We start from the raw sequence: 288,358 nt of genomic DNA, 5'->3' as shown, positions 1-288,358 counted from the left end.
TTATTTGAAACTAAAGCGCCTCTTGTAGATTCATGCCACGAGTCATTTTATCATACAAAGATCATTACGTTGTGCTCGGACCACCGACTCCAAAATTGACATTTTTACCGTTAAAAATAAAAATGTTTTTACAAGCTTTTGAGCTGTTGTTTGTGCTGTTTTTTTTAATAATAACAATAACAGTAGACAGAAAGAAACATAGAGTCTGTCTAAACAAAATTAATTGCAGCCGTTTGCAAAATGTCCTCTTGCGCCACCTGGCAGTCATTTCACAAATTACCTAGAATTGCGACTGCTTTATTTTGGCTGTTGCAGTTTGGCCGCGACAGACTGTGCGGCAATCATAGACATTCCGCGTGAGTAACCACTGTAGCATTCAAGGATGTTAAACATTGCTTCACCATTGCTCCCATCCTCATCTTTCCTGAAACCTCCCTCCAGTTTGTCGTGGAAGTAGACGCATCCGAAACTGGAGTAGGGGCCATCCTGTCTCAGAGGTCTACAGAAGACAACAAACTTCAACCATGCTCCTTCTCCCGCAGACTTACACCCCCTGAACGCAACTACAACATTGGGGAACCGTGAACTATTGGCGGTCAAATTGGCCCTTGAAGAATGGAGGCACTGGCTGGAAGGGGCCAACCACCCCTTCCTTGTGTGGACTGACCATAAGAATCTGGAATATCTAGGAACGGCAAAAAGACTTAACTCACGCCAGGCACGGTGGTCGTTATTCTTCTCTCGTTTTCGGTTCATGCTGTTGTATAGCCCTGGTTCCAAGAACGCTAAACCTGACGCCCACTCTCGGCAATTCTACACCTCTCAGGATGCATCCACGACGGAGACTATCCTTCCTCCCCAATGTCTTGTGGCAATAACCCGGCTTACTGTGAAGCAGCTTGTCCAGCAGACCCTTGAACAGGAACCAGGCCCAAGCATCGTCCCACCCAACAAGCTCTTTGTCCCTGTCTCTGTGCGACCACAGGTGTTAGACTGGGCTCACAGTTCCAGACTGGCATGCCACCCTGGGGCAGCACGCACTCTCTTCCTTCTTCAACAGCGCTTCTGGTGGTCCACGATGAAAGAGGATGTCAAGAACTTTGTGACAACCTGTGACACCTGTGACAGGAACAAGGTTACCAACTGCCCTCCTGACGGTTTCCTTAGACCGCTTCCTATTTCCCACTGCCCTTGGTCCCACATCTCCATCGACTTCGTCACTGGCCTACCACCATTCTAAAACAATACCTGCATCCTAACCATTGTAGATCGCTTTTCCAAGTCTGCACATTTCATACCACTACCAAAACTCCCGTCTGTGAAGGAAACAGCCGAACTACTAATCAACCACGTCTTCCGACTTCACGGACTCCCAGGTCGAAATCGTCTCGGACAGAGGCCCCCAGTTTTCTGCCCAGTTCTGGAAAGCCGTTTGCAACCTAGTCGGTGCTAACCCCAGTCCTTCATTTTCAAGAAAATTTCACCAAGATTCATCGGACTTTTCAACATCACCCGGATCATAAATCCATGCTCCGTCCAACTAGCTCTACCACTCTCCATGCGCAGAATCAGTCCCACATTTGACGTCTCCCAGATCTGTCGACTGGTCCCCTGCCCACTATCTCCACCCATCCAATCCCGCCCCCACTCGACTCATAGACGGAGGCGAAGCCTTCACAGTCCGTAGACTCCTTGGGTCTCGCCGCCAGGGTTGTGGTCTCCAGTACCTGGTGGACTGGCAGGGCTATGGCCCTGAGGAGCGGAGTTGGGTACCAGCCAGGTTCATCCTGGACCGCTCCCTAATCGCTGACTTTCATAGACTCCACCCTGAGGCGCCTACTAGAACGCCAGGTGGCGTTCTTAGGGTGGGGGGTGCTGTCACAACCCCTCAAGCTACAGCTCTGCCATGATCATATAAGCGCTCCTGTTCCGCGTTCCCAACCACCCCTTGCATCTCGCCACCTCACCTTCTGCTCTCAACACACCTGTGCGTTATCACCAATCATCCTCCTTACCTATTTAAACCAGGCTCTGCCACCGTCACATTGCCAGATTATTGTGTACCTTTTAATAGCCCAATTCTCCAGCGTTAGTTCCATGTCTTAACTACCTGTTATCAACCACGCTTCATCTTTTTCTCAACCTCGTCCTTGTCTTACATTTGGATTCCACACTCACAGAATTTTGTTATTGACCTTTGGATTTTCCACAACGACTACGAATTCGGATCACAGACTTTCTCTCGTCTTTGTCACTCGGAATCACCGGCCTAATTCGGCACTTGGATCCATCACGCCCTCTAGCGCCCCTTGACAGAATGAGTTTGGTGTGGAAAAACTTGAATGCTTGCACATGCTTGAGTCGTGACCTCAATCCAATAGAACGCAAAGATTAATTAGAGTGGAGACTGTGAGCCAGGCCTTCTCATCCAATTAATGTCTGACCTCACAAATGCGCTTCTGAAAGAATCAACAAAAATTTCCATAAATACATTGCATCATATCACAAAACACAAAACATCATATCAAACCCTATGAATTAAGAATTGGATGTTACTGAAGTTCATATGCACATGAAAGCAGGTTAATCACCTGCTTTCATGTGCATATGAACTTCAGTAACATCCAATTCTTAATTCATGAAATAAAAATAAAATAAAATGAAATGAAATAAAATACTTTTATTTCTTTCATTTCTTATTTTACTTTGTTCAGCATATTTTACTAGTTAATTTTATTTTTTAAAGTATTTCTTTCATTCCTATTATTTCTTATGTATAAGCTTTTACTATTCTTTTCCTTTAAGGTCACTAGCAGTTGTATAAGCATTTCACTGCATATCGTACTGTGTATGACTGTGTATGTGACAAATAAAATTTGAATTTGAATTTTAGCAATATAGTGTATCTGTAATTTCTGTGGCAGTTAAAAACATGGGCAATACTAAGTACACCCTTACTGCTTCTAAAGGATTTCAGAAATTAAGTTGCAGTAGGTGTTGCAAATCATCAGGCCTTGCTTAATCATCAGCAGGTGTGCAGACCACTGTACTGTAAAAGCAGACATTTTGGCAGTTTGCTGGTCAGGAGCATTTAGGTGTGTGTTAACACAATGGCAAGAGGGGGAAAGACATAAGGAAAGGTCTTACAGAAGCAATTGTTGCTGCACCTCAGTTCAACATTCTATAGTAAGAAGGATTTTTTCACAAGTGGAAAAAATTCAGTACAGCTGCCAATTCCTCTCATGTTATGCTTAAATTGCAACGGAGGCCGTTGTTGCAGGACAGATACGAAAGAACAGTCCCAACACTTCTCAAAAATAAACAAATAAAAAAATTCTCAAAGATAAACAGTATATGTGTGCATGGATATTGACTATACGGGTTATGCATGCGCACTAAGACCAAGCATTGGGAGTTGATTACACACAATGCTGCTCATGATTCAAGACCTTGCTCGTTAAAATGTATTTTAAATTTTTGCTCGTCTTGCCAAGCACCCGCAGATCAAAGTACTCGCAATCCAAGGTTTGACTGATTGACTGATTGGTCTGGATTTTCTCCTTTTTTTAAAACATCTATTTCTTCATGGCATGTTTCCATTCTCATCCACTATTTGTTCTATCTCTCCCGCCATGCATGACTATTGCATATTACATAATGTCACATGTTTTTCTTTTAATTCTTACCTAATATAGTTTATTAGCCTTTAAATGTTTTATAGTGATGCATTGTTTTCTGTATGATTAGAATCAATGAAAATATGAAAGATTTCTCTGTCCTGTGTGTATATAATTTAACTGCCCTCATGGGCATCATAGTGGATCAGATAAAGATATGGTTAAAAGAAAGAAACGGGGCCTAAAAATACAATAAAACTGCTTATGTATAGGGCTCAGAGTTCTGTACCCCTATTGCCCAACATGTAGCTGTTGGCAATAGAGTTTTGCTCTATTTAATTTTTTTATTTGGGTTGAATATTTCAAATAAAAATGCCAGTTTTACTTACAGGAATAAATACAGTCAAATGCAGATGTTGTTTTACTTTACCAGTGCAAAACTAACATAACCAAAAAGAATGTTGTACATGTTGAAACAAACAGCAGCTGGGCTCTCATGTACAGTGAGGACAGTGAGTTCTTCTGCCTTTAGCAAAGAACACATTACAGTATACCTGAACAGAGCACACACCACCATAGCTTCATCTGGCACACACACAAGTAAAACAACTTCAAGTGTTGCAATATGCTACTTTCATTTTCACACATCTTATCATGTTTAATGTCAACAAGTGACAGAGTTTAAGCACAGGCCACAAGGTGCCAGTAATCTAACGGCTAACAAGCATGCATGTTCTGTCTTGAGAACAGCGAGACCTCGAGGTCTTGTCTTCAAGGACTTGTGTCGTGATCCTGTCTATTCTAATGACCACACATTTTTGTACCCAGGTTAAGACTCTCACTAGGCTGCTATATATTTTGACTGCCTTAGGGATTAATTACATGTCAATTTTTCTGTGCCCTCAATTTTGTTATTTTAAATGGAGACGTGCAAAAACTGCACTCAATAGAGAACTCATGCACTGCAACACACCAATTTTTTCTATTTGCTTCTATGTCGCAGTGAGATGAGCAGCTCATGGTTGCTTTCCCGAGTGCTTCGATTGGTGTTTTTCACATGTTTTTAGATGTACCATGTGAATGGCCCCTTTATTTAATTGTTTAATTGGTTAATTCAGGCATCAAAACAATTACACTTCTCTTATTGTAAAATGTCAGCAAAGCAGGAGTGCACAGCAGGCCCAACGTTCTCAAAGGCAGCTGGTAAATCAGGCAGTTCTCAGCACCAGCAAGTGAAGCTATGTTTGACTGGTACAATGCAGGGCATGCCTTAGATGGTGCAGAGCATGGATGCAACAAAGTATGGCATGACTAAACACCAATAGCATGGCATGACTATTCACCAATAGCATGGCATGACTCATGCATAGCAATGCATAAGCATGGCATAAAAAGCAGAACATGCATATTACAGGTATGCCTGCTTTAATCAAAAGGTGCAGGCTATTTGTTGGTGCCTTATATAATGAAAAACAACAGCAGGGGCAAAATCTTTTCTTATAAATTCCAAAGTTCTTCCAAAGTTATGAAAGAGCCTTCCAATTAATGTTACGGTATATGACTGTGGGCTTCTTTTTCTTTGAAGTGGCTTAAAAATATTACATAATGCGGGTCACGTTTTTTGGGGGGCTTGAAAGTATGGTTGCTTGACAGAAAAATCTGTAATTCTTTACATTATGGTCTTCTTACCTAAATTCATTGCATAGAAATTCCAACACACACACACACAGGAGAGAAATCAAGAATGGAAAAAATATACTTATATTAGCTTAAATTGTTCTCCTACCAGTGACCTTCTATCTCACATTCTGCTCATTTGTGACAGAAGAGTGTGCCTGCTCTTCCACAAAAAAATTATTATTGTCATAGAAAAAAAATACATTTAAAATAATAAATTAATAAATAATAGTACCTGGCAAAAGTTTGTACACAACTTCTAATTCAATGTTTTTTCTTTAGTGATTTATTTTCTACATAATGCATCTATATTCATACTGCAGATTTTAAAACTATGAATTAACACATATTATTAATTGTAGGAATTTAAGCATTAGATTAATATTGAGAAATAAGTATTAAGTAACAACAACAAAAACAACAATCATCTATTATATATTATTATTATATACTATAATAATATTGGGGTTATTTTGGGCTTTTATGAAGCTGTCATTGCTTGTTTGTCTGCTTACATCAACTACTGATCTGGATTTGAAATATCAAATTTAAAATGTTGATCAACTGAGCATAAGTGCTGATTTGTATTCATATCTCAGTAAATAATAACCGTATCACTGAGGTATTTTACATTAGAAATTTGAGGGAGTCAAAAAAATAAATAAATAGTAGATTTACAGTGTAGTGGGAGCAAATGTGCCCATGGCCATGTTTTTCACAGGTCAGGTAGGAGGACCTGATTTTGCTTAGGGCCCCAGAGCACTTTGCTGTCAGTTTTATAGCATATAAAAAACAGACAGAAACAGTAAACAGTAAACAGACAGAAATGGTAAAACAGAAATTATATACTGTATGTGCAGAAATCATAGCTTTGTACACTTAGGACACATCCTGCTACTCCTATCAGCAGTCATGTAATCAGTAATCACCAGTGACTCAGATCTATTCGGACCTACCGATGATGCCTCCAAAGTGTTCCTGGTTTGAAGATGTTTTTTTTATTTTTATTTTTTTACTGATTTTGGATTATTGACTTCAGTTGCTGTCTGTGGAATTTCAGGGCTTTTGGTTTTGCGGAGCTCATTAAGTGCATTTCTTTTTTTTAAGAATGTGCCACATTGTGGATTTGGGCACTCCTATGGTAAATTGTCTATAGTCTATTGCTTCGGTAGGTCTGTTTTATTGTAGGCTAATCATGGCCTCCATTTCTTTAATCGAAGGCACAGGTACTTCTGTAGTTGAGGGCATTGGACTACTGATTGGAAGGTACCAGGTTTAAAACCCAAGCACCACCACTGGCACCAAACCCTCAACTGTTAGTTGCTCTGGATAAGGTCAAATGCCAGTGTTTACTTGCATTGGTGCATCACTACTAATAATAGTTAAAAGTAAAGAAAGTGAAAGTATTTTGCAAGATGGTTTGAAGGTATGCTGGAAGGCAGAAAACATGCCACATTGCCTTGACATGTTAAGGAGGACAAGCTTAATCATGTTAAATGACATACCATGCTAACAGATCCTTTTCTATTCCCATACCTCCATATCAGATATGTCAACTGTTTACTGAAAATGAGGGAGTACAAGTTCTAACAATCCCCTTACAGTAAATACACTAACCTTAAGACAGTTCATGGCAACTGTCCATTGTCACTCCTCAAACTTTATGCTACAGTTGCCCTCTTAAATTCCTCTATAAAAACAGAACACAGACCATTCGGGAGATGGAGACAACATCATAACCTGGATTAACAAGATTACATTTTCAAGATTTTTACATTTTTAAGACTTTATCAGATGGAATCTGTAAGCAGCATGAAGTTGGGAATTGTGATAATTTTAATCCAGGTAATTCTTTTATCATCTATGTTAGTTATATAGCACTTTTGTCACTATATGGTCAACTAATTTATTTAATATTTAATGTAATTGAGTTACAGTCTGCAACTTCAGGAATTGCCACTTTTTTTCCCCTTGCCCAGGTTATGTGGTGTGGAATTGGTGGGTCTCTGCCATGTTCCACTGGATTTGGTTCTGATCTTTTCCTATTCAGAGTTCCCAGAGAACACCTCCAGATGGACACAGTAATCGGCTCAAGTAGGAGAACAGTATCACAACATTAAACAGTATCACAGTTTTACAACTCAAATATCAGTGTAAAGCTAAAAAAAAAAAAAGGGATGACTTTGTGAACTTTTGTTTAACTGATCAATAGGCTTACTGGGTTTTGCAGTAAGATCCAGAGAAACCAAAATACCAGTATATAAAAAGCATTCTGTCACTTAATATAATCAACACATTTTATTATTAACGTATACACTTTACTGTTAAAAAAAAAACTCTATATACTTTTTCTTCAACGACAGTGAAGAAGATAAGTGTAAAATATGATTTCTTTGCGGTCCTTCAAGAAAATCAATTAGTTATGTTCTGCCTCTTGTTTTTCTTTCCATATGCCCATTTACAACCCGTTCACCAGTAGCATTTATTGCCATTTCTTCAGTAACTGCATTCTCTATCTAAATTTCAATACATCCTGTTGAATTTTGGGTGTTGTTTATTTTTCCTATCTTGCTTTCAGTTGTTTTCAATGACTGCAGTGGAAGAACACATACTGACTTCATGTCTACTGATACACGGTATCATGTGGAGTCAGATGGGACAGTAAAGCTGAACACACAGGTCACTCTTCATAATGGCTATAATATGTTCTCTGTCCATGCTTGGGACTCTATGGGAAAGAAACACACTGCATCGGTGAGAGTGGAACATCAGGGCAGAGCCAGCCACCAGAACAATCAGCAGGAAGATGTTGATAAGATCAAGTCTGATCAGGTACCTCTCTTAACTGTACCCTGACCTCTGTTGGACAAGCTGTAGGATTTTCTGTTGGCTTGAAAATTAATAGTTCCTACCTGTATTTGGGGTCTTGACATTTAAGATCACTGTGTGCGGCAAGTTTTATTTACAGCACACTATCATACCTCAGCTTATTTAGATTTGAAACAATGAAGTTTCCTCACTCTTTCTTTTTTTTATTTTTTTATTCTTACTTGTTTACCTGTTTAAACAGATATGCATTGGACAGAACATTGGAGAAAGAGCCAAAACAGAGTAACTCTACTGATGTCCTGTTTTTACTTGCTTTTTATACACTGTATTATCCTCAGTTTTGCCACTTCTTGAGTTTTCAAAATCTTCAAAATGATTTCTTTATTTTAGCAAAGGGTTCAGCAGATGGATGCAGTAGATGGTATTTAATATAATAACAGGCAAACTTTCTTGTTGGGGAGGGATGGGTTTACATATTAGTCTCTCACATGATTGATGGCAGTGCTATAACTAAAGTTAAGGGAGAAAATAAAAAAATCCAAAGAAAAGAAAGAATGGAGGGAAGGAGGAAGAAAGGAAGGAAGAATGAAAGAAAGAACACTGATTTAAATGATTATGAACTTGGCATGGTTGTTGGTGCCAGACTGGCTATCCAAAACAAAACAAAAAACCTTGTCTTCTCCAGCAACGCTGATGATAATCATTTCTGTGCAAGGTGATGCAAGCACTGCTGCATTGTCCAGGTCACATGGTCTTGTGCCCACTACAAACATCCACGGCGGTGGCCAGACGTTACCTGCAACGGTCATCTGGCATTCAAGCCAAAGCTGTGGAGTCGGTAGCGAATGGTTTGTCTGAAAACACTAGTACACCTCGCATCTCGTAAACGGGCCTGCAGCTGTGTGGCAGTTGCATAACGATGTCTGAGTGTACAGGTCTGTTGCGGTTTGTCACTCGTGGGGCTCTACTCCACTATATATAGAGAGAGGCAGGGAAGAATGCTACTTTAAAATGTAATTATTTAACATAATAATTATTTATTTAAATCATGAAATTAAGTAATTTTAGTCACAAAATTACGCTGTTTTTTTTTTTTTTTTTTTTTTTTGAACATTTGTGTTTATGTCTGCAGGGAGCCGGACAAACGAGTGTCTATGTAGGCACATATATTTTTTATATTTTATTATTTTTATATACTTATTTTTTTTAAGTATGTGACTTGAGGCTGAGCTCTATTTGGAATTTTTCAAATCATGCTTGGGGCGGAGCACTGTGCGCCCTGAACCCTCCCACTTTTGTTCTTAGCGAATTAATATTGTTTTAAAATATTTGGGCTCATGTGATTGGACCATTCTTAATGAGTCTTATTACCGATCAGCAGATTGTTAGTTAATGTATTAACTAAGTGGAATAGTGATTGATGTAGAAGCCACCTAAATATGAGAGAAAATTCTGTAATTTCTTTGCTAAAATACCCCTTCACAAGGAAAGTGAAGAAATAAAGAAAGAGTATTTATGAAGTCTAACCCTTTCATAAAAAATATGGGTGTTTGGTGCAACTAAAAATAATGCTTTTTTGATTGCATTATAGATTAAAACCCACTCAGTTCTCTTGGCTTCGGAGTTTCCAAAATCAGGTGGGTTGCAAAGGAGAAAAAGAGAGTGGGTGATTCCTCCGATCTATTTGATGGAAAATAACCCTAAAGGCCCTTATCCCAAACAGATTGTCCAGGTATGTAGAGCTGATCTAAAATGAAGTTAATATAAATTAATATTCCCTCTTAATCTTTTATGTCAAGTTGTCACATTTTCTGCACAGATTAAGTCTAATTATGCCAAAGAAACAACAATGGTGTACAGCATCAGTGGTGAAGGAGCAGACCTGCCCCCAGCAGGAACTTTCACAATAGCAAGAAGCACTGGCTGGCTCATGGTATCAAGGCCTCTAGACAGAGAAGCAAAGGATAAATATGTGGTAAAAATATTTTTTTCAGTTTTGCTTCATTTTTCATCAGGTCATGGCAAGTGTTCTAAAAGTTCTACGGCAGCAGAAAAGATGCTCCTGTATAAGAATATTTGTTTGGGTTATAATACATTTACATTTACATTTAGGCATTTGGCAGATGCTCTTATCCAGAGCGACTTACAAAAAGTGCTTTAATGTTTACATCATTGGATGAATACTAACACTTAATAAGTTACCATGTTTTTTTTTTTGTTTTTTTTTTTCATTTTAACTTTAGCTGGTTGCCCATGCTTATTCACCTACTGATCCCAGCGTTAAAGAAGATCCCATGGAGGTTATAGTCCAAGTGCTGGACCAGAACGATAACAGTCCTGTGTTTACCCAAAATGCATTCCATGGCAGTGTACGAGAAGCTGCAAAAATAGGTAGCAATATCAGTAATGTTACACAGCAAAGAAATGTATTCTCTATCACACTCTACATGCAATCACAAGGGTTCACACTCTTTATGACCCTCTCACCAAAGGAGTTGAGTTCATGACCATCACAGCCACTGATGCAGACGATCCAGACACTGACAATGCTGATGTCAGGTACTCCATCATCAGTCAGACTCCACCAGAGCCAAAACCAAACATGTTTGCCATCAACCCTGTCAGTGGAGCAATTCGAGTGAATGCTGATGGACTGGACAGAGCGGTGGGTGTACAAAACAGGTTCCAATCGATTACTTGAGTTGATGTAGAATGTATAATGGAAATATGATTGTTGCTTTTAGAAATATCCTGAATACAATCTGGAGATTCAAGCAGCAGATCAAAAAGGAGAAGGTCGTGCAGCCAAAGGAAAAGCTATCATCACTGTAACAGACAACAATGACGAGTCCTCGGTAAGACAGTTAAGAGTTGTTGTGGTCTGTAGATTTTTTAAAAACTGCATGTAAAACTACTAATTATTAATTCATTATATTTGTTTCTCAAATAACACATACAGTGCATGGCAGTGAATATTTTTACATTTACATGCTTGTGACTTTGTCTCTGTTAGATAGTGTCTACATCAGATATGACATTACTGTATCACTAATTTAAGCAACTCGGAATTAACAAAAGGTCTTGTTGATGCTGCCAGTGTCAATGAAGGAAACCCAAATGAATTTACTTTAACTACAGAAACTCAACTGTCTTAAAAAGCCTGAAATTATTCTCTATTGATGAATATAATTCATACTGATTTGTTTGATGAAACAGTTTGTGGAGAAATAATTAACAGGTAGCTAGTTATAAATTATACTGTTGTAAAATGTCTATATTCTCCTATGTTTCATAAACTGTGAGACACAGCATTGTTACAACAGAAGACAGATTTCAGTGCATTTGATCACATGTTGATGTCTCTTAAGACTTTTAATTGTAAATGATGAAATATAAACGGATAAATATGAAATGAGACATATCTTAGAACCTTTCCTGAATAATTATTATTTGTTTAGACAAAGGTGAATTGGGTGATTCCACCAATCTCATTGATGGAAAATGACGCTAAAGGTCCGTTTCCCAAGCAGGTTGTCCAGGTATGTAGAGTTGATCTATAATTAAGTTAATATGACCTAAATTTTATTTTTATTTCGAGTTGTCACATCTTGTGCCCAGATTAAGTCCATTCAAGCCAAAGAAACACCAATGGTGTACAGCATCACCGGTGAAGGAGCAGACCTGCCTCCAGTGGGACTTTTCACAATAGCAAGAAACACTGGATGGCTCTCTGTGTCAAGGCCTCTAGACAGAGAAGTAAAGGCTAAATATGTGGTAAGAATTTTTTTTTATATAGTTTTGCTTCATCTTTTATGAGATTATGGCAAATATTTTAATAGACTGAGGTATATGCCAACAGAAAAGATTGTGCTACAGTATATCAGAATATTGGTTTGTTTGTTTTATTAATTTGCCAAATTTTTATTTTTCGTTTTAACTTCAGGTGGTTGTCCGTGCTCATTCACCTACTGATCCCAGCGTTAAAGAAGATCCCATAGAGGTTATAGTCCAAGTGCTGGACCAGAATGATAACAGTCCTGTATTCACCCAAAATCCATTCCTTGGCAGTGTACCAGAGACTGCAAAAATAGGTAGCAATATCAGTAATGTTACACAGCAAAGAAATGTATTCTCTATCACATTCTACATGCAATCACAAGGGTTCACACTCTTTATGACCCTCTCACTAAAGGAGTTGAGTTCATGACCATCACAGCCACTGATGCAGACGATCCAGACACTGACAATGCTGATGTCAGGTACTCCATCATCAGTCAGACTCCACCAGAGCCAAAACCAAACATGTTTGCCATCAACCCTGTCAGTGGAGCAATTCGAGTGAATGCTGATGGACTGGACAGAGCGGTGGGTGTACAAAACAGGTTCCAATCGATTACTTGAGTTGATGTAGAATGTACAGTATAATGAAAATATGATTGTTGCTTTTAGAAATATCCTGAATACAATCTGGAGATTCAAGCAGCAGATCAAAAAGGAGAAGGTCGTGCAGCCAAAGGAAAAGCTATCATCACTGTAACAGACAACAACGACAAGTCCTCGGTAAAACAGTTAAGAGTTGTTGTGGTTTGCAGATTTTTAAAAAAAATCTAAAGTCTTCATGTAAAACTACTAATTATTAATTCATTATATTTGTTTCTCAAATAACACATACAGTGCATGGCAGTGAATATTTTTACATTTACATGCTTGTGACTTTTTCTCTGTTAGATAGTGTCTACATCAGATATGACATTACTGTATCACTAATTTAAGCAACTCGGAATTAACAAAAGGTCTTGTTGATGCTGCCAGTGTCAATGAAGGAAACCCAAATGAATTTACTTTAACTACAGAAACTCAACTGTCTTAAAAAGCCTGAAATTATTCTCTATTGATGAATATAATTCATACTGATTTGTTTGATGAAACAGTTTGTGGAGAAATAATTAACAGATAGCTAGTTATAAATTATACTGTTGTGAAATGTCTATATTCTCCTATGTTTCATAAACTGTGAGACACAGCATTGTTACAACAGAAGACAGATTTCAGTGCATTTGATCACATGTTGATGTCTCTTAAGACTTTTAATTGTGAATGATGAAATATAAACGGATTAATATGAAATGAGACATATCTTAGAACCTTTCCTGAATAATAATTATTTGTTTTCATTACATCTAAGGTGAATTGGGTGATTCCACCAATCTCATTGATGGAAAATGACGCTAAAGGTCCGTTTCCTAAGCAGGTTGTCCAGGTATGTAGAGTTGATCTATAGTTAAGTTAATATGACTTAAAAATAAAAATTATGTCAAGTTGTCACATCTTGTGCCCAGATTAAGTCCATTCAAGCCAAAGAAACACCAATGGTGTACAGCATCACCGGTGAAGGAGCAGACCTGCCTCCAGTGGGACTTTTCACAATAGCAAGAAACACTGGATGGCTCTCTGTGTCAAGGCCTCTAGACAGAGAAGTAAAGGCTAAATATGTGGTAAGAATGTTTTTTCAGTTTGCTTTATCTTTTATCAGGTCAGGGCAAATATTCCAATAGACTGAGGTATATGCCAACAGAAAAGATGGTCCTATATCAGAATATTTGTTTGGGTTTTATTAACTTGGCATATTTTTATTTTTCATTTTAACTTTAGCTGGTTGCCCATGCTTATTCACCTACTGATCCCAGCATTAAAGAAGATCCCATAGAAGTAATAGTCCAAGTGCTGGATCAGAATGATAACAGTCCTGTCTTCACCCAAAATCCATTCCTTGGAAGGGTATCAAAAACTGAAAAAATAGGTAGCTATAGCAATACCATTACACAGCAAAGAAATGTATTCTCTATCACATTCTACATGCAATCACAAGGGTTCACACTCTTTATGACCCTCTCACTAAAGGAGTTGAGTTCATGACCATCACAGCCACTGATGCAGACGATCCAGACACTGACAATGCTGCTGTCAGCTACTCCATCATCAGTCAGACTCCACCAGAGCCAAAACCAAACATGTTTGCCATCAACCCTGTCAGTGGAGCAATTCGAGTGAATGCTGATGGACTGGACAGAGCGGTGGGTGTACAAAACAGGTTCCAATCGATTACTTGAGTTGATGTAGAATGTATAATGGAAATATGATCGTTGCTTTTAGAAATATCCTGAATACAATCTGGAGATTCAAGCAGCAGATCAAAAAGGAGAAGGTCGTGCAGCCAAAGGAAAAGCTATCATCACTGTAACAGACAACAATGACGAGTCCTCGGTAAGACAGTTAAGAGTTGTTGTGGTTTGCAGATTTTCCAAAAAAATCAAAAGTCTTCATGTAAAACTACTAATTATTAATTCATTATATTTGTTTCCTAAATAACACATACAGTGCATGGCAGTGAATATTTTTACGTTTACATGCTTGTGACTTTTTCTCTGTTAGATAGTGTCTACATCAGATATGACATTACTGTATCACTAATTTAAGCAACTCGGAATTAACAAAAGGTCTTGTTGATGCTGCCAGTGTCAATGAAGGAAACCCAAATGAATTTACTTTAACTACAGAAACTCAACTGTCTTAAAAAGCCTGAAATTATTCTCTATTGATGAATATAATTCATACTGATTTGTTTGATGAAACAGTTTGTGGAGAAATAATTAACAGGTAGCTAGTTATAAATTATACTGTTGTGAAATGTCTATATTCTCCTATGTTTCATAAACTGTGAGACACAGCATTGTTACAACAGAAGACAGATTTCAGTGCATTTGATCACATGTTGATGTCTCTTAAGACTTTTAATTGTGAATGATGAAATACAAACGGATAAATATGAAATGAGACATATCTTAGAACCTTTCCTGAATAATTATTATTTGTTTAGACAAAGGTGAATTGGGTGATTCCACCAATCTCATTGATGGAAAATGACGCTAAAGGTCCGTTTCCCAAGCAGGTTGTCCAGGTATGTGGAGTTGATCTATAATTAAGTTAATATGACCTAAATTTTATTTTTATTTCGAGTTGTCACATCTTGTGCCCAGATTAAGTCCATTCAAGCCAAAGAAACACCAATGGTGTACAGCATCACCGGTGAAGGAGCAGACCTGCCTCCAGTGGGACTTTTCACAATAGCAAGAAACACTGGATGGCTCTCTGTGTCAAGGCCTCTAGACAGAGAAGTAAAGGCTAAATATGCGGTAAGAATTTGTCTTTCCAATTTTGCTTTATCTTTTATTAGGTCATGGCAAATGTTCTAATAGACTGAGGTATATGCCAACAGAAAATATGCTCCTGTATAAGAATATTTTTTTTGGTTTTATTAATTTACCTTATTTTTATTTTTCATCTTAACTTCAGCTGCTAGTCCATGCTTATTCACCTACTGATCCCAGCATTAAAGAAGATCCCATAGAAGTAATAGTCCAAGTGCTGGATCAGAATGATAACAGTCCTGTCTTCACCCAAAATCCATTCCTTGGAAGGGTATCAAAAACTGAAAAAATAGGTAGCTATAGCAATACCATTACACAGCAAAGAAATGTATTCTCTATCACATTCTACATGCAATCACAAGGGTTCACACTCTTTATGACCCTCTCACTAAAGGAGTTGAGTTCATGACCATCACAGCCACTGATGCAGACGATCCAGACACTGACAATGCTGATGTCAGCTACTCCATCATCAGTCAGACTCCACCAGAGCCAAAACCAAACATGTTTGCCATCAACCCTGTCAGTGGAGCAATTCGAGTGAATGCTGATGGACTGGACAGAGCGGTGGGTGTACAAAACAGGTTCCAATCGATTACTTGAGTTGATGTAGAATGTATAATGGAAATATGATTGTTGCTTTTAGAAATATCCTGAATACAATCTGGAGATTCAAGCAGCAGATCAAGCAGGAGAAGGTCGTGCAGCCAAAGGAAAAGCTATCATCACTGTAACAGACAACAATGACAACTGACTCGGTAATAGTTATTGTGGTTTCCAGATTTTTCAAACAAATCAAAAGTCTTTATATAACTTTATATAAAATACTGATTATTAGTTCATTATATTTGTAATTTATATGACACACGCACAGTAAATATTTTTACATTAAGGAACTAGGAGCTTATAAAAGGCCCTGTTGTTGCTGCCAGTGTCAATGAAGGAGACACATAAATCAATCTACAGTATATACAGGACAGCTTTTTTTTTAAATCCTGAAAATATCCTCTTTTGATAAATATAATTCATATAAACTCGTTTGATAAAAATACTTAACAGGTAAAAATCTCACGTTATTTCTGTAAGAAGAGAGGACTGTTGACTCCAGTGCATATGATTAGTTTTAATGAGTTATTAACAAAACAATAAGTGGAGGAATATAAGATGAGGAATGAATATAATGTGATTATGTGTTTTCTACGTAATTAATAATGTTATGAAATTTAGACAAAGATTGATACGGTGATTCCTCCAATCCAAGTCCCTAAAAAATGCAATACTTTGCAATGTTCTTAGGCACATAAAGAAATTAAATGCGTCAGTAGTCTCGGGTATGCATCATTTAGTTTTTATAAAATTATTATTTGGTAAATTGGGCTAAGCACCTTTTGATAATCTTGTTGCAAGCAACGATGAGCGGGCTTAAGCACCCTGTGCCATTGCCACCCGAGTGCACCAGAAAGACAGTGGGCACATGGATTTAAATGGACATATTGTACTAATACCATTATGACAATTTTAGAAAAGATTGAATTTTATTTTTAGACTCCTAAAAAGCCCCAGATGCTGGAAAAAAAGCATCACACTATGATTTCACTTAATATGATGTCACTTATTGTAATGTCACTTAATGTGATGTCACTCCATATAACGTCTGGCAGAAAGGTATTAACCAATTTCAGCAAGGTTAAGGCATCATCACGGCTACTCGTATGAGATATAAAAAAATCCCTCCACAATTCTGCATCCTCAATCACATAGGCCTGGTTTGGTGGCGATTGTACAAATCCTCTAGGAGGAGTGCATCAAAATCCATTGGGTGTGTTTGGCAAATCACCCAAAATCACTGAGTTCCTGTTGAGTAGAGCCCATGACATGTAGCGCAAAGGTTTTTCAGCTCAATAAGCTCTAAATGTGTTCTGGGTTTCGTGTGCATACGTGCAAGTTAGTCAGAGCAATGCCGCAAAAATCTCATGTAAGTGTGATGGGCCACACAAAGGTATCCTAATGGCTTCAGATTCCAACCTGTCTGACGATTGTCATGACTTTTTGAGCATGTTATGACCCCCAGAAATTCAAAAATGCTGGAAAAAAAATCCTTAGGAGAACAAGAGGGTCCTCATACTCCATGATAACATAAGGGGGATGTTGGAGTGCTTTGGCCCTAATAATAAATGCTAATAAATATCTGGTGATAAATAAATATCTTCTAAAAATCATTGAAGATTTTTCAAATCTTACCTTTGGTCCATCAAGGCTTTGGTCAATCCATATTTTCCTTGTTCTAGTCATCCCTTCTACAACACTCAGACTTAGGGATGGTTGGGGATGTGAAATTTCCAATCACTACTTAAAAATGCAGTAAACTTTGTAAAAGTCATAAGCAACCTGCCAGATACTGTGTAAGAACATTAAGACATATGAGAGATAGTCCAGGCATTGTTGGGTATAATTTTGTTGTTCTAACTAGATTCAAGCCCATTCAACTCTTGGTGGTAGAAATGCACTCAATCACATGAGTACATTTCATTGGAGGTCCCACTATAATTTAAACACCTCTTGTATTTACCAGCATGACTTATCCATATTTTCAAAAAATATATTGCGAAGTAAGTTCTATTTGTAATATTTCTTTTTTTTTTTTTCAGAAGAAAAGCATTCTTGAAGAGAAGTTTTCAGATATCAACAACTCGTTTCAATGATCTGTAAGACAACAAGGTGCAAACAACAAAGACCTTTTTGTTTATTTTTACATAAATAGTATGCAGCATGTTAGTGTATTGCTATAGTATATTTCGCTCATAACCAAACAAATGTAAAAATATTTCCCATAGTGTGATGACAGAACTACAAGTCTCTCATTTTGTCATAAATTTCTTTTAAGAGATGGTACATGAATAAGTCAGTGTGAACCAACTCCCAAAGGGTGTAAATATAATAAAAAAATTTGTTATACCATACCAATTAATTGCGCTTCATTATACTACTTGTAGCAGAAATAAAGAGCATTGCATGAAACAAAACAGACCAATGTCATCGTTTCTCATGTCTGTACAAATATGCTTTAATATAATAGCTATTATGTGTGTACATCTGTGGTTTCAAGTAAAAGAAAATGTGGTTGAAAGTCTGCTGGCACTACAGACTAACACCATCCTTGTTAACAAACTGGATTTAGCTTATATGTATGTACAGTTATTTCCTTAAATTTTGGAACAAAGATAATGTTTTTTGCCATTTGGCCTCCGTACACCACCTCTGTACACAACGCTCAAGACTTTCTGCCTTAATTTAATTGGTTCGATAAAGGTGTGGCATTAACCATTTAGGAGTTATATCCATTTACCTACACACACGCACTATTAATGAAAGTCTATTAGTTAAACAATTTTCAAGACAGTTAAAATCATGCATATGAAGTGTCACAAAAGAACCATTAAGGCAGCCAAAAATGCAAGAGCCAGAAAAGATAATTAAGAAGACAGAAAGAACAAAAATAATAACAGTATGAAAGACCCCAATTTGTATCGCCATATTCATAACTGGTTAGTACAGGGGTCGGCAACCTTAAACACACAAAGAGCCATTTGGACACGGAAAAGAAAACACCAGGAGCCACAAAACCCTTTTGCCATCTAAAATGAATACAACTCTGCATATATTGTTTCTACCTTAATGCTATGTATAAAAAAAAACATAGTGTGTTTCAGGTATGAAATCAATGAACTGCTACAGAGAAAACTAAATCTTATTTCCGCATTAATAAAATGCAGTAAAAATAAAAGCATTGAAATAAAAACATTTTGAACTCCTTTTGAATGACATTTTGAATGTCCATTTGTCCTACTTGTATTTATGAAATGAAAAGACGAACTTAAATTAGCCACCTGGAGCAAACTAAAAATGCCGTCTGCTTTTTGTGTGCTGTCATCCTTTTATTGCATGTACTGGAGCATGCAGTCAGCTATCAAACTGAACAAAACTGGAGGTCCGATCCGTCAGAAGTACATTTACTGAAGTATACTTCACAGGGTGTTCCGCCACAGTAAGTGTCATTCCAAAAGTGCTCATTGCGGTGGTGCTAGAGATGCAGTTCCCGATCCACACTGACTGAGGTCTTCCAGTCAGAAAGTCCAGGAGCCAGTTACAAAAGGGAAATGTTCAGGCCCAACAGGTTTAGCTTTCCAATCAGGTTTTGGGGTGTTGTCTGTTGAACAGACGCAAATTGGGTCCAGTGAGGGGGGGCGGCAGGGTCTTGATGTGTCTCACACTCGCTCAATGCATTTCATGATGATGGTTGAGAGTGCAACAGGACATGAGTCATTAAGAAGAAGACTTCTTTGTTTTCCCCATATACCACCCGTGGTGAGACAGCACCTGGTATTTGGAAGGAGGGGTGGTCTTCCTTGCCATCACATTGTTCTGCGCGCCAAACCGAGCATAGAAACTATTTAGTGCAGTTGGAAGGGAGCCGTCACTGTAACTACACCTGCCTGTTACAGTGATGGCCTGGGACAGTTTGGCCCTTGCTATTCTTAGGACCATCTTGTCCCCCTCTCTAAAGGAGTCTCTGGTCTTTAGAAGTGCATGCACCTCCACAATAATTCATGATTTCTGTTTGGGGCGTGAGATGATGCTCTTGGAGACAGTAATGTCATCATTGCACTTGTTGACTGCAAACTAACTCCCCTGTGTTTTATAGCGCATTAATGGAGACAGATTACCAGCCATGCCTATTCCCGCTGCCCCTTCCCTTTGCACACCTGCAAAAGGAGAGGCCGCCTACCTAGTGAGCGAGGAGTGAGCGAGGAGCGATATTAAATCTGGATGCATGCCCATCACAGACGCACTTTGTGACATTCATATAAAATAATCGTGGCTCGTAAGTAAGATGAGACAGAGGAGAGGAGGGGAGCTACTGTGTAGGACATCTTTCACACACACACATATACTGTACACACACACACACAAACACACACACACACACAAATAAAATAATTGCACTACGGGCAAACTTCTTTATCAAGTATCCTCTCTCATGACACTTGCTTATGCCTCCTTTTGAGGATTTTGCAGAAAGATGATGTTGCATTGTTGTCAAATAGATTGATCTCCCTCACTTCTACATCTTTTTTAACCTTTTTCTTTATGACGACCGTTGTTGCAGTTACTAAAGATCAGTCACTACACTTAATAATAAAATGCTTTACGCGCACACACACAAGTGGTCACAATGTTATAGTAAACAGTAAGCATGCACATGTATGTTGACTACTGTATACGAGTGACGAGCACGCACTGAGACTGAGCATGGTAGATGATAACAATCCCGCAGCACGCGCAAGAGAAGAACCATTGGCTCAGTTGAGATCACGTGACACTTGGCAGACAAGTATCTGTACTACTTGTATGTCAAGACCTTGCTCGTTTATCAAGTTAAAATTAATTACAAAATTTGCTCATTATGCAAAACGCTTGCAGTCCAAGTTACTTGCAATCCATGATTCCACTGTATAGTGTATATTGTGTTTACTGTTAACATAACAAATAATACAATTATTACAATACAATGTGTAGCACAGAGCAAAATACTGTAAGCCCTTTATTTATGTAACAGGCTTGAAGTTTTTCCGAGTAAAATGTATTCTAAATAGATTTGGAAATAAATACAAATAGATTTATATAAACTGTACACATGGCCCCTGGATCAATCACTAATTACTAATAATAGTTAATAAACAACCAGCAGACTTCTAATGTATTATTATTAATAAAATATTAAAAGGTTTAAAGGAATGCTGAAAGGTTTAAAGTACATGGCATATTGTTTGACATGGTACAGAGGAGTTTAATCATGTTGAATGGCATATCCATACTAGCAGCTTCCCAGACCTGCTTATCGAAAATGTCAGAACTGTTTACTAAAAATGAGGGAGTACAAGTTTTAACAACCTCCTCACAATAAACCGCAGGACAGTGACCTTAGGACAGTTCATGGCAAATGTCCATTGTCTTCTAAATTTATGCTTTAGCAAACATCTTCAATTCCTCTTTGAAAAAAGAACATAGACCATTTGTGAGGTGGAGTCTGTAACCAGATGCAGTCTGTAAGCAGCATGAATTTGGGAATTGTGATTATTTTAATCCAGGTAATACTTTTCTCCTGTATGTTAGCTATATAACACTTTTGTCAGATGTGCTATATTGTAACTAATATATTTAATATCTAATGTAATTGAGTAGTAGTCTGCAACTTTAGGAATTTAGGACAAAAGTTTTTCTTTTCCTTGTCCAGGTTCTATGGTGTGGAATTGGTGAGGCTCAGCCATGTTCCACTGGATTTGGTTCTGATTTATTCCTATTTAAAGTTCCTGGTGAACACCTGCAGACGGGCACAGTGATTGGCTCAAGTAGGAGAACAGTATCACAACAAACATATCTCAGTATAGAGCTAGGAAAAATGCATGACTTTGCCTTTTTGTCACAGATAAATATCATTACTGAAATTACAGAAATATAGAAATACTATAATACCAGCATAACCAAAGCATTTTGTCACGTAATATGATCAATAAAATGTTATTGTTAATGTCAACTTTATACTTTGCTGTTAGAGTAAAAGCTCTATATATTTTCCTCACTGACAGTGAATAAGATGTTGTTTATGATTGCTTTTATTGCCATTTCTTCAGTCATTGCATTGGCTATCTTGTTTTAATAAGATTATGGTAAATTTTGAGTATTGTTTATGTTTTCAGTCGTTTTTAATGTCTGCAGTGGAAGAACACATACTGACTTCATGTCTACTGATACACGGTATCATGTGGAGTCAGATGGGACAGTAAAGCTAAACACACAGGTCACTCTTCATAATGGCTATAATATGTTCTCTGTCCATGCTTGGGACTCTATGGGAAAGAAACACACTGCATCGGTGAGAGTGGAACATCAGGACAGAGCCAGCCACCAGTACAATCAGCAGGAAGATGTCGATAAGATCAAGTCTGATCAGGTACCTCTCTTAACTGTACCCTGACCTCTGTTGTATAGTTCCTTCCTGTATTTGGGGTCTTGACAGTAGAAGACACTGTGTCCAGCAAGTTTTATTATAATATCTACACTATCATACATCAGCTGATTTAGATGTGAAAAAATGTAGTTTATTCCCTCTTGTTTCAGCTTTTTACTTGTTTACCTGTTGAAACTAATACACATTGGACAGATCATTGTAGACAGAGCCAAATCAGAGAAACTCTTAATGTCCTGTTTTTTACTTGCTTTTTATACACTGTATTATCCTCAGTTTTGCCACTTATTGAGTTTTCAGAATCTTCAAAGTGATTTCTTTATTTCAGCAAAGGGTTCAGCAGATGGATGCAGTTGTACTGTAGATGGTATTTAATATAATAACGTGTAAACTTTCATGTTGGGGAGGGATGGGTGACATATTAGTCTCTCACATGATTGATGGCAGTGCTAGCCAATCATAGACGTCTACGAGCTCACACAAGCGGAAAGAGTGGATAGCGTTGTCCTCTGTATGAGCAAGCAGTTCAAAACGACGCAGTTTGTCGTGTACCCATGATAGCCTTTACCCTCCCTGGATGGGAGAATGGCGAGCCTGGTTTAACTTGATAGAAAGGCACTCAAATAACATCTCATTATACCCTACAGGTAGGTATGCCGAAGAGCATCTCTGAATGCACAATATGTTTAACCTTGAAGCAAAAAAGCTACAGCAGCAGAAGACCACATCGTGTGTCACCCCTGTCAATTAAGAACAGGAAACTGATGCTACAATTCAAATGGACTTCCTGATGGTTTCCCTAAAGAGTCTGATTTCTCAAAGTTTCTTCCTATTGCCATCTCAGGAAGTTTTTCCTTGCCACTGACTTGCTCATCAGGGACAATCTGATTATTTTGAGATACTATAAATATATACAGTGGTGTGAAAAACTATTTGCCCCTTCCTGATTTCTTATTCTTTTGCATGTTTGTCACACTTAAATGTTTCTGCTCATCAAAAACCGTTAACTATTAGTCAAAGATAACATAATTGAACACAAAATGCAGTTTTTAAATGAAGGTTTACGTTATTAAGGGAGAAAAAAAACTCCAAATCTACATGGCCCTGTGTGAAAAAGTGATTGCCCCCCTTCTTAAAAAATAACTTAACTGTGGATTATCACACCTGAGTTCAATTTCTGTAGTCACCCCCAGGCCTGATTACTGCCACACCTGTTTCAGTCAAGAAATCACTTAAATAGGAGCTACCTGACACAGAGAAGTAAACCAAAAGCACCTCAAAAGCTAGACATCATGCCAAGATCCAAAGAAATTCAGGAACAAATAAGAACAAAAGTAATTAAGATCTATCAGTCTGGTACAGGTTATAAAGCCATTTCTAAAGCTTTGGGACTCCAGCGAACCACAGTGAGAGCCATTATCCACAAATGGCAAAAACATGGTACAGTGGTGAACCTTCCCAGGAGTGGCCGGCCGACCAAAATTACCCCAAGAGCGCAGAGACAACTCATCCGAGAGGCCACAAAAGACCCCAGGACAACATCCTAAGAACTGCAGGCCTCACTTGCCTCAATTAAGGTCAGTGTTCACGACTTCACCGTAAGAAAGAGACTGGGCAAAAACGGCCTGCATGGCAGATTTCCAAGGCGCAAACCACTTTTAAGCAAAAAGAACGTTAATGCTCGTCTCAATTTTGCTAAAAAAACATCTCAATGATTTCCAAGACTTTTGGGAAAATACCTTGTGGACCGACGAGACAAAAGTTGAACTTTTTGGAAGGTGCGTGTCCCGTTACATCTGGCGTAAAAGTAACACAGCATTTCAGAAAAAGAACATCATACCAACAGTAAAATATGGTGGTGGTAGTGTGATGGTCTGGGGTTGTTTTGCTGCTTCAGGACCTGGAAGGCTTGCTGTGATAGATGGAACCATGAATTCTACTGTCTACCAAAAAATCCTGAAGGAGAATGTCCGGCCATCTGTTCGTCAACTCAAGCTGAAGCGATCTTGGGTGGTGCAGCAGGACAATGACCCAAAACACACCAGCAAATCCACCTCTGAATGGCTGAAGAAAAACAAAATGACGACTTTGGAGTGGCCCAGTCAAAGTCCTGACCTGAATCCTATTGAGATGTTGTGGCATGACCTTAAAAAGGCGGTTCATGCTAGAAAACCCTCAAATAAAGCTGAATTACAACAATTCTGCAAAGATGAGTGGGCCAAAATTCCTCCAGAGCTCTGTAAAAGACTCGTTGCAAGTTATCGCAAACGCTTGATTGCAGTTATTGCTGCTAAGGGTGGCCCAACCAGTTATTAGGTTCAGGGGGCAATTACTTTTTCACACAGGGCCATGTAGGTTTGGATTTTTTTCTCCCTAAATAATAAAAACCATCATTTAAAAACTGCATTTTGTGTTTACTTGTGTTATCTTTGACTAATAGTTAAATGTGTTTGATGATCAGAAACATTTAAGTGTGACAAACATGCAAAAGAAAAAAAAATCATGAAGGGGGCAAATAGTTTTTCACACCACTGTATATATATATATATATATATATATATATATATATATATATATCACAATAAGTTAGTGATATTGTGAGAGACTTAGTGGATGTCATACATACGGTGTTCATTGTATTCAGGGGTGCCTTATATCTCAATCTCAAAAGACAACCTTTTTAATTTCAACATTCTGTGGGTTTAAAAAGCTGGTATTGTCAGTAAGTCATTCCAAGTTCATCATTCAAACAGCCATGAACACACAACGTCACTTAACGAACGAGCAGCGCCACCTGGCTGCTCCATTTACGAGATGCAAGGGGTACTAGGGTTTCCAGACAAACCATTCGCAACCGACTCCACCGCTTTGGCTTGAATGCCAGACGATCGTTGCAGGTGACTCTGCTGACACCAAGACACCGCTGTGAACAGTTGCAGTGGGCACAAGACGATGTAACCTGGACAATGCAGCAGTGGTCTACTGTCCTGTTCACTGAGTGTCGTCAGCAGTGCTGGAGAAGGTGAGGTGAGCGATACGCTGAGGTCAACATGGTCCCCAGGGTTTGCTTTGGTGGAGGAGGTGCAACAGTCTGGGCAGGCATCACCATTTAGCGCAAAATAGATTGGGTTATTTTACATGGCTCAGTCACTGCACGTTCTTACCTCGGAGACATAGAACCCATCATCATCTGCCAGCACACCCCCAACTTTTTGTTCATGGATGATATTGCTTCACTACATCGTGGCAGAATTGTCACAGCTCGACTTCAGGAAGTTGATATGCCTCATATGGTATGGCCATCAATGTCCCCTGACCTGAACCCCATAGAGCACGTCTGGGACCAGTTGAAGCAGAGACTGGATGATCGTACCCCACCCCCCACGTGACCTGGCAGAACTGTGTGTAGCACTTGTGGAAGAGGAACGCATTGCCTCAGAACAACATCGTGAGGCTAGTGAAGATCATGAGACTTTGCTGTGAAGCTGTCATTGCGGCAAATGGTGGAAACACCCGCTACTGACATTGTCATTTTTTGTTATTAGAGACTATCCCGCTATCCCTGTTATTGTCTAAATTTTTGGGGTAATAATAAACTTATGAAAATGGTGTTTCTTCTCATACATTATAAGTAATATAAAACAGAACTTTTACTTATTTCATTCAAATTTAGAGCAAATAGGAATAGCACTCATGTAAATAACAATATGCCTAACCTATTGTGAGTAGGGTGTAAACAGTATGTGTATATATACAGTATGTAGCGGAATTCACTCAGCACCACAAATAAACTACCGACACCAGGCTCTTTCGGAGATGAGTCTGCAGTTTATTGACAGAGGCCATACAATTAATACACACGCCTTCAGATTTGATGTGATTCATCTGACTTTCTCCAGTCACAGGCTGTTCTGAGAGAACAGGTGCGACCGGATTAACAAAAAAAAACAATGAAAAATAAAAGTACCTATTTTTTTCCTGTTCCATAAGGTAAACAAATTAAGTTCATACACTTAAAATAAAATAATATGAACATATGTTAGCCTATTGAAATAAATATTTTAAAAACTATTTCAATCATTAAACAAAAGAAATAAAAAAAAAAGTTTGCTGGAACAGTTACAAAAAAAACTTACAACACTACATATATACAGTTGCAAAAAAATAGTATGTGAACCCTTTGGGATTATGTGGAGTTTTGCATGAATTGGTCATAAAAAGTGCTCTGATCTTCATCTAAGTCACAACAATAGAAAAACAAACACAGTCTGCTTAAAATAATACGATACAAACATTACGTTTTTATTAAATGTAACATGTAAACATTCACAGTGCAGGGTGGGAAAAGTATGTGAACCTTTGGACTTAATAACTGGTTGACCCTCCTTTGGTAGCCCTAATTTCACTGTTTCAGTGTAGCAATATTCTTGGGATGTCTGGTGTGAATCGCTCTATTAAGGTCATCCCAGAGCATTTCAATGGGGTTGAGGTCAGGACTCTGACTGGCCCATCCAGAAGGCGTATTTTGTTCTGTTGAAGCCATTCTTTATATATATATATTATTTTTAAACCCTGGTAATGCACTTAAAATAAGCTAATTGTAATGCTATGTAGTATTTATGAAGTCTAACCCTTCTAAAGGCAATATGGGCCTTTGTTGCAACTACAAATTGGTGTTAAGGATTAATGCTTTTTAAATTGCATTATAGAATGAATCCCATTCAGAGTTTCCAAAATCAGGTGGGTTGCAGAGGAGAAAAAGAGACTGGGTGATTCCTCCAATCTCCTTGATGGAGAATGACCATAAAGGCCCTTATCCCAAACAGATTGAGCGGGTATGTAAAGTTGACTTAAAATTAAGTTAATATAAATTAATATCCCTTCTTAATCTTTTATGTCAAGTTGTCACATCTTTTGCACAGATTAGGTCCAATTATGACAAAGAAATACTAATGCTGTACAACATAACTGGTGAAGGAGCAGACCAGCCTCCAGTGGGACTTTTCACAATAGCAAGAAGAAATGGATGGCTCTCTGTGTCAGGGCCTGTAGACAGAGAAGCAAAAGCAAGATATGTGGTATGAATTTTTTTTTCAGTTTTGCTTCATTTTTTTATCAGGTCATTGAAAATGTTCTAATAGACTGAGGTTCTACGGCAGCAGGAAAGACGCTCCTGTCTAAGAATATTTGTTTAGGTTATAATAACTTACCATGTTTTTATTTTTCATTTTAAATTCAGCTGCTAGCCTATGCTGATTCACCTATGAATCCCACCGTTAGAGAAGATCCCATTGAGGTTATAGTCCAAGTGCTGGACCAGAATGATAACAGTCCTGTGTTTACCCAAAATCCATTCTTTGGCAGTGTACGAGAAGCTGCAAAAATAGGTAGCAATATCAGTAACGTTACACAGCAAAGAAATGTATTCTCTATCACACTTGACATGCAATCACAAGGGTTCACACTCTTTATGACCCTCTCACTAAAGGAGTTGAGTTCATGACCATCACAGCCACTGATGCAGACGATCCAGACACTGACAATGCTGCTGTCAGGTACTCCATCATCAGTCAGACTCCACCAGAGCCAAAACCAAACATGTTTGCCATCAACCCTGTCAGTGGAGCAATTCGAGTGAATGCTGATGGACTGGACAGAGCGGTGGGTGTACAAAACAGGTTCCGAACGATTACTTGAGTTGATGTAAAATGTATAATGGAAATATTGTCATTACTTTTAGAAATATCCTGAATACAATCTGGAGGTACAAGCAGCAGATGGCCTGGGAGAAGGTCGTGCTACCAAAGGAAAAGCTATCATTACTGTAACAGACAACAATGACAAGTCCTCGGTAAGACAGTTAGGAGTTGTGGCTGGAAAGATTTTTTTCAAATAACACGTGCATAGCACTGAATATTTTTACTTTTATATATTTGTGACTTTATCTCTGATACGTAGTAACAAGTCCAGACATGACATTACTGTATCACTAATTTAAGCAATTAGAAGTTATTAAAATGTCTTGTTGATGCTACCAGTGTCAATGAAGGAAATCCAAATCAATCCACTTTAACTTTCTTTAAAAAAAAAAAGCATAAAAATATTCTTTATTAATTAATATAAATCATATTAACTTATTTAATGAAACACTTTGTAGAGACAATGATGAACAGCTAGCTGATTAAATAATTCTACTGTAAAATGTCTGTAATTTCTAACAACACAGTTTTTTTTATAAATATAAATTGTGGGACACAGCATTCTAACAGTTGTGTAAGAACACAAGACAGATTCCAGGGCATTTTATCAGTTGTTGTCTTAGAAATTTTATTTGTGAGTGATGAAACATACCTTACCATACCTTGTTATTTGACTTGATTAAATCTAGGCAAAAGTGACTTGGGTGATTCCTCCAATCCGAGTTCCTGAAAATGCACTAGGACAATACCCTATAAAAATAGTACAGGTATGTTTTCTTAATTAATTTTTTGTTATCCAAACAAAATTAATATCAAACGCAAATTGAGAGGTAATTTCAATTTAATTCAATTCAATTTTATTTGTATAGCACTTTTAACAAATGTCATTGTCGCAAAAGCAGCTTTACACAATCAAAAGAATGATTTAAGTTTGTATGGAATGTGAATGTGTACGAATCAAAATGATAAAATAGTCCCTGTTAAGCAAGCCGAGGGCGACAGTGACAAGAAAAAACTCCCCATCTGGAAGTTGATACTGACTGACCTTTGTGGTTTACATTTTTAAGCAGCATAATATAAGACTTTTATCTTACATTGTCAGAACATGTAAATATCTACAAAAAAAAATATTTGTGTCATGTAAATCAATTGAATATTTATAACAATAAACAAGGGGTATAATGAAATTTATACAAATATTATATTGTATAGCACTTCAATATCACTACCCTGAGTTCATGTTACACACTCTGGGTAAAAGGAACTTATACTGTATGATTAAATATTTCAGAAGTCTTTGGTAACCCCTTTTACAATAATGCCACTCTATGAGCGTTTATTGCCTGTGCTGTTTATATTTGCTACAACACCATTAAACAAACACATATTGTAAATTGTGACAGGTGGGATTAAATTGGATTATCTTTTTTGTACAATTATGCTCTACAGGATAATTTTATATATATCGATGTTCATGAAAATAACACCTTATGCCTGTAACTAGCACGGGTGTGTTTGTTTTAATAGCTTAATAAGCAATAAACTGCATAAAGTAAACTTATGAATCATTAAATTAATTAAATGTGGTTTGGGATGATTTGAAGTGGAAAGTAAGAGAAAAACATCTGGAAACCTCTTGAAAACAGCTGGGAGAAGATGCCAAAGACAAATGATGGTTTTAGGAAAAACTCACGGAATGCAGAGGGGGCTATATCAATAACAATGGATGGCTATGTTGAATATCCTAAAACATAGGATATTTTTCTATTTCATGTTTTGCTATATATACATATACAAGCATATAGCAAAATAAAAAAGTGGATTTTCTCTAATATACCTGTACTTTGTACTATATATCTACACTATCTTAGGTTATTTTATCTCATGTCTAGATCAAGTCCAGTCATGCCAAAGTAACTCGAGTGAAGTACGTCATCAGTGGTGGTGGGGCAGAGCTGCCTCCAGTGGGACTTTTTATTATGGAAAAAAATACCGGGGAGCTCTTTGCAGCAAGGCCTTTAGACAGAGAGACAAGGGATAAGTATGTGGTAAGACAATCATAAATAATGACATTTGTTTTGATGTGCTATGTTTAGCAGTATGTAAGCATACTGTATATTAAATAAAATAAGATTTCATTATGGTCAATCCCTCCATGTCAAATCTCAGAATCCCTTGCTCTTAAAAAGAGCGTGTTGGTCAATGCCTTAAACTTTAAAAATTTTTACAGCTTCAAGCCCATATCATTGGTGACAATATGCATGGTGTAACTGTGGATTTCACCATCCATGTAGTAGACCAAAATGACAATACACCTGTCTTCACCCAATCTCCATTTATTGGCAGTGTATCAGATGCATCTAAAATAGGTAGTAGATCAAGACCAGAGTTTTAAGTTAATATTTTTTATTTCATTCCAGTTTTTGCAAGGTTTTACAATCTTTATCTTCTTCCCAATAGGAGTTGAGTTCATGACCATCAGTGCCACTGATGCAGATGATCCTAACACTGACAATGCTGATATCAGGTATTCCATCATCAGTCAATCTCCACCAGAGCCGAGTCCAAACATGTTTGCAGTCAACCCAGTCACCGGTGCGGTTCGGGTGAATGCTGAAGGACTGGACTCTATAGTAAGTGCATAAATTAGACTTATTAGTACTTGAAGCTGATATGTATGTCAATTTATTAGTGCACCATTTGAATATCATCTTTCCAGAAATATTCCAAATACGTCTTAAAGATTCAAGCAACAGATATGCAGGGTAATGGCTTTTCAACCCTCAAGCCGTTATTCTTGTACATGACATCGAGGAGGAAACTATGGTAAGGCTGTTATATAATCCTTATAGAAATGTGACATGAAGATTTAAACATGCCATATGCATGGTGTTTATTTGGTAGCTATAGAATTTATTTATGTGTTAGCCAAATTGGCTTTGTAGGTTACATTTAAAAATAAATAAGCAAACTTCAGAAATCAAATGTATTTGATGATGTACAGTACTTCTAGCATGGACGGTATACCCAAACGCGGAAGGAGCGTGAATCGGTTGGATAACCACGTGTATTATTCTTAGAACTCTCGGAGCGAGAGCAAGAGTTTACACAAATAAACCTGCGTTCTAAACACACACTTGTCAGGAAGACAGACCCAAAATAGGTGAGTACTCACGAATATGATGCGGAGCTTCGGAATCAGCATGGGCTACTCAATGACTGAGCGATGTGATGCGCCATTTTGTCTCCTTTTATGCTTCCTGAATCACGACCGTACTACTTCCAGGGCCTAGTGCTTGTCGCAGAGCGAGTGCGCATGACAGTGCGCTGGAGCTGAGGGGGGGTGGGGTGGGGTTTGGCTGGGGGCGTGGTGGAACCATTGGAGAGGTAGTGAATGGTTTAAGTTGGAGGTGTGGAATACCGTGTGGATTCGGAGCACCGCAGGCACTGGAGCCGGTAGGGTTTATCCGGAGGGTAATGCAATAAGGGCCGATGAGTATGGAGGTGGAGGTTTCTGGTGGAAAGCCATACCTTATCACATACATTGTACAATTGTCGGTGGGTGTTGACAGCGATGCTGGATGGTGTAGTGGACGTTAGCTTGCTGGATATCTCGATTTGCTTGAGTCCACAGCCGCCGACACCTGCGGACCAGCTGACGGTACATCAATCTCCGGTTCTTGGTGATCGAACATCGAAGGTTACATTTACATTTAGGCATTTGGCAGACGCTCTTATCCAGAGCGACTTACAAAAAGTGCTTTAAAGTTTACATCATTGAATACATACTTACACTGGGTTAAGTAGGCTAATAACTAAGTGCCATTAGTCAAACACAACTAGAAAGAGGGTTTTTTTGGGGGGGTAGTCCAAGTACTGCAGAAACAGATACGTCTTGAGTCGTCGTTTAAAGGTAGTCAGGTAGTGAGGTGGTGTGGGAAAACTTGGAAAGGTTAAAAACGAGGCGTGCTGCTGCATTCTGGATCAGTTGCAGAGGACGAATCGTGAACAGAGGCAGACCTGCCAGGAGTAAGTTGCAGTAGTCCAGTCTTGAAATAACAAGGGACTGAACAAGCACCTGAGTAGCCTGTAAAGAAAGAAATGGGTGGGTTCTTCTGATATTGTAAAGAACAAATCTACAAGAGCGAGTAAGGTAAGCGATGTGTGAGGAAAATGACAGATGATTGTTCACGGTTACCCCAAGATAGCGGGCGGTGGCTGAAAGAGTGATTTGGTTGTTGTCCAGGGATATAACAAGGTCTTGACCTGGGGATGAGTCACAAGGGATGAACAACAGTTCGGTTATACTCAGATTGAGCTTCAGCTGATGAGCTGCCATCCAGGATGAGATGTCTGCCAGACATGTTGAGATCCGGGTGGAAACCTAAGTGTCAGAGGGAGGAAAGGAGAAAGTAAGTTGGGTGTCATTTGCCTAACAATGGTATGAAAATCCATGTGACGATATGACCTTACCAAGAGACCGGGTATAGAGGGAGAACAGAAGAGAATCAAGTACTGAGCCCTGCGGGACACCAGTATAGAGTCTACGTGTGGCAGATGTAGATCCCCTTCATGTTACCTCATATGACCTATCTTACAGGTAAGAAGCAAACCATTGCCACGCTGCTCCACAAATTCCAAGGCTTGTAAGAATAGATAATAAAATCATGTGGTTCACCGTGTCAAATGCAGCTGACAGGTCCAGGAGGATGAAGACAGATGACAGTTTAGCTGATCTAGCAGCATGGAGCTTCTCAGTGACTGACAGAAGGGCTAGCATGTTGTTTATGAATTGTTGGAATGCGGCGAGGGCATTGCAAAGTCCAAATGGGATGACGAGACTCTTGTGGTGTCCTGTAGGTGTGATGAAGGCGACTTCCACTCATCGCCATCTCTGATGCGCACCAAGTTGTAGGCTCCCCAGAGGTCCAACTTTGTGAAAATAGTGGCACCAGAGAGAGCGTCCAGGGCTGAGTTGGTAAGAGGCAGTGGATGTCAGTTTTTGATGGTGATGTTATTGAGCCCTCGATAGTCGACAAATGGGTGAAGTTCACCGCCTTGCTTTTTCACGAAAAAGAACCCCCGTGGCGGCAGGTGAGGACGAGGGCCTGTTGGGGCCTTGGCGGAGAGCGTTGGATACGTACTCCTCCATAGCCTGCGTCTCCGTTAATGACAGTGAGTAGTGATAGCCACAGGGCGGGACCATGCCCAGCTGAAGGTCTATCACCAGATCGTAAGAGCGGTGAGGAGGAAGATGTGTGGCGTGTTGTTTGCAAAAGACCTCAGCCAGCTCTCGATAGGCGGCGGGAATAGCGTTGGTGTCGACATTGGGGGCCTTGGACTCCCTAGAGTACTTCCCAGCCGAAGCCCGCAGGCAGAGTTCATTGCAGGTCAGGCCCCTCTACAGAATCTGAGGAAGTCATGTTGGATCAGTCAGGGATGTCCAAGGGTGATGTGTGACGATAAGATGGTGGTGAGATGGAATCGGATCTGTTCTTGATGTTGGTTGATAAAGAGGGTGATGGGTTGGGTCTGAGCGGTGATGGGGCTGGATGAAAGGGGCTGACCATCAAAGGATGTGATCCGAATGGGCTGGGATAACGCCTTGATTTTTATCCCCAATGTTTTGGCATGAGAAGAATCAATGAAGTTACCTGCAGCACCTGAGTCGATGAACGCAGTACTTCTGACCCGTTTGTGGCCAAATTGGAGATGCACTTGTACCATGAGACGGGAGATATTGGTCGTGGTGGCGGAGAGTATTTGAAGACCCGGTGAGCTTTTCTCGTTTCTCACCAGAGAGGGCAGATGGCTCGGTGGGGTGCCGCAGACTCACAGTAGGCACAGAACCTCTCTCAGAACCGTCGTTCCCGTTCAGCAGCGGTCAAGAAGGCGCATCCTAATTGCATGGGTTCCCCGGCTCCCGTGTCAACCACGGCGGGAGGTGGAGATCCGACAGATCCGGTGACTGTGGGGGTGAAGGTCGGTCTGTATGTATGTCTGATGTAATGTCTGGCTTCAGGAACTGGGGTGTGGGAAAAGAAAGTGGAGGAGCAGGGAGTGGTGTCAGATAGTGATGGTAAAGCGGGCAGACGACCCTCCCTGCCACAGATGATAGAGCTTGGTGTCAGTCTCCACCACACCGGCAGGATGTTTAAAAGTGAGCTTCAGCTGGCGGGTGAATTCATTGTAGGAATGCACGGTGTCAGAATCTGAGCGCAGAACCGCCGTGGCCCACTCACCTGCCTGCCCGGATAGCAACGAGACGAGAAAGCCGATACGCAACTGGTCCGTTAAGTATCTGGTGTAATTGAACTCAAATACAATATCCAGTGCGGTTAGAAAGCACTACGCAGTAGTGCTAGGTAAACATCAGGAGGTGATGAGGGTTGCAGTGCAGCAGCCGCTACGATGGGCGGCAGGCTAGCCGGAAGAGGGGCAGCCTCGTGGAGAGCCGCGTTCTTCCGTCGCAGCTCCGCCACCTCCGAAGAGCCGTAATGTCACCGTTCAGCTGCTCGGTCAACTCAGCATGCCTGTTTAACACATCACAGAGGTAAGCATAATCCGCTGGGTTCACTGCAGATGATGGCTCAGTCATTCTGTCACGAACTAACCGTCGTGAAACAGGAGACTTAGCAGTTAGCCCGTGTAGCGTGGACGGTGAACCCAAACGCAGAAGTAGCACGAATTGTTAGTTCTAAGAATAATACATGTGGTTATCCTCTTTCGGAGCGAGAGCAAGAGTTTACTCAAACAAACCCACGTTCTAAACACACACTCGTCAGGAAGATAGACCCAAAATAGGTGAGTACTCACAAATATGATGTGGAGCATCAGAACCAGCATGGGCAACTCAATGACAGCGATGTGATGCACTATTTTGTCTCCTTTTATGCTTCCTGAATTGCGACTGTACTACTTCTGGGTCCTAGTCCCAGTCACGGTGCAAGTGCACATGACAGTACTTTATACTCTGCATTTGAATTCCTGTTAAATAAGTAATGTTGTGGACAGGGAGCATGTGTCTGATTTCTATGAGAAAAAATACTTTTTTAGCATGTTAGTTCTGAAGATTTATTTGATACTTCAGAAAAATGCTAATTAAAACAAGCATTTTTTATTGATTTATACATAAGGTTATATAATTTTTTGGTCCTACAGACTGAATCGCCTGGGATATGGGAAATTTCTCCAATCTGCATCCCAGAGAACTCCAGAGGGCCTTTCCCTGAACAATTAGCACAGGTGTGTTGTTCAACTTAGACTAAAGTTAATAATCTCTATTTTTCGTATATTTCAGCATATTTTAAGTCAAATTGTTCCCCTCTGTTTTCAGATTAAATCCAGACATGCTAAACAAAGTAAGGTTGTGTACAGTATCACTGGTGAAGGAGCAGATCAGGGACTTTTCACTGTGGATAAAGACAGTGGGATGCTATCTGTAACAAAGCCTTTGGACAGAGAGACAAAACATGAGTATGTGGTAAGAGGAAGTACTCAAATGTATCTTTCTTTGTCTGTACAGTGGTACCCGCCACAGGATTTAAATCCTTTCCTGATGCAAAAATACATATAAAACTCGCTTGGCCTGGCTTTCCAGTGATGCAAACAAAGAACAGTACGCGTTACCGGAAGTAGGCTTGATCGTCTCAGTTGCTTGTATGCTGAGACAAATTTAGTTTAAAATTTTGGTTCTAAAGGCGAAAATTCACATGTCCGTATGCCAATGTACCACTGTATCAGTATTTAGATATATACTGTGCAATGCTCTTAGGCACATAAACGTGCTGTAAAGCAAAAACAATTCATCATAATGAAATGCATTTTCAATGCTAAGGAAAACCTACAGCACTAAAGTCAACCTTTAATGTGACAAACCATGCCCTTAAATGCATCAGTATTCTTATGTACACTTTATTCCATTTTTTAACAGAATAATCTGGTAAATTGTGCCAAGCATCCTAGACAATCTGGTTGCATAATAAAAATACTGTAAATATTTAAGCTATTTGCATTTAAAAAATAGTGCCTAAGACTTTTGCACTGTAAATTGTTTTTTTAAATTGTTTTAACTGTTAACTTTTACAAAAGTCACTAGCAAATTTCCAGATACTGTCTAAAAAATGTAAACATATGAGACATTGTTTACATATATTTTTTTAATTTTGTTCTAACTAGCTTCAAGCCCATGGAACTGTTAATGGTAGAAACGAGCATCTTAATGAAATCACTATTCGTGTGATTGACCAGAATGATAATAAGCCTGTCTTCACCCAAACTCAATTTAGAGGAAGTGTACCAAAAACATCAAAAATAGGTAACTAGATCCACCCTGTGTAAAAAGCTTTGATATATCTAATATCTTTATTATTTATTTGAGTCTGTGAAGACATTTACATTTTCATTACTATCTTGCTAAAGGATTTGAGTTCATGACCATCTCAGCGAGTGATGCAGATGATCCTAAGACTGAAAACGGAAATATCAGATACTCCATTATCAGTCAGGATCCTCCACTGCCTCAACCAAATATGTTTGAAATTAACTCCTTCACTGGAGAGATTCAAGTGAATGACGAAGGCTTTGACATAGAGGTGAGAGCAGAAACAAGGTTTCCCATGCACTCTATGGAGAAGAGATTTCATTTGTGAAAACTATTTATTTCAGAAATATCCTGAATACACCTTGGAGATTCAGGCAAGAGATATGCAGGGCAATGGCTTTCAAATCAGAGAAAAGGCTGTTATTACTGTAACAGCTTAAGGAAATCATGGGGTAAGACAGATTTCTTTTTATGACAAATGTGAATTTATTAGTATTTATACAGTCATGCAATAATTTGGGCCCTGAACCCTGGGAATGTAGGACTGAAATAAAATGATAATTAGAATGCGCATAATATATATGTTGGTTTAGTGAGTGAGTGGCTCATATCAATACATATGCAATATAACTACTTATTCATAAATAAAAAATATTTAGACAAAGTTATACCATGCCAATTTATGGCCTAATGACTGAAAAAAATTAAGACATGGTGTTTGTACTTTGGGAAGATAAAAGTCTTGGAATGCATATAGAGTTATTTGTTTAGGCAATAAAAAAACATAGGAGTTCTCTTCTCACCCCATTGTTCATACATTATCAAGGCCTTTCCTAAGACTGCCAAATTTCTTTTCACAAAAAAACATTTTTATCTCATTACACATCTGAGCAGTTGAGGGTCAAGGGCCTTGCTCAATGGCCCAACAGTGGCAACTTGGTGGTTGTGGGGTTTGAACCTGGGATCTTCCGACCTGTAGTCCAATGCCTTAACCACTGAGCTACCCCTAGCCCTAGCTAGCTAGCTAGCAAGGAAAGCCTTTTCAGTGGGCTCTAAGCCACCTTAGCTGGGATAGTCATTCACTGGCATACAGCCTTCTTTAAATGTTTGTACCATTCAAATGTTTTACTGCAGCTAAGTCTCATCCGCATACTTCAATTGAAGTCTTATGTCAATGTCAGTCAGTTTTATGCCTTCACTCACAAAAATGTTTATTATAGATCTGATTGGATTACACTTGTATCATAAGCATTTGAATTAACCGATGGGAAGGCTGAGGGGGTTATGTTACATGTTATACATCATATGGCCAAAGGTTTGTGGACATCTAAGCATTATGTACTTTATAAACATCCAATTCCACAGATGCTGCTGTAATAGCTTCTATTCTTTTCGCAAGGATTTCCACTAGTTTGTGGCACATGACTTTTAAAATTTAAAGAGTCCACAGATGGCACGCAGTCGTCGTTCCAGTTCCTTCTAAAGATGTTTAGTGGGGTTGAGTTCAGGGTTTTGTGCAGGGGACTTGAGTTTTTTCACTCTAGCCTGAACACACCATGTTATCATGGAGGTCGCTTTGTGCCCAGGGACACTGTCATGCTAGAACATACTTGGGCCTCTTAGTTTCGGTGAGAGTAAATCTTAAAGCCACAGTATACAAAGACCATCTAAGCAATTGTGTGCTTTCAACTTTGTGGCAACAGCTTAGGGAAAACCCACATATGGGTGGTCAGGACTCACCATATGTTTGGCCATTTAAATCTTAAAAAACATGTAATCACTGACCAAATGTAGCTACTGGTGCTTCAGCATATAGCAGATCATTGAGGCAAGACGCATTGCTCAAGGAGAGGTGAAGCGTTGCTGGGGAAACAAAGGAATGAGTTACCTATGTATGCATCAAATGAAACATATATAAAACAATGTTACATTAAAACACTAAATCCCAGTGTTTCAATAGTGCTTGAATACCACCTAAATAGAATGTTTTTTTAGTATGCCGAAGCCATGATTGGACTGCTTCACGTCTGACCAACACTGGCCTCCCAGGAACATATGGGCAATAACTCCCAGCCAAGTTCCTGTAATGTGCAAGTGGTGATGCATTTTTTTATCTGTTGAATTATCTGTTGATTTTCAAGAATCAGGCATTCCACTTCCAAATGTTCACAGGAACAACCATAGCCGCCTCAGCCGGGATGGTCATTTATGGCGTTATGGCCTCCTTTAAACCATTTGCACAATTTAAATGTTTAAGTGCAGCTAAAAGTCTTAATACTGTTCTGTGTTGAAGTATTCTATAAACAACACCTAGCATGAGTTATCCATATTTTCTAGATATAATGATAGTTCATTTCTATTTGTAATATTTATTTTTCAGAGAAAGAAGCATTCTTGAGGAGAAGATAAGATTTCAAAGTTACTGCTAATCTCTGCTGATATCAACATAAATTGAAAATTTCAACATACATCAAAATGATATCCTCCACATAAATTGCATGTTAGACTATTGCTTTATTATATTTTGTTCATAACCAAACAAATATCTGGATATAGTATACCACATTCACACAGGGTTATAGAGTTGCACAGTGTATCTATTGTGTGCTGAAAGAATTTCAAGATAAAAGATCAGTTTGTATCCGCTCCCAAATGTTGGTATTTTGTGTGAACCGCATGACACCTAATGTTACACAATACCAATAAATTTTGCTTCCTTATGCTCATTATAGCATAAATAAAGGACATTGAATTAATTAAAACTGCCCAGTTTCATCCTTTTTCTTTGATATTAAATATCTCTTTTGTGTGTTGCTTTAAAAATATTTAGCAATGAGAAATGCCTGTGAAGCAGAACATATCTGAATGATTTTGCTGTATTTAAAGCATGAAACTCATGAATTAATCATGATTTATCACCATTTTAAAATACACAAATTTACTTATATTATAAATGTGCAATATTAATGGAATAAAGAGATGCATGACAAACTGTTTAAAGCAAACAGATTATGCAGTTTTATAATATCTCAAACGTTAAACCCTTTAAACTCAAGCGGCACAGATATGTTCTAGCAACGCAGCATAGGTCAATTTCTGATTAAGAAAATATGTGCTTATATGGAAATCTTGCTGGTGTGTTAATAGGGATGCTTTAGGCTTCAAATTGTACACTAGGTTATGGTTATCTTCTGAGGTCCAATGGTCTCGAGTAGTTTCTGCCAACTCCCTCACTTTCACAGCCTTTTTCAATGTCTTTTAATGTGTTCTTGCAAAAATAGTTCTCTTTGAAGGTAGCTCAAGCACACAACCACCATCTAGGAGCTTTTTATAATGAAACTTGGAGTTTAGCACACCTAGTGATGTTTCCTCAGTTATCTTATTGTCTGCGTTAAACAAGCCATTGGGACGTTCATAAACGATTTGTTCCTTTTGACCGAGTCTTTAACGTGACTCAGAAGAATGAGTAGTCTCGATCAGTGATTCGTTCATTTTCTACCGGGCGCACATGTGCAAAGCATCACAAAAACTCTGCAGGTTATTAAATACTTTAGGTTTCTTGTCAAGTTTCTTACTGTATGTAAAGATAATTTCACTAGTTTTAAGAAATTTTATATTTCTATACCAGGGTAGTTCTTCAGTATGTCTCCTAAAACACAGGGCAGAATGCTTTGAAAAGCGGAAAATTCCATGGCCTAGTCACAATCCAGAACAAAACCCTTGTGAATGCTGGGGCTCGACCTTGAGTGGGTTGATCATGCAAGAAATTCAACCAATATTAATAATACAATATAAAGCAGATGATTTTAATGACCGAATCTATTCCCTTCCTGAACAGCTTTGTGGAGAGAAAAGGTCTACAGTTCCTCCAATCAGCCTTTTAAAAAAACATCTGATGGAGGTTATACCAATCATTAAATACAATGTTACAAAGTCAACTCATTAATTATAAGTTGCAAAATTTCAGGTAATTCCAGGTTTAGAACAATTTTAGTCATCACTCGCATCCTAAGCAGACCATCTAAGCACATCATTTTCTGCAGCTGCCAGAGGACTCCCTCATGAACACAAATCAGTTCTTATCGCAGCTTTTTTGCTATTTTCTTAACTGTTACTGTTTTGAATTCAGGATTATACTATAGGTATACAAATATTACTTAGTTGAGTCAATTGAGTAAAAACATAACCACAAGATGGCAGCAATTTCCTTTCTCTTAAAATTCTTACTCACTCTATTAATTATATAAATAATATATCTAATTAAATATTAGCGCAATGCTAAAACTGGCAGCACGTGGTGTAGTGGTTAGCCCTGGTGCCCTGCAACTCCAGGGTCTGGGTTCGATTCCCGTTCAGGCTGAGTTCCAGACTGTGTGTGCATGGAGTTTTGCGTGTTCTCCCTGTGCTTGGTGGGTTTCCCCTGGGTACTCCGGGTTTCTCCCACAGTCCAAAGACGTGTAGGTTAGGCTGATTGGCCTTCCCAAATTGCCTGTAGTGTGTATGTGTGTATGTGTGTGTGCCCTGTGATAGATTGGCACCCTGTCCAGGTTGTACCCCGCCTCCTGGAATAGGCTCCAGGTCCCCGCAACCCTGAATACAGGATAAAGCGATATAGTAGATGAGTGAGTGAGTCTTACTTTGGCTAATTGTGTAATAATCTTCAAAAAAAAATCTGTATCAGGCTGCAAAGTGCCTACAAATATTATTTAGAAATAGGTTGTCTATGTAAGAACATCATTTCCCTTCTTGTCTGTTCCAACCACTCAGCGTTCAGCATCAAGAGAATATTGTAATCACAGATCTGATCATCAGCTCGACCTGTTTATGCCTTAGAAGCTTTTTTATACTTGAATGATTCATAGGTCATGAGGAAGCCTGAAGAGCTTTTCCTCAAGAATACACTTAAAGAACGTCTGGCTCTTTGGAAGCTAAATATGAAAAAATTTGTGGTGTGGCTCAAGACTTTGCACAGTAAAGTACTGTACATTAAAAGAACTTGATATTATGGGATGTTTAAGATTCACATACTATAGCATTTCTGACAAAAATATTAGTAAGAATATATCTTCTTTAACTTTACATTCTTTTTTAAGGCTCATTCTTTTTCAATTGGTTACATTTTAATTTTCAAGTACATTTTTTTAACTCTTCAGTGTTGCTTTTTTGCAAATATTCTTTTTTAATTATTTTGGAAAAATCCGCATTAAACCTGGGAATTTCTCAGTTTCATGTTTTCTTTGTCATTATTATGGAAATACCGAATTTCAGCAACAACACTATTTTCACTATTTTTTGTCTATCATTATCTTTAAACTAAAATTCTAAAATTCAAAGAGACAGCTGCTTATTCACACAGATGAAAATATACATCTTTTATGCTGACATTAACAACATGCTTGTTTTACATCTGTCCACAAGATGGAAGCATTTATTTATTTTGAATTACAAGACAGGAATCACTATCCAAGAATTACATAAATAGGTGGCATCTTAGAGTGCAAAAAAACAATCTAAAGCGTTGTTGGTTAGGGGTTAGGCCATCCGAATGCACTTAAACATATTTATTGCACCTTGACACAGATTCCACAGTCTCTAGAACTGTACTGGAGGAATGAAAATTATTTCTTCGAAATATATTCCCTTACTTGGTGTTTTGATGGTGGTGGTATAAATTGCTTTCTTACACTTTAAAATCTAACCATGGATGTTTAACATGGTGTAAATTTGGGCAGTGTAAAGTCCATAGCATAGAATTTACTTTATGTTTTTTCTCATCAAACCCTTCTATAATCCTTGTGCACTGGGAATGGGAGCAGATTCATCCTGGGATATTATCAGGACAGAATTGTTTAATGATAGGATGAAGATAATAATTACATAAACTTTTCTCTAAATTGATATGTGGACACACATCATGCCTGCAAAATGCTTCTTCAACATAACAGAGTTACCGTTGGTCTTTAATCTGTCACCTTGGCGTTTGTTGTAAAGTAAAATGTATAGTCTTAATCTTTAATAATTCAATGTACAGTAGGCAAAACTAGAGGCTAGAAATGTACTGGCTGCCCTTAAAGGTTGAACATGATTTTAACAAAGTATATTACTGCTTGGGGAGGGAAAAAACTAGAAAATATTTAGTCTTAACTGAAAATTCAAAAGAATTAACTTGATACAAATTAAGCGACTTTCCCAAAACTTCCTGTAATAGAAAATTTATTTGAAAAGCTGGAAAGTCCCTTGATAATTTACACCAAAGTGATTCATGCTCTCGCTCTTTCTCTCTCTCTCTCTCTCTCTCTCTCTCATACACACACAGTCATTGGTGTAAACAGATAGCTCATTAACTATTCACAATGCCTTACTGTTTTATACAGCAAAGCATAGCCAATCATTTTCATATAAATATGTAGATGAAAAAAAAATTTTCTATATTTGGAGGGATAAACTTTTTTATGTTACAAGATAACCACTGTTGTTGACTTGTTGACTTGATCTGTCATGTGAGCATAAAAAAAGGTTAATGTGACTATGTTAAAATAGATTTAAACCAGACTTTAAGGACTTGAGGGATGATAGATAAAACTTTTTTCACTGACTGGTTAAATGATTTCAGTGTTAGTGATGTACACAAAGATAGAAAAATCCCCATTAAAATTACCTCTAAACCCTAGATCAAATATTTTATCTTTCTATCTGTACACACTTGCTCGGTAAGTTGGCTTTCGGTTCAGTGAGTTGGCTTCGCTTTGCTCTACACTCATGTTTCAGCTTGTGTGTTTTCCTTTTCGTCATTGTTTCTTATCCATGTTTTAACACGCTAAGAACAGGTTTTGTGACTCTCCAGTGGCGTCATTGCTTTCACATTTACTGTATGCTTTAGTTTCTTTTCTTAAAGATTAATGATTTCATGTAAAGAAGACAGGAAGTCGGACACTGCATGACAAAGCTTTGTTCAACTGTGAACAGCAGACTGTATACATGGGGAGTCATACATTCATAGATGTGATTTCATTGGAATCTGTAACACGTCAAAACAACAATGTTGTTTATTAAATAAAGTGCCAGGGGATATTTTGCACAATTGCTGGAATGTACAAAAATTGTAATAAACCATAATAATTAATAGATGTCTCATAGTTGCTTCTTATTTAGAAAATAAGAATATTTATCATTTAAATAAAATGCAGTCTCATTGCTTTTTTTTTTTTTATGTCGGTGAAAAGATGTTTTCACTCAGCTACTGCCGTGCATGTGACACCCTATTGTGCCTTTAAGTCTGCCTCAGCCTGAAATACCTGCTTATACAAAGCGTGATAACACACCTTGAACGTGTAATTTGCATTCACATTGTTTATAAGATCACAACCAATCCACAGTCTTTGCTGAATGGTTGTGCTTGCCATTTAGCTTTTATGATCGAAAGTTTTAAATAATTATATATATATATAAATACAAAATATGGACTTTTAGAAAAGTTACATATTCAAAGTGCATAAAAATCAGCCAATCTAATTGTAGTCCATTGTAGGTGTAAGCCCTAGGAATGCAGCTCACAAGCACACTTAGTATGTTGACAATAGCTATTAAGGTAAGTGTCTGGCTGGCCTGGTAGGAGATGTTTTTGGGTGTGGTGGGTTTGTTCAGGGCGAAACACAGGCCACATTACCCTGAGGCTGCCATTATCAGCAACAGCCCCCGCTCCATGAAAACACAATTTAAGGAAACACAATTCCAACAGAGACCGCCTTGTCCTAATGAACACAGACAATGTCATAAAAGAATATTTAGTGTCAACAAAGCTTGAACTGAGGGAAAACCTTCCAGTGAGACAGCAAAGAATGTGACGACGTGCAACACAGGGTGAACTTCTGTTCAAATACTTCACCAAAGACACACAGGAAGAGCCTTCCTATGAAGCAAGATTGATGTGACTAAGTGGTTTTTTTTCTCACATCCCAAAAAATATGGTATGGCTTAACTTACAATCCACAGGTATGACCGTTTACTAAACTATCGATGCTCATTTCTGTAGTTTCTATCTGATATGTAATACCAACTGTGGTATCATTAAGAGGAAAAAAACAAAGTCAGCACTGAAACTGATCTTTATTAAACCATAAGACTGAATCAAGTTGGCATGCAGTACTGAATGGAAAGAGGAACCGTTTCATCTACATGGTCACAGACCAGCACAGCCCTCCAGCCATGGAGCCATACACTAGTATCAGCAGGAGCCGGGAGGTTTCACACATTCCATGCAACAAAAGCATCAAGAAATTAAGCGAAACAAGACAGGACACGTCTTCTGGCTATGAAACCCATCTTGTGTGAGTTGCTCTGAGAACATGGTTTAAGTTGCATCTTCCTGATGACACTGTTCGGGAACTCGACACCGCAAGCTAATATGATTTTTAAAGTTGCGTAAGCATAAACATTTCATGGAATCTAAAAGCAGCTTTTGTCTGTGATGGGCTTTTAAAGGCTGCGGGTCAATCATTGGAAGGAGGAGACGGATATTGGCTGATGGTTGCATTTTAGCTGCTAGAAGGGGAGGGATATTGGCTGAGGGCAGCATTTTAGTCCTTATCATCAGTGTTCATTAGAGCCCAGACCTATTACTGAGCATACACCATGCATCACATTATGCTTGGTAAAAGCCCATGTAAAAGCCAGCATTTGCCCTTGTGACTGTTCACTGCAGTCTTGATCTGAGTGGGACAGTTTCGTCAAATGCACATTGTGTAACTTTGATGTGGATAAGTAGGAAGCTTTGATGGCGCAATACAAAACCGGTTTGTCCATGAAGAGATAAGCTCCCTTCCCCCATATACCGTCAGCTACGGAGCCTCACCCAGTTCATAGCACTCTCTCAACACTTACACAGAAATTTCCCATGGCTTATTCTCCCGCTACAATACAGCCCACATACATCATTCATGGTCAACATATGTCCTTTTCCCTTTAGCCTGTCTGTTGGTAAAAGCACTTCAGTGGAAGTTTAGAGTAAATGCATTGAGTAAAATTAGGGGACTCATTAAAATGCTCTAAGGGACAGCTTTAACTGATATTGGGCAATACCTGTTATTTTAATGTCCTATATTTTAATTGAATCTCAACTACTATGTGTTATTAACTGTTTAACCTGGCTCCATACGGGCCTGAACGTTTACTTTCGAAAAAAGCAATCACTCTGGTTAATCATTATAAGACCACACTAAAGGCAGTGGCTGAGAGCAAGGTCCTTCACCAAAGCCTGTTGCTGTTGCTTTTTCTAACCAACATGTCTTTCACCACATAATCAACTCCTCTTTCTCAGCTCTTGTATACAAAACAGGTACCTTGTTTTAAGCCTAAAAACAAAGGCCACTGTTGGATGGTGTAGTCACTTCAAAAGCTCTGCTTTACATTTAGAACTCACAGGGACCCTAAATGCAAGAGTATATTTATTTCACAATGAATGTCTAATAGATTTGTTTATTTGGCTCATTTCTAGGTCTATTATTTGAGCATATATTACCAATTTACCCCATCCCACAATTTACATATAAAATGTGGCTATGCCATTTAAAAACATTACAGCTTTTAATGCATTATGGAACACACTTTAATGTAGTCTGATCACTAGAGTATTCTACTGAAGTTAAACTGTGTGTGTGAGAAAAACTGTGTCACCCTGTAGATCTTATATCCCTTTCAAAAAATGGCGTTTAAAACAGGAAATCAACAATCTAAACGCATACCCAATTGTTAGAATGTTCTCTTTCTACAATAATACATTGTATATTTATTCATCCATCAACAGAAAATGCCCTATCCTGATCATAGTTGAGATCCAGAACCTGTACTGGGAAAACAAACAATTAACAGACATTTAATCTTTTAGTTTTCCTAATGTTAATAGGTGGTGGGATGAATCTGTAAAACCGGATAAACAAGCAGGCCAGGAGGAAGAAACTGTGACAGTAACCCGAGCTCAGGTTAAAATCAGGAAAGCTGGATTTGTTACAATAATCTTTAAAAATACACAATGTAAAAAACATCTGTATAGGATTCAAAGTAATATTTACAAAATGAATAATGATATTTTACATTTTTTTAGTTTTTTTACATATGATCTCGGTTAAACAGTTAGTGGAAATGATCATATCAGATTAACGGTTAAAATGGAAGCATTATTTGATGCATTGCTGTATGTATGTTTTGTTTATACTTTTTATTAGAGTTCATAGTTATTATTAACCTTTATTAACCATTATTAACTATTACAGTCCTAGATCTGCAACATAAAGTGATAAATTAAAAAGTTTTAAAATTCAGGTAGGTGGCTTGGTGGCTTAGTGGTTAGCATTGTTGCTGTGTACCTCCAGGGTCTGGGTTCGATTCCCGTCTCGGGTCTGTGTGCATGGAGTTTGCATGTTCCTCCCATGTTTGGTGGGTTTCTGCCGGGTGCTCCGGTTTCTTCCCACAGTCCAAAGACATTTAGTCCAAATTTCCTCTGTGTGTGCCCTGTGTTGGCACCCTGTCCAGTGTGTACCCTGCCTTGTGCCCAAAGTATCCTGGGATTGACATCCGCGACCCTGTACACAGGATAAAAGTGTACAGACAGTAAGTGAGTAAAAAGTTGGTAGTATAAGGGAAAGAACATTCTCTTCTTTAGTGTAGCTGCTAAACCAGGACTCCCTGGCACACAAATTATGTTTACACATCTTAAGCTGATAAAGTGGCACCAAAACAATCCAGCCAAGGTTTTCTTCATAAGAAAATCCAAGTGAAATATTTTAGACATGGCCAAGATATTAAAAACAGGCATGACGTCAATGCTGAAGTGAAGAGATCACCCCCAGTGTGTAGTCACTGACCTTGTGGTTCAGTCTGGGAAAGCTGTGCAGATGCAGTTCACAATCCCTCCTCATGGTCACATGTTAGCATAAACTTTACTGTTCAACCCTGCCGGGGTATTTGTCCGCTGGGGCTAATCTACAACCAGAGATACACAGGATCCAAACAAATGATTAACACAATCCTCTCTCTTCTCTCCCTGCTGGTCAGAGGAATTTGAAACTGGTAATTAGCAACGCCAAGTACACTGTGGCTCCTAGTATTCAAACCATCATTACAAGGAAGTATGAGAAGCACACTATGTTCACAGAATAGAGAATTCTAGGAAACTATTAAGTTACTACAGTGTCTACACAAGAGGCATTTTTTATGTATAGGTTTAATCCTACATACACTATAACACTTTTTATTAGCTGTTAAACACCCATTTAAAATGGGACAAAATACATAGCTATCTTGTATCGTCACAGTGAAACTGTGCTGGATGGGCAATGATATCTTGATGCTTACATGAAAGGTATTTTAAAGTAGCACTCTGAAACATCAGATTTTCTACAAAAACAGATTTCCTACTGTCACACAATACAGAGTTTTTAAGGAGTGGCATAAGAAGAATACAATACATTGCACAGCTACTGGATGGATTTTCTTAAATTTTCCACCATGCCTAATCTAAAAGACAATAGCAGGCTGTGTTAATTGTTATCATACTGGCAATATGCATTGTCCACCTGTATTATCCACCTGTAGACATGTTTTAAAGATACTTTTGTACTCTGGGAAAGGTTTATTAAAGAGTGGTCCATAAGTCCATAAGTGTATTTGGCAGTTATTAGATGAAATAAGGTAATGGCATAAAATATATTTTACAATGGAGGGGCTCCACAGTGACTTAGTGGTTAGCTCTGTCACCTTGCACCTCCAGGGTCTGGGTTCGATTCCTGCCTTGGGTCTGTTTGCATGGAGTTTTCACATTCTCCCCAAGCTTGGTGGGTTTCATCGGGGTACTCTGGTTTCCTCCCACACTGCAAAGACCTACAGATTAGGCTAACTGGCATTCCCAGATTGCCTGTAGTATGTGAATGAGCATGTGGCTCTGTGTATGTTTGTGCCCTGCGATGGATTGGCACCCCATCCAGGGTGTATTGCGCCTCGTGCTATACTGTAAGTCTTCTGGGATAGGCTCCAGGCCCCCATGACGGTACAGAAGGTAAGTGATCTTGTGTGTATTGAGCCCAGATGTCATGGGGACAACCCTGAATGGGACAAATTTTCCACAGGGCACAATGCACGCACTTAAACACTGAGGGGCAATTTGATAAGGTTTTGAGTGGAAATCAGAGTACCCAAATGGAACCTCAGACTAAGACATTATAAAACCCTGTGAAACTTAACAACTATACCTGTGGTAAGCCTTGGAGCTGTGACGTAGTAATGCTAACTGCTTCACCACTGTACTTCACCTATTTTTGAATTCTGAAAACAAATGACTTATTTTGCTCTAAATGTTTGGATTAGGTTAGATTAGTTATTTCTTGAAAGGGGGAAGGGGGGTGACTCTGCATTAGCACTGTTACCTTACACCTCTAGGGATGGGGGTTCAAATCTTTTATCTAGTCTGAGTGTGTGCATAGTGTTTGTATGTTCTCCCTGTGCTTGGTCGGTTTCCTCCGGGTGCTTGTTTTTCCCCCGCAGTTTAAATACCTGTGTTGGCTAACTGTTGTTTCCAAATTGTTATTAACCTAGTTAACCCAGTGTAAGTATGTATCCAATTATGTAAACATTAAAGCACTTTTTGTAAGTTGCTCTGGATAAGAGCGTCTGCCAAATGCCTAAATGTAAATGTAAATGTAAATTGCTCGAAATGTTGAAAGGGTGTTTGAGTATATGTCCTGCAATGGGTTTCCTCCCTCAGCTTTGTGTCCCAAGCTACCCTACACAGAATAACTGGTATAGAATATGAATAAATAAAGTGAATATGTTTCAACAAAAAAATCCAGTCATATTTTTGTAATAAAAAATCTACAAATTGTGATTATAGGATTATTGATATAACTAATATAACACTATACAAGGACAGTTTTATAGTTTAAATTTGAATAGAAGCTGGAAATAGAATAGAATAGAATAGAATAGAATAGAATAGAATAGAATAGAATAAGCTGTGTGGCCATGTCCACTTTTATTGTGTGGATGCTTCCTCGATTATTCCTACTATACTGTTTGGTTTTTGGTGATTTTATTAATTTATTCATTTTTGCTTGTGCTTAAGTATAAATTTTTCACTTAAACGAGACCCTCTCCTTTTCAATGCATGTATTGGACCTATTCTCAACATTAGCTTTGTACATTCCTCCCTAAACGTAAATGTCAGTGAATTTCCTTATTGTGTTTGTAGGTTTATTTATTAATTGTATATAACATGTCTATACCTATTTATTTCACTGAATTATTATTTTGTGTGTGTGTGTGTGTGTGTGTGTGTGTGTGTGTGTGTGTGTGTGTGTGTGTGTGTGTGTGTGTGAGTGTATGTGTGTGTATGAGAGAGAGAGAGAGAGAGAGAGAGAGAGAGAGAGAGAGAGAGAGAAAGAGAGTTGTGATGGGATAAATGTGTGTGTGATCACATTGAAAACTCATGATCATGCTGGAGGAAAAACAGCAGTGTGTTTCAGTTCCTCTCACATGGCCAGGAGATCAAATTTTGATCTTACCACATTTTCTGTTGGACTGTATTTATAAACATTTCCATATCAATTATATTTTATAACTGCAGCTCCGGTTACTGTACATTTGTTAACATTTGCAAGATTCCTATTAATGTCATCACTGTTACAAAGAAAGACAAAACATTAATGTTATTTTTCATTTACTAATTAACTAAAATAATTTTTTAAAAAGGTTAAATATGTGTAGAACATATATATTTTTTTATTATTTTATACAATTACAATATATTTTATTCTTAACTGTTTAGTTGCACTGTAAGGACTGTTTAATTAAAATACAAAGCCTGCTATTAGATATTTTTCCCTACTGGTGGTGTAAAGAAGTGATGGCAGTCTATAAACCCCACTGCATTATTAATGCATGTCTAACCAGTCTGTGTTGCAGAGGATGAGTAAGAAAAGAAATCATGAGTAAGCTGCGAGTGAAGATTATGATAATGTTTGCTCGGAAATCATCTCTTTCTCATTTGTTTTACACTTCTGTTTTAAACTAAATGTTAGCATTTTACTAAAACATAAAAAAATATTTTTATCTTTTTTATCTTTTGTCAGTTATAATACTGAGACGTATTTAATAAAGAGCTCAAATGAAGATTTTTTTATAGATCTGAAATAACAAATAATCATAATTACGACAAGCAAGAAGTACATATGGTGGAAGGGTGGCTTGGTGGTTTGTACTGTCATGTCGCACCTCCAGGTCGTGGGTTTGATTCCCACCTCAGGTTTGTGTGCATGGAGTTTGCATGTCTTCCCCATGCATGGTGGGTTTCCTCCAGGTACTTTGGTTTCCTCTCACTGTCCCATAGTCCAAATACATGCAGATTAAGCTGATTGGCATTTCCAAATTTCCTGTAGTGAATGAGTGTGTGCCCTGCAATAGATTGGCACCCCGTCCAGGGTGTACCCTGCCTCGTGTTCTATGTCTCCTGGGATAAAAGACCCCCACAACCTTAGTATTATAACCTTAGTATTATAACTATACCCTGCCTTGTGTTCTCTGTCTCCTGGGATAAGAGAACCCCACAATCCTCTTTCAAGATAAAGCTGTATAGACAATAGGTGAGTAGGCAGTCAGGCCAAAATGGTATTGATGCTGATTTTTTTTATTATACTTTTATTATACATATAAAAGAGAAAATGTGTCTGCCAGAGAAGCTACTTCTGAAGTTTATGCAACACGGAACTGACCAAAATTTCTTTTTACTAACTTTAACCATTTTGGAGAGATGATTTTATATGTGACCAAAAAATTGAATTTTTCAGCATGATTTACATTTAGGCATTTGGCAGATGCTTTTTTTTTATCTCATTACACATCTGAGCAGTAAGTTTTTGCTTAAATTGGTTAAAAAGCAGAAAAACTCTAAACAAGGAACAAGGCCACAAAGAACAAGGCCCTTAACCCACAACTGCTCCGATGTATAAAAAGATCAAATTTAAGCTCTGGATAAGGGTGTCTGACAAATTTTGTAAATGGTAATGTAAAAATTTTGAATTCAAAATAGTTATGGACACTACATAAAAGGGCATGAAATTGTATTTAGCTAATGCGTTTCTTTTTATCTGATATAAATATAAATGTTTATGCAGATTTACAAAAAAATTGATAGTGAGATCAGAAGCATTAAGTATGGGTGGAAATAGTGTTATATGATCCTTTTTCACCTAGGTGAGACACTTTTTAGCACCAATAACAATAATGTTTTGGCCGAGGACAGACGGACCAAGAGCACTTGCTGATGTTTGTAAAGATGTTTTATTTTGGATTATTAAGTGTCAACGCCTCTTTCAGCTCCATTCTCTCTCTCTCTCTCTCTCTCTTTGAACCCTATAAGCTGCAGCTCTTTCTCATGAGAACACTGGAGTATCACAAGAGCCTACAGATCAGCAAAATGAAGTGTAAATCCACTGCTGCAGCTTATTCAGACATGCATTAAAACCAGGACACATGGGCTACATGAATGTTTGTGCACACAGTCTGGAAGCTTTTATAAACAGGTCGATGGGATTAGGCTACATCACTTCCTTATTGCTTGTGATTCCAGTAAGGTGAGCGTTTAAGAACGTAAAGACCTGTTTGTAAATGAAACAGATTATCCTCTTTTTTCATTAATTAGATTTTTATTGGTAGGAGTAGTCGATGTATTCTTGTTAATCGTTTTGTTTTCATCGCCGTTCATTTGCAGTACCTGATATAGTTTTTTTTTTCTCTCTCTTTCTTCTCCATTTCTCGGATGTGCTGTGAGAGTTTACCTGGCTGGTGGGCGGAGCTACACGGCAGAAGTGTCCATATTTGGAGCGTGCGCGCGCAAGCGGATGGGCGAGGTCACCTGGTTGCGGCTGCGTCAGAGCCGAAACTACCTGCTGAAGCTCATTTCCTCAAATCGCCTCAGACAAGTTTAAAAATCTTCACGCAGCAGCAGCGCACTTTGGTTTCCCACACAACAAGGATTATATTATTTGCTTTATTTTTTTTATTTTCCCTCCTTCAGTGCCTAATGGAGCTTAAATGGGGCACGCGTTTGGGAGTGCTGTTTGTTTTACTGCAGGTAGATTTTTTTTCTTCTCCTCTGTGTTTTTCTACTGGCGCCGTGCCATGTGTGATCTTGTTTGAATTTAAATTTTAGAACGCCTTTCAAGAGGTTCGGGAGCGCGAGCGAAACTTTTTCATGTTTTGTTCGATCTCTTTTAACGTAATAAAATACCAAACTCAAAACGAGTCAAATCCACTTTCTCCCTTCCTTCCTAAGGTCGTGTGGAGTGCGGAGTCGACGCCATGTTCTCCTGGCTTTGCTTCTGATCTTTTCTTCTTCAGAGTTCACAGACAACACCTGCACAGGGGCACGAGAATCGGCACAGGTAAGGGGACATAACCACGCGCTCACATTTCTAACAAGAAAAATGGAAAGGGTAAAAAAAAAAAAAAAAAAAAAAAAGCTATTTATTGCCTAATTTTATGTTTTTATAATTGCCTTCTAACCTATTTTTTGCTTTGATAACTAGTAAACTTTTGTGATTTTATTAATTTTTTCCTTTTCCCCTTTATGTTTAACTTCTTGTTCCTCTGTTTCTAATTATAGCCAATACACTCTGGCTAATCACTTTTAATTGTAAAGTAATTGTCAAGGTAAAGTTTGGTAAACTTAAGCATTTTATTGTGTGCGCCTAATTTCCTTTTACTGAAGGCCACACAGATTTAGATAATGTTTTTTTTTTTTATATAGTGACTGTTACCTTGAGTTCCTAAATCTGTTTTGTTTGATAAGTAAGGCTTTTAGTCACTTGCTAAACAGCAACTGCCAGTCAGTGCATTCTGTTTTTTTTTTTGTTGTTGTTGTTGTTTTCTTTATTTATATATTTGGCGGGTGCTTTTAACCATTTTTTAACACCAGTGGCTTGTTACTAGTGTTGAATAATTTTTTTTTTTTGTGATTATTTGAAAATGTCATGCTTCTTCCACCTTCTTCGATGTGCTATTTTAATTAACGCAGCTCATGTTTTTCTGCAGTGTTCTACACCATTGCGCTGTTTGTGGGTGTTAATGTGTGTTTAGCTGATTCAGAGAGCTGAGCTCATGTGCTTTCACTACCTTTGGGTTTCTGTGGGTGTGGAAATACAAGCTTGAACAGGACCAGGTGCACACATTTTTACTTCCGCAATGCTTGTATGGTGGCCGTGGTTTCCTGTGTAAAATTATCTGATCTGTTAATGCATCAGCATGTTTTTAATCTGACTCTATGCGCTTGGTCTTGTAGTTTATTAAGCTTTTTTCACGCTGTTAAATTAACAGCATTCATTAATAAATGGTCACAAATGTGCTCGGAATGTGTAGAACACTGGTGTACTGTAGTAACTGGATGGTTGTTGACAGTTGTGGGATTCTAGTGTTTTCTGTTTCAATAAATGAAAGATTTTAGTAAGTTGGAATTTAAAATAATTTGTTCAACTATTGCAGTTGAACAGAAAAAAATGATCATGAGAGCAGTCAGGTAGAAGGTTTACTCGGGTTAATAGTAAAAACTTGATGGTTTGTGACTTCCACAGTAACTAAAATAAAAATTTACTCTGCCTCCCTGGGAGAGTAATGTATTTTTGCTTTGCCATAGAGTTAGCTTGCCACATCCTCATTACAGGCCTTTCTAAATGCTATTAACACTTATAGTGGAGTCATCTGATTTTAGCCCTGTGGATTCATCATCAAATCCTTTCAAATAGTATCTGGTGACTGTTTTACTGGAATCAAGCCAAAGTGCATGCTCATGTTCTGCAGGCTGTTCTATACAATTAGTTTGTGTGTGAATTCAGTTTTTATTTATGCTGCTTTTTTAATGTACAAATTGAAGAATGTATCTGTAGTCTCCAAATATCACTGCAATTTGTACAATTTATTGTAGACAAGATGAGTATCCAAAGATTTTGGATTTTTCTTGATGCAATGATAACTTTTATCATTCTTATTTCTTGTTCAGTTGTTTTCAGCGACTGCAGTGAAAGGACAAGGACTATCTTCGACTCCGATGATAATCGGTTTCATATAGCTACTGATGGCACGGTGAAGCTGAAGAGATCAGTCACTCTTCATAATGGCCATAAGATGTTCTCTGTCCATGCCTGGGACTCCAATGGAAAGAAACACACTGCATTTGTGAAAGTGGAACATCAGGGTCGAGTCAACCACCAACACCACCAGCATGAAGATGCTGTGGCAATTGAGGTACCCCTCTTAACTAGACTGACCTCTGCTGGACAAACTGCAGAACTTTTATTTTCTGTGGTGGAAGTGAATTGGTCAATTGTTTGTACACATTTTTCTGGTAAAAAAAAAAAGTCTCAAACATAACAGTATTTGGTTTTGCTAACAAATTGGGAGGGGAAGCACAATGTAAAGAGCGGAAGTTTGTTTCTGGCAACTAATAGTAAGCAAGAAAGTTTTGCATGTCTAATATTTAAGCAGTATTCTGATATAAATTTGATTGCTAGTTCAAAATGAACTTTTTTTCACTACAAAAATAAGTGATCATGCCGTTATTTATTAAATTCGCCCTAGTCATTGTCATGAATAAATTTGGGGCCAATCAGAAGCCTGCATGATGGATAAGTATGTGCTTGTATTTCTCAGCAGTGTTAAGTACACCATTAAACCTGACTAAATATCCAGCTCTGTTTGCTGAAATATGAGCTAAACTCGCAAGGAACCAGTATGCTTCATTGTTACCTGCGGACACTCGTTATTGTATCGCTCTCCAGGCCATCAGCCAACAACCAACCTCCTGCTACAAATTGGTGTCAACAAATAATGCCCTTTTTAATTTATTTACATTGTATTTTATAGAATGAATCCCCCTTGACTTTGGAGTTTCCTAAACCAGGTGGGTTGCGAAGGAGAAAAAGAGACTGGGTGATTCCTCCAATCTCCTTGAGTGAGAATGACTCTAAAGGCCCTTATCCCAAACAGGTTGTCCAGGTATGTAGAGCTGATCTAAAATTAAGTTAATATAAACTAGTATTCCCTATTGATCTTTTGTCAAGTTGTCACATCTTTTGCACAGATTAAGTCCAGTTATGCCAAAGAAACAACAATGGCGTACAGCATCAGTGGTGAAGGAGCAGACCTGCCTCCAGCAGGAATTTTCACAGTAGCAAAAAACACTGGATGGCTTATGGTGTCAAGGCCTCTAGACAGGGAAGCAAAAGCAAGATATGTGGTAAGAATTTATTTATTTTTTCCATTTTTGCTTTCTTTTGTCAGGCCATGACCTGTGTTTCAGTATGCTGAGGCATATACTAACAGAATTTTTTAGGTTTTATTAATTTGCCATGTTTTTATTTTTTATCGCGACTCCAGCTGCTAGTCCATGCTTATTCACCTACTGATCCCAACATTAAAGAAGATCCCATGGAGGTTATAGTCCAAGTGCTGGATCAGAACGATAACAGTCCTATCTTCACCCAAAATCCATTCCTTGGCAGTGTACCGGAGGCTTCACTAATGGGTATTTTGGTTAAATGACCGTCTCTATCTATCCATAGAAATTCTGTGCATTTGCAACAATCAAGCTTTTATAGGCGTCATGATCAATTGTTTAGATTCTTTTTATCATGTAGTTTATTGACACTCAATCATATGTTGCTTTTGTTTTGTGTTTCTCTTATTACAGGATTTGAGTTCATGACTGTCAATGCCACTGACAAAGATGATCCAGACACTGACAATGCTGATGTCGCATACTCAATCATCAGTCAGACTCCACCAGAGCCAAAACCAAACATGTTTGCCATCAACCCTGTCAGTGGAGCAATTCGAGTGAATGCTGATGGACTGGACAGGGAGGTGAGTGTTCTGGACATGTTGACAAGTGTTTTTTTATTTTTTATTTTTTTATTATTTTATTATTATTATTATTATTATTATTATTAAACATTTAAAAAGGTTTTATGCTATTAAGTTTGGTGGTTAAATGCAGTATGTATGCAAAAATTCAGGAACAACCTGCACAGGAACAGATTTATTTATAAAGCTTTAAGATTAAACCTTACACAAGCGGAACCTGCTGGATGTAGTAAAGCAGCTTATGACTCTGGATAATGTGCCTTTTCCCCCCAAAATCATGTGTAGCTGGATAACTACAAATTAAATAAAATACAGTTCATATTGCCTAGGTTGTGTTGGGTTGAAAAAAGGATTCGTCTTGCTTTATTGCACAGTCCTGATCCCTATGTAATTGAAACATAATAATCCAAAAATGCCAGATACTGCCTACACATTAGATGGATGGTTTTATTGTTATGCCAGATTAGTGTATGTATATTGTACGAAAGACCATTCACCTGTACAATGCATGTATCTGGTATATGCACATGATTGTTTCTGAAACTTTTGTAAATCAGGTAAAATATTTTCTACCCTTAGTAAAAAGTTGCTAAATGAGTCTCATTAAAAGTGTTTTTCTCAATTGTTTGATGTATCACCACAAGTTAATTGATATTGTATATGGTGGTTTTTTACAGATTGATTTAAATCAGACCCCTAACCCCTAGTTTTTAGCTCTAGCTACTTTAAAATTAGGATGTGGTGCTTTCTGACTCCAAATGTTGTTCGCCATATAAAAAAAAAAAATTGGTTTAAGGTATAAATTTCAGGTAAAGTGTTTTTGTACTGTTGGAGTGTAAACTTAAAGTATGTATGTGTATATGCATGTGTATGTAATTATTTTTAAATTAATGATTGATATGGGTTTAGAATTATAACTTTTTTAATTTATTCCCCCCTCCTCCAGACCTGGCCTGAATACACCTTGGAAATTCAAGCGGGAGATCAGAAGGGAGAAGGTCGAATAACTAAAGGAAAAGCAATTATTACTGTAACTGATAGCAATGACAGCCCTCCTAAATTTGTGCAATCCTCGGTAAGGCTATTAATGATGGTGCTTTTTAGTTTAAATTCATCTAGAGTTTGCAATAAATTAATGCTTTAAAATGCAAACTTGCTCCAAATCTTTATAAACTGTATAGCCTCAATTTTGAGGTTTAAGACCAAAATTATCATTAAGCAATTACCAGGTAAAAAATTACCAGGTGTATATAATTTTTAAATTTTTTTTGGTTACTTTTCACTTAATGCAAAAGTGTGTCTTCTCTAGTATACTGTGAGTGTCCCAGAGAATAAAGTGGACTATACAGTGGTGAAGATGTCAGTGACTGATGATGATGAACCACAGTCTCCTGCCTGGGCAGCAAAATTCAAGATTGTTAGTGGTAACACTGGTGGGGTTTTCAGTGTTAGCACAGGACCAAACAAACAGGAGGGCATCATTACTACTGTCAAGGTACTTTACAAAACATATTGAAGTGTCAGTCAGGTGATGCCTAATAATTTTAAAGGCTAATTTTAATTTACTCATTTTTCAGCCATTGGACTATGAAACCAACAGGAAATACACATTGCTGGTAGCTGTGGAAAATGAGGTTCCGTTTGCTAAACCTTTGCCTACCTCCACTGCCACTGTCATTGTAAATGTTGACGATGTGAATGAGGCTCCAGTATTCAATCCACCAGAGAAGTCCATTTCTGTATCTGAAGATGCAGCAGTTGGTAATGACCTGACGACCTACACAGCCACTGATCCAGACACTGCGAGGTCCCAGAAACTGACGTAAGAGCAGTGCATACCTCAATGTTAGATGTTTGGGTTTCTCTCAGGCACAGGTGTATTAACGTTATGCTGTATTTCAGGTATCGTGTAGGTAGTGATCCTGCCGGCTGGCTAAATATTGACAAAGACACTGGACTTATCAAAGTCAGAAGTCCACTGGACCGAGAATCTCCTTTTGTGAAAAATCACAAATACACATCCCTAATTCTAGCTGTGGACGATGGTAAATACTCCCTGGCCCTACACACGTCCACTTGTTTAACTCTCTTTCTAATAAGTCAATTTACATGTTCTTGTATACATTTGCAGATGCTTTGCCAGCAACTGGTACTGGTACCCTATTAATTGAGTTAACGGACGTAAATGATAACGCCCCAACAATTGAAGAAAGGGAAATCGCAGTATGTAATAAGGAGTCAACTCCAGTGACCCTGTCTGTGACCGATAAGGACGGGCCTGGTTTTGGTGCTCCGTTTAGTGTGGTGCTGCAAGGAGATAGCAAGAACAACTGGACTGCCAAGATGAACGATTCAAGTAAGCATTTAGTCTTCTGTTAAGCTTTTTCTTCTGATACAGTGCTAATGAGTAACATTTTAATAAATTTACTTGACAGTAAAAATATATATATATATTCTCTTGCTATTGATGTCAAGTACTGCATGGAAAATGTATGCTTTTTTTTTTGTTGTTGGTGTGGGCTGAATTTTGGAAATCTAAGGTGTAGCCAATTGTTTAGTTCCTGTAATTTAAAGAAACCATAACTTCAACTAAAAGTTGATGACGGAAAGAAAAATTTAAGACGAATGTACAAAAAAGTTTGGGGTCACTTGCAAGTTTCTTTGTTTTTGTTTAGTGATTTATTTTCTACATTCTACAACAATACTGGCTATTTCAAAACTATAAAATAACACGCATGGAATTGGGTATTTACGTAACAACAATAAAAAAACAAGTTAGTTGTTTTAAGGCACAGAGGTCAGCCTTCTTGTAATAGTTCTTGCAAGAACAGTATTGTCAAGTGCATTTGCAAAATCCGTCAAGCACCATAATGAAACTGGCTCTCATGAAGACCATCCCAGGAGGGTGAGACCAAAACCTACCTCTGCTGCAGATGAGATCATAGAGTTATCAGCCTGAAAAATGACCAATTAACAGCACCTCATATTAGAGGCGTTATAAAGTCTTTACAGAGCATAAGTAGCAGACACATCTTACCATTAACTGTTTAATGGAGATTAATGCATTTTTGAACGCCTTTAGTGTTCCTTTACAATGTAGAAAGAAATAAAAATCAGGAACCATTATGGAGTTAGAAAGTGACCCCAAACTTTTAAACGGTAGTGTGTGTAAAATGTTCTCCTTTGTAAGCCATTTCACATTACTATACACCATGGATTCTTTTTATAGTAGTGAAACAATATTGAGCTACACACCCACTTGCTATTTCAGCATGTGCCAGTGTGGGGTTGTTGCAAAGTTTATTTAGCGTGTATGGAGGACTGTGTGAAGCTGTGTAATGCTTCAGTACATGTACTACTGCTAATAAGCTAGTGTTTAGATCTTGAGTTTTAGAACAGCAACAGAGTTGAGCATTTATTACAAATGCTGACTATATTGCAAAGAATAATCAGTAAAGGACCTATTAAATTCGGACTTCTCAGAAAATGAGTAGAATCATTAAACGTGGTTTGAACGTCTGTTAAGTTTGTGCACTTAAATGTATTTTCCTCTTCTGCTGTTAATACAGAAACGGGGATTGTACTTTCACTTAAGACCCCACTTGAGCCAGGAAGTTACAGCGTTATTATGAGGGTATTTGACACTGGTGACCAATCACAAGACAATATTCTCAGGGCCACTGTATGCGACTGCACAGGAGATGACGTTAAATGCTCGGAAAGGGCAGTCGCAGGATTCGGTCTCCCCGCAGTGCTCGGAATTTTGGGGGCTATTTTGGCCCTGTTGTGTAAGATGTTCCTTTTTTTTTTTTTAACCTATTCATTTATACATGCAACGATTTAAATTATCTAAGTGGATTAATTGTATGATCTCCTCTCCTCTCTATGCAGTGCTGGTCCTGCTCCTGCTTCTGTTCCTTAGAAGAAAAGGCTCAAAGAAGGAGCAGCCCCTGATCAATGATGATGATATCCGTGACAATGTTTACTATTATGATGAGGAGGGTGGTGGAGAGGATGATCAGGTTGGCCAGGTTTTTTTTAAAGAAACATTCAATATAAATTTAACCCCCCAAGTGGTCTTATCTTTATTTTGCCAATAACACTTTTCAACAGGACTATGACCTGAGCGTTCTACACAGGGGCCTTGACAACCGTCCTGACGTTTTCCGTAATGATGTGGCTCCCACCTTTATGCCTGCTCCACAATATCGGCCACGGCCTGCGAACCCAGATGAGATTGGCAACTTCATTGATGATGTGAGATGTACACTTTTTGTCCTTTTGTAATTAAAATGGTACCTTTTTTTCATATTTAATTCATGCAGTTTAACAGAAAAATTTTGACCATTTCTAGAAATTACAGCCATTATTGAAAAACGAGGTTCCTTTCTCAGTAACGAGAGAATTAATGTAATGTAATAATGTAAACAAAAGGCTTATGACCCAAACCACACCACATTGTTAGGCATGGTGAAAGCAATGTTGAGGCATGGGTGTGTTTGGCTGAGAATTGTAAATGTTCACTGGTGTTTAGTCATGTGACCTGCTGATGGGATATAGCAGGATAAATTCTGAAGTGTATAGAGCCATACTTTCTGTTCAGGTTGTCAAATGCTGCAAAACTGATGGGAGGGACTGTTAAAGTATTGGTAACCGCTAGATGGTTAATGGGTTTTTCAGCTCTAAATCTTAAGGGTAAAAATAATAATGATTAAAAAAAAAAGTTTTTTTTCTTTCTTTAATACAACTTGGTTGCTTCGCAAATCTGTTATGTAGTCTGTTGTAGTATGTATGTATTTCTAACTTTTGAGTTACATTATAGTGAAATTGTAGTGGTTTTATTTATTTTTAAAAAGCAGGTCTATACTGTATATTGCCTACTGGGCAAGATTGGTGGGGAATTTTACACAATTCAGATAATGGTGTTAATTTATTATTCCACATTCCAGGATTAAAAGTAGATTTTACATCGCGTCTGTACACTTGGCCACATGACTTACATCTTTTGTTTTGTGCTGTAGAACCTGAAGGCTGCTGATAATGACCCCACAGCTCCCCCCTACGACTCTCTGCTGGTGTTTGATTATGAGGGTGGTGGATCAGAGGCAGGCTCTCTCAGCTCCCTGAACTCCTGCAGCTCTGGAGATCAGGACTACGACTGTCTCGGTGAATGGGGTCCGCGCTTTAAGAAACTAGCTGACATGTACGGAGGCGGAGAGGACTAAGAACTGAGAGAGACAAGATTTTTCAGAAACTCCTGGTCAGGCATGAAGCACAAGGACTGATGGATTGATGTAAATATGGGACAGTTTTAGTTTCCATGTTGGCTTATAGTTGATATCGAAAGAGCTTTTCGCGAAATATGCCAAAGGACCTCGCTAAAAGAATAGCTTTTTTTTTTTTGTGAATCAGTTGTCAATGGATGGCCTTTACTGCATGGTTTTCAAAGCACTGAGGTTCAATGTTTAACCATCAATAAAAAGTTTTATAAAGTGTTTGTATGCTCTTTTCTGTTTATAATTTTACTTTTGCTATTTTCTATAATTCAACTTTTCTGTATTGCCATTTTTAAGTTGTATGACTTTACTTTTTTATATATATTAAATTTTAAAACCCATTTTGCTTTTTTTTTTTTTTTTTTTTTTTTTAATCTATATAGCTGTTAAATATTGACATTAAATGTTCTTTTGGAGCCAGCCATCTATAAAGTTTCATTTGAATGTTTGAATTTGAATATTTGACAAGTTTGACTAATGTCTATTTTTAAAATGTTTCATAAAATCTTAAGCACAATTTAATAAATGGATTGCTTAAACTTCAGGCTTAGTCATATTGAGAAACTTAAAAAAATGTATTATAAAATTCAAATGCTGCTTGTTGAAGGCAAAGGTATGTATGTCATAGTACAATGCAGGGTGTCCGGCCCAAGCTTGACTAAAACAGTGTGTTTAATACGTGTATACACGTAAGTGTATACGTATGCAGCGAAATGCTCCAGCCGCACATGTTCCCAGTGGTGAAAAGGATGTGGTGTGTAGTTGTTGAGGGAACCTCTCGAAGGAGAAAATATTCGGAAGTGGTTGTGAATGAGTTAAAAAAAACAGTGGTATAACCATTTCAAGAGATTTAATAGGATGGCAACAAGTAATGTTTATGCTGTCTATTAAGATTTCACTGTTCTGGTAGTGTATCGTCAACATTACACTAAACAAATCATCTCCTTGTTCAGGAGTCTGCAGCAATCTTTGTTCCAGGATATACAGTATTTGAGACTCTGTGTGAACGATATGAACACGGTCTACAGCGTGGTAGCGCAATTCGAACACTTGCGTTAGTGTGATAATTGCTTACATCACTGCATGCAAAGCTAAGTAATTTATTAAATCCCTTTGGAGTCTGCAGGTGTTTTAAGGCCCTGAAGAAGTTCTGACATGCCCTGACATTTGTGTATTTTTTTATTTATTATTTTTTTATTAGCTAAAGTCTAATTATGCTGTATTCAGCACAAACTGGGCTACACTAATATGTGAGCGGCATGTGCAGTACTGTATGTAAAAGTTTGTATTTTGGACAAAAATGACAGTTGTACATGGTTACTGAAAAGAACAAAAAGAAAGTCACCAAAATAAAGCCACAAACATAACATTTGTGAACAAGACATTCGTGGCTTTAAAATGATTGAACAATTATCCTGCTCACTTATTTACATAATATACTAATTTACATTTTCTTAGATGAAGGCACATTTATGGCATTATGGCCATACAAAAACACAAATTCAGGGTACAACAGTGCATGATGAAAAAAGGATGTTAAGTTGGTAAAAGCCCAGTCTTACACCCTATACACAGTCATACATCTTTGTGCCACTCTCAAAAAGCAGATCCTGTTCAACTGACAACATAAGTAAACAGGGTGGTGTTTTTTTTTTGCTGCTTACCATACACTGCTTACAATGCATACAAACCCTGTGACCAGCAGTGGCAACACTCAGGTTATCCGAGGTCCGTCCTTGTGCTGGTTGTATGCAGTCATAGGTGCAGACAGATACTTACTGTGTCCATTCACTTTAAAAATACAAGCGATCCATTCCAAAACTGAGTGAAATACATCAGAACTTTTACACCACAGCTGATATTGACGAACATCTGTAAGGAATCCTACATAAGGAATTAGCTTAGCCACCGGGAGCTAACGTTTGTGTTAAGCTACATGAGGCAGTATGTTAGCACGATTAGCGGTGTTATCCACATGCTACACTAAACTATGTAAGTGACATTGCAAGACAATGGTACATAAGCTAGCCAAAATAAGTAAAAAATAAAATATCAGTTTTATATTATTAGAATAAGGATTATATAATATTTAATAACCTACTCATGGTAACAGCTTGTTGGATTCTCTTACTCTGTTCGCTGTTGGATTTTCAGTGTTGTTCTGAGGTAAAGCTAAACTCCTCCCACTGTCCAGAACATTCTGTAACCTTCATGTCAACAATTATGTACCTTCAATTCAGTTGTACCTTAAACAGTAAAAAAAAATGAATCATCAGGGGAATTTTTAACATTTATTGAAAATGTACAAAACTGTTCTTTGTATCACTCACAACAATAGGCAGTCTGTTACTTTTATACTGCACTGCATAAGGTGTATTACTACATGCAAGCACTCCCCTCACTGATATTTTCGGTGTACAGGCGTTTCATCTTTAAACAGTCATCTTGGGCTAAATTCCTGTAATGCACAGCTTCCCAGCCCTGTTCCTGGAATACACCCTGTTTAATCGCACACTCTTAATCTCAGGAAAAGATGGTAATTAGTTGCTGATTTATTTAATTCTGCATAAAAAACACTAAAGTGCTGTATTGTGTGACATTGTTTGGCACTTGCTTTCCTCATTGCTCAGCCCTTATGCCTGCTAAACTATTATCTATGGGTGATGTCTTGAAAGTAGATTTGTAGGCTCTAGTTTATGCTGTGTCAGTAATTGCTTTATTGTGGACACGAGGGTATTAGTCAGATATGTAGCTTTCAGGGCAAAGAACATTTATTAACATCAATGTATGCTGATGCATGCTGCATTTACATTTAACATTGCATAAGGGACAAATAACCCAACTGCATTTACATTTAAGCATTTGGCAGACGCTCTTATCCAGAGCGACTTAAAAAATTGCTTTATCTCATTACACATCTGAGCGTTAAGGGCCTTGCTCAAGGGCCCAACAGTGGCAACTTGGTTGTTGTGGGATTTGAACCTGGGATCTTTCAAACCGTAGTCCAATGCCTTAACCACTGAGCTACCCCTGGCCCTACAATTGAGACAGTGTGAAAATTGGGAATAAAAACAAAAAGGAGTTATTTGTAAAGGTTCTTCACCTTGTACTTTAATGTATTTCTTTGTAGAAAAAATTGACTTATTTTATATCTGGTGGCTGCAACATAATCCAAAAAAGTTGGGACAGTTTACCAATGTGTAAACACCATTCCTGTTAATAACACCTTTTAAGCTTTTAAAGTTAGCTAATTGGAGTTTTCCCTATTCTTCCATTATGCAGTTCTTCAGCTGTGTACTTGTACAGGGTCTTTTCATTGCCATATTTTGCACTTCATAATGCACCACACATTCTCAATTGAAGCATGCAAGCCAGTCCAACAACTGTACTCTGTGTTTTGCAGCCATGCATGTGTAATCTGAGTAGAATATGGTTTGCTGTTGTCCTGCTGAAAAATACAAGGATGTCCCTGAAATAGATGCTGTTTGGATGGCAGTGCGTGTTACTACAAGAACAACATATTTTCCTGCATTAATGGTCTCCTCACAGACATTCAGTTTATCCATGCCACGACCACTGACACACCTCTACACCATGACTGATGCATGTTTTTGGTCCTGATGCTGATAACAGCTTGGAAGGTCCTTTTCCTATTTGACCTATAGCCAGAAAACATGCTGGCTGTTGTCTAGCAAAATTACTTGAATTATTGACTTGTTGTACCACAGAACTCATTTTCAGTGTACCACTGTCCATCTCGGATGAGACAGAGCCCAAGGATGTTTTTGTTCTCTGAACAGTATTGATGTACGGCTTTCTTAAGAAGCCATAGGTTGCATTTGTAAATGCAGTGACAAATGGTGTTAATGGACAAATGTTTACAAGCCCAAGTCATTATATTCACTAAAGATGCATAATGGTTTTCAAGACAGTGATGTCCGAGGGCTTGGAGATCATGTGTATTCGGAAGTGGGTTTTGGTGCTGCTATTGAGATTTGACAAGTTTCCTTGAATTTCTTAATGGTTACCCTAAAAAAAAATTATAATTTGCTGGTGCATCTGACAAATTGACAAATTAGTTAGCCTCGCCTCATCCTTAGCCTCAGCTTTATAAGGACTAGGCCTTTCTTTTAAACCCCTTGTATACTTTAACATAATTGGTTCACCTGTTTAACTGCACTTGTTTCTCATCAACTTCTACTGACCCTGTTTTTTTATGAAGGACGATGCATCCACTAGATTTTAGTGCATAGTTTTAACCATGTGGAAGGCTTGGGTTTGATTTCCACCCAATTCCCAAACCCCAGCCATTGCTTGCAGTCATGGTGCCTAGCACGGATAAAATAGGATGGTTGTATCAGAATGGTTATCCTGCATAAAACTTTGCCAAGTTGTTGTGCGGATCAGTTCCACTCCTCGATGGCTAACAAATAAATTCACATGGTAATTCATTAAATAATTGTTGTTTTAGTGTTTTCAATATAGTACTACGTACAACTAAGTACAGTGAGGTCAATAAGTATTTGATCACCCTGTGATTTTGCAACTTCTCTTACTTATAAATCATGAAGGGGTCTACAATTTTTCAGCATAGGTGCATTTCCACTGTGAAAGACAGAATCCAAAAAGAAAAATCCGGAAATCACATTGTATGATTTTTTTAACAATTTATTTGTGAATTACTGTGTCAAATAAGTATTTGATCACGTGCTTATCAGCCTAACATGCTAACTTCACACAAAGATTGGAATTAAACCCGGACCCTGGAGGTGCGGAGTGACAGTGCTAACCACTATACCACCATGCCGCCAACAGGAAATCTACAACCTACAATTAAGACAGTGTGAAAATTGGCAATAAAAACAAAAAAGAGTTATTTCTAAAGGCTCTTCACCTTGTACTATACTGTAAACTCTATAACAACTCATTATTTGATGATTTACGATGTAAATTTAATGTTTTAATGTATTTGTTTGTAGAAAATATGGACTCATTTTAAATCTGGTGGCTGCAACATACAGCCAGATTTCTGACCCTCAAAGGCCAGTTATTTTGCTTTTAAATAGTCAATATGCTTCTTATGGAGCCACACCTTGGTTTTCCTGGCTGTGTGCTTTGGGTCATTGTCATGTTGGAAGATCTCCCATCTTTAACGGTCTGGGAATATAATATATTAAGTATAATTATCTGTATAGAATGTTAATTTAAAAAAAGAACAGAAGTAAAGATAGGTAAAGATACAAAAAGTATAAAAAATAAACTTGTATCGATTATACGAAAACAAAAAAAGGATTATTATACTAAATTGATAGATAAAAGTAAAGGCAGTATCAAAAACACATGGGGTGTAATAAATACAGTCTTACATAAAGGCAAGGCCAAAAATACTACTCCTGATTATATAACTAAGACCAACTCAGATATATGGGTCATTCTAGTATTGCGGGTACATTTCAAATAGAAAAAGAAGACAAAAAATAGTATTTACTTTTTATGTTAAACTTTTTTATTTTCATAGAACACACTTCAAATTTAATATTTTCAATATTTGCTGATCTTAAACTTGTAAGATTTTTAGAAATTATTCTGAAAATCAAAGTACGAACAGAAAAATCTGTCAACCACTAACAGAGTTGACATTTTCCACCATTTTGTGCTTTAGCTCAAGATGATAACCTCAAACCAGATACCACATGGCATGTATAAAACAGAAATTTATGTATTTTCATCATATTATTGTTTTTAAAAAAGTGAATGAGAGATTCACTGAAATATCACAATAACAGATTTGACAAATAATTAATCTACTATTGGTGTATCCTACACATTTTGTACAAATTAATGAGAGAGGAATAATGACCCGCAATGACAAAATGTACCCGCAATTCTAGAATGACCCATATATGCGACAGAAGAAATTGCTAATTAATTCAATAATTATTTCGCAAACATTGGAATAAATTTAGTACAACATATCCCAGATGAAAACATTGATTGTTGTATTATTCCACATAGTGTTGACAGCATTTTCCTTGAGAGCGTACAAGTGAGTAAAATTTTGAAAATTGTGCATGAATTTGCAAATAAAAAGTCAAATGATTATACAGAGATGAACATGTCTTTGATAAAGCAAATTATAGACCTCATTGTTGAACCTCTAACATACATTTGTAATTTGTCATGCACTTTAGGGATATTTCCAGAACGTATGAAAATAGCCAAAGTGGTTCCACTTTTCAAAAAAGGAAATAAAAATGATGTTTTGAATTATAGACCCATATCCCTGCTACCACAGTTATCTAAAATTTTAGAAAAATTATTTGTGTTAAGATTTAAAAAAAAACTTGTATAAGAATAAAATGTTAAAAAATAATCAACATGGATTTCGTTCAAATCATTCAACAGCAACAGCATTTTTGGATCTGGTAGAAGAAATAACCAATGCTATGGATAAGAAACATGTTACTGTAAGTGTTTTCGTTGATTTGCAAAAAGTGTTTGACACCTTAGATCATGAAATATTATTGCGGAATTATATAATTTCATATATATATTATATAAAATTATATAAATATGGTATATATATATATATATATATATATATATATATATATATATATATATATATATTATATATGTATATAATTCTCTCCATCTTTTCTGTATTTTTCTACCCATCCCGAGGCATCTGGAGATTGTGCCAGCTTTAGTAGACAAAGGCCAACCCTGCGAGGTTTCTAAGGCATCTTGAGAAGGACCTGCTCCAGCTAGATTCTGCTTTCTGATGGCTGGAGCTACCATCCTGCTCCTGTGCTTCCAGTGATCCAGACCCCATCTGCCCTCTGCACCTACTGCTGAACTGAATCTACACAACTTCTGTTATATTGAACTTTCACCTGCACAACACACATGATGTTATTTCTATCTGTTATCACCCAGATGAGGATGGGTTCCCTGTTGAGTCTGGTTCCTCTCAAGGTTTCTTCCTATTGCCATCTCAGGGAGTTTTTCCTTGCCACTGTCGCCGTCACCCTTGGCTTGCTCATCAGAGACATTTCATTCATTTTCATTCATCATTCATTCATCATTCATTTCATTATTATTCATTCATTCATCATTCATTTCATTATTATCTTTTTTTTTTTTTTTGTGAAGCTGCTTTGAGACAATGACCATTGTTAAAAGCGCTATATAAATAAAATTGAATTGAATTGAATTGAATATAAGAGGCATAGCATATCAGTGGGTCAAAAGCTATTTAAAAGAAAGAGAGCAGTTTGTTGAAATTAATAACATAAAATCAAAAACATGTAAAATAAATTGTGGTGTACCCCATGGATCGGTACTAGGTTCAGTACTTTTTCTTCTTTATATGAATGATATTGCAAATGTTTCTAATTAACTTAAATGTATTTTGTTTGCGGATGATACTACTTTATTTTATGCAGGTAAAACTATAAATGATGTATTACAGGTTGTAGAGTATGAGTTTGGGATAATCATGAGATGGTTTAATGCAAATAGATTATCTTTAAATATTAGTAAAACAAAGTTTATGATTTTTAGTTGTACAAAAAAAGGATTTTGATGCAGTATTGTCAGTACAAGGAGTACAAATCGAAAAGACCCATGAATATAAATTTTTTAATGTTTTGATTGATGAACAATTAACATGGAAATTCCATATTGATTATGTTAAATCTAAGGTATCCCAAAGTATAGCTGCGCTGCATAAGGTAAAATAAATTGTTAATAAAAGTGCCTTGGTTTTGTTATATAATTCATTGTTTGTTCCACATCAAACCTATTGCATTAAAGCGTGGGGAAGTGCTAACAAGATTTATACTGAACCAGTTTTTAAACTAGTTCAGTGTTGTAAATGGAAGTGGATATAAGGCCCACACAAATCCAATATTTGCACAATTAAAAAACATTAAAATTTAATGATTTATTAAAATATAGCCTTTTAAAAATAATGTATAAAGCACACCAGAAAGTATTACCTGATAAATTGCAAAACAGATTCATTAAGAGTCAGTAGTTACAATTTAAAAGGAACCTAGGGTTAGGTAAGTCTTCCAGAAACCCGAGTTTAGAACAAAAGTAAAGGAAAGATGTGTCTCAATGCAAGGTGTTAGTCTGTGGAACAATTTAAATACTAAAATTAAAACTGCAACATCGTTTTTTGTTTTTAAGAAGTGTGTAAAAGCATTACTAATAGAGAAATATTATGATGCTAATTAGCAGGAAAATTTAATATTTTATTTATGACATTGAATATGTGTTGCATATATTTGATTTATGACATTGTATTGTGGCGTGGGCGGGGTTTCGACTGGCAACCGTCATGCTTTGCGTGAGGGGTTACTATGTGTTTTATTGCTGAGGCTAACTTAAATGTGGTTCTTCCGTGAAGTTGCTGTTCAGGCTATACAGTGCTGTGCTTAAATAAAGTACTTCCAGCCATTTGCATTGGGCAGCAAGGAAGCTCACTCATCTCTCCAAGTTCCTTCTTAGCAGTTAAAAACGCTACGTTGGTGTCAGAAGTGGGATGGAGAGTAACGGGTTGGAGCGCACCCCGGAGGACATCCGAAGAATCCAAACAGGCCACCGAGTAGCAAAACGGTTGAGGAGGAAGAAAACCCTCCCTGACGTGGCCAGCGCGAGCAAAGAGCGGCGACCGGAGCGGAGCAGCAAGTGGAAGATCCCGGAACTGGACCTTGAGGGGGGATCCTTACGGTGACGCAGCGCAGGCGCCGGAGCAAGCTCAGCCGGCGAGGCGACCTGCAGCTGCGCCTGCCTTCCTACAACAGTACGAACCCCACGCGTTCCTCGCCCAAGTGGAGCTAGCCGCCGACTTCGCGGGCTGGTCCCCGGCGGAAGCAGCCGTCCAGGTGGCACTCTCGTTCGAAGGCGACGCGCTCAGGGCACTGGAAGACCTACGGGCTGATGAGCGGAAGGACTGGGCGAAGCTGCGGGAGTCGCTTCACTTCCGGTTCCGGTGATCCGCGAAATTCGAGCACGGCAAGCAGGAAGAGCTAGTTTCTTCTGGGACTCTGGCCGCCGCGACTTTGCGAGCACATCCGGTTAGCGGCACCAACTTCCCTGTCTGAGGCGCTGCGCTAGGCCGAGCACGCTGAGCCCATAATGGCAGAACACAGGGCTACCCGTCGCGGCTAGGCATCGAACAAGCCTCCGAGATTTCGCGACAACGCCGAGGCCAGGGACCGCCGCCCTACTGCTGCAACATTTTCAGGCCTGAGGATAACGTACCCCAGCAGCCGTTAAACTAGCTCCGGGGGGCGCCAAGGGGAAGCCACCTCCCACAGCCGTCTTTGTTTTCCCAACTGCTGGATTTAACTTCCGGTCAGGACGTGTAGGAAATCGCACGGGGGTCTACGTGAACTGTGGCCTGGACAACGTTTCACTACAGGCGCTCGTAGACACCGGCTCTACAGTTTCGCTGTTGCGCTGGGGATTATTGGAACAAGGCAAGCACAGTTGTACACTGCCGGACCCAGCCTTAAACATTTGCACCGTGTCGGGGAGCTATCTGGAGATATGGGTCTGTCGCACAGTGCGAATACAAGTAGGTGCAATCATTCTTTCTCATCCATTCTTTGTGGCAGACATTGAGGATGATTGAATCTCGCTGACGGAACTCAGCGTGGTAACTTCGGGTTAGCCAGGTTGCTAGTGCCCAAAGCGCAGCCGTACGTGTTAGTAGCATGCACCAGGGGGGCGGAACTTCCGGTGGTCGCGCCATGTAAACATCCGGTAGCAGACCGAGTAAGAATAATGGCGGAGCTTATAATGGCAGAAGCTGCGTGAGATGGCCGACTCGGGCGTCATAGAGCCAGCGTCACTGGTCTTCACTGCTAGCGGTCGTCCCGGCTCTTAAACATTTTAGGCCGTATTTATACAGGCAATCCTTCTTGCTGCGGACCGATCACACTTCGCTGGTGTGGCTGCTTAGTTTTAAAGAGCCAGAGGGGCAGTTAGCGCGCTGGCTCGAGCGGTTGCAGAACTACGATTTCACCGTTTAGCACCGAGCGGGAAAATTGCATGCTAACACCGATGCTTTATCCCTCCGGCCGTGCAGCCGAGTTACTGCGTCGTCTAAACCACCGCCTGTAGTCATCCCGCCTGTGCCACAGCTGGACTGTGATCAGCTAATTGCCGAGCAGGAGAAGGATCCGGCGCTGCAGCAAGTACTAGGTTGGGTTAAGGCGGGCCTGAGACCGGAGTATACCGCGGTCGCTCATCTGGGACTAGAGGTAAAAGCTCTCCAGTCGCAGTTTAACCGACTGGCGTTGCGGGAAGGTTTACTCTACCGCCACTGGGAACATCCGTGCGGCGCTGGCGAATATTTTTAGCTGCTGGTGCCGCAGACTCTGCGGGCACGTGTGCTAGGGATGGTTCATGGGCATGCAGGTGCGGGAAACTTCGGAGTAAAAAAAAATGACGCCAGCTGCGTTAATGTTTGGCCGCGAGTTGCGCACTCCTGTGGACCTTGTGTTCGGACCACCTCCACAATTGGATTTACCCACGAAGCCTGGGTTGGATTATTTTTGTTCTTTAAAAGACAAATTGTTCCGTGTTCACGAGTTGGCGCGTTAACACTTGGCGGACGCCGGTGTTAAGCAGCGCCGCGTGTATGGCACTCACAGCCAGGGGCGAGACTTTGCTACTGGGGAGCAGGTTTGGGTGTATTCCCCCGGAAGAAAAAGGCGGCTCTCGCCTAAGCTGATGTCTCACTGGGTGGGCCCCTGCACGGTAATGGCCCAGCTCTCCGACGTAGTCTACCGGGTGCGGTTGGCGGGGAGGTCACTCGCTCCCTATCAGCCCCACGAAACATCAGGCTCTGTGGAGGCCAATCCGCCGCAGGGAGAGGGTTGCGCCCCTCCTTCCTCCGAAAAAAGACTCAGGCGTTCCCAACGCCAGCGCCGACCACCATCACGCCTCCAAGACTGAGTCCGTCATGGTGACCGGGGACGGTCACAGCTCGGGTGGGGGCAGTGTGGCGTGGGCGGGGTTTCGACTGGCAACCATCATGCTTTGCGGGAGGGGTTGCTGTGTGTTCACCCTGTTGGAGAAAGGTGTTTGGGTTAGTGGCTTCGGCCATGTTGTGTGTTAGGTGTGTGTGTTCTATTGAATGGTTTGTTTTATTGCTAAGGTTAAGTTAAATGTGGTTCTTCTGTGCCTAAAGTTGCTGTTTAGGCTATACAGTGCTGTGCCTAAATAGAGTACTCCCAGCCATTTGCATTGGGCAGCAAGGAAGCTCACTTGTCTCTCCAAGTTCCTTTTTAGTGGTTAAAAAGGCTACAGTATATATGTTGCAAAGTTATATGTGTTTAAGCGCAATTCATTGGAATTGTAATTTGTTTTATGTTGATAAGAGGCAGATATTATAAGTTTCTCTTATTTCTGCTCCCTTTCATTTCTTTTCAAAAGAAAATGAAATAAATAAATGAATAAATAACTAAATGAAGGTATTGTCACGGCATGGCCCCTTTCTTCCTCTCCTTAATACAGTGCAGTCGTCCTGTCCCCTGTGCAGAAAAACACCTCCAGAGCATGATACTTCCAGCCCCATGCTTCACTGTAGGTATGGTATTATTGGGATGATACTCATCATTCTTCTTCCTCCAAACACCGCGAATGGAGTTAAGACCAAAAAGTTCTACTTTGGTCTCATCTGACCACAGGACTTTCTCCCATGACTCCTCTGGATCATCCAGATGGTCCCTGGCAAACTTCAGACGGGCCTGGACATGGGCTGACTTAAGCAGGGGAACCTTCTGTGCGATGCAAGATTTTAAACCATGACGTCTTAGCGTAATACTAATAGTAGCCTTGGAAACGATGGTCCCAGCTCTCTTCACGGCATTGACCAGCTCCTCCTGTGTAGTTCTGGGCTGATTCTTCACCATTCTTAGCATCATTGATAACCCATGTATCTACTAGACTTTGGCTGATTGTGGGGTGCACAGGTGTCTTTATGACAGCTAACGACCCCAAACAGGTGCTACTAATTTAGAATCATGAGCAGAGTGTAGCTGGACTATTTAAAAGCAAAATAACTGGTCTTTTAGGGTCAGAAATCTGGCTGATAAGCAAGTGATCAAATACTTATTTGACACAGTAATTTACAAATAAATTGTTTAAAAATCACTGTGTCTCTCACCGTGGAAATGCACCTATGCTGAAAATTGTAGACCCCTCCATGATTTCTAAGTAAGAGAAGTTGCAAAATCACAAGGTCATCAAATATTTATTGACCTCACTGTATATTCATTTAAGTACTATGTACTAAATCACCTTGCAAATTACTCCCTTTTGTTTTGTTTTCGTTTTAAATTGGGAATTTTTTTTTTTTTAAATAATCTGTATAATGCTGGTAAGCAACACAACACGTAAAATCTTAAAGCAGATGGGTTACAATAGTAGATGATGACCAGTTCCACTTTTGTCAACTGAACAGGGACCTGAAGCTGTAGTTACTGTAGCACAGATCGCACAAACCTGACAGCTGACGACTTGATAAATGCAACCTTGGCTAATGAATTGCAGTTTCTGTTGTGGCACACAGGGGTCAGAATTTGGCAATGTTTATCCATGGAAGCACCCTGTCTTGTGTAAACAAGACTGGTGGAGGTGGTGTAATGTTGTAAAGAAAGTTTTCCTGGCACATATTGAACCAGTTCATACCAATCAATCGTCACTAAAGGGTTTCGGTCTTCTAGTAGCTAATTCCAGCATGGAAATGCCAGCATGTCAGACATACAAAAGTTATCTCAAACCAAAAATAAAGCTATGGGTTTTAAACAACTTGATATTCTTTATTTATTTTTTCATCTTGTGTGTGTGAGTTGTGATTACAGGTTCGGGTGGGTCTCAGGAATAATCACATTTAAATTTGGGCGTCAGCCTTATTAAGTTTGGGAATGGCTGTTGTAAAATATTAATTACAGTTTTAGGTTAGATTATATGAACAGTTTTGCTTGGTTCTTCTTGGTTTTTTTTTTTTAGGTCAGTATATAAAATATTACATTCTGTAAATATTAAATGAAGAATTTATATCTGTCCTGTATGGCACATGACGAGTAATAAAGATTTAATGCATTTAATATTTCTAAATGTAACTGATGAATCAAGAAGCACAAAAATTGAATACAAATGTATTTCATTCTCATTGAGTTTTAGTGTATTGAGTTTTTAACAATAGACTTCATTTAAATGTGTGTGGGATGGTTTTAACCCAATGGGGAATGTCTTATTTAGTGTAAGATTTAAAAAATAACTCACTAGATGGAGCCATTGAGTTTTAGTTGGCCCTCTTGGCACACAGTATGCAGATGTACAGAAAGTGACTCATTGTTTTTTAATGTTGGTGGAGAGCACTTTGTAACTATGAAGACATATTTTTGTTTTTATCCTTCTTTTGCCTGTGTATGAGGATGTAATCATTGAAGTATTCAGTATAAGTATAAGCTATCACTTTATTTGCACCACTGAAGTTTCAAGTACAAAGGTGTCTTCAGCAGTAAGACAATTTAAACTGTTTTCCCTGATGTCTTTCCTTAGAACATCAGATGTCACTTTAGTTATTGTTTCTACTGAAATGACAGCTGAGGAATCTCGTGCATTTCTTTTTCAAAGTAACAGATATTTATTTTAGACTCGATCCAAAATGAAATGCGACCATTTGTAATTTTATTCGTATTTATCTATTTTAAGTACAGTATATTTAATTCAGGTAGCATGGTGGCTAAGTGGTTAGCACTGTCGCCTTACACCTTCAGGGTCGGGCTCGATTCCTGCCACGGGTCTGTGTGCATGGAGTTTGCACCTTCTGTCCATGCTTCCTGGGTTTCCTCCGGGTACTCCGGTTTCCTCCCACAGATATGCAGATTAGGTTAGTTGGCATTCCCAAATTTCCTGTAGTGTGTGAATAAATGTATACAGGATAGGCAGTATAAAAGATTAAATAATTATTTTTTATTTGTTTATTAATTTATTTAATTCGCCAGTTTAAAGTTTAAAGGATTTTAATTGTTTATTTTCTGGTATCCAATATGAGGTTAGAATAATATGAGGTTTTCATTTATGATTTTTTTCTTTTTATCTAATTGCACAAAACAGGACATAATGAAATAATATTTTAAAGGGAATTTTTTTTGCAGGATTTATACACTGATTGTCAAAAAATTTAAAGACACTTTTAAAACTGTTTTTAAAACTGCTTTTTAGAAACTAGATGAATGAACAAGAAGCGGGTTTATATTTTAGGCAGATAATATCTCATGCATACATTTGTGACATTATGACCTATATTAAAACACTTTGCATAAACACCGTCATACTGCTGCACACACTTTCATAACCTGATTAGTTTGTCAGCATGTCCATAAGTTCATCAGAGACTCTCACATGTCTGTCTCATGCAAAGATAAGCGTAAAGTTTGTGGAACTGGATGGATAGTTCTTGAGATCTTAAGCTCCTTGTGGGAATGCTGGTGGTGATGTGGGAATACACTCTGAAACAGATGCAAGATCCCGGAGGAAACCCAGAAGGACTTGTTAAGAAAATATGCACAGAAAACCGAAGCAAAGGATCAAAGACGGGACGCTGGGGCTGGGAGGCATAATAATAATTTACATGTAATTTTCCAAAGTAAAGGAAAAAAATACATGAGCTGTATCCACAACTTTATTGTGACACATTACATAATCAAAAACAAATAATATAACTAAAGTTTTCATGCAAAAAATTGTCCATTTACCAAATAAACACATTTTAATTTTAATAATCATTTGATCCGTGTCCCTCATTTGGGGGGGATGGTTGTGTTATGGAAAAACTATCAGTTATGGCTTTGTCTAGTAACCTAACTGATCTTTAATATAGTTATTCTGGAGTTTAAATAATACTATGATGTTTTTGAAACTAGTTCATCTATTCAGATGCAAATGCTTCGAGATTCAGTTCATGTTTTGTTAATGCAGTTCCTCAGCACCAAAGGTGCCCTTTTCACACACATACATCTCAACAGCTCCTTCTAACAATAAGATCTGCTTTCTATGAAGCCAATGAGGTGCATGTGGTGAGAAAATAAAGAGAGTAAGAAGAGTGTGTGTGCATGTGACATCAGTGAGACAGAGACAGACGGACAGACAGACAGACAGACAGACAGAGAGAGAAAGAAAAGAGAGAGAGAGAGAGAGAGAGAGAGAGAGAGAGAGAAATGAAATGGTACAAACATAAGTGGTGAAGTGCTGGAGGTTTAAAATAATAAAATAAAATCTAAAAGTTGATTATTTGTACAAGTTGATGCAAATCATTTCTACAAGTGTCCCAACATTTGCTAGTTACTCTGGTGTTCGAACAGACAGTATTAATCTATTAACCTATAAACCTCTTGGACAATTTTTCACTGTAGGATATCGTATATTGCTCTGTATAATGAAGGCTATAAAAACATAACCATGAAAGAAATAAGAACAATAAAAACACTGTAGTGCTTAACTGTGTAGGTTTTCCTTTCGAGGAATTGCAAAGAAATCCAGAGTGTCAGTGAGTTCAGTTTCCATGAGCAGTACCTGAGAGTCAACAGTATGATAGGCGGCTCACAGGACAATATCTTTAAGCACGGCTTAACACTGGTTAAAGTAAGCAGGTCTCAGTTTCAATCATGAAGAGAAGATGTTGAGCTGCAGATTTGCCAGGTCGAGTGTCAGTAATAAAATAAATGAATAAATTTTTAAAAAGAGGCTACCATGGAGAAGACTGCAGTGCCCGTGGACTACTGAAGACTGGAAGAAGGTCTAATGGACCAATGAATCAAATCTCACTCACTCATCACTGAAGGATCTCAGGAGACTTGGGGGACTAGAAAAGGTATATACTCTATACAGGGTTCCACTCAATCACAGACCCACACACGCTACGGGGAACTTGGAAATGCCAGTAAGCATAATCTGCAGTCTAAGGACTGTGGGAGGAAATCAAACTACCCAGAGAACATGCAAAGACCGAGAGTGTGAATCAAACCTTGGAGCCTGGAGGTCCGAGGTCACAGTGTTAACCACTATGCCACCATGCTGAATTGAACCATACTTGGTCAATCACAAGGGGGTTTTGAACATTACTGAGGAGATAAAAATTTCCTTCTGGGGGACTTTTTGCTAAATCCAGTGCAACACTTTGTACACAACAGTTTGTGTAATGGGTGGCACAGGAAGCCGATTAAAAATAAACAATGACTATTTCTATTGTAGAAAGCATGATTTGGATAAATTAAATTGTTATATCTAAAAAGAAAAAAAGAGATTCAATTTGGTTGGACAAATAAATTCAATGTTATTTTTTTTCCTCCAAGATATTATTTGTTCTTTGCATTAATTTCAGCGAAACTGCATAAATATAAATAAGAACAGGATTGCAGAGTTTTGAAATGTATTATTATTATTATTATTATTATTATTATCATTATTATTAACAATAAAATGTATGATTCAATAAATCTGTCTATTCAGATTTTCTAAATAATTTCAGCAAGCTCAACATGTTTTTCAAAGTAAATCCTCAAAAACTTCAATAGTCTCCGTCTAAACCATCGTATTATGGCACCCCATGTGGCTCTGTTGGGCTATTTTGATCCCACAGGCCCACATGCACCTGTTTTGTTGGGGTATGCGGCTCGAAATTTGACTCCTCCCCTCTTTCACTTGTTCTTTTATTCTTATTGGCTCTCTGTGATGTTTATGCTAATTAGCAGCTTGCCCCTTGCACCTGACTCCCTATGAGACAGCCCTCAAGCATCAGCTAGACTTATTTAAACCTGCCATCTCTGTTTCTGGGCATTAACGGTGATTACCATGCTGGCATGCTGAGACAGGAGTCATATCTGCTTAAAAAAGTTTTAAGAAGCTTATTATATAGGATAAGATAAAATGCCACGATCCTTCTTGGTGAAGAAACACCTGAGTCACAAGAAGCCCAACTATGGCATGCTGGATTCACAGAGTGGTGGTGAGTTATTATTAACATTCCAGTCGTAGATTTCTACTGGACCATGCAGGGTTAAACGTTTTTAGTTCATGGATTGTAAAGCAAAAGGGACAGATTCCAGACCGAGACCAGTGGAGTCCAGCATTTTGGTTAAATTCCCTGGAACGAGAGGTGAAGTCAGGGATTTTTGAAAAAAAACACTTCTAAATTATGGCTAAAGGATTTGGCACCATGTCTAACTTTTTCTTTCTTAAAGACAATGCAAGGGAAATGCATTTTTACTTTGGTAAAGCACTTTAAAAGTCTGACATAGTGATGCTTCATTTCATTCACACTGTTTTGTCTATAAGAACCGGCTATAAGATTGATGAGCTGCTAGTTTGGTGATGCTCTGCATCAGTGAAAACTCCGAATTGAAGCAAATCTTTGCAAGAGATCCAACAAGCCCAGTTAAAGTTTAGCAGGTGCAGGATCATTCCTAAAAAGAAGAGCTTTTATTGTCAGCCCTTGTTTTGGAGATCTGAAGAGTCCCATTAAACATGGTGAAGGGGGCTTGCCAGAGCATGATTCGCCTGAAACTTCTGGGTTTTGTTCACAGGCTTTCTCTTAAGCAAACAAGCCCCTTAACCTCCTCTGAGAAAAGGACATGCTTTACTATTCAGCAATGACCTTATCTGCAATTAAGCAGCTGGGGAAGAAATAAAAAGAAAGAAAACGGTCGGAAAGTTTTATTAGATTGTATCCCTAACACCGATTCAGTGAAAACACTTATTGAAAAAAAAGATTCAAAATAATTGGTGAACAGTATATCAACTTATTGCACAGGTTTTAGAAATAAATTTAGAGCAAGGATTCGAAGGATATGCATTCTGGTGGCAAATAACTCACTCGTCAAGTGAATGTTTAAGCCAAAAACAAGAAAAACACACTAAATTACACTACCCTAAGAATATAAAACATGTGTCTAACATTTTTAATTTAGCTTTAATTAATTAATCATTAATATTTGTCACAGCCGAAATCTGATCAAGAATTATTTGCATTAATCCAGAGGAAACGTTTATGCTCCAACTTGCTCTTCTATAACTCGAGAGACAAAACTGTTACTCACATTTCAGCCTCAATTTTTGTTTTGATTTATCTGCTAAAATTTACTAGGACAAATTAGCAACAGGAGTCATCCCTGAGACTTAGAATATAGTATATAAAATATAGATATTATAGAGAGATATGCATTGTTTCAGTGGCAGTTTCTTAAAGGGGAAGGTTACAAACTTAACCTCAAGGGCCCAACAGTGGCAGCGCGGCGGTGCTCGGGCTTGAACAGGGGCCTCCTGATCAGCAGTCCGGCACCTTATTCACCAGGCTACCCCTGTCTTGCTCATTTTTATATACTCTCTAGTGCCTCCTATAGCTGGTCAGGGCCATATATTTTTTTTATTACCCATAATGCTTAGAAAAAAGTAGGTTCTTAAAATATGATTTAAAAAATGAAAAGATCTAAATGTTGATATGATTGCATAAAAGATCTATCTTGTATAAAGGTTCAAGATGGCTGGAGAGAAGACATTTTCCTATAGAAAACAATTTTTTAATGAAAGCTAGTCTGCATTGTAATAAATAATATATAAGAATAAAAAAAAGAATATATATATATTTATTTATTTATGAGAAACTTATAAAAATAAAACTGAGATAGTGCATAATAAATAGTAACATTATTGCACTACAGTAACCAATAAATCCCTTTTGTTTTTAATTTCCAATGTAGAATACATACATCAATCATACATTTACAGTCATACAGTTTTATTAAGTGGTACATGATATAGAAATATAATCTGGTTAATACCAGCAAGGGTGCATCTTACAATTGATTATTGTTTATTTTTCAAATATAAATATAATTAAATGAATCATTAAAAATAATTGTGCAGATAATAATTAAAAAGAAAAGAAAAAAACAGTTAGGTCTTGACGTGAATTCAATGAGCGTTTGTAGAAAGCTCTTTATTTGCTCTTTCTGAACTCAGCATGAGATGCATGAATGAGGGTGGGATGAGAATAGATTGAGTCCATAGAGAGAGCTAAAGAGGTGCAAAAGCCAATAATTATTTTAGAGCTTGAAGAGAATTCATTTGAAGCCTACAATGAGGCTCGTTTTGGTTTCACACAGATCCCATAGTTGTCCAGGAGACATAAATGAGACATTCTTGTGAGCTCTTTTCTAATGTGAAACTACATCTAGCTCTTCAGGAAAGCTCTATAACATTCCATTATAGTTTAGGATACAGTGTGATTAGTCAATAAGAATGAGCAAAACGCCAAAATACAGTTGAGCACTTTGATAGAAAAAACTCTAAACAATATGCAAGCATTAATATAATACACAATTTTACAAAAATGTATACAATTATTTGTAAGATTACAATGTATTTTGCAGATGTATTAATGAAAAAGATGCAAAAATAAATAAACATACATACATAAACTTCAGGTTCCAGGTTAAAAGCAACTTCAAATTTAATTCAATTCAGTTGAATGCTTGTTTTTAATGTATACACAGTATATATGTATATATATGTATATATAAAAACCCAGACTTGTTTTTAGACGTTTCACATTCTATTTCAGACATTTTCACATTTAGAAGTATTACATTGCACACTTGTTCTTGCTTTTTTGTTTTTTTGTTTATGTGATTAATTCCATTGATTCATTTTGGTTTCACATGATTGCTTATACATGATCTGTTTCTTTCATTTTTGCTTCATTTTTGATCACATAATTATTCACATGTCCTTAAGCTCACATTTGCATAACACATACTGTACATAATGGCTGAATCACAAAAAGTGAATCATGATTTCTCCATTGAAGGTCTTCTATGAGTTAATATATCCGTGTATCTGATTCAATAAGAGATATATACTAAATACTTTTTTATAAAATATATTTACAACCTGAGATCTCATTGATCACCGAGTCCTTGTTGATGATTTTACAGATCCTCACCCACAAGTCATCTCCAAGCTCACCTCTTCTCATCCTGATGAAACTTTACTCCCTGGGTCTTGCCTATTAAACCCAGCCATCAGGGCAGTGTCACAGATGAGCTCCATTTGTGCCGTGATTGAACCGCAGCCTTCACTAGACTCCAGACCGCCTTCAGAAGGCCACACTTACACCCTACCCGTGAGTCCGACCCCCCTGCAAGCCTCTGAGCATGCGGCACCTCGGCGTCTTCATAACGACAGAGCGTTGCAGGACAGCGTGGTGTCCGACGTTACCGTTTCCCTGTTGGGACTTGCTTCAAAGAACAACATCCAGGAGCACTTTGAGTGTTTTGACTGCCATAAAACCTATTTCACCTTCTCCGGCCTGGCCAAACACAGACAGCTGCAGTGCGAGTGGCCGTGTCAGAAATACTTCAGCTGCAAGTACTGCGACAAGGAGTATGTGAGTCTCGGCGCTCTGAAGATGCATATCCGCACACACACGCTACCTTGTGTGTGTAAGCTGTGTGGGAAAGCCTTCTCCAGGCCCTGGCTGCTTCAGGGACACATACGGACACACACAGGTAGAAGCAACAGCCACAGAATGAGTCACTGTAACAGACGATATGTCTAACTGACTGTCTCTCTTTGAAGCTGACATTAATGTACTCTTGTTTTAGGTGAGAAGCCGTTCTCGTGTCCTCACTGCAGCCGGGCATTTGCCGATCGCTCCAACTTACGCGCTCATCTGCAGACGCACTCAGACGTCAAGAAGTATCAGTGCAGGAGCTGCTCAAAGACTTTCTCCAGAATCTCACTTCTGTCTAAACACGAAGAGGCTGGTTGTTCCCCAACATCCTGATGGTCAAGCGTTACCGTTCTAGCACCAGACTATGACACTTGAGGCCCTGGTTTCTCTCAGGTCCCCTTCACTACACTGATATTTATGTACGAAGGGGAAATCGACTCTGCACTGTACTAACTCATTTTTGAGATGTAAGATTTTATATTTTTTCGGGACTGAATCAGAGTTTGTGACTTGCATGCATTGCATGGTCTACTTAAAGTAAGGTTTGCAACTGCATGACAAGTCAATGGCACTTGTACTGGATCTCCATTTAAGATTTTGTATAAGGAACATTTTTTGAATAAAAGTATTTTCTTCATTTGGCTGATGCTTTATACCTCAATAAAATCCAAATGACACTGATACACTTTTTCTACATGAGCTCGTATATCCATCCCCATCCATCCCAACCTTTGTAGTCCAACTCAAGACCGTGGAAGCCAATGGTGATAATTGTATTCACGTCACCATTACGTCCTTCATTGTATTTACGTCCTCCGATCAACATTCACACACAATTTGGAAACTGCAATAAGTCTAATCTTTATGTCTTTGGACTGTGGGAGGAAAACCAGAGTACCTGAAGGAAACTCACCAACCCACCCACAGGGAGAACTTGCAAACTCCATGCGGGAATTGAATGTGGAGCAACAGTCCTAACCACTAAGACACCGTGCCACCATTAGCTCTCATGACCCAACAAAATTACCCTCCTTTATAATCTAAACACCAAGTTTTACTTAAATTACAAGGAAATACAAAAAGAGAAGTTTAATCAGTTTTATAGATCATTGGCTGTTAAGGACAGCTCAGGTAAAGTAGTTCAAATCCTCATATAAAAAACAACTCAAATATGAATGAAGATAAGATTTCACACCCAAGTAAAAAAAAAAAAAAAACCTTACATGATCTTGGTTAGGGCTCCTTTTTCCTACCTCAGGATGATTCTCCCACTAAAGCTTCATAAATACCTCATTTTATGCTAGGAGACACAGCGGTCTCAGTCCTCCCAAGCTGAGGGTTCAATTCCCACCTCAGGTCTGCATGCATGGAGTTTGCATGTTGTCCCTTTCCATGGTGCCCATGGGCGTTAATACTGAGTTGCTCTTTCTGTGCCGTTATACTGTAACTGCCGCCCCTGTTCTAGGAAGAATTTCACCAACATTTTTGAAAGGTGATGAAAGGAGCTCATTCAACAACGAGACTACAAGTGGTTGTGCACTGATGTTGATGAGGACTGGTGCATAACCAGCATTCCAGAGATGTTCAGTGAGGTTGAGATCAAGGGTCTGTGCAGGACACTCAAGTTTGTCCACTCCAACGGTAAAACCTCATGTCTTCATGGAGCTTGCTTTGTGCACACGGGCATTGTCATGCTGGGCCTCTTAGCTTTATTCTTTCTCTCTAACTCATCATCCATACCGCATTATCCTGTATACAGGGTGGTGGGGAGCCTATCCCAAGAGATTTGGGGGATGAGGCGGGGTACACCGTGGACGGGGTGCATCACGGATCCATCAATCCATCAAGGAGCACACAGACTCATTCACGGGCAATTTGGGACACCATTTAGCCTAATCTGCATGTCTTTGGACTGTGAGAGGAAACCAGAGTACCTGGAGGAAACCCACTAAACACAGGGAGAACATGCAAACTCCATGCACACAGACCCCCAGGCGGAAATCGAACCCGGACTTTGAAGAGGGAAGCCAACAGTAACCATGCTGCCCTATAACTTCAGTAAAGGGAAATGGTAATGCTATGGCAAACAATGACATTTCAGTTAATTGGGTGCATCAAACATCATTTGTGATGATGACCACAAACTTGTCAAATGATACTGAAATGTACAATATTTTTCTTGTTTTTATGTTTTAATTCACCAGATTTCACACAAAACTTTGTCATTCAGAAATTTTATAGCTTCTTTTTAACTTTTTTTTGCAAAACAAGACAACTTATCAATCTTCAGTCCATATACTATAACTCTAACAAATAATGTTTAAACCATTACGGGAGTTGTGAGATTCTGTTTGATTGGTTGTCATACAGTGAATTTTCCAGCCATTGTTTCAGCTCTAATTAAGAAACTGCTTGTTTAGGCACTGATCACATCATTCCTTCATTTAGACAGCAGCACACAATAGACAGAAGAGCCACGTCCATGTGACCCCACTTGCCATTAACAAGGATTGCACTTCACAGCTCTCCTTTTTCTTTAGCTAATTAATATGTCTATTTGAGGGACAGCTGTGCACAAGGAGAATTTTACAAGTCTAAATAAAACCCCACAATGCTTCCCGTTAGTAATGGGGCATGGAAAATTCCTCATATATATGTGTGTTTATTGGCAGGTGGATGTGGGCCAGCTGCATGCCGAGGTGGCATCATGCCAGGGCCGAGGGGGTTTGAGGGTCACAGAGAGAGAGAGAGAGAGAGAGAGAGAGAGAGAGAGAGTTAAAGGAGAAGACAAAGGGAAAAGAAAGAGAGAGAGAGAGAGGTGATAATGGTGAAAATAGTGAAGGTTCTCAAAAAGAGAGAAGGGTTGTGAAAAATAAAAGTAGATGAATAAAGAAGAACGAGAAATTGCAAAATGAAAGTTATAGAAAAAAAGAAGGAAAGAAAGAAAGGAAGGAAGGAAGGAAGGAAGGAAGGAAGGAAGATCAAGACAGAAAGAGAAAAATGAAAAATAAATTAAAAACAAAAGATTTAAGGAGAGAAAAGAGAAAAAGATGAGAAGTATGAAAAAGACAAGGACAAGAAAAAGGAAGAAAATAGTATCAAGAAGAATGAGAGAAGAAAGAATGCAAAATGAAAAGAGATGCAGAAAGAGAGAGAGAGAGAGAGAGAGAGAGAGAGAAAGAGATGGATGTGTCAATCACTCCTAACAGAAATGCCCTTTTCTCCTACAGAATGTCTGTCATGGCTGAAATGCAGGTTGGAGCCACTGAGCCGCCTGATTTAGTTCACACAGACAGAGCAGCGGAGCCACAGAGTGTTAAACACACACAAATGTACAGAAGTCTCTCTCTCCCGTGCACACGCACGCACACACGCACACACACACACACACACACACTGCTAGACCAAGTGAGCCACCTGTCACAGCAAGCACACTTGTCCTACAGTTTTAAGCTGATGTGTTCAATAGTGTGTGTGTGTGTGTGTGTGTGTGTGTGTGTGTGTGTGTGTGTGTGTGTATAGGTGATTCTTTTTCCTTTCATAGTTTAAAACTATGAAATGATGTATTGCCAGTTACTACATTCTATTTCTATTAAAATAAACAAAATGATTGCAGAAATGTCATCTTACACCCATTCATATGTGAAACAGTTTTACAATTCTCCAACTGTCTCTAATATGTCTCCAACTGTTCAGACTCAGTGCTGTTAATCTCTTCTAGAATAATGATTAATTAATTATTCAATAATTAGGGGGTGCCAATAAAAATGCAGAATAATAAAATGAAACCACATTTCATCCTGATGTTTTAACTCAAAAGAATCACAAATTAAAATATATTTATATTAATATTAATTACATATATTAAATACTTAATTACTCTCTGATTGTCTATACAGCTTTTTTTATAGGGTCACGGGGGCCTGGAGCCTATCCCAGGAGACCAGGAGAGGGCAGGAGGCAGGGTACACCCTGGACAGGGTCCCAATCTATCATAGGGCACACACACATACTGTACACACACTCACACATTCATTCACACAATATGGACAATTTTGGAACGCCAATTAGCCTAATCTACATGTCTTTGAACAGTGGGATGAAAACCGGAGCACCTGAAGGAAACACATTAATCATGGGGAGAACATGCAAACTCCAAGCACACAGACTTAAGGTGGGAATCGAACCCAGAACCTGGAGGGGCAACAGCGCTAATCACTAAGCCACCATGCCGCCATATATTAAATACATTAAAATTTATATTTAATTCATCCTTCATCACTTTAAAGTAGACTCACTGTAGTTCTGTTTATGTGTATTTTAAATTTAGATTGTTTTCTCATGTCGTGCTGTTCAATCGGAAGCAGAAAATACTGGATGACTGAATATTACCTCCTGAACTTAAAAAAATAGAAAGAAAGAAAAAAAGAATTTTTAGGATGCCAGTCATTTGGGTGCCAACAATTCTGGAGTAATTAGTTTTTTTGGAGCTAAGTGTATACAACTATGTTTATTCTAATTCAGAAATTAAAACAATGGATGGGATCCAGGCTTATAATCTAAAGTTGTATAATGAAAAAACCTGTGTTTGATTTTTAAATTGTTTAGTCTTTTCTTAGACAAAAAAGGGGAACTCTAAAACCTTTATATGTTTTTTAGCGGTCCCTCTGAGATTTCTGTGTAGAACCCCACAACAGAATATTAAATACAGTTTATTCAGTTCTGATTATTTAATAGAAAATAATTAGAGAGCATAGCGACAGTCATAATAAGTCCATATGTCTGAGCAGTTCACACTGTCTAAAGGGATAGCATTATATGCAAAAGGACAAGTCTGGGGGTCAGAAATCAGGGGTCGGGTCAAGGGTCAGGCTCCGTCTGCGAGGCTCCCTGCAATTTTACTAGAGCCATGACACGGCAGGCACCAGCCAGACAGATTCCTTGGCAGATCCCGTCCAAAGCATCCTTCACCTTTGAAACTCTGGACTTAAATTCTTCTTCAGAACTCAGTGAGACACCATCACCTGTGATCCGGTGGCCAGACGGGATCTGCCAAAGGAATGGCACCTGCAGTGTCACGTTTACACACCGCCCATTTTGGCAATATGGTTATATATGATTTTCAAGTAAGGTTTGTACCATCAGGTCACTGATAATCGTTCGAGGCTTAAAACAAATATAAAAGGTAAACATGGTTAGTGCTGGAAATTCTCATGATTCCCCATTTCTAAACGACAAAACCTTTGCATCAGCTGATCAGCCCAGGTTCCTATCTATAGCCATTGTGACTCCACAAAAGAGAGAAACGAGCCTAAAAATACACTATAAGCCAGCCTGAGATCGGCATGAGCCCACTCCCCAAACTCCGAGTCAAAAATAGAGTCAGGAAGGCTATTTCTGACCAAAAGCAATGCAGAAGCAGCAATCAGGGCTTCCATCTCTCACTTGCTCCTGGCACAGAGGAGTGGAACTCAGTTTCCACTGAGGCCAGTGAGTTAGCAGCCCCTGATTCCACAGTGGACACCTGTGCTTTTTCTTCTTTAAGGAACAATCCTCATCGCTGCCTTTTTTTTCATCCTCAATGCTACAGGGCCCAAAAACATCTCTAAGAATAACTCATATTATATTATAATATAATATTAGTCAGTTACAGTTTGTCCTGGAGGTCACGGAGTTCACCGAGTGAAAAGGTTTGGTTTGGTTGTCATGGCGGTATAATCTCTGGCAGGGAAGTTCAGTGACTCAATGTAGGTTTATACAAAGTCTCCCAAATGAAATTAAAGTCTATCAAAATCAATACAAAATGCTGCGATCAAAATAACACACTCATTGTCTATACCCCTTTATTCTGTATACAGGGTTGCGAGGGGCCTGGAGCCTATCCCAGGAGTTTTAGGCTATGGGGCGGGAGTACACCCTGGAGTGATTGGGGTGCCAATCCATCGCAAGGCACACATACACGTGCTCATTTACACACTACATAGCAATTTGGGAACACAAGATTCAATATTCAAAGAACTTTATTAATCCCAGAGGGAAATTGCTTATAATTGGTTACAGTTGCTTACAGTGATTTACAGGAGGAAAGGAAAAGAGTAATAAATAAATACTTTTTTTTGTTTAAATTGCACAATACACATAATTATATATACAGATATTGCACATGTGAGGGTAAAAAAGGAAAGATAGTGCACCAGTTATATGTGCAGTTATATGGGTAATACAGGGTTTGCTATGGTAATTGCAGAGTGGGTTGCCCAAGAGAATTGCTAAGTAAAAATTGCACTGGTAAATCATATGTGTAAATAAATTATAATACCGAATAGTGGGTGGGAAGGATTGTTCATGATGAATCGTGTTTTGGACAGAATCCTCCTTTCACGCTACTACCTCAACAGTGTCGCGCTCTACTCCTAGCACAACAACTAGAGAGTCGTCAGAAAACTTTTGCAGACGACAGACTCTGAGTTATACCTTAAGTCAGATGTATAGAGGGTGAAAAGAAAAGGAGATAGTACAGTCCCCTGAGGAGCTCCAGTGCAGATTACAGCCTCGGACACACAGTTCTGTAGTTAAACATACCGAGGACGGCAGGTCAGATAGTCCATGATCCAGGAAACCAAGGACGTGTCTGTGTGCATATTCCTTAGGTTCTCCCCCAGTACCCCAGTTGGTTGAATAGTGTTGAAGGCACTTGAGAAGTCAAAGAACATCATCCTTACACAGGTCCCAGGTTTGTCGATCGGGAGTAGGTTTGATGGAGCAGGTGTATTATGGCATCCTCTACTCCCAGGAAAGGCTGGTAGGCAAACTGAGGAGGGTCCAGAGAGGACTTCACCAGGGGACAAAGTGTATTCAGAATCAGTCTCTCGAACACCTACATGATATGCGATGTCAGTGCGACAGGCCTGTAGTCATTCTGGGCACAGGGATGAGGTATTTAAGTGACTGGTACAATGCATGATGTTTTCCACAATGCAGTGAATTTCTGTAGAGACAGACTTAGGCTAAACAGGTACTGGAGGACACCACAGAGTTGGGGAGAATATGATTTCAGGACTCTCGGGTTGATTTGGACCTGTAGCTTTTGTGGAACTGAGCTTGCTCAGGAGTAGTGCTGCCGCACTGTATTATACAGCAGGTCTAGTGTCCTATCCTCCCTGGTGTGACAAGAGGGAAGAGTCTTGGTCAGCGATAGGTGGTTGAAATCTCTGGAGATCAGGAGTTAGGTATCGGGGTGTCGAGTCTGGAGTTTGGTGATTACCGAGTGAATGATGTCTGAACTAATCTGCATGCCCTTGGACTGTGAGAGGAAACCAGAGTTTCATGCAACATGCAAACTCCATGCACGCAGATCTCGAGGCGGAAATCGCCCCCTTAACCCTCGAGGTGCAAGGCGACAATGCTTACCTATAACAAATTATATTATATAATTACTAAATTGTTCAACAATATATGATCCCGATATGCAGTGTTTCTTCAAAGATTTAATCCGCCCACCACTGCCACCTCTGGCTTGCTCACTGGTGATCAAAGTCTCTTTGAGTGTCTACTTTACGGCAATATAAATTGTTTAAAGTGCTTTACTAATAAAATCCAGTTGACAGTGTTATTATTAGTGCATAAGCAGAAGTGCCAAAACTAAATATAAATAAGCCTGTCGTTAAGATATTGTGACACTGCCACAATAATTATTAAAAAAGCAGTTTAACTGAGATTATTAAATAAAGCATTTTGCATGTTTAAGTCAGTTGTCATAACAGCATGTGATTTTTTTTTATGCTAAAAAATGTCATTGGAATTTTGAAACATGGCAAACTCCCAACACAAATTTACAAATAAAGGACAGCGCAAGTGTAAAAACTTGCAAAAAGTTCTTAAAATTAGCCTCGTATTCTAATTAGCTTGTAGGTCAAAGGTGATTTTTTTTTTCCCTCCACCAGTGCACTTATCATAATTGGCCTCAAACACCTTCCACAGCGCAAAGTTACAGTCGCATGTGACGAGACATGAAATGTCCAAAAATAATCAATGGGCTTCATAAGATATCCAATGGCACCATATCTGGGATATTAATATAGTCTTGTATGTCTATAAATACAGTGCAATTTGTTTATAATAGGCGAACTATTGCATCTCCATTGCGTAGGGGCAAACTATTCCGATCCAGTTGCCGCTTTTAGCTCAGCGAAGACAAAGTTGGTCTATATTTAGGCCGCCCAGCGGATGCTATCCGACCTAAGGGGGATATTTCGATGGGCGACCTTGGAGATGGTGGAATATTTTCCATAGTGAGTGTTAGCTGCGTATAAATATCGAGCTCCAGCAGCTTTGCTGACACACACCTCATGAACGCAATGCATTGCACTTGTTACCCAAACCGTGCCACCAGGGGCGAGGAGGGGTCTGCTGCTTATATCTGTGTCCACTTGTTGTGGAAAAAAGCCTCTGAACAGGTGCAGCGCGCTAACATTTCGAGGCCTGTTCCAGTTCACCCACCCTGTTTTTCCACCCCGCTGTGTGAAGTCTGTTTTCCGTAGCTGGATGGCGGCAGCCTGCTCCATGCTCTTTGCTTTCCATGCTGTGGCCTTTAACCCCAGAGGTCAAGTAGCGGCACCGCGCTGGAGTAGGAGCCTGTAATGTTGACCCAACTCATCAAACACACAGTTCACTTTTCCTAGGTGCGTAAATCTCTGTTGCTATTACTCAGCACTGAGCGCTATGTCATTGTTACAGGAACAAAAATAGAAATAAAGAGTTATGCATCACTCTACATGTTTGAGTCTCAGAGAGAAAAATGAATCGTCTATCCCCAAAATATTGTGCTACCAACATTTCATATCAATACTTTGTACAGTGCATTTACATTCAGGGAGTCATGGGAGGTGCTGAGGATGTTGCACCACCCTCTAGTGGGACATGGCTTATAGAATATGAAACTTTTTTTTAATAACATTTACAACTTAATCAAATATTTATCGAGGAATAGTAGAAATAGCACAATATGAAATAAGCACAGTTAATACGTGCTTTTAGTTCATTCAAAATCAATCGGGGGTGGGGATGTGCATTTTATATATCTACAATAAAATAAGTAAAAAAAAAAACTATTTTATATAACAACATGTTTAGAAATGCATTATATTGTTAGCCATTAAATATAAACTATAAAATTTATTGTGAAAGCATTTTAGTGGTGCAAACGTTTGGAAGAAGGCCATAAATAACCATTCTGGCTGAGGTGGCTTTGAACCCACTGCATTCTTTTTCTTCTTCTTCTTTTTCTTCTTATTATTATTATTTAGGGGTATAATATCAAGTTTATCATTATTATTGCAGTTGACAGTTATACTCTTTATTTGTAAAGAAAGTGCTATATGGATAAAGTAAAAAAAAAAAAAAAAGTCCATTCCTTGCCTGTGTCCTTTTCTTTCTTGTGTGTGTGTGTGTGTGTGTGTGTGTGTGTGTGTGTGGAGGATTCATCATTTAAAGAAGTTCTTCCACCTGTTCTTTTCAGTACAGTGTAACACACTTTACACTGAGTGCCTATAGTGTGTGTATGAATACACACCCAGAGCACCAGCACAATTTAACCATCCGCCCGGAGGTCAGTGTGAAGAAGAAGAGGCGATGGCATTCGCTGCACTAATTAAACCAAACCAGCGGCTGATTAGCACTCGGTCAGGTGCTTGTCTCTGGAGAGCTTCACACAAGGGACCTGAGAATAGAACACAACTTTGGAAAAGGTGGCACATTGTTGAAGTTTATTCACATTTGACTAAGCAAAGCACTATAATACCCTGCACAGGGTAATGCTAGATCTGTAGGGTAGCCTAAAAACACACTGAGTAAGAAGCTGGAACACAGCTCATCACAGGGCAGCGGCATTGCGTCATTCAGTGTCGAGACTGGATTTAATATTCATTACTATACTCGCTTTAGTGGATAAACAGCACATTTATAGTAAAGAAAAAATATATATAAATAATAATAAAAAAATATATCACTTATACTTATAATGTAAGTATATTAACTCTGATTTGGTAATAAATAAATAAATACATAAATAAGTAAAAATGTATAAAAAAAATTTTTTTTTACATACATTGTTACAAAATGTTAATACACTATATAGCCAAACATACTGTATGTGGAAATCTGACCATCACCTCCGTATGTTAACCATACCATTCCATTCTATATCCATGGTGTCCAAGTTCAGTGTGCTAAAATTTACTTATACCACAGCAATGTTATGTCAGTGGTGAAAATATTAATTAATCCCAGTAAAAATATTCAGTTTAGCTTTTCCAATAGACAGTTTTGCATGATGCAGTGTTAAAAAAAAAATCACACATACACACACACACACACACACACACACACACACATATACACACACATCAAAAAATCAAATCAAAAAAATCAATTTTGAGCTTTAACGGCAAAGGCTGTAAATACTTATGTACTGTACATGTGCTAATGTAATAAATTAGCAAAAATCTCAAGTAAACTTTTTTCATTTTATCATTATGGGGTGTTGTGTGTAGAATTCTGAGGAAAAAAAATGAATTCATTCATCCATTTTAGAATAAGGCTGTGACATAACAAAAAGTGGAAAAAGTAATGCGCTGTCAATAATTTCCGGATATACTGCATATATACACATACACATATATACATATAGCTACATATACATATACACACACATACAGTGGTGTAAAAAACTATTTGCCCCCTTCCTGATTTCTTATTCTTTTGCATGTTTGTCACACTTAAATGTTTCCGCTCATCAAAAACCGTTAACTATTAGTCAAAGATAACATAATTGAACACAAAATGCAGTTTTTAAATGAAGGTTTACGTTATTTAGGGAGAAAATAAACTCCAAATCTACATGGCCCTGTGTGAAAAGGTGATTGCCCCCCCCCTTGTTAAAAAATAACTTAACTGTGGTTTATCACACCTGAGTTCAATTTCTGTAGTCACCCCCAGGCCTGATTACTGCCACACCTGTTTCAATCAAGAAATCACTTAAATAGGAGCTACCTGACACAGAGAAGTAGACCAAAAGCACCTCAAAAGCTAGACATCATGCCAAGATCCAAAGAAATTCAGGAACAAATGAGAACAAAAGTAATTGAGATCTATCAGTCTGGTAAAGGTTATAAAGCCATTTCTAAAGCTTTGGGACTCCAGCGAACCACAGTGAGAGCCATTATCCACAAATGGCAAAAACATGGAACAGTGGTGAACCTTCCCAGGAGTGGCCAGCCAACCAAAATTACCCCAAGAGCGCAGAGACAACTCATCCGAGAGGCCACAAAAGACCCCAGGACAACATCTAAAGAACTGCAGGCCTCACTTGCCTCAATTAAGGTCAGTGTTCACGACTCCACCATAAGAAAGAGACTGGGCAAAAATGGCCTGCATGGCAGATTTCCAAGGCGCAAACCACTTTTAAGCAAAAAGAACGTTAATGCTCGTCTCAATTTTGCTAAAAAACATTTCAATGATTGCCAAGACTTTTGGGAAAATATCTTGTGAACCGACGAGACAAAAGTTGAACTTTTTGGAAGGTGCGTGTCCCGTTACATCTGGCGTAAAAAGTAACACAGCATTTCAGAAAAAGAACATCATACCAACAGTAAAATATGGTGGTGGTAGTGTGATGGTCTGGGGTTGTTTTGCTGCTTCACGACCTGGAAGGCTTGCTGTGATAGATGGAACCATGAATTCTACTGTCTACCAAAAAATCCTGAAGGAGAATGTCCGGCCATCTGTTCGTCAACTCAAGCTGAAGCGATCTTGGGTGCTCCAGCAGGACAATGACCCAAAACACACAAACAAATGCACCTCTGAATGGCTGAAGAAAAACAAAATGAAGACTTTGGAGTGGCTTAGTCAAAGTCCTGACCTGAATCCTATTGAGATGTTGTGGCATGACCTTAAAAAGGCGGTTCATGCTAGAAAACCCTCAAATAAAGCTGAATTACAACAATTTTGCAAAGATGAGTGGGCCAAAATTCCTCCAGAGCGCTGTAAAAGACTCGTTGCAAGTTATCGCAAACGCTTGATTGCAGTTATTGCTGCTAAGGGTGGCCCAACCAGTTATTAGGTTCAGGGGGCAATTACTTTTTCACACAGGGCCATGTAGGTTTTTTTTTTTTTTCCCCTAAATTATAAAAACCATCATTTAAAAACTGCATTTTGTGTTTACTTGTGTTATCTTTGACTAATAGTTAAATGTGTTTGATGATCAGAAACATTTTGTGTGACAAACATGCAAAAGAATAAGAAATCAGGAAGGGGGCAAATAGTTTTTCACACCACTGTATACTCAGCAAAAAAAAAAAACGTCCTCTGACTTTCAACTGTTTTTACTTTCAGTAAACTTAATGTGTAAATATTTGTATGAACACTAAAAGAGTCAACACCATAAGACATAAACTAAAAATGTTTCACAATGTGTCCCTGAATGAAGGGAGGCTCAAAATCAAAAGTACCAGTCAGTATCTGGTGTGGCCACCAGCTGCTTGAAGTACTGCAGTGCATCTCCTCCTCATGGACTGCCTATTGCGGACAGTCCGAGCACTGATGGAGGGATTGTGTGTTCCTGGTGTGACTCGAGCAGTTGTTGTGGCCATCCTGTATATGTCACGCAGGTGTGATATTCGGATGTACCGTTCCTGTGCAGGTGTTGTTACACATGGTCTTCCACTGTGAGGATGATCAGCTGTCCTTCCTGTCTCCCTGTAGCGCCGTCTTAGGCGTCTCACAGTGCGGACATGGCAATTTATCGCCCTAGCCACATCAGCAGTCCTCATGCGTCCCTGCAGCATGCCTAATGCACGTTCACGCAGATGAGCAGGAACCCAGGGCATCTTTCTTTGGCTGTTTTCCACAGTCGGTAGACAAGTCTTTTTAGTGTCCTGCGTTTTTAGAACTGTGACCTTAAATGCCTACTTTCTGTAAGCTGTTAAGGTCTTAACGACCATTCCACAGGTGCATGTTAGTTAATTGATTATGGTTAATTGAACATGCATGGAAAACATTGTTTAAACCCTTTACAATGAAGATCTGTAAAGTTATTTGGATTTTTACAACATTATTGTTGAAATACACAGTCCTAAAAAAGGGACGTTTCTTTTTTTTTTGCTGAGTATATATACAGTGGAACCTCGGATTACAAGCGTATTTCAAAACACTCGTAAATCAAAACATTTTCCCATAAGAAATAATGGAAATTAAAATTATTCGTTTCACAGCCCAAAAAAAAAGAAATACATAAAATAATAAAAGACACAATAAAAAAACACAAAATATAAAGTAAAAATAAAACTAATTAACCTGCATGTTACCTTAAAAAAAGTAAAAATAAATCCCGACCAATAAGTTTTTCTATTTATGCGCACAAGCGCTGTGTGTGTTTTTCTCTCTCCTGCGCTGCTGAGTGTGTGTTATGTGTGTACGCAAGCGTAATTTGACATCGTGCCGGTTGTGTGTGAGTGAAGCACCCCCTCTCTGTTTCACACACACACAAACACATTAAAGGCGAGAGAGAGAGAGAGAGAGAGAGTGAAACGGCACAGTGTCAAATTACGCGCGCGCACACACACACACATAACAAACACACTGCAGCGCACGAGAAAGAAAAACACACACACTCAAACACTGACACACAGTAAAGGCGAGAGAGAAAGAGAGCGTGTGTGTTTGTGTTTGAACAGGCGCGGTGTCAAATTATGCGCACACACAACACACATACTCTGCAGCCCTTTCTCCCAAGAGAAAGAAAAAAACACACACACACACACACACACACAGACTGATTATATCAGTAAGAGACGAGCACTAAGACCCAGCAGGGGAGATAAATACCTGCAGCGCAAGAGAGAAAAACTGTTGGCTCAGTTGTGATGACGAGACGCTCGGTGTCAAAACAAGAAGCGCATGCGTTATACGTGATACGTGATATATATATACATACACACACACACATACACATATACACACATATACACAAAGGGGTTGGACAATGAAACTAAAATGCATGGTTTTAGACCACAATAATTTATTAGTATGGTGTAGGGCCTCCTGTTTGCCAATACAGCATTAATTCGTCTTGGGAATGACAGATACAAGTCCTGCACAGTGGCCAGAGGGCTTTTAAATCATTCTTTTTGCAGAATAGTTGCCAGGTCACTACGTGATGCTGGTGGAGGAAAACGTTTCCTGACTTGCTCCTCCAAAAAAGTGGCTCAATAATATTTAGATCTGGTCATGAGAGATGTTCAACTTCACTTTCATGTTCATCAAACCACTCTGTCACCAGTCCTGCTGTGTGTATTGGTGCATTATCTTCCTTATACATGGCACGGCCTTCAGGATACAATGTTTAAACCATTGGGTGCACATGGTCCTCCAGAATGGTTCGTTAGTCCTTGGCAGTGATGCGCTTATTAAGCAAAAGTATTGGGCCAAGGGATAACCATGCTATTGCAGCCCAAACCATCACTGATTCACCCACATGCTTCACTCTGGGCATGATCACCCCTGTATATATCTCACACGTGCGCGTACATCTCAATAAATTTGAATAACATCAAAAAGTTGATTTCAGTAATTCAATTCAAAAAGTAAAACTCTCATACACATTCATTACACACAGATTGATATATTTTAAGTGTTTACTTCTTTTCATTTTAATGATTATGGCTTACAGCTAATGAAAACCCAAAATTCAGTATCTCAGAAAATATGAATATTGTGAAAAAGTTCAATATTGTAGACTCATGGTGTTAGAGACAGACAGTCTCCAATCAGCTAATTTAACTCAAAATACCGGCAAAGGTTTCCTGAGCTTTTAAATGGTCTCTCAGTCTGGTTCAGTAGGCCGGCTGTTCACAGAATACTGTATCCAAGCACATTAGTGAAGGGTTGAATGGAAGGGAAAAATGTGGTAGAAAGAGGTGCACAATCAACAGGGACAACTGCAGCCTGAGAGGATTGTAAAACGAAGCCAATTCAAGAATTTGGGGGAGATCCATCAGGAGTGGACAGCAGCTGGAGTCAGTGCCTTAAGAGCCACCACACACAGACGTATCCAGGACAGGGACTACAACTGTCGCATGCCTTGTGTCAAGCCACTCTTAAACCAGAGAGGTCAAATTGCTTGAAGTCCAGTTTAAAGTTTGCAGTCAGTGGTCATGGTTTGGCGAGCCATGTCATCTGCTGGTGTTGGTCCGCTGTGTTTTATCAGGTCCAAGGTAAAGTGCAGCCGTCTACCAGAAAGTTTTAGAGCACTTTATGCTTTTTCTGCTGGCCTGCTTTATGAAGATGCTGATTTCATTTTCCAGCCGGACTTACCACTGCCAAAAGTACTAATACCTGGTTTAAGTGTCCCTGTGCTTGATTTGGACAGGGACAGACCCAACAATGCAGAAGAGCTGAAGGCTGATATCCATACAGTAGCACCTCAGTACCACGGCGCATTGCTGCAGTAATTTATGCAAAGTAAGCCCCGACCAAGTACTGAGTGCTGTACATGGGTGCGTGTGTGTATATATATATATATACAGCTTTATATTTTAAAGCTGAAGTACAACAAAAGAAGTAAACTATGCCACAGGCAATAAATTTCTACAGACCTGTCTAATGGAAATAAACGCTAAAGTCTTTTAGAACTTGTATGCTTTCTTGCAGGGTACTACACACACACACAGTTTATTTCCAACACAAAGCCACTGCTTGACAAAGTACGGCATCCCAGCCTTTACCATATGCAAGTTAATGTATGCTTCATGGTTCTCACTTACGGCTTTTTATTAGCTGCACTGCCCTATGTGTCACGGTGCAGTAACTCAGCCCCTCTGCCATCTGCGGACTTGCTGGAGGGCACGGTCGGACCTGATGTTGCCTGCATGCAGGTGCGGGACGTCTGCATGTTTCTGTGCAGGCTGGAATCTCCCAGGAAGCTGTGTGTTTTCTCAGACACCCTCGTCAGCTTCCAGATTAAGCCAGTTATTGCCCGGGCAACCGGCAATTGTGTCCAGGCTCTCCTGGCCCCCCAGCAGTGCCGCTGCGGCCCCCATTCTCCTCAGCAAAAGAGTCTCCCCACTTTAAGAGATTGTCAGGAGTGTATTCAGTGGCAGTAATTAAGCGGTACTAAAGAAAGTGCACCCCAAAACCGTGCACTTTATCCCTTGTTCTCTACACATGCACAGGACCAGAAGCAGTAACACCACACCATTATCACTAACGTGTGGACATGATTTTTTTTTTAATCAAGCAACCGCACCAATGACCATCAAAAAAAAAAAAAAAACTAAAAAAAAAAACATTGCTTTAAATGGTTATCCACTTTTTGCTTTATCCACTGGATTTTTTAAAGAAATTTTTGTAGGAGTGGTTAAAAAAAAGCTACTAGCACTGCAGCTACAGCTCATACAGAGCTCGGTTTTCTATACAAATTGCATATCAGGGATATGGTTCATGTTTTGAAGAAGTGACATTAACTTATTATAAGAGGTGTTTAAATCAAACTGGGACAGTTCTGAGATTCCAAAACACTGGCCTTCCAGGAATTTCTTATAATGAACCCCAACATGAGACAAATTATCATCAATTTTCAAGTCATTGTGCTTGTTGAACGTTCAAAAGAGACACCTCGGCCAGAATCATCATTCACGGACATAAGGCCTTCTTTAAAACTGTGGCTAAGTCTCATCACCTTACCATGCTTGAAAGTCTTCTGTAAACGTCATTCATTTTTACACCATGATTAAAAAAAAAGTAATTTCATCAAGTCCCGGTTTGACTTGAACTCCACTCGTAGCTTGTAGACTGAGAGAGATTCAGCTTTAGCAAGATTAGAACGGTTACGGTCTCTAACGTATTAACAAACAGAGTTTAATTAAAGCAACAGATGAAAGCAGGATGGGTCAGTGGTTTTATTGGGGTGGGGGGGTGGGGGGACTGCTACAAATACATCATCATATAAGGAACCTACTGAACCTCAAACGGCGTTACAGCTTCAAAACTCCACGTTGGTGTTAGCATCATATCAGTCATTGTTATTACTGTGATATCATCATTATTACATCATGAATACATATTTCCATTGAGATAGATCTCGTGCACAGACGCATGCACGCGCCCACACACACACAAGCCTCGCAGTCATTGGATCAGTGATGGAGCCGCCATGTCGTGAGGTGTCCTGTCCTTTATCTCCGTAAGCAAGCTCCTACTAAGAGCTACAGGAAAATGAAGAGTCTCTCCTGAGCATGAAGCTATGTGTCCTGATATATTCACCAACATCGACACCGTCCTTGTTCATTAATTCATTCATGTGAAGCCTTGAAGGAGATATCGAGCGATTCATTTCTCAAGATTATCCTTTAGCCTGCATGGACTTCCAGGCCCACAGTGCAGGTGACATACACGTATGGAAACGATCCGCTTTGTATTGTTCTCAAAGGGAGCCAGGGAAAAAAAACTAAAGAAAAAGCAAAGTGGTGTATATAAAAAAGTTTAAAAACCTACTTATTATGCTACAGCAGTGAACATGATTAATTATTTGCACATGTATATTACAAACACTTAGAAAAGAGCGTGGATAGTAAACAAGTAAAAAAGTTTGGGGAAATGGATCACGCAGTCGCAGGTCATTGTGGAGTTTGAATAGCGAAAGGAAAATGTCCAAATACTCCAAATACTCTCTTCCTTCTGTGTTTAATTATGAGAACATGATTCTCAAACTAAAGTCACATCATTTGCAGCTTGAAAAATCCTTAAATTGCTCACCAGCATCCTTATAAAGCCAAATAAACACATTCCTGTACACAAACACACCAAACACTGTTGCTGCTGTCATTATTATTATTAATATTATTGTGTTCAAAAACGCAATCTTTAGTGCCTGTTACAAAGCCCACTCGACGGTAGGCATGTGCCGATACCATGCGCCATTTTTATTCCTGAAACTTCTTAACCTTTTACCATAATCTTTTACGATATTACAGTAATATTTAAAAACATGACTAGATTTTCACTTTACCCGTTATCATCATCACTGGTGATGCCACAATCGTGTTGCTGCAATCCTTAAAATAAGGCTCAAGTCTGACAGGTACAAAAAAGTCTACGCACCCTTTCTGTTTTTTTACTTCGGATTTTTCTGATGTAAAAAAGTGAAATCAATAAACATCTCGTCATGTTTTAAAGTATTGGGGAAGAAATGGAAAAACAATAACCTGGTCATATCTATGCATAAGCCTTTAATAAAACTGAGGGGATTTCCTGTGCACAGCCATCTTCTAATCATTCCACAGATTTAGGATGAGATTTTTTTTTTTAACTCAGTTGGATTTTGTGCTTTAAGTCATCGTCATACTAAAAGCTGAACATTTATCATCAACATCATCATCATCTGATTTGCAGTGGTCTGCAGGTTTTGTGCCAAAATCGATTCAAATTCGAAGCTTTTATATAAGTCCACAAAATGATGCTGCCACCACCATGTTTCACTGTGGGAATAGCATTCTATGGTTTAGATGTTATCTTGTTTTTTGTGATAAAGATATCCCTTAAAAAAAATATGCTTCCAAAACTGTACCTTAGTCTCATTAGACCAATCCAATTTTCCAGACAAGCTTGGATGTTTGACACTTTTTTTGCCAGATATTTCTCTAGCTCCTTTAATTTAGCTTTTTGTCCTATCCTGGGGTTATTCATTAAGTGAAAAATAAGCAATTTTTTACTTGCTTATTCCATAGTTATTAGGTAATAACATTCCACAATGAGAGACTGTACATGTTTTTCAATGTTATTTGTGATTCATATTAGAGGAAACTAAGATGATGTCAGAAAAATGTATACTGATTGTTCAACGGGGTTAATCAGAATCACTATATTAATAAGAGACTGCATGATATTTAACTTTAAATATCAGTTTAACGAATGTGGTTAATTAATCCTGAGAACAGTACCGATTTTACCGATTTTTAATGTACACATTTTAAAAGGATGCGCATAGTTGCAAGCTGGTTGATATATTAAAGTATTATACTATTATAGTTTTATAATATTATAGTACCTATTATAGTAAAAAAAACTGCAATTATACCAGAGGGGTGTAGATATTTTATATTTATTGTTTAATATTCCTATACAACTTTTTGCAGACTTAATCAGATTTATTTATTGCAGCATTGTAAATATTTTGACTACTGTAGTTTCTTTAATATTTCAAACTTTGGAAGCTTGTACGGTATTCTACAGAAATAAGATACTCTGCAGATGCAACACATGGTGTCACTGCTATTTCTTACTTTGTTTTAAACCCTTTTACTGTTACTCTGTCTAAACACTTTAGCATCTTAACCACTAAAAAAAACGTCATCTCAAGATTGCAAATACTCCTTAAAAAGGCTTCCTACTTCAGGACCTTCCTTTTTATATAAAACTACATGAGCAGTGACAATATCTTATATTCATTTAAAGTGTCCTCGCCCCGATATTAATCGGCACATGCCTACTTTACAGGACGTAGTCAAAGTGAAACACTAGGACAGAATCCCTACTGATTAGAACCAAAGTGCAACTTTTAAACCTGCCCATCCTGTAACAATGATCTCACCTTCATCAGGGTTTAAACCTGGCAACAATAAGGAGTTACAATAACTCAGCCTTACTATTCATTATGTACAACTTTCATTAAACCACCTTTAATAAAACATTTACGCTTTAAACCAAGACTCCAGGACACACAGACAAAGGCTTTATTCCTTCGCTGTGTTTGTTGCACAACTTCATATTGCACACATTGTTAGGAGTTATGGACACACGAGATGGAGAACGAGGAGACATGACAAGAAACAATCTAATCAAGCGCTTTAAAGAGTCCACTTTAAAGAAAATAACGTGACGATAACGCACTCAATGATTGGAAACTATTCACAAGAAATCACATAGGAAACTGATTATCGTTATCCACCTGATCACTGCCATCGTTTTGGGTCCAAATTCCTCAGTCATCTCTCTCTGCATGCAGCCGGGCTGCCAGAATGTTCAGGATGAACTGATTTACGTAACTCCATCGATAGAAAACACAATAGAAACAATATAAAATGATTGTGATAAACGCTCAGGATAAAATATTTGAATAATCAAAAACTTAATTAAATATATGACAAATACAAGACAAACGGAGTTGATGAAAAACAGCGACAGCCAGGGACGGACGATTTCTAATCGTCTTTCAGTGCCCTTGTTAGTTTTACAACCTGCTGTCAATCAAGGAAAAAATGCCCATGTCCCATTTCAGTTCAACTGTTTTTTACAATTTCACCACAAACCTAATACGAGACAGTGGTCTTATCTGAATTTTTTTCTTTTTCAGATTAGGTCCTCAACCATACACCACCGAATTCCACATAATATTCATCATTATAAGAGTTATATAGACAGCTATACATTTAAACCGTCTCCAATAATGACTCTCTCCTTATAACTAACACTGGGCATGAAATCTACTACACACATCATGCAAATACAACATGAACCTGGGCGACTTCTACAGTACATCATGCCAGCCTTCCCACGGAGCGAACACTTAGTGCCACCTAGTGGGAGAGCTTTGCATCTGTAATCCCCTCCGTGGCCTCCTGGTCTACTCTCCACCTTTGATATACCATACATTTATATATATATATATATATATATATATATATATATATATATATGTTTTTTTTAAAAAGGTTCGAACAATTCGTCACGTCTCCCCGCGTTTCACTTTCTCAGTATTAGTGCACCATTTTAAAGGAATCGTTTTTCCAAAAATAGATATTCTTCTAATCTGATGCTTCGTAAAAAATATTATTTTTGCAAGGTAAATCAGTAAAGAGCAGAGTGAAGATAAAAGCGGTACTAGCATCCTGTCGGAGAACTATAAAAGAAGATTAGAACTAGAATTCAGTCATGTAGAAAAAACCGTGAGTGACGAGCTAAACTTTAAAAAAAAAAAAAAGAAAGAAAAGAAAGAAAAAAGGGGGATTGTTAATGATGGCCAAGTCTTGATATTGGATCCTCTTTCTGCTGTTTGAGTATTGCCTAAAGCTGAGTCATTCCCACAAGAAAGGTACTATTATCATTCATCTCAGCTTCCATCTGTTTACAGTGATGTGATGAAGCACTCTCTTTCTAGCTCTCATTCATATTTATCCAACAGGAGACTCTCTTACTGAGGTGTCCATCATTTTACGGTCACCATGGCGATAATGAGTTAGTCGGACTTCTGTGTTGGCCAGGTGATCCCAAACTGGAATCGTGCTCTCATCCAGTCTACTGCGAGACGTGCGACGAGCTTTTCCTACTTACACTGCCATCTGTCCGTGTTTAAACAAGAGAGGAAACAGAACTGAAGGGAAAAATCTGATGGCGTTGGTGAAAAGGTGAGTTGTGGCGAGTGTTCTTCCCCCTTAAACATCAATTGAAGCTTGTACGATCAAAGACATGAGAAACACCATGTAACGCTGATTGCGAAAGTTACGAATGACTGCTTGCTCCGCCTCCATCGGTGAAGAATTCTGGGTAAAAAAAATCGTGGAGGTCATGTGATCAGCATCATGTGACTGTGACGCCAGGTACAGAATCAGTCGTGCAGTGACAGGGTGGAGTGTGTAGTGAGAAAGAAACGAAGGAAAAAAGAGCTACAGGGTAAAAATGTAGCTTGAAGGAGGCAGAGAGACAGCTGATTGGTTAAACAGGTCTGGGTAATTGATGGTGATTGGTTATGTGGTTGGACAGTAGGTGGCGATTGGTGGACTCAGTTCTCAGACAGAGAGAGGGCCAGTGCTGCCTGCAGTGCGGCCTCCTCATCAATGCTGTAGTCCTGCACACACACACACACACACACACACAATTTAAAAAATTAGGACATGCGCAATTCAGTACTAGTATAATTAAAGGCTACATTCAGATTTGCAAGCATGAAATCACTCAATTCAGGATTTTTTTTTCCCCCTTATGTGACATAAATCTGATGTTCTTTAAATCTGATCTGAGTCACTTTACTATGTGGTCCATCTTACATTGTACTGATAAGAGGTCACGTAACTTGAATGAGAACAATCAGAGGGGAATTCATGTAACTTTTTTGCCTCTGTGCATACAGTATGTACAGTAGGGCGCTGACATCATCATTCAGCACCAGCGGTGAATGGATTTCATAGGCGTGCTAGGTGTCTGGCTTTCCTCCTTTATGTAGACCTTAACAAATACAACAAATCTTTGAGAAAATCGCATCTTTTTTTTTTTAACGTGCACATGCACGATGTTCCAGAGGACAGACGTGCTCACATTAGAATCAGATAAAAGTCACTTTTTTTCATTATGAATGTAAACCATCATGACTGGAAATCTGATCTGACCAAAAAAATGGAATTGAGCAACATGGCTTGTAAAGTGAACACGTACAAATCATTCCCGTCAATCAAAAAGATTTGTTTTTTCTATTTATAACTAACTTACTCCTGTAGTGAGTGTGTGTGAGTGTGGGTGTGTGTGTGTGTCTGTTTCAGTGCTCACCACAAATGTGTCGTAGGAAAACTTGTGCCGGTGCAGGAGGTGCTGCAGGAAGTTGGAGCTCTTGTAGCTGGGGTCACCCCAGGGCATGGCTGAACACACGGGACACACCTGGGTACAGCAGCACACAATTAACAAACGCACAAAAACACACACACTTTCAGCCTATTGTTAAATCAAGCCAAATAAGAAAACAAAGGGTGGCTGGATTACATGCTGTGTATCATATGAAACACAGACTCTTTGATTAGGTAACTCGCATGTAATTTGCTTTGGGTAAAAGTGACACATGTACAGATGGTGAAGCAGGCTTGATCAGCTGCCCAGCCGGCATTCTGCAGGGACGTGTTAGCACTCACCACTTTGTTGGGGTCATTGCGGTGGTTTTCCATGCAGTGCTTCACCAGCTCTTGTTGGTCCAGGTTTCGCGCTCCACAATACGGGCACACAAATGTTGATCGGTTTGGAATATTGCTGCAAGCAAGGAAAGAGGAAAAGAAAAAGATGTGTGAGCTTTTAAACAGCTCTCGGCCTTAGAAAACCCCTCTTCCATCTGGCTAGAGAGTGAGAGTACATATCTGTTTATTAGCATGCATCACAGTCTGGTCCTGTACATCACAACAAGCAATGAGAAAGTTTTGGATTATGGACCCATTATGGATCAGTTGTGCAGCTCATCATTGTGACACACTCTTAAAATGACAGTTTGTGTTGGATCTGCAGTAAGCTCGTAATCATGAATAGTAGGAATCAAATATCATTTCTACTGAAAATCACTGTACATTGGCAACTGAAAACACTTTTTTCCCTTTTTTCATCAAAGAAAAAAAAAACAGGTGAGTTTGTCAGGAAGCAATAAAACAGACTCTTTTTTTTGTTCCCACACACACAGTGAGAATGTTAGTGTGGGCTGCACCATTAAAAAAAGATTCAGAATAATACAACTAAAATAAGCAAATACACAGGAAACAGGAAAGGAAGGTAAATTATATTAGGGTGAAAATTTACTGGCACCATGCAGTTCCAAAGGCCAATATAAAACATTTTTATGCAAACATGATCATCATGAACAACTTGTTTAATCAGTTATAAATGCAAATGTGTCTCGAGAATATACCAAACTTTTGCCGTCCTTTAAAAAAGGGAATAATTGTGATTGTGGCGAAGAGTCTGGCCAGGTAAATAAAGCATTAGTCAGAAAAACAACCAAGGAGTTAGGGGTTGTAACACTAAGGAGGAGCCTGGACACTAGGGCTGGGAATCACCGAGAACCAGACGGCACGATATCACAATACCAAGGGGCTGACTCGATTTCTATACTGCAAGTATCATGATTTTATAAACATTCTAGTTCGCTTTTTTTTTTTTTTCAGATTCTGTTACAATTCTAAACAAACTACCAAGCAGGATGATGTGCTGCCTGCCAATGTGTGAATTTTAAAGAGCGCTACCTTTAGGATTATAGAGGAACAGCAGCATTTACCACATCAAATGCAAACCTATATAAATAAAAATATATATATTTCAGAGTCAGTCGGCTGATTGCCATACAATAGAATCATGATATATCACTGAATTAATTGTCCCACAACTCCACTTGACCTCCACAAAGCTGTGCTTTACGGAAGAGAGGAAACACATATGAAAACCTATTCTAAATTGCCAGCAAAGGTGTGAAAAAGATTAGATGTAATATCTGTATACAGTCACCTCTGAAAGTAATGAAATGGCAAGGTGAATTCTTTCTTCTTCTTTTTTTTTGACTAAACACATCTGGCTTTGAGGAGGAAAAATAGATGAAACAACAGATCTCAGCTTCAGCTTGCAGATACAGATAATTATATTTAGATTGTTAAACAACTTGGAATTTTAGTTTGAACCCAATTATTTATCAAGTGGTCAAATATATTGGAACATGTGACTGACTGATGTGTTTCTTGTTGATTAGGTGTGCTGTGCTCTGTTGGATTGAGTAACAGTTAATATTAAATATATCCGCTTAACGAAGCATTTTAAAGCTGGGAAAAGAGGGAAATGCCTCAGAGTCTTTGCACAAGCATTGTGTACAACAATCTGCGATGTAAAAATTGAAAAGACAAATTCAAAAACACAACTGTGCAATACCAACAACCAGACATCAAACAGGTCAGCTAAGGAACATAGCAGCAACCTTCACAGGGCAGGCTGAAGGGATCGCATCTATTGTTCAAAGGCGGCTTTAAGAGCAGATATTTAAAAGACCGAACCCTAAGATCGTACCACTCGTTGCCAGTAAGTGTTAGAAGGCAAGATTGGAATTTACAGAAGTAATAAAAAGACGACCCACAACAGTTTTGGATCCAAGACAAACCTTTATTAAAGTGATGGAAGGTGGTCCTGCCGTAGGCTTGCGTGGCTGCTTTTGGAACAGGCTCACTAATCATTACTGATGGCAGCAGCAAAATGAATTTAGAAGTCTATTTCGTATGCCATTTTGCTGAGAAACACATCCAATCTAATTGAGAGGAACTTGCATGCAGCAAGACGATGACTTAGTGCCAGCACAACAAACGAGCTCATCTAGGGAAAACAGTGGAAAGAATCTGCAGGACAAGTCTGGAAAAGCATCAAAGAAGAAGAATGCAACAGTTATATCAGTGGGTAACTGGCTTGATTGCGTTATAGCAAGAAACGGATCTGCAAACAAATATTAAGTGTCATTTACTGTAATAGTCTCTTTTTAATACTTTTCTCACCTACACATTGAGTGGTTGGCCCCCAAACGTGCCATGTTCTAAGTTTAACTATTCTAAATGTAAAAATATATACAGTGTTATTTTCATCTTTTTGTCTTAAAGCAAAGTTTCTTTAGTGTATGGGTGAAAAAAAAAAAAAGACTTGGCCTAGCTTTTCCAATACTCGCAAAGAGGACTGATTTTACTGTTGGCAAGAAAAGACGAGCTTGTGCTAGTGAGATGAGATTATCCACATTTTAATCAAAGCTGTGCAGGTTTAAGTAGATAGCGCAAGGTCCCGAGTGGTAAAAGGTTAAGGTAAAGATGAACAATTTTAGGGCGGAAAGTGGCTACTCTTCATAATATTCATCTGGCTCAGACACCTGCTGTATGTCAAGGTTTTTTTTATGCTCCGCTTTTTTTGTCAGTCCAGTTTGTTTAAAAGGGCATAACTGGCTAGCTCTACTATTCTATATATGAAAAGCGGCAATTCCTTATGTATTTTTCACAATACAATACATTATTCAGTATACAGTATCCTGAATATATTTAGATCAGAAATCATTTAATATATTGATAGTTAATATATAGAGAAATCGATTTTCTTTGCGTAAGGGTAATAAAACTCCATGTGGAGGGTTTACAGATGTTTACAGAAAAACAAGACATACACTACCAATCAAAAGTTTCAGAACACTTTCTGACTCCATGATCGTTCCTGATTTTTATTTCTTTCTACATTGTAAAGGAACACTAAAGGCGTTCAAAAATGCATTAATCTCCTTTGAACAGTTGATATTGAGATGTTTCTGCTACTTCTGCTCTGTAAAGACTTCATAACGCCTCTAATCTGAGGTGCTGTTAATTAGTAATTTTTCAGGCTGATAACTCTAAATGAACTTTTTGTCTGCAGCAGAGGTAGGTTTTGGTCTCGCCCTCCTGGGATGGTCTTCATGAGAGCCAGTTTCATTATGGTGCTTGACGGATTTTGCAAATGCACTTGACAATACTGTTCTTGCAAGAACTATTACAGAATGGCTGACCTCTGTGTCTTAAAATAACAACTAACTGTCATTTTTGTTGTTGTTACATAATTAATTAATCCCATATGTATTATTTTATAGTTCTGAAATCCCCAGTATTGTTGTAGAATGTAGAAAATAAATCACTAAACAAAAAAAAAGAAATTTGCAAGTGTTCTAAAACTTTTGAACGGTAGTGTAACTTTGCTAAAGAAATGCCAATAGCTGTAGGTTTGTGCCTGCATGTCCATGTGGGGTGAAGTCTATACTTCATTTTTAAGTTTCAAATAAAGTTTCAAAAGGCATACATTCAATGGTAGCATGAGAATAACAACTATCTTGTTTACGATAATATTTGCCTGGTACTGAGAGACATGAGACCTTTTTGTCCAATAAAATGCAACCAATCTTAAAATGTACTTACTGACACATTAATGTCTTAACAGTGACATGATTAAAATAGAGTTTCAGTGGGAAATCACACTTCTAGTTGAAATAAGTTATGTATACAGATATTACATTCATAAAGCTATAATACTTAAGTTCTAATTACTGTACATTGTAAAGATACTGAAATAGACATTGTGGGCTTTTGAGTAGTCTTTTTATAGTCTATAACGACTAACACTATAATAAGTTACATGTGAGGCTCCCTGAGACAGCTTATACTGTGCATGAAGGTATTGTTCATTTATTACACACACTGACTTGGATATTTTGATGATGAAAAAGCAGAACCCAACAGAGACCATATTCATGGATAATAACTTAAAAAAAAAAACTAATTACCCCCTTTGTGTTTCTTTTTCCCCCAATTATCTGATCAAAGGTAACACACAAGGCTTCTGAGGGGCAGCAGAGAAAAGCCCAGTTATCGGGAGATTGCAATTAATTTAAAGTTCGAATCCCAGTGATGTCACAGCTACTTGTGGCCCTCTTCCCAGGTCAGTAGTTTTGGTATGGTGGGGAGAGTTAGCTAGTGAGCACAAAACAAATTGAGGATAAAATACAGGGCTGAAACAGATAAAAGACATACTCTCACATTAACCTGCAACCCAAAGTAGGATTTCTGTTTAGCATCACATATTATATCCTGATTCTAGCCCATAGGTTGTAATATTGTCTTTAATATCTCCTTATTCCTTAACACTGTAAAGTATGTACACAGCTGACTGAATGACCTTCCCTTAGGTACCAATAAAAAATTTTTTGAAATTTATGTAGGCGTACAGTATCTTTGTGGTACTTACTTACATTAGTATCTGTAGCTATCTGCATCATTTCACATTTAAATATTTTATCCTTTTTAGCTGAAATGTTTTTAAGTATAAACACAGGAAATACCTTTGATTCATGTATAGACTGATGTGGGCTTTGGTGCCTTTTAGTTGCAGCAGTTAAGTGTTCCCCTCATGCCTCACTACATTTTGCAGGTATGTAGCAGAATGCGTGTCTCCTACCTGTGGCTTAAGCCAGTCATTACCTACAGTCATTGTTAAAGAAAGTAAAATCTTTGCACTTCTTTTTGACAGCCCTAGTACACCCACTATTTTCCTACTCCGTCTCACCTCCCATTTAAATGTGTTTTTTTTTTTTTTTTTACTGTTAAATATGCATTTATGTACAAAGGACATCCTAGCCAAACTAGAACTTAATGGATTTTTTTTACCCAATTGACATTTCCAGAAGACTTCAAGAACAGTACACTGATGAGAAAGGTGCATTTTGAATGTTGGAAACGTTTTAAAGAAGGCCATAAGTCCATGAATGACAATGCTGGCTGACGTGGCTTGGAGCCCACTGCAGTGACTGCCGTGAACATTTAGCAAGTAGACTTAAAAAAAAAAAAAGGAAAAAAAAAAAAAAAACAAATGGATAACTTGTTGCCAACTTGCAGAAGAGACACATCTGTCTGTGGAAACTCCACACACAAGCATTCACCAACACCACTCGCACATTACATATCGCCCTACCCCCGCCCCCTGCCACACAGTCCTGACCTCGCTTTTCCACATATACGATCATATGTGAAAAAGTTCGATAATGGCTCCGGCGTACAGAGAACACTTCAGTACATTAGTGTAGCAAGGGATTGAATAGAACAATAAAGAGTATTTTAACAATCAAAAAAAATTCCTTGTTCGACATGAACACCCCTCAAGCTGGCATTGTTAGCAACTACCCAAAATGACTAATGACTGAGGATTTTATCAACTAAAAGAGACTGATGATGAATGAACATCACACAGAGCAGTCAGTAACCTGCTAGAACACTGCAGTGGACAATGCTGCGTTTATTGTCATGACGACCAGTGCTTGTATAACAACATGCAATATAGCTGTATATAATATAACTCTATAAAATAATTATATTATTAAAATATTACGTTTTGTGTTTTGGAAAATGCAATGAATTTCCTAAAAAACGACTTTTTGACGACTTTTCAACACACAGCAGTTGCAAGGATCTGATATTTAAGCAATTACGCTGATGAATTGTAACACTGTACAGAGGAAGGAAATGAAGTGTATATCAGATTGCTAATTAGCAGGGTGGAAAGTAACAAGCCACATGTGCTCGTATAACCATATTTGAGTACATGGCTCTGGTTGTATATAATTAAATCATAGGACTTTTAGCTTTGCTACAGTTAATGCAACAAATGATTATTAAGCAGCAATGTCTTACATGGAGGATCCCTGATAAACTGTTGTGTTGAGAGCATGTTAGCGATGCTACAGTCTATAGGAAATGCAAAGTTAGTAAAGCAAATCAGAAAAAAAGGCTAAACTTAAAGATACTACTAGGTGAGCTAATTAATGAATCTATGATAGCTTAGCATGGCACATTTGTTACGCCCTACACTACTTCATGCTTTTGGAAACCCAGAGGAGACGACTGTTACAGCAGGAAGATCTCGTATCACATCAGAGGGGGATGTTTCTTGGAAACTGTGATGAAATCAGCCCATCAGCGCTAGATTTTCCTGACACATCATATTTTCATTAAAAAAGAAGAAAAAAAAGACATAAAACTGTTTTCCTCTTTAACTCAAGTTATACGAACCTGACACACTCTTTACCTGGCTCTGATATTGTGGGAGTGTGAACGCAGACGCAATTGTTTTATAGCTATTTGGTGACTGATCACACACCCTGTGCGTGTTTAGCTAAAGGAAACAGCTGTCTCATTCATCACCTGCACTGGGACTCTGGGGCCAAGCTCCCCCTCCTCTCACTGTAAAGCAGTTTTAGACAGCGCACTCACACCCACGCCCACACACACACACACACACACACACACATACGCGCCGTACTGATCTTACCTGGGAATGGGCTGTGATGTGGGAACCACAGGCATGAACTTTGGGCAGTTGGCCATCTGTTCCTGCACCTTTGTGCAAGAGGTGATGTGTGACCTCATTTTGATCAGCGAGATCTAATGTTTAATAGGGAAAAAAACAAAAAGGTTAAGAGTTAAAATAGTTAGCAGAGGATTTCAGTGGAATAATAATAATAATAATAATAATAATAATAATAATAAAACAGAGTTTTAAGGAAAAGAGGGGTAATTAGGGAAACAAGGGAAAAAAGGGAAATAGTGGTTATCTAGTAGCTGTCTAGGGTCCATAGAGACACAATTACAGTCTTCACAGAATTTAAAAAGGATGTTTTGGGATTGTGTGCATGGAGTTTGCACTGTGGCATTGCCAAAATTGCCCAAAGTGTGCGAGTGTAAGTGTGTGTGCTTAAATGCCATGTGATGGATTGCCACCGTGCCCAAGGGCGTACCCTGGGTCATTCCCTGAGTCCAGTAACGAAAACTAGTGAGACACAAGGTTAAAAAGGGAAGAGATTTGACCCATTGCAGTTCGTCTCTGTTATAAAAAATATATTTAAAAGATAAAATAAAATATTTAAAAGAAAACAAAATGTAACCTTGAAAATGAAAGGTTTAAAAGACTTCAAAAGAGTAAAAATGTTATGAAGCAAATGAGCACATACACAAAAAGGAAAAAAAAGTTTAAAAGGTTTTACAAAGAAAAAAAATCAATTTAAATGGAATAAAAGAAAAAAAATTAAAAGCATATTAAATAGGAAAAATAAGAGAACAGGTAAGTTCACAACGTTGAACAGGACAAAAGCAAAAATGTGTGTGTGTTTTTAAGAGAGACTAACTTTTTTGCTGCACCCTCGGCATGGTGCTTTATAAGAAGAGAGCTGTTTTTCCACACTGGAAGATTTGTCCACTTTCTTGGGGTCGAAAGGCATGCGGCACAGGGGACAGAGAGGAGACGTCACCTGAAGACATGGCTGAAGGCAGTCTCCACAGAACCTAAACACACACACACACACACACACACACATAGTTATAAGTTAGTGGAAAAACAGAACATCACGACTTTGCTCTGTTTCAAGCTAATCAGTTACTTGACTAAGTGATATGACTTGGGACTCAATAATCAGCCAAGCCTAAAGGTGTAGTTAATAGTTAGATAGAATATACTGTACTTGATACAATAAACTCGTACATGATAGCGTTTGCTAAAATTGTTGTGCATCCAGTAAGTACGAGGTTTACAGATTTTACAGATGAAGCGCGCTACAGCTCCTCTGCAGATCCCCCGCAAAACCAAAGTTCCCTGAGCGTATGCAGAAATCAGACAAGATACTTCATGAAGCTGTGACTCTCGGTGGAGTGGGGTAGGAGGGAGAGGAGCGCAGGCTGGGTGCCCTTTCCTGACAGATGAGCCTGGGGTTTATGGGATTGCTAAAGCAGAGATTTATTCCAGGTTTTTCTGCCAGACGGGTGCTGCAGTTTTGCGCGCATGTTCACTCTGGGGCTCGCACTGGGTACAGCTCCCTCAATCACTGTCTTCAAAAATATATGTATACATTTATTATGCAGCTTTCAATAAAAAAAAGACAGAGGGGTGGAACGAAAGAGAGCGAGAGAAAACTGAGACAAGAAGGAAGATAATGTATGAGCAAGATCCTCCCGATTTTCAAGGAAAAATCACTGCTAAGATCTTTTTCTTTTCTGTCAGTGGTCTCATGCATCACAAATATCTCATGCATCTTTCATCCCCTTGAAGTAACCTTAAGCTATAAGAATAAATAATAAAACAAGATACTGATGGAAAAACATACACAACTACAGCCATGCACAATCATAGTGAGACTAATCAGACAAAAAAAAAAAAAAAGACTTCAGCTTTGACAAGGAGTATAAAATTGGACTTTAGATCAATAGAATAAGTTCATGTAGTCTGCTTTCTTTCCTTCTTTCTTTCTTTAACACCATGCCAGCTTCTATGGCTATATTCAGGCGAGAGTCAGTTTTTGTTATTCAATATTAAAACTAGATAAGATGTTTCATGATGAATCTTTTCTAGATTGTAAAAAATTGTGTAGCTTTTAAGTGTCCTATTCTGCTTCTTGTATAAATGACTTGATTCCCATCATAACTAAAAGCAAATAGATGATTTGTTCAAACATCAAGATTTATTTCATGTAGTTTGTTATTTAGACATTGGTCCCATTCTGATTTACAGATTTAAAACCAATTTTAAATTGGTAAAGGTATAGAGCAATTGATAGTTTTTTTTAGACAATGCTTCTTTGGCAGTTTTGTCCTCATGTGGTCTGATGAGTCCAGACTGATCCTATTCCAGAGTGATGGGTGTGTCAGGGTAAGAAGGGAAGCACATGATGCGATGCACCTATCATGCATAATGCCCACTGTACAATCCTCTGGAGGCAGTGTTATGATCTGGGGTAGCTTCAATTGTTCAGGTCTAGACTCAGCAACATTATGTGGCAATAAAATGAAGTCATGCTGACTCCTGCAAAAGGAGACGATTTGCTTGTGTAATATAGACACAGCTCTTGGTGGATCTTCACAGTTGAACATACTCTCCTTAAACATTATCTACAATCGGGGGTAATGGGACGGGTGTTGGACGGAATTACAAACTCGGTCCCCGTTCACGACCACTTCCGTATAAGCAGAAATAATACTCAACCCTGAATCCTTTATCGTCCTTCGAGAAACCCATCTCCAACAACACAATTTTCTGTGAACCTTTTCACTACCGGGAGCATGTGTTGCCTCGATGATCAATGCACATGCACGTCCGAGATGCACGCGTTTCAGTGTATTTCTGTATATTTTGACGCATAGCGTATTTGAAACTTGTGTTAGTGTTAAAAGGTAAGAGATAAGACTATTGTGCACATCAGTGGGACTGCCATATTTACTAAGTACCAGAGGAAAGAATCAAATCTCAACAGGAGCTTTTCTTTTAGCTGCCATAAGCCATTAGCTCTTACTGTGAGTGACTGCTTGATCCAGGAGCAGCGCCATGCATCATGATGCTTAAACTCTGGCATGAAACCCTTTTCATTTCTCAGTTTAATATCTGACTCCAACACTGTCTCACTTCCCTTTGCTTTGTTTATACTCATTCATTTGTTCGTTCTCTCTCCCTCTCTCTGGACTATTTTGCTCCCAAAGTTGGGGCATGATGACATTTGCCAGATGCCTGACCAAGATGCCAGAGATGCCAATTCACAGACACTCAAACACTGTATTATAATCCTACACACTGTAGCTTTAAGACTGAATGTTCACTGATTCCTCATCGGGCTTGTTTACATTTTTTCTTGCATTTCTCTTTATATCCACTGAGACCAGATCTAGGGTCAGACAAGAGTCTGAATGCTTAAGAATAAGATTCATAACAATATACTGTGCACCACATTTCTTTCCATTAGGAAATATGCAGTATCTGGGATGGTATTTTTCTGGCACTCTCACTAGGAGTTTGGCAGAAAGCTCTCTCTCTCTCTCTCTCTCTCTCACTTTCTCTCCATTCTGCCATATCTCATTTCACCTACTCCCTCCTCTGCTTCTTAATTTCATTTTAAATTAATATCTGGTAGTACACGTGGGTAAACAAATTCACTTTATAGATTTGCTTTTGTGTACTGCTGACTTAAGGCCATGTCTGTCAATTTAGCTAATGTTGTTACTCGACTCGTCGATGATAAATACGTTGTTGTAAAAATACTGTTATAAAATCTTCCATAAAATATTGTGATGCTATTACATGGATGGTCCGTCTTTGGCTCTCTAATATAGTTTTAGTATCATGCTGTTATAGTTATTATATAATGTGCCGTTTTAGACTTAAATGCCTGAGTGAGCGGGAAAGCACTTCATTTCTTATTTTGGCTTCCCATCATCTTTCGCCAATTGTTTGTTTAGTCTATGTCAGCCTATGCAGGTCTTTACTGTTTTCCCATATCGATGGCGAGTGTATATAATGCGATCTCTGCAAGCAAGTATATAGACCTCAACAACACCCTTTTTCAATCCAAATCGGGGTTCAATTCAAGACTAACACCACTGACATAAACCATAAATCATTTACATAAAAATTTACTTGAATCTAAATCAACTTCAGTTCAGGAAAAGGTTGAAGTTGAGGTCAACATCCCGAATATCACTGATATACTTAGGAATGACAGAATCATTCGAACCGAACCAAGAATTCAAAGAAACAAGACCAGTCGAAAGTATTGAACATAATGATCCAAACAGTGGGCTCATTACTAGAGGAAATGTCTTCTGTGTGCTAATGAAGCAAGAGCAGTGTGCGAGTTAAATCCTACAATCAATTTCACACTAACGTGGCTTACGAGGCCACAGTGGAGGAATGACTACAGACCAGGAGAGGTAATCATGAAAATGAATAGTAACAGTAATGGAAATTTATAGGCTGGTAGAAAAAAAAAAGATGTCTTGAAGGTTATTTCCATCTCAGTCTCTCACACATCCTTTGAACGGACTCTTCAATCAGAGCCGTCGTCAGTCCTTCGGCACGATCCTTTCTTCATTAAATGCTCTTTAAAGAAGAAAAGATTAGCAACACAATCGAATAGTATTCAGATAAGTGACGCGCTAAATCGTACAGGTCAAAGACGAATGCAGAAAAAATAAACTTCATTTACTGTATGCTTATCGTATCAAAATCCTACAAATAAAGGTAGAATTGTTCACTCAGAAATTTCATTTATTGTATGGACACTGAAAAATGTTTGATGTGCAAATTTGATCCTCTCTCATGCATCTGACTTAAAAGGAATAAAAGAAAAAAAACTTCTCCTAACACGTGTTCAACCTTCCTCCAACACACAGCCATGACGATATATGTTCAGTGAGAATTCACGCTGCATGTTAAGCAGTATGTATAAATATCGTTACCAAACGTTTCCGTTCCATTCAATTTAATTAAAATTTGAAAAAGTTCACTGTACAGCAAGTTTAGTAACTGATATTAAAGGCGTCAGTACAGTCATCTGGATGTAAATTTATATTCCTAATAATAAACTGTATTTGGAAAACTGTAACATTTAGTGCAGTATTAGTTTAAAATGTTGGTCTAGTGTAATCAGTCTGCTACATCCATCTCTAGTAGTAAGCTAGTGAATAACTTTAGCTAACTAAATCGATCAAAACAAAACGGTTGTGTCTGGTCACTAAAACACACAGCAGACGAACTAAATATACATACCGATGTAAGAAAATCTAAAATACAGAGGGATTTTTGATTATGCAGAATAACAACACAGTAATGAGAGTAAAAACTCCCTTTATTTCTCTATATAACCCCCTGCTACACTAATGCACCTGCAGTATTCCAGCGTTTCACTCATGTTTGTATACCATCAAGGTAGAAAGTTTTCTCAGTACGCCAGAGCCATGATTAGACTACCTTCCTCATGTCTAAAATGCTAGCCTCCCAGGAACTCCTTTAATGACCCAAACATGTGGAAATGTTTTGAAGTGATGTCAGGACTGTACAGGAGATGAGGCAATAACTCCCAGTTCCTGGAATTTGCAAGTAAATGTTGGTGAATGATTGAGTGTACAGTTCCCACAGACAGATGCGTCTCTTCTACAAATTGGCGACAAGTTATCCATCCGATTTTCAGGCGTTCAGGTTTCCACAGGAGCAACCACAGCAGGCTTCGAGCCACCTCGGCCGGGATCATCATTCGCAGATGTATGGCCTTCTTTAAAACATTTACGACATTCAAATGTTTTTCCCTCAGCTAAACATTTGAGTCTCACTACTGCGCTTGAAGTCTTCTGTAAATGTTTATTGTTTTTATGCCTTTAATTGCTAGATATTTCATCATAGGTCCTGGTTTGACATGAACGCCCTTCGGACAAAGAAACATTCCAAACACAACTAGTTAGTTAGTCAAGGTTGAAGTTAGTCTTCTCTATAGCTAATACTGCTTCCTAACTGGGTAACCTGGGGGAAAAAAACATGCAAGACAAAAAACAAGCTCAGTTTTAGCTCGGAGTGGGTTTCCTCTTGTATTCCTCAGTCTGTCTCTTTCCTGATTGGTCATCACTGTTTGACTTTCACTGTATAGTCTAATTTTTATGCCTAATGTAGGATGCAATGATGTTTAATACATCAAAGCTGATATAAAAAATATCTAGGCAAGCTGACTGTGAATTACTACTACAGGACTGTCGAGATGAAAAACAGCACATTCTCCATGAGCCTAGTCTGAGCAAAAACATGTAAACTTACATTAAAAATGCAAGATTTTCTATTTGTCCAATATATCGAACAAACCACAATACTTTTGAATTCTCACATCTGATTGATCAGAAGGTATAGACTGATTGTGGAGTTTTGTGGTTATCAGATGAGCCCCTGCCGGTAAACACTAGTGCCTGTGTAGGAACCATTGTAACTTGGGTAGCGTCATCATAATAAAAAAAAAATAATAATAATTTAGGTGTGCAATCTCAAACTTTTTCATGTAGAAAACGTATTAATAATTAAGCTCATTTATAGGTAGATGCTTGGGTTAAATTGTGCTGCAGCTGTCATGTTTTCATTACTGATAATAAGCTTCTCTTGGTATTCAGTAAGCATTAGGTTTACTTTTAATATTTAATAACTGTTTCCTCAAAGCTTAAATTTGGTTATTTTTTCAATCAAGGTTTTTTTTTTACTCGCACCGGCTATGATATATGTGATATGTGTTCCTGCAGTTCCTCTATGATCCTACAGATGGTGTGAACGTTCACTACGTACACATTGGCAGGCAGAACAGCAAATATTTGCTCCAAATTTCCAAACAGGTTTATTTGGAATTGTAATAATATCAGAGAAAAAATATATAAATTCTTAAAATCAAGATACCCGCCTAAAGAAAAAAAACTTAATACAAATCAAATTGGTACATATTGTGATACCTTCAGATTAAGAGATCCCTGGTGATTCCCATCCCTATTATACACACCGGCGTGAAACAGTACAGATAGCAGTGAGACGCAGTGAGACAGGCCTAGGGCAAGTAGAAAAAAAATAGGTCAGGAACTGATGTGTTTAATAACAGAATTTAATCTGTGCTGATGTTTTGTTTAATAATCTGTGCTAATATTCTGTAGTGATTTTACGAAATGTTAGTTTAACATTAAATCTTAAACTGATGAAAGAGCTGTAAGTATCATTATATCGTAAATCTACCGGTACACTATACTTGAATCTGTTATAAAGAACAGCTGGAGTTTGATAAAAATCTGTAATATTTCATGATTGGAATTTCCCAACATACACCGTTATCTGTTCCCTGGTCATGTGTATAGTAAAATCCGTGGGGGTAAATTTAGCCAGAGATTTCTCATTATTTGGCTTGGCAGCATGGTTCTTAGACAAAATGGCAGATTGCAGATGATGTGAAAGCAAGATCTCTATAGCAGCAGCTCTGACAGTAGTGCTGACTGCAGGCGAATTTACAGGCGTACATTTGTGTGTTTTTATTAATATGTTAGGATTTTTTGCTTTTAGCTTTCTGTGTAACATTGAAAACCAAAGTCTGGTAAAAAAACGAATGTTTATTGAATGTCATTGACGATAGAAAATAACCTATGTTTTGAACGTGCCACAAAATAACTATATGGTTGCAAGGTGTGTCGATTTTTATTTATTAAAAATAACTAAATGGCAAATTGCTAGAATGTAAGAAAAATAAAACACTTGTAGGATGTGCTGTACTGTTAGTTCCTGACTTACGCACAACTTCCTTTGCAGGAGGAGGTTCGTAAGTCTGATTTGTTCTTAAGTCCGACAAAGTGAGTCTTATACACCTTCAACACGAATATACAATGTGTAGAATACCAATCTACTTGACTAAATCAGTCCCCTTTCCCCACACTGCCCAAAAACTGTAATCGCATCTAAGGGAATGAATCTCACACGAACGTAACAGTGTTGTCTCTGCACCTTTAAATCGCGAGGGGGAATTCCAGACGGCAGTTTGTCTCAGAGCTGAATTTCCACTGTATTGGACTGTGAACTCCGGGTATTCCGAAATAGGGTTTATTCATCAACAGGACAGCTTTACAGGACAGCCATTTTCTATCGTGCTCCCAGATTCACTGAAACCGGTGAGGCCGACTCATTTCTCCCGCACCCCCACACAATATACCGAACTTTAGACATTTTATACATTAAATCACACACTGAAAATATTGTATACAATTGTAAATATTGATATAAAATATGCCAAACCGTATCCTAATGTCTAGGTTAAAGCCAATCGCGTTGATGTTTTGTGCTTTATTTCTCTCTGCAGGTTTTTCTGAACCCTAGTATCACAAACTCCACACACATTCCCTGTGCACAAACCAAAATAAACTTATAACAACTCACTACTTTAGATGAATCCACACTGAACCAATTGTGGAAGACTATTTTAACCCTACACACACACACTATCTGGATCACACTGTACCACAGTCAGCCAAAAAATATTGCTGCTAGCTGAGGCTGTGCTGAGAAAAAGGTTGACAGGCAGAAACATGAAAAGAGACATCTGAAGGCAGGATTTCTATACGCAGCTCATGTGAGAGACAGGAGAAGGGAACACACCGTCTATACCAAGTGACAGCACTCACACACACGCTCTGAAAAATAGCAATGTGTACGTTTTTTTTTTTTTTTAAGTATTAAATCCCACTAAGACTTTGTTTAGGGACAGGAAAAAAAAACACAACAGATGTATAATTCTATATATTAAAATTTAAATAATTCTAATATAATATCCCATATCATTGGCTTTACAAAATGTTGTAATGATACATTAGCATTCGTTTGAATGCAAACAGTGCGTTATTGTTCATTATGTAGTGTTTTTTACAATTAAGACGACAGGCAGACCACAAAAACACTTCCTCTTCCTCTGAAAATATACAGAATCAGAAATTGGTAACCGCTGTCAAGCATGGTGCTGATGTCTGTGACCTTTCTAAACACACACAAACATTATATTAAAATAAAAGCCTTCTCACTAACGGTCTCGGAACCTTTGACACCATCACGGGGAAGTCAGACTCACTGCATCTCATAAAAACAGTGTCAAAGTGTCAATTTCTGCATTAATGCTGCACAAGCACTTTGCAGTATCACCTACCAGAGTAATGTGTGAGTAATGAGAGACTCAGCTGATGTTTCTGGGTCACTGCAGCTCCAAGCTCCCTTTTTCAGAGCAGCTGTTAGAGTTGTGTATGCATTTTGCTGTTGACTACATTTGACTAATATGTTAAATAGTAAGACTAAACACAAACAATACTGGAATACTTGGAAAAAAGGGATTTGATGAAAGTGATGAAATTTCTCATGTATGAAGACTTTATGTACAGTCCAGTGATGAGACTCTTACCGCAGTACAACACTTGAATGGTGCAAACATTTTAAAGCAGGCTGTACGCCTGTAAATTATGATCCGGGCCGAGATGGCTCGGAGCCCACTGCAGTCGCTCCTGTGAACATTCAGCAAGTGGACTGCCTGATCCTTGAAAATCAGCAGATAACTTGTTACAAACTTGTAGAAGAGATGCATCTGTTTTGAGGAACTGTACACACAATTATTTACCAACACCACTTGTACTTTACAGTAAAATGGGAGGATGGGAGTTATGTACAGTCCTGAACTCCAATCCATTTCTACATGATCGTACCATTAAAGGAGTTCCTGGGCGGCCGGCATTTCAGTGGTGAATCAGGCAGTATGATCATGGCTGTGCCGTACTGAGAAAACTTCCTACTTTGAAGGTATCCAAGCACTAGTGAAACGCTGGATTGGGTGCATTAGTGTAGTGATTGTATTTAGAATTTAAGGGAGTTTTTAATTGTTATTCTAAGTAATCAAAAAGAACAACCCTCATATGCTTTTTTTGTTTTTTTGCAAAGCAATTAAAAATTATGAGAACTTTAGCTGAAAATCTGACATACACCAAAACATCAGATGAATATACATTCTCTAGTTGTCCCTCACACTGGCCTTTTTATTTTCTTTTTCTGCGCCATTCTGTGCAAACCCCAGACACTGTTTTGTGGAATTTTCCCAATGTGTCCAATTCCTCCCCATCCCAATGTGTCCAATTCCTCCCCGTCAATAGGAGGCTCCCACATTAAGCTACTACTAACTAGCTAAGAGTGAAGCTAAGACTATCACGTGTTTCCTCCGAAATACGTGACGTCAGCCGACCGCATCTTTTTCGAACTGCTTGCTCGCGTACCATTGGGGGCGGCGTAACACACTTGTAGGACAGCAATAAGATGTAAAAGTACCTCTCATCCCTCTCCTCTGAGACAGCTTAGCCAATCAGCCCTCTCTAGACATGACACGATTAAAGTCACAGATCTCACACTTTTCCTTCATACTGATGTTAGACGTGAACAGTAACTGAAGCTCCTGACCTCAGCCGGATTATATGCCACATGCCACATGATTGGTTGCCACATGATTTGGTTGATCATTATTTTCCCCTTAAAGTGGACAGTGAATACACATTTCGTGATACGCAGTCAGTATATTTGTATTAGTTTCACTATTGTTTCTTTCCACAATCGTATTCAGTAAAAAAATAACCATATACAACTCTAGAAAACAGCACTAGACACATACACATGGGTAAAAGCGCTTCCTCAGCAGTGCCAAGATGATGATGTGCATGTGTTTTCGTGTCTCATCCTCCTCTGATTTTCTCTCCTTAACTTCACAACTACTCTGGCCTTCAGCATTCGGAGACCTATAAATTAATTACAGACATTAGTGGGGCTGATAAACAGATAAACAAGTGTGTGTTTATGCTCCATGCAGACTATAAATGAGGTTCAACTAGTGCGCTGATGATTAATTTAGTGCTCACTGAGCCTTTCATCCTATGCGTACGCACAGATGGAAAATAGCTTTTAAAACCTTGCCAGTACACAGTCTGAGGAAAAGCAGCATGGCAGATGCCAAAGTGTCGCGTCTCCTCTATGAGGGAAATGCAAGCGCTTTTTTTCTTTCTTTTTTTTTTTTCCAAATGAATTAAGCAGGCTCTAATTAGACATGGTGAACTGAGGATCATTGAGCTCAACGGGACAAATAAAGTGGTAAATGATGGCACCCTTGAGGTTTGCTTCCATAAACAGCCTTGTTTGGATCTGAGCTTTAGACGCGTAATCGGTTAGTCTGTGCCGTGAGCAAAGCTCCTCTCATTTCCCACCTTCATCAGCATCTCTCTCTCTCTCTCTCTCTCTCTCTCCATAATAGCAGTCACACTTTGCCCTCTCATTTTGCCGTAGTGAATAATTCAGGACGCAGTTCAGCTCCACGTTCGCCCCCCCCCCCCCCCCCCCGGATGCGTACTGTATATTTTCACGCGGCGGGAAAATTCCTGATGCTGGAAACGTCAGATTAGTGAGCTTGGCTGAAAATGGCTTCCTACTCAACATAAAAATGAACCAGGACACTCACAAAGGACCCATGAGAGAGTGGGAGGCTTCTTTGGTAGATGAAAATAACTTGACTAAGCTAAAACGAGAACTAAATGGTGTTGGTATCTATTTTTTTGCTTAAAATAAACCATTTACTTTGAGCATACTACCGTTATTACAAACCTTCCATGTCAGTGGAAAAAAAAAAACATTATACAAAAATAAGATAATGCTCAAACAAAGCTGAGTGACAGATGACAGATAACAGAGACAAACAAAACCATGAACCAAAGACAGGATGCTTTGGTGACACGATCCTGTTTACATTTACACTTAATTACTAACACTTGAAGATAAAAGCCTTATATGTTCTGCTTCCTCATGAATAAATAAATAGTGTGTAATTTTTATTATATAAATGCATCCTCAAACATTAGTGCTTTTTATTACAGTTATCTCCTAAAATAGTTTGATAAGTATTGATTTGATTTAGAATTGTTTGCATTTTGACCAATAAAACTATCTATAAAAATAAAAACTGAAATAAGTTTGTCTGTACGATGGTCAAAACTCGCTCTATTAATGATATCTTTACGTTTTATACATTCTTCTTAAGATTTTCTGTATGTCTATCAGAATTTAATGAAACTTTGCCAGTCTTTCGATTAAACGTGCGCCATAAACGAAATTAAAATGTTGAGTATGAGGTATGAGCAATCATGTGCAAGATTGGACAGAGACAGAAACCACGGTATTGCACCTACAAGCTGGCAAAATCATCAAGAAACAGAAACTAAAGTGTGACTCAGCATGGCTTACTCCATAAAGCAAAGTAGACTATTAAAACTGAACGTTCAAAGATGATTGGCCAGATCAATGCATGTTAATTCTAAAACTTTTTGAACCAGTTTGTCTCATATGTTCGGAAACCGTGGTGTTAATAACGAGCAGTAATCTGAGTCGTCACTATGAGTTAAAACACGGGGTGTTAGAGCAAACACAGCAGTCTGAAGTGAGGGCGAGTAAAAAACCTGAACTGAGAGCCCGGTGTCATGCACTAAAATAACCACCTGCACACACCTCTACAGATCATAAAAATATCTATTACAACATATTTCTTTTACACAAAACTGGCTGTAGAGAATTTAATAAATATTTTCCTGTACTTGGATATCTGTCTGAAGTTTAATCTGCACCATAAGTGAAATCAAAATATTGAATAAAGGCAATGAAAAGTTATATGCCGAATTTAATAATTTCCCTTAAAATAAGCTACTTGCTTGATCTAAACAAACACCTGCACCAATAGATATTAATTAGAAAAGCTAAACTAAATATTTGTGCTGGGATTTGTTCATATGCTGGAGCCGTTTTAAGACAAAACTTCATCTTTCTACTTTTTCGATTTCTTATCTGTCATTCACTCTCTGATTACCGAACAGGAAGTGTACTTGGGTGACAACAAAAGAAGTACAACTTGCGCAAATAAGGTGTAAGATACTCAATCTTACAAATATTTTATTTTTTTTGTATTAATAAGTTAGGCAGAAAGAGACGCGGACATGTACGTGGGCTTTAACCTGAAATAATATCACTGATTACATTAAAGCCAATCACCTTTAAAATATTTCTACAAACTCTTTTTAAAGTAGAAATGTTAATTCTCAATAGTACAAGCTTAAATAATGAAATAAGTATGTTTCACCAGTTATGTTATGATACACAGAAACATTCAGCACATAATACTGCTATCTTTCAATTTTCCCACTACCTCCTTGCTATTTAGGAAAAGGTTGCCTGGGTAGGCAGCATTTTATGTTCCCGAAATAAAGACTGTTCCAGCAAAAGGACAGCTGCCTCCCTGGTCTCCTAATTTTAGAGAAATATCATTTTCTGTGGAGGTAATGCCATAATTCTATACGCTGGACAAATATCTGAATGCTCGGGGGGAAAAAAACAAAAACATGGATGGGCGACAAACCAGTTTTAGTAAAACAGTACATTAATATAGTCTCAGAATAATGTCATAAACTCTGAGACAGAATCAGGCAGTCGTGAGGTGGAAGTGAAATATCAGTAAAGCACAGACTTCAGTGTAATTAAAGTTGTACAGGATGTTAATTGCTTGGTTGCGATTGATTACGTGTGAGTTATGATGCAGATTGGTTTAGGAGAGGAGGAGATCAAGGCAGGACACACAGAGCTCAAATCCAATTCAAGCCTCTGGCATTTATCGTGTAAGACTACAAGCACTCAGCCAAATCTCAGTCCCCTTGGAGGTGTGCAAGTGTGTGCATTTGTATATTATATACACACACACATACCTAACACTAACACCACTGCTAATATCGATAGGACTTACCAGGGAGCACCTGATAAGATGTCATGACATCTAAGTGCCGATTCGACATGTATTGCGATTCTGTAAAGTATGACAAGTTTATAAATATCTATTATCATTTGTATATTTATTCTGAATTATATAGATACATATAGATTCTATGAGGTGGTAGCAGAAAGTTTAAGATCAGTTTTGTAGCCTGCCAGCAGATGGCAGCACAAGGCTGCACCCACAGTTACAGGGAGCACGGACCGTCATAAGTCAGTGTGCCAAAAGACGTCATCCTGTGTACATCGAAAGCTGTGGAACTGGTGCTGTTCTGACCACACTATAACGTCTGCTATTTCATCTAGACAGCAAGTTAGATCAAAGAGTGAACGTGAAATTCTGCGTGAAATTGGGCAAAACTGCCACAGAGACGCTCTGCAAGTTTGCAACGTTGTTGCAATGAATCACTCAAGATGATTTGAGTGATTGTGTGCCCTTCAAGAGCAAAAGAAAATCACGGGAAGACGACGAGAACTCCGGAAAACCTTCAACAAGCTCTTATCTGCTCAGATCAGCGTTTTGCCGCCAAGTTCGTCCCCTGCCCCAGAGCAGAAGGAAATCATGTCGGAGTCTGCCAAGAACTGTCAGCGCGCCAAGGATGACCCGTCCTTCATGTTGAGGGTCATTACCAGGGACAAAACTTGAGTGTATGGGTACGACCCTGAGATTAAGCAACAATCTTTACAGTGGAAGAGTCCATCATCTCCATGACTGAAAAAGGCGAAGCAGGTCTGCAGCCCGACCAAGTGCATGCACATCATCTTTTTCAACATTTGCAGCATTGTGCATCGAGGATTCGTCCCCAGGGGCCAAACCGTCAATAGCAAATTCTACTGCCTACGTAATTCTACAAGTGGCAAAAGTCACTAAATAATCCACAGAAGCCCCATCACACAACCCAAAGCATACGCCGTAAATGTCTTGGGACCATGCACCACAGAACAGCACCAGAGGCCTTGTAGGACCCACGTAGGGGCCAGAGCTGCCCTGGTGGCACCATTGGAACCTTTTTATATACTCAGCAAAATATACTCCTCTGACTTTCCACTGTTTTTACTTTCAGTAAACTTAATGTGTAAATATTTGTATGAACACTAAAAGAGTCAACACCATAAGACATAAACTAAAAATGATTCACAATGTGTCCCTGAATGAAGGGAGGCTCAAAATCAAAAGTGCCAGTCAGTATCTGGTGTGGCCACCAGCTGCTTGAAGTACTGCAGTGCATCTCCTCCTCATGGACTGCCTATTGCGGACAGTCTGAGCACTGATGGAGGGATTGTGTGTTCCTGGAGTGACTCGAGCAGTAGTTGTGGCCATCCTGTACCTGTCACGCAGGTGTGATATTCGGATGTACCGATCCTGTGCAGGTGTTGTTACACGTGGTCTTCCACTGCGAGGATGATCAGCTGTCCTTCCTGTCTCCCTGTAGCGCTGTCTTAGGCGTCTCACAGTGCGGACATGGCAATTTATTGCCCTAGCCACATCAGCAGTCCTCATGCGTCCCTGCAGCATGCCTAATGCACGTTCACACAGATGAGCAGGGACCCTGGGCATCTTTCTTTGGGTGTTTTTCACAGTCGGTAGACAAGTCTTTTTAGTGTCCTGCGTTTTTAGAACACACACAATTTTGGGCATAACATTTTTACATTTTAATGTTAAGCTAAGCTTTTATTTGTCACATATACTTTACTGCACAGTGAAATTCTTCCTTCACATATCCCAGCCCTGGAGTCAGAGCGCAGGGTTGGACATGATATAGCGCCCGTGAAGCAGATAGGGTTAAAGGTCTTGCTCAAAGGCTCAACAATGGCAACCTGATGGAGCTGGGGCTCAAACCGCCAACCTTCGAATCAGTACCTTAGTCCCTTAAAACTATGAGCCACTACTGCCCTATATTATGGCCACTGCTGAATGTTATGGCTGATTGGGGAAAAGGGTATATATATATATATATATATATATATATATATAGCGAGAGAGAGAGAGAGAGAGAGAGAGAGAGAGAAAGAGAGGGGTTATAAAATAGTAGGCAAAAGGGAAAATAAAGAAGTAGCACAAAGAGGGAGGTGGATGTAAGTCTAAGAGTGTGTTTGTTTGTGTGTGTGGACAGAGATAAATGAGAAGAGACAGATTAACAAAGACAAAGGTAATGAAGTGAAGGGAATAGGCAGAGCGTAGGCCTACACTTATGTACATGAAAAAAATTTTAAAAACGCAGAAAAAGAGAGAGAAAGACATACAGACCTTTTCATGAGTCAAGCTGTTAATTCTTGTGTAAGATTAGGAACGGTTTGTAACTTTTGTATTATAGAACTGCGGGCAAAAACAGCTCTGTTCCACCACTATGGTGCTGCTTGTGTGGAATCAAGAACCAAAGATGTCAGGGTTTTGGGCTGCGTTCAAATTTGGCTTCCAAAAGTTACGTCAGTCTTTACACTGGGAATGTAACATGTACTTAGAGACGGGCCATGCAGCTGCTGAAATTGATTTTGTTTGGCTGCATTATTCCGATTAGGCAAACAGTTGGAGTATAGGCAATCTTAAAGATGGCAAGCTTTAAAATAAACATTGAGTAGGTCTTCGGTTTGTAGCCAACATACTGAGATATGAATAGACACAACTGCAATTATCATTATGCATTAATCACTGTAGATTTGGCTTAGTTTAACAAAACGGCTTTCTAACTCATTATCTAGAAAGATTTGTTTCACCACATCCTGTTTTTATTTAGTTTTTTTATATATATATATATATATATATATATATATATATAAAACTATACTTATATAAAATATATAAAAACTAGGGCTTTACTGTTGGCATGACACAGGACTGATGGTAGCGCTCACCTTTTCTTCTCTAAGCAAGCCTTTTTCCAGATGCCCCAAACAATTGGAAAGAGGCTTCATCGGAGAATATGACTTTGCCCCAGTCCTCAGCAGTCCATTCACCATACTTTCTGCAGAAGATCAATCTGTCCCTGATTTTTATTTTTTTTGGAGAGAAGTGGCTTCTTTGCTGCCCTTCTTGACACCAGGCCATCTTCCAAAAGTCTTCGCCTCACTGTGCGTGCAGATGCGCTCACACCTGCCTGCTGCCATTCCTGAGCAAGCTCTGCACTGGTGGCACTCCAATCCCGCAGCTGAATCCTCTTTAGGAGACGATCCTGGCGCTTGCTGGACTTTCTTAGACGCCCTGAAGCCTTCTTAACAAGAATTGAACGTCTTTCCTTGAAGTTCTTGATGATCCTATAAATTGTTGATTTAGGTGCAATCTTAGTAGCCACAATATCCTTGCCTGCGAAGCCATTTTTATGCAACGCAATGATGGTTGCACGCGTTTCTTTGCAGGTCACCATGGTTACCAATGGAAGAACAATGATTTTAAGCATCACCTTTACATTTTAACATGTCAAGTCTGCCATTCTAACCCAATCGGCCTGACATAATGATTTCCAACCTTGTGCTCGTCAACATTCTCACCTGAGTAAAGGGTTTTTTGGGGATTAAGTTAATTTTTATGGCAAAGAAGGACTATGCAATTCATCTGATCACTCTTTATAACATTCTGGAGTATATGCAAATTGCTATTATAAAAACTTAAGCAGCAACTTTTCCAATTTCCAATATTTATATAATTCTCAAAACTTTTGGCCACAACTGTTTATGTATAGTGAATATTTATATTAAATTTTAATTGAGGTTATGAAAATCTTAAGTCTACAGATATGTTTTTAAAATTTGAAGAAAAAAAATAATTTTACTGCAAAATTCATTTTCAATGTTAATTTATCAAATTAATAAAAAAAATTCCTGTACTTTTGTTAATATAGTGCACACTCCAGCGGGGAAAAAAAACTGTAAAGGAGAAGCTGACCAAACACTCATTTGCTACTCTTACAAGTGAGCTTTATTCACTAAGAGTCTGATGGAGAGATAATTCATCTCCTTGAAATCAATTCAAACAGCAAATTATGTCACTTTAGTGAATGCAATGTAATAATCAGAATAGGAAAGAGGAAAAATGAATATGAAAATGAATAATATAACAAAAAATATCAATACTTATGTCACAACTTAATCAATCCAGAGCAGTTGTCATTTTAAAAGTATTTAAGTAGCTGGTTTAGTGACGAGTGTTTTCCTTGTTTTCTCTCATTTCTAGTTGGATTCCTGAGTACATAAAGGAATAGTTCAGTTCACCCGATGGATGCGGGGGGTCAGTGGGACATGACACTGCTCAGTAGTGAACAGAGCGTGAGGGTGAAAGCCGCTGGAGAACACTTGGCTGTTTTCAGACATAATTGGATTCTTTATTCAGGTCATGCTTTTAATGGGAAATGAAGATGGAGATATCAGGTCTGTGATTCAGCTCTCACTTCTTGCTGACCCAGGAAAGTATCTGTTATTCCAGCAGTGCAGGCTGTTTCAACTCCTACACAAAGAAATAAATGAGGACACCACCAACAAGACTGAGAGACAAAAAGACAGAATGATCTCTTGAGGTGTAAAGGCCTCCTACTCACGGATCTTTAGCGCACAGAGTTCACATAAAAGCAGATTGCATATTCCCAACTTTACACTGAATGGTGTCATATCCCATTTCATCATGCAAAATCGCTGTGCCCTGTCCCACAGATAACAAAATGTGAGGGCTGAGGGTTAACACAAGCTGCTGGTCACAGGTCACAGGTCATGACGGCTCTTCTTTCTGAGCCATTTCTTATTTAGGGTTCAAATAAAAGACTAAACAAACAATGAGCCTCATTTCAGCGACTCCTTTCCCGAGTCAGGGGCACAGGGGCCACACCTCCTTTCCCGAGTCAGGGGCACAGGGGCCACACCTCCTTTCCCGAGTCAGGGGCACAGGGGCCACACCTCCTTTCCCGAGTCAGGGGCACAGGGGCCACACCTCCTTTCCCGAGTCAGGGGCACAGGGGCCACACCTCCTTTCCCGAGTCAGGGGCACAGGGGCCACACCTCCTTTCCCGAGTCAGGGGCACAGGGGCCACACCTCCTTTCCCGAGTCAGGGGCACAGGGGCCACACCTCCTTTCCCGAGTCAGGGGCACAGGGGCCACACCTCCTTTCCCGAGTCAGGGGCACAGGGGCCACACCTCCTTTCCCGAGTCAGGGGCACAGGGGCCACACCTCCTTTCCCGAGTCAGGGGCACAGGGGCCACACCTCCTTTCCCGAGTCAGGGACACAGGGGCCACACCTCCTTTCCCGAGTCAGGGGCACAGGGGCCACACCACCCTGCCCGAGTCAGGGGCCACACCACCCTGCCCGAGTCAGGGGCCACACCTACTTCCCCGAGTCAGGGGCCACACCTCCTTCCTTGAGTCAGGGGCAAAGAGGCCACACCTCCCTCGGGGAGTCAAAGGCACAGAGGCCACACCTGCTTCCCTCAGCCAGATGAACAGAGGCCACACCTCCTTCCCTCAGTCAGGGGCACAAAGGCCACACCTCCTTCCCTCAGTTAGAGGCACAGGGTACATTCCCCTTCACTGGTACTGAGGTACAGAAGCCACACCTTCTCTCAGTCAGGTGCACAGCATATATTCCCCTTCACTGGTACTGAGGTGCAGAGGCCACACCTCCTCGACTGGTACTGAGGCAAAGATGCAGAAATGCCTTTACCCAGAAAACCGAGAGCTGTAACCAGTGCATCAGGGTTGAAAATTCCCTCACTGCCCCACGGCTGATGAAGCTCACTTTAAATGCACACTTCTTTCACTAAGCCATCACTACTTTCTGATCACATTACACTGAGTGCAGATTTAACCGTAAAGCAGTGAAGTGTTTTAGCCAATGTGTTCCTCCCTCCCACAGATGGAGGCTCTGATGAAGGAGGATTTGGATTAGTCCATGTCTTTACAACAGATTTCGTGATGCCATTTTATCTTTGAGCACCGAGTATCTCAGAACATTAGGTGGAGATCCTGCTGCTGCAGTCCTGACCTCCATCTTACTTAGACTGCTCATTTTCTCTCTCTCTTACACACACACAGTTTCCACTTGAACGTGTAATTACCACAGGTGGGGATTTTGACACACATCCTTGTCCAGAGAACAAAACCTCCATAAAACACACATATAATGGATGTCAAAGAGCAGTTGTTGACACCTGTCAAAAGTCTTAACAAAGCTGAACTACACTACACTGCTGCCACATAAGCCTTTCCTTATTTTTTCGCTCTATTTTTAGCAAGCTTGAACAATTTCTCAGTTCAGGGGAAAATGTGTACGAAATCATGTACAGCTGCCTCATGTATGTTCCACACGGAGTAGACACACACCAGGTTATGATCTGCTAAAGCAATTTCAGATGTATTTCTTCCACTGCATGTCACCACCATGAGACCAAACGCCTGGTTTACCCAATATGTGTGTGTGTGTGTATGAAAGAGTGATATAAAGAGGTTGCCCTCACAGTGTGCATTTCATTAGAATTTAAGCTATAATTAGATTGTCATGCTGCTCTGTCCCTGATGTGGGCTTCCTGTAATCAGTGTGAAACTGGTGTGTGTGTGTGTGTGTGTGTGTGTGTGTGTGTGTGTGTGTGTGTGTGTGTGTGTGTGTGTCTGTCTGTCTCTGGTACCATTATGCATTTTTAACCCCAGCAGTGCTTGAAAGAACAGTGTTTCATGTCTACTAGGGATGTGTAAATTTTATGTCTTAATAATTTGCCAGGATTTCATAATAGTTTATGACATTACCATGACATTTTATTAAATCCCGTAGCAGCATCTCACTCATAAATAAACCAGAGCAACGCTGTATGCGGGATTCACCTTCATCATGTGCTATCACTTCCCGGGTGCAGTGCATGTGACATGTGTTAACTCACAGCGGCTCACTCAACTAAATGCTTCTCTATATAGGATTTTTTTTATCATGGTCCGCATTCACATGCAAAAAACGCTATAAAAAAAATATATAAAAAAATTAATCCATCTATCTATCTGAGAGAATGTTGAATTGATACGATTGTTGTTCATTGAGATGTCCGATTTAATTCAACAGCACTAAAATGTATTGTCCGATTTGGCTCAAGCGTCTATATTTCTTACAGGTTTTGAAGTGTTAAAAGAAAAAAAAGCTTTTAATAAGTGTTGAACTGCTGTGTATCTTGTATTGTTGATCATATAAATGTCATGACTCAAACAAAGCACCATCATGTTTTTGTCCATGACAATCTGCTGCTCAACACTCCAGACCAGTAGGTAGCAGTAATCACGCAATTAACTGCACGCAAATTTAAAAGAAGCAGCAGCTATACTCGCAAAAAATGTGAGGATTGGCGAAAAATCCAAGTGGATTTAATTCCCTGCAACGTCTATGGTATATTTTTAGGAAATAGGTAAAAATCAATCAAAATTTAACATTTTTAAAAAGTTTCAGCTAAATAATTAAAAAAATATATAAACCAATTCTGAATAGGACATAAACAAAATGAATGATTAAATTAACTTAATTGACCAAAAAAATCAATTAAATTGTAAAGCTTCACGTGTTTAACCACAATTTGTGACATATTTATTACAATTTCTGTTCCAATAAATAACCAACAACGTGCAATTTAACATGTTAGCTTAGCGTTTAGTGCCATCACCTTACTCCTTTAAAGTCAAGGGTTTGCATGTCACCCTCATGGAGGTGTGTGTTCATATAGATTGCATGTTTCCCCCCTGACGTGTGGTGGGTTTTCTCCAGGTACCCTAGTTTCCTCACTGCATGCATCGTAGGCTGATGAACATCAAATGTTGAACTGCTGTGTAACTTATGGTGCTGATTGTAGTAATGTAATTACTCATACACAGTCCAGTAGGTGGCAGTAAAGTAGCAACTGCATGCAAACTCAAAAGAAGAAAAAGAAGCAATACTCTCTCAAAGCATGAGCATTGGCCAAAAATAAATAAATAAATTAGTTAAGCGGATTTCATTTTCTGCAACCGCTGTGAAATCCACTTTGCGTGCCTTAGTGTGTCCTGAGTAACTTAGCTACACAGCAATGACCGGTGGAATTAAATAAAACAGGTGATGATGGCATGGATGGCTGGGATATATCACCTGCCTACAATAAGCATCTGTAGTAATATTTTCTTGCTGGTCATGCCCCAGTACAACAGCTAAGGGTCTGGGTAATTATTTTGGATAATAAGAAACGTGAGTAGAGACTGCTTCAGGAATAACACATGTGCCAACCACTTGTGTATGGTCTGATGCATCAATCTTTTTTTTTTAAAAGTCCAGTGAACAGTGATGGAAACATCCTGCGTGTGTGTGGACGTCCTGTAATGCTACACGAACTACAGAAGCATGCGTAATTACATGAACATATCATGTACACCAAAGTTACTCAAGCGCTCCCGGAAAACACTGTGGTCTGTGCGCAGTAAATGGAGCTGCCCATGTGGTTTCTGACACGACCACAGTGCTATTAGTATTTCTCTCTAAATGTGGTCGCTACAATGAGATTCGGTTTCATTTTATTAAATTGTTATTGAATTCATTTTGTCTTGGTGTCTCATTCAGCCATGCTCGTTTGAATGTTGTGCGTGTTCGCGGGTTATGTGAGCGTTATTAGTGGCATTTTCATTTCCTTACAACCGCTCGAAGTAAAAAAAAAAAAGGGAAGTTAAAAAAAATGGTGTGTGACCAAATGTGTGTAGAGAAAATACAAACATTATTATTTCTCATTACACTACAAATATAAATGATTACACAAGGACGTTGAATGTGGAACATCTGTTCATTATGGTTTTAATAGAACTCTGATGAATGAATGCATGGGATTGTTAATAGCATAGCAGTCTGATACTGCGATTGTGCTGAGATGAGATGAGGTGCACATCCGTCCCATTACCCTGATCTCAACTTGAGACACACGTCCCTTTCCTGTTCTCGATTCATTCGTCATCACTCTCCTTTCTGCTAAGTGTTGTGATGCAGGTAAATCCACAACGATGCTCATACCAAGCTCACAACATCCAACATCACACGCACACATGCATGCACATGCACGCGCGCGCACACACACACACAGTGTGCCTGCTTTGTTCTATTTTCTGCCCATGTATACAGACTGTGGCATCTCTGAAGTATAAGCTGCATCATGCATAAAAAAATAAAAAGACCAAAAGACAATAATAATTTAAAGAAAATCATGAAATCAGCTTGGAGATAGAGATAGAGAGCAGGGTGTCATTTACAAACCTGAGTGAGACAGAGACGATGCAATAACAAAGAAACAGTGACAACAATAGAGACACAAAGAGGATGAAGCTTCAGGTTTAGATCTTGGCTTTGAAAGTTGTACTTTATTATTGACATAAGTTGTACTTTATATTTTTGACAGATTAAATGAGTTAAGCTAGTGTAGCTATATTGTATAGTGGGACAAGTGAGAAATCATAGTCTTTAAAAAAAAAAAAAAAAAACAAGAAATGGTGGATCATGCAGGATGATGATGATGCTTCTGAGCAGGGAGCTATTTGTAAAACAATGCATCAGAAAGGCCACTGTGTGTTTACTGGGTTAAAGAGATAGATGATAATGCACTGGGTTTTATAAAGAAGGAGGCTGATCCAGGTGTTTACTCACGTATGAGCACAGCTGGCGATGCTGACCGGTTTGTGATAGACCTCCAGACAGATGGGGCAGGAAAACTGGCTCTCCAGGCTCTCTCCATGCTGCAGCTGGGGCTGGGGATGAGGCTGTCTGAGCTGGGCAGCTGAAACTAAACTGCGGAACATCGCCATCATGAACGCTGGATGCCTTCTCTCCTCTCTTCCTCAAAACGAGCGGCTGCTTCTTTTTCTTCCTCTTCAGTGTCTCTCACCTGTACAGTTCTAAACCAAGCTCACAAAAGAACACATTCAGACACCACATGAACCCCATATACACATACTCTTTCTTTCTCTCACACATACACACACACACTCTCTCTTTCTCTCTCTCTCACGCACACACACACACGCTTCTATAGCAAAGAAGTAAACATTACAACCAAGCGCAGCTCAAGCCAAAACCGTTAAAGAGCGTCTTTTAGATGAAGTGGTGCATGGGTGTTGTAGTTTTATCTCCTATTCCACTCGGCAGTCTGTAGCCTTAAATCACTACACTCCCCATAATGCTTTGCGACATCTTTTTCTCAAACAATAGACGCCCTCGCTTGCAAGCAGCATATCATATTTTGCCCGTAATTCCCGACTGATTAAATTTGTATACAGAAACAACAACGTTTCAGGTATCTAACTGACCAAATAAAAAAGCAAAAACGAAAAAAATGCAGCAGGACAGCATAACGGCAATACTTTGCGTCAGTAATAAGCGACGAGGAGGGCGAGCATCCGTACATACGTCATCAGAGAGCGACGATTTAGTCAGCGAATGATAACAGCATGGATGGAACTTTCGTGGCGGTGTTATTGTTTTAATAGTTATTTTAGATATATATTTTTAAGGATATTTTAGATTAAAGTGTGTAATTTGGGATATAAAGCAAGGTGTAATTATGTGTCAGGTTGTGGAAGAGTATGACAGCGTTCTAGAGCAGAAACCTCAGCCTGCGTGAGTTTGTTGTCATGTGTTTGAGATTATAAACTAATGTGTTGATTCAGATAACTTAAATTATTTAATCATATATGGGCTGTTGGCACGTTTCTCATTTTTCAGGGTATCAAAGAAATGCATGAAGTGCAAAGAGGACACTGCAGTGGTCATCATTCGTGTAGGAGATGCCTTTTGTAGGTAAATAGCACCAAAATCTACCAGATCAGCTCTTATTACTACAAGTAATCATCCTCAGGGGAGAGAAGATTGATTGTCCTTTTCATCCTGGTCACGGTCCAACGCAGGACACACCGTTATGCACTTAAATGCCCTAAGCCAGGGATTTCCCCTCTACATGATAGTTATAAAAATTCTATTACAATATAATTTTACATCTTTATCATTTATTCACTCATGGTCTATACCGCTTATCCTGTACCAAGAAACATGCACCTGGACCCCTTGACAAGTTGCCAATCCATCGCATGGCACACACACAAACTCCTCACTACTGGCAATTTGGGAACACCAATTAGTAACTAGTAATCTGCATGTCTTTGGCATTTAACTTACAGCTTGAAACAAACATGACTGCATTTCTTTACAACATTAATGAAATATTTGCATGTTCAATGCATTTTTTATGCTTTTATTTCATTCTAATTGTTCCGACCTAAAATAATCACTAAATATGTATGATTTCTTTTAAATCAGTATGCGATGTATAAAATTGTTTTCATATACAACATATATATTGTTTATGATAAAATTATTTTTATGTATTTGTATCTTTATATATAAAGATATAAAGATGTTAAAACAATAACACATTTATTTATAAAATGTACTAAGTGTAACATGTTGTATTAAATGACAAACCCCAAAATGTGCCCAAAACAAAATACTGTATTATATGCCATTTTTTAATTACAGGTCTCAGTGGCTGTCACATGGCTAATACTCATTATGACAGTAATATAATACTTAATCATAATAAAGAAAATTCATAATATTGGCTCAGATGGTTCAGTTTCTGTGTTACTGATTGGAAGGTCAGGGGTTTAAGCCCAAGCATTACCAAGCTGTCACTGTTGAGACCTTAAGCAAGGCCCTTAACACTATCTGCTCCAGGGGTGCTGCATCCTTGCTGACTCTGTGCTCTGACCCCCAGCAACTGTGACATGCGAAAAAATTATTTCACTGTGCTGTAAGGTTCATGTGACAAATAACTGAATTTAAATTTTAGAAAAAAAATATTTATCTTGGGATATTATATTTGATAGAGATTAAAAATGTAGGGGAAAATCCCTGGTGGATGGGCATTTTAGCGATCAATACCGGAATCTCTTTTAGAAGATGTGCTTCCTTTAAAATCTATCATGTTGTAGTGAACATTGTATGCTTTTATCCCCTTTATTCCTAATTAGGAGCTGTTTCAATGAGTACTTCATACATAAATTCCGGGCCATGCTGGGGAAGAATCGTGTCATATATCCTGGAGAGAAGGTAAGCATAGATATAATGCAGGTAATATAATCATCTGTGAATTAGACATGATCTTTTACACTATTTTTCTATCGTTAAATTTTTTTAGGTCCTGCTGGCTGTTTCTGGAGGACCAGCATCCAGCTGCATGCTCGCACAAGTACAAGAGGTAAGCAGTCACCTATCCAGGAACTTGACATTCATCAGTAGGTTTTCATACTTACATACAACAATACTTTGATACATTGGAAAACCAATTGTATTTACAGACATGATATGACATGGACATGTCCAATAGGCATTATCACATGATAGAAATGTCCACGCTGTTTGCAGGGTTTAAGTCGGGATGCAGCGAAGAAGTTACGATTTACTCCTGGTATTATCTTCATAGATGGTACTTACAGTTAAAGTAATATAAAATTTAATTTTCCCTTAGTGTATTGAAGACGAATCTCTTCAGTTAGAAATCATTCTCTGTTTGATGTAGAGGGTGGTGTGTGTGGTCAGAGTAATGAGCAGAGGGAGAAGACTGTAGTTCAGCTGGAGAGCATCTTCAGAACGACTGGATTCCCTTACCACATCGTCCCGCTGGAACAGGTAACGAGCCTTGGCAAAGACAAAAGCGTAAACACTTATCACGTCCTGATGCAGGAACTGGAATCTTTTGAAACATCTCCGTGTTTTACATGACTGAGAGTGGATATGTGAGCTACTTTGACTGTGGTAAGAACGAGAACCTCAGCACACTTATTAAACAGAAATTAAGTTAGCTGGTCCAGGTTATAATACAATTGTTGCAATCTTATCCAGGTCAAGAGCGTTTACATTAAGTGTCATAATTTAGGGGAGATAACGCAGGATCTCAGTGGTTTATTATTGTAACATGTAGGGCTGGGCAATTAATTGAAAAGTAATCAAAAACGACATTCAGAACCCATAATCGATCAAATTTTCCCAGGTCAATTATTTCAATTACTTTCCCTTTGAAAACACTACCGCGTGTGGAGTCACATGACCCCGCTCCGTTACGTTATTCCGCCGACATGTCGAGCATGGAGAGCTTAAACACTGAGACAACTGAGCAACAAGAGCAAAAATCTCTCACTTATAATATGTGAGCATATTTACTGTACAAAACTTGTCATTGAACTATGAGGGCAATAAATAAATAAATAAAATAATCGTTTATTAATCGTAATCGAGTTAAAATGTTCAATTAATCGAGATTTTGATTTTAGGCCAAATCGCCCAGCCCTAGTAACATGGTTGTTAGTGCGACATGATTGTTAGTGCCAGACTTTGTGAGTTTTCTTGATGTGAGACCCTAGAACACATGTAAGAAAAGCATCTCGGTGTGCACAGCGAATTAAACCCTGAGACTGATTGGGTCCAAGAGGTTCCATCGGGTCTAAAGTTCCATATTTGGTTCCACTCCTGCAAGAGAAAAACGAGAATTGACCCGTCTCCTCTTGATTTCTGTATTGTAAATCTTTAAAAATACTAAAATACAAATCTTTAAAAATACTGAAATAATTGCATGAATATATTTTCATTGTTGTGCTAACTGGTTTAAAAGCAATTCCGCTTGCTGCACTGCGATCCCATACACCTCAGACATCAGGAAGCAGAAATGATGAAAATGAAAATATGATCCAAAAAAGTATGTTTTTTCGCATGAGAGATCACCGTGTCCGGTCACGCGCCCTCCCTTTTTTTTTTTTTAACCGTGTCACAACTCAAAACTAGCCTTTTCTAATTACAGTGCATCCCATATTACAAGTCTCCGCTTTTGTTAACTTTGATCTTTGTAACATCATTTGTTTCGGCCCAATTATTTCAATTTTTCAGCGCCGGACTGTCATTTTTGTGTCTCCTTTCAGCCAGTTGCATCACCTTTTTTATTAGCATTTGTATTCCCACATAACACACTCTTGATACAATAACACGTCTAATTGTTTGACCTTCATCCTTTTGACATTCGCTGTGTTTGGGTTTGAACAGCTGGTTCATGGCTGTGTTTCAGGTCTTTACTCTGCCTGAGTCGATACTCAAGCCTGTGCGTAGTCAAAAGCAGCCCAGCGTCGACTATAAGGCAGCGGTGGACCAGCACATTCAGACCGAATTAACCCGGACCCGGGGCACCTCTGTAGTGAAGGAATGCCAGGATGCAGTGGGTCGACTTAACCTGCAGACGTCTACATACAAGCCTGAGCACAAACTGGCCTTAGAGGAACTCTTCTCCTCTCTGAAATCCTTAACAGCCAAACAGGACATGCTGCACACTCTGAGGTGAGTTCTACTACATCGTCTGCTTTTTCATGATAAGCATCATAACGTATAAAACTCATGTTTAGAGCGATAGATGGATTACTTTATTCATAATTTCAACATCAAAGGGAAAGTGTGAGTAGACATTAAAGCAGCCAGTTCACAGATTATACAACAACATACAAGCAACAAGGTGAAGAAGAATATTAAGGCCAGGTTAAAATTAAAAGACCACCATGAGAAAAGGGTAAGTAAAAACATAATAATAAATAAAAAAACATATGATAGACTGTTTACAATAGTGCAGTGAGGTGGGAATCTAAAAACTGCACATTAGAGTGGAAAAAATTTAAATTAAGTCCCCGACTTATGAACACGCTCCAGTCCAGGATCACGTTTGTAAGTCTAATTTGTTCTTAAGTCTGAGTCGTGTACACCTTTGACACAAATATACATATATGTAAATCATACCAATCCACTTGAAATCTGTCCCCTTTTCCCAAAAAACTTAATCACGTCTAAGGAAATAAATCTCGCAGTTAAATGATGTCTCCGTGCCTTTAAATCGTGAGGGGAATCCCTGGGCGCCATTTCGTCTCTGCGCTGTTTTCCACTGTATTGGACTGTGAACTCTGTTTTAGTTGAGAATTTTCATATATGATTCATATATGATAAAAATTTTCATGAGAATAGTCATTTTTTTATCACCGTGCTCCCGGACTGATTCATTGAAACCGCTGAGGCCGACTCATTTCTATATATATATACAATATACCGGACTTTAGACATTTTGTACGTTAACGTACACACTGAAAATATCGCATCATATAATTGTAAATTATTGCTATCTGGTGCACTGTAGTGTCTATTTTTGTACAATACATGTGAGCTACTTAAACTGCAGTACGTTAGTATCTGTGGAACTTCATAACTCGGATGTTTTTAAGTCGGGGACTACCTGTATACTGTTTCTATGTACGTGTACATGATTATTGTGTATACAGATGGGAACTTAAGTAACTGTACATAAGGTGCACTAGCAAGTTAAAATATTAATAAAAGAAAGAATAAAAGGAAATGATCGTCTCAGTGCAGTGCAACAGAATGTATATTTATGTAGTGATGTCAGAGAAGGATCTCCTCTCCTGACACAGAGCAGAGGTATTGTAAAGTCTAACTGCAGTTGGCAGAAAAGACTTCCTGCAGCGCTCTTTGTTACAGCAGAGCAAAAGTATTCTCTTACTGAAAGTGATCCGCTTCTTAGCCAGTAGGTTGTAAAAGGAATGCTAGATGGTTTCTACACGATGGTTACCAGTTTGTGTAGCATCCTACTCTCCATCACCAACTCCAAACACTCCAGGGGAGTCCCCAATATTGAGCTAGCCAGTATTGTTGGTGTTGATGGTAAGAGGCCAAGCATAGAGACTAGGTGTGCTGTTATTCTTTTTTTCCATGGTTCTGAGATTTTAATAAAATGCAGAGGCTCAACACACAGAGTATGGCTAAAAAAAAATTAATGCTTAGCCCTCCTGTTATCTTTGGGGTCGATTGGACCCCATTCAGTGTTTAAAGTCTTAAAGTAAATGACTGAAAAAAAATGATTTTTTTTTTTTTGCTTCATTTACGGTGACTGTTACCTAAGCTTATGTATAAAAATTTTAAGTATGATAATTTTCTGGAGGTTGAAATTGCTGGGGTCAAATTATCCCATGGATAAAAGATGTTAGAGCAATTATTATGGCACAAATTGTGTCCTTTATCTTAATTTTTTTCAGTAGCACATTTTCTGTACTTGGTCCATATCATTTCATGAAATTTAGATTTAGTATTAATGCACACTGTCCCATTTAATAAAAACAAGAAAGAGTCCCACAAGTTGTGTTGTCTGTCTTTTAGCTTCGCAATGTCATCATTTTAGTAACCTAATGCAACGTCACAACATTTATTTAAATCCAGATGTGTGCTAATTTTTAGCCTAGATCTTGTATTGACGATGTGATAATCCAATGATTTGGTGCCCAATTCATGTGTGAAAATGATTCCTCATGCTCCCAGAAACACTATCACCATTTATGCCCAGGAATATGCCCCATGCCATCAGGGAAGAAAAACTCCATAGATGTGAGAACCTGGTCATTCAAAAAATTTAAATACAGATAGTCCCCGACTTACGAACAAGCTCCATTTCAGGAGCACGTTCGTAAGTCCGATTTGTTCTTAAGTCTGACAGAGTAAGTCATGTACACCTTTGACACGAATATACAATGAAAAGCATACCAGTCCACTTGACTAAATCCGTCCCCTTTCCCCCAAAAAGGGGACTTCATTTTATTGCCACATAATGTTGCTGAGCCTAGAGCTGGGCAACTGAAGCAACCCCAAGTCATATCACTGCCTTCAGACTCTTGTACAGTGGGCATTATTCATGATGGTGCATCACTTCATGCCTTTTTTTTAACCTAATGCAACATCACTCTGAAACACCCTCATTCTAAGCTCAAAATTAGACCATATGACATATTTCAATTGCGCTAATGTTCCAATCTGTACCCGCTGGACAGTTGTACCCATTTCAAGTCCTTAGTTTTTTCTTTGCTGGTTGCAGACCAATAACTTGACTCTTTTGTAAGATCTATTACATGTCCAAGGCATATACCTATTCTTTATTTTTCTTACCTCCAATTTTGCAAACGAAGATGGATATTGAAAAGTGGATGAGCACAAAACATGCTTCATACATACATGAATCAAGAACAGGGGGTCGAGTCGACCAGTCGGCTTTATGTCTCTCGAAAGGATCCTTTAACTTTTATATCTTTAATGGATATTTTCACCTGGAATTATGGATATTGGGTACCTTTTAAAAAGATTAAGGTCATTAGAGTTTAATCATCTGACTTTAAAGTGTACCGCCAGTGTAACAGTAACATGTCATTTTCACCTTTCTTGGCTAAAAAAGAAAAAAAAAAAGCATTGTACAAAAAATAACACTTTGGGGCTGTACTTAATGACAAGGAATGGAGTGTAATATCCTCGCTATTGTAAAAGATATTACATTTAGTTCAGGTTCATTTAAATATCTGCCTAATCTATCTGATGGCTTTTTGTTTCATTTTAAATGCACAAGAAGCCTTACCTTTTGTCTCCATTTATTTTAGTTGCTGTAATAATATTGTGTTGTCCTTTATAAGGCCATCTCAACCATCTATCACTTTAATACCCTATAAACATGACTTACTCCTCATGCTTGGCCCCCGTCATTACTGCTTGCAGCAATATTTTCTACTTTTTTTTTCATTATTATTATTTGCTATGTCCCAATTGAAGTGAGTAGATATAAGCTTAAAGATTTTTCCTGGTATCCTGCTGTTTAATTCAGCTTCTATAAGAGCTCCATTCGAGCACTTGAGCTGTGAAGAATCACGTCAGAGACTTTAAGAGCACAATAGTCAGGCAGGTCTTTCTCCTTTTCCATTTTTCATCACTTATATCGCTGCCTCCACTCCTCATTTCTCCCCATCTGTCTCTGTCTCTTTCCCTCTCTCTCCAGCCCCAACACCCCTCCTTTTCCCCTTTCATATTGCCTCTCGTTGTCAGTGGTGTCTGAGTCATCAGAGAAAAGCAGGGCCTTGAAGTGTGCCGTGAGTTCAGTTTGAGTCAATAACTCAAAGTGCTTGCAAAGTTTAATGAGAAAACACAAAGTGATTGAGAGTGTGTGAGGAAAAGAGGCAGGGCTTGGACTTTCTCCAGGTTCCAGAAGTCTGCTTTGGGTATGGTAATGTGAAATAAGTGTGTGTGTGTGTGTGTAGGCAGCATCTGATACTGCACACTGCCCGGGTGAACAGCTACTCCAAAGTGATGATGGGAGACAGTTGTACACGGCTGGCCATCAAGCTGCTCACTAACATCTCTTTGGGACGAGGTTCAGCTCTGGCCGCTGATACGGTGAGCACACACACTTACACAAGCTTATTAAATAAGATTGATTACACTTTTTAGTTTTGTACTGGAGCTACAAGGCTGATGTGGCTAACAAACAAGGCGAGTTTATAGTTTCTGTTAAGTATAACTGCATGAGTAACATCACACACTTGCATCAGTGTCTCAGAATTGCTTATGTGGTTGTTCACACCGATGACCCTGAAAACAGAAGCCAAATAGAGCAGTATTATAATAGAGCAGTTCTAGAATAGAGCAGTGTTAGAATAGAGCAGTGTTAGAATAGAGCTGTATTAGAATAGAGCTGTATTATAATAGAGCTGTATTAGAATATAGCAGTGTTAGAATAGAGCTGTATTATAATAGAGCTGTATTAGAATAGAGCAGTGTTAGAATAGAGCAGTGTTAGAATAGAGCTGTATTAGAATATAGCAGTGTTAGAATAGAGCTGTATTATAATAGAGCTGTATTATAATAGAGCAGTGTTAGAATAGAGCAGTGTTAGAATAGAGCTGTATTAGAATAGAGCTGTATTATAATAGAGCTGTATTAGAATATAGCAGTGTTAGAATAGAGCTGTATTATAATAGAGCTGTATTAGAATAGAGCAGTGTTAGAATAGAGCAGTGTTAGAATAGAGCTGTATTAGAATATAGCAGTGTTAGAATAGAGCTGTATTATAATAGAGCTGTATTAGAATAGAGCTGTATTAGAATAGAGCAGTGTTAGAATAGAGCTGTATTAGAATAGAGCAGTGTTAGAATAGAGCAGTGTTAGAATAGAGCTGTATTAGAATAGAGCAGTGTTAGAATAGAGCAGTGTTAGAATAGAGCTGTGTTAGAATAGAGCTGTATTAGAATAGAGCAGTGTTAGAATAGAGCTGTATTAGAATAGAGCTGTATTAGAATAGAGCAGTGTTAGAATAGAGCTGTATTAGAATAGAGCTGTATTAGAATAGAGCAGTGTTAGAATAGAGCTGTATTAGAATAGAGCTGTATTAGAATAGAGCAGTGTTAGAATAGAGCAGTGTTAGAATAGAGCAGTGTTAGAATAGAGCAGTGTTAGAATAGAGCTGTATTAGAATAGAGCTGTGTTAGAATAGAGCAGTGTTAGAATAGAGCTGTATTATAATAGAGCTGTATTAGAATAGAGCAGTGTTAGAATAGAGCAGTGTTAGAATAGAGCAGTGTTAGAATAGAGCAGTGTTAGAATAGAGCAGTGTTAGAATAGAGCAGTGTTAGAATAGAGCAGTGTTAGAATAGAGCAGTATTATAATAGAGCTGTATTAGAATAGAGCAGTGTTAGAATAGAGCAGTGTTAGAATAGAGCAGTGTTCGAATAGAGCAGTGTTCGAATAGAGCAGTGTTCGAATAGAGCAGTGTTCGAATAGAGCAGTGTTCGAATAGAGCAGTGTTCGAATAGAGCAGTGTTATAATAGAGTAGTATAGCCAAGGCCAAAGGTTTTGGGAATGGCACAAGTATCAATTTGTATATATATATATATATATATTTTTTAAAAAAAGGCAGCTGCTGTAGTGTTTTTAGATTTTTTTTGTCAGACGTTACTATGGGATACTGAAGTATAATTACAAGTTTGTGGGACTTTGTTTGTTTACCCGCCTCTTAAGGATTGAGCACAACTTCCCAATTAAGGTCCGGTGTGCGTCCTGGCCATAAACCCAAAATTTTTATGTTTTGTTTCAACAAAACAGTTGATATGTACAGGGGTGAGAGAGATATAGGTACAGAGGGTGCAGTAGGTGATAAGGATGGGAATATGTGGTATTAAAAAAAAGAAGACGTCAAGAAGATAACATTTGCAGCGTTATATACAAATCGATCAGCTATACTATCATGACCACCTGCCTAGTATTGAGTAGGTCACCATAAGAGTGATGCACTGTGTGTTCTGACACCTTTGTCACAACCAGCATCAACCTTTTACTCAATCTGATCTACTCTATCTTTGCTCATGGGTTATTGTTGTTTACAGGGTGTTTGTGATTTATCTAACTCTTTAAGGAATTACCGATATCACCCAGAATTCTGTTTAGATTAATGTGCACTGGTTCTGTAAAGGGAAACACCCACAGGTGAAAGTATTGTCATGAAAACCACTCCTGGATCTGTGTTCTTTCTGTTCGATGTCTTAAACTGCTCATTTTGACTCATCTGAGATACAAAGACTATTTATACCCCCTGTGTTTGTCAGGCTTTTTCCGACTCTCGATACGGCGACGTGGTGACGCTGCGCCCCATGAGGGATTACTCCTCAAAAGAGATCGGCTTCTATAACAGGCTGTTTCGAGTACCTTCCGTCTTTATCCCAGGCCTGGACACCAAGGTGAGAGTCCACTGCTGGTCCTCCTCTCAGGACTAAAGCTCTCCATAAAATCTCTGCTGTTAGCGCCAGGCGTGATTACAGAATTAATCAAATACAGACAGGTCCGCTCCAGTTTAAATACAGTAGTAAATGTTGTATAAGGCATAACTTTAGAAGTAGCAAGAAAGTGCATATGCTCAGGCAGTGTACATGATTTTGGCCATGAGGTTTAATTGTCTACATTTATCAAACTGGCGAGGTGTGATAGTGGGCTATAAAGTTGGAGGGGAGGGAGGGACGAATGGAGGGAACCGGACTCAGTGCGGCTCAGTTATTTCCTCACTTTGTCTTTCTTATTGCCACAATGCCACAGCCATCAGTGAAGCGTCAAGGCCTTCACAGTTTGGTTTTGCTCCAGTGAGCTACAGAAGGACGACGAGGTGACATCATTTATCAGAGCGCTTGCAAAACCCACCAGGAGATACGAGCATGCACAAGAGCTGAAGGAAATCTTCATCGGGACTAACGCTGTTTTCTGTAAAGCAAAAGGCTAGTGAGGTTGTATGTATTAGACAGGCACGTGTGCCTGCTCTATGGAGCCAGTGCTCTGGGTGCAAATTTGAAAAGGTTGTATAGGAAAACGTCTTGGAGGTTTTCGTTCTGGAAAATGGGTAAAAACTGGACAAAACAGGGTTTAAATAAACAGGATTTTTTTTGTTAAAGATCCAGTGGTAACAAACAGTCATGCTTTGAGCTAACGTCAAAGAAAATGGAAACAAGCCTCAGATCCCAGCTCAGAGTGTCCTAGATGTTCCTCCACCACGATCACAATCATATGTTTAATAACTGTTTTCTCCATTTGGGTCGTTCATCAAGTAGAGCACCTGATCTTGAACTTGCGTAAGAGACGCACCTGTCTGTACAGGAACTCGTCTGGAAGTTATTCCCACAATCGATCTCGTTTAGTCCTGACCTCGCTCCACGCCATTTCCACATTTTTAGGCCATTAAAGGAGTTCCTGGGAGGCCAGTGTTTCAGTTGTGAAGCAGGCAGTTTAGTCATGGCTCAGGCGTACTGAGAAAATTTTCTACCTTGATGGTATACAAGCACGAGTGAAACACTGGGATGGGTGCATTAGTGTAGTGGGGGTTATATACAGAAATGTAAGTGTGTTCTGTTATCCTGCACAATCAAAAGTCTCTGTCTGACTTGAATGCAACTACTAGTTAAGATGAAAACAAACTGAGTTTAAGAGCATAAATTTGGCGTTTAATTTGAGGTGTGTAGTTTAACTCCATAGGAACTGTAGTGTAGCTTTTTCTGTTACATCCATATAGGGATCAGAGTTAAAGCACCATTATTTGTTTAAAATGAGGTCATTTCTGTGTTTTTAACATGTCCCTGGTTAATAATCTCTCCATGCTTCCAGTTTAGTCGATGTGTGTTTCACTCCGAATGCTTTGTTCCGTATCAGACTGCTGATAAAGCGAGTATCCAGCGCCTGACTGAGAGCTTTGTGGTCAAACTCCAGGCTGACTTTCCCTCCACTGTCAGCACTGTGTACAGGTAGTTACGACTATATGCCTTGGCATCATGCATGTTGTGTTTGTTTTTAAATTGCACATCCACGTGAGTGAGAATTTCGATTTTGGCCACCTGTGTCTTTCTAGAACAAGTGAGAAGCTCAACACAGCGTGTCCTCAGAGCTCCAGCGCAGAACCTGCTGAGAAGTGTCTTCTCTGTCTCTGTGCCCTCGACACCAAAGCTGGCAAGTTGCAGCACTAACCATGTTTTCACACTTTAGATATTTTTACTACCTTACAAAGCTTCATTAGGTGTTCCTTCTTCTTCACAAGGCTGATCTTCATTTCTTTTTTTATTTTTTTATATTTTTAGTTTTTCTGTATTGTCAAAACAGTTAATATATGAAACATTTTATTACATTTTTGTATATTAAAATCTTCATATGCACCAGTGGGCAAACGGTTATTTAAGTGAAATAGGATTGCTCAACTTTTGCATTATATTGAGCGCCAAGGCGTCACCACCGTTGGGATGTTTCATGAAGCATCATTATAGATGGATGGATTGGTGGTTGGCTAGATTGGTGGATCGATTGATGGTTGGATTGGATGGATGGCTTGATTAACGGTCAGATTCATTCAAGGATCAAGATTCAAAGAACTTTATTAATCCCGGAGGGAAATTGCTTAAAGATTTGGATGGATGGATTGATGGAGCAGAAGCAATTGATGGAGTGATTAACGGATCAGTTGATGGTTGGATGAATAGATGGATGGATGGATGGATCAATCAATTAATCAATCAACATTTATTTATATAGCACTTTACAGCAACCTAAGTTGAACCAAAGTGCTTCGCTACACTACAAATGACAATAAAATGGCAAAAAAAATAGAAATAAAAATTGATTAAGAAGTTTATGGATTAGATGATTTGATTGATTGAATGGATGGATGGAGTGATATGGGTGGATGGCATGATGGATCAATTGATTGATAAACTGATGGATGGATGGTTTGATTATTTGATGGATTAATGGGTGGATTGATTGAAGGATTGGATGATGGATTTATTGATAGATTGGATAAATGGGTTGAGTGATGGATTAATTGACCAATTTTTGTTTGATGGACTGACGGATAGATAGACTCAATATGAACACAATGTCCCAGTCAAACCACCACTATCACTTTTGAATTAAAAAAAAAAAAAACTGTTAAACGTTTTCCCTTCTGCTAAAGTCATTCCCCTGGTTTTGCAGACGATGCCTCTGCGTTCCATGCCACTCTGGTGTCCGAGCAGCTGTCCCGGGGGACACTGGAGAAAAAAGCCCAAAGTGACCCGGGCTGTTGTCAGGGACAGAAACCAGAGTGTGGGGATGGAGGTTGCTGCTCCACAACCAGGTGAGTGGAATTACACTGCTTTTTTTTATTTTCCCATGAATGCAAGGTAAGTGTGTGTAAATGTGTTACAGCTTAACACTAGACTAGGAGCAACGGAACCTGCATCTGATAATATGAGACTCATTATCTCTTCAGTCATGCAAAGCTCTGCTGTTACTGAGTGCCGTAATTACAAAATTGATCAGACTCTGTGTGTGTATGTGTGTAGAAGTCACAGCCCGCCCTGGCTTTTCCTCCATGTTATTTCTCGAAGGTAGAGAGGTGCGACAGCTGGCTATAAACCAGACAGAGAGACTCGGGTGTTCTTGTTAATGCCACTCTCTGTCTTTCCTAAGACTGTAATACCGCAGGTGTCGGTGACGCACCCAAGCTTGTATTTTTAGTTTAGCTGTTCATGTCAGGATTGTTCAGTTTGCACTCAAACTCAATAATATTGATGACTGGCAAATTCTTGGACTTTTTCCTTTTAGAATGGCACAAATGGAGGATCTACTCATCCTGTTGTTCTTTACTTCCCACTCAGGGTTCCTGCAGCTTCAGACCTGAAGAGTCTCCTGTGTTACAGCTGCAGACTGACCATAAAAGACATGGTGAGGAAACCTCACATGAAGCATTTTCACTCTGACACTGCATTACCTGCTTTTTTTGTTTGTTTGTTTTTAAAGTTATTAAGGGACTGTTTCTGAGATGATAAAATCATTTCAAGCACTAATTTATTTAAGGAAACATTGCGTATCTGAAACAAGAAAGCTTTGCATGATACCAAACATCAGTCTTGCATTGAAGAAAGTTAAAAACTATGATGAAACACTGAGGAAACTTGCTGATTTGCAACCACTTACAAACGTGGCTTGAGTCAGATGTTAAGATTTCCCTTTTCCGCTCTTCAGCTAAAGAGAATCCTTCATGCTTAAATTAGATATGGCAAAAAAAAAAAACTGAGCATGAATTAGGAGGAAACGCATCTCTAACACCCATTTTAAGCTGAAACACACTCATCCACACATCCAACGCGTTTGCTTTGCAGACAGCCGTGAACTCCCTGCCAGTGTACGTAACATCTGAGGCAGAGAAACGCCAGAGGAGGTAATTAAAGCGTATTGTTCTTTTTTTTTTTTTTATGCAAATCGACACTCGTGCTCAGTCTGATGATGAGGGCGGATTTCTCTCTCTCTCTCTCTCGTTACTCCACAGGGCCGCGATGAAGAAGGAAATCTGCGAGTTCCTCTTAGAAGACGGAGGAGCAGATGACGAATAACTGGCTGTTCATTGATCTTCAGCCTAGGCCAAGCGACGGTCACGTTTCAGTGACACTCACACACACCATCAGGAAACATTTGCTTTTTTTTTTTTTTTTTTTAACCACACAGATGGCTTTTTATTTTATTTAACTACAGCGCAATTTTCATTTTAGCAATTTTATTTTTGTTGAAGCGAATAAAAACGTAAAACCCAGCTCTCATGAACCCGTTTTTTAAATTTTTTTATTATTATTATTAATGGAAATACACGCTGTTTTATTGATCACTTTTTTATTATGGCAATAAATTTCCAGCAATTTTATAGCACTGAATGTTTTATGAAAGGGGAGAAGGCAGGAATCATGATGATTCGCATCACTGATTTTAATTATAGATGTGGTAAATTTAAAAATAAAATATAAAAAAAAAATCCATCACCAAGAATTTTCAATAATTCAATAATAAATTTATGAAAGTAGAAAATTATGACAGTATGAATAAATATAAAGAGGAAAGGTCTTTTAAAAGACTTTAACCTGTATAGTAAAACCTCCAGCCGTCACTGATTAGTTAGTTGGCACAGCTGGATCTAAATGGCAGTTAAGACGAGTGAAATGAGGTGAAAGACACCGTCCATAAAACATCGTGGGAATGAAACACGGTAGTTTAGCAGACAGCTATTTTCATCTAAAGTCTCATTTCTTAACATGACACCTGCAAAGAAACAGTTTGACAAGAAAAAAAAAAAAAAAAAAAAAAACCCCGGTAGTCAGTCAGCCGAGTCGGATCTTTTCCCTTTTTTAGTTTCGCACCGGAGCTGTGAGGATAAGTAGAGGAGTTAACAAGTAAGTAATGACAGCGGAGATGTAATTATTCGCCGAAAAACGTTTTACTGAGTGTCTAATCGCATACAGCTTGCTCGGTGATGTAGGTTCAGGAGGAGAAAGATGAGGATGAGTTCCACTTTGACTTGTGTAGTAAAAGTGGGAAGAAAAACTTCCTACATTTTAGTTACATGTGTGTTTAAGCTCCAGTGCAAAACTAAAGAGGCAAAGTCCGACACAAAACGTTTTCCTTTTTTTTTTTTTTTTCATCCAGTCCTTAAAACGTAACAGCCATTTCTTTTTGTTTTTTTTGCATCAACTTCAAGTTTTTGACTTTTCCCTTTTCCCCCCATATAACCATTTTCAACTTACTAGGTGAGACATTCCGTATGTAAACAGTTTTAGGTTAATTTATTACAACAGGAGTACATGACTATAGTGTTTGTCACTGAAGGACTGGGTATAAGGTCACATTCACTCACTCAGTAAGACTGCTCAGGCCTAAACTGTCGACTGTAATGTTTCAACATACAGCTCGCGCACAGAAATCTCCAAACACCATCTAGTGTCGGTTTTTCGAGTCCAACTTCCTCTTTGTCTTTCTCATAAACACTTTCAACACAGTGCAGCAGCGTTAGAAATAAAATTGCTATGAACTCTGTGCTCATGAAACATCCTTACAGCCGTTATAAATTCACCCTGAAGCTCTGCTTGACCTGCAGGATCCTAAAAGGCCTAAAGGGAAGTGCTTTTTGTAGGACGGTCCTGCACCAAGCCAGACGCTGCTAAAGTCCGAGAACAGTGCAGGTTAGTTGTCGTCCTTCTCCCTGGTCCATTTGATCATAGTCTCTGGTGATCGGTAGAGGAAGATGAGTTTAGAATAGAGCTCTTCCTCCAACTCCAGTTCGCCCGTCTCGCGCACCAGGAAGATGTCCGTGCACAGTTTGAGGATGCGGTCGACACAGGGCAGCTCCTCGAACATGATGGAGTGAGAGATCTCGCTGAAGAAACCACGCACGAACTTACCGATTACCAGCACCACAGATACATACAGTCCCATGATCCTGAAACAACAAGTGCTTACAGTTATGTCCTGACTATGAAAAGGAATAAAAATTATAACACAAATAATAACTTTTCCAAAACTTTTCTAGAACTCAGAAACTTAAATCACATTTCTGTGGAGTCTCGGTCTGAACCAGTACTGAACAATAATTGGTGAAGCACATCAATACGGAAAAAACACAGGATTGGTGCTGATTAAATTTTTGTGTGTTGTTCATATAATACAGAAAGTGTGTGTACCAAAGAAGCTACCTCTGAAGTTTATGCAACATGGAAGTGACCAATCTTGCTTCCCTAAAAATTTCAAGCTGCTACATTTGAGAGATGTTTTGTGTCCCAAAAATGTCTCGCTTCAAACAATAATAATTCAAAATGCTTATTATTTTGATAAAATTGGTGTAAGCTTCTAGAAGCATATGACCTGTAAAAATTGTTGCTTAAATTGCTTTTCCGTCAAAGCTTAAAAAGCAAAAAAAATCTGTAGTGTCTGTAACCCAGTCAAATTCATGTTACAATATCTTACACTTCTTTACTCTTATGTCTTCTCATGTAAAATCTAAAGTTTCATCTGAATGACAATTAGGATCATTGAAAGATTTGAATTAAAAAAAAGTTACAGACACTATATAAAAGGGCATGAAATTGTATTTAGCAAATGTTTCTGATAAAAGTATACATGTGTTTACATATTTTTAAAAGAACAAAGCATGAATTGGGAGATAAAAAGCATTAATTACAGGTGCATCTCATGAAAATTTGAATATCCTCGAAAAATGGACTTATTTTCGTAATTCAATTTATCCATCGATTCACTACACACACACTGAGATACACTGAGTGTTTATTTCTTTTGATTTAGATGATTATGGCTTACTATAATGAAAACCCAAAATTCTGTATCAAAAAATTCATTGAAATTGAAAGATCATTTCATTTGGAAATCAAGGTCTCTGTATAATATAGAGTTTCACTTTTTGAATTGAATTACAGAAGAAAAAAAAAACTTTTTGATTATTTTCTAAATTATTGAGATGCACCTGTATTATGAAAAGTGGTGTTATATGATCCTATCTGAAAATTCACTTTCATCTAGGTGAGACACTTTCTATCACCAATATCATAATTTTGCTGTTAGCTTTAGCGCATTATCACGGACAGTATGTTGGTCAAACTATTTGTCCAATCACTTCTATAGGCAGTGGTTCTACTTACCCGTATCCAGCCAGGAAGCCCAGACTGGGCGGGCTCACTTTGTCATTAAAGATGACCATGGGTAGAACCCCACAGGGCCGCGCAGGCGTGCCACAATCTGCAACACTGATGTCCCACCACTCCTGAGTGCCGCTGCTGCTTACTGAGCTGTCCCTCTTTAGAGAGAGCGTCACGTCCTGATAGTCCTCCTCATCTCCTAGCACAACACAAAGAGGGGAAGCGTGGATGGGATGCGTTTAATAAACAACTTCAATTAATCAAGTATCTCATGAAGATCCTCTCTCCTGTCACTATCACCGTCTCACAGTACTGTCACGTTAGGGACGCTCTCGGCTATCTGCCATCGAGCCAGCATTTTAGTCATTTTCACTGACTATAGAGCTGCTGATAACCACTCATCCATCCATCCATCCATCCATCCCTCTATCCATCCCTCTATCCATCCCTCTATCCATCCCACAACATACTTCAGCTCTCTAAAATTATCCACTCATCTATTAAACCATCCAGCCATACATCCAAGTACACTTTATCCATACATCCTTGTATTATAAAAACTATACTAATATATTCACTAATCTCACTTACTCATCGTCCATACCGCTTAAACCTGTATACAGGGTCGCATGGGGGCCTGAAGCCTATCCCAGGAGTCTTAGGGCACGAGGCAGGGTACACCCTGGATAGGGTGCCAACTCCATGCACACAGACACAGAGGTCCGAATCGAACCCTGAACCCTGGAGGTGCAAGGTTCCATCCATCTGTCCATCCAACTTTTTTTTAATCCATCTGTCATTGCTATATACAACACCTGTCCTTACGTTTTTTCCATATATTAAAGCATTATTTGTCAACCAACAAAAGCAACCATCTTCCTACACATCCATATCAAAACAAAATGCATTTAGCCATGAATTTATCCATCTAATCATGTTATCAATCTAAAGAGCATCTATTCATATACCATCCATCATGCCATTCGTCAACCTTTTCATTAACTTAGGCAGATTTCATCCATTTTTTTGTCCATTCATCAATCATCCATCCCCTAAAACACATTTATTTTATATTTAAACTGAATGTAATATAATGTAATCTGTACATATAATAAAACTCTAAAGTTGGTGTGCCTGTTTATTTGCAAAAAAATTATATGGGTGGATGCACATCAAGATGGTTTTTGGCATTTTTGTCTGTGTTTGTTTGTTTGTGCACTCATCACGTAAAATCTACTAAACAGATTTTAATGGAGTTTTCACAGGTGGATTTGGACGGGCGTGAGGGAACATACAGACCTTGTTTCATCACAGTCCGTCCCAGGGAAGGGTAGATATGCTACTTTGAAATTTAAATGGAAAACGCCCTTATATCATTAGTCATTAGTTCATCTTAAAATTCAACAGATGGTGCTGTACATTTTTTAATAGCGCTTATGAGTGTGCATTTGAAATCTACTTATTGAACGCGATCTCACACCTTCATTCTGCGCACTTCACGGTAGGTAACACACAAAAATCTTGTTATGTATTTTATGTAATAAAACTAAAGCTGACCGCATCATGTTTTGCTCATCATTAGCAGTAATTTGTATTTCTAAAATACAAATTACTGCTTAAGATGAGCAAAACAGTTAGCACTGTCACCTTGCACCTCCAGGGTCCAGGTTAGATTCCCGTCTGTGTGTGCATGGAGTTTGCATGTTCTCCCTGTGCTTGTGGGTTTCTTCCGGGTGCTCCGGTTTCCTTCCACAGATCAAAGATGGTTGGCATTTCCAACCCTCTTTAGGTTAGCGTTCCCAAATTACCCATAGTGTGTGAATGAGTGTGTGTGTGTGCCCTGCGATGGATTGGCACCCTGTCCAGGGTGTACCCCGCCCTCGTGCCCTAAGTCTCCTGGTATAGGCTCCAGGCCCTGAATACAGGATAAAGCGGTATAGAAGAGGAGTGAGTGAGTTGAGTTTTTGTAAGCACAATAAACTTACTTTTATACAGCTGGCTGACAGGTTTGGCCTCAGCTCCGTTCGGGGCTCTAATGTAGTTGGGGAACATGTGAGGCACTCGACTAAATGGGGAGAGACAAAAGAACCACATTGTGATCTAAAATCCTCCAAGCACAAACATGTAGCTGCCTAATCTTTGTCCACACTTACACTGGTTCGGTGCGATTTCCCAGCAGCAGTGAGGCTAGATGTGTTCTCACATGGTCTCCAGGTTCCAGATTGATGGAGTACTTATCGAAAGTGTTTTCCACCGTTCCACCCTTCCCCAAGTCCCTTTAACACACAGACAAATACAAATTCACACTAGGTCAAATAACCTGATATGACCTACGCTATAGAAAGGTTTTAGTGTTAATCATATGGCGGTTTCGCTGACCTCTGAAAGTTCCATGCTAGCCGCAGTGTTATGTCTGCCGAGCTGTTTAGCAGCTCCTTAATCACTTCCTGTCTGCTGGGAGGGCTGATTCTCCACACCGAGCCTGAACTGCCATCGACGTAAGCGGTCACAATGTCTTCGTAGCTGTACAGCGTTATGAACTGCATGGCCACCTGTGTGAAACACGTGGTGGAATTTAGACGAAAAATTATCGGACAGTTGAACAGTGATCAGTCATGACTGCGTTATAGAGAGGATGAAGGAAGTACACAACTCACTGCATTGCTTTCAAACTGCTTTGTAAGGCGGTCGTAATCCTTCTCAGTGAAAGGCTGTATAGACTGCTGCTGCACACTCATGGTAAACAGGGGCTGGAGACGCAGACAGGCAGTTTAGTTTGCTTTATGGAACATTAGTACCCAAAGTATTATCTTTTTCCTTTGCTGAGAATGTGGGGGTGTGGTGATGAACGTTAAGGTTTGTTGCTGGAGAATGTGGGGGCGTGGTGATGAACGTTAGGGGTTCTTTGCTGGAGAATGTGGGGGTGTGGTGATGAACGTTAGGGGTTCTTTGCCGGAGAAAGTTGGGGCGTGGTGATGAACGTGAGGGGTTCTTTGCCGGAGAATGTTGGGAATGGTGATGAACGTTAGGGGTTCTTTGCCGGAGAATGTTGGGTCGTGGTGATGAACGTTAGGGGTTATTTGCTGGAGAATGTTGGGGCGTGGTGATGAATGTTGGGGGTTCTTTGCTGGAGAACGTTGGGGCGTGGTGATGAACGTTAGGGGTTTTTTGCTGGAGAATGTTGGGGCGTGGTGATGAACGTTAGGGATTATTTGCTGGAGAATGTTGGGGCGTGGTGATGAACGTTAGGGGTTTTTTGCTGGAGAATGTTGGGGCGTGGTGATGAACGTTAGGGATTATTTGCTGGAGAATGTTGGGGCGTGGTGATGAACGTTAGGGATTATTTGCTGGAGAATATTGGGGCGTGGTAATGAATGTTAGGGGTTCTTTGGTATGGAATGTTGGGGCGTGGTAATGAATGTTAGGGGTTCTTTGCTGGAGAATGTTGGGGCGTGGTGATGAACGTTAGGGGTTCTTTGGTAAGGAATGTTGGGGCGTGGTGATGAACGTTATGGGTAATTTGCTGGAGAATGTTGGGGCGTGGTGATGAACGTTAGGGGTTCTTTGCTGGAGAATGTTGGGGCGTGGTGATGAACGTTATGGGTAATTTGCTGGAGAATGTTGGGGCGTTGTGATGAACGTTAGGGGTTCTTTGCTGGAGAATGTTGGGGCGTGGTGATGAACGTTAGGGGTTATTTGCTGGAGAATGTTGGGGCGTGATGATGAACGTTAGGGGTTCTTTGGTAAGGAATGTGAGGGCGTGGTGATAAACGTTAAGGTTTGTTTGCTGGAGAATGTTGGGGCGTGGTGATTAATATCCCGGTTTAATTGCTGGAAACAGTTGGTGTGTGTTGGCGAGTGTCAGTGTGTTAGTGCTTGATAGAATTTTATGAATTCCTGTTTTGACTTCCTCACCTCGTATCCTCCCAACTTGACTGTCACAGTTACATCCACGGGGTGGTTGACCACACCCACAACCGATCTGACCAGAGAGATGAAGAGGAGGGGGAACCAGATGATACAGATGAGGAAAAAGATAATGAGCCCGCCCATTCCATATTTCACTATCTTCTTCTTTTTCTGCCCTTTTGGTTGAGGATATCTCTGGAAGGAGAGCACAATTATACAACCATATTTAGATCTGATGTGTGTCTCCAGTACAGGTGCATTTACAGTCTATTCTTAGATCAAGCTAATGTGTATCAAACTATAGTGAAACATTACAGACACATCAAATGATCATATGAAGTCATTAATACTCCTGTTAGCTTCTGTAGCAGGATTATTCAGTGAAAAAGGCAGGATGAGCAGAACTCTAATCGAAACACAAACGCTTATGCGCCTCGGTACCTTCTCAGTCTCGCGACTGCACTTTATGATAAAGATGTTGGCGTAAATATCTTCCACACACATCCAGTTAGAGAGAGAGAGCGTCGTGTCGGTCCAGACCCAGTCCATTACGGCCCGAAGCTCCACCAGGAACGGAACCAGGCGAAACCTGAGCGCAGCGTGAAGCGACACAGATGCATAGAATTTTATTTTTTTTTGTAGAACAATTTCTTTAAATAACAAGAAAATAATTAAAAAGTAATAGGGAATGACATCACTTTACTTTTCAGAGTCGCTAAATAATATGCACAAATTCAAAGCCTAATTACAGAATAATTATATTGAATTAACCAGTCTGGGACAGCAGGGGAAAGGTCGACTGTCTGCTTTGAGTGAAAAGAAGGCAGATTAAACCAGCAGGTAATGCATAATACTTCGCACCTGTGCCATATTACCTCTTGTTTTTTTTTTTTTAATGGTTATCCTTTTTAATCTGCTCATTTGCACCAAATCTAAGAATGCTGCTTTGCTTTAGGCTCTGTAAAATGCCAAGCTGACTGCCTGCTAAAAACTGAAATGGAACATGTGCTCAAAGTGTAGCTGAATATCACCAATGCAGCTGTGATCACTGTTTAAAATACAGAAAGAACTGTTCATGTCTCACCCTTGGAAGAGGAAGAGGTTAAGGTGGTTGAACTTCTTAGTGAGGAAGTTTCCAAGGATGCGAGTGGGGTAGCCACAGCGGATCTGATACGCAGACAGAGTGAAGTAGATGCACTTGACAAAGTACCAGAGCTGGGCCACAAAGTTCTGGTTGAACATCCTGCACAGATGAAGAGGAAAAAGAAGTCACTTCTTTCATTTTTAAGGCTAGCAAAGAAAAATTTTGAAGAGAACAATTTAGCATTAATGAGAAAATCTGCAGAAGCTTTCTTTCTTTCCTTATGTTTTATCCTGTTTATACTTGTAAATTGCTGCTTCTTTCACTTTTGGACTGATTTGAACAGTAAAGCCTGCATCATTATCCTTACAAAGTCTCCTGAAATAGTTTCATAAATTTAAACCCTTGATCATAAATCACAATAATAAACACTTACATCAATTGTGTGATACCAACATGCAGCAGACACGTCCGAGCTGAACTCCTTACCTCTCGGTGACTGCAGGCAGGATAAAGAACATCCAGATGTGGATGCCCAGCACTAGGAGGACCTGGAAGATGAGTTTTCCAAGCACAGCCTTTCTCAGGTAGAGAGCGCGGTCGATCACCATGGTGCTGAACTGGATGAGGAGCATGACGAGGAAGGCCTCCGGGACCTGGTCGTCTGAGAGTGAGGTGGCGATGTCTGCGGCAGCGGAATGTTTCTGGGACAGAAATCACACGATTGCTCATCACAATGCTGCTAGTCACACTACAGCTCGTTTTGGCCTGCCTTTTTTTGCACAGAAACTTGAAAACTTGAAACTTGCAAATTGCGTGTGAAACACTGCGCCCTCTGGAATCCATGTTGTTCTCACATCAAGTGCTAAAGCATTTCTCCTTATGGAAAGTCATATTCATCAGGAGTAAGATCATTCCTACTAAACGTTGGTGATATTATCCTTACACCGCATCACATAAATATTCTAACTAATTGTGCTTTTATGATATGGTATTATCATAATACGATCTGTATTGCGATTTTGTTCATATCATGATTTTATGTAAACAGTGGAACCTTTGTTCACAAACACCCTGGAGTTCACGAACACACTTAGTGCAGTATATAAACGATAATGTGGTGTCTTTTTTCTGCAGCGCATTACTTCACATCACCGACTCTACCTAAAAACGGTGTTAACAATACAAAAATGTTTGATGTATAAACAAAGTAAATCAAAAGTTAAATATACTTCATAGTGAATGGATTAATTCTATTCACATGTATTCCTAAAAACCTGAATCAGTTTACGAACAAAATTTAGGAATGAATTACTATAATTAATATGACTTATATAGCTATAATATAGTGGAACCGAGGTTCCACCATATCTCAAATTTTTTTTTTTATTTTGTTACCATTCCAAACAATCTAAACAAATACATTTTACCATACGAGATACTGCGCTGCCTGCCAACTTGTAAATAGTTTAGAGCACGCCACCTGTATGATTATATAGGAATGGCAACATTCCACCACCCGAAATGCAAGCATAAGACATTTTAAAAAATAATATGAAAAAAATAATAAAAATTAAAATTGGGATGGCGATACATGAATTGCCACACAAAAGAATTGCAATTCATCATTGATATATTTTTTCTCACTGATATTTACGTTTCAGTGAGCCTCAATTCTTGATTAACTCCAATAGAACCACCAAGGTCATAATTGTGCGTTCTGAGTTGTTTTTCTGCTCACGATGGTCACTAAGACTGGCTAGTTTTTTTTAATTGCATAGCCTTATAGTCAGCTCATACCAACACGGCCCCATCTGCAGAACTGTCAGCCACTTTTTTAGTCACTTATTGTTTATTGCACCACTCTGTGTGACCTCTAGAAGCTATTGTGTATAAAAATCCCAATCAGCAGTTTCGAAAATACTCGAAGCAGTACATTCTGGCTTTAACATCCAATCATTCGCATTAGATTTCCCCATTCTGCTGTTTCATGCAAACGTTAACTGACGCACTCTGAGTGATTTTGTGCGTTGTGATGTTGTCACATGACTGGCTGGATAACTGCATGAAGGAGCAAGTGTGCAGGTGTTCTTATACAAAGTAATCAGGAAAGCATACAGCACATAAAAAAAATAATAATAATAAGTTCAAATAAAAAAAATAAAACACTCACTCCAAAAGCCCAGAAGCCAAAGACGACAACAATGAAGTCCACCACATCCGTGAGGAACATCAGGGCGTAGACGTCTGTGGCAGCTCGGTACTCAGTATGCAGGATGTTGTGGATGAATGTCTGCGTTGGCGTGTAAGTATTCCTCACTCTGAGAATCAGGAGGAAAGGGAAAGTGAGAGACACGAATAAAATGGATTCATAAGGGTTTTACATTTTTAAACAAGCAGTTGTTTCAAAGCAGCATCTTAACTGGGACAATCAATAAAGAGTAAATGTACAAAGGTTTTCCCGTACACAGAGATGAAAAAGCCTTTAAGTTTTTCTCCAAAAGCCTTGAGCTTTTTACTGGCTTCCTTTTTGCGCTGGCCTTTGGCCTTCTTCTTCTTCTTGGTTTCTTTTGCTGCGGTATCTGGGATAGATAAAAGACTATTTTATTTTTCTTAAGGAGTAAAACATACAACTTCAAAGTGTGTTAAAGCAACGGAGCAGCCTAAAATGATTAAGTGAAGTTTACTTCTTCAATATACCTTTGTCTGAGGACATCTTCTTACGGAAGCGCAAAAATCCGCCTTTTTTCTTGGGCTCTTCGGGTTCAGGTGTTATCTCTGGATTTTGTGCATCTTCAGGCTCGGTCTGGTTTTCTGCCTTAATGTCCACTTGTGGCTCGGCCGCATCAGGCTTGGCGGTTTTGTCCTCCGTCACCTCTTCAGCTTGCTTCTTCTTCTTTTTCTCTTTTGTGCTTTTTTGTTCTAGATGTCCTTCCTGGTCCCACAGACCGTAGCGCTGTTAGGGAAAGACCAAAAAAAAAAAAAAAAACACTCTGAACTAACTCTAATTAGACCCAAATATAAGACTGTAGAGTTCCTGAGATACTAAGAAAGCCACACATCTCATGCTGGACTGTGGAATACCTGGAGCAGAGAGCGGTGGAAGAAAAGGGCCAGCAGCTGTAGCAGATCATAACGGATGTAGTTGTCGGTTTTCTCTAGGCCGAGGATCCGTGGAGGAAAGTAGGGTTTGTTCTCGTTTACTTTAAGCTCATATTCACTGTTCCAGGGGAAAAAGCCAAACTGGAACAGGTACTTGACCACCACCATGACCTTGGAAAGAGAAGGACAGACAGAAACTTATATGTCAGATTTATTTATTCACACCAAGTGCAAAAACAGTTAATAAATGCTAGGAAAGGAAAACTATGGGCTGAAAAATCCCTCTTCCTTCACATCACAGCATTTGTGCATTTTCTAACCAGTAAATAATAGCACAGAAGCTTATTACAGCAAAATTACTTATTGCACAGAAACTGGTTCATTTATTTATGTTACTACAGTAAGTCCCCAACATACAAACGAGGTCAGTCCCAAGAGCTTGTTTGTACGTCCAATTTGTTTTTAAGTCGAACAAACATTGTCTAGGAACTAGGATAATAATGTAATTGGCTGTACACAGTATAAAACTAACATGTTCCATAATCTTGACCGTGCTGATGGTTGAACGATTCATGTTTCTCTTTTGTCTCCGTCATTATTGTTTGGTGCTTCTTTTCTGCTTTTACGCTTGTTGTTCCATGATTCAAATCCAGATACTTTCATCCCACTGCATAGTCATGTGTAAAAGTAAGTGCCCCCACTTTTAATTCTATGTTTTTTGTTTTTGTGAAAACATAATAAAAATTATCTAATCGTAGAATGTCTTACTATTAGGCAAATACATCTTCTGATAAATAACAACATATAAATTATCTCACACCGTTAAATTAACGTAGTTAAATTAAGGTACTTCAATTAACAGCAGTACTTGAAGTAACTTAATCATTTCCTGTATGACTTTATTAGTCTCTAACATCCTTGTCCATTCTTCTTTACAACATTGTTTTAGTTAATTGAGGTTCTTGGGCATTTGCTTATACACAGCTCTCTTCATGTCCCGCCACAGCATTTCAATTGGTTAGAGGTCTGGACGTTGATAAGGCCATTTCAAAACCTTAATTCTTGATGTAGATTGGCCTTACATTTACCTCTAGAATACTCAGAGTTCATGGGTTCATTTTCATATCTTTGAAAGTTCGTAACTCGACTGTTTGTATGGACTTATTGTTTAAAATATTATTTTATGAGCACTGATGAATTATTATACATACAGTATGTGGACTAGATGGATGATTTAAGTCTAAACTGGCCTAAAACAGCCCTCTGCTGATAAAGCATTTACTTATCTGTTTACAAAACAACAGAGCTCAATCCGCTCTTCATTCTCCCCACCTCGGTGTAAACTATGGCAGTCATCCAGAACCTCTTAGAAGGCCGTGGCACTGACAGCATGGCCCAGAGGAAGATGAGGACGGGCAGCACCAGCGATATGACGGAGGCCGTGACCACGTTGTTCAGCACGATTATAAAGTAGCACACCAGCTCCGAGTGCGCAGCCAGGACGTTACACAGTGCAAAGAGGAGTTTAAGCAGCCGGTTCTGGGAGGCATAAAACTGATGACTCTGTACCAGCTCCTCAATAGCATAGGGCCTGGAACAGAACAAGCATGGGTCATAAAAATCCATACTGTACTGTATGCAGTTCTGTAGGTTTTAATTTAATTTCTCTGTTATTTATAACACCGTTTCTGCACTCTAGAATTTCTAACTAGACAAACAGACTTAAAATATCTTGTAGGACTTTAAAGTGGAACCCAAAAAAAATATTTTGTTCTTTTCATAAGCAGCATGTTTTATTATTAGAGCTTAGAATTACTTTTTTTTTATTATTATTATTAAGTTCTGTAGTGTTTACTCTATGTCTACCTGTCTGTGAGCAGTTCACTGGCTGTTCTGGCTCTCCTTTGTTGTTCTAAGCATTGTGCTTCTGACTCCAGATCTATAGTGGGCTGAGAGCACAGCGTCATCCTGCTGTGGGCTCGAGGCTCCTCGGACTCAAAAGTGTCATCCAGATCATCAGCGCTGCAGAGAGAGGAGGAGATCAGATAACAGTTACATCTGAGCTGAATAAACAACACGGCAAAAATGTAAATAAATAAACAATAATGTACAACTAGATAAAAAAGTTTGTTTAGACAAACTTTAAGTTGGCTTGAGAAAGCCGGAGATAGAAGTTTAAAAGTGTGAAAAGTTTAAAATAGTTTAAGAAGTTAAAAAAAGTTAAAACAGTTTAAGTTTAAAAGGTTTAAAAGACAGATAGATAGATAGTGTCAGACAGATAGACAGTTACAGATATATAGATTGATAGATAGATAGATTCATTCACTATGGAGTTTGTGGTTACAGTTGCGGATCCTTAATGTCAGATACCACCCATATTGACTAGCCTACAACTTGGATAATAATCCAAAATGTTTTGCACCTGCAGCGCACATTACACACATTGATTTATGTCACTAACATGTTGCTAGTATGATTAGCAAGTTACCAGAATTTTTCTAGCATGATTAGCAAGTTACTAGCATGTTGTTAACATGACTACCAATTAACTAGCATGTTGCTAGCATGTTTCAGGCATGATTAGCAAGTTACTACCATATTGCTAGCATGATTAGCAAGTTACTAGCATGGTGCTAGAATTTGTAGTAAGTTACTAGCATGTTGCTAGCATGATTAGGACGTTGCTAGCATGTTGCTAGCATGTTTCTAGCATGATTAGCAAGTGGCTAGCATGATTCTGGCATGATTAGCAAGTGGCTAACATGTTTCTAGCATGACTAGCAAAGTCGCTAGCATGTTTCTAGCATGATTAGCAAAGTCTCTAGCATGTTTCTAGCACAATTAGCAAGTCACAAGCATGTTTCTAGCATGATTAGCATGTTTATAGCATGACTAGCAAAGTCACTAGTATGTTTCTAGCATGATTAGCAAAGTCGCTAGCATGATTAGCATGTTCCTAGCATGTTCCTAGCATGATTAGCAAGTCGCTAGCATGTTTCTAGCATGACTAGCAAGTCGTTAGCATGTTTCTAGCATGATTAGCAAAGTTGCTATCATGTCTCTAACAGGATAGGCAAAGTTGCTAGCAAGTTTCTGGCATGATTAACAAGTTGTTAGCAAGTTTCTGGCATGATTAACAAGTTGTTAGCATGTTTCTAGCATGATTAGCAAAGTTGCTAAAATGTTTCTAGCATGATTAGCAAAGGCGCTAGCATGTTTCTAGCATGATTAGCAAAGTTGCTAGCATGTTTCTAACATGATTAGCAAGTTACTAGTATGTTTCTAGCATGATTAACAAAGTCACTAGTATGTTTCTAGCATGATTAGCAAAGTCGCTAGCATGATTAGCATGTTCCTAGCATGTTCCTAGCATGATTAGCAAGTCGCTAGCATGTTTCTAGCATGACTAGCAAGTCGTTAGCATGTTTCTAGCATGATTAGCAAAGTTGCTATCATGTCTCTAACAGGATAGGCAAAGTTGCTAGCAAGTTTCTGGCATGATTAACAAGTTGTTAGCAAGTTTCTGGCATGATTAACAAGTTGTTAGCATGTTTCTAGCATGATTAGCAAAGTTGCTAAAATGTTTCTAGCATGATTAGCAAAGGCGCTAGCATGTTTCTAGCATGATTAGCAAAGTTGCTAGCATGTTTCTAACATGATTAGCAAGTTACTAGTATGTTTCTAGCATGATTAACAAAGCTACTAGCATGTTTCTAGCATGATTAGCAAGTTGCTAGCATGTTTCTGGATTGATTAGCAAGTTGCTAGCATGTTTCTAACAGGATTAGCAAAGTTGCTAGCATGTTTCTGGCATGATTAGCAAAGTTGCTAACATGTTTCTAGCATGATTAGCAAAGGCGCTAGCATGTTTCTAGCATGATTAGCAAGGCGCTAGCATGTTTCTAGCATGATTAGCAAAGTTGCTAGCATGTTTCTAAGATAGATAGATGAGTTTGAATGAGTTTGAATAGATTAGTAATACAGTATATAAAAGGGAAGTTTGAATGAGTCTCAAAGGATTCTGGGGATTTTGACAGTTGGAATTTGAAAAGTGCTGGCTCATTTGAACATTCCGGCTTTCTCAAGCCACCTTAATTACACAAAGAAAAATGTGCAGGCTTGGCTTATGTTTTAGTGTTGAGTATTGTCAGGGGCCATTTTAAAATGACTTGTAGAAGTAAATCCAGATGACTAGACTTTCGATAATACACCACCATTCCACCAGGTTTTATGACTTCATGAAAAACAAACAGTAGTCCCCTATTTTTCTTTTTCGCTTTTGCGATACACTCAAAAGATTTGGTTTAAACAGCCTAAAACACGACACCTTTTTTTTTTTTACCCACCCATTTTTACAAGTAATTAAAACCAGTTTTAACAATCTCTGACATTAGCAATAACGGTCAGGTTTTGTTCGAAAACTTGTTACGGCAGAGACTTAGCTCGGATATTAGGTGAACTACAGTGATTGGGGAGCTTTATCCATTTTCTTATCTGTTTTTTGAGGGGAGCTTTATCTACCATAGTTATTTTGTTCCCCACCATAGCCCAGGTTTCAGCTACTCGCACACACAGGTTGTCTAAAAGTTATTGTGGGTATTGAAGAAAACAGTTAACCGTAGCAACCACCATTTAAAACAAAAATAAACCTCACGACCATGAAAACTACAGCCGGACATCACCTTCACAGGACAGCACAAAAGATGTAACAATCCAGACTGTAATACACCCATTTGTTTTTGCATAGATTTCACATCTTCACCCTGAGATGTAATCCAGACGAGACCCACCTGGCAGTACGACTGATGTTGAGAAGGTCAGTATCGGTCTCATCCAGACATGTGTCCAGGGTGATGCTTTCACTTTCCTCAGACAGCTGGTCATCTGTGGGCTCGCTTGCAGGCCTCTACACAACACACACACAGCATCTTATGTTATAAAGGTACCATCCAAGTGATTCAACAGCTTGTGGATTCACTTTTAGCAGCAGTACTTGAAGCAACGTGAAGTAATCATTTCCTGTATGGATATCATATATGTCTCTCTTATTCTAGTGGAGGAATTTTGGTCCATTCTTCCTAACAACACTGTTTCATTTTATTGAGGTTTTGTGGCATTCATGTATGCACAGCTCTCTTAAGGTCCTGCCACAGCATTTCAATTGATTCGAGGTTTGATCTTTGACAGAGCCATACTAAAACCTTCTTAGATTTCTGATGTAGATTAACTGGATTGTTTTAGATCATTGTCTTTTTGCATGACCGAATTTTGTCCAAGCTTTAGCTGTCGAACAGATGGGCTCACATTTTCCCTCTAGAATACTCTGGTACAAAGAGGAGTTCACGTTGACTCAATAATTGCAGGGTGCTTCGGGGACCTGTGGCTCCAAAACAAGCCCAAATCATCATCCCATCCACCACCGTGGTTGACATTGGGTGTGAGGTGTTTCTGGTGAAATGCAGTTTGGTTTTGCCAAACATGGCACAAAGCCAAAGAACTCCACTTTAGTCTAATCTCTCCACAGGACATCCAGAAGTTCCAGAAGTCTCGTGGTTTGTTCAGATGCAGTTTTTCCAACCTCAGTCGTGCTTCCATGTTCTTTTTAAACAGAAGAGGCTTTCTCCTGGCAAACCCTTCCAAGCCAACCATACTTGTTCAGTCTTCTTCTAATTGTGCTTTCATTGACTTTAGCACTTAACATGCTCAGCAAGCCCTGTAGGGTCTGAGATGTAGCTCTAGTTTTTTTTTTATATTATTATTATTCTACTGAATGTGCTGGTACGTCCACTCCTGGGAAGATTGGCGCCTGTCTTGAATGCTTTTCACTTGTAAATAATCTTAGAATATTGAACTCTAAATTGTATTTGCTTAATACTAAGACCCGCTAAGATTCGATTCTTTTTCTTTTCTCTTTAATATATAAGACACATAGAATTAAAAGATGGAGCGCTAATGTTTACACATGACTGTGTGTAGGTGTGTGGTGTCTGACCTGGCTGATGTGGTGGATGAGCAGGTAGCGTTCCTCACACAGGACAGTCGATGTGTCGACGTACTGCTTGGTGAGCAGGTTGAGCCACAGTGTGAAGCTGTCCACCATGGCCAAGCACAGCACCCACAGGAACTTCAGCACGTCCAGGATCCGCTGCACCGTATCGCTGCCAGAACCTGCAACAACAGCAGATGTGATGAATGTGTCAAAACCTTTAAGTGATCAAATACACCACAAATTCAGGCTTGAACCACCTCTATGATTGCTCACAACTTTAGTGTTAAAATCTTATAGATCATTACTTCCCAATACTCCTATTTCTATAAGAATAGCAGATGTAATGTGAGAGAGCTTCAGAGGAAAGAGTGCAGTGAACCACCGAGTGACATTTAGATTAGGAATCTAACTCTCATGTACTGTATCAGGAGGAAAACTAACATTCTATTCTCACAGATTTCCTAATGCTACAGCACTTTAGACGTGAGCACCCACCTGACTCCTCTTCTTGTTCTCCTGCCTCCTCCTGTTCCTCTTCCTCCTCAAAAACAGGCTCTGCCTCCACAACATCACCTGATTAAGCAAAATAACTGAGTATATATACACCACTGATATGGGAATAACTTCTTATTTAAATGTGGTAATATACTGCTGTAAAAGTGACAAAAATAAAAAGTGCCTCCTGGTCACTGATCAATAAATAGTCATATAAGGAATACGTAAATAACTCTAAACCTGAATACACAACCAATATGCTCTGCACCGGGTCAGGCTTGTGTGACCCTAATCACGTTCCAATTTCATATACTGTACATGAATCAATAACGTTTTATTTTAGTATTAAACACTAAACTGAATACTGTATCTTATTTGGTGGTGTGTTTGTGTTGCAGTGCCATCGCACAACATAAATAACAAACTGAAGACACTAACCATGTCTCTTATATACTACATTTGGGCTAAGAGGGAAATTTCCTTTAGTAATGTGAATAATAAAGTGTGTGTGTGTGTGTGTGTGTGTGTGTGTGTGTGTGTGTGTGTGTGTGTGTGTGTGTGTCGGGGGGTGTCTTACCTGAGGCCTGCGAGACAGCCAGATGTCTCTTTTTCTCCAGTCTCTGTTCTTTCTGTCTCTGTTGTCGCTCTCGTAGTACCTGTTTAGCGCTAGTTACCCACGCCTGGTAGGCCATCTGTACAATCATGCATCACACACACACACACACACACACACACACACACACACACACAAGATACAGCCTTATATACAAAAGGAAAAGATCAATTACACTTGACATTAACAATTATATCAGCAATTACTACCTGTGTGTGTGTGTGTGTGTGTGTTTTACTTGAAATGGAGTCTGTTTATGTTGTTTCTGCTCCTCTTCTAAGACGTCCTCATCTTCACTGTCTGATTCAAACAGGTAGTAATCTCCAGAATGCAATACTAAAGACACACACACACAGACAGAGGTCTAGGTTCAGTGGGTGAGCAAGTGATAGAGTGAGAGTGAGTGAATGGGTGAGTGAGTGAGAGAGAATACAGTAGGTGAATACAGAGTGAGTAAGTAAGTATGCTAAAATAAGTGAGAGTGAGTGAGCATGAGAGAAGAAGAGGGATAGAGAGGGTGAGTGTGTGCATGAGAGGGTGTGTGAGTACTGTAAGTGGATGTGTGAGTGGGTGGGGGAGAGTGAGTGAATGAGTGAGTGGTAGATTAAATGAGTATAGAATAAGTGGATAAGTAAATAAATATGTGAGTGAGTATGGAAGTGAGTAGGTGGTTGTGAGGGAGTGAGTTATTGGATGGGTGGGAGTGAGTGACTAAATGAGTGAGTTGTGAGTATGCGGGCAGTGATTGAAGGAGTGACTAAGTGAGTCAGTTAGATGGAAGGGAACAAGTGAATGAGTTGGGTTGGAGGAAGTAAGTGAGTGGGTGGGTTAAAAGAGAGTGAGTGAGTGGGTGGGTGGGTGTGAGTGAGTGAGTGAGTGAGTGGGTGGGTGGGTAGGTGGGAGTGAGTGGGTGGGTAGGTGGGAGTGAGTAAGTGGTTGGGTGGGTGGCAGTGAGTAAGTGGGTGGGTGGGTGGCAGTAAGTAAGTGGGTGGGTGGGTGGGAGTGAGTGAGTGGGTGAGTGAGTGAGTGGGTGGGTGGGTGAGTGAGTGAGTGGGTGGGTGGGTAGGTGTGAGTGAGTGGGTGGGTGGGTGGGTGGCTTGGGTGTGAGTGAGTGAGTGAGTGGGTGGGTAGGTGTGAGTGAGTGAGTGAGTGAGTGAGTGAGTGGGTGTGGGTGGGTGGGTGGGTGGGTGGGAGTGAGTGAGTGGGTGGGTGGGTGTTAGTGAGTAAGTGGGTGGTGGGAGTGAGTAAGTAAGTGAATGGGTGGGTGGGAGTGAGTGAGTGGGTGGGTGTGAGTGAGTGAGTGAGTGGGTGGGTAGGTGGGAGTGAGTGGGTGGGTGTGAGTGAGTGAGTGAGTGAGTGAGTGAGTGAGTGGGTGGGTGGGTGGGTGGGAGTGAGTGAGTGGGTGGGTGGGTAGGTGTGAGTGAGTGAGTGAGTGAGTGAGTGAGTGAGTGGGTGGGTGGGTGGGTGGGAGTGAGTGAGTGGGTGGGTGTTAGTGAGTAAGTGGGTGGTGGGAGTGAGTGAGTGAGTGAGTGAGTGAGTGGGTGAGTGAGTGAGTGGGTGGGTGGGTGATTGAGTGGGTGGGTAGGTGGGAGTGAGTGGGTGGGTGGGTGGGTGTGAGTGAGTGAGTGAGTGAGTGGGTGGGTAGGTGTGAGTGAGTAAGTGAGTGGGTGGGTGGGTGGATGGTTGGGAGTGAGTAAGTGGGTGGGTGGGTGTTAGTGAGTAAGTGGGTGGTGGGAGTGAGTAAGTAAGTGAATGGGTGGGTGGGAGTGAGTGAGTGAATAGGTGGGTGGGAGTGAGTGTGTGAATGGGTGAGAGGGTGGGTAAGTGGGTGGGAGGAAGGGAGGGAGTGGGTGGGTGGGAGCTAGTGAGTGAATATGTGGGTGGGAGTGAGTGTGTGAATGGGTGAGAGGGTGGGTAAGTGGGTGGGAGGAAGGGAGGGAGTGGGTGGGTGGGAGCTAGTGAGTGAGTTGGTGGGTGGTTGGTGTGGGAAGGAGTAATAGAGTGGGTGGGTCGGTGGGTGGAAGTGAGTGAGTGAGTGAGTTTGCGCGAGCGAGCGAGCGAGCGAGGGAGGGAGTTGTGAGCATGGGAGAGAGTGATTAAGGGACTAAAGTGAGTGGGTGTGAGTGAGTGAGTGAGTGAGTGAAGGAGTGGGTGTAAATGTTAGAATAAGTGAATAACAGGGTGAATGGGTGAGAGAGTGAAAATGATTGAAAGTGAGTGAGTGGGTGGGTAAGTACTGTATGTAATATGGTAAATGGGTGAAAATAATTATTAGCGGAGTGAGCGAGTAAGGGAGCGAGTGAGTGAAAGAGTAAGCATGTGGGTGAGTGACAGACTTGATGAGTGGAGATTTAGCTAGATTGTTTCAGCCTGTATGAGGATTATAAAAGACGTATGTACCAGTTGCATGATCTATCCAGGGACGGTGCCACTCTTTTTTCTTCTTTCCCTCCTTCGTCTCTTCCTGAGACTCTGTAGAAATAACAGGTGTCTGTTAACTTTATATCCAGTGACATGTAAAAAGTTTTTTTTTTTTTTTTATGTAAATTAATGCATTTTTGTATGGTCACACAGACATGCAGTAGTGTGTAAAAGTAAAAAGAAGAAGAAGAAAAAAGTGACTGCTAAAATACAGCATATAACGTATATTGCATAGTCCAGTGCAGGTGTGTAAATCAGTACATTACATTATATCTGTATGAACTACATTAATGTTTAATGTTACTTTTGCTTACTATTGGGCAATCTGCTGTTTATCATCTCCAATAATCCTAAATGTTCTTAGTCTATAAATCCCCAAGGGGAACATTGAACTGCGTTAATTATAACAGAACTGAATGATGTGGGAGCGATGGAGGAGAGCGAAGGTGCACCTGATGGCTGCTGCTCTCTTTCAGATATCTTCCGTCCATCTTTATAACGCTGCTGCTTGTCACGGATTCGCTTCATCCTGAGGAGACGCACCGATATAAACAGTGAGTGTAGTGAAGTACTGTGTGGTGCATCAAGGGCTAATGTGTTTAATTACATTTCCATTTCATTTATTTAACTGAAACTATTTAAATGCGAAAAAGACATGCAGAGACTGAGCATCTACAGTGGTGCAGACTTTCTAAAAAAAAAATTAAAATTAATTTTTAATACAGCAAAACAAGACTTTATGTGATAGAAGTACAGTATAGTGTAGATTATAGTACAATTACACAATTACACAGGCTGAGATTCAGTCACCAGTGAGTCTGCAGCACGTTTATAGGATCGCACACTCACTGCTGAGTTTGTAATTAATTATTTAAAATAGTAATGGGAGAATCCAGCTCGTATGGGCTGTAATCATGTGAGTGTTAGGGTGGTGTGTGTGTGTGTGCTGTGGGGGAAAAAGCATGTGCAGAGGAACACAACTCACGAGCCCTTCAGCTGCTGGATGGATTTTTTCTCAGCCTGCTGATAAAAACGCACGTTCTTCAGAATGCTGGCATTGAACAGCTCGAAACCCCTGTATGTTCAAACACACACACACACACACACACACAAAATCACAAATCAGTCGACGCAATAAAGAAGGTATGTATGAAGTATTACCTGCTAGGGTGTGAATACTTGTGCCACATTTTGTTAAAAAAACATAAAAAAAATTCTTTGATGAGGCAATTCCATTAAAGGCAGGATTTGTCTCTTTTTTATGTGAAAAAGCTACTTTATCTTACAAAATGTGAGTTACTCATGGGGCGCCAATAATTATGAATAGGACTGTTTTATTAGGCAGACTAAGATGGACTTTGTTTTTCTCAATGGTTGTTAATTATAATGTTATTAATGGTCGAAACAAAAACACATCAAAAACGCTTCCAGGCGATTTCATGTTTCTACTGCACTAGCGTGTCGTTCCTCTCTCCTTCAGCAGGGCGGCGCTCTCACCGTGATGCCTGTTGCGCAGATGCCTGCAGATCCGCGGTCACGTGCAGAAAGTAGAAGCTGATGAAGACTCTCCTCTGAAGTAAGAGGAAGAAGAAGCAGATGCTGTCCCAGATGATGCCTGCCTCCTCAATAGGCAAACTGCACTCTTTGTCGCTCAGAGATGTAGCTGTGGAGACAAACACACACACACACACACACACACACACACACACACACACACACACACACACACACACACACATAACCATTCTGAAGCTGGATCTTAGCTAACAAAATCAGTCAAGAAACAAACTTCAAGAGCTTTAAGCTGCTTTGATTTTTTTTGTGTTGTTGCCATGACAACACATCTTAAGTTACATCCATGAAAATGTTTTTAAGACAATGATGAGAAAAATGAGCGCAATTTAAACGTCGACCATAAACAAGAGGTCTGCAAAGAAACCGCCTTTTACTAGTAACTGCATAAAACTCCAAAGGATATGAGTTGTGGTTTCAATGCCAGAAAAAACAATGTGTCATTTTTTTAAATAGAACCTTTTTATTCTTTTAAAACGAGTGTAAACACAGACTCACGGTCATAGTAGCCTTTGACAGTACAGACAAGACTGAAGAGCTGGATTACCCAGCAGAAACGTGCCTGCATCTCAGCGACAAACACACAGGCCAGGACCTGACAGGACCACACACACACACACACACACGCACACCTTCATTAATGCCTACACATCATCAGTTCGGTTATTACAGCAATCATGCGTGACACTGTTCTGGGCCTGGGAGTTGTTCTGCTCACTCACGGACAGAGAATTCTTGGCGATGATGACTCCCACGTTGTAGATGATGAGGCAGTCCCACATGAGCAGGCGTGTACGTGACGGTTTGATCATCAGACGCCTACCGTACAGCAGGAAGAAGAAGCAGGCCAGGAGATAGCCCAGACCGAACACGCTGATCCGCGTGGAGCCCGTCACGAACACGACGGCCAACACGACCCAGAACATGTGGCGGAACACTAGGACTTTCGCCATGTCCAAGTAAGACCTTTGAGAAAGACAGAGACAATTTCGATATCAGCCCATCTGGAATAAGGCTTAGTGAGCCAATTTCACCAGCTTTATACTGGATCTGTTTTACTCGAACACCGCACACGGTGGGTTTAAAGGTCAGGCTTGTTATTTTCTTAGAACCTCTGTTTTTTTTAAAGACAAACGTAACAATAAGGAGATTTGTAAGTGTTTTTTTTTTAAATGCTGTAATTCCAGAAATATTTTGTGTTTTTATTTAATCAACTAGCTTGATTATTTATCTATTATAATCTATCTAAATTATGCATGTATATGGTTATTATAGGTTTCTAAGCCCTTTTAAACAACACGAAATGTACAACTGAGAGCCTACATTGACAAAATAGCGTATGATATGATCAGAACACAGACACAAACATGTTAACCGCACATTCACTTTTTCCCCACCTTTGATGTCCAGCATGTCCAACCATATTCACCAATCAGCCATTACATTATGACCAACTCCCTAATTTTGAGTAGGTCCCCCTTGACCTCGCGAGACATGGACTCCACCAGACCTCTAAAGGTGTGCTGTGGTACTGTATGTGTCACCAAGCCGTCAGCAGCCTCCATGATGTGGCCTCCATGGACCGGATGGACTTGCTTTTTTCAGCACAACCTACAGATTTTCGATTGGACTGAGATCTGGAAGGCAAGTCAACACCTCCAACTCTTTGTCATGTCCCCCAAATCATTCTTGAATAATTTTTGCACATTATCCGTTTCCATGACCACTTTAGGTACAGTGTGTCCTGACCACTGTTTAGTTTTGGAGTTGCTCTGACCTACTATAGCTATCACAATTTAACAATTGCCAAAGTTGTTCAAATTCTTACATTGCTGCTAAATATATCCCGCAAACTTCCAGGTGCCAATGTAACGAGATAATCGATTATATATATATATGGTACTATACTGCAAATACTGGGAGAAGGACTGATCCATAATGACATACGCAGTGTTTCCCACACAAAATGTGCCTCTTTATCCAATGGTAAAGTCTAGTTTCTAGACTAGTTTTAGAACTTTTTTTTGTGTTTTTTAAATCCACAAGTTGTAGTCGAGCTGGAAATTTTGCTGAAATCTGATAACTATTATAACAATAATGATTTTACTGTGTGTACATGCAACATATTTGTATGTGTGTAACATACAAATCCAGTAGGAAAAGCAAGCTGGTATCCTGGATGACTGCATGTTATTTTCTTTAACTCGCTACAAAAATGTCTTTTTCACACAAAAAATTCACTACATAATTCAATAGCATCAAGTTGTTATGTTGATAGTAAGGTTGTTCCGCCTCACCAAATTATAGGCCAAAAACCTCCTACTGGTGAATTAAAGATAAAAAAAGGTTTTAAACTTTTATTATCCACTTACGTCAACTATTTCTGTAATATTTAATAACAGACAGATTTATCTTAATCATAGTCATTAGAACTGTTGATTTAAATGCACTGATCAATAGTATAAATGTTTTTAGCTCATCACCTTAATAAGGACAAAAAATATAACCCATGTTTAATGCTCATCAGTGTTACAAACAGAAATGTTTTACTCCTATGTTTAATCACCCAACAAGCTGGCACTCAGGTATTCCGCACTGTATAATATTCCCTGTTTTACTTGCATACTATACTACATGTCTGCATATATAATCCATGTTCCCAGTCTTTTTTTTGCCATTCTCTTTTTTTTGTAATTATAAAGTAAAAAGTCTCTCAATACCGTTTCGAGACCTGTTTCGTATGCAAGCGCAGTAACATCCGTTTTACAGTAATGGGTAGTTTGGCAGCAGTTAAAAGCATCACTCTTTGTGAGATGAGGGGGAATTGTGCCAGAACGCATAACCAGAAACAAATGGAAAGGACATTGTTAAATGTTATTCCCACTTCTGCTCCAAAAGTAGAATCATATCAGAAAAGAACAGAAAGCATGATAACAGGCTTTCCATGCAGATTTGCCCATACCATAAACGAGAATGTCAGGTGAAAGTCTCGTCGTGACATTAATCTCCCCTGAGATAAACTCTAAGGCAGACCAAGATTATGACCTTGATCTTTGATGATGCAGTGATATTTTTGCCCAAGGAACACAGTAATCCATAAAAAAAAATTATTTTCTTTTCAGCTTTGATGCTATATCCCACTACCGTAAGTTAAATGCCAATTTCCTTTACACCTAATGGCCTATTGAAGTCGGAATTAATGTCACAAACTCGTGAGTGGGATTTTATTGCCTGTCCATGCAAAGCAGAAAAAAAGAGCCAAAAATAAAGGTTCTGAAACATCGATATACATATACACACAACCAATCGGATAAGACTGAAACCTTGTAACCAACCATAACACACAAGACAGGATGTAATGGAAAAGACAGGGAGTCTAACGTAACCTCGAAGATGAAGGGAGAAATACTTCTCCTTTTTCTTCTATTATATTTCCAGCAGATTAAATGCTTCACAGTGAGCAGAACCAATTGCACATGTCAAAAAAAGTTATATTTTTAGCAAGTGAACCTTTTTCCTAAAGTTGATGTGTTGGAAGCAGAAAAAAATGGGCAAGCATAAGGATTTAACTGACTTTGACGAGGGGCAAATTGTAATCGCTAGAGGACTGCATAAGAGAAAGTCCAAAACACCAACTCTTGTTGGATGTTCCTGGTCTGCAGTGGTCAGGACAAACCAAATCTGGCGCAAGAAAAAAAAAACCTGGCAACAGGGTCATGGGTGGCCAAGGCTTATAAAGTCTGACCCATGTAATCCAAGTAGTGTAGAAGACTAGTGTAGATCACCTAAAAGGGGGACCTACCCGATATTAGGCAGGTGGTCGTAATGTTATTGCTGATTAGCGCATGTACCGACTTATGCACGAGTTTTGTTCCGGGAGCACGTTTGTAAGTCGGATTTGTTCTTAAGTCTGACAAAGTGAGTTTTATATGACTTTGACACGGATATACAACGTAAAGCATACCAATCCACTTGACTAAATTTCTGTCCCCTTTCCCCACACTGCCACCATGTGGCCAAAAACCGTAATCACGCTTAGGGAAATGAATCTCACATATGTCTAATGTACCAGTGTTGTCTCTGCGCCTTTAAATTGCGGGGAATCCCTGACATTTTGTCTCAGAGCTGTTTTCCACTGTTTCGGACTGTGAACTCTGTTTTCTATATGACCATGAGAAACAAATAATTACGATTATTCACCATCGGGACAGCTTTACAGGACAGAGATTTTCTATCATCATGGATCCATAGGCTGTACCTGCAGTTGATGAAATTAGGAGCTGGGTTAAACAGCATGTCCTCCATGGGGTCTGCGTTGTCCTTATTCTCTCCTCCCATCACCATCCATTCCTCTTTCTTCTCATTCTCAAACACTGCCCACTGCATCGAGGCACACATAAGCAGCAGGAAGTCCGCTGCATATACACACACACACATACACACACACACACAGGGTTCAAAGCACACTGTACTCGTGCTATATCCGAGTAATATAGAAGTTTGATATACAACATGTAAAATATTGTTCTTGCTCACCGATGAGGTTCTTGGAGTTGGGGATGGTGTAGAAATCAGGCAGATAGATCCATTTAATCAGAGGTGAGTTGATGGTGATTTTGTTTTTCCATCTCCATGGGTAGTCTGTAAAAAAATGACATCAAATTAAGCTTTTTAGGTTGCCACGCTGATAATAATGTCAGGTCTAGTTAATTTCTTGGATTCATGATGTCTGTTAGAATAATGTTTTCTGAACAAACTGGTTGTGCAGACTACAAACTAGACGGATTGCATTGTTCTAGATTTGTGTTTAGCCTGATGGAGAAGATCTTTGGTCTTTAGATTGACTAACCAACACAGAGAGCAGGAGGCATTCCCACACACAGGATGTACTGATAGATCATGAAGATGACCAGGAAGATGCAGTATTTAGACCAGATCTGGGAGATGGCCTCGCGCCGACGACGCACCATGATGGCAACCAACCAGCACCCGTGGATCAAGACCAGGAAGTTCATGCGCTGGCCAATCGCATTCACAGTCATCAGGAAGCAGATCTATGGAGCGTGGGAAGGTCACCATAAGTAAAACAAAATAAAAGAAACCTACAGGCATATTCTAATGGGGTAATTTTATTAGTGTGTGAGTTCAAATACATTTGCCAGTACAAAAGGATATTATTTATGCAGGGTTTTGATCATAGTAAGCCACCTCCCGTGGGTTTATGTCTCTCTGCGACTCATTAAGAGTGTTTTAAAGGCTGTGATGTACAAGATGAAGGAGCCAAACCTCAAGGCCAAACTTGTAGAAGCTGAAGTTGAGCAGATATCTGATGCAGGGTAACAGACCCTCGTCCAGTTTGTCACGTGTGGATTGTGGGAAGATAGCAGGGATGGAGGGAGGAGAGCGCTGTATCTGCTTAAAGTGATGGATCTGGTGCCGGTACACAGTCGCCTCAAACACCAGCAACAGCAGCACCATGAGATGGTTCTAATGGCACAGAGCATGTTATGTTCTGATTTAATGTAAAACACTGTATATATTATTATTCCCGAAATTTTGCATTGTATTTATATACATACATACAGTGGTGGCCAAACATACTAAGACAAAAGTGATTAAATTTTTTTTTTTTATGTTTTAATGTCAATTTCTATTTTTTTAAATACTGAAAATAATAATAACTTATTTTATGAGATGAAATTCCTAAATAACAATCGGTATTTAGTATGAAGTTCTTTATTCTTTAGACATGCTGGATCCAGGTTTGTCATGTTACATTCATATGTGTGTAATCATTAACCTTATAAAGCTCTACATCGGCTACTTTGTCAAAAACTATATAGAAATGTAAAAATCTTAACTGGTTGATAAATGACACTACAGTAGAGATTCATGCTAATATACTGTACTGTCCACTACTACTGAATATTAACTGTGTGTAAACCACCAAGACCGAACAGGCAATCTCACCTTACTGTATCCTAAAGCAGTGGCGTCCTTCCTGAATCCGAACCAGTTGGCCGGATCTACAGGCGCTCTATAAAGTGTGGAGTTCAGGATCTCATTAGGGTTCAGACTCGTCTCATTAATCAAAGGCTAGAAGACAAAACCAGATAGATGACATTTAATTCAATTCAATTCAAATGATTTTATCTGCATAGCGCATTTAACATTGGATATTGTCGCAAGGCAGCTTTATAGGCATAAAAATTCTGGATAGAAATTTTGAAAAATAATCCTACATATAATAAAACTGCAAGGTTGGCATGTCTGTACATTAAAGATATTTTCGATAAAATTATTCGGGGGCGGGGGGGCTTGGGGCAAGATAATTAATCACACGTCAAGATGTTTTTTTTAATTTTTGTTATATGTGCCTTCAGCACTTAAAAACCTGTAATGGGGTTTTCGCAGATGGATTTGCCTGAGCTTAAGGTAACATACAGGCTTTGTTTAATCGCAATCAGCCCACAGGTAAAGAAGATACTGTATGCTTTGACATTTAAATGGAAAACGTCTGTATATCATAAACAATCAACCATGAAAAAAAAAAAAACAGATGGCGCTGTAAATTTTTTAATACACACTTATGAGCGTGCAGTTGAAATCCACTTACTGTAATAAACGTGGTCTCACACATTCCGCGCGCTTCACAGTAATACACAAAACAATATATGCAGTATATGTGTATGTAAATTCCAAAACTCAACAGATAATGGCGTACATTTTTTAAAACGTGTGCAATTGAATTCCACATAAATGAAGTCCTGGGCACATCTCGTCCCTAATAAGCAAATTGGAGGTGACGGCGGCAAGAAAAAAACTACCTGAGATGACAAGAAGAAGAAACCTTTGGGCAAAACAATCCTTATTCAGGTAATACCAGATAGTGCGACCATAAATCTATCCGTTTTGAAGTTTAATGTGTCAATGTACAAGAGGGAATGCGGTTTTTTTTTATGAACACTTTCGTGAGGTTACCAATTTGGAAGTACATGGCATTTTCAGTCGTTATACTATTTATTTGTTCATATAGTATTTTTTAGAAACAGACATTTTGTCTAATTCATGATGTAGACCTTTATTGGTCTGCTTTCAAGCACAAATTATAGAAACAAATTAAATGGAGTAAAATTGATTAAATGTACACACATTTACACAAGAAGCATGCACAGTGATGTGCAAAAATGCCATTAATAACTGCTGTAGAGGGTCTGCTAATCATCTGAGATGTAAAAAACATTGTTTTCATAAACAGCTTTAAAGCTCGAGACTATATGTGCTTTAAGGATGTGGGTGTAATTAGAATGATGTATGGGGAGATACATCAAACAGTACAGACTGAGCTTTCAGACTCTGCCAGCAACATCTAGCATGTGGGTGTGTGTATGTGAGAATGCTTGCTTATGAGCTTATGGGATGAAAGAGATAAAAAGGAGATGGGAGAGTAGAAGCGTATCTATATATATTCTCGAATATGGAATGCGTGTCTCACCACTGTACAGTTGTTAGAGTACTCCTCAGGTTTGACGATGCTGAGCTGGTACAGCATCTTGCAGACGATGATCACGCAAACCCAGACGGTGGACACACACGAGGCCATGGGCCTGAAACGTGCGAAGGGCATCGCAAATGACCACAGTACCACCAACACCAAGTTCATCACAGATGGCTATGCAGCAACAGAGAGAAGACAGACAGAATGAGGGGGAAGGAGAGAGCATGAGAGAAGGAGTGGGTGGTGAGACACATTAACACCTCATAAAACGATTCGTTAATTATGTCTTTCTAGGCAGCAATTGTCCTATAAACATATTTTACACGCTTAGACCTGTTGTGTCGAACAGCAAGCCGACGGTTTTAAAACAGTCGGGTTTGATTAGCGGTGCATTTGTGCGTGTTGTAAAAAAAAACAAGAGCTAGAAGATGGATTTCACATGGTTCTCGGAGAGAAGAGAATAGATTATTAACTGTTCAAATGCTCGGTAAATACAAACTCATATCATTATCTCACTCACGCATTCTCTGTATCCTTTACAGGGTCAAAAGAGGCCACACAGTCACGCTCTCACTCACACACCATGGACAATTTGGAAACACAAATCAGCCGAATATGCATATCTTTGGACTGTGGGAGGAAACCGGAGTACCCGGAGAAAACCCACCAAGCACGGAGAGAACATGCAAACTCCATGCACACAGACCCGAGGAGCATCTGCGATCGGTTATACATTGCTACAAGCAGTAATTGTATCTGCTATTAATTTTGTATGTAAGCCATTATTTTACCGCTCTTCTTATATTCTTATAACCTCACATCACACCCGGTTTAATCCCTCTTGTGTTACTGGTATTTATTAATGAATGACACACAGCCATGTATATTTAATGAATAGAGGCGGAACGGTGGCATAGTGGGCCTCAAAACCTCCAGGCTCCAAGGGTTCGATTCCCACCTTGGGTTGGTCTGTGTGGATTTTTAAAGTTCTGCCCATGCTTGGTGAGTTTCCTCTGACAGTCCAAAGATCTTCCAAATGATAGAGTCTTAGAGTGAGTGAGTTTGGAATAGCGTTAGTGTTATTGCTGATTCTGGAGACTCCTTCCATAAATCTTTCTTTATTATAAAAAAAAATACTAATTAATTTTAAATGTTTATTTGTGTATTTTTGGCCACACACCTACATGTGAAGCGATTATAGAAATAAAAAGACATTAAAATGAACACATTTATATAAACATATTGTTAAAATCAGAGCTGCTATTATTAATTAAAACCACTAGACACCACCAAGCACATTTAAGAATTCAACAAATAAATAAAGGAAAATGAATATTTGTTCTGAGACCTCGGAGAGTGCCACCCAGACGACGAACAGAGCAACGATTTTGTGGATGTGGAACTCCAGGACACGCCAGAGAAAAACCTGAACGTCTGTGAGGATGTCTAGGAACTTCCTAAAGAGCACCATGAGTCTGTCCATCACCAGTCCCCACTTACTGGGCACCATCACTGCAGGACAGTTGACAGATGTCACACAGATTAGAACAAAACCAGAACATATAGAATCAGATTAACATCATGACTGAAATTTAAGAAAGTTTTATTCTGTTGTGTGACCTCCATCTTCTGACTCATCATCTCCCATTTCTGTAGTCCGATCTTCCTCCTCACAGCCTCCTCTCTCTGTCTTTAGGGCAGATTTCTTTCTGCATGTCGAACCAGCACATATTTAAAAGTTAGTGTAGAAGAACAGGAGAAACATCAGATCAGAGTCTAAACTAAGTAGCTAAGACAGGTTTATGGCTGCGTCTTTAATCTTTATGCACAAATAACATTAATTACTTGTGAGGTTATACAATGCTAAACAGGTAGGATGCAACCATAATTCATGTGTTTCAGGGTGGATTTTTTTCCCCATTAGGCATGATTATAAGCTCTCAAAATTGTTCATTTTTTAACCTGGCCTATTATGGATGGAGTCAGTTATGCCGTTATGGACCTACTGCCACAGATGGCTTTGGCTCTGTATGGAATGCTTTAAATTGTGCTATGGTTATAAACACATCTTCTTCTTATAACAGTGATAATTATTCAGACTATGTAGTTTCAGCATTTAGTTTGTTAGAGGTCGTGCCTGTGCAGAGGCGTGACATTCTCCAGGTCTGTGATCTTCATGAATGACTTGTGGAAGTAGTGCAGCTGCAGGATGCAGGCCAACAAGAAGAAGCCGGGAATCAGAATACTGCTAAACAGCTCAGATAACTTGAACGTCTCGAGGCCGATATCTGCCAGCCTGGAGGGCAAAAACATGCAAACACACTGATAAGTATACAGTATATACACTAAAAATAAACACCAACCCAAACATTCAAGCAGACGTTCTTACATCCTTTAACACTCTCTAAATATAACAGGGACATTTGTGTAAATACAGGTAGTGCCCGACTTTTGCACCAACGAAAACATTTGAGTTACGAATTTCCACAGATACAAACAGGCCGCGGTTCTACTTCTTCAATTGTGAAAGTAGTTTGAGTGTATTGTTCAGAAAAAATAAACACTGCATTGCGCCAGATACTAATATTTACAATTATATACAATATTTTCAGTGTGTACGTAAAAGTATAAAATTTCCAGTATATTGTATGTGTGTGCGTGTAGGAGTCCGGTAGAAATAAGTCGGCCTCACCGGTTTCAAAGAGAAACACCATGATGGTAAAAAAAAAAAAAAAACTGCCTTGATTAGTAAAATTTCGGAAAATCCACAACAAAACAGAGTTCACAGTCCAATACAGAGGAAAACAGCTCTGAGACAAAATGGCATCTGGAATTTTAAGTACTCCTTATGGTTTTTGGCCACATGATGACAGTGTGGGGAAAGGGAACAAATTTAGTCAAGTGGATTGGTATCCATTATATTTTATATTTGTGTCAAAGGCGTACAAGACTCGCTTTGTCGGACTTAAGAACAAATCGGATTTATGAACGTGCACCCGGAACAGAACTTGGTCGTAAGTCTGGGACTTCCTGTATTTGATGTAAATTTTCTTATAGTCCTTAAGCAGGCAGACACAGGTCTAACTGTCTCACTAGTGTCATCTGCCTATACCTGCTGTATGGACATGCAAATACAGATAAATAACGCACTGGTCCTCTGTGAAGCCGGTGAAGTTCTTCCAGTAGTCTGGGAAGTCCTCAAACTGAAAAGTATAGATGGCAATGAGCACCAACATGGTGTAGGCCACCACCAACCACCAGAATGGCTTTAGTAGCCTCCTCCATAAAGAGTAGTACACCTGCAGAGAGAGAGAGAAAGAGAGAAAGAGAGAAAGAGGCAATGATAATTATACTTGGTGTTCTTTAATTTTAAAGAGAGTCAAAAAGAATACCGTGGTCTAGATAGTACACTGATATCATAGGCCGGCTGTTTTGATTTAGAGGTCAGGGTTTACCTGGAAGAGGCACATGCAGAGCAGAAACAGCAGCATGTAGACGATCTTGTAGCCCACCAGCTTGCCGGCGAAGCTGACCATGATGAACATTCCTCCACACACATAGATCCAGTACTTAGCATAGAGATCCATCACTACTCCTCCCAGCAGCTTTAGAATGGAGTCATCATGGGTGGTGCCCTCTGGGGAGCGAGAAAAATAAAGAGAGATCGAAAGATAGAGAGATGGACATGAAGTTCATCCATGTTCACAAAAAAACTGGTCTGATTCACTTCCAGACCAGTATGCATTCTCTTTTACACATCTGGTGATTACAGAAGTGAGTAGAGAAGGTGTGGAGTGCGGTTCAGCCACCTGCCTTACCTCCAGTGGTGACCTCCTCGAGTGGCACGCTCTGCTTTTTCTTCCTCCCAAACTTGTCCTTTACAGAGTGTCGTAAAAGCAGCCAGAACGTCAGCGTGAACAGCAGCTGAGGAAGAGAAGATGCAAGAAACATCTCTTATACCTCATGGGTATGGTTACATGGTGTAGGATACATCAGTTACTTCAGTTACCAGGACTTACTTTCTAAATGACTGACAAGACCAAACATTTGGGCCTGAACACCTATGGCTTAAAAAAGTTACTATTGTTTAGACTGAACAAAGTTTGAAAATGCTCACTCTGGCAGTTTTGCCAAAACAGTTTAAAGAATCAGAGGATGTCGAAGATTTAATTCAAAAAGCTGAGTTAGTAAGGAATCTGTCACAGGCAGGTGTTAAAAAATATGAGTCATGAAATAAAAAAGATAATTAGGTTCGGTCTACGAGTGCAACACTGGTTTTGCAGTGAAAGGGGTAGAGGTGTGAATGTTCGAGGGTGTTTGTTAATTTGCATATTTATAGAATCTAAATGGCTTCCTGTGAAGAAAACTGTAGGTTCCTCCTGTTCCTTTTTATTCTACTTATATTTTACATCCTTCAGGTTTCGATTTTTGATACACAAGCTTCCTACATCCTGGCAGTTTGAATGGCACACAATAAACAGTGTTTAATGAGCAGACATGTGGTGCTCCATCTTCATCAGACAAGCAGTACATGCATGAGTGTGTGTACAGTATATGGTTACTACTAACAGAACCTCCTGTTCGTGTGTATGATTCATTCCTGATAAAATCATCACAGTGTAGTGAATGTGTTTCTCATAAGCTCTCACCATGGCTCCCAGGCGCAGACAGGGATACGGCGCTCGGTCAAGTCCCATTTGTCTCAGGCTCATGGAGCCCAAGTGCTTTGGCAGTTCAGGCTCCAGGTCCATGGCCCAGACGTACTGCAGGCAGCAGAGCCCAATGCCATACAGCAGGATAAAGGGAGAGCAGAGCATGGCGAAGTGGCGGCGTGCTCGCAGCATCCAGATCAGGCATGCCCATAGGAGCAGCACAAAAGTCAACCAGCTGTGGTAGGTGATACTCCATACCTACATATACATATTTATATATCCATTATATCATGATGCAGATAATCAGATTTTTAGTGTGCATGTACAGTGAGGTCAATAAGTATTTGATCACCCTGTGATTTTGCAACTTCTCTTACTTAGAAATCATGGAGGGGTCTACAATTTTCTTTTTGCCTGTTTAAGTCAGCCCATGTCCAGGCCCGTCTAAAGTTTGCCAGGGACCATCTGGATGATCCAGAGGAGTCATGGGAGAAAGTCCTGTGGTCAGATGAGACCAAAGTAAAACTTTTTGGTCTTAACTCCATTCGTAGAGTTTGGAAGAAGGAGAATGATGAGTATCATCCCAATAATACCATACCTACAGTGAAGCATGGGGCTGGAAGCATCATGCTCTGGGGGTGTTTTTCTGCACAGGGGACAGGACGACTGCACTGCATTAAGGGGAGGATGAACAGGGCCATGTATTGTGACATATTGGGCAAAAACCTTCTTCCCTCAGTCAGAGCATTAAAGATGGGTCGTGGCTGGGTCTTCCAACATGACAATGAACCAAAGCACACAGCCAGGAAAACCAAGGAGTGGCTCCGTAAGAAGCATATGGACTATTTAAAAGCAAGATAACAGGTCTTTGAGGGTCAGAAATCTGGCTGAAAAGCAAGTGATCAAATACTTATGTGACACAGTAATTTACAAATAAATTGTTAAAAAATCATATAATGTGCTTTCCGGATTTTTCTTTTTAGATTCTGTCTCTCACAGTGGAAATGCACCTATGCTGAAAATTGTAGACCCCTCCATGATTTCTAAGTAAGAGAACTTGCAAAATCACAGGGTGATCAAATACTTATTGACCTCACTGTAACACTAATATGTGGAGTAACCCATGATTAACGTCAGGCATAAATAGATTATTTCAAAATATATACTGTGTATATCTATAGTATCATGTTTTACTTGGGAGACTGATTAAAAAAAGAAAAGCGATGAGGATGTTACCATCATGGCGATGAGAGCACAGATGTAACTCTGCTGCATGATCATCCTCCCTGCTAATCGTACTGGACTGTCTTGCTGTTGCTGCTGCTGTGCTGTCTCTGTGCTGGAACCTGACACACACACACACGAACATACACATAAATACTGTAAACACACAAACACACACATAAACAGACACAAACACACCTACATACATACTGTACAGAACACACACACATACAAACACATAAATACATACACTCACACACACACATATGCACATATACTGTACACACACACACACACACACACTTTTTTTTTTATAGTTCATTACCTTAAATTTACACAAAAACTTTAAAAGAATTCAACTTTATTTTAAGTACATTTGTTCTAAGAAAGTTTCATTCTATTCTACTGAACATTTTCTTCTAAAAAACTCCTAATCAGTGACCTCATGTTACACTGGGTATAAATATGGGGTGGTACAGAAGCCTGTATTCATTTATCAGTTTGAGAAACAGAATATACATATTATCCCTAGAAAGAAGAAAAATGTGAGTTGTTCTTTAAAAACGCCTAAACAGCACAACTGTAGACATGAAATTGAGCGTACTGTCCAACTATAGAGCAATTATTAAAAAGTCTATGGTAAAAAATACAACTTAGTTTAAAAAAAATATATATATAGTACAAAAGGCACTGAATTTACTAATTGAACTTTAGACTTTAGCTAAAGGAGATTTTTTTCAAGATAAGCCATTTGTCGCTCATCGTCATCACGGATGCAAGAGTCCTCGTGTGTCAAAGCGCATCTGTGTATGTGTTACCATCACTAGTCACGCAAACACACTCCCATACACACAGCCGAATCTCTGATTGGTTTGAACACACAGATTTACCTGGGTCGTGCTGATGAGAACCGTTTGTACTGTGGGCTTTGCCATCGTTGGGGTCGGTTTCCTGTCTAGGACTTTCACCTTCACCCAGCAGCATTCGCTAGAATAAAAAGATAATAAATATAATAAAAAAACTGATCATTCACACAAACACAAGACAAAGCATCGGTATTAGATATGCATCCAAAGCTGCAATAATTACAGAAATGAAATGAGCTTTTCAAGCTTTTCGATTGTTCTTTTATAACGTTCTAGTTAAAAAGCAATTAACAAACAAACATCTGGGCAGATCATTCAGCAGTCAGACTAAAGCAGGCATATTCTATTTAATTAAATTTAAATTCAGGATGCCAAGATTCTACATCAATAATGTTGTAAATCAAAGACCTCCTTTCCTTCCTCTTCTGATTGGCTGATATCAATGACAAACACAATCTCTAAATTGATATGTATGAAACAATATGTCTTGTAACCATGACAACAACCTGGATTTCATCCTCATCTTGTCCTAGTGCATGTAAACACTTTCTCCACCTGCAGTAGGTTTTATCCTTTGTAGCCAGTCTAGAATGTGACAGAAAGCGATAATGCGTTCTTGCTGGAGGCTTAATTAAAAGATCGGTTATTCCTGCATCAAACTAAATGCAGACTTTTACCCTGACCCAGGGTTGTGTAGGAAATATAAACCCAAGCTAAATTATTTTATGCTGTAGAGTATAGTAGATAGTAAAGCGCTTCTGATGATGTTTACTCCAGCGGTCGCCTCGTTAAAACTTGTGCATTTGTATCACACTTTAGTGTGAGAACGTGTTAGATGGGTTAGCCAGTCCTACAATGTTCGTGGACCCACCTTAGTGTCATCTTCAGGGGTTTTTTCGCCCGCCCGCCATGCCATTAGCTCCACCTCCTCTCCCACGCCCTCCTTCTGGAAGACCGCACATCATACGCTAATCAGCACCAGGTCTAAAGTAAAACACTGATCGTGATTCAGTTTTGAAAATGAGTGCAAGAACCTTTTCTTGGTGACCATGAGTGCTGATCTTCAGGACGGTTACTACAGAGACGTAGAGAAGAAACAGGATGCCTGGATTGACGAACACGGGCCAATCATGCTTTGTGTTGAATACGAGGTCATCGGTGTGGGAGGAGCAATTAAAAGGGCTAACGATATCCTTTAGGCCAAAAAGCCTAGAGAAAAATAGAAGCTTCAGGTTAGGATGATGGCAAAAGAGAAAACCAGGGAGAGAAGTTCAGGGTGTGCCCATGTGTGTGTGTGTGTGTGTGTGTGTGTGTGTGTGTGTGCTAACGCAAATATAATTGGGTGCGTATCCATTTCTAAACTTTATTCCTGAGAGCTCTGTCTGTGGCTTAGAACCCTGACAGCTGGGGAACTTCCTTCCAACTTCACTTACTTCTTACTGTCAATCCCCGCTTTCTTCACTCGCACCACGGAAGACGAAAAAATAAATAAATCAACGATCCGAAACACTCCCCGCCAAAAGCGTTCAACCCTGCACCCACTCTCATTTATATACAACACGTCATCCTACATTAATCACACCTTGCCTCTTTATTCCCAAACTTCTCACATTCTTATAACACACACACACACACACACACACACACACACACACATATCTTATCTGTTTGAATTATGAGTGGCAGAACGTAGGTGACAACAGGAAGCCGGGGGAGATTTTATTTACTTGTTGTTGTTTTTTTTTATGCAGCCCTAGTTCTGTGCTATAAAAGAAAAAAAAAGAAAGAAAATAGGAATTCACTCGAATTATTTTCTCAAAACATGCTGTACATAACACACAACATATCCAACACCAAAGACAGTAAAATGAAGCACAGCTATTTGCTGACGATCAATTAACATAAAGTTGTTGTTTTTTTTGTGTTTTTTTTTTTACATGTAAGACATCTTAGCTTGTGACGGTCCAATGATAAACAAAAAGATCTGTCTGTCTGAAGTCTGTTTTTTTTCTTTCCGAGCTCAAACCCTACAACATTCGTCATTCTGAGCTACAACCTTCCTGCATGTGAGGCATTGTCATTTTTAAACCACACGATTTTAGCATGTGGGTATCATGTAATTTAGGGAAAAACATGTTTAAAAAACCGTGTGCCTACTTAAACTGTGAATCATGGGTAGACCGTCGATTTGGTTCAATGACATTTTTGAGCATTAAGATTTTTTTTTATTTAAATAATTTAAATTCATGCACTAATGTTTATTATTTGATTTGTGTTAATTTTGTGGATTGAAATGCTGAGTAACATGTGCCAATCTACTGTGCCACACTCCCATCCAGTAGGTGGTAGTATTGCACCAACTGCACTTAAAAAAATAAGAGGTAATACTCTGCAAAACATACTGTAGAAGGTGGAAGCGATTTGCATGGTATGTTTGTTTAAGGAATTTGTGAATTTTAGAAATTTCAAAATCAAAAACTGAGCCACTGATACAATTTACAGTACAACCAATCAGGCCTATATGGTAGAGAGGCCAGACGGAAGACACTCCTTAGTAAAAGGCACATGGCAGCCCGCCTGGAGTCTGCCAAACGGCACCTGAAGGACTCTCGGACCATGAGAAACAAAATTCTCAGGTCTGATGAGACTCTCTGGCCACTCTACCATATAGGCCTGATTGGTTTTAAGCTGCAGAGATGGTTGTCCCTCTGGAAGCTTCTCCTCTCTCCACAGGGGACCTCTGCAGCTCTGACAGAGTGACCATCACGTTCTTGGTCACCTCCCTGACTAAGGCCCTTCTTCCCCCAATCGCTCAGTTTAGATGGCCGGCCAGCTGGTCCTGGTGGTTTCAAACTTCTTCCACTTACGGATGATGGAGGCCACTGTGCTCATTGAGACCTTCAAAGCGGCAGAAATTTTTCTGTAACCTTCCCCAGAGTCTCGGAGGTCTACAGACAATTCCTTTGACTTCATGCTTGGTTTGTGCTCTGACCTGAACTGTCGACTGTGGGACCTTATATAGACAGGTGTGTGCCTTTCCAAACCATATTTAATCAACTGAATTTCCCACATGTGGACTTCAATTAAGCTGCAGAAACATCTCACGGATGATCAGGGGAAACAGGATGCGTCTGAGGTCTATTTCGAGCTTCATGGCAAAGGCTGTGAATACTTATGTACATGTGCTTTCTCAATTTTGTTTTTAATACATTTGCAAAAATCTCAAGTAAACTTGGGAAAAAAAATAAATAAATTTAAACCATTTTAAAATAAGGGTGTGACATAACAAAAAGCTCAGAATGGCAAATGATGTACATTAGGGTTTGAGCTACAGAATCGAGAAATAAAAAAAAAAAACAGACATTTTTTTGTTTATCATTGGATAGTCACAAGCTAAGGCGTCTTAAAGACGGTTAAAAGTTCTTTATGTTGATTGATGCAGAGCAAATATTTGTTGATACTGTTTAACTTATTTAAAGGTAAGCTATGCTACTTAATTTACATGCAATGCTGTGTGAAGTTGTGTTGATTTAATGTCACTTCCTTAAGGTGGAGGTGCGAAAGAGAGGGGTGAAATTTAGTCATAAAGAATCTTGTTTTTCTGTCTTGAATCATTAAATTGCATAATCGATTAATTTCACAGGTCCAGTGCCTACATGAACCTAATTTAACATCATTTAGCTTTGTAAGGTTTTAGTGAAACAACTACAGTTAAATACACTCAGTACGGATTAGCAGGACGGTCCCAAAAATAAAAAAATCAAACACACAGACGAGTAAATGTGTTGTATACTGTAGTGTGTGTGGTGTTAAAATATACCTGGCCCACAGACTGCCTGGGATGAGGAAGCTCTGTGCCACCGTACTCTGGTACAAGTACAAACACACCAAGTGCCCCGCTGTGAACAGTCCCACCATCACACACAGCGCGTTGAAGCCAAGGTGGCTGATGGGAAGGTGGCAAGCCCACCAGGTGCACAAAAAGATAAAGAGCAGGAAGTAGACGGAGGAAAAAGCCGAAGGCAACGTGATACCTGTGTGGAACATCACATGCTGATGAATTAATATTTTTCAAGCAAACAGCAGCTTATCCATTTTAAACATGGATATACAGGAAAAAAGAATAATCTTCTTTAAGTAAGCAATTGAAGCGGATTATTTAAAAAAATTGTTTATTCTAATTTAACTCTTCAAAAGTTATGCATCAAAGGTAAACATCTGTCACATGTAGAATGGAACACAAAAGAGAAATGATTAAATATTATGTGTCAGAAGTTTGTTTCCCGCTAAAGAGGTGATGTATAATAAGAGGGGCGTTCAAGTCAAACTGGGACTTATGAACTTTCTCATGAATTAAGGCATAGAACTGGCTGATATATGAAACTAAGCTGCAGGAAAACATTTGAACATATGGGAACGTATGCAAAGGCTGTACTGTACGGCCAAGGTGAGTCGGAGCCAACTGCAGACGTTTCAGTGACACCTGATCCATGAATATCGTCGAATAAATTGTCGCCAACTTGTGGAAGAGACGCGTCTATACACACAATCATTCTCCAACACGAGGCTGCGAGTTTTTGCATCACCCACTGTACGGTCCTAACCATAATGTAGCAGCGGATTATATACAGAATATATATAAAGGGAGTTTTTACTCTAATACGTGTTCTGACATCCTGCTCAATCAAAAGTCCCAGTTTGATTTAAATGCCACTTGTATAAAAAAAAATTAATTAAAGCTAGCAATAGATGACTGTGATGCTAAGTTTTTTTTTTTTATTCTTAAACCTAGTGTGTTGCTTCTCACCTGCCAGCCCCAGCAGCGTGACCGCCAGCACTCTGCCCATGTTGTGAAGAAAGCGCTGAGCTGTAGCTCTGAGATGAGCGCACAGCTGAGCCGGTCCTCTGGTCTTTTCCTCCTTCCTGTCTGCTTCCTCCTCCCCCTCACCTTCATCATCTTCATCCTCCTCTGTCTCTTCTTCCTCGTCTGTTTGGGTCTCCTGGAATTGACATGTTAATGTAGAATTCAGGAAGGAGTCTGCAGTATCAGTACTTATTAACACTTTTGTGTAAAGGTGTTCTTTTGAGCTCTGAGACACTGAAAGGTCAGCTCTTGCCAAGTTGAAGGTCACATAAGCTGTATTTTTTATTCCTAATTGATTTTACTTAAAATGCAATATTTAAGGGAATTATGTGGATTGTTTTAATAAAATAGCACACCCTGTTCTCGTCCCTTACTTACTATAATGACTTTTATTAATCCTAAAAGAAAAAAAAGCAACGTCTGTAGAGATTCTGCGTTAACGTCTGATCTGATGTAAAAAAGAACCAATCACCATTTTACAGTGCTAAAAACCAGCTGTTGTGCATAAGAATTAACCAACATGTGAGTTCAAAAACCTGGAAGACAGTTTTATCATCTTCCAACTGACAAAAAACAAAAAAAAGAGATGGTTATCAGCCATCCAGCAGGGAAACGGGTCTTATCCCGGGTCAAAGACGAGGTCCTGTCGGTGATCACTGGACCTTGTGACCATTTCATCTTGGGTAGCATAATCAATCATGAGTTAAATGCTGAGTAAAAGTTTAATTGCGCCGGGGCTGTCGTTATGTTTTCATTAGCGTTATTAAGCATCTTATATTATTTATGTTAGAGAACTCCTGTCACATTCAACTTGTAATCACAAGCAAAGAAGCAACCTTTTCTGATGGCATACTGTAGATAGCCATGAGACCAGCAATTATCAAGGGATAGGAAAAAGAATAAATTAGAACATGACGTGTGTAATAACAGAATATAAACACTAATTTTCTGAATACAAAAGTCTTTCGATTCCACTGGATAATAGTTTAATGTTAAACCATACTTTACCTGATGAGATCGCTGTAAATATCACCATGTTGTATATCTGCCAGTCCAACGTCCTCAAACAGCTGGAGCTTGATAAAAACCAGTAATATCTCATGCCTGGAGTTTCTCAACATACCCCGTTATCTCACCTCTCATCATGCGGGAGTAAATTTATTTATTGTATTTGATTTTAGAAATGGATTCAATATAACCAGGATATAACTGCTGGATCTGCCACTGCATACGAACTTTTGAAATTAATCGGCAGTTTTGTTCCTGTTATCATTTTAATGGTTTTTCTTGTTTTTGATTCAGTTTTTTTCCCCCTTAATTTTTCATCAATGAAATCATACCCAATTCCCACTCATCTTTCAGGCCACTTCACATCAGCTACAGCGACCAATCAGGCAGGGTTAACTGCCTATGCTTGGCTACCGCTGCTATGAGTAAAGTGGGAGAGGAAGTATGCGACCCTGCTCCACTGTACAGATGTCTGTACAGTAGCACCACCTAGGGATCAAACTCCTGATCTCTGTATGATGGGGCAAATGCTTTTAAGTAGTGCCAATTATAATTAGCGCTACATAATTTGAATTCTGCTCTGCAGTACATGTAGGTTGGCGGTTCAAGCCAAGGCTTCGCCAAGTTGGCGCTGTTGGGCCAATTACGGGTGCTGTACAATGGTTGACCCTGTGCTCTGAACCCAGCCTACTCAAAGCTGGGATACACAAAGAACAAAGAATTTCACCGTGTATTAATATATATATGACAAATACATCTTGGTGTCGTCATTAGAAATGGTGGCACTACAAAATATTGTCCAGCCTATTTATCACTATGCTGTTACACTAGATTAATATAGAAAATGATCTAGTCCAGGCCTATTTAACCGACATAAGCAGATACGCCACTAATGTGACCAGAGTTACCTTGACTGTTAATGAATTCAAAAGGATCATCTTTTCTTTTTACAATGATGCTTTGTGTTCTTTTAACTTTCCTTTCTGATTTTTCCTAGCTCTCTCTAAGCTCACTCTCTGGTTTGATGATTAAAAAATGGAAGTTGATGAACTTCCACAGAGGATTCACAACACTAGTTCGTGTTTAGATAACTAAACTGGATTAACAATGGTGCTAAAATACTTTCCTGACCCTCCAACTGATGATCTAGTACCCACGCATCTGTGTGAGACGGCTACCTGGTGATGAGGAACCACATTGATTTTGGCGTGGTCACTGAAGGATCACTCAGCTGTCAATAAACAGATTCGCTTCTTTTTCTTCTTTCAGAGGACACAGTGGACCATTTGTCTCCATCTAACCCTGCCTCCACTTCCTTCTTTGTCAGTCCAACCTCCTGCATGTTCTCCATCACCACATACATAAACCTCCTCTTGGGCCTTCCTCTTCTCCTCCATTCTGTCAGCTCCATCTTTAACATTGTCCTCCTGATCTACCCCACGTCCCTCTTCTGCACATGTCCAAACCACCTTAATCTGGCTCCTTTTACTATGTCCTACCTGCACTGTGCCTCTAATATACTCATTCCTAATCAAGTCCGTTCTTGACACTCAAAATCGTGAAGCAAATTACAGCATCTTCAGCTCTGCTTCCTGTCTTGGGTATCAGGGACAATGTTTCCAAACCGTACAACACTGCTGATCTAACTACCCTCCTGTACGCTTTCCCTTTTTGTCACAGATCACTCCTGCTACTCTTCTCCACCCATTCCACCCTTCTTACACTTTTTCCTTCACTTCTTTACCACACTCTCCATTGCTTTGAATGGTTGACCCTAAATATTTAAACCTCAAATCCTCAACCCTTTCTACCTCTACTCCTTGCAACTGCACCTTTTCCACACTCCTCTCTTGAGCCGCTATATGATCTAACCATCAACTTGTCCATGGACCACCCAGTCAGTCTTGGTAATACTACTGTACTAACCTGTATTGGTCACAATCTTACAGTAGCACCTTAACCACAAAGCCACCACAAAGCCCCATTTAGTAAATCCCTATTGTTACAGTTATTGTGGATGCCTTTGATGGGAAAGTGCGGTAGAAAACTGACAACAACAAAAAAAAGAAAGACACTGCTATAAATCAGTAAACAGGACTGAGCGTGTGTTTGCTCTTAAGGCAGTGGCTTGGCATGTTTGCACATTACTGCTACATTATATGATGGAATGAGTTTAGTACACACAGCGTGTGGCGTGCCTCAGGGCTCGATCATCTAGCTCTACACTTTAGAATTAAACTGTGCTGGTTACAGATGGTAAAGGAATTGAGCAAAACAAATATCTTGGACAAATAATCTAAAAAAAAAGGAAGAAGAAGAAAAAGGAATTTGGAGATCAGTCATAATGTGGAATGTTTTATCCATTTTAGCGTTACTCAATACGGTCTGTCTGCACAACAAAGATGGCAAAAGAAATTTTAAAACGTGTCATTCTCTTAAGATTAAATAATAAACTTCATTATCTAAAGTAATAAACATGCTTACATAAATAGATACAGAAATACATTGCTGACCCCCGCACACTTTTCTAAGGATCTAAGATATGGATCAATAAGTAAATGAATGAATGAATGAATGAATTTATATACCTCTTTAACCTGACCTTATCGTCTTGACAGCAATCATTAGATGACTTTGAGCATCAGAGACCAAAGCCTGATGTGTGTGTGTGTGTGTGTGTGTGTGTGTGTGTGTGTGTAGGTGTGTGTGTGTGTGTGTGTGTGTGTGTGTGTGATGTACGAGGCCAATGACACACCCACTGGGCAAAAATACGTACTGTACCGCAGCTACTTAAATCACATGTCCCAGATCCTCAAGGTCCACGAGTGATAAAGGAAACTAATCTGTACAGTATTTGTTTTCACTGGTGTTTTTCTGCCCTGCTGACTCCTCACAACACACACAATAATTCACACATCATCATAATGAGATGTGTGTGTGTGCATGTGTATGTATGTATGTGTGTGTGTGTGTAGTGTCTGTGTGTGTGTGTGGTGTGTATGTGTTGTGTTTCCCCTAATCAAGCACTCAGATGACTTCAGATGAGTTCAGAGAGAAAGAGAGAGAGAATAGGCAAGTCATCTAGATTTAAACAGCCCAGCAAAATCCACAATACCACATGTAGTGAACAGTGCTGGTTCAATATTAAAGCTTCTGGTTTACTGATCAGAAGGTCGATACTAAAAACCCAAGCATCGACAATTTGCCCCTGCTGGATGCTTGAGCAAGGCCCTTAACCATCTCTAACTCTCAAGGCCCTTAACCATCTCTGCAGCAGGGGGCGCTGTATCATGGCTGACCTGCTGCTCAGACCCCAACTTCCTAACAATCTAGGATATGTGAAAAATAAATGTGCTGTGCAGGAATATAAAAGCTTTCTTCTGGAAGTAGCACTGTACAGTACAGTAAGTAGCTGTAATAACAGTGTTCTACTAAAGAGCCCATCGACCTAACTAAGAGTAATCAGAGAGACACTGGTGGAGACGTGTGGCTTTAGGTTTAGTCTAATCTCTCCAATTTGGGACTAAAGCAAAATCTTCTGCATCACAAGTACATCTGAGGGGTAAAAGCTCTTACTCAAACGCTGAGTTGTGGCTTTAACCATATGAGTTACAAGCACAGAACCTGAACATTCACCAAAAAAAAAAAACATTCTAAACAAGAATTTCATCACTTACAAGACAGTTGTGACCTGATGTCAACGTAACATCAAGTCCCAGCTTTCACCAAGTCGGGTAATTACAAGATGAAGAAGTGATGCTTTTTACAAGTCTGAAGATTGCAATTATCACAATTATGTCACACACACACACACACACACGCACACGTATCTAATATATCCCACCTTATTTTCACATTTTCTAGGTAAAAGTCTATCTCCTGCGCCACTGCTTCTTTCTACGCCTGCTGAATTTTAAACATCCCCATGTTCAACAAGTTTCCTAACTGTATTATACGTTTATATACTGTATGTATCATATGGATTTTTATTCCCACCAGACGGAGGGTGTCTAAACCATCCTGCCCTGACTGATCTGCTTGCCTTAACTGTGAATTCAATTTCCTCATGGTCTGTTTAGTGCCATTCGCTTCATCCTGAGGTTTGTCTTCAACATTAATTTTCGCTCTTGACCTGGATCCCCTTGTCCTGGCTGAACAAGCAGGCATGCTCCTAATAAAGCAAGCCTCAAGACAAACAACAACAATGCATGAAGTAAAATCTAATTAAATTAAATAAATAATCAGGAAATGCGGAGAAACCTGAGCTCAGGCTCTATCACTGAATTTTAGCTACTTTGTTTTATACTCTGTATTGTTTGATCTAATATATATATATTATATAATCGCAATAGATACCACTCCAATTATCCAAACACAATAGGATTAAATTTGTAATTTGTATTAAGTATGTATATGTTTTTTTCTGAACTTTTTAGGTGCTAAATAAATATCGTCACACATCCTCTTTATGGTATCATCGAATACATTTGCCATTTGCGTGAATAAATATGACTGAATACTAAATGGTACATTTAATAACTGCATATTGCAGTTTGAATCACATCTTTGATTTGTGTCTAAATAATCGCAGTTTTGTACGAGTTGTATGTTTGTACACGAGCGTTGTTGTACAGTATGTTACATCATCTTTCTTTCCCAGCTTAACTTATATCTACAATATGATACAAAAAGACAACAGTAAAGAGATAAAGTAATTTCGAAACTAAAAGGAACTGCTTTGAACGCTTCTTATTTTAATAATTGCTTATTATCATTTAACACCTTCCCCCTAGCAAGCGACAATAAAACGGGCAGGTTGAAGAGTAAGACCTGCTTCCTGTGACACATGTGTGGCTCTTCCGCCACAGCTGCTGCACATGTACACACTGGCGAAGGCGCTAAATGCTATCTTAATGGCACTAAATGCAGGAATCGGGAAGTGTCATTCTAATCAACAGCAGCGCCATCTCTCGCGCACAGACAGCACAGTCAGATACACTCTCCTGGAGGTGTAGATCTAGATCATCATCATCATCATCGCCACTATAATTTCATGAGGAACTGCTGTTTTAAATCATTTTCATCTTTACGCTTTCTTGTTTTTGCAAATTAAACATGTTTTGAAATCCATGCATGTTTATATTAAGGCTTTATCATATGAAGAGTGGTACGGATATCAAAAGTTCTCTGAGATTCGGTATTCTCTGTATTTTTCCTACAGTTCTCAGGCAGTGAGAAAACAATTCGGGATGAACGTTAGAGACAGACACTGGCTCAGTTAAGCAATGCGAATCTGAATTCTTCACTAGGAAAAAATGTGGGTGAGAGAGTTTCGCCATGCCACTGGGTGTTGAAAATCTGTTGGAAGATATCCAGGCTTTATATCCTGCCTGAGAGACGCATTACTCAAATCTCCAGGATGCAGGCAGCACGTGACACCGCACAGCGACGGATTTGGGTAAAATCGACACTTCGGTTGTGCACAGGCCCGGCGCTGGGTTTTTTCGGCTCGCTGTACACTCTGGCGCTGAGGGGATGGAAATCATAGTGGCTGAACCAACAATCATCTAATTAAAAGTGAAAAACCATTTCTGTCTGCTGGACGTGCTCCTATTGTTGGCCAGGCTTACTATTTTAGACCCGCGCTCAGGAATCGGTCGCTAATTGATCCACTAATGTTTCTATTTCCCTACACTGACATACACATACACACACACACACACCCTGGCCTGTGTTTGTTGACATGGTTGTCTTGGCAACAGAGGGAGGAAGTTGTTGGACCCGGTTGTACTTTTCCCAGATGGTATGAAGAAAGAGTGAGCAAGGCTGAATATAAGAGAAAAAAAAATATATATATATATATATATACACACACCAGACACAAACCACTGGGTTACCACTGACACTGAAAATGGAAAAATGATCACCATGTGACAGCAATCCTGTCTGAAAATAAAAAGGTTGGCAAGCGTGAGCGTGCACATATGGCGTGTGTATGTGTGTGCTTAAGAATCGGATGGGGGAGTCCCCAAAAACAGTAAAAGAGAACTGAAAATACAAGTGCTCTTAACAGAAGAAACCAATACATACTTTCAAAGCACACATTGTGATGCGTATATGACTCAGATACCAAAAAAAGAAAAGAAAAAAATAGGAAATCCCTGAAATTAAACTCTCTATCACAGAAACGGGTGGAAATGAGACAGATTGAGAAAGGGCAATGAGACAAATCCATGCCCGATCTCGCTTTCGATTCTTCAAAAACTAATAGCAGAAGTGAAAGGAAAAGGCTGGCACCCTGAACACACCTTCAGCGTCTGAAACAAGCATCTGCGTCTCTACTATAAATACTCTCACTACACCACAGCAGGAATGTGTGACTTTCACTTGTTCTACATCCCACTGAAATGTGTTTAAGGATGCATCTCAGATTCCCACATCCCCTTTTGGAGACATTTGTTTGTTTCCTCATCCCAATTCTGATTGAAAATCACTATATGTCCAGCCAGGATGAAGACGAAGCCAATTTGTGGGACTGATTGCATCCTCCCTTTATGTGTACGCCAAAATGCAATTAGACACACACTGCTGCTGGACATATCTACACCTATCTGAATACATTTTCCAGTTTGAACACTACTGGAATGTTTATAATACTTATAACACGAGCATCTCGTGAAAAGCCGTAAAAGCCCTGAAGAAATGTCTGAGGTCTGATTAAGTAACCTTGGTGTTGGCAGTTTATAATAATAATGAGCCATTTACGTGCATCACGTTTTATGGTTTCTACGACGCTGTTAAACATGTGCTTTTTTGCAGTCCACCTACTTCTTGTAAGCTGTGCAGCAGCGCTGACCCGTCCTCTCTCCTCTTCAGCAAACGCCTACACAACACAATGGTGATCAGAGACATGATGAACACTCCCAGGTCCGGCGAAAGGAGACGCACGGCGTTCCAGGGATCGTCCAGCGTTATCCTGCAGGGGGCGCCAACATGATCAGATAGACAACATCAGTCATCATGCGTCGTGGCTCAAACGTTCACATTTTATGTTCTTATGGACATAATGAGGAACCATTTAAATATTTTAGTCAAGAGGGGTTTATGTGCCGCTTCCTTTAAATATATCTGAATGTTGGCACAAAATCTCTTTCACTTTGGCATAAATGTTTGCACTTTTCTTTTCTTGCCTGCCAACCCAGTTTCTTAGGACACAGGCTAATAGTATATTATGAGATAACTATCTGTGCATTTAAAAAAAAAAAACTAATACAAATTCCTGGTTCAAGTTCAAGTCAGGTCCACTCTTCTTCTATTAACAGCTACTATACAGTACTGTGCAAATGTCCTGACATTTAAATTAATTAATTAAATTTAAAAATGAAGTGCAAGGAGGCAGTGCTAATCACTACACCACCGTGCCGCCCTGCTATATTTCTATTCAGAATAATTTTGTGTGTTTGAAAAACAATACAATTTTAAGTGATCCAAAACTTAAGCAGTAGTGTAGATTATTATTTTTTTAAATGGGTGCATATGTTTTACTATGACAGGCTGCAAAGTGTACATAACCATCAACAATCGGTTATGTAACAATCTCAGCAGCAACCTCATTTCCCTTCTCGTCTGTTCCAACCACAAGCATTCAGCATCACCAGTATACTAATCACCATCCTGATCTGATCATCTGTCGTCATCTGCACCTGTTTCTTACTGGTTCATGCCTTGTGTAGGTGTTTTGAATGCTTAAATGATTCATAGGTCACTGTGTAAAAGTTAACAAAAATGCAAGACAAAAACCTGCCAAAAATGCAAGACAAAAAGTCCTTCAGGAAGCCTGGAGAACTATTCCTCAAGACTACACAAAAAATTTAAGTTTACCTCTCTGATAGGAAAATAAGAAGAATTGCTGGGTGAATCAAGACTTTTGCACAGTATTGTATGTTCTGGATGTGCTCTTGTTCAGTAGCAACTTGTCTAGTCATTTGTAACTAGACCTCGAGTCATTTAGTTCGCTTCCTCATTTTGTGTTTGCTAAATGTGTGTGACAGTGCATGTGTTGCTCAGACTTTCTCGAAACATCTGTTTTCTGCTGGAAAAAGGGCCAGCTGCATATATGCTACTTCGCATATGTAACAAAATTAATCTTGAAAACTAGTAGTGTGCTACCTAGGAGAACAAACAACTCTAAATTGTCCTACTCTGCAGTACTGTGGTCCTTAAACATCACAATATATTGAGTAATACTCAACCATTGCCATATCTAAAGGTATTATTACTGTAATAATAACATATTGATTCTTATTAATATCATTGAATTAAAAATGACGGTCAGTGATATAAAAATACAAAATCTCATTCACATTCTATAAAGAGCTAATACACCTTTCCAGTCTTGTTGTAAATGATTTTATTTATTATGAACCTACCTGGACACCCCGATGTGCCTCGCCAGAGACTCCCATGTGCTACCTGTAAGTGTACAGAACACACACTCATAATGAACTCTGTTTTTTATTTTTGTTTGCGTTTTAAGTGCTAAATTGTTGCAGTTCCTCTATAATCCAACAGGTGGTGCACTCTAAACTATTCACGCTTGTTTAAAATGTAAACAAAATCAGAAAAAAACGAGTAATGTTGAATTTGGATATAAATTTCATTGGATTTCATTCAAATTTTTTATTTATTAAAAATAAATAATACAAAATAATTAATTATAGAATCGCAATAAAAACCCAATCGCCACCATGGTATTGTGATATCATATCGACTGATCCCTGGTGATTCCTAGGTCCCACTCACTCACTTATCATCTATACTGCTTTATCCTGTATTCAGGATCGCAGGGGGTCTGGAGCCTATCCCAGGAAAATTAAGGCATGAGATGGGGTACACCCTGGACAGGGTGCCAATCCATCGTAGAGCACAAAAACATACACACACAAATATTTGGCCTTCATTCATTTAATTTTACAACAGAAGGCTTATTGGCGATCTCTTAGATATAAAAATGGACATGGAAACATCATAACAAAAAAAAATCAATAAAAAGTCAGTTCGTTAAACAGTTCATTTGGATTTTGTGACATCAGGACAGCAGAAGTCAATAATGTACCACTGATGATGTGCAACACGTTCAACAGAAGCTGTCACTATTAACCTGTCAAAATCATAATCCAAGATTAAAGAGATTAAAAACAAAACAAAAAAATATGATAAACAGAAGTCAAGCACAAGTGAAAACAATTCAATTAACGATCTGCTACACAGTTAAAAAAGGACACGATCGTTTTGGAGTGTGTTTCTCCAAGAGATAAACTGTGGGCGGGGCTTATGCTCCACTCGAGGTAATTCCCATCTACAAATGGTAAAACCCTCTAAAATTACTTGCTTAACTTAGAATTTAACTTAGAATTTTAAACTTCATCCTGGTGCAGCTCTCTCGAATACCACAGTCCTGAATTGGTGCGATCGTAGATTATCAAGACGTTTGTGAGAATTCAGTGGGGCACACCACAGTCTGGGAGAAATCCTAGCCAGACAAAAAATTCTGTCTGTGGTGAACATTTCGAATTGTAGTCACTAACTGAATAACACTGTGGCATTTCTGGACGGTTGTACCTCGTCATAGTGAATCGTATAGTCCAGAAATACCCCGAATTCCTCGCTTAACAGAACAAATCTCCTAAAATGGCTAAACCCGACTCTGCACGCTAAACTAAACAGTACGCTTTAATATACAATATACTAAATCCTTGGCTGAAATGTTAGAAATCCATCTAAACTCAAGACTCTATTACGGGATTCATAAGTGCATCTTAACCTTTCGTAGTCAATTGCTAAATTTAATGTCTGTCAAAAACTTTTACTATGGGACAGGAATGTGGGAAAGGCCCCTTACTTCCTGTTTACAAAGTCACATCAGCTCATCATGGCTGCTCACACTGGACAGCACAAAGCACCCCTTCTCTCATTTTAAATGGGTTTATCGCAGCCGTTGGCTTTAGACCAGTTAATGTAAAGAGTGTGTAGTTAACAGTGTTGGGGACGTTACTCAACCTCAAAAAAAGGTTCGAGCTCAGTGATATTATAAGTCTTAGACCAGATGCACTAACATGAGGCAGTGCTTGGACTTTAAAAGGGATCTGTTAAGTGTAAAAGGGATCTGTTAAGTGTAAATGTTCGTGTAAACGGACATGGCAGCTCCTGATAATAATTGCTAAAAATATGTCGAGTGAGTACTCTGGGTCAACTTGCTGACTCCTTCAAAAATGGCGCCTGTTCAACATCTGAAGCTGCCACCCACAGGACCGACATCATCTCGTACTGGATTCAGCATCGTGTGCACCATTTGGGCAACATGCCTCTTACAGCAGGAGTCAGATCTAGACACGCTGGTTACTCACAGTTGTGTCCCAGAGCATCGTCCAGGCCAGGCACTGTGTATAGGCAGATCTGGAAGGTGACCTGGGCGAGCAGGAACAGCAGGCTGGTGCTGAACAAGGCGATGATGAATCGCCCCGTGTGTCCTGTGAAGACAGAGACAGATAGAAGGAGGAGACATTTGGTGAATCAGAAACAGATCTAGACATGCTTTAATGCACAAGGCAGGAAATGTTTTTTTATGTTGCAAGAAGATTCAAATTTACAAGAAGTCCTTGCATGCTCAGTTATAGCCAGAGCTGGATGTCGCAGTACATATAGCGAATGCAAATTCATAAAAAAAAAAAATCAATTCACAGTGACCCAGTCACTGCCAGGATTCTTTTCTATTAAAGGTCCGAGACGTGGTGTCGATCTGAAACACAAAGCAATCCTGCCTGGTTAAAGCTACGATTACCAGCGGCATGTCTTGTCCTGCAATAAATAGTGTGTAGTCACATGGCTACAAAGCCATCCGTTTCTATTATAAAGCTTAAACAGTCTGCCAGAGCGAGCACAGTCGGACTGCTCCAGTCCAGCAGTGACTACACTTTTATGGGCATGTTTTGTTGCGTGGCCAAAGGGAAACATCTTGTTTTATGGCTCATTTGGGCTGCAGTCAGACTTACCAATTAAATGCAGACACAAGGCCGAGCGCGGTGTGTGTTAATTTAAACACCGCCTGAGGCGCCTAAGGTACAGGAATAGCTCTGGTGGAGTTAAGAGTAGACTGCATACAAAGCTCGGTACTGCAGGTGTCATTATCCACACATTACCAAACGCACATGGAGCACTTTCCTTCTAAGAATATTTTTAGTGTGGTTGTCCATATTCTAGCTAAGTATTCTGATGATGAGGCAACACTGCAAATCCATGCTGATGGATGGAGAAGTGGAGGGCAAGCATGTCACCAAAATATTTAAAAACAGTTTCTATTCACCTGAACTATGTACACCTGCTTGTATAAGCATGCCAGCTCAACAGTTCAGTCAAATGTCTCAAAATTGTGTAATGAATGGTAAAGCATAGCAAAAGGACACACTTAAGTCCCCAACATTCAAATGAGTTCCATTCCGTGAGCTTGTTCGCAAGTCCGATTTGTTCGCAAGTCCAACAAACTTGTCTTGGTATTAGGACACCAAGACAGTTGGCTATACACAGTACAAAACTAACACATTTCATTATCTTGTCCTCGTTTTTCAATCGTGCTGATGGTTGAACAATTTATGTTAAAAAAACTAGCAATGTCTACTCTCTCTTCACCTTGCTCCGTTCTCTCAATTATTTACATTAGCAATTCTCATCAGTACCAGCTTCATCGCCGCTGTTTTTCGCTTGCTTCCGGACATCCTGGGATGCACGCTGCGCGCAAGTGACAATTCATGCTGGTCATGTGATCTAAATTAGGCGCAAACGCATGTTTGTATATTCAAAAGTTCATAACTTGAAATGATCGTATGTAGGGGACTTACAGTAATACAATAAGTCACACAGGACATATTAACAACCTGGCCAGAAGGGGGAGTCAAACCTTAGGCTTCCACACAACACGATACATTTTGTATTTATGAGGTAATCACTTAATGTTTCACGCTATAGTAGAAACTGGTATGATGCAATAGGTGCTGACCAGCTTTGCTCAAAATCTGAGGTATTCACCTTCATCTTTTGCGTTTCCAAAAGATGATGGTGATGTGGAGAAAAGATCATTTTTAAAATAGCCGAGTTACGAGCTAAACCTTGATTTCCACTTAAATTAGTTCAATTGTTTATCCTGTTTTTATATTAAATAATTTATGTTTGTTGCATAAATTATTATTGTTTCTTGTTTTATGGCGGTTGGCATCTGGTAAGTTACCTCCCTCACTCTCCCTCATCTTCTCAGCCTTTTAAAGCCAATTTCCGATCCTGTCCTCTAATAGACATTTAACATTGCCCTCTACTCTCCATAATTTTAGAAGTTTTGACATATCCTGCATGTATTTCCTGCACGAGAGCAGCACATGCTCGACAGTCCCACTTTCATGTAGGGCTGCAAAAACGATTTGTAACGAGGGTTGGCAACGAATTTTATAATCGATTCGTTGTGTCACGCGACACGGAGACATTTGATTATTAAACAAAAACTTCAGACAGGGCAGAGCAAAAATAATTTAAAAAAAACGAGCGTAGGTAGAGGAAAGATACATGGCTGAAGCTGCTGGGTCTTAGTGCGCGTCTCTTACTGGTATAATCAACATCCGTGCACGCGTGTACTGTTTACTATAACACTGTGACCGCGAGTGTGTGTGTGTGTGTGTGTGTGTGTGTGTGTGTGTGTGTAAAACATATTTTATTTTGTGTCTGTGTGTGCGTGTGTGTGTGTGTGTGTGTGTGTGTGTACAGCGCACGTGTAAAGCAAAGCAAGTCTTAAGGCTAATTTGTTTTATTTTTACTTTACAGCAGTGATTCCGTTAGTGTTTAAAAATTAAATTTGGTTTTCGAGTATTCTTTAAGTCGAGCCGCTTCGGGAACGAATTATGCTCGTAATCCAAGGTTCCACTGTATATATTTGGCAGATGTAAAGCATACATGTCTATTTTTTGTGTTAGTCCATTTATATTTTATTTTATTATTATCATTATTATTATTATTATTATTATTATCATTATTATTATTATAACAGCTCAAGGAGCAACATGTTTGTGCACTTTCTAAAGATTTTAGTTCTGTTGTTGAATAAAGGGTTGGAAATTAATGTTTTTGTTATTTTTGTTTCATCTGATTAATCGAAAAAATAATCGACAGATTAATCGATTATTAAAATAATCATTTGTTGCAGCCCTACTGTCATGCAAATCCTCCCAGAATCCTGTTAAGTGTTTACCTACTATATAAGTAAAGCGCTATTATGATTGCTCCGTCCAATTCTTAGTCTTCTAATTTATACTACCTCTTTCTGATTTGTCTTTCTCCTCTTCACATCTACTTTGTCCTTTATTTAATTCTGTTTCATTATCCCGCTTTTGTTGCCCTTGCTGTTTTGCTTTTCTCTACACTATACAGTACCTTTCCCTCTGACTTTGATAATTAGATAAATATTGACCTCAACATTAACTTTTTTGATGCTTCTTTTTTGGCAGATTATCCCCTATTGTGACCTCGTACGTAACAGACTGGTGGAGCGTGCCTCAGCTGTACCACGTTTACAAAAGTCGCCTTTTAGCCAGCCATGACAGACACGGGTCAAATATAAAAATGCTTTGACAATGAAGTATCCAGAAACTTCACAAACACGACCATCAAAGAGTCTAACACAATATGCTTCTGTGATCCTTCAACAATGATTCATGATGTGACCAGACCATCAAAGCCTACTGACTTATAATTTGAAAAATAAAGGGGGAAATAAAGGAAGTTTGGAGTATAAAAAAAGCTTTATCTTAGGGGTATTTCAGCTAGAACATTCACACACACAAACACGCACGCTTTGCGGACCCGTGTTAACTTTTTAAAGAAACCGCAACACATGGGACCTACAAAATAGGTAACATATGAAACATTAGAGAAAATAAAGGATAAAAAATAGCAACAACATGTATTAATCATTGTCGATGATTCTTGTTCAGTTTATGAGAAATAATGTGTATCTTAGAAGCATTGGCCGTAAGGTCTCTAAAAAAAAAAAAAAAAAAAGCTTACAAGACATGCTTAAGATGACGAAGCCCATCATAAAATCAATTGATCAAACTTTGCATCTCGTGCCTGCTTCTTCTCTAGCCGCAGTCTATCCCATAATAGTCTATACTGTCTATAGTGTTAAAATTTGCACCATTGCTTGGCCCCATTGCTTGGCCCAAACTGCTGATCCGCATTAGAGTGAGACTCTGAGTCAGAAAGTCAGCGCTGCAGAAAAGGCAAAAAAAACCCAACAAACTATCGTTTCCTCGTTCTGACTGTAATGTGGTCTCGCTCCTTGGAAATGAAAAGCGAGCATGATTCATGCACGTTCCTGTTTTCTTCACAAGAGTCATGTGAATCATCTAATGGCTTTTCATTATGTTCTGGAAAGAACGGCTCGTTCTGGAGCGCTAGCATTCAGCGCACGGGAAGATCTGGGATGCAGCAGGTGAACCCTGGACCTTCTGGCTGACGGCTGAAAGCTGATACTGGAGATTTTCCTAGCTGGAGTTTATTATGTGGGTGGATCAGCTTGAAGCTTTTAACCCTTCTTTTAAAAAGAAAACAACCGTTCTGCTGTGTGTACCCACGGTGTATACTGTATCAGCAAAGCTCTGTGCGCGACCAGAGCCTGTGTCCGGTGTGTTTCCTCACGAACACAGCCCTGAATTATGTTGCATTCTCATCTATTATTATCGTCTATAGGCTTTGATGGTCTGGTCGCATCACGGATCATTGTTGGAAGAACACAGAACCTTCTGTGGGCTTTTGTTAGACTCTTTGATGATCGTGTTTGTGAAGTTTCTGGATACTTCATAGTCAAAGCATATATTTGACCCGTGTCCATCATGGCTGGCTAAAAAGTGTTTTTTTTTGTTTGTTTGTTTTTTCAGCTGCATCTCCATATACATTACAACACAAAGGAAAGTGGGATGACTCTCATTCTCATGAGAACATGACTGTGGAATTGTCAATAGGCTCATCCAAACATCATCAAGTGGACCACACCAGTCACTTTAATAGGAACACCTGCTCACTCAAATATTTATTCACTTTCTATACCGCTTATCCTGTACCTGGAGCCTATTCCAGGAAACTTTGGGCACAAGGCAGGGTACACCCTGGACAAGGTGCCAATCACTCGCAGGGCACAAGCTGCAACTGAGCGATGTACAACATCATGTTAGCTTCAGTTAATGGAGCAGGAAGCTAGACTGAGACTGTTATATACTGATATATATTTCCGTAACATGAATTCTGGATTGCTTTCATGGTCACTGTGCAGCAGTGAGAGTTACTGAAAGTTCATTAGTTAGTATTAGACAATATAAAGCTCTCACACATCCTCCGTTGCTTCTCTGTGCTGTATTATTCATTTTCTAACACTTTTTTTTTCCCCCGAACGCTGAAATAAATGCATGCTAATTTTGGCACTGCTACCCCACGCGGCTCCATGCTGGTCTAATTGCGCGCCGCTGCCTTAATTAACGGCATGTTCTGGACCCTGCGGCTGGACCCTATTTAAAGAGACAAGAGGGAACATGGTGCTACATTGCACTGAGGTAATAAAATTATCAAGTCTCCAATAAAGCTTGTGCAAGATGTTTCCTCTGATTAATAAACACGGGCGACATTTAACCGTGACGATTTCGTACAGGTGGGAAAGAATGACAGAGCAGATCAGAGTTTGGGGGTTTGTTCAAGAAACTTGCTGTAGCATTCGACTATTAGTATGGATTAGCATCAGACAAAATGGAAAGAATGAGATTTTCCCTAAGAGGAGATTTGTGTGGTGGCTCAATCGGTTATGGCTGTTGGTTAATGTGATATTGATAGGAAGGTCGAGGGTTCAAGCCCCAGCACCGCCAGGCTTCCACTGTTATACCCCTATCTCACCTATGCGGTTTTGCGCGGCGGCCGTAAGTACGGTTCATCGTGATTCGCCGCAAGTTTTGGCGCTGGGATTACATTTTCATCTTTCCGCATGAAAAATGAAACTCGTACAGTAATTTTTTTTTGTCTGTCCTCACGGAAGCTCGCAGACCTTGGACAACTTTGCAGAACGTCGGGCGGTCACTCGCCGCAGCTCACGGTGCCTAACACCGCTTCTCACCGCCAAGTGAGTCAAACCGCATAGGTAAGATAGGCGTATTATCTTTTAAGCTTTGGAGCTGCGGCAGGAAGTAACACCAGACATGAATCTCATGTGTACTTGTGTAAATTTAGGCATTTAACAGATGCTCTTATCCAGAGCGACTTGTATAAGTGCTTTGAAGCCTCCATCATTAAATATTTGCTTACACTAACTAGAAGTACCTTCAATCACACACTGTTGGGAAGGGTTTCATTTTTTTACCCCCATCCCTAAGAAACAGACAGGTCATCAGTCGTTGACTAAAAATTGCCAGTGGCTCGACTGTATGGACATCTAAAGGAAGTTTATTCCACCAGCTAGGAGTCAGGACAGAAAACAGTCTAGATGCACGTCTTAGTCGATCTCAGAGATGGTGGGACCAGCGGGAAGGTGGTGCAGTGCGAGGTGAGGGGTGTGATAAATGACTGAAGGTAAATGGGTGCTGATGTGTTTTTGGCTTTGTAGGCAAATTGATGCAGGCAGCGACAGAAGGTTACTGAAGGGGGTGAAGAAGAGGGATGGTGTAGGAGAACTTAGGAAGGTTGTAACATGCTTTGCAGCTGCATTCTCTGTTACCAAGAAAAACTTGACGAGAGCGAGTAACGTTAGCAATGCGATGGAAAAAAAGACTGATAGTCCAGAGTTACCCCTAGAAGACCGAAGAGTCGTCCAGAGAGGTAATAAGATCCTAACAGGGGGATAAATCACAGCGGTTTGGTTTTGATGATTAGGACACAGTAGTGACTGACCAGTTAAGTTCCTGTGACCACGACCAAAAGGTTGGCAGGCTGAAATCCCATCCCAAACTTGTTGAGTTTCAACTAGACTCTACTTCTCTCTTTTACGAGGCTGCAGCTAGATGTCACTCGAGTTTGCACTTGGTGGAATTTTCTCCGTGGTCTGCATCTCTGACTCAGAGTCTGTACCGTGTGTGTGTGGGTCAGGGCTAACACTCAGACGCTGAGGAACTTATACAGAAAGGTTTTCCGGCTCTTTATTTACCTTTCCCGTTTTCCATTTCTAACAGCCGACCTGCCTGACTTCACATTTCATTTGCACAAGGAATCAGAGGTTCCCAGATGGGTTTACTCAGGCTGTGAAAATTGTTTTAACGGGACGCGGAGCTCGGCCGCACCTGACACGAGTGCGCTTCTGTAGTGATGGGGAGGTGTAATAGGACGCTGCCCGGACTCAGTGGAAAGAACAACAACCAGCCACGGCAAACAGGGTGTTGGGTTTATGCAGCGCCGCAGGACGCCGACAGCTAGCACAGCCACACACACACTCACGCAGCATTTTTAAGGTTTGAATTCCTTTTACCGTGACTTTTTCAAACATTGCATCCCCAAAACAAGCCTCCTTTGCTATGAAACCACAAAGTTATTATAAGATTTTTACTGCCTTATGAACTAAATCATGACCCAGGAGAGTACCTTCAGATGTTGTCCTTCACGAGTACTAGGAAGAAACAGGAAAACAGCCATGTTAGGTTGCATTAAGCAAACTGAATGGCTGTAATTCAGCTGGGCATCACGCACACGCTGTTTGTTTTTCCAGGAACCAGAATAAAACGCAGGGTGTTTCCACAAGGAGAGCTCTTACAGGGAGAACCGGCCCTGCTGAGACAGCCAGCCCTGTAAGACGAGTGTTACTATTCAAATAGACATTAATGTTTGGAAGGAAAAATAAATGGATGTTTTCCAAAGCGTGATATTTTAATAGAAAACTAGGCCAGTAATTCTCCTCGTTTAAATTCACAGAGTAAATACGCCTGGCCTCTGATAAACATGGCTTAGTATTTGCTAGAAGATTACACTGATTTATACAAACCACACATGAAAACACACATGAGAGATATAATAATGTCATGATATAATGAAGGTATTCTCTGATTTAGTTTGTCCTGGATTCATATTGACTATTTTAAGTTACACCTTAATGAAATATCTAATCAGCTAATCACATGTCAGAAACTCTCGGCATGTAGGCATTGGTCAAGATGATCAGCTAAAGAAGGCATTGGTCAAGATGATCAGCTAAAGTTCAGACAGGTTGGTCTGAGTCTTTGAGGTTGAAAGAACATTGCCTTGTCTGACAAGTCATGATTTCTTCAGCAGCATTCAGATGCTCTGGTCAAAATTTGATGGCACAGCATCGATCCATCCTGCTGGTGATGGCGTAATGGTGTGGGAATATTTTCTTAAAACACTTTGGGACCCTTAGTACCAATTGAGCATCGTTTAAATTCCACAGCCTACCTGAGTATTGTTGCTGAGCACGTCCATATCTCTATGACCAAAGGATAAAGCGCCATGTCAAAAACTGAAATCGTCTCAAACTGGTTTAGGTGAGTTAGGTTAAAAGCCCTCCACAATCACCAGATCTCAATCCAATGGAGCACTTCTGGGATCATCATTTAAGTGCAGCTTAGGAGGAAGGTTTGAAAGCAATGGGTCGAACCCCCATTGTTGAGCTACAAAGTTGGGAGATATTTAATATTTTAAGTTTTAAAAAGTGACCGCACTGTGAATAGAGTTAAAATAATAATAATCAGTAATCATGAGACAGAATAATAAATGTATAAATCATATAAATATATACATTTATAAATATTAAATACTGGCGAGATGAAATCTCATATCACGTCCTGTATCAACCATCCAATTCTCATCTCGATTTCTTCTTACACGCTAGCGCTAGCAGGATCAGAGCATGGAGAATCCGAGCACTCTACCTCAAAGCATGTTCAATTAATAGTCCAAAAAATTAGAAAGCATTATGGTACATGACGTGCCAAAGACACAGTGACCACAATCTCATTTTATTTAGCCTGCATGATCTTAGAAAAAAAATTATCATACCAAAAATTTGTAAAGTACTGCTTAAGATTTTCCACTATCTAGAATTCACAGCTGTTCTGTGGAGAAAGTAGTTACTGTAAACTGCTGATTTCTATCGGGATCTGACATGAGCTAAAATCTCTGCCTGTGTGATCAGATCTCGGATCTACACATGATTCAGAAGCACGCTGTTTGTTTTGGGAATGACGAAACCTATCAAATAAAACCACGATTGTTTTCCTCATCTGTACAATTAAGTACGGAAGTATGACATGCTTGTGTCAATATTTAATAACACTCTGCCATCAATCTTTCAGTAATAATAACATTGCCAGGAAACTTATTTATGACACTGCACTGTAAGAGATCAAAATACAGTTAATTAAAGGTTTGTTGCCATTATAAAATAAATGCACTAGCATTTATTATAATTTTTTTTAAAGCATCGATCGATCGGCCAGTGGGCGGATCAGCCTGGGATATAACCGGTTCTGGCCTGATCCAGGGTGGCGCAACATACCAGCATTTATTGGGAGATAGTGACCTTTAGTCCTGCTTTACCCATCTGCAGTCACGATCTCTCGGAGAAGTGGTGCTCTCGCACATCTATTGTAGCAGCACATGCCAATCATGTGCATCTGCGCTTTATTCCCGCCCCCTAACTAAAGAATCTCTCGTATCAGAGAAAGCATGTGATAGCCTTCACCCTCCCTTCTGAAGGTTTCATTTTGAGTTGGATTTTATTTTTATTCGCAAAAGATTTTGACAAGCAACCAGAAAAAAGTTCTTTATTTTTGCACACTTTTAAAGAAAATATTAAAGTTATTTAATAGTACTTGTTTATTATATACATAAATATAATGATTTGATAATTTTTTTAAATTAATAAACAAAAAAAAGTTTTCGTATCCTGTCAATTATAGCTCTTAAAGACAAAAAAATTGCAATCGATGCATCTTTACAATCTTTGAGCCTGAGGGTTACTAATCAGAATATTGAGGGTTTAAGCCCAAGGCCCGCCAAAGTCAAAGCTGCCCCTGTTGAGCCCTTGAGCAAGGCCGTTAACCCAAACTGCTCCAGGGGCACCGTATTTTGCGCTCTGACCCCAGCTTCATAACTAGGATACGCAAAAAAAAATTTTCACTGTGCTGTAAGGTACGCTTGACAAATAATTGTATTTTTTTTTATTAATTGTCGGTTTTGTCTTTTGTAAAGCCTGTTTTACGATATGTCTTGTATCATATACTTAATGTATTGTCTTATGCCTAACACCTATTTAATCTGCTTAAAATCAGCGCGGTTAGCCTCTTTGTGGCTTAGTCATTAGTTAGACTAATGAAACAAAGCACATCCTAAGTGTGACCACTTTACGCCTGTATGAAGGCTCTTTCAGTGTCTGCATTTATTTCCTTACTCCTTCTAAATGCATGGCAGGGCGATTACCCTTCTCTTAGTTAAACCCAAGTGTAAATGGGTGTGTGTGTGTTTAAGAGAAGGAATTATTACAACATTCATGTTGGAAACGTAAAAGGACGACTTGTCAAAATACAGACCGGTTCTTGAAAAAGTTCAAGTAATCCAGCAATAATAAAAGACTTTATGTTGATGAGAGAGAGAGAGAGAGAGAGAGAAAGAGAGAGAGAGAGAGAGAATTGTTTAAACACAGAGCAGTGTGCCAAATGTGTCTAGTGTTGAAATCCTTTCCAGAAACATCTAATACGCCACTTCTTATACATACACACCCAAGACATAATAAGACTTCCTAAGAAGTGTATACATCATTTCGGGCATAAATTTATAAGAATTACACTACCCTTCAAAAGTTTGGCCACTCCAGGCTCGTTGCTGATTTTTCTTTCTTTCTACAATGTAAATCAATGCTGAAGGCGTCCAAAATATACATTAATCTCCTTTGAACAGTTGATACTGAGATGTTTCTGCTACTTATGCTCTGTAAAACCTTCATAACGGCTCTAATCTGAGGTTCTGGTTGGTATTAATTGGTGATTTCTGAGGCTGGTGACCCTAAATGAACCTCTCCTCTGCAGCAGAGGTAAATTTTGATCTCGCGTTCCTAAAGGTCTTCATGAGATCCAGTTCCATCATGGAGGTTGATGGGTTTTGCAAATATACTTGACAATACTGTTCTTGCAAGAACTATTCCAGAACAGCTGTCCTTCATGTCTTAAAAAACACCTGACTATTGTTGTTGTGTCTAATTCCATGTGTTATCGTATAGCTTTGACATCTCCAGTATTGTCCTAGAAAGTAGAAAATAAATCGCATGGAATTTGAAGATGTCTCCAATGTTTTTCCCAGAGAGGATCAGGTCCTCTCACTAGTATGAACATCCATCGCGTTGGTGTGAGAGCACCGGCCATTTCTTTACGTTTTTTTTTTTTACTTAGTGTAAAAGTTAGATAGTGTGGCTTGTCATGAGAGAGACAGGCCCAGGAGAGCATGGTCTCTGTCTTTCCCCAAACCACACACTAGCTCCGAGTAGGTCTAAGGGGGATTTCGTCCCACTCGCATACCAGTGGATGAGAACAGTGGGGATCATGGTTACATAAACATCTGTTTCCTGATGGATCACTCTGTGAAATATAGCAGTAAACAATTAGAGCTAAAATTATGTGGTATTAACTGTGGTACAAGTACAGGCCCGGGTCTGTACACTTCAAATCACATTTCTAATCGTTCAGTTACACAAAATTATTTGTACGCAAAGGGAAAATAAACAACTTGCAAGACTGACCCGGAACAAAAGTAAAAAATCTGTGAACGCTTAATCAGCAACTGGAAGCGGTTGTGTTGCTTTCATCGGCTGTCCAACGTCTGCTTTCGCATGTTACGTCTCTAGCTCTATAGCGAGCCTCTGAGCCGCTGAGCTGTCTTCAGTTTAATAATTTACACAAAAACAAAACAACAAAGTGAATCTGCTATACAAGGATGCTGGATCATGTTCAGAAAACTACACTTGAACCACAGCCAGGTTTTTCCTCCCAGAAGCTTATCTGCTCTGCGGAACTATTTGTTCAATCACATGATCAAGTCTGCTGAAATCCTTTGCTCAGTCCGCACTTGGATCGCGATTCACCGCTTGATGAAGCTTGGCGTCTGGTATTTTGTGATTCTGTGTCGGTTCTTACTTCATGATCTCCTTATTGTGCAAACCCTTACAGCAATCTAACAGACACGGAGGCTTTGCTGATGCCCAGTATTAACCGTCCTGATTACTAACCAACATTATGAAAAACGTTGCAAAATACGAGACCACAGACTGCAGACAGCTCAAAATCTGGGCAAAATTCGGAATTCCTTGCAGACTCGTTTCAACGTCTCTGCTCTGGAGATCTCATCACTGGATTACTCATAAAGTATATGCGTACAACAGCCAGGCGAGTAAAACTCACAATCCGGTCAAGGATATATATGAACGTATTAAGGTTTCAGCACGGGAACTCGTCCTGCCTTGGCAGCGTATTTATACGAGTTTATACGAGGACGCAGATACTGAAACAATGAGATTTGTCTCGCGTGGTGTAGCGTCAAGCTCATCCGTAATAAATTCTAAAATAGAAATTAAGCAGCTTAATCCATCACTCAATAGAGCTGAGAAGCAAACTGGATGAGGAACACAGTGAAGAGACGAGAAGATGCCACGATGTAGGGGTGAATATTCTCTAAGAGGCCTCACAATAAATACGCTGAACAAGACGTCCCTTCCCTGTAGGTGAGGCAGTAAATGTTTACTCACAGGCTCCCGTATTCACATTGTGTAACTTCCAGAGGAAAAACGAGGACATACAAAAGGTAGTTGAATGAAGATTCTTGACAAGTACTAGGATTTCATTTACAGTGTATACAGGTTTATATTCAATTTTTATTAAACATGATGAAATAAACCAAAGAACCGACATATGCAGAAATAAATTCAATAGGAATGGGAACATTCTCACTTTAAAACTAAGCACCACATTCAAAAAAATAACTTCAAATACAAAGATTTTAACATTCACCTTTAAATTAAATTAAGCTACATTATTACTGAGCTACATTGTTATCTCCGTCATCCACCATAATTATTATTTCTAAACAAACGTAATAATAAATTCAGTCGTACAACACGACATGAACGAGTGTAAATAGTTCGGAGTGGACCACAGCTTCGTTTTACTGCCTCAAACGTCTCCAAAGTCTCAAAGCTTAACTCTCACTAAGCGCGCGGGTTGAGTGGGTGTGAGCAGCTTCTAACGCGGCCATGCGGGGGTTCTAACACAGGTTATTTTCAACTAATTAGCATCTGGGATGTTTTGAGACTTGGGTAACCGTGTGGGTTTGAGACTAATTCCCTCACGGAGTTTGGAGAAAAGGTCAGATCGAAGGCTTTTAACGTTTCTGTTGCTGCATTCATAAGAAGAAGAAGAAAAAGAATGTTTAATTATTTGTCACATGTACTTTACAGCACAGTAAAATGTCTTCTTCGCATATCCCAATTAGAAGCTTTTGCACTCGGTATAGAAACGTCTACAACTGACAGTGATGTTGATCAATCACTTACTCACTCATCGTCTATACCGCTTCATCCTGTATTCAGGGTCGCTGGGGCCTGGAGCCTATCCCAGGAGACTTGGGGCACGAGGGGGGTACACCCCAGACAGGGTGGCGATCCATCGCAGGGCACACAGCATAATCTGCAGGTCCTTGATATGTGGAAGGAAACCGGAGTACCTGGAGGAAACCCACCAAGCACGAGGAGAACATGCACACAGAGGCGGGAATCGAGCCTGGCTAGGAATCGGACCAGGACCCTGGTGCAAGGTGACAGTGCTAACCACTACACCACCATCACGGCCAATCAAACCGATGAAAAACCAGCCAATTCTGATCACTAGAGGATGAACCCGTTCATCTCTATTATCAATGTAAAATAATGTGATTCTTCCCGTCTCTTAGATTTAATAGACAAAAACGCTTTTATTTTATAAAAAAAACAACTTAAGGTAAATTTAAGCTTGATTTTCTTGCTTTAGCATCACTATTTTCATCTTATAATGTTTGTTTTGACCCTCAAGAGAAATTTTTATCCTATGTGCCTAGATATGCCTAGACAAACGGACACATAACCTCTTATATTAACACACATTTTCATTCTAATCAGGTGACTTTTACCTGGACGTCACTTTTTTGACGACCTAATTTCTCAAAGGCTACTTGGCAGGATTTGAAACTACAGCAATTCGCACAGCATTTAATCATCACCTTATAATAATATCATCCTCTTCTCTTTCTCCTGCTTCTTACAGTATGTGCTAATAACTTTGCACCTGTAGTTTGCCGAGCTCGCTCACAAACACAGATAACATGAATGACTGAAAACCTAGCGGGACTTTCCACATTAATGCTGAGCCGGCAGTACGGAGTGAATAAATATGTTGAACATCATGAGGAAACCACTTTCCGGAGTAATCACGCAAAGCCCGAAATGGACCCTCGTGGGAAACACATTGGAAGAAATCCCAGCCAAGGACAGACTCGGTGCTGATTGAGAACTTGAAATGAAGTCACATCAGAGTTGAAATCCCATAAAGCTTTGTATCAAACAGCTCATTAGCATTTGGAACAGCGCTCCTCCAAAGTTTGAGTAATATCGCCTGGATTCTCTACAAGAACAAAAAACACACATCTTCATTGTTGTTGTTGGTTTTTTTTCCCCTGGCACAAAAGAAAATCGAGGGAAATCAATTAATAAGACGTGTTTCTTTGTTTTACTGAAAAGGAAACAATGAGTGACCCTGATTTAAAACTTTAAATGTGTCGCTGGTGGGAGTTCTGGAGAACTGATGTAGATTTTCCGACGCTCGGCTGGTGCAGCTCGACCCTCCCTGAAGATTCTGACTGCACACATCTGCTCAGCTAGCATTTCCACCAGGCCATAGAGAGTGCAGATAATTCACAGCAGGGAACCAGCAGCATGGTTTTAATTAAAAAGCCATCTTGGCCCCCACACCGCCCCCCAACCCCCCTCCTTCCTAATTCTCTGACATCTTTTATACACTGTGGTATACACTGTGGTTGGCAGCCAGAACTTTACATGATTCTCTGACTGTCAACAATTCGTTCACAAGGCTTTGGCATAATATTACAAAATCCTAAATTCTTAGGGAGTTCTGGAGGAGTTTTAGATTTGAAAACTGTTTTAAGCATTGGAATGGACAAACCATGCATTTATTATGCAAGTGCTCTAGTGCACTACCCCAGTTTCACGTTTGGGTAGCTAACGTAACTAAATAACAGATGGTGAACCAGTTAGCTAGTTAAATGCATTAACATGTGGGTAAATAGGGAACGAGCAAGCACGTGATTTTGTAGCTCACCGTGTTTGTGACCTCGACATTTCACCTCTGATGTACAGGTTGTCCTTGTATTGCATGTAAAAGATTATGTTCGTCTGACAAAAGTCTTAGTTTTCAGCCTATAGTTTTATTCTCGGCAGCACAATGGCTCAGTGGTTATCACTGTCGCCTTGCACCTCCAGGGTCAGGGTTTGATTCCCGCCGCGGGGTCTGTGTGCATGGAGTTCGCATGTTCTCCCCGTGCTTGGTGGGTTTTCTCCAGGTATTCCAGTTTCCTCCCACAGATCAAAGACAATTAGATTAGGCTAATTGGCTTTCCCATATTACCCATAGTGTTTGAATGATTCCAGGGCAGACATAGTTTAAAGCGTCTATATCAAGTATAGAACCTACGTTTTAAACCCTCATGTGTATGGAATGAAAAGGAATGAAAAGTCAATACCCTGGACGTGCAATCTAAATGTCCCGGGAGTCCCGTTCACTGATTTGTCCACTCCTGCTGTATTTGTATAGCAGTAGGAAGCGAGAGCAGCTTCTGAGTGTACTGTTGTCTCACACTAGAGGAAGTGATAAGCTTCATTGCATCCCCGGAGCATGACTGATATGAGATACAGTAAAACTCTACCGCAAATTAAATATGCAATGTGTGTGTGTGTGTGTTTAGGGAGCCGTTAAATCTCTATTGTTTCTCACAGGCCTGACTCACTGCGCTAACCTTGACCACCAACATGCCAGAGAGCGGGATATGGAAAATATTTGCTTTCAGATCTGAACTCACAGGCGTTGTTTATTCATCTTTGATTAGGAACCCGCTGGAAAGTTTGTCTTGCTAAATTAAAGCAACGTTTTCTCAAGAATAAATAGCAGCAGCGGCAGGAGCAGCTCCCAGTTAAAAAGCCTTAACCAGGAAGCCAAACATTTCCTTGGCCTACATCCAACCTTCTTTTACCTGTAGGAATTTATCCACTTAGCTCTGAGCAAAAAACTGTAATACTACATGACAGTAAACTCTTCAATGCTAGTTTATTCTAATCACAATCTCTCTTTTCTTGGTTTAAACAGTTATAATTAATTTTGGGCGGCGCAGTGACGTAGTGGTTAGCAATTTTCGCCTCGCACCTCCAGGGTCTGTGCTGGAATCCCCACCTCGGATCTGTGTGTGTGGAGTTTGCATGTTCTCCCTGTGCTTGTGAGTTTCCTCTAGGTACTCCGGTTTTCTCCCACAGTCCAAAGATAGGCAGATTAGGTTGATTGACGTTCCCAAATGACCCATAGTGTGTGTGCCCTGCGATGGATTGACACCCTGTCCATAATTTACCCTGCCTCATGCCCAAAGTCTCCTGGGATGGAAGATGAATGGATGAATGAGTAATTAATTTTAAAGGTGCAATATTGTAATTCTTTTTAGCACATTAACTCAAGCCTTAGAGGTCTCCAAAGTGTCCCTGTTAATGTTCCAGCTGAAACATTAATGAGCTACAGGTCATCCACACCCCCTTTCTGAAAGTGCATTTTTCTAGCCAATTAGAATACAGGAAACAGGACTTCTGTGAATAAGGTGACCAGGAGTTAAGGCGAAGGAGGAGCTTTCTTTCTTCTTGCCTGGGACGTCTAGTTGGAAAATTAAAATAATCTCTTCAGGCACATTTATGTACCAAGAAAGAAAAAAAAAAAGAAAAAAAGATAGAAATAGGTACCCTTTAATACCCCTATCTCACCTATGCGGTTTGACTCACGGTGAGATGCAATGTTAGACACCGTGAGCTGCCACGATTGCCCACCAACGTTCCGCTAACGGTCCACGAAGTTCCGCTAAGGTCCGCAAGCTTCCGCGAGGACCGCCAAAAAAATAAACATGTTTAATTTTTCACACGGAAAGATGTAAACGTACTCACAGCCCCAAAACTCACGGTAATTCATGATGAACCGTACCGCCACCGCGCGAAACCGCGTAGGTGAGATAGGGGTATTAGACATTTGGAATGCTGCAAGTTTTTCCCATCCCCGTCCTTATAAAGATCTACAACCTTGAACCTCTTAACTAGTTTTGTACAAATTGCTGCATACTGATTCCCTTGGTCTTTTTCATGATAGAAAACGTATTAAACTCTTAGTTGCCGCCAAACAAGTGACTAAGACTTTTCCCTGCAAATCTTCTATATGATTAAAAGTTTCCTGCTACACACCCTTTTAGCCCAGGGAATCAACTGCAAGCTTATTAGATGGAAAAACAATCATACATTCTATTAATTTAAATTTTCTGACTGAAACGAGTTAAAGAAACATTAATAATAATAATAATAATAATAATAATAATAATAATAATAAATAATCACTGCTTTATTTATAGTGTTTCTAAAAAAATCACAATCTGGATTGGATCCAACAGAAATCAAACATCATCTGGAAGAGATTATGAAAAGTTACTCAAGTGGAATTATTGAGATTTAATATTTGTTCTAGAAACAGAAGAATAATATAATTAGCTTAACTGGACAAAGACATAGCAAAGTTGGATAACAAAAAATGAAACCTATGATATCCGGGCAAAATGATGTCACAACCCTGAGTTAGTTAGCTCGAGGGGACGAACCTGCACCAGTTCCCAAGAACAGTAGAAACAGGGTAAAACCTGTGAGCGAGACCTTTTACCCAGACCAAACATGCGAGCTCCTGTCCCCTAATAAAGGAGGTAAGGCTTCATTAAGAGGTTATTGCATAATAGAGATTCAGTCATAGATCACAATTCTTTTGCGGGCAATCAGCCAGTCGATCAGCCAGTGACCAGACTTAGCTGTTTTTCAACTCATGATCAACTTTTCATCGTGATCAGGTGGACATAAACGATTCTGTGCCGAGTGCACGAGGTTCCGGATGGTGGAACAAAAATGCATTTTAATGGTGTTACATCATCAAAAGCTGTGCACTTTTAGAAACCTCCAATTGGCCCTTTTCTCCAAACTCAAGCGAATTAGTCTCAAAAAGAAGCTGCACGTACTCTCAAAAATCTGTCCGTCGCAGTTCATCAAAGTGTCACATTTAATTTGTAATCCTACAGTTGGTGAACTATTAACATATTAGCATCTGTGTGGTACTGTAGGAGTGAATTATTTAATTATTGGCCGAGTTTGTCTAAAAATAATAATGATGGCAGATGACATCACTTAATTTAGAACTTAACTAACTCCTATATATATATATATATATATATATATATATATATATATAAAATTATAACTTTATAATATATTATATAAAATATCTAACTATTGTTATAAGGAACGGGTTACATTTAATTACTCATGTTTAATTCATTTGCGACGCTGTTAAACAAAGCTAAGGTATAAAACCTTTGAGTTATTACAAACTTTTGTTTTTTTAAAGGTGCAAGCTCCTAAAATTGTAACAAAATCAGAAAAAAATATTATCAGATCAGGATATTTATAAAACCGAGATACTTGCAAAATCATAATATTAATCGAATCAGCACCTTGGTATCGTGATTATAATACCTAGGTTACTAATAATAATAATATAAATATTAATAATAGTAATTAATTCAGAGATCTTAGCTTCCTAATTGTTTGTGCACCCTTAATCATTCCTGAGGGAAATAACAGTAAAACTGTATAATGTGAGCCTGGACAGACTTACCATAGCTCTTGAATAGTGTGCAAGGTTTATTTTGGATTTTTTTCCATGCTCTATTTTCCATGTAATCAGCCTTTTCCTACATTATTCCGGCTACCTGCTGTCAGTGGTTGCAGTGAGAACTTGCTCTTGTTTCATCTCTTCCTAAAGACAGTAATGGAGCAGAAGCCTGAGCCGGAAGTTTGTCCAGCTCTCTCAGCTCCTGCTGTCACAACTCAATTAAGTTAAATCAAAGCTTATTTTACACCTTGAGACCTGGATGTCCTTATATAAAGTTATGAATTTTTCATCCCTCTTTATATGAGCCGTTATGTACAATACTTTTTCATACTAAACCTGTATGAAGTCGTTGAATAAGAAGAAACGCTACAGAGAAATTGCAATGTGCACGAGAGTAGAGTCCGAGACTCAAAAGGTTAAACAGCAATTTTAACGGGACATTGTACAAAACAGTTTATAGACATATAGATATACATTTATCCCTGATGTTTAAGCTGCCACAGAAAACATCTGAGACAAAATGAGAAAACCATGAAAGGAAAAGCTGACCTTGAATGGACATTATTTTTGTTTTTATCTTCAGTGCAATCATCAGTTAATAGAAATTGTTTCAAATGGTATTTCTGGAACTATTAAAAGCATTTTGTAGGAATTTACACCAGTCGTGTTATTTCTTACGACTTTCATATCAGCCTTGGCATGAGCCAACATTCATTGTTTAATAGGAAGTTGAGGCCTGACCTTCATCTGTGTTTTTGTAGCACTTGAATATTTGCCATCAAAATAAACTGCTGGCACATCCATTCACAACAGTCAGAATAGGAAGCAGCTCCAGTTATCACCTGCTACTTATCAGGCTGTTGTGCAATCAAACGGTACATGAAATTCTGTCAGCACCACTTCTCCAGACCCTCACCAAGGGGCCGCACAGTCTAAACTAACCCTGATGATCTGTTCACTACTGAAGCAGTTGAGCTGAGTCCCCATAACACTAGCTTAGATAGTAGCCGTGCAAATAAAACCTTTAGTTCTTTTACCCCTTTATCTTTTCAGTAGCAAATATTTATGGAAATGCTTGGATTATCCACACTCTGGCTGTAAAGTTTGTTTAAATGAATTTTTAGAAAAGACAAACACATAATTTTTTGTACAGAACCTACTTGCTTTTCAATACACTTTTTACCTTGGTCGACAAGTTTTCGTATCCCCGCATTTAAAAAAATTCTCTAGGCTGTGGTGTGAGCCACGAATGTCGTCTTCTCTTCTTTCTCAAAAGTGAAAGGGGTGCATTAATGGGACCAAACCGGTGAAAATCTGGTAGAGCAAGATCAGGACTATTGGGAGGATGCTTTAACACCTCAGAATGTCAAGTGTCGACCATAAGAGGAGAGATTTGGGACGCGGATTGTCATGCAAGATCACAACACCCTTGGATTGCAGTCCTCTGCATTTAATCTGAAGTTTAGGCTTTCGATCTTCAATAAGCATATCTCACAGTAACGAGCACTGTTAATGGTTGAACCTTTTTCCTGATAATGTTCCAATACTGGCCCTTGAGAATCCCAGAAAACTATAAGCATCAATTTTCTAGCTGATGGTTGACTTTTGAACTCTGTCCCACTCGGTGATTGAGATATAATAAGATGGAATGCGGATCATTTTTGACTGTCCTTTGATTACACAAACACATGGGAGAACTTCTGGGGACAATCTGGACTATGATGGACAACAGAGTGAAATCACACGTCTTACCTTACAGTAATTCTGGAGCATAAATGCAGCATATAAAAAGCTAAAGTGAAACATGATAGACACGGAATGTTCTTGGACTTCCACCCACGTTCTTTTCTTCTCTCTTCATTTCTTTCATTTTGAAAAAACTAATGAGATACAAAGCAAATGTGTGAGGGTTTTTTGTGCTTACCTCGTGCTGAGTGTTTGTTGGGCCAGGTGAACCATGGCAGCAGGAGCAGGTACAGAAGGTAGACTAAAGAAAGGGCGTTGTAGCGAAACAGGCAAGCTAGTGGATAAAGAGAGACAGAGACACAGCCGGTGAGACTACATTCAGAACAGATCAAGTATAACACTGCCATGAGGTTAAACGTAAAACACTTAATTAGCACTGTCAGTTAGTAATGACTTGATGAATTATTAATTAAATGGCAAAATACTACTTAAAATTGGCTAAAAGATTTTCTTCATCCTGACATGAATGTAATTTTACATTAAAATGTGTATGACAAGGGCACTTAAAGCAATATCATATGAAAAGGAGTGCTGTTAGGCTGGATATCAGCATGGCTGTGATGTGGGTGTAGGTAGAGGGGTTAGATAGGGATTTGGGATTCAGCCTTGTTTTAGATGCTAGTTATCCATGTAGCTTCAAAAGCAGTAGACTTCAAAGCAGTAACTAAGGAGACACGGTGTTGTTTAAGATGACATTATATTATGTCATGGGTTTTCTTGCTAAAAGTGCTTCTGTGACTGGTTTTGAATGTGGGCTTCGTCAGCTCACTACCGTCCTACTTTCACCCATGTTGAAACCGGCAGTTAGTTTAATTAATGCTATTAGGACACCTGTGACACGGAGTGATACATACTGTACATAGGAACGTCACAGTGCTGTTATAGTCCATTATCACCACTTGTGGAACTTCTCTTATTCAATCAAATGTTACAGAATTAACTGTTGTATAAAATGTGGTAATTTTCGGTCATTTTAAAAAACTAGTTCCAGGATAAATATATATAAACGAACTGAGTTTTCAGTAGATATTTTAGTTTTTGGCTTGTCAGAGTGTGCAGCACTAACTCTTTGGTTTGATGTCAGAGGGTGCAATGTCTTTGGCCAACATGGCTTTAAAAAAAGATTCATATCGCCATCTGCTACCTTGGCTTGCTATGACTGCAGCTTTTAGGGTTTTCATATTTTTCTTAGGAACAAAAGAGGAAACCGCCTGTTTTAATAAATACCCATGTGCGTGTGTGTGTGTGTGTGTGTGTGGCCTAGTTCTTACTAAAAACCCAGCAAGTGCTGTGATCTGAAACAATAGTTGTGCCACACGCTGAAGCAAAACAATAAAAACACACTTTAAACCACAGAAGCAGATCAATACCTCCTAAATACCATCTAGCAACAGGAGTTCTGAGCAGTTTACAGCTCTGTTTTGATCTCCAGGCCTTCAGCAGGGCAACATGGCTCTTCAGTGGAAAACCTAATTACCTGTACCTCCTCGCCCACCGACAGCTGCAGCCCCTTAGTTTGGACTGAAACAGAGAGAGGATTCCTTTGATTACAATAATTCTGAGCGGGGCTGCTGACACAAGCCTGAAAAGAGGTTCAAGGGCAAAGCATTGTGGGAGTAGTGGTGAGCCCTTTGAGGAGCTGCCAGTGGAAATAAGCTCCCTGCAGCCTGTGGAGGAGGGAGGACGGCAACATGCATCTATGCTCTCTCTCTCTCTCTCTCTCTCTCATTTCCATTTCATCTTCCATCTCCATATCTCTAAATCCTCATCGTTTTTCCACATTGCTCTGCTGATCTTTTTTTATCCCCTTATTTCTCTTTTATACACACTGAGATTAAATGTTTAGACTTCAGCATATTTTTTAAATGTCCTAGATCCATCCTAGATGAAGAAAGGGATCGAGTAAAAGGACTGACACCGTTACTTTGTGTAAGCAAGCTGATTAATGAACAGATAGCATGCCATTCTACTATGATCATACCCCAGCTTTTATACCCAGTCTACAGGCTTGGATGAAAGCAAGGAAGGATGTCGTGGTCAAGAATAGCGTAAAACTGATCTTATGTCATGAACTTGAAGGATCGTTCACAAGATATAAATGAGGAATTTCGCAGCATGTTTTTGTTCCCCCCAGTGCCACAGTCTAGAAACTCTTCCTGTTCAGACATTTGAGGTGATGAGACAATACAGTACATCCTACTGTAGTTTGGTGGTACAGAGTCAGTGAATCTAAAAAAAAAATGTCTTATAAATTGCCATTTGAAATAAAATACAAACTAAGGCATAATGCAGATTTCAGATTTCCTTGTTTTATTAGATTGTATCTGGATTTTGGAGAATATTTGATGAATTGTCTAATGGCAGAATGTTCTTTGAAGCATCTGGTATTTCATTTTTCCACATCTCAGAATTTATAACGTTGGTGATGTGATGTAGATTGTTCTGGCTCTCAAAATCTTAACGTCTTTTTATCCTGCCGAAACACTGGTAACTTTATAGTCACATTCATATCTTATCCAGTCATTGGGAAATTTCCCAACCTGTCCATACTCCACTACTTCTTACAGAATTCTGGTCTAGTCCATCTTATTACTGTAAAGACAGAGATTTACTTTTAACCGGGTTCACACTGGGCAGCATTTTATCCATAAATCTCTTCACTGAGGAGTAAAGAAGACAGTAGGACACAACATACAGTACAGCAAGAGCACAAACATTGCTCGATATTAGCTAGGCAGACCTTCTCCTGGACCAATCTTAGGGCTGATGAATTAAAATCCTGACTTTCTCATCCATGTAAAATCACATCAGGCCTCAAGATTGAGCGTCTCAGAATTGCACAATTCTTAATGTTTTCCATTAAAGTTCAGGCGAGTGTAGAAGAACCCGAGCCAATACTAATGAGCCCTGGATTTTTGTCTCTAGCATCTATAATGGTTGCTATAGACCTATACAAAATCGTTATTGGTTTAAATATTTAAGCTCTATATTTCAAAACCTGGGGCAAATCAGGCAGTTCATGGCATAGTCGTTAGCACTGTGGGTCGTTGTTTCGATTCCCACCTCGGGTGGGTTTACTCCACGTACTCAGTTTTCGTCTCACAGTACAAATGCTTGCAGATGAGGCAAAAATTACCTGTAATGTGTGTGTGTGTGTGTGTGTATGCTTCTTTGCCGTATAATGGATTGGCACACTGTCCAGGATGTACCCTGCCTTGTGCCCAGAGTCCTCTGGTATAGGCTCCGGGCTCTTATAAGGATAATCGGTACAGAAAATGAGGTTGCAGATCAAAGCATTAAATTCATGTCACTATTTTTTGCAAACAATGATCAAAAGCTTTCCACAGAGGGACCGTGATGATTGTGGCTCTGCACAGCACCGATACAGATCACTGCCTTATCTCGTGATCCACAGACAGCTGATTAACTCCGGTGTGGACTGACGGGAGGTGGGTGATGTACTAGAAATTATGTCTCTTTAATACTACAAACACATTACACATTGGCACAAGCCACAATACAGACTGTGACGCACACAACAAGAAAAAAGCAGGTCTAATCTGGCAATACATGCACATACACAGACGAAACACAGAGCTATTGAAAATCTCCTAATGCTCCCTCCTTTGGTCGGTTCAGTATCCAAGATCTATTTCGCATCTTGTCAGGCTTTCCGCCCAGCCCTGTTCATCATCATGTACTACTGAATATACTTGCTTAATATTTCCATCCATCCTCCAGCCAACATCATGCTGATTAAAGCCTATACAGATCCAACACATCTGCTGTAAATGCTGCTAATACACGCCAGAGGTTGAAGGTGACTAAGTTCACATTTACTTTGTTGCTGTACAGATTTTACGTATCTGTACTTTCTATTAGCCCACACTTTTAACATCCACTACATTCTATAGCATACTTTTCTTTTTCATTTCATTACATTTCTACATGGTGTTGCGTTGTGTTATCGTCAGGCATACAGTACAAAACAATCAAAACCAGAACAAACAGACTGAAGAACAGTTTTTTTGTACCTAGAGCAGTACAAGTATAAAATGCTCAGTGAATTTGGGAAAAATTAAATTATAAAATGCTCTGGGAAAATTATGTTCTGCAATATGCATAGATCTCATGCAATATTTCTCAATTTATGTCCAATATGGGCACATATCTATCTATATATATATATACACATTATATAATACACACATATACACACACACACACACACATATATATATGCAAATACATTCAGTCCTCAGGGTTCATCGCAGGAGTTTTGGAAGGGAAGACACTCTGTGAATCTGACTATCTTTGTTCCTACATAGTGATCCGAGCCCCACCCGACTCATCCTGTCAGGAATTCTGGGTCTAATTATCACAACTGCGTGAAGCATTAGCATTTAACACAATCCTGTCTTTCTGTTATTAACACTGTTCTTCTGTGTGCTTCTAATTACCACAACTGCTTCAGATACAGCCTAGTTTTTGACATGCTTAAGGATTAATATATAATGTGTAAAAAAAAAAATGTAAAAAGTGTTTCTTATTGAGTCAAACGCTTTGAGGGGCTGCATGAGGGTGGCCGGACTAGATTCACTGGTTCAGGCTGTCAGGGTGGCTGTACGCTTCACACCTGTGCCGAGCAGAAAAGCATGTCAGATTGCACAACGTGTGGAATGTTCGAACGAAACCAAACCAAATAAAGAAATTTCAGGCTTTCTGCGATGGCATCTGAACGGCAGGGTCAACTGTCTCAAACTATAGACGTAAGCGGCCAAAGGAGCAGTTCAGAGTGGTGGTGTAATGGGCTGATTTAATCAAGCACTGAACGAATACAGCAGTTTCTAAGCTTTGCTGCTGAGCACATGCATCCATTTATGGCCATAATTGACCAATATGGAAAAACAATAATAATAATAATAATATACGTCTTTAATAAAACACCAGGGACCGAGAGAAAACTGTAATGGTTTCCGTGTGTGTGTGTGCGTCTAGCATATAGCCAGAGGTCTGTCATTAATACATTAGTCCACATTAATACATAACGACACAGAGAATGGCTCAGACGCAATAAGGTAACGAGATGCAGATTTGGACCCAAATGCAAGAATTTAAACCCTTCGTTGGTTATAATTAGCTGAAAGAATGCACTTAAACGCCATTCGCTTTTCCTAAAAGGGCGTTCAAGTCAATCTGGGACTTTTGATTGCGCAAAATACAGAAATCAGAATAAAAACTTTCTTTATTCCTACACTAATTCACTAATTCCCAAAGTTTACCTAATGCTTGGACACTATCAAGGTAGAAAGTTTTCTCTGTATGCCGGAGTCAGGATCAAACCGCCTGCTTGACATTTCAATTTATTTCTATAGAGCTTTTTTTTTACAATGGTCATTGTCACAAAGTAGCTTTACAGAAGCTTTACAGACAAATACGGTGCTTTAGGACTATACGGTGGCAATAACTCCCAGCCGACTGCCTGCGACGTACAAGTGGTGTTTGTGAATGACAGACACATGCCTCTCTTTTTAAGTATCAGGCGCTCCACTCTCTGAACGTCCACAGGAACGAGTGCGGTGAGCTCCAAGCCACTTCGGCTGGGATCGTCATTCACGGATGTGCGGCCTGCTTAAAAATGTTGGCACCATTAAAATGTTTTACTGCGGCTAAGAGTCTCATCACTGTCCGGTACTTGAAGTGTTCTGTAACTGTCGATCACTTTTACGGAGTCATAATTCTGCTCATTCTGCTCTTCGTCCCGGTGCAGTACATCACTCTGTTTATAAATGAGCTACACATTTTTGGTTTGGCTGAAATGGTATTTGGTATTAAGCATCTGAGAGCCAACGGTGGTCATGTTCTCACCAACCTGTGTTAATAAACACTACACTGAATCAGCACTTTCAACATCAAGACCTACAAACAAGAACCACACACACAATGGGAAGTCTTTCAAACACACTTTCATATTAAACTGATTCTGTTCCTCTTAAAACCGTGAAGTCATCATCTACTAAAATAAATTCAAGCAGGAAGGAAAAAAAAGTTGCAGGACGGTGTTCAGTGCTGGTGTGTATTTCAGGACATACTCTTACTTCTTATTTAAGTCGCTCCTCGTGTCTGAGAGGCCTGCACAGAGACATCATTGTTTACTTCGCACTTCTGCACCAACAGGGGGTTAGGCTCTTGTTTGGTTTCTGTATTCTGTAATTTCTAGTCTATTATTCATGTCCATATTGCTCCGTTTTATTCTTATTATAAAATGTTTCCACACCCATTTAAATTGGCACGTCTTAAAGAAATGCTACTCTTTACCCCTACGCAAGTACATGTGACTTGTGGTGCATTAGTGCAAAATTGCAAGCTGATGAACTTCTCCATCGAGAACGGCATAACTGCCAACAACTATTTTTTATTACTTTAAATATCCTAACTGTATTAAACGGGCTTCAATTGTAAAGGCTATTTCTTTCACTTCTAACATCATGCTCTTTTAATACTGTTAAATGAATTAGCATGACATTTCTATTAGATATCTACTAGACTTCCCCTGTATTTATATGACAGTGTAAATGAAAGATTTGGAGGAAATTTTATTATGCTTACATCTGACATGAATTCCAGCTCAGTCATGTGGCTCGGTTAGTTAAGGCTGTGGGTTACTGATCGGAAGTTCAGGGGTTCTAACCCTAGCACCGCCAAGTTGCCACAGTTAAGCCCTTGAGCAAAGCAATTAACCCAATCTGCATCTATCTTGGCTGACCCTGGACCTTGCCCCCAGCTTCCTAACTGGGATATGTGGAAAAAAATAATTTCACTCTGCTGTATGTGACAAAAAATTATAATTATTATTCATCTATGATGTGACATTAAGGTCCAATAGACATCATCATCATTATTATTTTTGAGCCTATATGTACGAAGGGTGCTTAAGATCCAACCAGGACTTTCTTGTGAATGAAGGTGTAAAATTGATTGAAGACTTGAAGCACGGTAATACGGTGATGAGATTCTTAGCTGCAGTAAAACATCTGAATGGTGCAAACATATTAACGAAGGTTGTACGTCCATGAATGACGGTCTCGGCCGAGGTGGCCACTCGACTCGTTCCCATGAACATTCAGCAAATGCAATGCGTGGTCCTTTAAAATTCTACGGATAACTTGTCGGCAAATTGCAAAAGGGACACATCTGTTGTAAAAACTGTAAAAAAAAAAAACTCATCCACCACCTGTACATTACAGGAATTTCCAAATTTTTGGGTCATTAAAGGAGTTCCTGGGAGGCCAGTGTTTTAGACGTGAACCAGGCAGTCTGATCACAGAGTAAGCTGTCTACCTTGATGGTATCCAAGCACTTGTGAAAGACAGGGATAAGTGCAATAGTGTAGCAGGGGATCATATAAAGAAATATGGAAACACAACTGTGTTCGGTTATTATAAAAAACAATCAAAAGTCCTTTTTAACTTAATTTTGACACAAAAGATTAAATATTTGCTTAAAGTTTTTGTGTTTTTTTTTTTTTATTAAAGATATATATTTGAAAAAAATTTAAGCCCAATTGTGTGGCACGTACAGTAAACTGTTTAATATCTGTGAGCCGAGCAGCAGTGCTGATCCTGTATGTTAACATGCGCAGACTGAAGCCTCTCAGTGTGTTTACCATGATATAATAATATAATCTCACAGGAGAGCTGGGGAATATCAGCCCTAATGGCTCGACATATTTTCCACCCCTAAAGCAATCTGAGAGCCGTGAGCGAGTGTGTGGGAAAGCTCAGTGACAATGCCCTGGCAAACAGCTGTCATGAAATTATTAGCTACAAACTCACTAAGGAGAAATGAATAAAGAGGGAAAAAGCAGCAGTAATGCCAGGAGGTATGCACACAGGATTATGCCTCTGACTCATACTCACATGTTTCATCATCTGATGATCCCCCGCGCAAAAATAAAGCCTGATGCCACAAACACAAATTATCAACAGTGTCTTATCCGGTAGCATCGTGTACCTAGTTGTCAGTCCCTTTAATAAGGCTTTGAGACTGTTATTGAAGATGCCTCACCGCCTGTCAGTCTCACTGAACAAGGCGTGTCCTAAAAAGAAACATTTTTGAAAGTATTGTATTTACAGCTGTATATTGTGTACTCCTACACCGTCATAGTAACAGTCACACGCTTTGTCCGGAAGCTGCCAGACATCAGCTGCTGGTGAGTACGTCACATCGTGGTACATATTTAAGACCAGCAAATTTAACTCCCGACCTTGGGGCTTTGTCAGTCTCAGTGAAGCAGGTGTGGCCAATGCGCTCGTCAGTCCCAGTGAAGGAGTCATGACCAATGTCTCCCAGTAAAGAGATATGCACACTAAGACTCATTTTACAATTACCCCCCCCTTTCAATTCTGTTTTTTTAAATGTAAAAATGCAACAAAAATCGATCCATATTTTTTGGGCAATACTACTGTAAGTACCAGGAAGGGTAAGTTGAGAGGGTCATTTGCTGCTAATCATCAGCTCTTAATTAACTGATCATCAGAGGTTTTGCCAGTTTTCTGGTTTAGAGCATTCAGGTGTGTGTGTGTAACACTATAGCACTATGGTAAGTGAAAAAGACAAACATACTGTAATAGTCTTTGAGAAGCAATAGTTGCTGCACTTCAATCTGGAAAGGGTTATAAATCCATTTGCAAACAATTTGGGGTCCATTGTTTTTCAGTGAGAAAAATTTGTGGAAGGCATTCAAGTTGCCAATCTTCCCAGGAGTGGACGTCCAAGAACATTCACCCCAAGGTCAGACCGTGCAGCGCTCAGAAAAAGACAAAAAAATATATATAAGAATAATAATTTTAAGAGCTACATCAGGAGTAGCTAAGTAGTTAAAGCATTGGACTACTAATTGGATGGTCCCAGGTTTAAACCCCAGCCACTGTTGGGCCCTTGAGCAAGGCCTTTAACCCGCAACTGTTCAAATGTATAACAAGATTTAAGAAAGTAAATCGCTCTGGATAAAGGTGTCTGCCAAATGCAATAAATGTTAATGTAGAAAAAAATGATAATAAATCACAGTCCCTACAGGCCTCACCGAGAATGTTAAAGTACATGACAGCACAATTAGAAGAAGACTGAACAAGTAGGGTTGGTTTGGAAGGGTTGGCAAGAGGAACCTCTTCTGTCTAAGAAAAACATAAAGTTGGCAAAGTTGATCTGAACAAAACACATGACTGCTGGAACAATGTCATATGAACAGACGAGACCAAAGTGGAACTGTTTGACCTTAATGCCCAGTGCCATGTTTGGGGGAAACCAAAAAGCATTTCAGCAAAAACACCTCGTACCCCGTCACTGGGTCACTGAGTTGACCGTGACCGTCTCTGTATACCAGAGTGTTCCAGAGGAAAATGTGAGGCCATCTTTCTGACAGCTAAAGCTTGGTTGAAATTCGGTCACGCAAGTGGGCAATGAGTCAAAGCACTCCAGAAAATCTACATCGTAATGGCTGAAAAATGAAATAAAATAAACTACCCAGTCAAAATCCAGACCTAAACCCAGTTGAAATGCCATGGTAGGAGCTTAAGAGAGCTGCAAATGCTCAAAAACCTTAATGAACTGAAGCAATGTTTTAAGAAGAATGGACCAAAATTCCTTCACAATTATTAAAAAAACTGATAAAGACTTATAGTAAATAATTCTTATTATAAAACAGTTCTTGCTGAGAAAGTTACATATTGTTCATCTGAGGTTATATTTACCTAATGGTTTTATTATGCTTCTACAAAAAAATAGCATTGTAGAGGAAAAGTACAGGTCGTTCCACATGTGCCACGTGTGCTGGAATGACAGTATGGAATTATTGAATGATAATAAGTGGACGAAGAACAATTTAACACGTCTCACGATCACGCGCGTCTCACAGGGTTTCAGTAAGTAAAACTAGCACAAGCAGCTGGGACGGCACACACAATCTCACTCCAATAAACACAGATCGCACGCCAACTGCAATAAACAACCAGCAACCTGCAGAGATGGAAAAATAGAGTAGGACAAACAGAGGACACAAGGCTAATTGCATGCTAACTGTGCGAGCAGACGGTTGGGATCAAGGGAGACTCCACATGTAGTGAGCTGTAATCAGTGGTGCTGGACTACACGCAGCTACAGCCGGCCGGAGCACTGACCTCACTGCTTTAGCATCACACACACACAGAGAGAGAGAGAGAGAGAGAGAGAGAGAGAGAGAGAGAACCATGAGTCAGCATATTAGGGAATGGATCACAACGTATATCAATGTTATATCACAACAGATGGATATGTATACGCATCATATTAGCATTGGTACTGAGATCACCTCGAACATTTTCCTACACTGCCGTGACTTTGCCTGCAGCAATGACAATTGCAGAAGTCAGAAGTCACACATGCAAAAGATATAATCTCAACTCATGTCCAAAGAATGCAGCCCAAAGAATGTCTCATGTCTTTTCTTTTTTTTACGATATATACAATTTTTATATGCAAAAGCAAAGCCTAGATATACAAAGTCAGCCAAAAAAATGTATACACACTTCAACATAAGAAATATACACCTCTCTTCTACCAATCGCATGATAGCATCAACAATGGTGTGACTACTGACATCTTTAGCGGAAACATAATGCTGCCATATTTCAATTCAAGGTTTAAAAAAAGCGCATGGATGCCTCCGAGTGGCGCAGTAGTAAAGCGCTCGCCCTATCATCCAGAGATCGCTGGTTCGAACCCCGGGTGATGCTGTTTTCCTCTCACAGCCGGAGGCACAGAGAGAGCTGATTGGCCGAGCTCTCTCAGGGGGGAGGGATGAGAGGTACTTGCGCTCCCACATTAGTCACGGCGCTACAGCCAATCAGGGGCGTCTGTGAGCTCGCGCACACGGAAGGAGCGGCTAGCGCTTTCCACCGAGTGTGTTACTCCGCCCCTAACGGTGCGTGAGCGAGCAGTTCGAAAAGATGCGGTCGGCTCGCGTCACGTGGTTCGGAGGAAACACGGGATAGCTTTCGTCCTCCCGACTGAGTGGTTGTAGTAGCCTTGATGTGTGTGGGAGCCCCCTAGTGACGGGGAGTAATTGGCCACGACTAGATTGGGGAGAAAATCGGGGGAAAAAAAATTGGACAGGACTAAATTTATAAAAAATAAAAAAATAAAAAAAAAAGCGCATGGATGATAACTGTTGAAGTGTGTATACATTTTTTGGCTGACTCTGTATATACAGTATGTATCGCATATTGTAAAGCCAGCTTTGAAAAACCCATGAAGATGTGTGAAGGTTTGTGTACTCACAGACTCACAGACTGGCCTAGTTGACCAGATCAAAAAAGGTCACACAATCCAATATTGAACCCTGGAATATGGCCGTGCCGTCATTCAGATCGTCAGCTGACTTTATTTTATGACTACTTAACATTGCTGAGTCTAGACCCGACCAACTAAACCAACCCTAGATCATAACGTGGTCTATGCATGATAGGTTGATCGCTTCATGCGCTTCCCTCCTTAACCTGATGCACCATCGCCCGGAAATAGGGTCAGTCTGAACTCAAATACAGACCACATGACCTTTTTCCAATGTGCCAATCTTCATGCTTCCTACCAAATTAAAGTCTTGGCTTTCAGTTGGTCAAGCAGAGTACTAAAATAAATGTACTTTAAATACTGCAGCATTTTGCGATTAAATAACTGCACAGGACCTAATTGCGATTAATTGTGCAGACAATTCTATGTCAATATTCCTAAAAACCCTGACAGAAAACAAGACTTCTAGTCTAGTGTTGAGAGAAATCCCCAAATTTGGCATGGACTCTAAGTTACACACTTTCTAAACATGGTAATTAACTAGAACATTGACTCATTTGTCTTTAAGCAGGAAAATCCCCAAACTCTCCTGGACTCCATCTCCCCCAAGACTGGAGTTAGGAAATCCTGCTCTAAGGTTTCACGCTATCGTCTGAAGATACTCCCAACATTTCCAGATCTGTTGGAAGTCGGGAGACATTACTCCTTAAAGTGACACAACACATGCTACACCAGAACACGTTCACATCTGTTGCTGAGTTGTGAAGTTCATCAAAGAAGCACTATTACTGTGTGACTCAGTGACCAGAGTTCTGGTAGCACCAGCACCACCCACACTCCCCCGACCCCCTACCCCCTCCCGTGTGGGTTTTTTCACACCCATCCTCTGTTCCCAGGGATAAGACCAGAGACTTTCCATTTCTCCACATCTCTCTTGAGTTTAGAGCAATGTCCAGCTCATCATCATCAACATCAACTACAGTAGAGCTAAAGGCCATGTGGAGGTGGTTTCACGTTTCAAGCTGGAAAATAGAGGTGCTTGAGCCCGCTTTCCATGATGTCATCTGCAAACGTCTGAATTCCAGGAGCCAAAATAAAGCATACATTCAGAGTTGAGAGAGCATCAGGACAATCACGGCCTTGTGGGGTGAAGAAAATGTATCGTGTGCTGAACACGCCAAGTGTCTAGCCGTGTTAAATCACGTCTTAACAGCGTTCACATCAGAGGCTTTGCTTTCCGAGCAAACTCTCCCGATTGAGTGGTAGTAGTAGCCTTAATGTGGCAGGCCCCTAGTCACAGGGAGGAATCGGATACGACTAAATTAGAGAGAAAATCTGGGGGGGGGCTGGACAATGAGAGGACAGGAGAGATCGTTCAAAGCAAAAAGTCCTCCAACTGTGGTGACTTAATCAGTCATATCTAGTAAATCCCTTCTCCACTGACCACATCCTCAGCACTCAGACAGAGCTGTAAACGAATGACCTGTGTACAGACGGGCGGTGGTCTTGCACTCCTGAGTTACAGCGCAATCACACTGAAAAACCCGATCCTGTTCAGGCAGGCCACAGGAAGAATATCCGTTTGTATGTGTGTGTGTGGTCAGTAGACTATAATTCTGGGCAAACAGATGATGACATCAATTTTGGTTGGATGACCAAACAGAAATGCTATAGTGTAACGCTAGAGAAAAGAAATCCTAGCTAAATAAACAGCATCCTGGATTTGACCAGAGCTCGGACGTAATGTTTTATGGCTAGAAGTGAAGCAGATCTAGCTCTCAGATTCAGCTGCAAGTGGGTTTATTAGTGTAGGATAACTTTAGGCTGTTTGGGAAATTGCGCTGTAACAGCCGGAACATTTTTAGGCTTGGCCAGATTTCAAGCGAGAAAGATAAGTAAAGCTCTTATTCTGATATAGTATTATTTATCTAGTAAACTACATAAACAGAGAAGTGACTGGTATGACGGATGCTGCACATAAACCAACTGGAAAAAAAAAAGGATGTAAATCTTGGTACATGCATTTTTTTTATGTTTATTCAGCCTTTTTAAAAGGCGGAGGAAAAGTTACTTATAGTATTTATTTCAAGAGACAGTAGAAGGTACGAAGCACTGTTAAAGCTGTTAAACCTCTGAGATACAGTTCTGTACTGTACAGTCTTGTGCCACCACACTCTTCTTCTTATTTTGCTTCCAAAGAGCCAGCCTGTCTTGTATTATTAATATAGTCTTGAGGAATAGTTCTTCAGAATGTTTCTGTTGGTTTTGAATCATTTAAGCATTAAAAAATATCCAACTTAAAACATAAACCAGTGAGAAACAGGTGCAGATGATGAGAGATGATCAGGACGAAGATTAGTATCCAGGTGAAGCTGAATGCTAAATGGTTGAAACAGACGAGAGGGGAAATGAGGTTGTTACTCACACTACAATTTATTTTTATTGCACCTTTAGGCACTTTACAGCCAGTCGCAGTAAAACATTTGTCGCCGTTCCTTTAATTCAATTTAATATGAATTAAAGGAATGAAGGGGTCAAGACTTTTGCACTCCACTTGGCGCGTGCTGTGTCACATCACCTGACTGCTGATTTCTGCATCACAACAGTACACCACGTTGTGTGTTATTCCTTCCTTGGGAGCCTGCAGTACTCGTACATCACGCGCTTTACGACCTGAAGGAGTTTTACACTTTACTAGGCTCTGAGTCCACGATGACTAACATCCCAGGACAGTTTCATTCTGTAATAAAGACGGCCTTTCAGTTCACATTACTACTTCTAAACCGGTTTTAGTTGTGATGAATGGTTTCTGGCTCAGCCTTCAGCTCGCAGCACCCTAAAGGAGTACTGTATCTAAACAGCACCATGTGCAGCAGAGTGATAACACTAACTACCTACATCCGTTACACACACACACACACACACACACACACACACACACACACACACAGCTGTGAAGATATTACACCATTGGCTGGGCTCCACATATCGGCCAGACATCATGATAAAGCAATTTTCCATAAAACGTCCACTAATAAACACAGCATTCAACTCACACACACACACACACACACACACACACACACACACATACACACACCTTCATCTGTCTCTTTTTTCTCTTTTTTCTTTACTTTCCTGATCGCTCATACTCGCTCTCACAAATTTTTTCTTCTCAGTCTCTTTTCCTCTCACACTTTCTTTCACACTCTCCCCTGTCCCCTTTTCCTCTAACACACTCTCTCCTGTCCTTTTTTCCTCTAACACACTCTCTCCTGTCCTTTTTTCCTCTAACACACTCTCTCCTGTCCTTTTTTCCTCTAACACACTCTCTCCTGTCCTTTTTTCCTCCTCCACACTCTCACCTGTCCCTTTGTCCTCTCACACACTCTCTCCTGTCCTGGTGGCTTAGTGGTAGGTGTTTTGCCTGCCATGTGGAAGGCCCGGGTTCGATTCCCAGCCCCCCACCCCACCCCCCCCCACCCCACCCCCCGACCTCTTGCTGGAAGCAGCCCAAAGACCAACAACAAAATTTTCTCCTGTCCCTTTTTCCCCTCTCACACACTCTTTCCTATCCCTTTTCCCTCTCACACTCTGTCTTGTCCCCTTTTCCTCTCACACTTTCTCTCACACTCTCTCCTGTCCCTTTTCCCTCACACTCTCACTTTTACTCTCATACCATCCCTCTCACACTCTTCTCTCTCTCTTATCTTTCATACTGTCTCTCTCATACACTCTTTCTCCTGTCTCTTTTTCTCAGATTGTCTTTACCAGTCTCTTTTTCTCAATTCTCCCTTTTCTCACAATGTCTCTTTCACACTTTCTCGACTGTGTCTCTCTTTTTCTCTCACAATGTCTCTCACTGTCTTTCTCTCTTTTTTTCATACCGTCTCTCTCATTCTTTTTCTCTTCCTCTTTTTGGTCAGTCTTTTTCTCTCACTCCCAAAGATATGCCTTGGTGGCTGACTGGTACTTCCAAATTGCATCTAGTACTGTATATGATCGTGTGTGTGTGTGTGTGTGTGTATATGTGTGTATATACACTTTGCAATATGATCCTACACAGGATAAGCGATATAGATAATGGATGTACAGATGGATAGATCATTAAAAGAAGCTCTAAATAAATAGACAGAAATATAATGTTGTTTGCACTGACAACAACTAAAACTAATATGTAGCCTGGCATGTGATGTACCCCAGGTAAACTGTAGTAAATAATGTGGATAAAAAAACTGTATAGATGGCGCACACACACACACACACACACATAGGCCTACGAGCCGCACCAGTGGCGCTCACTACATGCCCGTGTCCGACTTCCTGTTTATGTGTAAACATTTAAACGTTGTCGTCTTTAAAACTTGTGTAAAGCCTCGTCTGGGTTTAGTGCACGACATTACTTTTGTCAAACGTGAATTTACTAAGTCAGCAGGGAGAAAAATAACATGCTAAAAATACAGGCCGATGTGAGCTGCCCTGGACATCCTGTAACAGTGATTCATAGTTAAAGCTGTTGACAAGTTACACCAGCTCCAACATTTTATATCACTGGAACTCAAAGTGACGGGTGATCTCCCTGCTATCCGCTTACACCAATAACACCAAAACCTTTTTAATGATAGTCGGGGGAAATAACAGCACACACTGCAGCGCTATAGTGTATAATAATCCAAATCCGTTTACTGCAACTGACAAACGCGTGCTTGTTTTTGACTCGGGATCTGTTATAAACACGTCAGCTGGGGCTCGAATCCAAGCAGCAAACAAACTGGTGGTGAAAAAAACAGGTTTAAAACGACAGAAACAATAAGACTGATATGGAACATTTAATAGGACAGTAAGAACATCAGCTATTTGTGCACTGTAGCACTGACTGATGTGGATTTTTTTTGTTGGTTTTCCTCTTTTTCACTTGTTCTACCTTTTTCGGTTTTCATGAAGGTCCTCGGTTATCCTCCTCCACGCATGCAGGAGGTTAGGCAAAGCTAAATTAGCCGTGCATGTCAGTGTGTGGATGTGTGAACATGCACAAGGTTGCACTGCAGGTGTATTCCTGCTTTATGCAGGACAAGACACTAAATAAAAAAATAAAAACACCATGATGCAAAATTCCGGATGGATTTCTCGGTATTTACCTGCAATAATCATGAGCAGTAGATCACACTGAAGATCAGACAGTGACCGGCTTCAACCAGTTTTTAGCTTAAGGTTTCGCTCGGAGATAGTGAGTTTGAATCCCGGTTGAAGCATCTGTATCCGCGAGTCTATGGAGCAGCTAAGGTGAATGCGCTCTCGGTGGGAAGGCGTTACACTCGCACACCAATCACAGCGGCACTAGCCAATCATCAGCACCTTATTCTGCCTGTGTGAATACGCAACTGTTCGCAAGTTCGAATTCCGGGTCATGCTGTATGCGGTCATGCCTATTGCAGCCGGGGTCCTGAGGACAGAGGAGGGATTGGAGATACTCTAATGCTCTCACATCAGTCGCAGCTCTGCAGCCAATCATGGGTGTCTGTGAGCTCATGCAAGCGGAAGCGGCGGATAGCGCCATTCACAGAGTGCAATACGTCACTCACAAGATGAGGTCGTCATCATGTAGCTCAGAGGAAATGCGTGAAAGTCTTTGTGATAGTTTTTTTTTTTTTTTTTAAGTCACAAGATGTCTAACAGGAAGTTTATCAGTTTCATTTCCAGTTGTATTTTTTGTTTAAAAAAGAAAATCTCTGATGTGTAAAAAAAAAAAAAACTCGGAAAGAAAGGCCATTTTTGTATTACGACACCATGCCTTCTTCACATTCAATTAAATTATGTAGATTAAATTAAAGAAATAGAATTCATGCTACAATGCACCAATCACCTGCCTGATCATCCGTCATCATCTGCACCTGTTTCTCCACTGGTTCATGCCTTAAGTTAGATGTTTTTTTTAATGCTTGAATGATTCATAGGTCACTGTGTGCCTTAACACAAAAATTTATAAATAAATGAATGGTTTCAGGCAAAAAAACTGTAATCTCTAGATTGTGATGTTCGTTATTCCCTTTTCCAAGGTCACATCATGGCTGCAGGGACGTGAAGCTGGTTAAGGCAGCTGAGTGAGGAAAACTCGTTGGTAGTGATGCAAGCACGGTGACAATTACCATTCCACATGCTAGGAATTTCCTAATACTATCAGCTGGCGTGTGTGTGTGTCACACAAGAAGGAATGCTACATTGCAAGTTTTTAACAACGAAAAGGTCATAGCGAGGGATCACGGACACATTTAGTTGAGAAATTTATCATTCCCAATAAACCAAACTGTTTTAAATGAAACTAATTAAAGCGACACAAACATTTGCTCAGACTAATGCTTTCCAAAATCATGTGGCAGCAGCCATCATACATTTACAGTCATACAGAGCTTCAGTCCGTGTTTACAGTAAACATCAGAACAGGGAAGACGTGATCTCGGTAGAGTTGGAAAAAAAAAAAAAAAAAAAAACACCTTCATGAGTTCTGTTGGCTGAAACATTGTGTTGAGAGAAATCAGAGAAGAACAACCAGAAAGCCCGGGGTAACTCAAACACCCACTCTACAACCATGGTGAGCAGAAAAGCATCTCAGGACACATGTTTGAGGCAGATGGGGCAGACGACAACATCCGGCTCCAACAAGAATGTGAGGCTACAGTAGATTAGACTCCAAAACTGGAGAGGTAAAGATTATAAAAGCCTTTTAGTAAAACTGTGTCTGGTGGGAGAAAAAACCTAAGCTAAGGCCTGTTTGGTGTGTGACGATTGTGTTGTTTTTTTAGTCTAATGTAGCTAACGTGTACCGGGAATCTACTCGCTATTGTGTGAGACGGACATCTTTTTTATTGATCTTTTCAGGTCGTTTTTGGTCTAGTTCTTCTTATAGCTCTTATTACTCCAGCTTCAATCTGCAATATTCAACACTTCATTCCAGAGCTGTGGAGTGATGAGAAAATAAGACTATTTATTAATGAGATGGTGACAACAGCAACTAGCATCCTGTTTACGTGATAAAGATCAGTTTTGGAGGAAAAAATGTAAACACCTGCAAGAACTGAGGTGAAATGAGGAGAAAATCACACACACACACACACACACACCTCTAGCATGTGGACATGTGAGGGAGCAACAGGTGCAGCTTTTCACCATAGCACTCGGTCCTCTCAGCACACACATACACACACACACACACACTGCGTAGTCCCTCCAGCGCCAGACTGCTCTCACCGTGAGCAGCGTAATTGCCCTTTAATGTCCCCCTGTCCAGAGGACGTATCACGTTCCAGTGCCACCAGGGAGCCAAAGCTGAGAGAGCGAGAACTGAACACCCAACACCAGCTCTCCACTCATGTTGAGAAATAAATTATCCATATATAATGAGATTGCTGGCGTCAGAGGATTTGGATCATTCCATGCTCCGCAAGAGCAAGATGAGCTTACGGATACACAGACGGCTCAAAAAGGCTGCTCAAACAGGCGACCTACCTAGTGCCCCTTATCCTGGATGCAGAGATATCTATCTATCTATCTATCTATCTATCTATACCCACACTCGTAAATCAAAGCAAATTTTCCCATAAGAAATAATGGAAACTCAAATTATTTTGTTTATTACAACATTACATTATTTTATTTGTTCGTATACATAAAAATGAATACAAAATACAAAGTAAAAATAAAACCAATGAACATGCACTTTAACTTAAAAAAAAAGTACAAATAAATCCAAATAAATCAAGACTTATTCGTTTTTCACGTAAAAAATTTATTTAAAAAAATCTTTGCTCATCTTGCGGAACACTCGCAAACCGCGTTACTCGCAATCCGAGGTTCCACTGGCAGGAACAATGCCAGCTGCAACCGATTAATTAGCAGCGGACACTTTCCTCACTACCGCTCCTCTACCTGTTATTCTGCTACCGTGAGAGCGGTGTCCTGAGAGGCAGCAAATACAGTGGATGCCAGCTGTCGTAAAAAGAATAACAAGGCCAAACTAAGAGTCATACATGCTCGGGAAGATTAACCCTTAAAACTCAAGCAGCACAGATTCGAGCCAACACACAGCATTCGTCAAAATGTAGAACTGACAAAATGTTCATATTATTATTATATTTCTTTCACAAAAACAACCTAAAGGCAGCATGGTGGCATAGTGGCTAGCACTAGTACCCTAAACCTCCAGAGTACGGGTTCGGTTTCCACATCAAGTCTGGGTGTGGAGTTCTCCCCGGGCTTGGTAGGTTTCCTCTGGGTGCTCTGGTTTCCTCCCTCAGTCCAAAGACATGCAGATTAGGCTAATTGGCGTTACCAAATTGCCAGTAGTGTGTGCCCTGTGATCGTTGGCACCCCATCCAGGGTGTATCCCGCCTCGTAATAGACTCCAGGCCCACCTTTATACAGGATAAAGCGGTTTTAGACAATGAGTGAAAGAGAGTAAGTGAGTGAGAAACAACCCAAAACGTCCATAAAAACACGATCATATAAATTTGTGCCATTTCTTTGCTCTTTTTATTTTTTCCTCAGTCATGTTTGTATAGTTGGTTGAAATGAAATAAAATGTGTTAGATTGTTCTGAAAAAAGGAATTGTAACTCTATATTGCACAATCCTATTTATTACAATTTTATGTGCTCTAACAAACAGTGCCATCTCTGTATACCAAAGAAAGTTTATTTATTTATTATTACTTTTTTACATCATGGGTAGATATAGCTGATGATTAAATGTGAAATTAACAGAAATATCAAATAAATCTAAATATTGCGTACACATGTTTTAGTTATTGTTTGCACTTTAGTGCCGAGCCTGTTTTGCTGCCTACCACCGCAAATATATTTCACATCTGTGGGAAACACTGTACATGACTAATATTGTGACATTTCATATAATTTACTAACACACATCATCTAATCTAACTGCTCTGAAAGTCAAGCACATCACAGGATTTAAAAGCGGCACTTAAGCTCAGCCTGCGCTATCAAGTAAACCTGGTAAACATCACGTGGGTGGGTGTAGCACCGCCAGCTCTCCGTAACAGCGACCGTGAGCACGTCTATTAATCACGCCAGTCCTCGGGCAGCGAGTATTAGCAGCTTATTAATCATTGGGTTCTTCATTTCCTGTCTTCATTTCAAGGCTTTGAGTGTTTCTGCATGTGTGTGTGTAAAGTGCGAGTGGGTAAATGTGGTGTAGTTTATCACAACAACGACAAATCATCCAAAAGAAAATCATTACATAAGCAGTTTAACGCTACACACATAGTTAACTTTGGACATGCAGGTTAGGAGACATAAAGGTGCTTCAATAATCAACGCTATGCGCTGTTAAAAAGGAAGCTAAGCTAATAAAATGTAAGCTACTAATCTAATCAGCTGCAGTCTTCAGAATTAAAAGCTCATTCGGAGCAGCTGTGAAGTCTGGACTACACGGTCACGGCTTTTTTCCACTTAAAAGAATACAAGCTGTTTTCGTCTCATCACATGAATTCGATTGCTGCTGAACCGAACATAGAATCAAAGGTAGGCTGTGGATTCAATTCCATCTGTAGGCATTGCAATTTATAATTCAATTCTTTTCGTTAGCAGTAATGTTTATTGTCTGATTTGTCTCAAGTATAAAAGTATATAATATGCATTGAAAAGGATGGAAATCACCAGGGAGCACCCGATACAATACCATCACGATACCTAGGGGCCGATTCGATTCGTATCGCATTCTATACCTTTATATATCCAGATTTAAAAAATAAATAAAATAGTTACAATTCTAAACAAACGTAGCAAATAATTCGGTCCTGTTACACAGGATGCTGCGCTGCCTGCCGATGCATAAAATGCAGATAGAGTAAGTAGAAGAAAAAAGCATGATCTTGCGAAACATGTAAGCGGTTTAAATTTTCTGCTGAGGGAACGGTATATTTTTAAGAAATTTGTCAGAAATTTCAGAGAATTTTATGATCTTCCCAAAAGGTTAAAAAAAATGTGTGAATCGATTGAAAACTGACCCGCTGATTAGATCAATTAAATCGATTAACAAAAGACTGATTAAACTGCATAATCAAATAACTTGCACAGCTCAATTAGCTACCGTGCTAACTCCATGCCGCACTGTGGTTGACTGTTTTCTCTGCAATTCGTTCATATTGCTGAACGTCTCTGCATGGAGTTCTGAGTGATTGTGCTTACTGTAGTGCACAACCAGTGTGAACAGCGCAGTAGATGAGACTACAAAGCCAAATAAGGGTTTTGGAGTGGCTAAGTCAAAGTCCGGAATTAAATACGATTGAGATAAACTTAAAAGGCCTTTCATGCTTGAAAACCCCTCCGGTGTGGCTAAAGTTAAACAATTCTGCAAAGAAGAGTGGGCCAAAATTCCTCCACAGTGTTGTGAAAGACTCATGGCCAGTTATCGCAAAAGCTTGATTGCAGTTGATTCGCTTGATTGGCTCATGCCCCCAATCACAAATGCCATGCCCTGTATTTACTCGGCCAAGAGTGGCACAACTAATTATTAGGTTTAGCGGGCAATTACTTTTTCACATAGGAAAATTTAAACAACCTTTCAAACCTTTTTAACCTTAATAAATGAAATCATCATTTATAAACTGCATTTTGGGTTTACTCTGGTTATCTTTGTGTAATATCAAAATTGTAATGATCTAAATTATAGAAGTGTGACTAATATGCAAAAAAATATAAATAAATTCAGGAATGGGGTAAATACTTTTTTTTAGCGAGCGGTCATGGGTGACAGGCTTTTCTCAAGCGTCACCCATGACCTGAAGTATCTGAAGTATTTTTAAAAATTACTGCATGTGCATGTGTGTGCGTATAACATGCTTAGTGCATGAATACATATAGACCTTATCTAAAAAGCAGTCTGCTTCCAATAGAAGGGCAACTCATGCCAATGCCATGCCCTGTATTTACACATTTACATTTAGGCATTTGGCAGACACTCTTATCCAGAGCGACTTACATTTTCTTTTTATCTCATTACACATCTGAGCAGTTGAGGGTTAAGGGCCTTGCTCAAGGGCCCAACAGTGGCAACTTGGTGGTTGTGGGGTTTGAACCGGGGATCTTCCGAACCGTAGTCCAATGCCTTAACCACTGAGCTACCCCTCGCCCCTCCTGTATTTACACCTAACACCAATGTGGATTCACTTCAATGTATAAAGATCATGTTACATGTAAGAGAATCAACGCGGCAATAAAAAGAACTATGAATATACCACGGCTAAGCAGTTAGCACTGCTGCCTCACACCTCCAGTGTTGGGTGGAGGTTCGAATCGCGCCACTGGTCCCATGAATTCAATTCAATTCAATTTTTTTATTGTCATTGTTAAAAATAAGTTTAGATATCAATGAGATATCATTTTATTTAAAGGGGGGGGGGGGGGGACAAACCACAAGAAAAAAAATGCATATCTTGTGTGTGTGTGTGTGTGTGTGTGTGTGTATTGTGTGTGCTGCATCAATTCAAAAATCTGTTTGGTGGATTTCCTCCAGCACCATACCCAGAATTTCCAGAGATAGACTAAATGATGGATGGATGTACACAATATTCACATGTCTTGTTATAAAATATTTTCATCGAGAAGGCTTTAAAACACTCCAGACGCTTCAGTAAAGTCAGTCTCATTCAGCTGCAGCACAAGGCTTGTATGTGTCACATTCACTTAGTGAATATCCCATAGACCTGTTCACCACAGCAAAATACATAACCAGACAGAACCAGTACATCAGATTATAAACCAAGTTCAATTCTACAGTCAGTACGACTTTAAAGTACACATAGAGCTGTCTGTGCATGTACACTGTATTCTACTAAATACACACTCCGTCTTACTTCTCACTGGTTTGTCTCACCTGGTACTTTGGCAGGATTATTTTCTCTCTCTCTGCATTTGGCTTCTCCATCTTGTCCTCATTTCACCTTCTTTTCACACCCGCTCTGTATTACTTATTACGAAAAATCACTGCCATATTTCTTCACGTCTGTTTTTTTTTTTTTTTTTGCTGATCTGTATATTCTGGAAAGTTAACCTCATTACCAGTAACCGTGGTAGATTTGTCTTACTAATCATGGCTCAGATGCTCTATTTATCCATTTATCAGAAGGCTACATCTTGCTCTTGTTTTTAACCAGCTGTTTATTTTCACACCTGGCTCAAAACCCCATTTTCAACATCCTGGCTGAAGACAATGCAAATATTTGGCTAACGATACCATGGCTAAGCCGCATGCCGGACTTGGTGTAGACCATGATGCCGTGACGTACTGTAGCAAAAAATACTAGAACACCGTCATGAGTCGATGCCTTGGCTTTGCCTCTAAAGAATATTCCTCCAGATGTTTGCTGCCTATAAGGCACCCATGTAATTCCATGTTGCTAGTTCAGTATGGCTTAATACATGCAGTAAAGTGAGCAAAGGAGCAATACTGGCCCGTTATGCTTAACCACTAAGGTGAGGGTTTACATCGAGAAATCTTCTTCAAATCCATGTGCAATCTTGGATCCAACACTTTAGTTCAGTGCACTATGCCTTAATAGAGTCTGTGCATCCAACCTTTCTATTACTTACCCTTAGCCTAAAAAACACTGCGAACAGCTCAAGTGTATCCTGACCAACACATTATGACACAGTGAACTACTCAAATGTTCAGAGAGGAATAAAATCTCAATAAACTAAATGTAACTGAATGTTTTGAAGTGACGCTGCTTTTGAACTTCTGAAGAAACTAAGGCTATGTTCATGTTACCAGCCTTAAGTGAGTGATCAGAAGACAGATCTGAAGTTTTTATTTTAGTGCAGTCAGAATGCACAAATCTGATGTTGTTCTAATCGGATACGAGTCACTTCCATATGTGGGCCTAGATCCGATCCACTGTATATCCGATAAGCGGTCATGTGATGTGTGGGGAGCTTGCTGACATCAGTCAAAAATTGTTGTGTGGGGATTTCATAGCAAGGCTAGCAATAGGTGATAAAACATCTACGGTGTGCCCTGTCCGCTCTTCTCGACCTCATCAAATAAACCTGAGTAACTGCTTGCTGTCCTCAGGTTGCTGGTTTGTGGATCTGAGGATATGAGTTTGCGCCGTCGGTGGGTTGCCACACCCCATACTACCCAGCCACTGCACACAGTGCCGGTCCCAAGCCCGGATAAAAAGGGAGGGTTGTGTCAGGAAGGGCGTCCGGTGTAAAACTTGTGCCAAGTTGTTGTACAGATTGATGGTCTACTAAGGCGACCCGTTGACGGGGCAGCTGAAAGACTAACAACAACTTCTCCAGAGTCAAATCTCAAACATATTTTTGGGAAAATCACATCCACTGTTCGAAATAAATCAGTGGCAGGAACACATTCATTCACAGTCGGACCCTTTTTCATTAGGTACTTAATCTCTTTTCAGAATAAATACGTTCCTTCTGTGCACGTCTGCCCCATATAGGGGTAACGTCATACGACTCGTTAGAGAAATTTTGCTTCCATTCCTGTAAACTCCCTGTGAACAAACAATTTTCTCCCACCTGTCTTTATTTTCCTACGCTGGATCTCTGGCTGAGGAAGGGGCTCTGATCGGCTCAACAGTTCACATCTAACCAATCATGGATGAGACTTAATTATTGTAACCAAACATAACGCAGAAGGTGGGATTTGTCCCCAAAAAAAAAAAAAAAAAGCTTTATATAACCTCAAAGTTGGAGAAAAATGCTTCTTCTACTTCAAATGCATCATTATGTCAAGTTTACAGCGGATTAAAGGGCAGAACCACTTTGCACATTGACAAAGTTGTATTCAGATTAAAGGCTTTGAGCTTGTAAACACACCTTATCGGATCAGCCTCCAGGAAAAGAGTTAAGGAATCTTTAATCGTCAGATTGAAAGAATAATGTCTATGTAACCAAAGTTTGGCACCCCGTCCAGTGTGTACCTCGCCTACAGTATGTAACTCTTGAGCCGGTGTCCCCTGGGATACAATACACAGGATAAGTAAGAACAGTCAACGAACACAACCTGCACAACCTTTAACTCACCCGCCCGAGGGCACTACAGAACAGTACATTTTACTGCATTTTTTATTTTATGTTTATTGCAGCTGGATCATAAAAAATTATTCCGTGTTCTAAAAAAGCAGAAGACGCCTACACGCGACTGCCTACAGTAGGTTCTAAAGAAACTGCCGATCCCGTGACTTGTTACCTGGTCCAGAGACTTATGGGAAAGCGTTTATGTTGTTGGACGTCGTTCGGTCCAAATGGTGAGTCAGAATTGCTAGCTGATGAACTTCTGATGGACTAAATTCCGTCTTCGACTTCGAGCCAGCCTGGGAAAGACATTTACACTCAGGAGGCTCCTCTTTAAGAATTGTATTGTATCAGTGGTTAGGGGGAGGCAGACAAAATCTTGGCATACATTCTACATGGGAGTTTTGGAGCTGAGGAGTGCTCAGGTCCGGATATATAGCAAGTTTATGAGAGCTTTAATTCCTAATAAATGATGCGACTTGACCAAAAGAGTAAGGTGCTTATTAACAGAGTAACACTGAGCCCTAGGTACCAAAATACTCTCATACATCATTTTACTTTAATGTCATATATAGATTTCTTTTATTCTTGTGTTTCTGTTATGCAGAGGAACCTAGCAAGAAAGTCATAAATGAACAATGCTACCACCACTATGCTTCTTGCACACAGAAGAAAAGTATATGCTTTTGTACAACGGGAAGAAAAACTCCATAAATGTGATACATTACATCAGGTCATCATCTGACCTCATTTGTTTGCTAAATGATGTAGCTGAGTCTAGACCTGACCAACTGAAGCAACCCCAGATCATGACACTGCCTCCAGAGGCTTGTACAGTATACACTATGCATGATGGGTGCATCGCTTTATGAGCTTCACCTCTCACCCTGACACGCCCATCGCTCTGGAATAGGGTCAGTCTGGACTCAACAGACAACATGACCTTTTTTTATTGCTCCAAAGTCCAATCCTTATGCTCCCTAGAAAAACATTTTTTTATGATTAGCTTTGATTTCTTCGGTCCAGTTTGTATGCTTAAGTGATCTCTGATTTGTTCAGATTTCTTCTGCAAAGTTGACGGTTTAGCACTATACAGTATCCCCAGGTTGCAATAATGTGTTTGAGGATTCCTAACCCAATTCCAGACATTTCAGGAACATCTTCTTAGTTGTTTTCTTTGCTTGATACAGCCTAACAATTGTACCTAAATTTAACTTTGAGTGTGCAGATTTCTAAGAACAAGGTTTGAGATAAAGCTCGGATATGCTGACCTTAACCACACCTCAGCTTTAAAAAAAATTCGGATCTCTACAAAGCTTTAATTATAAATCTGTCCAAGTGGATGAGCGTGTGATAGAGAGCGAGAGAGTGAGCGGGTGAGTGAGCAGCGCTGGAAGTCCAGCACACAGTAAGAGGAAACAGCAACAATGCTCCGTGTTTACTCAGACCACTGAACTGGTGACTAACGGAAAAATCAGGTAGCTTTCCTCCTCTCTAACCCTGGCTCATAAAAACCATCATTACAACAATGAAGCACTTAAACAAAGCCAGCTTTCATTTGAAGGTGGAGGCACTGGCCTCTGTGCACGGCCTACATCCTGTTTTGATGGAAAAATAGAAATGGCTAGAGTATCCCGGCGAGAGTCATAGATTTCGGGTCGTCCCCGAGCTGTGACGGAAACAGCTGAAAAACACACACGTATCTCTATTTAGGCCAGTTATACTTTCTGGTTATGCGTTTCCATATATGTGTGCACTAACACCTCTTGGCTCAATTAAATGAAGGATGAATTGATACAGCAGAGCAATTTTTAAATGTTGGCACCACAGGGGTTCAATGTCGATGAGGACAAACTTTATATTTTGAGTATAGTGACTGTCCTGTGTGTCCAGGTTAGCATAAACAGTCCAGTCTTATGAGTACTCTAAGGAATTGTCACATTTCTAAAAAACATATCAGAATATATATTCTCTATTGCATAATCTATTTATAATCACTTTTTTTTTTTATCAGAAGGATTAAAAAAATGATTGAGTCCAACGTTAATACTGGTTCACATTCTTCTAGTTCAGCTCAGTTCAGGATGTTAACACAGAGAGAAGGCATTTCAGACAGGCCTGCAACCTGGCGCAATTGTTTCAGGGCAGTGCATACCCACACACTCGCGCACACACACACATATACATACACAAACCAGCAAGCCTGTGCTCCCATCAAAAGGCAGTGAGTTTTTAAAACTGCAGGCTCTCAGTAAAGACACACGAGCACAAATAATAGAAGAGTAGAGAATGTGGACACGCAGCTAACGTCTTAACTTGGAATCAATTCTAAACTGCGTCGAAAATTTGGAAATGTATGAGGTTTTCATATCAATATTATCCCCTGTTGCTAAAAATAAACCTGTTGTAGACCTGTCCCTTTGTCTATTACCTTAGAGGAAACCTAAAAGAAAAATTATTTGATCGCTTATTGAGATTATTGTGACATAGTATGGGGTGATTTAAACTGTGTTATATAACTATTAAATGCACTATTTACTATTCAAATGTATTTATTTAGGCCAACAGCAAATAATTTGATAAATAATTTTATTGAAATAATGTTTGCCAACATTTATCTCATTCGCTTCATATCTTCTATATCGCTTATTCTGTGTACAGGAGTCGCAGGGGGGCTTGAACCTATCCCTATCCCTATCCCGAGCAGAATAAATTCTGTGAAGGCCAATTAGCCTAATCTGCATGTCTTTAGACTGTGGAGGTGCGAGGCCACAGTGCCGACCACTAGACCACTGTGCCGCCCCAATATTTATCCATCACCTTAAAATTACTTAAAAAAATAGACACATACTGACATATGGACAAACTCTACGTAAATATTACGTGTGCAGTCTGCATCGCGATAACCTTCAAGTTTTTCCTTAAAACTTTATGAATGTTCTGGCAGGAACTTTAACCCACAAAACTCTAAACTACGATGCAGGGTGGGGTTTGACCCGGTTACTATGGATGTCTGTGTCTTTAAGACCTGAATATCCACAGTGGTTATGAGTTAGCGGTGTCTCATAAATAAACCCCCAATGCACGACATCATGAAATTTTTATCAAAATGAGTTTTTTTTTTTCACTCATGAAATAATGCAAATGAGCACATCTCACATTCGGAGCACTTGTGCTGGATTCTTCTAGAGACCCTGGCGGTCACGATTGCTTCTGGTTTTGCTTGGAATCTCAGACAGGCTTTGTTATTATTCATTGCCTTCATTTTGTGGCTGATATGCAAACGCTTTTCTGCAACATTTATTTTGTTTTGTTGCCACTAAAAGAAAATGTGTTTTTTCATATACTTTGTGATACAGAAGTAAAAAAATATGGTTTTGGTTGTGTAAGACTTTTGCACAGTAATGGGTATTTTTGGCAACATACACTCACCCGGCACTTTTTTCGCCTTTAGGTACACCTGTTTAACTGCTTGTCGATATGGACCAAAATCTTTTAGGAATGTTTCCAGCACCTTGTTGACTCTATGCCATGAAGAATTAACGCAAAAGGGGGTCCAACCCAGTACCACACAGTGTATATAATTAAGTGGCCAGTTAATGTAGCTTGTATAAATTAAAGCAAGAAAAAAACATTCCATTATTTTTGTCCTTTTCTGTCTGATTTTCTCATTGGCCAGAGCTTCAACAAGCCAACTAGATTTCCCCCCCTAATGTGACCTCATATAAGAAAAGTTAAAACAGACAACAGCATCACATATCTATGGCCTTGTGGTTTGTGATTGAGTCTGTGATTCAGGAGATAAAAAAAGAATTAAAGATCCTTTTCACACCCGGTTTCTTTTAAATCAGCCATTTAGTAACTATTTTTATCCCTGAGATGCTTTCTAAACACCGCTCATGCGTATATAATGAAGACTGGCGTGAAAAACTGCAAACCTCGAGCACAATTCGAGGTTAAGTGAGGTAAATTCAACCACATCCACCATGCCAGGACTTGAGTGTGCAGGTACAGCGAGCTCCGTTTCTTCAGCCCGTGTTCCATCTTCTAGCTGGGGTGTGCTGTTTCGTACGCGCTGATATGATCTGCGCAAGATCAAACCTGCCCTGCTATTTCCCTGAGGGTTGATGACACAGGATAAAGGTTTTGAGAGTCACTGTTTGGGCCTGTAGGAGGCTCCTCTGTAGGATGGTTAAGAAAAACAGACGACTGTGGCATGATGTTTAGATGCCAACATAAGGGTCTTGCTGGAAAGCCACTTTAAAAGCTGTTAGACTTACTGGATCGAGTGACTGTGATTAACAGCGGCTGTTAAAAGCTTTAATAGAAGTCTTCAGGATCTTGTTACACTTGATCGTAAACACTTTTTGGCCCAAAAGGAAAGGTGTACGATGTATATTTAATAACCTGATATGTCTTATTAAAACTCCTGTCTGTTATTCTAGAAACTCCTTCCAACTTCTGGAACTTAACGAACTTCGTTCAAGTTTATCCACTCGTTAAAGGCTTTTTTTTGAGAGAGAAAGCATTAAAAAAGCTGGAGGTCTGGTCAGCGTTTGGTTCTGGCAGACGTGATTTTGGAGAGAATGTAATATTAATAACAAGATTGATTGAAACAATATTAATGACAAATGAAACTGTAACCCGATATTGGAATATCAGCTGAGAGGAAAAGTTTGCGTACCCTTAGGGCAGAATACATCCAAAAGCATTAAGATATTCAGTATTAAATTTTTCAGATGTTCCATCATTATCACAATTTAAAAAAGGCCAAATGTTAAACCATTAAGGATATTTTTTTCTATCAATTAAAAAGTTGGAATTTTCTGATTATAATATGTCCACAAAAAATGTTTGTGTTTTCCTTTTTTTCTTTATTCCGATCAGAAATAACATTATAATCACTGAGCGATGAATTGAACACCACCATATACCGACAAACTGTTGATTAGCATCTCGCAACCCACGGCACCCATAGAACCCTCTGAGAACAACCCGGGGCCAGACAGAGGTCTTGTGGAGCCACACCCTGGAAGGTCAGAGCTGCCCTAGTGGCACAATGGGAATCCAAATCCGAGGTGGTTTTAATGTTATGGTTGGTGTGTATCAGTCTTCTCAGTTTGTCCACACCCTCTACCTCTTGAACCATCTACATTCAGTAGCTCCACCCAACATTATTTATGACATACCTGGACTTCAAGTCATGTCTGTTCTGAACTCTTCTGATGAGACATGCAGGCAAACAGAGTCATGCCAAAACCACTAAGCAAAACATTTCTTCCTTAAGTTTTGGAATGTTATCTTATCACAGGATATTCATTAAAAAATTGCAAAGTTTTGCTTTTGTCCTTGCTCAATAGTTGCTACTCGTTAACTCGGAGGAGAAGTAATCTTCCTCGGAACACAAGTTCACTCTTGTTATGGAGAAACGGATGTCACGCTGGTAAAGGCATGGTTTTACTTCTGCACCCGTGTATCTGTAAACACATACGGGGTGTCTTACGTAAGCGGGCACATGGGTGTATGCCTTTAACACGAGCTTGGAACAGGAACAGTAACTTAACATCTTGTGTTTTACTGTAAAGCGAAAAAAGAAGAAGGAATATAATGGGTGAGACAACACGGAGCATCGCTGATGTTTAGTACAGGTTTGATACGGAGCTCTCGGCTTGATTTGAACGAATGTTCAATGCAACGCATCCCTTGTTCAGTTAACTGTTAGAAACTGGTTTAATTCGTTTAATACTCGTGTTTTGCAAGTATCGAGTATCGCTTCTTCTTCTTTGAAATCTATTGTCAGTCTGTACATTATCGCCACCTACTGGACTGGAGTGTGGAGTAGAAGCTGCAGAAAATAAATCAGAAAACTTAAACTTAATGGCCCATGTTATCAAAAGGTTTGCAATGCTCAAAAATCTATTAAATCGAATTAAAAAATCTACCTTAGATTCACAGCTCTAGAGGGCAGTAGGGCTGGACAATTTATCAAGAATTACCCCAAACCAGTAGTCAGAACCTTTGACACAATCTTGCCCATGTCAATTATTTAGTTTTTTAATAGTCACATGACTCCACCCAGGCCATGTTGGAAACAACATGGAGAATACTTCTATTAGAGAAAAAAAAGAAAACGCATCCCAGTTTTAATAGTTGAACATATTTTTAATACAAACCCTGTCTGTGAACTACAAGGGCGAAAAACAACAACAAATTATATTGATAATGATTTGAGGTCATGTCACCCAGATTGTTCATATTTCCTGCCTAGGGTTAGGGTTGGGGTTAGGGTCAAAGACGGACATGGATGTAGATATCATGTAAACAGTGAAACAAGAAACACTTTTAATTTCAGAGCTGTCTGTATTTTAAAGTTAAATAATTAAGGGTTGTGTGGATCTTGAGTCAACCTTGGCAACACTGGGTGTGAGACAGGAATACACCCTGGGTTAACGCACACAGATTTACACTCTCGGTCATAACTTGGGGCAATTTAGAAATCCTAATCCAACTACTGGCATGGTTTTAGGAAGGTAGCGGAAACCAGAGAACCTGAAGAAACTGATACAGTGACGAGGAGAATGCAACCCGAGCTCACAATCACACTTGACGCTAGAGGTGTGAGTTGTAAAGTTACCCACCAGCTCCGTGCTGCCAGGGCTAAGTATTATTCTATAGTATAATATTAGAGGGCTAGTATGGGATTCCAGCCCTGCAATCCCAGAATCCAATAAGCAAACTGTTGTGATTTTGTAGCGCTAACCCAGAATGAAATGAACCCCAAGCTTTCCTGGGCGTGACATGTTCTTACCTGATCTCCGAGATCCCTAAATCTCCCCACAAGTCTGAACATTTCTCAGCAGAACTAGTCATCATTATCTCATAATGCTAGTTAAAATTAATTAAAAAATGTAAAAAAAAAAAAAAAAAAAACTTTAATGTAACACAGAAAAGGGAAAAATGATGCAGGCACTAGGTGGAGTCTGCAATGTGGTGTGTGTGTGTGTTAGGAGCTGCTCTCTAGGTCACGGGTTTCATTAAAGTGAAGCGGACTGTCAGGATTTTGACAGGATGCAGATGTTTCAGCGACATGCCACAGCTGGAGAGAGCACCATCCGATTCACTGGTGCGAGACGCCGGCGTCCCCACACATCTGTTCACTGTTGTCATACTGAACTGAACGTCTGTTGATCGAATTAGTTTGTTTTTTATGTTTTCAACTAAGGAGAGGGTTTCACAAAACATCGCAACAAACATAACAATCCAGATTACAGATTAGATGTAATCTAATAATGTTACACATCCCAATATATCAGACTTAAAACACACTGATTATTAGGGATAAAATATTCCTACTCTCTGGACATTCCATTCTAACAGTGAAAGCAGTTATGTACCTTAGCTATGTGTTTCAAAACAATGTTCATTTTATAAATCAGGTTTAATGCACAATAATTCCAGCAAAGTTAGTAAACACACCTCCCACTGAAAGATTGAAAGATTATTCACACATCCTAGCAGTGCCGTTTGTCCTGTGTGAGGTAACAGACGGACTGGAGCCTATCCTGGAAACTTAGGACACAATGCAGGGTACACCCTGGACACAGTGCCAACCCATCGCAGGACACATTTGTACACGAAGAGGAAATTGGAAAGGCAATTCAGTTTACATCGTATATCTTTGGAGTGTCTAAGGAAACCAGAGTACCCTGAGAAAACCCACCAAGCACAGGGCGAACATGTACACTCCACACACAGACCAAAGGCGAGATTCGAACCCGCAGCTCTGAAGGTGTGAGGCAACAGTGCTAACCACCAAACCGCTTTGCCACCGCAGGGTGAAAGATTAGCTTTATCTGTATTTGTTACACCACAGCACTGCTGGATTGTCAGGTCTGATTGGTCTAATGGTGTTGACTTCATTATTTTCTCAAACAGCAGCTCAGGAAAAAATTCTGACTATAGGGATTACATTCATCCACTTTGCACAAATACGTGAGCCCTGTCCAGATATGGTGATATGGTGGATTTTCTTTGACGTAGCCCTCTGAGATAAAGTTCTAACTTTATGTTTCTTACATGGGAAAGCTTTCAGGACAAACAGCTTTTTGGTTTTATAGATAACACTGGAGCTGTGAATCATGGACTTTCAAACTGATTTGATTTCATTTTTAGCCAGTGTGACTTCCCATTTAACTCAACTAAATTAAAAAAAAACTGCTAAAGGTACTTAATAAGGAGTTCAATTCTGGGTAACTTGTAGTTTTGATTGTTTAAACATCATGTCTCATACCATGCGATAATCTTTTATTCCCCCTGCAGTTTCTGCTCCACACTCCAGTCCAGTAGGTGGAGCTATTGCACCAACCGCTCATAAACTCAGAAAAAGAAATGATAATCTACCTAAGTAGATACAAAAGATAAAAGCGTTTTTTTGTATTTTACAAAAGCTGTGGGATTTTTTTTGACCAATTGAGTCAGTTTTGGAGCATTTAAACATTTATTCGCTAAATAATTGAAACATTTAAAAACTAACCTAACTACTTATTTAACTTAACTGACTAACAAACGACGGCACAATCGATTAAATCGCACAGCTCTAAATAGCACAACAAGCTGCTGGTCATTATTCTTATCGACCTTAAGTAAGAAAAAGAGCAGGTGAAGGCATGACTGATTATACAGTAGCTGCTGTAACAGAAGTGATATCAAGGAGTAACTTGTTACACAGACAGTCCATGATCAATCAATCATCGTCTATAGCGCTTTATCCTGTATCAGGGTCGCGGGGGCCTGGAGCTTTTCTCAGAAGACTTAGGGCAGGAAGCGGGGTACACCCTGGACAGGGTGCCAATACATCAGAGGGCAGACACACACACACACACACACACACACACACACACACGCACACACGCACTAAACTTTGCGGAACGCATATTAGTCTAATCTGCGGGTCTTTGGACTGTGATAGGAAACCCACCAAGCACAGGGAGAACATGCACACTCCATGCACACGGGACGGGAATCGAGCACATCACATCACATGAATCCCAGCATGCCATGGTGTGTTTTATTCCTTACTTATCGTATCGTGGTGATTTCACAAACCCAGATATACGCAGGTCGGTTATAATTTCCTACATTCCAAGTTGATTCTCTTGGAGTCTCTTTTGAGTAACAATTTATCAGACACTGATAAAGTGTAAAAAAAAAATTAAATTAAAAAAAAAAAAGCAGGACCTCATGAAAGATAGCTTCTTCATCTTTTTAATCGAGGAGTTTCCACAGATTCCTACATTAATTGTTAAAGCGCACCGCGAGATTAAGCCCTGAGGTGCAGATTCCCTGCTTTAATGATCCTCTCGTCTCTTCTTCTTTCTGTACAGCATGTTTGGGTGGTGTCAAACATGCAGCACTAAAAATACCTGGGATGCCTCAAGCCCAGCCTGTGTGTGTGTGTGTGGCTCGTTCTGGAGTGTTTCACTCCCTCTGTGATGCAAGCATTCCAGCCTTAAAAATGAACTAAAGTTCGACAAAAAGAGCCTTAACTTAACTGCACACAGCGATCCATCGGGAGCAACAAACAAACGGCATGTCTTCTTTACAAAGGGAGAACTGTGTCAAAGCAGAGATAAGATCACCGTGATGTGGTAACAAAACTATTACACACACACACACCACAAAAACATTCTCTTTTGTCACAAGTAACAACTAAATCTGCTTAATTGGTTATGTGATGCCACTTATATCCAGCAGTGCCGTGTGTTAACGCAGACACTACAATACCCGCCCTTGTCTGGCTCGCTACGTAGGGCGCTCCTGCCCCAGTGCATCTGCGAGGCGTCCTGCTGAGACATGGCAATCTAAGTAAAAGCTTATAGTCTTTATAGTATGAGTCATTTTTAAATTGAACAGAAAAAAGTTATACAGATCAACTCGAGCACGAATTAATATCTTGTAACAGTCGATTTGTTGTAAAAGGTGTGTCTATTATGAGTCGGTTCAAGTTTCTATGGTGACAGATTTGCTCTGATTTCTAACAAACCATCAGGTCTTTTCTTCTGCAAGTGTTAGAACCGCAGTTCACCACACACAGCCATTATTGGCATGCTTTGTTTACAAGTGTGTGTGTGTGTGTGTGTGTGTGTGTATGCATTTCGAGCTCTTCTGCGTGTCTTGAGATGCCCTTAGCTTCCTGTAAGTCACACATGTGCCCATGTGACACACTTCCTGTCAGCAGCCCAAAGCTGCCAGTTGATTCATACCTGCGCGGCTGGTTCAGAACGAGACGTGAGGAGAGCAATTTCACAGCGAACAGACAGACAGCGGTTTGGACTCTAAAGCAGAAAAGTGTAAAAAAAAAAAAAAAAAAAAAAAAACTCCAGACGCCGTGGCTCTGCTTGCTTTGTGCTAACAGCTTCATTGACTTCTTCAGGGTCACAGTGGTGACAGTGCAAACCGTTTAGAGCGGCGTGTCTGTTCAGAGTGATAACAGGAGTGTGAAATGATACTCAACACTAAAACTAAAACTAGGCCAGGACAGACTAGCAGCACGGCTACAGTACAGCATTGTGTGATGGCTGATGGCGGGCCGCGTGTTTCGCTGAATAAGTGTTGTTAGTGTTAGCCTGAATAAGAGGCCTGGCGTTCAGTTTATTAAAAAAAAAAGAAAAAGGCAAAAAAGCATGATGAATCTGGACAGCTGCTGAACAAGAATAGGAAACAACTGACTCTGAGCACGTTGTCTGATTAGCACAGCAAGGAAACTGCTTACTGTTGCACCCTGCTTAAAGAATGGTGCCTTTTCTCCAGAGACCGAAAAATGTTGGTTAAAAGGAGAGAAAAAATTGGATTAGAATGTGGAAAATGTGACTGTTAGACTAAACTGTATGAGCTCCCGGGCTGAACTCTCTAAAGCCTTCACAGAAACGTGTTTTTCTTCTACGGGAATCCAAAAGTAAACTGCTTGCACGTGCCAGACAGAAACTTCCAGCGGCGAAGTCAAACAGGACGATCATAAAGAAAAGCATGATAAGTGCAATAAAACAATTATTATTCATTAATTATCCATTTAACTTGCCCAATAAAAAACTTTTTTACTCAACAACAGACAACTTCAAAGGCTCCATATTTCACTATTCTATAACAAATGAACACAGGATCTTAAAAAAAACAACATGTTTTTCGATCCTCTTCCAAATTTGCTGCTTCAGTGTCTACATAAATGTGCTACTGCTGAGCCACGCCCTATGAGGCCACCGTGGAGCTGAGCAACAAGCCGGGGGAGGGGCTCTTCTTATATGAGGTCACAACACAGGGAAATCTAATCGGATTGTTTAAACCTTGGCCGACAAATCCAAGAAGTTTACACACACACTTGCATGCCGCACGCAGAATTATGTGTGAATTGTATAACAGTACACAAGTATACTTGTGTAATCATTTTTATTATTTAATGGAGCCATTAAAACTAAAACTATATTGTCCCTAAAACTATATTGTCCCTCAAATACATATGCAAATATATCTTTAAAACATTTTGCATTATAAATAGCCCTTATAATTAGGCTCAAGCTGCTGTTTTTTTCTTTTTTCTCTCCTTCTTTCTTTTTCTCAAGTTTGTGTATGTTTACGTCAAACGCATTACTTTAAACGCATGTCATTTAAGTGAAAAAAAAAACACTAGCATTATAATCTAAGCATAATAAAAACATTATCTCGGCTGTGAATGATCTCCACGTCGGTCATGTCAGTACCTGCTGTCGTGCTTTAAGATGCCTGGCTCTAAAATGTCCTGGAGCTGATCCTGGCTTCACTTCTTCAGTGACCTTCACAAAGCCGTGGCATTTAAGTCATCTAACCTGTTCTACAGACGAAGCCTGATGATACAAAGAACTACACAGAAGAAGATCAAGATTGAGATTATGAAAGGAAAAATCCTGTACTGATCCTGACACTCACATGGATTCTCCCTGACTTAAAACATTAACACAATATATATGATATAATTGTATATTCTGAGATCTTTTAATTACAGTACACATATATGTAAAAAATAATAAAATAATAATAATAATAACAATAATTGACCATGTTGTTAGTTCTCACTACATTGACTCACACCAAGAGACACACTCCACCAGAGCGTACAAGACTCACAACAGCAACACGATATTCTACAACAAGGTGTAAAATAAAATGTTTAACAAACAACACACCATACACCCATCCCCAAAAGCCTTATTTGCATGATTACCAGATATAACGGGCCGCTCATGGAGTCACGCCTTCCACCCGGGAGACATGAAATGATCAAACTGCACCATGATTTGAGTAAACCGGTTCTTGTGCTGCATGTGTTTCCCTTCATTGTAGTCTTTAAGCTCTTTAACACTCGTTCGACCTAAACCATAACAAACTTTTAAACATCTGCCTGACAAATCCTGAAGCGGGTGATTTCATTTGCACGCAATTCTCACGTTCAGAAGAAGCACAGGATCGTTAATCAAGCTCATGATATCATCAATACATTCACACAACATTTACATAGTGTGCATTTTTTATGCTTATCGAAATTATATTTTCAGATTCCCTCATTTTGTATATATTCACATTATATTTCTGATTCTTCACTGATAGACAAGTAGTGAGTTTATCAATCAGCAACCATGAACATAGAAAATATGGAATATGTCAACAAAAAAAAAAGTCTGTCAAAAAACATAAACGCACTCACATGGACATTATGAAACTGATATGACAAGAATATAGTTTGTAACATGTTATTAGTCAATCTAGTCATAAAAACAAGCACTAAACTGCAGCTTTCAAGGTCTAACACAGGATTTTAAAGGTGTGTCTTGTCTTTATTACCTTTACTTAGAGGGCCTGGATTGTATCATCCATCTTTAAAACTCATCTCATCTCAGAGGGATATTGGACTACAAGGTCAACGTTTGTTGTATTTTATTTTAAGCATGTTCAAGACAAACCTGGACTTTTTTATTTCTCTATATATTCCTCCCTTTTCTAATGCACTTATCCCAGCGGTCCCCTGTCGCTTGAATAGTGTCATGATAGACATTTTTCTCAGTATGCCAGAGCCATGATCAGATTGCCTGATTCAAGTCTGACACGCTGGCTTTCCAGGAACTCCTTTAATGTCCCAAATGTGTAGAAATGGCTCGAAACAAGTTCAGGGAATGTGGCGATGACTCTCATCCATGTTCCAGTAATGTACAAGTGGAGATTGAATTATTAGTGAATTATTGTGTGTACAGTTCCAATAGACAGATTGGCGATGAGTTATCCGTTGATTTTCAACGATCATGTGTTCCTTCCCTGAATGTTAACAGGGAGGATTGCAGTGGGCTCCGAACCACCCTGGCTGGGATTGTCATTCCTGGACGTACGGCCTTATTTAAACCATTTAAAGGTTTTAATATAGATAAGAGTCTAGTGACTGTACTGTGCTTGAAGTCTTCCGTAAATATCAATCAGTTTTTTTCAGTTTTACGCTTTCATTAACAAGATATGCCATCACAAGTCCTGGTTTGACTTGAACATCCATGATACATTGTAATTTGTTTGTTTGTTACTTTTTTCTTTGTTCATTCAAGTGGCTTGTCTAAAGAGTGTCCCAAAAGTGTCTACACGCTGGGAAAGTTAACAGTTCTGACAGTTCCGATCCATGAAAATAATTTTAACGTTGTCAAATGGAATCTTCAAGGCTGTCTGAAAGAAAAGATATCAAATAAATAATAAGAATGAAAATATTTTATTATTGTTTAGCTAAATTTTTTATTTTCTCCTGCATAGGGAAACTTTTGGGACGTGTTGCATGAGATAAAGAACGAAAATGTCTAGAGACAACAAACCCTGGGGTGTGTATTAGTTTCATAGCTATACATTTTTTCTTAAAATTCTCTCTCAACCCTAGGCCAAAACGCCTACTGGGGAAAACATGAATCCATACAGTAACATTTACCGCTATTATTACTATCATTACGGTTGTTGGAATATGGTGTATTTGAGGGATCATTCATATCATTATTTTGTGGATTTAATTCATACGCACAGTCAACCACGTGTCCTGTTACCCGTTACCTGATCAACAGTGTACAGTGGAGGTGAGTTGACATACAGTAGACCTCAGATTAGACTAAAAAGACTACAGTGTTGGTGAAACAACAGTTTTTGAGCACATCATCACTGCTGTTAATCATGTAAATGAGGCTGATACAGTAGGTTATAGTAGCAGGAGAAGTGGAAAGGTCAGGTTACCTGCCAGCAGTGCAGTGGGCAGCAGAAAGCAGTAGAGCAGGCCACAGATCGCCTGCAGCTCCATCAGAGCCTACAGAGGTGGAACTATACACTCCTCCAGCCAGGACACACACAGGGACACACACAGGGACACACACAGGGACACACACGGGGACACACACAGGAGCCCAGACCAGCACTCATACTGGGTTAGTTAGAGCAGACACCATCCCATAGCCAGCCTGCTCTCCAGCCTACATCCTGACTTTCCTGATGGTCCACCACCTGTCAGGCGTCCATAAGGAGCAGAAGTCCAAAAAAAAGGTTCAAAACTGTAAAAATAATCCCAAATGAAAGGCTGTCAGGGAAGCAATGTTGCGCCGCTCAGCCGCCTGTAATTCACCAGCGCTGAACTCCTACAAACTTTATTTCCATTTCAAACAACTGAATGTTGCACTCGAGCTCGAATGCGAGTGAGTACAAAAGTTTTCCAGCGGTACAAACCCTCGGAAAATAACCGGCTGTAACGAGTCGTACGGCGGCTCTCCGGCACACGGCTGCACTTTTCACTGAGTCGCGCGCGCGGCTGCTAAACTCGGCGCTGAAAAACGTGGAGCCTCGCGCCGGATTCGCTCCTCTTCAAACGACTCTTTGAAGTGAATCGGTTCTGGGAATCGATTCACTTCAAAGATCAGGCTTTTAGACAGCCTGTTTTATTGTTTGTTTTGTTTGTTTGTTTTTTACAAGGGTTTCAAACAAAGGAAAATCTATCTATATATTTATTGATCCTGAAGGGAATTCCAGATAACCAGCAGCAATAAAGACCATAACACCAGAAAGAAAAGAAGACAGAAAGAAAGGAATCCCAAAGGAATTCTCAGATATTCATCAGCAATAAAGAGAGTAATACAAGAAAAAAGAAAAAAAAAAATATATATATATATATATATATATATATATATATATATATATATATATATATATATATATATATATATATATATTATAGACACAGGGTAATGTGAGAACTAAATAAAAGTTACTCGTTAAATGCTAAGAACAAAAAACAAGATATATAATAAGCATATAAATAAAGAATATAAATCACAAGCTTTAAAAAAAAGGAACGCAGAAGTGAAATGAAGTTAACCGTGTTGTGCAATTTATGTGTGGCAAAGTGACAACAGCGAGAATAATAGTCATTGTGCAAAGAACTTAGTAATTGTGCAAAGAGTAGCATGAAAGTGACAATGAAAGAGAATCTGTGCGTAACGGCTAAATATGTAATAGTGAGAGTAACTGAGCAGACCATGAAGCTAACAGACGCAAACAGAATTAAAGATAAGTTCACTACAATGTTTATAGAGTCATTTTGCACAAAATGTGAAGTTTGGGTCATAGAAATTTCCTAAAATGTATTTCTTCTTACACACACAACTAGAACTTCTTTAATAGCACTAACTTACTTTTAAAATTTATATACATTATTTACATTTACTAACTGGTGTTACTTCTCTTCCTGGTAACACAAATGACAATAACTCCAATGACAATTTAGAGAAAAATCATAACTATTTACAAAATGCCTTCCATGTGTAAGACCATTTTAAATTATATCAAAATCAATAAATTATTGCATGTAATCAGTTTATAATAATTATAAAACAAGAGGGCCCATCACACATTTTAACATCATAGAGCTGATGACAGACGTGCTTGGGCCCTAATGAGTAACACCAATGAAAGACTTAAAATTTTTGCATAAAATTGCAAAATAAATATTGACATTTCTAAACAAATGAAGCCAGACATCTGACATACTGTAATATTTGCATTTGTCCAACTCTCTTCATCAAGTGACGCCTGATCCCATTGCATAAACAATTTTAAATTGTCTAATGTATTTCAAAACAAACTATTTTTGTGCAACAGTAACACCAATGACATAGCTAAGAATCAATTATTTTTTTCATGATTTTGGTTTCACTTATTCTATTAATGTTGTTCTGAATCAGATTTATGCAATGAAAAAAAAATCTTTAGATGAAAAGTATACGCTACCACTTTGATGTATGACATTTCTTTTACACTAATTGAAAAAAATGTTACAATTCAATATTGAACATTAAAGTAAGGAAATTTAGTTAATGATTGAAAGTACATATGATATTTTCTGAAAATATACATGTAATGTGCCTATTATGTTAGTTTGAATGGTTTTGGCATCAGCAAAACTAAGTGACAGCATTTTCCACCATTTTTGTAGGATGACCCTGCTGGGATTTATTTCCCTTTTAAATAAATAACAAAATGAATAAAACCGTGTTATTATTTAAACAACAACAACCACAACAAAAAGCCCGTAAAATTAATTTGTTTATTCGTTGTTGCTGTTTGTTTTTTATAATAGAAGTGCAAACAAATCAGAGCTTTCTCTTTTGAACTCAAGCTGATTCATTAGAACGAATTGACTCAGTGAGTCAGACCCTCCGTCGCCATGGCTACGTTCCAAAACCATGCACAACCACATTAAATAACATGTCTACACTGAGTCAGTGTTATGGCGCGAAGTGCTGTTGAGTACAGTCCTAGCCTGAAATTGGGCGACATGCAGACCGATGACGTCACTAAGTTTACCTGTACAAGGATTTATCTGTAATTTCTTTTAGCCCTAACTATATAAAAAAACTTGAAATATTAAATTCTCTTATTAAAACTTAAATTAAAACATATGTAAGTTCATATATAGATATATACCATAGCATAATATTCCATTATATTTCCTTAATGACAGTAAGAGACAGTTAGAAGGTGTGGGACTTCACATGTACACATGCATAATGTTTGCTCAGCTCATTTACAAGCTATGTGAAACACAGACAGATACTCTACAGGATTCTGTGGTTCATTGCTGCAACGCGCACCTTCAGAAGTTTATAATTTTCGTTTCTTTTAATAGTCAGGTCATATATTTATTACGGTGTGGTGTCGCCTCCTGGTGGTAGACTTGTGCAAAATGTCTGCTGAAATGTTTAAAGTCAGATTCTGATGATAACTGTCACATACATAACCATACACAGTATGAAATGCAGTGAAATGCAACTGAATAGTATTTGTAATGAAATCAAATTTAAAAATCTGGAAATTAAGTTACAATATAAAATAGAATCTAAATTGAAATATATATGAATAGAGATGAAAAATCTTTGCATAGTTACAGTAAGTTACTGGCCTTCTGATACGTTGGTCAAATCAACCAGAATTTCAGTGAGTTTAGATGAAATTTCAGGCTTGTACTAAATCATCTTTATTTGCTTTGGTGATGTCTTTTCTACCCATCAAGCCCTCTGACTTCACTACCAATCCTGTACTACTGTCGACACGGTTTCAATACAGAAACCATTTTAAAATTACATCAGCTCCATTAATCAATAATCCTCTATCCCTCCACCCCCCAACCCCCTACTTTTACACAAAGGCAGAAGAGGTTAAGATGTCTTTTTAGGGTCTGAATAAAGTTTTTTTTTTTTGTGAATATGTGGATATTAAGTATCATCTTTCCATATATTTCGGTATTTCCAGGTAAGACATTGCACCTTATTATCGTTTTCAGAATTTCCAATTTTTCATTCATCAGCAATGTATGTCACATGTTCTTTGCTTCTTTTTTTTTCAACCATTAATATGTAGATTCTGGTGTGATTACGTCAAAACTATATCTGTAATTTATAACCCAAATATTGTCATTAAGTTTGCCTTGATGTAGCAGTTTTGGGTGCTGTTTTATTGATCCTGGTACAACATGAAGCAATTAGATATTTTGGTCGTCACATCTTTGATAGCCATCTGTTGATTCTTTGGAAATCCCACAGATTGCCAACTTCTTCCTAGTGGCTTAAACACATGCCCTTTTAAATTTAGAAAAAAAATAAGATAATTAATTAGAGGTAATCTTGGAAAATATAACAACTATTTCTTGTATATTTTAACTCTTTGAGGTCTCTAACCCCTGACTAAACCCCTTAGATTTTTTTATTTTGCTTTCCTTTACTTCCTTTATTTATTGTAAAGTTATATATATATATATATATATATATGTTATGTACAAAATAAATAGATATCTATAAATAGAAATAGATCTGTAAAATATAAAAATATGATTGTATAATAGAAGTATAATATAAACATATGGTGTCTCTGTCTCTAATATAGTCTAATCATCAGCCACCACAAATGAATTTACGTTATGTAGAATAATTTATTGTAGATATACACGCAGAGGAAGGCGTTGCGTGACGTCACTATGCTATAGTGTTGTATGCTTTGATCATTTTTCTATTGTTAGTTAATTAAAACCCAACCGGCACAGATCGGGGGTTCTGCGCTAAAACGCTCTCTTGCCACGGTGGCCTCCCCCCCCCCCCCCCCCCCCCCATTATCTCTAACAAAAATTACATTACAACATAGATTAATATGTTTATTATTATCAATTATAATATTACTAGTATAATGAGCCCATATCACGTAACAGCCAACAAGACCATTAATAAATATATAATGTCATATATTATTACCTTGTGGGGTTTGCCATGTAAAACAAAAATGTTTACAATAAAGAAATATTGTAAATAAATGTGCTAATTATTATTTCAACATCTTTATATATGAAGCATGACATAAAACTAAATTTATCATAAAAAAACATATAGAAGTAAACATGTTGCACATCAAAACGATTGCATAAACACATACTGATTAAAACATTTACAGTTAGTTATTATTTCACTTTAGAGATTAGATCAAATTAGATACGTAAAAAAAAATGAGTTTAATATACCAATCTTTTATTGGTATTTACAAAGGCTATCACATAACTAGAAATTATTACAGTTCTAAGGTAATATTTAATCATAAAAAAGATGTAATATATATATATATATATAAATAACATATTTTTTATGATTAAATATTACCTTAGTACTATAATAATTTCTATTCATGTGACAGCCTTCGTATATTTAACCACTACTGAAATATTGGGATGACGTCACAAAAACGAAGACCTCTCAAATGGTTTCAATTTTTTAAAACCCCGAAAACAACCATAAAAACACGTGATTGCGTGTAGCTGTGCTATTTTTTTGGCCAACGTGACACATGGGTTTTGGTGTCATGTTTGAATAGATGGTTGAAATGAAATTAAATTCAGTTCACCAAATTGCCTATGTTATGCTAAAAAAGATATACTGTCACTCTATACTGCACAATTATCTGTATATGTTTATTTAATAATAAAAAAAAGCTAAATGCTCTAAGTTTTTGAGTAAAAATAGTGTTAAATCTCTTATGCCGCCCTAGATCCAACAGGAAATGCTTTTCTATTCATGTCCAATCAGGGTCACGTCCACGTCGTTTGATCAACGAGATGAACCAATCAGAGTGCGTGAAGCGGCAGCGCTAAGCCCCCGACTGCCCTACATAGGTCACGTGGTACCGTTTCGCGGGAAAGTTTATAGAGGAAGCGCGCTGGGGGGAGGTTTGTTCAGCGCAGCAGGTTTACTTCTCAGAGTTTTAAACAGACCTCTGAAGAAAGGTTTAGGACTTTATTTGGGGTATTTGTTTTCTCTCCACAGACATGGCTCAGGCTCGAGTCACTGATTATTTCTCCCAGTCTAAAAGAGCTGGTGTGGATCGGTCTCTGCGATCGAAATCTCAAAAAGCGAGAAGCGCTGAACAGGACCGAGCGGGGTGCGAGGCGAGCGTGTCCAAAACAAGGCCGCAGAGGAGCAGTCGCGTCCAGGAGGACAGCGAGCAGCTGCGGTCCGTGCAGGAGGAGTTTCTCAGGGTGATCGACGAGGCGGTGTCGGGATCCGATCTCACACCGGGCAGCACAGAGGCGGATAAAGCCGGAGCGCCCCGGAGCCCCCGGACCCCGAAGAGGAGCTCCAGCGAGGCTGAGTTTGACCTGTGCGCCGCCGTGTTCGATCTCTCCTCCGCCACCGAGCAGCACAGCACGGCCAAGAAACGGCTCCGGGTCGCGGCCAAGAAGGAGACAGAACCCGCTGGGAATGGGAGGAGGACGGCGAGGAAGAAACTCGTGCTCTCCAAACACGAGGAGACCGAAAAGGTAAAGGGCTTTGTATGTATGGAAGTGTGTTTGTTTACATGAGGCTAGCAGCCTGCGCTAATGCTAACTCTCACGTATTGTTTAATGCGCCTTACGTCATGTCTGATGGAGCACTTTTATGTCTGACTTTTTAGAACAGTATGAAACATATGCCCTGTTCGGTATCTGTGTAGTATCGCGATATTTTGTCCAAGAGATCACAGTTCTCCATACTTTAAGAATTAGCATGAGCTTATCAAACAAATGCTTTAAAAGCTAAAATAAACCTGAAGTTCTTTAATGATTTAACTGAAAAGTCAGCATAGTGGAAAATCTATATAGTATATCTATAGTATAGTCTTCGGACACCATTTATATGAGACAGACAGACAGAGGATCGTAACCCTCACTGATCATGCCTGTGATGTTTGCATGCAGGCCCCGGTCAACACACCCTCCCATAAAGGTTCGAACCCTGTAGTCGAGACCAAGTCAAAAGCCTCACCTGAGATCAAAGTGAGCAGTCCCAAACAGACCACCACGGACAAGGTACGCTGCCGAGAATCCGCAGTAACCGTGTGGGTTTGTGTTTTGCTCCAGTGATTCGTCCTAATCAGTCGCTGTGTCTCTGTCATCTTTCAGAAATCTTTCTCCAAAGAGGATGTTGCTTCGCTGAAGGCTCGTCTGCAGAAGCTGAAAGGGCAGGCTGAAGCGGTGAGCTCGCCGACCCCGGCACCCGTGTCTGCGCTCGCTGAGCTCAAAGCCCGACTGGACAGCGCCAGGGAGCTCGCAGCTAAAGCGAATCAGAGGAAGGAGGAGAGAGCGGTCGAGGAGATAAGCAGAGATGAGCAGACACCAGACCACAAAGTGGCTGAAGGGTAAGATACACCCTCCTCCACATTCCACAACACTCACCCTTACGGTCACACGTTGAGTCTGTCGCATTATGTTTAAATCTCCTGTCCCAGACAGAATACCTGCTATTACTCATGCTGTCGGACCGTCCGTCAGGTCACTCGTTGTATATTTTTAGACTTTAACATACTTGTTGGTGCTGCTTCTTCTGTTTCAGTGAAAAGCTTCCTGCTTATCAGCGCTACCACACACTAGCTCAGGACGTTCCTCCCAGCCTCGCCCTGCCCTTCAAATACAAGGTTTTGGCAGAAATGTTCCGCAGTATGGACACCATCGTCGGTATGCTCTACAACCGCTCGGAAACGGTCACCTTCGCTAAAGTCAAACAAGGAGTCCAAGACATGATGCGCAAGTAAGGATGATTTACTGTATAGTATGTTTTAAAGGGTAATATTGGAAACTTCAGGGTCTAGCTTCAGGGTCTGCTCACTACTTTTAGTATTAAATATCATGCCGATACGCATAGACGGTGTTGGGGGACGTTACTTTTTTTGAAGTAACTAATTACATTGCAAACTAACTGTCTTTAAAAAGTATCCAGCTACAGTACAGCGTTACTTTCTGATAAAAGTAACTAGTTGGAGTACTTTTCCATTGCAGGAAAGTAAAACTCCTTTGTGCTTCCTCGTGCATGTTGTTTTAGTCAAGGCCCTTACCATTATTCTCAGTGAAGTTTGGCCCATAATCTGTTAACTACTAATATTCCCATCTTACCTACATGGCATAGACCATGACATCTTTGCATGATTAGAACTGCCCTGTTTTCACGATAAATACAATTGCACATCACGGGTTGCACTACATTCACTTATTTCAATTTATATTAAAATACGATCACATATACAAACCTCCATCATGTCTTCCTTGCTACTGGTTGTATGGGATTTCCTTTGGGATCTATAAAGTATCTATTCATCTATGCATCTGCGATATCTTTGCAGAATGTCTCTCCACATTACAGATGATACTTTATTATTCCTTGTTAATAAATATATTGCAACTTTTATTCTAATTTATTGTCCCTGAAGTTGTTTCTGTAGCGATAACATAATAGAACGAGCGATTAACATAAACCCGAGAGAGACATTAATGCTGTCGGAAACGGCGTTATATAACATTAATCAGCTCCTTGACACCAGTCGGATTGTGTAAAAGATTAATCGCTTGTTGTTCTCTCCAGGCGTTTTGAAGAGTCTCATATAGGACAGATTAAGACGGTGTATCCGTCCGCCTACGTCTTGAGGCAGGAGAAGAACATCCCGACCTTCAGCGCAACGGTGAAAAAATCCTCCTACCAGCTCACCGTGGAGCCACTCATCGAAGAAGGTGACTAGCTCGTAACTCGTAGGCTGTCTATCTTGTGTGTGATGAATTAGTTGCTCATGAGATTTTGTTGAACTGCAGAAACAAATGGAATCCGGCCCATCCTGTCTGCTACTCGTCTGCTGGAGAGGCGGCGCGTGTTTCATCAGAACTTGGTTGACATCGTGAAGGGACACCATAAGGTTTGTACAGCGCTTCATCCAACATTAAAAAAAAAAAAAATAATTACAACGGTATAAACTTGGTATAGTGGTTTACACCATAGCCTTGCATCTTCAGGGTCGAGGGTTCAAGTCCCGTTTCATGTTTTCCCAGTGCTTGGTCGGTTTCCCTCCACATGCAGATTAGGACAGTTGCCATTTCCAAATTGCCCAGTGTGTGTTTGTGCCCTACAATTTGGCACTCCATCCAAAGTGTACCCCACCAAGTCCCCTAGGTTTAGACTCTAGGCCTCCCATGACTGTACAGGATAAGCTGTATTGAATGAGTGCTTTATAAAACCTGAATGTACATTAACGTCTCTGGTCTGTCCTTCAGGTGTTCCTAGCTTCGCTGAACCCCGCTTTAGTGGTCCCTGACGATAAAATAACCCGCTGGCACCCCAAATTCAACGTGGATGAGGTGCCCAACATCCTGCCTGGCGATTTGCCTCAGCCTCCACAGACGGAGAAACTCACCACTGCTCAGGAAGTGCTGGACCGAGCCCGTGCCCTCATGACCCCTAAGGTAAATGCGGGCGGCGTCAGGAGCATCAGCAGTCTAGAGAGAGAGATGTGTGGACAATCCAAAATTAGAATATTGAGATAAAGTTAATTCCGTTTTGTGACTTGATTTAAAGTGACACACTTGTCTTCTAAATTCATTACATGTAACGTGAAATACTTTTAAGAATGTTTCTCATGAAAATCAAGCGCAATCAAAAAAATAATTTGCAATAATTTATGACTTACAAATTATTTTGATGTACTAATTTCTGGATTGAATGCTTCGTCCGGGCACATTTAGCAATGTGGCATGGAGACGATCAGCCTGTGGCGTTACTGTAGACCAGGTTGCTTTAACAGCAGCCTTCAGCTCACCTGTATTGTTTCTCATCTTCCTCCTGACAGTAGAACATAGATTCTAATCAGGCCCAGTGATATGATGGTCAGCTAATCAGTTAGTTGTAGTTTTGGCACTTTGAGCAGATTAGTTGTCCACAGTCTTTCCCAAAGGAAATGTAATTTAGACCACTGGGCAGGAGTGACTTGACATTAGGGATGCAACATTTGTGGCCCTTTTCCTTATGATGTCTATGCATGGAGGCTCTTGAGTCACTAACTCCAGCCTCACTCCACTCCATTCCTTGTGAAACTCTCCAAACGCCTCGCATCAGTTTTACTTGACCATCTTTTTTAGGCTGCAGTCATTTATAGCACTGCTCGTCCCAAACCTTTCCAGTCAACTTTACATGAACATACTTTAATGCACGGCCCGTTCCGTGGCTTATGGGCGTTGATCATCTGGACAACGGTCAAGTCAGCAGTCTTCCCCAGGGTTGTAGCGAACTATAATGAAATGCACAATATTTATACCGTGTGAATATGAAACTCTAATCTTTTTTGTTTGATGAGCTGTAAGCAATAATCTTCATTAAAGCAAACAGGAAAAAAAGCTAAGAAATTCACTTTACATGTATTGAATTTTCACTTGAAACTATGAAAGACTTTTTTCCACATCTTTTTGAGATGCACTGTATATATTATGTATAATTTATATAATTTTTTATTATGGCACAATTTATTGCTTACATTTTCGTTTACTTGTTTACAACAGTGCTGTGTATAAGTAAAACTGTTTAAAACTCCATACTTTTCCGGCTCCTGTTCATGTGCAACTGTTAAAATGTCTCTCTCAGATGGAGAAAGCTTTAGCAAACATGGCTTTAAAAACAGCAGAAGCGGCATGTTCGAAAGAGAGCACAGCACCAGTGAAACCAGCTGCGACGCCCATCCAGACCCCCAGTGCCCTCAAAGGAGTGTCCCAGTCTCTGCTAGAGAGGGTAGGTTCAAAATCTTCATGCGCTAATGGCAATGGGCAACTTAAAAAATTTTCTTTTTTTTTTTTTTTTTTTTAATCTTAATTTTTGTATTTTATAGTTGCCTAATTTCCATGTTGTGATGACTTTAAAAAAAACTTCCCCTTCTTCCTTGCTCAGATTCGGGCTAAAGAGGCTCAGAAACTTCAAGCAGCCATGACACGGAATCCTGAACAGGAGGAGCGTCTGGGGATGATGTCCCGTCTGCCGGAGATGGCCAGGATTCTGAGAAATGTCTTTGTAGCTGAGAAAAAGCCGGCCTTGATCATGGAGTTGGCCTGTAATCGCATGATCGCCAGCTACCGCTCTTCTCTCAGTGCAGGTAAGCACGTGTGACCCCTCGAACAAAAACTTAGCATCATATAATGGGATAATTCATGTTCAAGGATTTTTCAATATCTTGAATTAAATTTAAGGAAAAGTTATTCATGATTTGAACTAAAATCTGGTGGCACGGTGGTGTAGTGGTTAGCACTGTCGCCTTGCACCGCCAGAGTCCTGGTTCGATTTCCGTCTCTGTGTGCATGGAGTTTGTATGTTCTCCCCGTGCTTGGTGTGTTACCTCTGGGTTCTCCGGTTTCCTCCCACATTCCAAAGATATGCAGATTAGGCTAATTGTCTGTAGTGTGTGTGTGCCCTGCCTTGTGCCCTAAGTCTCCTGGGATAAGACCCAGTTCCGTGCGACCCTGAATACAGGGTAAAGCGGTATTGATGATGGAGTAAACAAAAATCCATTGGTTTATGTTTCAGGGGAAATGGAGAAACACCTTCGTTTGCTGGTGGAGTTGGCTCCAGAGTGGCTCACGCTGCATCCCATCAGAAAAGATTTTTACCTCAAGCTGAACAAGAACACTAACATGAATCTGCTTTTGGAGAAACTGAATGAGAAGATAAAAGAAGAGGAGAAACTCTGAGAATGTGCAGCAGATGTTGGACTTGTTGAAATGATGTGCAATAGTTTCTGTTTTTAATCTCTGAACACTTTTTTTTTTTTTTTTTTTTTATAAAAAAAGCTCCCCATGCTCATGAAAGAAATGTTTTACAGAATTTAACAGAATATAGAATTTTTTTTTTGTGAAACCCTTTGATAAAATTAAATGACTGACTGTCTTTTAGGGTTGAGTGCTAATAAGAAAATGCACCCTGAGCTGTTTCATTTGTACGTTCACTGTACAGCAGCAGCTCATGTGACAAACTGTGAGCTTCTTAAATGTCAAATAAACAAGCTATTTTGAACTCCAGTTTTAATCAGTGACGTATTGTTTATTGGAATTACACATTTGAATGCTTGTATACAGCAATTTTTTCACATAAGCCAATACTCAATCTCTAACAATTTCTGATATATTAGGAAATGTTTGTTTTTGTATTAAGTGTATACACACGTAACTTGTCAAAGTTAGAGGATACAATGAAATTTTTTTTGGGGGGGGGCACAAAGTATATGAAACATACTGTCAAAATTCTCATTTCTCTTTACTTCATTTCCAGCATTTACGAGACACCCTTAGCCAAAGCAACTTATACAGCCAGGGTCTTTAGAGTTTATCAAACACATTCTCAGGCTAGGTCGCTAGGCGGGAAAGGACATTTTCAATCAATTTACATTAACAAAATATCAAAATACACACATTTTATGAATGCACAATGCTTCAGCTGATGAATGTATTCACATGATTAATATTAGTTATACATTAACTATATTTCTAGCATAAAAGACAAGATGAGAAAGTCTGAAATGAAGTTGTTTGGTCATTGTGTCCTGGCTGTCTGCAACTGAGAACGTTTGTTTTGGGGATGTTCATTAATAAATGCAAATAAATGAAGACAAGGAGTACACATGTGGCAATTTGTTTCACCACACTCACTCCACAACTGATTTTTCTTAATTCCATTTTTATTTTAATTGCATTTGAGGTGGTACAATGTGCAGTCCCTCTATGATCCAACAGGTGGTGCACTGTAAATTATTCACACTTGCAGGCAGCACACCATGCTGTGTAACAAGAGCAAAGTTTTTGCTACGTTTGATTAAAATTCTTAATTTCTAAAGAAAAAAAATATTTAGAATCGTATTCATAAAATGATGACTTAATTGCAATCAACACCTAGATATCATGATATTGTATTAGGTCATTCCCATTTAAATGTGGTTTGGTTTCTGTAAACATTTACACACAACAGACCATATTACTGACGCATTTAAACTGAAACAAATAAAAAAACTCTAAACAGTACAATGTACTATGCAAGTTGTTCAAGGGTTGATTTTCCCTTTAAGTGAAATACTGTCTTGTTCGATAATGTTTGTTCGATATGAAACGCATTAAGATGCGCATGGTTTCACCCTCTATAAACAGTAAACATAATGGCACATTTATAAGCCTGCCACAGTAAGACAATTGTTTGAACAATATGAATAAAACCAGAATCAATTCTATAATTAGATCCAATGTCTTGCTATTCATATCCCACCCAGGAGAATGGGGATTAGGTATCTTAAACATGAACATATAATTTCTTACTTGAATGTACCTACTAAAAATCAAGTGCAAATCATACATGCAATTAATTCTCCCAAAAACTAATTACAACTTTCTTTAAATTGAAGAAAAAATATGATTCAAAAGAATCTGATGCATGTAAACTTATTGCTGTGTGTAAATGTGGAATGCTTTATGCATCTTGGAGCAGGTCTAAATCATCTGTTCACAACTTTAACAAGGAATGCATGGGGATGGACAGTCTTTCTGCCCCGTGCAGGTCCTTGAGCTCGATCACCACCATGCAGCCCTGCACCTCAGCTTTCTGCTTCTTCAGCAGCTCACATGCTGCATGCAGTGTCCCTGACCAAACACAGGACATGAGAATTATTTATTTTGTTATCTGATTATAAAATAAAGACAAGGAAATCTATCTATCCATCTATCTATCCATCTATCCATCTATCCACACACTCACCTTAAGGATTATTAGGAACACCATACTAATTACGTTTTTGACCCCCTTTTGCCTTCAAAACTGCCTTAATTCTAAGTGCCATTGATTTAACAAGGTGCTGAAAGCATTCTTTATAAATGTTGGCCCATATTGATAGGATAGCATCTTGCAGTTTATGGAGATTTGTGGGATGCACATCCAGGGCACGAAGCTCCCGTTCCACCACATCCCAAAGATGCTCTATTGGGTTGAGATCTGGTGACTGTGGGGGCCATTTTAGTACAGTGAACTCATCGTCATGTTCAGGAAACCAATTAAAAATGATTCAAGCTTTGTGACATGGTGCATTATCCTGCTGGAAGTAGCCATCAGAGGATGGGTACATGGTGGTAATAAAGGGATGGACATGGCCAGAAACAATGCTCAGGTAGCCCGTGGCATTTAAACCATGCCCAATTGGCACTAAGGGGCCTAAAGTGTGCCAAGAAAACATCCCCCACACCATTACACCACCACCACCAGCCTGCACAGTGGTAACAGGGCATGATGGATCCATGTTCTCATTCTGTTTACGCCAAATTCTGTTTGTCTAATTTACCATTTAAATGTCTCAACAGAAATCAAGACTCATCAGACCAGGCAACATTTTTCCAGTCTTTAACTGTCCAATTTTGTTGAGCTTGTGCAAATTGTCGCCTTTTTTCTCTATTTGTAGTGGAGATGAGTGGTACCCGGTGGAGTCTTCTGCTGTTGTAGCCCATCCGCCTCAGGGTTGTGCGTGTTGTGGCTTCACAAATGCTTTGCTGCATATCTCGGTTGTAACGAGTGGTTATTTACTGTAAGTTGCTCTTCTATCAGCTTGAATCAGTCGGCCCATTCTCCTCTGACCTTTAGCATCAACAAGGCATTTTCGCCCACAGGACTGCCGCATGGATCTTTTTCCCTTTTCACACCATTCTTTGTAAACCCTAGAAATTCAATTTGGAGTTCAGGAGATTGTCTTGAGAATATAGGTGGTCCCCGGCTTATGAACAACTTCTGTTCTGGGTGCACGTTCGTAAGTCTAATTTGTTCTCAAGTCCAACAAAGTGAGTCTCATACGCCTTTGACACGAATATGCAATGTAAAGCATACCAATCCGCTTGACTAAATTTGTCCCCTTCCCCCACATCATGTGGTGAAATTTGCGGAAATTTGTAACTCAAATATTCGTAAGTTGGGGACTACCTGGGTAAATTTATCAAAAGAATAAAGTATGGCAGGCAATCTTATTAAATAAACATGGCTGAAACTAAGCATACTGAACATTCACTTTTAGACACTCTAGGTAGCTGTGGTTCACTGAGCTGATGAAACTCCTTTTTTATGTGATGTTAAGATTTCACTGCCATCTTACTCTAAAACAAACAAAAACCACAAAAAGGCCTAACCTCCAGTAGCCAGCAGGTCATCAATGATGAGAACCTTCTGTCCTACTTCCACTGCGTCAGCTTGAATCTCTGCCTCAGCCTGCGAGACATACATGACAGTACACAGGAAGTGATCCATCCTGGTTAATTGGATTTTTTTTTTTTTTGCATGAAGTTCATTAAATTAAAAACACTGCAGGATCAGCAGAAAGTATTAAAAGTTTACTTAAGAAAAGATTTTGCACCCAAAATTATTTCTTTAAGAGTACATTATTGATGCAGCTAGTTTTTTTTTACAGTATATGGCAATAACATATGAATGACTTTGCTGAAGATTTCAGTGTTATTATCCTGGTGTAAGACACCACTCCTGGGGGGGTTGGGGGGTTAGAAGGGGTACAAGAGAACTGTTTATTACATTTACAATCTTGCAGACAGAAATTAATGCATTGCTTCCAAATATATAGGTTTCAATGGCATGAGTTGAGAGGACTATGCCAGATCTATTTGATGCAATTTGACTGGAGTGATGCACCCATACACTCAGTACACAGATGATAAATTACCCATAGACACATAGTTGATTATTATTGTACCACATTCCTTCTACCTCATTTTCATGATTTGTGGTAGGTTTGAGAACTTCTGACTCTGCAATCCAATGACAATGAAATCTCCCATTCATGTTTCTGAAATGCGATATGTCTAATCAGCGAGCTCCAGTCTGTACTGTTCACACGGGATGGCTTTGTGGACTATCCATTCTGTCCATTTTCCCCCATTCTTTTCTGTCTCTCACAAGACTACCTGTCCCCAGCATTGTTCGCATACTGCAAAGGTAGTGAACAGAAAGCCCAGTAAAACCCAATCCTCACCTTCGCAATTTTTCCTAGTTGTACGCCAAGATTATGGCTTATCTGGGCGTGTCGGGATGACGAGCGGTGCCTTTACACATGACCACTGTATCTCGCCATAGCTCTGCCTCTAGCATACTGTTGTTCACCATATTTAAGGACGTTTGAGCACGCCAGAGTCACAGCAAGCAACGATTTTAAAAATAATACATGGCGACATTTGTCAAAGTAGGAACTAGGTTCATGTATTGTATTACCCTCTAAAAAGAAGTATTTGTAATCACAAGTTTACATGATTTTCCATTTTAATTCATGTAATCGATAAAATGTAATTAGGAAAAAAGCTTTAGGAAAGGCTAGTATTGAGAGAAAATCTTCATGTAGTGCATTATTTCATAAAAAAATTAGGTAACATCCTCCTAGCGTCTGCACTTTAAGGGTTTTGCTAACACACATTCGACTGGGTGGGAACCTGTTTCTTACTCTAACTGAAGCTTTGTGGCTTCAGGTGCTCTTCTCACTAATGGCATTACCTCAGATTTAACCTTTCACATTAGCGTCTGGACTGCTAGGTCCCATTAGATCTTAGCTCTGTTTCTTCCCATCACTTGGTCGTTCATCCAAGTGTCTGCTTCCTACACGTTTTGGGGTTGTCTCACGGGCATTTCTTTTGTGTTGTCAGTACTTTTTGTCTGGTGTGGTTTAGACCCGTTTTGTGTGCTCTAATGCATGTTCTTACTGTATATTGCCGTGATTAAAGCGTCCATACGTTCTGCGTTTCCCAGCCTCTTTCTTGCCAGTGGTACAGTCAGGTCAATAATAATTTTAGCTTACTGCCACATTACACTGAAAATAATAAATATAAGCTTAAAGCAGAGACTTTGTGTTAATTCGAGGGCATGCTATATGGCCAGAAGTATGTGGACACTATAGGCATACATGTGACTGAAACCGTTACCTTTTTATCCTTTTTATAACCGTTTCATTTATAGTTGCGTAGACTATTATTAGGTACTCAGTAAAACAATGTCTTGCTTCATTGACAGCAACAGCTCTTGGGTCTTTCAAAATGCAGATGCCATACAACAAATCTACACCTTTTATTTGCATACTTGTGAGTGGAGAAATGGAATAACACAACTGGCGATTGAGCAGGTTTGGAGCCAACTGTCCAAATAGGCTTGCTTTCTTAACAAGAGGGATATGCCATATATTAAGTGCTATATTCTCACACTGTTGATCTTATATGGACAACCGTCCCCTCAAAGCAGAAGGATTGCACTTTAATGTTTAATTTCAACTCCAACATACTGCTAAACTATGGCTTAAATAACAAAACCTTTGTCCAGGAGTGCTACGGATGTAACTGTGTATTTCATGGAGTATGTATCCATTAATGTCGTCTCCAACCTGCCCTTTTCCTGGCAGCACCCAACAGCTATGGAAATTTTAATTTAAAGATAATTGGAGGGTAATTTTAGGTAATGATCAATTGATTGCAGCAAATATGAGTGGTATTCAAAAGTACGGATCCTCACCGTGCCATACTCGAGTGTGTACTCTACAGACACCGTGGGACCAGGAAGTTTCCCTTTCTTCCTGACCAAGACAAAGCCGATTCCTAATCTCTGGGCCAGAAGTGGTCCAAACAGAAAGCCACGGGCATCCAGACCTGCAAAACAATCAAGTAATACAATTGATAAAATTAGAAATAATATCTTAAAAAATCTTTTTTTAAAAACAATTTTTTGCAAAATAAAATTCCCATTTTTTGTAAAGTCCTCAACCTACGTCAATCTATTGCTAACCAATAGCTCTTTGAAATTCTGGATGTTAGCATTTTAATGTAATCACTGAGCTACCACTGGCTCTCATAAAAGTGACAGGGAATCTATTTAATCTTGTTTACACTGGTCAAAAAGTCACCATTTCAGAAGGGTCAATTTGTTTGGCTACATGGCACAGGTATATTTCAGTGGTTCTGGGAGCAAGAGGATTGTTTGTTGTAATCAAATCTAAAGGTGAATAAAATCTTTGAGTGTGTAACTTTTTTTTGTGGCTAGGCAGTGGGCTATAAAAGCTAACCCCCCCCCCCCCCCCCCCCCCCCAAAAAAAAATATATATATATTTTTTTTTTTAATCGGTGGTGAGTTGATAATGGTTTAAAATACCTTGTACTGCATGTTGAACAAGATTAGCTATAAAATGATTTTTAGCTATAAAATATAAAGTGGTCTAAAGGCAGCTGAGATGTGCAGTATTAGCTGTAGATTACAACAGTCTGGAAATCAGCTCTTTATTTTGAAGTCAAACTTGCTCTTTAGACAATTTTTCTGACATTGCCAGGGCTAGTCAAGTTTATTAGGGCTAGAAATGAGCATAAATCTTTCATAGGTTATTAAAAGGGTGAAGAAATGACCTTGCCATTACAATAACTGCTCTGGAGGTATGAAACTGTTCGAACTGGCTTTTAAAGCTCATAAAATAATCCAGCGAAGGCACATTATCTTTGCTGCTAATGTGAAGCATCATTTGTGTCAGAATGAACTACAACCGTGAGCTGTGCATTTAACAGCTATTTCCTATAAAGGCTGCAATAAATTAAAACCATAGATTTGCAGGACCAATTGAACAGCTTCAAGGGTGCACTGTCGCTCAAGCAAGGTCACATGATGAATTATTTTATGCTTAATGTGTGCACATCAACCACTGATCAAAGAAAGCTACATATTTACACTAATGATTAAACAGATGTTTGTGCGCATATGTCTGTATAAAGGTCTATAGACTTAGTGGAGTAACAGACTATGGTTGATCTGTGATCCGTATGGATCACTCCACATGGATCGGTACGTGTGCACCAAAGATGAAAAGCATTTTTGTTTCTGTTATTAATTTTTTTTTTTTGTGAACGAAAAAATTGAAAAAAAGAATTCTGTTTAAAAAAAAAACTGCTTTCTATTACACTAACAATTAAGTACTGAATATTTACTTTAGCATTAGATTTATTTATTGTTCATTTTAAGATTATGTGTAAAAATTAATTGCTTTAAATTCTGTAAATAATAATTGGTAAGTAAAATTATACATTTGTCTCTCTTTATCATAAAGAAATTCTCATACATCATGATTTGATTTAACCACAGTATGATTTTTATAATTTGTTATACACAATACTGCCCAATTATTCACATTAAAAAAAATGTTGTATTTCAAAAAAATTTAAATATGGACCTTATTTGGCAATTATTTAACAGCGAACAACTGCAATTTATTAGAGGCTATATTTACTATAGGCATAGTCAGGAACTGATGTAGAGTTAGTCAATTTGTGTGTGCATGTTTTTATATTTTTTTTATATTATATATATTGGTGGTAATATAATAATATTGGCAAACATCCTCCTAATGAGATCATTCATCCACTTATTTGCTGTTTGCAAGTTCAGGTTATTAAGATTCTATAAAAAAAAAAAAAAAAAAAAAAAATAAAAAAAAATTATATATATATATATATATATATATATATATATATATATTGATAGAGATAGATAGATGTTTCACTGTATGTATGTTTTTCGTTTTTAATTATATATATATACACACACAGACACCTCCAAAAAACGAAAAACACACATACATACAGTGAAACATATCTATCTATCTATATACACACACACATAGTACATACTGAATCACTTTGAAAAAAAACTGCCATCCTGATGCTTAGAAGATATATTTTAAACAAAACGATATCTTTTAAAAAGATACATTTTTAAAACTAGAATATACTAAATATCTATCAGTAATATGCTTTTAGACAAAAATAGTTATTATGCACTTAATCATGGTGATCTGACCTCTAGGATCACCTCCACCCCGCTGAGACGTGTAATTAACAAGGCTCTGACCGAGTCATGGTTTCTTATGGTAGGAATTTAAAGCTTTTTCATTTTTTTTTTAATCCAGAAGTGTTATAGAAAGCAGTTCTTTTATCCCTCTACCTGCACACTATAACAGTCAGAACGTTTGATGCTCTCACCTCTCTTCAGCTTTCCACTTCTGATGTTTAGTGGTAACTGCTTCTTGTTTCACCTGAAAGCGTGTGTGGTCAGTAGTATGTATCAGTATGCAGTAAACCCTCACAGTGGAAAGAGATGAAATGTAATGGTCAGCATTACAAGACTGTGGTGAGACAATGCGGAGCTCTATGTTCGCTTTATGAGTGCATTAAAAACCAAACCCCTTTTTTTTATTTGGTTTTTCTTTCCCGTACTGACGTTTAAATGAATCTCACAGACACCATATTTTGAGCTTCCTTTTTAGTGGTTCTTTGGGCATGCATCCTTAAAGTTGAGTCAATCTTCTTATTTAATACAGCGTCCCACAAGGAAGTTTTCCTGTAGCACTACTAAGAATGAGTGAACCTTTAGAATTTTATCCTGTAGGGTGTTACTGGGTTGTGGAATGTTGTGTGCTAGTTTGGTAACATTGCTCAATAGCTAATAGTGATTGATCTTAAAAATGGGTTTAGAATAGTGGCGCTGCTAAGCCCAACAATCATTTTAGCCTTTTTTTTGTGCTTAGAAAATGTACAATGGTTGGAACGGACACAGAAGAAAAGCCTAAAATGTTCATGTTTTCCAACCTAGTGCTAACCAGACCTGGATAGAGAAAATCAGTTTAAAGAGGCACATAACGCATTTCTGTTTTACATAATAGAATTATAAATCCCAGCTAAACGGTCGGACATTTTGATTCAATTTGATTGTATAGCATGGTGATTTCAGATTTAATTCAATTAAATAGAACTAATGTTAATAGTCTGATTTGTCCAAAAGAATAGCAAGGCAATAGAAAGGCAATCTGTGACTGCAGTTAATCATACAGTACACATTTCACTCACTGTCTTCCACTTTATTCTGTATACAGGGTCGGCCGGTGGCCTAGAGCCTATACCAGGAGGCTTGGGTCACGGTGGCATACACCCTGAATGGTGCCAATGCATTAAAGGTTCATACAGAACAAATTTGCTTTTTCCCCTGTATCTAAAAATGTCCCCTGGTGGTAGCGTCACATAGGGAAACATTCCTGATCAATACCCCGTGTTCCTGGCATAGTCTCGGGATCCACCACAACCATAACCAGGCTAAAACAGCTACTGAAGAAGAATGAATGTATAGAGCACTTATATAATGCACTTACATAGTGTAGAGCAGCAATGAGAGGCACCGAGGTCAGACCACACATACTACAGAGTGCTTCGTAAATGCATCGTCTTCACTACTATATAAACAATCTCACAGTCGAAAATGGAAAGGAAATTTAGACCATTTAGGCAAGAACAAGTAAATATATCGGGTGTCACAAAAAATTTTAAATCATTTCGCGGTCTAACAACAAAGCCAATTCTTGCTCAGATTATGTCAAATTTAAACTAAGTTTAAAGTTTTATTTTTCCTTTTTTTAGGGTGAAGAATGACATTTACTAGCAATGAAAAGGCATGTTAAAATGGCCACCAATGTTCACCTGACTTGACACCTTGTGATTTTTTTTCCTATGTGAAAGGACTGGTCTTTATCCCCAATCTTCCTACTAGTCTAGAGGAACTTAAGCATAGAATTATTGAGACGCTGAAGAATGTTACGCAAGATATGCTACAACGTGTTTGGCTGGAACTCATATACCGACTTGACTTAAAAGGTAAAACTAAAGGATTGACGAGGAGTTTAATCAATAGAGGGTTGTTCTATATAGATAGTCGAGTCTATCAGTTTCGAGGTTCACACAGTAATAATAATAAAGCAATAGCAAATATGTTTGATGATGCGTTTCAAACATAGGGCTGTTCACATTGCGCACTTGGGGCAATGCCAGGTACTGGTTTGAGTACTCACTATTGCAGGTACACAAATCAAAGTATTTGTACTGATGTCGGACATAAAAATTTGTATTAGGGCATGCCTAATTTACTCTCAATGTTTTCGCGTATATATTGAATCTGCGCATACTTTTTTTTTTTTTCTCCCTAAACCTCATCTTACCGAGATACTTTTCTGCTCACCGTAATTATGCAAAGTGGTTATCTAAGTTACTGTAGTCTTTTTATCATCTTGAATCAGTCTGGGCGTTCTCCTTTGACGTCTCTCATCAACAAGTGGTTCTGTTTGAAAAACTGCTGCTTAGTTGTTTTTTTGTACAGATGTTTTGATAAAATGCTTGGCGAGTACCGCTTGTACTGTTCAGTCTTAGGGTGTTTTCGCATGAGGGCTCTGGGATTCTTTTACAAAGTCTAGTTCCTTTCGATTAGTGAGAACACAATTGTTCCTCGCTCTGAAAGCCAATCGTACCTGAAGATGGTCAATGTCATCAGCACCGCCCATCTCCTCCAAAATCTCTGCGAGCAATCTTATCTACTGACTTACACATCCATAGCTGATAAAGTACGATGGCACCATCGTGTGTTGCTCTTGACATTTCTTGCCAAAATATCAATAATAGTTATAATAATAATTATTATAATAGGCATAGCGCAATTTATGTTAACTTCAATTAATTCTCTTCTTTTTTGTGTTTAATGGAAGCTCGCAAACCAACAGCAGGCAGGTGAGGATGGGTGAGTTGTTGTTCCTGGGCACGGTACAATTAAATTGTACCTTAGGTGAAAATGCAAGAATGCAGAAAATATGTACATGTACTGTATATTTAATCTAATCAAAGAAGCTACCTCTGAAGTTTATGCAACATGGAAGTGACTAATCTTGCTTTTCTACAAATTTCAAGTTGCTAATTTCAGTCGTTTTGGAGAGATGATTTAAAGTGTGCCCCAAGAATGGCCATTTTCAGCGTTATACTGTCACGCTTTAAATAATTATTTAAAATGCAAATTATTCATATTTCTTTATGAGTATTGTTACTGAAATTGGTGTAGGCTTCTAGAAGCATATGATCTTTAAAAATGGTTGTTTAAAATAAAGCATTCCATGCAAAATTAAGGATAAAAAAAAAATTTACCCTTGCGATGTAAAGGTGCAGAGACAAGACTGTGTGATGTCTCCGTGTGAGATTCATTTACTTAGGCGTAGTTACTGTTTTTCAAACTTAGTCAAGTGGAATTATGTGCTTTTCCTTGCATGTTCATGACAAGAGTCACTTTATCAGTCTTAAGAACAAATCAGACTTCCAAACGATCTCCCAGAATGTAACTTGTTTGTAAGTAGGGGACTACCTGTATTATGAAAAACGGCGCTATATGATCCTATCTAAAAATTCACTTTTTTTTTTTTACCATGTTTTGGCATGTTATCTTCTTATACAATGTCAACAATTTATTGAAACCTTATTTACCCTTTAGCTTGAGTTTGAGAGTGTCTTACCCACAATGAGCTGAGTCTGGGGGTAGTTTTGCTTGACATGTTCCTCAAACAGGTCTATAACTGCAGCCAGGGCTTTGGGCTCCTTTAAAATAGGACAGATATCCCTGAAATGAAAGGAAACAAGTTAAACACGGAAACGTGAGAAGTTAAATTCGGTATATTTCCTCAGTAAATTAAGTACAGGTGAAAATATTACATTTATGTCTATAAAGCGACTTACAAGCTAGTGAAAGTTAACTTCAACATCCATTCATTTCAAATAGGGTTAGCTAACTCAACTAGCATTCATGCTATCAAGCCCTTACAGAACAAAATAAAATAAAACAATTCATTAATTATTCTAATATACTTCGAGACACACCCACCAGAACTTAATGCCCTTCCTGGGAAAATCATTAAAGCTCCGTATGTGCTGAGAAACCAGCTCCAGTTTATCTGCACGCGGACTGGTGGCCATGTTTAACGGTCTGTGGAGCTGGGTGCGTCTCAAACCGACACTCAGCTCCCTGTGTAAACAGAGCAGTAGTTTGGGGCGTGTTTCAATTGCAGCCAATTTTGTTGCAGCTACTATCCATGAAGCTCTTTGTATATTAACTGCCATAACATTGATAACTAGCTTATATTTAATATTGTAGTTGATAATTATATTGATTTAATGGGGATAAAATGGAAGATAAGTTAGAAGACTCCATTTAAATCCTATGATAAGGCAGTTTACCTTTGAACGGTGTGACAAGACATAATTTATAATTGTAAAAATCTAAATCTGTGGCAGCACTGTGGTGGCACTGTCACCTTGCACCTCCAGGGTCGAGAGTTTGGTTCACACCTTCTTTGTGTGCATGGAGTTTGAATGTTGTTTCCATGCCTGGTAGGTTTCCTCTGGGTACTCCGGCTTTTCTCCCACACTCCAAAGACATGCAGATTAGGCTAATCGGTGTTCCAAATTGTTTCCACGGTTGTGAAAATGGGAATAAATACAGTGTTCACTACCTGGACTACTGAGGTTCCTAGATGGATGGATAGAAGTTAGTTTCTACTAGACATAATTATACATTTACTAGTAAGATATCCAAAGTTATCCATAATCTAATAAGGATTTTGTACATGAAATATGACTTATATGAAATATTTACTAGTAAAAAAATGTTTAAATCATTATTGAACTGTTTTTACTACCAGACACCAGCATACAGCAGATACCTATACTAAATTTTATGACTAGTTAAAAATTGCAAGTCCACAAGTCTGCAATTCAATTTTGACAAGTCATAAAAAATTTACAATCATATTTTTTAAATCTGAAATTACAGCTACTTTAGGTTAATTTTGAATTCCTACTTATAAACACTGAAATGAAATACATTGTCCGGCCAAAGAATATGCTTGGAATATGCCTGTGCCACCAGGGAATAGAAACTCCATTGATGGAATAACCAGGTCATTTAGCACATTCAGGTCGTCCGCTGACTTCATTGTATTGCGGATCCTAGAGCTGAGCAACTGAAGCAACCCCAGATCATAGCACTGTCTTCAGAGTCCTTTTTCCATTACTCCAAAGTCCAATCTTCATGTTTCCTACCATATTCATGTTTTTTTTTTTTTTTTTAATTAGTCTCACTAACAAGTGGTTTTCTTATGGCCATACAGCTGTTTAGTTGCAATCCTGAAAGTTCTCATCACATTTTGTGAGTGTGTGAATGCTCTTACGTTCACTGTATATACGTTCACTGGCCAGGCAGTGTATATATAAAGCCACAGGTTCATCAAAACGTTTAATTTTTATTCTAAAAAATTATAATTAACATTAAAAAAAAATCACCTGGACAAGTCTTCAACTGTCAGTATGAGTCTGTGCCAATGAGTCTTATCCTTGGCTGACAGGGGTGAACCTGATGTGCTTTTCTGCTGTTGTAGCCCATTCTCCTTATGGTTTGATGTCCACTTAATTGAATAAAATTATAAATACCCTAGGTAGACTATTGCTTAAGTAAAATCGCTCTCTCTCCTTCTCGACTATGAATGTTCTGTTTTCGCAACCATTTCTGCTTCTGATTTTAAACATCTGCTTCTAAAGGTGGGAAGGCAAATCATGCATCTACACATAACAGTCAACTTAAAATATTACTGTATATGTCGGTTAGCTAAATCATTAACTGTAGTCATT

At 39.3% G+C, this 288,358-nt stretch overlaps 8 protein-coding genes and 1 pseudogene across 12 annotated transcripts; 6 read left to right on the top strand and 3 right to left on the bottom strand.

The window, feature by feature from the left end:
• The first annotated feature begins 7,638 nt into the window (after positions 1-7,638).
• cdh31 (cadherin 31) lies at positions 7,639-61,774 on the top strand. 2 transcript variants are annotated; one of them, XM_053493315.1, is made up of 16 exons: positions 52,208-52,497; positions 52,699-52,807; positions 54,418-54,662; positions 55,281-55,412; positions 55,498-55,653; positions 55,794-55,941; positions 56,107-56,279; positions 57,226-57,354; positions 57,589-57,774; positions 57,857-58,101; positions 58,182-58,324; positions 58,411-58,635; positions 59,849-60,067; positions 60,171-60,301; positions 60,393-60,536; positions 61,301-61,774. In XM_053493315.1, the coding sequence occupies exons 1-16, from the start codon at positions 52,447-52,449 to the stop codon at positions 61,502-61,504; spliced, it is 2,640 nt and encodes an 879-aa protein (XP_053349290.1). In that variant the 5' UTR covers positions 52,208-52,446; the 3' UTR covers positions 61,505-61,774. The 2 variants fall into 2 exon arrangements, with proteins under 2 accessions (XP_053349291.1, XP_053349290.1); XM_053493316.1 differs by lacking the exons at positions 52,208-52,497; positions 52,699-52,807; positions 54,418-54,662 and adding exons at positions 7,639-8,126; positions 9,715-9,752 and having other exon boundaries at positions 55,310-55,412.
• On the top strand, positions 10,372-16,089 carry LOC128519554 (cadherin-1-like). Of its 3 annotated transcripts, XM_053493322.1 has the most exons (18): positions 10,372-10,514; positions 10,616-10,788; positions 10,868-10,978; positions 11,582-11,662; positions 11,742-11,897; positions 12,067-12,214; positions 12,316-12,488; positions 12,573-12,683; positions 13,309-13,383; positions 13,463-13,618; positions 13,776-13,923; positions 14,025-14,197; positions 14,277-14,387; positions 15,001-15,081; positions 15,161-15,316; positions 15,477-15,624; positions 15,726-15,898; positions 15,978-16,089. In XM_053493322.1, the coding sequence occupies exons 1-18, from the start codon at positions 10,418-10,420 to the stop codon at positions 16,083-16,085; spliced, it is 2,379 nt and encodes a 792-aa protein (XP_053349297.1). In that variant the 5' UTR covers positions 10,372-10,417; the 3' UTR covers positions 16,086-16,089. The 3 variants fall into 3 exon arrangements, 1 of the variants encoding a protein (XP_053349297.1); XR_008357860.1 differs by having other exon boundaries at positions 11,588-11,662; positions 15,161-15,624; XR_008357859.1 differs by having other exon boundaries at positions 15,007-15,081; positions 15,161-15,624.
• LOC128519565 (cadherin-1-like) lies at positions 21,366-38,883 on the top strand (annotated as a pseudogene).
• A 16,737-nt stretch (positions 61,775-78,511) lies between the features above and the next one.
• Positions 78,512-82,626, top strand: snai3 (snail family zinc finger 3). The gene is made up of 3 exons (XM_053493328.1): positions 78,512-78,590; positions 81,577-82,149; positions 82,246-82,626. Exons 1-3 carry the CDS (start codon positions 78,512-78,514, stop codon positions 82,425-82,427), a joined length of 834 nt encoding a protein of 277 aa, XP_053349303.1. The 3' UTR covers positions 82,428-82,626.
• A 17,835-nt stretch (positions 82,627-100,461) lies between these two features.
• LOC128519561 (E3 ubiquitin-protein ligase RNF166) lies at positions 100,462-135,673 on the bottom strand. The gene is made up of 6 exons (XM_053493329.1): positions 135,216-135,673; positions 112,597-112,753; positions 111,744-111,856; positions 105,041-105,155; positions 104,685-104,792; positions 100,462-103,989 (listed from the first exon to the last, which is right to left on the bottom strand). The coding sequence occupies exons 1-6, from the start codon at positions 135,374-135,376 to the stop codon at positions 103,924-103,926; spliced, it is 720 nt and encodes a 239-aa protein (XP_053349304.1). The 5' UTR covers positions 135,377-135,673; the 3' UTR covers positions 100,462-103,923.
• A 319-nt stretch (positions 135,674-135,992) lies between these two features.
• On the top strand, positions 135,993-150,566 carry ctu2 (cytosolic thiouridylase subunit 2 homolog (S. pombe)). Its single transcript, XM_053493327.1, has 15 exons — positions 135,993-136,184; positions 136,290-136,364; positions 137,594-137,672; positions 137,761-137,820; positions 137,988-138,048; positions 138,142-138,251; positions 139,678-139,943; positions 143,732-143,867; positions 146,074-146,205; positions 147,659-147,750; positions 147,855-147,952; positions 148,970-149,111; positions 149,635-149,701; positions 150,139-150,197; positions 150,306-150,566. The coding sequence occupies exons 1-15, from the start codon at positions 136,129-136,131 to the stop codon at positions 150,367-150,369; spliced, it is 1,497 nt and encodes a 498-aa protein (XP_053349302.1). The 5' UTR covers positions 135,993-136,128; the 3' UTR covers positions 150,370-150,566.
• Positions 150,567-150,656: 90 nt separating this feature from the next.
• piezo1 (piezo-type mechanosensitive ion channel component 1) lies at positions 150,657-263,788 on the bottom strand. The gene is made up of 51 exons (XM_053493314.1): positions 263,212-263,788; positions 223,732-223,827; positions 203,151-203,273; positions 201,174-201,216; positions 199,573-199,720; positions 191,680-191,872; positions 190,693-190,906; positions 187,907-188,081; positions 187,744-187,818; positions 186,897-186,993; positions 186,019-186,128; positions 184,780-185,040; positions 183,949-184,054; positions 183,586-183,767; positions 183,281-183,429; positions 182,268-182,426; positions 181,751-181,839; positions 181,479-181,642; positions 180,128-180,304; positions 178,603-178,728; positions 177,919-178,119; positions 177,482-177,686; positions 177,169-177,273; positions 176,891-177,047; positions 173,355-173,598; positions 173,131-173,227; positions 172,558-172,723; positions 172,046-172,135; positions 171,513-171,589; positions 171,040-171,111; positions 168,878-168,975; positions 168,604-168,718; positions 168,027-168,104; positions 167,535-167,710; positions 166,333-166,448; positions 163,409-163,564; positions 162,875-163,133; positions 161,525-161,713; positions 161,141-161,396; positions 160,908-161,022; positions 160,614-160,761; positions 158,930-159,144; positions 158,444-158,602; positions 157,801-157,948; positions 157,366-157,554; positions 156,108-156,200; positions 155,830-156,002; positions 155,604-155,726; positions 155,436-155,515; positions 153,454-153,649; positions 150,657-152,240 (listed from the first exon to the last, which is right to left on the bottom strand). Exons 1-51 carry the CDS (start codon positions 263,273-263,275, stop codon positions 151,985-151,987), a joined length of 7,503 nt encoding a protein of 2,500 aa, XP_053349289.1. The 5' UTR covers positions 263,276-263,788; the 3' UTR covers positions 150,657-151,984.
• Positions 263,789-268,717: 4,929 nt separating this feature from the next.
• On the top strand, positions 268,718-274,852 carry cdt1 (chromatin licensing and DNA replication factor 1). Of its 2 annotated transcripts, XM_053493323.1 has the most exons (10): positions 268,718-269,317; positions 269,735-269,845; positions 269,939-270,174; positions 270,369-270,563; positions 271,392-271,537; positions 271,616-271,716; positions 272,072-272,260; positions 273,432-273,575; positions 273,732-273,933; positions 274,362-274,852. In XM_053493323.1, the coding sequence occupies exons 1-10, from the start codon at positions 268,826-268,828 to the stop codon at positions 274,523-274,525; spliced, it is 1,980 nt and encodes a 659-aa protein (XP_053349298.1). In that variant the 5' UTR covers positions 268,718-268,825; the 3' UTR covers positions 274,526-274,852. The 2 variants fall into 2 exon arrangements, with proteins under 2 accessions (XP_053349298.1, XP_053349299.1); XM_053493324.1 differs by lacking the exon at positions 269,735-269,845.
• A 1-nt stretch (position 274,853) lies between these two features.
• Positions 274,854-286,674, bottom strand: aprt (adenine phosphoribosyltransferase). Its single transcript, XM_053493333.1, has 5 exons — positions 286,557-286,674; positions 286,192-286,295; positions 280,353-280,486; positions 277,982-278,060; positions 274,854-276,457 (listed from the first exon to the last, which is right to left on the bottom strand). The coding sequence occupies exons 1-5, from the start codon at positions 286,646-286,648 to the stop codon at positions 276,321-276,323; spliced, it is 546 nt and encodes a 181-aa protein (XP_053349308.1). The 5' UTR covers positions 286,649-286,674; the 3' UTR covers positions 274,854-276,320.
• Positions 286,675-288,358: the final 1,684 nt, after the last annotated feature.

This window comes from Clarias gariepinus, chromosome 3, assembly GCF_024256425.1.
Source record: "Clarias gariepinus isolate MV-2021 ecotype Netherlands chromosome 3, CGAR_prim_01v2, whole genome shotgun sequence".
Classification (NCBI taxonomy): domain Eukaryota; kingdom Metazoa; phylum Chordata; class Actinopteri; order Siluriformes; family Clariidae; genus Clarias; species Clarias gariepinus.
The sequence above is the reverse complement of the archived record's forward strand: the minus strand, read 5'-3'. Positions and strand labels throughout refer to the sequence as shown.

What these genes read in the sequence shown, in the direction of transcription:
- LOC128519554 (XM_053493322.1), top strand. Translation starts at nt 10,418, where the DNA reads ATGGAGGTTATAGTCCAAGTGCTGGACCAGAACGATAACAGTCCTGTG. An exon ending in AAGTAAAGGCTAAATATGTG is followed by an intron (nt 13,619 to 13,775) that starts GTAAGAATGTTT and finishes TTTTAACTTTAG; the next exon opens with CTGGTTGCCCATGCTTATTC. An exon ending in CTGATGGACTGGACAGAGCG is followed by an intron (nt 15,899 to 15,977) that starts GTGGGTGTACAA and finishes TGTTGCTTTTAG; the next exon opens with AAATATCCTGAATACAATCT.
- cdh31 (XM_053493315.1), top strand. Translation starts at nt 52,447, where the DNA reads ATGGAGCTTAAATGGGGCACGCGTTTGGGAGTGCTGTTTGTTTTACTG. An exon ending in ACCGGAGGCTTCACTAATGG is followed by an intron (nt 55,942 to 56,106) that starts GTATTTTGGTTA and finishes CTCTTATTACAG; the next exon opens with GATTTGAGTTCATGACTGTC. An exon ending in TTGGCAACTTCATTGATGAT is followed by an intron (nt 60,537 to 61,300) that starts GTGAGATGTACA and finishes TTTGTGCTGTAG; the next exon opens with AACCTGAAGGCTGCTGATAA.
- snai3 (XM_053493328.1), top strand. Translation starts at nt 78,512, where the DNA reads ATGCCACGATCCTTCTTGGTGAAGAAACACCTGAGTCACAAGAAGCCC. An exon ending in GCTGGATTCACAGAGTGGTG is followed by an intron (nt 78,591 to 81,576) that starts GTGAGTTATTAT and finishes ATGATTTTACAG; the next exon opens with ATCCTCACCCACAAGTCATC. An exon ending in ACACATACGGACACACACAG is followed by an intron (nt 82,150 to 82,245) that starts GTAGAAGCAACA and finishes CTCTTGTTTTAG; the next exon opens with GTGAGAAGCCGTTCTCGTGT.
- LOC128519561 (XM_053493329.1), bottom strand. Translation starts at nt 135,376, where the DNA reads ATGATGGCGATGTTCCGCAGTTTAGTTTCAGCTGCCCAGCTCAGACAG. An exon ending in ACATCACAGCCCATTCCCAG is followed by an intron (nt 105,156 to 111,743) that starts GTAAGATCAGTA and finishes CCTTGCTTGCAG; the next exon opens with CAATATTCCAAACCGATCAA. An exon ending in GCAATGACCCCAACAAAGTG is followed by an intron (nt 104,793 to 105,040) that starts GTGAGTGCTAAC and finishes TGCTGTACCCAG; the next exon opens with GTGTGTCCCGTGTGTTCAGC.
- ctu2 (XM_053493327.1), top strand. Translation starts at nt 136,129, where the DNA reads ATGTGTCAGGTTGTGGAAGAGTATGACAGCGTTCTAGAGCAGAAACCT. An exon ending in ACTGTCAGCACTGTGTACAG is followed by an intron (nt 147,751 to 147,854) that starts GTAGTTACGACT and finishes GTGTCTTTCTAG; the next exon opens with AACAAGTGAGAAGCTCAACA. An exon ending in GCAGAGAAACGCCAGAGGAG is followed by an intron (nt 150,198 to 150,305) that starts GTAATTAAAGCG and finishes GTTACTCCACAG; the next exon opens with GGCCGCGATGAAGAAGGAAA.
- piezo1 (XM_053493314.1), bottom strand. Translation starts at nt 263,275, where the DNA reads ATGGAGCTGCAGGCGATCTGTGGCCTGCTCTACTGCTTTCTGCTGCCC. An exon ending in GCCCACTGCACTGCTGGCAG is followed by an intron (nt 223,828 to 263,211) that starts GTAACCTGACCT and finishes TTTATCCACTAG; the next exon opens with CTTGCCTGTTTCGCTACAAC. An exon ending in AGCAGTTTGAAAGCAATGCA is followed by an intron (nt 156,003 to 156,107) that starts GTGAGTTGTGTA and finishes TGTTTCACACAG; the next exon opens with GTGGCCATGCAGTTCATAAC.
- cdt1 (XM_053493323.1), top strand. Translation starts at nt 268,826, where the DNA reads ATGGCTCAGGCTCGAGTCACTGATTATTTCTCCCAGTCTAAAAGAGCT. An exon ending in AACAGACCACCACGGACAAG is followed by an intron (nt 269,846 to 269,938) that starts GTACGCTGCCGA and finishes GTCATCTTTCAG; the next exon opens with AAATCTTTCTCCAAAGAGGA. An exon ending in GTGCCCTCATGACCCCTAAG is followed by an intron (nt 272,261 to 273,431) that starts GTAAATGCGGGC and finishes TGTCTCTCTCAG; the next exon opens with ATGGAGAAAGCTTTAGCAAA.
- aprt (XM_053493333.1), bottom strand. Translation starts at nt 286,648, where the DNA reads ATGGCCACCAGTCCGCGTGCAGATAAACTGGAGCTGGTTTCTCAGCAC. An exon ending in CCAGACTCAGCTCATTGTGG is followed by an intron (nt 280,487 to 286,191) that starts GTAAGACACTCT and finishes ATTGTTTTGCAG; the next exon opens with GTCTGGATGCCCGTGGCTTT. An exon ending in TGACCTGCTGGCTACTGGAG is followed by an intron (nt 276,458 to 277,981) that starts GTTAGGCCTTTT and finishes GTGTTTGGTCAG; the next exon opens with GGACACTGCATGCAGCATGT.